General features: G+C 41.4%; 12 protein-coding genes across 44 annotated transcripts in view; 7 read left to right on the forward strand and 5 right to left on the reverse strand.

Moving 5' to 3' along the window:
- Window positions 1-5,737: 5,737 nt before the first annotated feature.
- Window positions 5,738-16,411, forward strand: anapc4 (anaphase promoting complex subunit 4). Of its 3 annotated transcripts, none has more exons than XM_036006918.1 (28): window positions 5,738-5,881; window positions 6,925-7,055; window positions 7,144-7,249; window positions 7,346-7,478; window positions 7,568-7,642; window positions 7,734-7,760; window positions 7,865-7,909; window positions 8,033-8,117; window positions 9,750-9,857; window positions 9,965-10,135; window positions 10,994-11,058; window positions 11,480-11,522; window positions 12,196-12,272; window positions 12,373-12,473; window positions 12,562-12,613; window positions 12,851-12,906; window positions 13,050-13,096; window positions 13,177-13,233; window positions 13,471-13,527; window positions 13,621-13,714; window positions 13,900-13,997; window positions 14,308-14,369; window positions 14,473-14,511; window positions 14,593-14,694; window positions 14,775-14,852; window positions 14,966-15,133; window positions 15,693-15,816; window positions 16,036-16,411. In XM_036006918.1, exons 2-28 carry the CDS (start codon window positions 6,948-6,950, stop codon window positions 16,276-16,278), a joined length of 2,421 nt encoding a protein of 806 aa, XP_035862811.1. In that variant the 5' UTR covers window positions 5,738-5,881; window positions 6,925-6,947; the 3' UTR covers window positions 16,279-16,411. The 3 variants fall into 3 exon arrangements, with proteins under 3 accessions (XP_035862811.1, XP_031167805.1, XP_031167806.1); XM_031311945.2 differs by having other exon boundaries at window positions 5,739-6,017; window positions 6,940-7,055; XM_031311946.2 differs by having other exon boundaries at window positions 5,739-5,881; window positions 6,940-7,055.
- A 405-nt stretch (window positions 16,412-16,816) lies between these two features.
- On the forward strand, window positions 16,817-37,809 carry slain2 (SLAIN motif family, member 2). 6 transcript variants are annotated; one of them, XM_031311948.2, is made up of 10 exons: window positions 16,817-17,536; window positions 20,767-20,909; window positions 28,423-28,590; window positions 28,677-28,850; window positions 29,146-29,499; window positions 29,613-29,759; window positions 32,053-32,139; window positions 34,262-34,300; window positions 35,758-35,965; window positions 36,204-37,809. In XM_031311948.2, the coding sequence occupies exons 1-10, from the start codon at window positions 17,052-17,054 to the stop codon at window positions 36,265-36,267; spliced, it is 1,869 nt and encodes a 622-aa protein (XP_031167808.1). In that variant the 5' UTR covers window positions 16,817-17,051; the 3' UTR covers window positions 36,268-37,809. The 6 variants fall into 6 exon arrangements, with proteins under 6 accessions (XP_031167808.1, XP_031167809.1, XP_031167810.1 ...); XM_031311949.2 differs by having other exon boundaries at window positions 32,056-32,139; XM_031311950.2 differs by lacking the exon at window positions 34,262-34,300 and having other exon boundaries at window positions 16,818-17,536.
- Window positions 37,810-40,542: 2,733 nt separating this feature from the next.
- Window positions 40,543-43,096, forward strand: slc10a4 (solute carrier family 10 member 4). The gene is made up of 3 exons (XM_031311956.2): window positions 40,543-41,313; window positions 41,588-41,798; window positions 42,380-43,096. The coding sequence occupies exons 1-3, from the start codon at window positions 40,784-40,786 to the stop codon at window positions 42,905-42,907; spliced, it is 1,269 nt and encodes a 422-aa protein (XP_031167816.1). The 5' UTR covers window positions 40,543-40,783; the 3' UTR covers window positions 42,908-43,096.
- A 298-nt stretch (window positions 43,097-43,394) lies between these two features.
- Window positions 43,395-46,479, forward strand: zar1 (zygote arrest 1). The gene is made up of 4 exons (XM_031311958.2): window positions 43,395-44,116; window positions 45,625-45,717; window positions 45,962-46,036; window positions 46,125-46,479. Exons 1-4 carry the CDS (start codon window positions 43,430-43,432, stop codon window positions 46,266-46,268), a joined length of 999 nt encoding a protein of 332 aa, XP_031167818.1. The 5' UTR covers window positions 43,395-43,429; the 3' UTR covers window positions 46,269-46,479.
- A 5,508-nt stretch (window positions 46,480-51,987) lies between these two features.
- fryl (furry homolog, like) lies at window positions 51,988-124,820 on the reverse strand. Of its 19 annotated transcripts, XM_036006902.1 has the most exons (65): window positions 110,466-111,043; window positions 108,060-108,125; window positions 95,079-95,287; window positions 94,634-94,687; window positions 93,312-93,451; window positions 93,085-93,181; window positions 92,267-92,346; window positions 91,762-91,842; window positions 91,464-91,632; window positions 90,546-90,638; window positions 90,345-90,443; window positions 89,762-89,863; window positions 87,583-87,627; window positions 84,923-85,026; window positions 84,630-84,738; window positions 84,432-84,518; window positions 84,160-84,331; window positions 83,894-84,026; window positions 83,699-83,806; window positions 83,352-83,589; window positions 83,024-83,200; window positions 82,828-82,914; window positions 82,475-82,743; window positions 81,919-82,126; window positions 81,510-81,634; window positions 81,338-81,395; window positions 81,140-81,231; window positions 80,855-81,027; window positions 80,562-80,722; window positions 80,350-80,460; window positions 79,226-79,380; window positions 79,015-79,114; window positions 78,719-78,887; window positions 76,476-76,744; window positions 76,218-76,358; window positions 75,941-76,109; window positions 75,750-75,834; window positions 75,373-75,485; window positions 75,138-75,288; window positions 74,953-75,056; window positions 74,547-74,729; window positions 74,040-74,241; window positions 73,563-73,684; window positions 73,266-73,453; window positions 72,759-72,853; window positions 72,043-72,638; window positions 71,224-71,492; window positions 70,997-71,137; window positions 69,961-70,161; window positions 69,688-69,849; window positions 68,578-68,688; window positions 68,260-68,436; window positions 67,773-67,781; window positions 67,245-67,406; window positions 66,609-66,614; window positions 65,672-65,863; window positions 62,936-63,354; window positions 60,895-61,102; window positions 60,606-60,755; window positions 60,271-60,369; window positions 59,404-59,472; window positions 56,682-56,699; window positions 55,543-55,653; window positions 54,803-54,996; window positions 51,988-53,941 (listed from the first exon to the last, which is right to left on the reverse strand). In XM_036006902.1, exons 1-65 carry the CDS (start codon window positions 110,692-110,694, stop codon window positions 53,701-53,703), a joined length of 9,657 nt encoding a protein of 3,218 aa, XP_035862795.1. In that variant the 5' UTR covers window positions 110,695-111,043; the 3' UTR covers window positions 51,988-53,700. The 19 variants fall into 19 exon arrangements, with proteins under 19 accessions (XP_035862795.1, XP_035862806.1, XP_035862792.1 ...); XM_036006913.1 differs by lacking the exons at window positions 66,609-66,614; window positions 108,060-108,125; window positions 110,466-111,043 and adding exons at window positions 118,839-118,908; window positions 124,630-124,820 and having other exon boundaries at window positions 67,206-67,406; XM_036006899.1 differs by lacking the exon at window positions 66,609-66,614 and having other exon boundaries at window positions 67,206-67,406; window positions 81,919-82,123.
- A 9,110-nt stretch (window positions 124,821-133,930) lies between these two features.
- On the forward strand, window positions 133,931-140,327 carry dcun1d4 (DCN1, defective in cullin neddylation 1, domain containing 4 (S. cerevisiae)). Of its 5 annotated transcripts, none has more exons than XM_031311960.2 (11): window positions 133,931-134,036; window positions 135,368-135,438; window positions 135,552-135,591; window positions 135,798-135,885; window positions 136,124-136,212; window positions 136,376-136,446; window positions 136,846-136,937; window positions 137,091-137,199; window positions 137,687-137,791; window positions 137,950-138,052; window positions 138,177-140,327. In XM_031311960.2, exons 1-11 carry the CDS (start codon window positions 134,018-134,020, stop codon window positions 138,230-138,232), a joined length of 843 nt encoding a protein of 280 aa, XP_031167820.1. In that variant the 5' UTR covers window positions 133,931-134,017; the 3' UTR covers window positions 138,233-140,327. The 5 variants fall into 5 exon arrangements, with proteins under 5 accessions (XP_031167820.1, XP_031167822.1, XP_031167821.1 ...); XM_031311965.2 differs by having other exon boundaries at window positions 134,036-134,162; XM_031311963.2 differs by lacking the exon at window positions 133,931-134,036 and adding an exon at window positions 134,172-135,175.
- Window positions 140,328-140,776: 449 nt separating this feature from the next.
- LOC116058730 lies at window positions 140,777-153,461 on the reverse strand. 3 transcript variants are annotated; one of them, XM_036006917.1, is made up of 8 exons: window positions 153,363-153,461; window positions 152,180-152,626; window positions 149,679-149,848; window positions 149,095-149,428; window positions 147,052-148,302; window positions 145,836-146,490; window positions 142,811-145,229; window positions 140,777-142,447 (listed from the first exon to the last, which is right to left on the reverse strand). In XM_036006917.1, the coding sequence occupies exons 2-8, from the start codon at window positions 152,613-152,615 to the stop codon at window positions 140,945-140,947; spliced, it is 6,768 nt and encodes a 2,255-aa protein (XP_035862810.1). In that variant the 5' UTR covers window positions 152,616-152,626; window positions 153,363-153,461; the 3' UTR covers window positions 140,777-140,944. The 3 variants fall into 3 exon arrangements, with proteins under 3 accessions (XP_035862810.1, XP_035862809.1, XP_035862808.1); XM_036006916.1 differs by having other exon boundaries at window positions 142,811-143,709; window positions 144,115-146,490; XM_036006915.1 differs by having other exon boundaries at window positions 142,811-146,490.
- A 287-nt stretch (window positions 153,462-153,748) lies between these two features.
- sgcb (sarcoglycan, beta (dystrophin-associated glycoprotein)) lies at window positions 153,749-159,011 on the reverse strand. Its single transcript, XM_031311959.2, has 6 exons — window positions 158,941-159,011; window positions 157,993-158,202; window positions 157,452-157,637; window positions 157,166-157,357; window positions 155,663-155,794; window positions 153,749-154,989 (listed from the first exon to the last, which is right to left on the reverse strand). Exons 1-6 carry the CDS (start codon window positions 158,953-158,955, stop codon window positions 154,789-154,791), a joined length of 936 nt encoding a protein of 311 aa, XP_031167819.1. The 5' UTR covers window positions 158,956-159,011; the 3' UTR covers window positions 153,749-154,788.
- A 776-nt stretch (window positions 159,012-159,787) lies between these two features.
- spata18 (spermatogenesis associated 18) lies at window positions 159,788-167,546 on the forward strand. Of its 2 annotated transcripts, XM_031311955.2 has the most exons (13): window positions 159,788-160,230; window positions 162,789-162,894; window positions 162,996-163,111; window positions 163,985-164,103; window positions 164,771-164,866; window positions 164,965-165,099; window positions 165,192-165,423; window positions 165,610-165,768; window positions 165,886-166,061; window positions 166,878-167,001; window positions 167,123-167,185; window positions 167,369-167,391; window positions 167,484-167,546. In XM_031311955.2, exons 1-12 carry the CDS (start codon window positions 160,144-160,146, stop codon window positions 167,387-167,389), a joined length of 1,434 nt encoding a protein of 477 aa, XP_031167815.1. In that variant the 5' UTR covers window positions 159,788-160,143; the 3' UTR covers window positions 167,390-167,391; window positions 167,484-167,546. The 2 variants fall into 2 exon arrangements, with proteins under 2 accessions (XP_031167815.1, XP_031167814.1); XM_031311954.2 differs by lacking the exon at window positions 167,369-167,391.
- An 18,558-nt stretch (window positions 167,547-186,104) lies between these two features.
- On the reverse strand, window positions 186,105-198,901 carry usp46 (ubiquitin specific peptidase 46). Its single transcript, XM_031311957.2, has 9 exons — window positions 198,529-198,901; window positions 194,779-194,859; window positions 193,655-193,868; window positions 189,520-189,758; window positions 188,904-188,980; window positions 188,706-188,789; window positions 188,432-188,629; window positions 186,964-187,042; window positions 186,105-186,872 (listed from the first exon to the last, which is right to left on the reverse strand). Exons 1-9 carry the CDS (start codon window positions 198,562-198,564, stop codon window positions 186,771-186,773), a joined length of 1,110 nt encoding a protein of 369 aa, XP_031167817.1. The 5' UTR covers window positions 198,565-198,901; the 3' UTR covers window positions 186,105-186,770.
- Window positions 198,902-210,755: 11,854 nt separating this feature from the next.
- Window positions 210,756-219,446, forward strand: rasl11b (RAS-like, family 11, member B). Its single transcript, XM_031311967.2, has 5 exons — window positions 210,756-210,766; window positions 217,137-217,434; window positions 217,556-217,612; window positions 217,729-217,805; window positions 218,313-219,446. The coding sequence occupies exons 2-5, from the start codon at window positions 217,320-217,322 to the stop codon at window positions 218,808-218,810; spliced, it is 747 nt and encodes a 248-aa protein (XP_031167827.1). The 5' UTR covers window positions 210,756-210,766; window positions 217,137-217,319; the 3' UTR covers window positions 218,811-219,446.
- A 1,236-nt stretch (window positions 219,447-220,682) lies between these two features.
- scfd2 (sec1 family domain containing 2) overlaps window positions 220,683-288,358 on the reverse strand; it is a 114,992-nt gene continuing 47,316 nt past the window's right edge. Inside the window, exons 5-9 of the mRNA XM_031311947.2 lie at window positions 283,848-284,136; window positions 239,818-239,963; window positions 232,425-232,559; window positions 225,700-225,819; window positions 220,683-220,986 (exon numbers count right to left, since the gene is read on the reverse strand). Coding sequence (XP_031167807.1) covers window positions 220,894-220,986; window positions 225,700-225,819; window positions 232,425-232,559; window positions 239,818-239,963; window positions 283,848-284,136 — 783 coding nt within the window. The 3' untranslated portion in view covers window positions 220,683-220,893. The remainder of the gene's footprint in view (window positions 220,987-225,699; window positions 225,820-232,424; window positions 232,560-239,817; window positions 239,964-283,847; window positions 284,137-288,358) is intronic.

The following is a 288,358-nucleotide window of genomic DNA, read 5'->3' on the forward strand; positions in this document are numbered from 1 at the left end:
CTTTCTTTCTTGGGCCCCCTCTTCTTCTACTGCTATCTTCACACAACACCCGCCAGGGTGGGGGCCCCTGTATTATGCATAGACTGTATATAAGAATGGACCAACAGATCCCGTGTCTCTGGACGGAGACCAGTGAAGGCCGTTAGAAGCACTTTTCCGGTGATGGCTGAGCGTTACTGAGCAGCCTCCAACTGAGCTTGAAGACGTAGATGTGACGTGAGCAACCTGTCTGAAAGTTGGAAGTCTTCTGGTAGCTGTGCCAAGAGAAATCTCAATCATTCCCAATCTAGCAGAGACGGAGAGCGTAGGTATATGTAAGGAGATAACATAGACACAGGCTAATTATTGATCACTAAAATGCTAGTTAACATTAGTAATTACACTTAAACAGCTAATGTGAGACGAAACTGCCTGCACGCTTCTTCTGTACTATACGGTAATTCCTCTGCTATGCGACAGTAAGTCGCGTGGTTATGACACAATCGTTAGCCTATTTTTACAAAAACGTCTGCTACGGAGCCATAACGTGAGGTACAAGGTAATGGAGCCTTTTATACATTGTCGTGTTTCTTTAGAAATAAACAATGGACAAATAGAGTCTTTAAACGTTTCAGATGTAAAGTTATTCGTTGTCAAAGTGGCGCCAAAATGAATGGCAGTCAATGGAATGCTAACGGGGGGTGATCGCTTTGTAGCATTAAAATGGCGCCATAGGAGGTTCGCGGTCCGAGGAGAAGCTTACCCCCTTGGTATTATGTCTCGTCTTCATTTGCTGTCACGCCAAGCGGTACATTCTGCTCCTGTTTCATTTGTTATTATTACTCAATGTACTTTGCTCGAGGCCACTGTGACCAGTGGTGTAGTCCAGGGTATACGCTGGTATACGGCGTATACCTACTTATTTTTCAGTCAACATTGCGTATACCCACTTCTAAATCCCCCCTGATGCGCACCATTCAGTAATATCTGTGAGCCAGATTGCCCATTTTTTCCTCAAGGATAGTGAAGCCATGACCCACCCTCCTCTGCCTCTAATTGGCTGGTACTCGCTGCTTTCACTGATTAGATTGGTTAACTTTAGGCATGAGGACTGATGAGCCAATCAGAGGCAGAGTAGGGCGGGTCATGCCGAGGAAAATATCGCTAATACCTCAGGTGCCAGTGAAAAAGAACAAAAAAAAACCTCAGGTGCCGGTGCCACTTGACTACGATAACGGCAGCAGACCAAACAACAGATGAAGAAATAACACAAGCGGCGGTGTGCCACCCCAGTTGATGGAAGACATAATTCTGAGGTAAGTTTTAAGGTGGTTTCCAAATCAATCATTATTTTAAACTACTGGCAAATTGCCAGTGGCAATATGACTGCACATTTAGAGGAGAAGAGATAACACCATGTTTGCCTCATGATAAATACATTTTACATTCATCCAGGCTGCTTGTGTGACCAGTAGTAACTACAAACTGCTCCTAATCAAGTCATGATCATTTTATAATAGTGAGCAAGTAGAAATGACAGATTTTTGGGTAAACTAAATCATAGTCTTACATGTCACTGTTTCTAAAACAGGGCTTTTTTCTGGACTACTTTAGAAAAAAAAAAAAAAAAAAAAGGTGAAAACTGAGAGTATACCCACTTCTCCAGGGACCACTACACCACTGACTGTGACCCTAACTATCTTATAGTTATGGCTTAAGCTAAATAAGCATACAACAAAACACACTCGGTCTCTTATGGAAACCTTTTCCATTCTTATTATATTTATCTGCTATTAGTAAGAACATTATTCTACAAGCATTTTGTAAATTATAGTCCCATTTATTTTTTTTAAAAGACGATAAAGCAGGTCTTGTGTAGGGTGTGGCTAAACGCCACCTGTCAATCATAATAAAGGCTTAGCAAGGCGTATCCATGGCACTTTGTACATTAAAAAAGCCAAACTTGTTTTTGGGTGCTGTTTTCTCTCTGTGTGTTTTTACTTCTTGGAACATTTTGGTGGCCTAAAAATGTCTTGTTCAGTGTTCGGTAGCACCTTGCCAACTGAGCCTAACTAGCTAACGCTAGCATTAGCTTCTAACTTAAGGGAACGTTTGCCAATTTGTTGTTTAACTAGCTATACATGCAGATGAATGGCGCCAGTACCTGGAGGTCCGTATTTACCTGCCTGTAAAACTCCACCGAAACGCTTCAGAATTTTCCCTCTTCAGTGTGTTATTGCAGCAACATTGCAACCATAGGCGACACTGGCTTATAGTGCGTTCCATGTGTACTCGGATTTTTAAAGTCGGAAACACTCCCCCTGACCTCGGATTTCCGAGCTCGGAACTCGGACAACCTTGCAGTAGCCCGAGTTCAAAATCCAACATGGCTGCCCCCTGTATTAACAGTTGTAAAAGTTGTAGTAACAAAACATTATACGCACTTCTGTCGTTCACACAGACATATTCAACTTCTATCTGTGGACATGTTACGCTGTTTGTATGCACAAAAAACGGCGTAATACGTTATTAACTGGTATTGCTATCAATGGCTAACCAAGCTAGAGCGAATGAAAACAATGAAAATCCGACTCGTAAATGGAACGCATTCAACTCGGGTGTGACGTCATTCCCAGCTCCGGCTTCAGAGTTCCAAGGTAAATGGAACGCACTATTAACCGTGTCAAGCTCCACCCTCTTATCCAACAATTGTCAAGTCCAGTTTCGAAAAGACAAGATGGCCATGGCCAAATTGCCAAACATCACTGCTGCTACATCCATTATTTTTATGGTCTACTACTGTAACAGATGCTTTAGGAGAGAAAGCTGTAATTATTTTTCATTAACCTTTCACTGTTGTTTGTCTCATGTAGGCCTACAGTTTATTCTCTCTGCCAGTAATAGAATTTTGTGTAATAAAAGTTTTTTAGTCGGTTTGAGTATGAAGTGTGTGAACATTTGTTTGTACTGTGTTTGTAGTGTGAAGGTGCGCAGATGCAGTGAGGCTCGTCTGAATATCTCTTATAGTAAATGATTCTAGACCAGTACGCGTCTTTGTCTATGGGTGTTATGGGTGTATATTGTTTGTTTCATGGTATTGGTTATATCCTTAAATGTGTTATTCTTTTGTTGTATTAAGGGGGAGTTGGAGCCGAGTGTTAAGACCTATGCCACTGTTTTGAGGTAGTTAACGTTGTTAACCTATATCGCCATCAAAGACAAACTAAAGTTGTGAATTGAATAAAACTCTTGCCTGCTGATAAAACAGTTTTGGGCATTATTCTTTAATTAACCTGCACACGCATCTTGTAATAATGACACTGTTTGTAAGTTCATAAACCACCTTTCTTTAAAATTACAAACAAGCTGTGTTTGTTAAGAGTCCTCTATACTGTAATCATGATCAGTTGTAACGTATAAGACATTAGTTAATAATGAACTGAAATCATTAATAAAACTTGAATACATTGTTTGTATTGTTGATACAATACAAACACGTTGATGACTATTAAATGATTGTTTAAGTGATGGTTTAAGTCTTTGGTCAAAACACAACAAAAAATATACCCATTGCTGGTGACTTATTTACAAAAGATTGTAAGTGACTAACAAATCATTTTCAAATTATTAATATTTCATTTGTTGGACTGATCCACATTTGCAATCAGATACATGGCCCAGGGCTTAGAATTAATAATCCCCTCCACTTCTATGAGGACTGTAAGAAGAACTTCCTCTGACACAACCTGACCTCGTAGGACCACCTGGAGAGCAGCTTTTACGGATCAAATCTCCCGTCCCGCTCCCAGGCACCGCCTAAGTGTGGAGCATGCAGAGGATTGAAATGGAAAGGGCTGCTCTGTTCAGCTTCTTCTTGCTGAGATGGTCCCATTTAGTACATTTAGTTCTATATGAAGATGTTATTTTCCATACAATTATTCTTGTTTTTCATAAATTTTTTTCATTTCTTCATGTGGCTCAGGACCATGATCACATGTTATGGCCAGTCATGTGGCACATAAGACATTTCCCTTTATCCTCGTAGTTACTAATTTCATAAAACACGTTCCTTCAAATTAAATTCAAGCTGTATTGGTTACGTTTTTTATGTATAAGCCATTCATTAATAATACACTGAAATCATTGATTATTAAACGATTTGAATTAATTGGTCACAAGCCCAGTTTACTTCATTAGTAAAAACACAACATAACATGCATTCATAGCTGGTGAGGTATTTGCATGCCACTGGAAATGTAAGTGGTGAGAGAAAAGATGATTAGGACGGAAGTCCCTCCTAGCAGGAAACACACACATTTTTTTTAAAGGGGGTAAATATATACCAATCTCTTATGAATCATTTCTCAACTTTGTTAGCACTCATAATAAAATGACCCAGAGATGGTCTTTTTTTTTTTTAACTTTTCTTACACAGCCTTCTTCTTTGTCAAAAACTGACACCTAATCCTAACCCTAACCCTAACCCATTACACCACAGCATAGGCGCGGGAAGTGGGTGTGCTGCAGCCTGTGGCGAAGCAGCACCCCCTGTGGCGAAGCTTTAAAACTGTGATGACAATAAAATGATAGTTTATAAATATCTCTGCAGCACGCACACTCACAGCCCCACACAACTACGAATGACTTTCTACTATCTATCTGCGCTACTTAGCAATGTCTCAAAAGAGAATTTGGGTGACTCCTCATCCAGCATACCAGAAAAAGGTACAACCCCGACGATAGAGCTCGAGCAGGACAAGCTAGCTTCTGTCGTTCCCGGTGCTAGCCAACACGACCAGGCTGCTGGTGACACAGACGTATTCAACTTTGTACAGAGCGCCTCCAACTTCATCCGAGAGTCAGCAAAACGCAAGAGTTTGTATCAGTCTTTTCCCCGACGGAGAACCCACGTCCAATGTCGCAGCTCTGTGTCCGACAAGATGGTGCGTAAGGACGAGGGCGATATCCAGGGTTAGCTTGATTAATTTAACATACTGCAGTTTCTCACTTTGGCCACTGGAGGGCAGTAAACACCCATGTTCACTCTCAGAACTTTCATCTCCCCCAAAGATTTCTGCTTAGCATTGTTCTGGATATCGCCCTGGTCCTTTTATACATCCATGCTAGCATCAAATCAGACGGGATACTGAACCCTCTTACGCTAAAGTAATGTTTAGCCTATAAGATAACTTAACTAGTATCAAGGAATAGGCATACTACTGCAACAATAAAAAACAATAAAACATTTACAATAGACAAAAGTGTAGTTAGACATTACAGACGCAACCATTCACACTTATAAAATAAAACTTTCCAAACAGACAGAGTTGTAGTTACACACTACTATCACTAGAGGGCAACGAACACTGATAGATAATATACTTTATTTTATTTATTTTTTATACATTTTATTCATCAAAAATTACAATAAAAGCCATATAGGTTACATGCAATACGCAATACAAAGTCTGAGAGCAAAAACAAACAAAAAACACATCAAATTAAAAAAAACATACATATAAAGAACCTATATAAACAAAAATACACAAAAAAGCTTCTGATTCCTAATCAGATAGTAAATAAATAATAAGCAAATGTAGAAAAGTAAGTAAATGAGGGATGAAAACAAAATCATATTGTAAAAATATACAATTACAACAGGATGTATATTTGACCATGTATTCAACCATTTACGAATTGCGTTTTCCCTTCTTATATACAGTCTATGCGTTTTCCCCTCTGAGCAATTTTGACTTCTCACGCCTCCTGTAGCTCCTCAATGATTGGTCACAGGAAAAATATGGCGCTGTCCGCGTAATTGTGAAAACACCATGAAGAAAACGTAAATGTCTGTTTCGCAAGGCTAAGCAGAGTGTGTTTGACGCTTTTATATTTCACCACGGTATGTTGCAGTTATTATTTCGCCGTCTGTGATGGTCAGTGCGGTGAACTTAGCCACGGGAGTTTCTCTACGTTAGCTTTGTCGGCTTGCTAACAAACCTGCTAGCATAATATCGTCCATCTGTCAACTGTTAACGGTGAGGGATCAGATCATTACTGTTAGCAGACCAGATAATGAATGTTAGTTAGTTAACGTTAGGGGGTTAAGCTGCTTAACCCTCCTGTTGTCTTCGGGTCAAATTTGACCCATATTCAAAACGTTTCTATATCAGAAATTTGGGTTTCTTTCAACCAAATTGTCAAAAAATAACGTGGATGGTTCCATCCATTACTCTTCACAAGAAAAATAAAAGATCAGCTCAGTACTTTCATTGAATTTGGGTGTTGTATTCAATTTTATAACATATGGAGAGACAAAAATGATAAAAGAACGTTGAAAAGAGTGACCAAAATATCGGAAATAGCTTCAAAAACGTGGGGAGAAAAACAAAAAAACGTCCAAACAGAGCAGGAAAAATGTGACAAAAAATCGGTAAGAATGACAAAAAAAACTTTGGTGAAAAGCGACAGAAGTGTCGAAAAAGACGACCACAACGTTGAAAAAAAAAGAAGTACATTTTGACCCAGAAAAATAAAAAGTTGCACGCTCGACGGGAAGACAACACAAGGGTTAGGGTTATGTCGCTAACGTTGCCCACCTGCTGCACTCTTTGTTAACGTTACATTTAAACTAACGTTACATGCCAATTGCATTTCGCAGATTTTGTTCGACACGGTACAAAATAGTAAATTTACAATCTTACAAGATTAAGGAAACCAGCACGTGTGTTTATGTTTGCTTGAAAAATTGCTCAAACGATTAATAAATGTAAAACAGAATGTTACACATGTAAACTTAACGTGACACTTAACGACACATGCTCAGCTGTGTTGTTTTTTTCTCGAGCCCCAAAAAACAGGATTTCATTATCACATGAGAGCATTTCTTACATTTTTTTGTTAACTGTCCAAATTAAGGACTGTTATTTATGTATTTATTGACACCTTCACATTTTCCAGCCCACAACATGCCTGCCTTTCGGCAAGTGGGAGAGAAGCAGCTTCCTAACCCTGTACTGTGCATGGCATGGTCTCCCAAAAGGGATCTTATTGCTCTGGCCAACACAACAGGAGAGGTAGGCTGAAACATTTTTTTATTTGTTAACCCTGAAACATGCCTTCTTGGTATCTCTTGTGGTTTGTAATTTCATGGTTTGTCCATAGTTGCTGCTCCATCGCTTGGCTAGTTTCCAGCGTGTTTGGAGTTTACCACCCAGTGAGTATACTGGGAAGGACATCACTGCACTTGCCTGGCGACCTGATGGCAAAAGTAAGGAATGACTGTGTACCTCTTTGTGTTTATAGTCACCTGCTTGTTGATAGTAACATGAAGGTATTTAACTTTTATTCTCTCTTTAATCCCCAGTTTTGGCCTTCAGCCTTAGAGACACAAAGCAGGTGGTCCTGTGTGGGGTTGAGAAAGCAGAGATCCTCCACGTGTTTCCAATGCAGAGCCCTGTGACCTGCATGCACTGGATGGAGGTGACGGAGGAGAGCAGGTATGCATGAGGCTCAGGGTTCGATCCAGTGGCACAAAGGACGTCTGATTTTCTAGATTAATGTTCATGTCTTTTTTTATGTGTTTCAGTGCCCTCAGCTCCTTCTACAACTCGGAGGATGAATCCAAACTTTTTCTTCCCAAATTGCCAACACTTCCCAAGAGGTAACGCTAGCATTGACTGCACATCAGATTATAAGAAAGCAACACCTGGATTGATTGACTAACATTTGTCCAAACTTTTGTTTCCCCCCAGCTATAGCACAACTTCAAAGATCTTCAGGTAGGGCAGTATTTCAATTCATAACTCTTTAGTCCGATATCAGCTGTCTACTGTATGTTTTGCTTGTGATAGCAGTCATATGTGTTTATCGATCTGTGTTACAGTGAGGAAAAGTCTGATGAGATAATGAATCTCATGGGAGAAGTCAGGTAAATTAAGCCTCACGTTTAAGCAACACACCGAAAAAACAACGTCTGAGTCGTTTTAATGCAGTGTTCTTTTTTTCGGTTGGACTGGAAAATATTTTATTACCCCATTTTGTTTCCATGCAGGCTGAATATACTGGTTCTTGGAGGAGACTCTGGCTTTGTGGAGCTTTATGCCTATGGGATGTACAAGATTGCCACTCTAACAGGGGTAAGGCCCTTTGGTTCATTCTTAAGAGCTGTCTGTTGTACCTCCAAAAGAATTCATTCATGAAGTTTAGACTGATAAAATATTAGCCAGCAGAAATTTGACCGGAAGTGCAGCATTGTGTGATTAAACAGCAAAAACCAGAAGTCTTAAAGTTAAATTTGATTGCACTGTAGAAACATCTTACAATAAAATGCCAACGTTGGCCTCAACAATTGTGTAGAACTGTAGAGTTGAATAATCACTTCTCTGACTTTTTTTACCCACTAACAGAGTGGAATAAAGACAACTTCTTTACATCACAGAACCATCACTTTGATTGATTTCCTTTTATATGGTAGGGAAATTATTTAGTTAATTATTTACACCCTAAAAAGATTATAAAACAAAATAGCCAGGTTCTATGTAGGGCCGGGCGATGTGGAGAAAATCGGATATCACTTTATTCTTGACCAAAAACATCGATATCGATATTGCCACAATATTGTATGGTTGACAGTGGGTGCTTTCACAAGATTTTTTTTACAATGAGATTTTAGATAAATAATTCTCAACAATGTGGTACAGTTTCAAGTAAATTTATAGAGAAAAAATAAATAATTTTATGTTTACATGCATGCACAAAAATATGATGTTAAAATAAATCTGCAATTCTTCAAATGATATTCCCTCACAATGTTTCACAACAGATTCTCTGAGAAAATTGAGTTAGTATGTGCTTGTTATTATCAATTTAGACAACGTAATTGTACAGTATATCTCGATATATAATTTCATCACGATCTAGTCTCTCTTTGCCAGACCTTCCTCCACAGTGCTGCGGAGGAGGGTCTGGCTAGTCCACACAGCATTCCGGGATGTGAGAAAAACCTGCTCTGGTTTATTGGCATTTCTTTAAACCAATCACAATCGTCTTGGGCAGCGCTAAGCTCCGGGAAAAGCCACAGTGCCTCTGCAAAATAGCCTCGGGAAGGAACTTGTTTTGGTGGAACACGTGTACGTTCAAAAGTAGTTTTAGTCGTGCAACAGAAAACTCAGATTGGACAGATAGTCTAGCTAGCTGTCTGGATTTACCCTGCAGAGATCTGAGGAGCAGTTAACCATAGTCCTCACAAATCAGCCTGAGTTTAAAATGCCGACACAAAGGAAGCCCAAGGCAACGGATATCTGGCCTAAATGAGGGCAGCATCAAATGTCGGCAACAGAGCAATCCCAGACATCGCGGATATAGACTGATCACGATATGATTCCATTGAAAGATGATAAATTATCATATTGAATTATTGCCCAACCGTAGTTCAATGGCACAAAAGTATTGTATTAACCCAGTTTGACTGAAATCTGCTTACCTGCAGCTTTAAAGGAAATGTAAATTTCTCCCATTACATAGATATCCTTCATAATTTAGATAAAGATGTAATATAGGCAGTTCAGGCTGTAACTACTTTCCACATTGTAATCTTCCCAAAAATGTCATTAATCACAACATAATCATAATGGATTTAATTGTAACTGTGGCACAAAAAAGGAGAAAATTAGAAAAATCGTAAATATTAAACCTCTAAAACTCATATCTTTAGGCTGCAACGATACATTTAGTTTGATTCAACTCTTTAATGTAATGACATTTTCCAGGTATCAGGAACCTGTCGCAGCCTGAGTCTGTCCAGTGATCTCAAGTCTTTGTCTGTCATCACAGAAGTCCGGTCTGCCGAAAGCAACCCACAGATCTGCTACATTCAGGTGACGATCTGGCTTCCTCCATTTCTTGTAAACTTGCTTTGTCTTCTTGTCCTCATCTCTGCTCTAACATGTAATTTATATTTGCTTCTTTTTTCTTTGTCTTCCAGCTAGACACAGGGTTGTTGTCAGACTGTCTGCCTGAGGTGACCAGGATGGCACGCAAGTTCACCCACATCTCTACCCTGCTGCAGTACCTGCACCTCTCACTCACATGCATGTGTGAAGCCTGGGAGGACATCCTCATGCAGATGGATCTTCGACTTACTAAGTTTGTTCAGGTAAGAAGTTGTGGTTTGTAGTCTAAGGGGGCTTTCACACCTATCTCGTTTGGTCCTGACTTTCAGACTTTTTCAGTTTGATCCAAACCCAAATTACAGGTTTGAAACCTCCACCGGACCACGGTCTGGACCAAACAGCCGAAATTTGGTCCGACCAAAAGAGGTAGAGGTCTGGATCAAGCTGAACCATGGTCCGGTTTGTTTCTAGTGTGAAAGCATTTTCTGGATGGTTCGGACTTCCGGACCAAATACAGGAAGCTCTGGCAGGCTATATTTGTGTTATAGGACCGGGGAAGCTCCTTTAAGGACCAGCTCGGTGCTTAGTGTGTACATGAGAGAAAGTAGCGTTGTTGGCGCTCAGAGCAGACAGCTGTTGGCTACCTGAGCAGAGAATACATCAGCAGTTTACTTGTTAAGTGGTAGTAAATGTTCAGTGTAGGTTTTAGTTTGTCTCTGAATAAATGCTACAGCTCCTCAAACCCAAAGTAAAGTTCCCGTGTCTTGCTTCTCAACAACAAAACAAAAAGGCGCAGTAGCACGGGGAGAGCAGCAGTCGGCTGGACAAACTCAGACTCAGAGAGAGGAGACGAGAGAACGGGGAAGCCCGTCTACAGACCAATCAATTACAACTGTCGGGAGACGCGGCTCACGTATGTGATGACGACAGGATGTAGTTTTGTCACGTATAGATCTTTAGTGCGCTTGCATAACAGCAGTATGAAACCAAAACTTACCAGATCAAATGCAAAAACACGAACCTTGGTCCAGACCTTGGTTCGGACTTTTAGGTGAGAAAGCCCCCCTAAGTTGGCTAAAATAAGAGAGTACAACAAATGTCTGATTCCTCTTTGTTTGTAGGAAAAGAACACAAGCACTCAGGTCCAGGATGAGTTTCTGGAGCTTTTGCTGTGGGGACAGTCAAGGTGAGAAAAGACAATTTCTTTTTCTTTTCTTTTTTAATTTTTAGAACATACCACAAAAAAGAAAAAAACACACATGACAGCAATCACAGATACTGGAAGAAATAATTATGCATAAAAAAGAAAAATACTACACAGGACCTTACGTGGACATTTCTTTTACAAGTGCTCACAGCTTAGATAGTTCACAAGTAACAGGGAAACAACAGTTAAGATAATGAAACCTAATCCCTGGATATCCAGGAGAGAGTATTAAGGATTGAAAAGAGAATTTCTGTTGTTATAAGTATTTGCTCTTTGTCATGTTGTAATGTTTTGAGTGTCCTGTAGATGGTAGCAAATGCGTTGGGCTAGTTAAATCTGCTTTAGTGATTGTAGGGATGATTCTAATGTTTCTTACGGTTGGCTCTCTGCTTTCACGTAGCCCTGAACTACAGGCTCTTCTCATGAACCAGCTGACCGTCAAGGTGAGAGTAAGATGTGTAAATGCTGCCTTTTTGAGTGTTCAAACTTGAGAGTTTATAGGCAGCCAGATAAGATTTTAAAGGGGAGCTATGCAGTGTTTTTTAGCTTAATTTACCTTAACTGAACAACTTTGGAGTCATTGGAATGGTTATATGACTTTCTTCGGGTTGAATGGTGGTCGTCTCGCTCCCCCCTAGCGCCTGTGAGTGGAAAAACCACCCTTGCAACTTTTGGCCACCTCAGTGTCAGGAAGTACCTCGTGATATCAGGTCTCGCGATGTAACGAATTGCTTTAGGCCATAGACCGTTCTCTTAATACATCCATGCCATAGCACTGCACACATACACGCCCACATCCAGGAACCGGCTAGCTATAAGAACAAGGTAGCAATGGATTTTTTTCACACTATCGTCATGGCTGAGCCGGCAAAAAAGAAGCAGAAAGCTAGGAAAGCATTGTTGGAGAAAGAGAGAAAGTGGAAACGGCAGACTGACCGAGTTTTTAGACAGTGTTGCCAAATATCAATTCCGAAGCTGTAGGGGGAGCTCTATAGAGAAACCTGCGAGTAAAAAGCGAGAAAACAGCGAAGAAATGGCCAAAACTGCATAGCGCCTCTTTAACTGAAAAACGCATCTTGTTTTAGTTTTTTTTGTTTTATTCTATTTTCACCATAGGGCCTAAAGAAGCTTGGCCAGTCCATTGAGTCCTCTTACTCCAGCATCCAGAAGCTAGTGATTAGCCACCTGCAAAGGTAATTTCAGCCTTTCACTTTTCCTCAGTGCTGCCTGCTATTATATGAGATTTCTCCATTAAACTGCCCCCACCCCACCCCCCTATTTGGCTCGCTGCAGTGGCTCTGAGGCTCTGTTGTATCACCTCAGCGAGGTGAAAGGCATGTCCCTCTGGAAGCAAAAGTTTGAGTCCCTCGGTCTGGATTCAGCAGCTATAGAAGGTACCGTATCCCCAACCTGCACCATTAGTAAAAAACATTACGCTTTTTAATCATCATCAACAGCCACATGTGTGTTTTATGTTCTCAGGTGCCATCACAGCTGTGGGCTCATTTTCTCTGAAAGCCAATGAGCTTCTGCAGTGAGTTCAATTTTTTTTTTTTTTTTTTTTTTAATGAACTAGCTTCTTGTGCTGTTAGCATGTTATATTTTGTGTAGTCTCGCTTTGCCAGACCTTCCTCCTCAGCGCTGCGGAGGAGTCCCGGAAGTTGAACGTCATGGATATAGACTACGTTTTGTGTAAATTGTGTACCTGCTGCTGTTTTTGACTTTTTCTCACTGCTCTGCAGAGAATCACTGCTTTTATTTTGTCCTTTAGGGTGATTGACAAGAGTATGAAAAACTTTAAAGCCTTTTTTCGGTGGTTGTATGTAGGTAAGGGTAAAATACACTTTGTCAAATACATGTGCAGTAGTTTGACTTGTTGATCCTGATATAACATTTATATTTGTGTGCATTCATGCATTTTGACATGCAGTAGTTTGTAAAAAATAAAAGAACTTTTTGTTTCTCCGCAGCCATGCTAAGAATGTGTGAGGAGCACGTTCCACCAGAACTCAACAAGGTGAGTTAGAGAGAGAGATTTGAGATTCCTAAATAATTAATAAAAAATAACACATTTTAACATGTCGGTTGATCCCTTAGATGACTCAGAAGGACATTGCCTTTGTTGCTGACTTCCTGTCTGAGCATTTCAGTGAGGTGAGGTCAGCGTAATGGCACTGTGATGACAATTTAATACATATGTTCAATATACAGTGGTGTTCATAAGTGTATGAACCCATGCTAAAGTTGACTAAAAAGATTCAGATCAATTTCCGAAAGATGATTTTTGTATTCCTCTTTTTAGTCAACTTTAGCATGGCTTCATAAACTTATGAGCACCAATATATTTATAGTTTTTTACAAACTGAGTTTAACTGTCCTCTGGTTTAACAGAATGAAGAGCTCTTTGATCGTAAAGGGAAGTACTTCAACGTAGAACGAGTTGGTCAGGTAAGTGGTTTTGCGTTCCATAGCTCCAAGTGTTTTTGAATGGAGCTGCTGTCTCTCAACACGCTGGTTTCTCTTTGATGTGGACTTCTACAGTACCTGAAGGATGAGGACGAGGACCTCGTGTCTCCGCCCAACACAAAGGGAAACCAGTGGCTGAAGTTCTTACAGGAGAGCACTCACCTCAAGGGTGAACTACAAGCTTGACTTTGTTATTATTTACTAGTGTTATAACTAATTTGTGTGTGTTGGAATGAGGTTAAATGATTTGATTGGTGATAAACTACTGGGTCTCTCAATAAGTTTGAGTGGTGGTTTTAGTTCAGATACCGCTGCTGTAACTAACAGAGAAAATGTGTTGGCTGGTTTATCTAGAGAGCCCTTTGCTGTTCCCTTCATTTCCCCAAAAGTCTTTGCACTTTGTCAAGAGGATGATGGAGAATGTGATCGTGCAGTGTCTCCAGGAACCTGCAGTGAGTTTTGTCCATCTTTCTCTTGTCCACCAGTACAATGAAGCATGTAGTTCCAAATGTCAGGGACCCTTACTGACAAAGTCTGGAATTTAACACTCTGAAAATGTTGCTTCAAGATACAGTAGGCTTCAGGAGTAGGGCCATTTTTGTGTGCAGATTGAAGGCCTTCCTGTAGCATTTCAACACATACTGTTACAATGCTACAATACAGCTTTTGGCAAATCAAAATTGACATATGTTTGATATTATTCTTTTGACTTATTCTTTCATTTTACATGTTGCTTATTTATCGTTTGTAATCTGTACGCAGGAAGTAATTGGGAGGTCTGTAAAACAGGCCATCTTTTTGCCCCTGTACACCGTGCCAGAGAGGTAGGATCTTATGTCTCTCTTAATAATCCGTGTTATTTGAAATATGACTAAATTAATGTGACTTAAAGTTGTATTTATTTGTTTATTTCCATTTTCTTTCCAGCTCTGAAAACACTCCACGACTTTTTGAACTCCCGTGTTTGTACGTAAAACACAAACATTTCCTAATGGTCTATGTAGTGAGAGGGGTTTGTATTAATATTTCTTGGTTGCATTTCTTCAGGTGGAATGACAAGAAAGCCAAAATGCACAATGTTGTGTTCTGCATGCCGGAGATTTCACCCTACAAGCTCTACCTGTTACGGAAAGCAACAGACCCAAACAGGTACATGTGTGTGATTGATTGTGGGTGAGTTTCTTTGTGCATTTAATCTGTTTTGAACCCTATTTGTTTTCCCCGCACAGACATATCCCCAACAGTGTCATGTCCATTGACCTCAGCCACCATCTTGACAATGCAGACGATGATAATGCTGCAGCCCAGTCAGTGCCTCTGTTTCCTGCCAATTGATTTGTTAAACAGACATACATGCAAAGTCATTCCTCAGCTACGGATTGTGTTGCTACCATGACTTGCCATTATTCTTATTTTGCAGGACTAATTACGTATACAGCTGCCTGGATGCTCGTTTCTATGACGATGAAATGCTAACTGTGGTCTTGCAAGGATCCGAAGAAGAGAACAAAAGGCGCGTGCTGGCTCAGCTTCCTCTTGCTTCAGCCCTGAGCTGTGAGACTGAATTCAGCTGGGAGCCTAACCTGAGGTACCTTTGGATTAAAAGTATTTAAAAAATGTCGTACTATAATTTAGTTTGATTCATCCTCTAAAGACAGCAGAGAAGAGGCATAAGATGCTGCATATGGAAGATAAGATCAACTTTATTGTCCCGTGGGAAATTTGTCTTGGCAAGAAGCGCTGACAACAGCTGCATACAAACGCATGCATTAATTATCAATCATACGGTTTGTCACAGACAGTACAGTACATGACAATACATAACAAGACAACAATGTACTTTAGGACAAGAAAATAGATTAATAGAGATCAACTAGTTGAGAGGATATTGCACAGGCTCTGAAATAGAGTATTGCACGTGCCCCATTATAAAATAAACTACGCATAGAAAGAATGAAAAAGAATGCAAATTGCAGATATAAGAAATACCACATGGAGAGTAAAATTACACAGGTTAAAGAACAGTCTTATAGTGATGAGGACTGGACTGGTTGTTTGTTCAGTAGTACTATAGATGTGGGGACAAATGAAAGCTTAAGGCGGTTGCTTTTGCACCTACTGGCTCAACATGTCACCCGTGTGGTCAGGTTGGACCAGCAGAGCAGTGCCATCCCGTGCCAAGGCCTGGTGTTGGGGAATCAGTGGCGTGAACTGGAAAATATGAAGGCTCAGTTTGTAGCTGTCAATGGAATCCGCAAAGTGGCCTGTGTGGTAAGTTAAATGACATATCTAGCACTAACCATTATATTTAGTGTGTACTGGATTTTAGTTTGGGATGTTATTTTCTGAATGAACTGTACTGCAATATTCCAATATTTGTTCCAGGGATCAATAAGGTCAGATGATCTATTTTCATGTGTTCTCACATTTCTCGGCCAGTGAACGAATGTAGTGGACTGTCTCCTAACTTATTTGTTTCTTTCCTGGCAGCTAAGTGCCAATCTCAGGCACATTCGTGTTTTGGAGATGGATGTAGAAGATGAAGATGATGAAGGAGCCGAGTCGCAGAACGCCAGTGCTGACCAGGACGGGCTGGACACTACTATGACCAGCGAGGGGCAGGGAGAGGAGAGTGTGGAGGATAAAGATGAGGCTGGAAAGCAAGGAGGGGGAGATGTGTTTAAAAAAACTGAGGAGCATCTGGAGTCAGAGGAGGCCCTGGAACTCTCTTAAGACTGAGACACAGAAACAAGCTACATAAATAAATAATAATAAGTAGTAGTTTTTGTTTGTTGCAAAAGATCTTTTTACAACATCCCGAAATATGTATAATGTTTGTATATGGAAATAAACAGGTTTGTGTTTATATTTGTTAGTTGACTATTTTTTCTCAGAATTTAAAAAAAACTTTTTTAGAGTACTGTACATTTTGAGTTATTGATAATTTGTGTCACCAAGCTGTTCACTTTCTATCTTCCTGTAGGTATGAATTGGATCAGCATTGTATTCCTATAGGCAAAGGTTAATTAATAAATTGATAATTTTAAAATAAATAGTCGAGTAGATTAATAATTATTTGGTTACCAAATGATGAGTTTATTAATCAGATTCCACATTAATGCATATGTAAAGTAAATACGACTTTTCTGTAGCAAAATAATGATACACGCGTATGGTTTTTAAGTAGTCATCCGTACATGTTCAAATAGGTGTTGGTTACGTGCTCGCTCCCGATACTGAACGTGGTGACGTGTTAGCCGCCGCCTGTTGGTCTTTCACACAGTTGGTGGTGACGAGTATTATGAAAATGGCCTCGACCCTGCGCGGAACCACGATTAACCGGAGAAGATGACGTTGTTGATCTTTTTAAGTCAGTTAAACATCAAAGTGTCTTCTTTGAACACGTAGACAATAGTGAAGTAAACAAAAACAAAGAGTCAGTCGGCAGAGAAACGACTAAAAATACTACCGACCACCACATATTTTCGTAGGGCTGAGGAGCCGCTATGGAGGATATCAACTCCAACATCAACGCGGACTTGGAGGTGCGTAAGCTCCAGGACTTGGTGAAGAAACTCGAACAGCAAAATGAACAGCTTCGGAGTCGGTCTACGATGTTGTCCTCGTCTGGAGCGATGTCAGGGAACCACAGACCCCTCAGCGAGGGATACGACCCGTCGTCTCTTACATCGGGGATGTCAGCCGGTCTGGCCGGCTTCACTGGGGTGGGGTTCGTCGGAACGGGCGGCTACGGTGGGCTGTTGGAGAATACCCGTGGTTTGAGCCCCAGACTGTCTTACGACGGTATCAGTTTCAGGAGGCCGTATGAATATGAGGGGGCATCAGCTGCCGCCTCTGTGTCGACTAGGAACTCACTTTATTCAGACAGCATCGGTGGTTTTACAGACGAAGGGGAAACATCAATCCTAGATGAAGTGGAAATCTTAGATCTCGAAGACATGGATTGTCTAAACGAAGACGAGGACAGCTGGTGAGTGACAGGCTTGTCTTTGGGATGCATCTTGCCTCTACAGCCGTGTCTGTGTCTCCAGTGCTGGGTGACAGCCTGGGCACAGCTGCTCTACACGTTAGCTACTATACAACAAACGTCTGACATAAACATTTGAAGTCATCTGTGCTGAAGGAGTCTCATTGTGGATCACTGACTGAAGGGTGTTGTTTGGCAAGTCATGTGGGTGATGCCAAGCCCATTCTCGCACTGTATGATCATAATAGACATGCATTGTCATACAATGAATGCCAAATCTCTATCCATGACTTCATACCTTGCTTACAGTTTGTGCATTTGTTTCTGAGACTGATCAGTCGGCCTCTGAGGCCCAGGCTCTCAGCTGTCAGACTCGGGACCCTGAAGTCCCAGATCATCTATTTAAACCGTTTTGTTGTTGGGATGTGGCAGATTGGCCTGGCTTGTCGTGGCAGTGTTGGCAGGAAATCAGTGTGTACAGTGAAACTGAAAGTTGTTTTCCTGCCAGGCAGCAGCCATGTGGGAGAGGTAGCCATGGTTATATTCCTCCTCTGAATTCCCTTTACCACACAGCCACAAGTGCTCTGCAGTACCCAGTGAGGAAGGCAGGAGATGAGAAATAGGACTGTCATGTAATCCTGTAGGAATAAATGCTGTGTCAGTGTCGAAACGCTGATCGTGAGCATAATGTTTACAGAGATTACAAACAATGCCTACTGATAACCTAACAGGGTCGTGTGCTGCGTCTTGTGGACAAAGGTGACATCATGTTGGTCTGCTGTTATCAGTCCACATGTTCATCCATACTCCTGTTCTTAATCCTCTCCCAATACATTGTGTTTCCTCCAGCGCTTAGCATTTATGGTACTTAGGTTTAGATGGCTTTGCCTAAATACACATTCAAAGTTTAATCTTTAAAACTCCAGAGTATGATTGGATTTGTGCTGCTGTTTAAATCGTGCCTCTCATTCCAACTCAAGGAAATCCCTTGAAGAGGCAGTTATACAGCTGATGTCAGGCATGCAGACTTGGTAGACGTGTGTTTACAGAAGGACTGTTGAGATAGACATGAAGTAGTTATATGTAATGCATCAGCTACTGACTAGACATCAATGTAATGATGGGCCATCCTCAGAAGATAGTCCTTGTTATCCATCTTGTTAGGAGTTTGTTTGATTGGCGTCTTCTATGATAAGACACTATAATAAGCTGAGGGCTTTGCTCCTGATGCAGCTACAAGACAGTTACTAAGGCTATTACAAAGGTAGATCATATTTGGTTGAAAGCCAGCTCACAGCAGCTGACAGCAGTGAAACAGCTCTGGCAGTCAGCACTTAGTGATATATCATCTGTGTCCAAGTTGGTGTGCTGGTAAAAAAAAACAAAAAGGTTTGCAGGGTTTTCATTGGGTTTGTGGAAGACTTAGGTGGATGTATTTGGCAGGGGGTTTAGAAAATGTTACGTATTTCAAATCACATAATTTTGGACCATTATGATTACCATATCTGTGTCTAACACGTTGGAAAAACTAGGGCAGATAATAAATAAATAACACTCAAAAAGCTTAAAGACACAAATTTCTAAAGGAGCCCACCGGAACAACTACAATCATTAGGCCTTGATCTGAAAAAAGTCGGTAGTTATAGTTTTGATGCTCACATTGATTTTACATTCATTCGGCTTGGGTGCTGCACCTTCGCCTAGTATTGGAAACCCTGGTTTCTAAAAGCATATCCCTAACAGGCAGATGGTATCGACAAATGGGAACAGGGGTCTAACACTGATACTGACCCACTGGAATATGACATGTAGGGGGATGCTGCTAATCAGTATGCATGTTTCCTTAAAGTAAAAAGTGTTTACATTGTTTGCTCCATTGTGTGCTGTGCCTGTACCAGCAGCTACTGAGCCTTTTGACATCAGACTACTTTCAGTGCTGCCTGCTCCTGCAGTGCTCTGCCTATCAATAGGTGCTTCTTACACTCCTGCATGTGGACATGACACATGTCATTGTTTCAGAGCGGGGAGTTCATGTATGAAGCAAGAAGTGTTAGGTCTGTTAGCGGTAGATTTTCTACACGCTGTGCCAAATGTGAATGATAAACATTGAAAAGGTGCTGACCCAGATTCCAGGCTTGTATTTCTCTGCACTAGCCCCTCCCCTTTCATTAAAGGCTTCCTCTATGTCTGCAAGAGAGCAGATAAGTGCTGACTCAGATTTCTCTTCTGAGTGGAAACTCTTCTCTCCTTTTATCTTTTCTATTGTTAATGATAAACACACATTTGTATTTTTTGTATAAGCGACAAACAGGAAGTAGTGGACAATTCAGTTAGTTTGTAGCCGTATTTTAATACCTTTTATGTGTTCCCATCAGTATCAAGAGGGTTTGACAGTTTCAATCCATACTGATATACTGAATAGCTGACTATGCACTGAACCCAATGACTTTTTCCAAATAATTTCGGCTAGTAACGGTGGTTCACGAGTTACGGTCTGCAGCAGCAGGGGCTGATTGTCCTCATTGCTAAGATATCGTAGATACCGCTGGTTTGTGCTAAGTTAGCGCATGCAACGTGTGGACTCCCTCTAAGAGTCCACACACCCGTCCCGTCGCGGCAGATGGCCGCCCACCAAGAGCCAGCTTCTGTCCGAGGTTTCTGCCTGTCAAAAGGAAGTTTTTCCTCGGCGCTGTGGCACCAAATGCATGCTCTTGGGGGGAATTGTTGGGTTTTCTGTAAATTATAGAGTGTGGTCTAGACCTATTCTATCTGTAAAGTGTCCTGAGATAACTTTTGTTGTGATTTTGACTCTACAGATACAATTTAATTGAATTATATTGACAAGTCATCTGCAAGTAACAGATATCTGTAAGTCACCTCTATGTACGTTTTTAACTGGTCATAGTTTTAGCAGCATTTTAAATAATTAATGGACCCCAAGATTTCAAATATGTATGTATGAAATAGATCTGAATTAAAACAAATAGTAATTTTCAGTGTCAGAAAGCATGTCACATAAATACCTTTCTGCCGATACACCTTATTGCCATTGCAGAATTCAAACACTTATCCCCTCAATCTCATTTCCTCTGAGAGCTGCTGAGTCACATCACACATGAGATGAGATAGGTGTGTCGCTCACCGTTAGTGTTTATGTTTGTGTAACAGTTGCTTATATTGCTTTTATGAACACGTGTGTCAATTGTGTATGCTGTTCATGTTTTTTGTTCCAGGCTATATGAGGCGAAGCTGAACAGTCCCCTGCAGAAAGCCTTGAGTCCTATTGTGTGGTGCCGTCAAGCTCTTGACAACCCAAGTCCTGAGATGGAATCAGCCAAGCGCTCCCTCATCCACAGACTGGACCTCACCATGTCAGGTAAACAGCGCCAGTGAACATAAACATGTAGTGTCAGTTTAGCAGCAGTAGTTGAAACAGTAGCAACATGACACTGAATTAATCCCTCTTTTTGAGACATGAGCAGGAGAGGATGTTCACTGAGACTTGTTTTGGTTGCTTTGCTGAAAGTCTCCCTGCATTTGTCTGTCTCTGTGTTGTTGGTCAGTCGGGCTCTTGCTGTCAGTTTCTATGTCTATCCATTTTTCTAATTGCATAGCATTACTTATTTGACCACTTTGTCTGTACCATAAAAGCAATTCTAGTTCAATGTGATTACAATAATACAATGTAGTTCCTTAATCCTGATTAGGACAAAGTGTAGGGAAGTGAAGCCCAGTGTGCATGTCAGTGCACAGAAATACAGTGGTTTTACACAGCTGTGCCACGCTGTTTGTTAGTCAATGCTCTGTCAGAATTTTAACTCAAATCGTAGCATTATATGAATGGATACTTTTAAATGATTGTTGTAAATAAGACAAATGCAGAATTATTGATCCAACAAGGTAGAGCTTGTACATAAATGCAGACGTAGCCCGCCTTGCCGGCTAGGTTGGAGTGTGGTCGGTTCTTCTTCTTATTACTAAGAGCTCTGCAGTGATCTTACTGTTTCCTTGTATTGATTTTTGAAGCACAAGAAACACAAAATAAATGACTCCATGTTGTACCCATTTATTTCTTTACCTGTTACAACTACTGCACACAATTACAAACAAAGCACAGACGGCTGATTATTCGTCATACACGTTATCTTGTGTAGATAAGCTTCCCTTATTCTAAAGGGAAGATGGAACCAAATGGATGCACCTGTATGGTCAATCATTGGATGGCGGAGGCTGTAGTTTTACGACCTGGCAGATGCAGATAAGGTGACGTCATTTGAGAATCGACTCAATGGCACATTGACTTGGGGATAAATTTGCCCGTTGAGGTTACAAGTTACTGAAAGCTTAGAGGGTTAATGATTGTGTGTGTGTGTGTGTGTGTGTGTGTGTGTGTGTGTGTGTGTGTGTGTGTGTGTGTGTGTGTGTGTGATAAACGGTGTGTGTTTTGGGATTCTTCTTGGGATATGGGAATGAATGTGTGTGTTTGTGTTTTAGGAGTATTTTCTTCTTGGGATATAGGATTGAATATGCGGCAAATGATTGTCAGACGCTCAAAGCTATCCACATAATCAGGCTCTTGGAGTGCAGATAGCATAATGCGGATTTAGTTTCCCCCTTTTGTTACTTCTTCGCAGCAATGCATGTTAAAAAAAAGTTTAATTTATACTTCACCATGGGGTAGGTAGTCTCGCTTTGCCAGACCCTCCTCCAACGCGCGCTGGAGGAGAGTCTGGCTACTCCACATAGCATTTCTTTAAACCAATCACAGAGCAATCCCGGAAGTGGATATAGACGATCGGGTAGGCAAAACATTTCTCGTTTTCTCCCATATTATCGCACCTAGGTGCTTAGGGCATGTAGGCTATTTATATATTATTCATATTTACATCTGTCAAAATCTTTCCTCTTTCAAGTGAGTGATTCACTTGGAGGAGAGTCTGGCAAAGCGAGACGACCTACCCCATGGTGAAGTATAAATTAAGAAAATGTTTAACATGCATTGCTGGGAAGAAGTAACATAAGGGGAAAACTAAATCCGCTTTATGCTATCTGCACTCCAAGAGCCTGATTATGTGGATAGCTTTGAGTGTCTTACAATCATTTGCCGCATATTCAATCCTATATCCCAAGAAGAAAATACTCCTAAAACATCCTCCTCAAAATTTCAGTGTACATAGAAATGGGGTACCAGCAATCTTAAATTGGTCCATGTTGAAGGATCATATAAGGCACCAGAATGGATGTAAACGAGTGGTATACTGGAAGGCCTCAACTCACTGACAGTCCCATCATTGTCTAAATGGCATCAGGAGTGAAACAGGCAAACTCACAGACAGACTGGAAACCTTGATCAATCAATGCAGAGACGGTTCATACGTTCAAAGCACATATACAGTGGGATATTTGTGTGATTTTAAACAGCTGTCTATGCAGATTTAGCTTCACTAAACGGGACAGAAATAGACTTGAAGCGTTAAAAAAAGTGGGGGATCTCTGTGAGATGCACCAGTGTAAATTGATACTGTATTAAAATGGAAGTTTGTAGTGTATCTGTTCATCAAAAACACTTCTACAAACGCTTCCAGTGGAGATTGGTAGTGTTACTGGGTTTTTAATTCATTTTCCTTGTCCTTCACACTCTACACTGAGAATTCAAAATTGTTTGTATACTATATTGTATACAGTATAAATCACACATAAACAAAACATTATTATAGTGATTTCATCTACAGTACATCACCCAGGTGTACCTTATGTTAAGTCCTGTCTGCTAGGTCTGTTTCTGTTTTCTGAGTTTTCAACTGCCACTAATTATAGTTGGTCCTTCAGTGAGAAAGACAGGCTTCAAATCCTCGCAGCTAAACTGAGAGGGGTCATTTCCATTTTGATAGTGGTATGCCCATGTGACAGTTAGATCATGTTGAGCAATAGGCCACTGACGGTTGTTCACTGGGGGAGATGTTCTCAGCTCTGTTGTGCAAGAGTCTGGACAGCACCTGGGCACACAACCACCTCCTCATACAAGGAGATTTGTTTACAGCAGCTGCTAAATGAAATGACTGGGCCTTTTGTGGATCCAAATTGCACAGGTTTTTGTAGCTCATGTGTTTCACAGATCAGATATGCTTATGAACATGTAAACAGGGAAAGGGCACATGGAGTCTGGTATGAGAGTTGTTTTGGGCTACCTTCTTAATTGATGATAAAGGAATCTGCAATGTAACTTCAATCAAAATGCTCAAAGAATTAGGGCTCGAGGCGCGAAAGGCACTCAGAGATGTTTTGTGTTAGTTTAAAGAAAATATCAGTAGAAAATAGGGCTGGGCGATATGGCCCAACTCTTCTGTCCCCATATAGGTCATTTCATATCTCGATAACGATATATAACATGATATAGAATGTTTTCTCGTAATTTAAAGCTATAGTGCGTAGTTTCTGTCTCCCCCATGAGGAATTCTAAGTATTGGCAACAAAATTGTCGGCGCGTCCACATGACACAAGCCTTCCGTGATCACGCATCACCCCCCACCCCACACGGAGGATTAAAAAAACATGATGAATTTCTGAACTGAAATCTGAACTATTTCTGAGCTATATGCACAGTTGGAGCTGAAAGGTTGGAGAAGCTTGTGACTGGAGTTTGCCATTCGCAGTCCAGTATGTTATTCACATTTAACTGAGTGGTGATGATGTAAAAACAAAACCATAATCTTCCCTTAAAATATTTCACATAAGATTAGGATTCCATTTAAAGATGATAATTTATCATAATGAATGATGGCACAGCCCTAGTAGAAAACTTCACTCACACTACATTCACAAATGTAACTATCTTTTTTTTAATATTAAATTCAATGTTCAACAAAATAATGTCGGAAATGATTTCCTTCATGTTTTTTAAATTCAACAAGCAATTTGTTGTATTTTAGCAGAATACTGAATGCAGCAGAACTGAGTACACTTTAATATCTGTTCATTAATCGCAAACTATATCGTTATCCCGATATTCAACAACATTAAGCACATTTTCCTCATATCGTGCAGCCTTACAAAGAATAATTTCTTTCTCTTTTCCCTTTATTATGACCACTATGAGCTGTTTCTGTGATTATAGATTAGGATTATTTCTAATGCAAACCATAAGGCAAAACCTCAAAATTAGGCTACAGAACTTGTGTGTGAATTTAGTCTGAGAGGACCCTTAATGAACAAAGCACGATATCTGTCTCGCAGCTGACTAACACTACAGATAACTAGCCACTTGAGTGGGGTTTAGGCAAGGGTTATTTATGATGTCATCACTGTAGGTGTGGTAGAAGGATAACGTCAGCCTCCTTGGTCCTGAAAATATTCCTCCTGATACCAACCCCCCCGCTCGCTTCACGTCTATCCTCAGTTGGCACTGTTGTTGTCACCACTTCTACAAAGGCTTGCAAAAAGATACAACAACAAATGTTTTCTGTGGAGTCTTGTGATTCACTGGACAAAACATTTGAATCAAATAAATGAACAACAATGGCTCAATAGGCTGTTTGTGAGAGGGTGACATACTGTCTATTGAACAAGCTTGATCAATATATGTTTACATGGGGCTCTTTTACCGCTTGGCTATCTGTAACTGTAACTTAGAGGTCGATTTAGTAGTAACTAATGGACGGCTATGCCTAACCCTGGAGAAGATGCCAGTGTGGTTTTGTGTGTGTGTTTTGTTTTATTTATCATTTTTCCTCTTATTTTGTATATTGTGTACATTTGTGTACATGGGAGTTTATTTCTGATAGAAATAAGTGATCCTTTTTTATCAATTAAACATTAAGCATTAGTAAAGATTTTTCTGAAAAATGTAGACCCTTTTTTTCCCACACAAAAAGACTTCAGTAAATCTCAGCTCTGCATACTGGGATAATTGTGTGTCTGTGAGCGAAAGAGAGACTCACCACAGACACACCCTCATGGCTCCCGGCTACTCTCCTTCACACCCCGTCTCTAACCGGAGAATGGAAACGCTGTTGCCATGGTGTTGGTTGAGTTTGTGTCAAAGGAATTGCAAAGAAAAAAAAAAACTTCACTTGTGGCAGATTGGAGTCGAAGTGACGACATCCTTATCAATCTAATCAACTTATACAGCAAGTACACACTCATACAAGGCATTCCCATATTTTTAAACACATTTTAGTTTTATTGTGTCAATAGTCCAAGCCTTGTCTGTGCACACCCTGTTTAAATCATATCCCCAGATGACGTGCCTCAGTTATATAACTCAACAGGGAGGAGATGGCTGAGTTGACTGCACTAGTCAGACAGCACTACTTTCATTTTAGACAATCCTGATAAGAAGTCAAAACACGTGTTGCTGCCCTAAGCTGAACAATTAAACAGTTTTTCCACACTGCTGCTTTGACAGCTGTCCTGCACTGCTGATCCAGTACACATACAAGAGCCAGGAGGGCCCAGCCACAGTAACATAGCTGACCTATCCTTCTCCTGCTCATAAAAGCTTTGACTTTCCTTCAACCTCGTGCTGTACAGTTGGTTCATCTCCTTCTTCATGTCTCTGCCAGTTCTATCCCTTTTGTGGTATTTATCTCTCCTATTTACAAAAGCTTTTCTGTTTGCTCCTTTCTTGTGATACCCTTGAAGCTCTCAGCAGCTGCTTTAAGCCACTTTTTTTTTTATTTCAAGTGGACCTTAATGCCAAGAGTTGTCTTCCATTTCGTTCTCATCATTTAAGCCCTCCAGAACTTTTTTTCTTTTCTTTCCACAGTTGAAAAGCCAAGACGGAAAGTGCTCTAATACAATTACATATAACAGCAAATGGAAACGGCATCAGTCACATTGGTTAGAAACAGCACTTCTTCTCTCTTCTTCTGACTTTTCGTTTAAGGACATGAGGATTTGAGGACAGTCTATTTTGGTTGGTCCCTGTGCTGCAGATCCCTTTAGATTGGTCTTTGTCTCTTTCTAGTGACAATGTGCTGCTAGAGTTGTGATAGGGCACGTTGTCAACTCATAACCTCCAAGTTGTTTAACACAGAATCCCTAGCTGGGTTCATATGGACTGCAGCCCCCCTTTACGGTTTTGTAGCTTAGAGACCCAGCCCGTATAGTCGGTGTTATGTCAAGGGGAGAATTTTCCTAATCATAGCAAGTTTGACTTTTCTATGGCAGAGTGCACAGACACAAGAGATGTTCACATTCTCACAGAAATGTCATAGCATATTCTTTGGTCACAAAAGCACACAGTGGAGCTTGACAGACACATTTTAATCTTGACTCTTGACATTGGGGGTTAGTTTCACCAGGTGAACCGTTTTTAATCAGTGCACAGTGTCACAGACCTACATGTTGCAGTGTTGTTGACATTCCTCAGTCCATGATCCGTGAATGGCAGCGGAGTGGACATGATGGTATTTCCTAAATAATGCAGGAGGACAGAGTGCAGAGCGCGGGGAGAGGGAGAAAGTGGAAGGAGTGATTGGAAAAGAGGAGGCAGCTGATTTTAAAAGGCTCCCTTCCCGTCACCACCCAGCTGTGTAAACACATCCAGTCAGAGAGAGAGAGAGAGAGAGAGAGAGATAACCAAACTATCCCAGTGAGCAGCAGCCTGTCCAGAGTCTGATGACTGAGACCATGGACTCTGGAGCCTTTGACTGCTGCTCTGCTGCATTTCACAGAGAATTGCATTGTGCTCTGTGTTTATTGAATGCCATGTATTGTTACGTTTCTCCCGGCTGATGATGCAGAAACTCTATCAGGCCCACACTCAGAACTCTGTTTAAGAGACTCGACCAGACTGCCAGCACACTGTAGAGCTTTCATAAAAGTGCCGGCTATGAGCAGACACTGCTGGCGTTGTCGTCAAACACTGGGATAGGCAATAGGCTTTGTCAGGGTCTTTTATGGGTTACACTGTATAGATGTAGTATGTTAACATACTGGCCATGCCAAACAATGAATGTTAAGTTTTAAGTAGTTGGTTTCCTTCCCACAAGTGCAGCATCTTGACCTCCATAATTCGCCAATCTGCTACCACTGACATCTTTCAGGCTGCATACTCTTTAGTTGTTTATTCTGCTAATCAGTCATTGCTATTATTATTCTTGGTTGAGTAAGAAATGCAAAGATGATAAGTTGTGGTTATTTTTAAGGGTATAGCCTAACTGATGGTTACTATAGTTATGGACAAGAAAATAAAAAATCTCTGGCGTCACATCGATCTTCACAAACAAGCACTACATTTTCAGAGATCCTTCTGCATGACTGAATCCATCTGTGGAAGGAACATAATACTGGATTGTGTTTCGACTGACATTTTAATAACTGATCTGTTGGTCAAATAATCCCATTAAAGGAACATTGTTTTTACATTTTTAGGTGTTGCTGATAGTTTTAACTCGCCAGGACAATTACACTGATCTGTGATAAATTAGAGGCATAAATAAAGAAATGATGTGACATTTCAGACTAATATGCAATGACTCAATAGTGGTGCAACAGAATAAATAGACAACCACTGATTATATTAAGAGTTTGCAATGTAATACAGAATTTTCACATGATCACTGCTCACATTTCTTTGTCATATTTTATGTTCAAACAAAACAAATGCCTGGCTTATATTAATCATCTTCTAACTCTCTTTGTACAAAGTTGTGGATCTTCAGACTATAATGTTCTTTTGTTTGTTCTAATGCAGAGTAATGTCAAAGAGTGATTGAGTATTTGCAGTGCAGGCCCCAAAACTGTAGAATAAGCTGCCTGGAAACTTTTTTGAAGGCATAAAAAAACCTTGATTTTATTACCAAATCTGTAATGTGTATTGATTTTTCCCGAGTGTCTCATGTTATGTGGACTGGCTGATATCTTGGTTCTGTTCTGTGACTCTGCAGCCAACAAGCGCAGGAGCCTGTATGGAAGCCCCTACAACCAGCAGGGTTATGGAAGCCCGTATAGCACAAACGCAGCCAACAGCCCTTACAGCAGTGGCTTCAACTCCCCTTCCTCAACCCCCAGCAAAATGCCTACTGTCAGACAGCAACTAATGCTTGGGAATGCAGGTATAGTTCTCTCTATAGTTCACTAACAATTCCAGAATATCAGTTGTTGTTGTCACATAAGTGTTCACAAATGATTTCCTTAGCAGCACACCAGCGAAACGCAGCGGCAGAGAGGAATCCTCCGCCGGTGAGCCCGCAGTCATCAGTGGACAGTGAGCTGAGCACCTCAGAAATGGACGAGGACTCGGTGGGCTCCTCAAATACCTACAAACTCAATGATGTCACTGATGTCCAGATACTGGCACGCATGCAGGAAGAGAGTATGTAACTTTGCCATCTCCAGTAGTATTGTTCAGTTTTCTGTGACCACACAGCTTTTTTCTGACTTTACATCTGCCCATACTATATATTCTTTGCAAATGTTGCACTCAATCCATTCAGCCTTTCTTATGCAACAGTTATTTTGTATGTATACATTTGTTTTTCTGTATTTGTTCATTTTATATTAATGTTTAATATATCTGTTTGTTCAATTATTATATTGTGGCAATACAACCTTTTCTAATTCTGATTTCTAAAGTGTGTTGTAACTGTGAGTGTATCCCCGTTTGTCAGGTTTGAGACAAGATTACGCCGCAACAGCATCCAGGCGGAGCTCAGGTTCGTCCTGCCACTCGCTGCGGCGCAGCACCTTCAGCGACCAGGAGTTAGATGCACACAGTCTGGAGGACGACGAGGAGGCGGTGCACCCGGCCTTCCACCTGCCCTCCAGCCGCTTCAGCCCCTCCCCTCGACACTCTCCCCGCGCCTCCCCCAGGAATTCTCCCCGCTCCCGCTCCCCTGCCCGCTCGATTGACTACAGCCACAGCCGCGGCTCGCCTCAGCCCATCATCAGCCGCCTGCAGCAGCCTCGCCACTCGCTGCAGGGCCACGGGCACGACCTGCAGACCAATGTGGTGAAGAACGAAGGTAAGCAGAGATAGCAGAGACGGACGCTGTGTTGGACATCAGTGATTCATCGTTTGATTCTGGACGCCGTCATTCTGCCTGAGCTAACTCTCTACTGTTTGTTGCTGTTATAGAAAAGCTGCGTCGTAGTCTTCCCAACCTCACGCGCTCCTCAGCGGCGACGGCCCAGGGTCCAGAGCCCGTCAAGAACAGCCGCAGCTGCGAGTCCAACCTGCAAGTGCAGAACGGAGGCTCTCCTCGACACCAGAGCCAGTCTGCCAGTGAGTATTGTGACAGACGCATACTTAAACGTAAATGTATTACTTGTATTTGAATCCATTTTACCGAAAAAAAAAAAAATGTCAATGAATCATTAGGCTCGTTCGAGATAAACTGCGCTTCGCACGTAAATAGGGTTGAGTACCAAAACCCGGTTCCACTATGGGACCGGTTCCTACGCAACCGGTAGGAATCGGACCGGATTAGAACGCAAATTCCGGTTCCTCATTTCGGTTCCACTTAATGCGTCGACTGAAATATTTTCCCTCTGTTGCTCCGAAACGGACGTAAAAATATCACACTTTCTCTGTAGTCTACCGTTAGCTAGCTACCGTAAATGTAGGCTACTTTTAAAATGCCATATTTGCCCTCTGGGCTCACCAAAACGAACGTAAAAAACATTCTTTGATGTCTTTTTTTCAGTTTTTCAAGAATCGGTTTAGGAATCGGAATAGTTTTAAAAGTACCGGTTCGGCATCGGAATCGTAAAAATCAAAACGATACCCAACCCTACACGTAAAGTGGATGAGAGCAGGCGGCAGCAGCCGGGGGCGGTGACAAAAATCCGCTGTCAAGTTGGACAGTTTCCAGCCATTTCCAGCAGCCTTCAGGCTGAACAGGAAGTCACAGAAACACTCACATCCTGTTAGGTCCGATTCCAATTTAATAAAATGTTATCAGTACACAAGTCTCCCGTTTTTATTATGACAGAGTAGCTGTTAAAATGCTCTACATGCGATCTGTTGCTGATTTTAATAAACAGACTGTAGATGATCTGTAATCTGAACAGATTTAGTCTCTCTGACTTCTAAACGTCACTATCAGCAACACAACATGTGTTCTGTACAGAATAAGCCTTTAAATCAGACAAATAGTTAAAATCCCTCCAATTCAAAATCAATAAAAACTTTATATAAAATGTCATCATGTTGAGTCGATTCTGAACCGATCAGCTGAGAAGCAGGCGTTTCCCAGCATTTCGCAGTCTTGCAGTCAGGGAAAAGCAACTACGCCGCCTGCGTCTCTAATCTGCGGCTGCCTTGATCTCGTGAGGTTATCGTTGCCCACGTGTGCAAGACGTCAGAGCAAGTCGGGATCAAGTCGGACACAAATCTAACCAGCATGCATTGGGCGGCGATCGCCGGTGATCGATTCTGCGCAGACCTGGCTCACCTTGAACAAGCCTAATCTTCTTTACATTACAGTAGCTACCAGACTCAGATTGTCATTGTTGATATCACTGTGTTGTCAGCTGACATTTTAATATTTGTTTTGTTCTCCAAGTATACTGAACATCCGGAAACCCGTCAGGCTGTGTTATGTCTTGTTAGTCATTGTGCGAGTGGGAATTCTCTAAATCTCTCTGGCTGCCCCTACAGTATACACGGACTGTGCTGCTTTGTAGTGACATGGCTTTGGTGTTTAGGGATCCTCTTTGTTATTGATCATTTTCAGTCATATCTTTTATTCACACGCATCCTTCCTCTTATCGCCTTGGCATAACTTTCATTTCAAAGAAACAACCCATCATCCTGCAGAATTGGAGCATGGCGCCAGCAACACTGAGAATCCAGAGCGTCTCCTGGTATCAGTGACACTAACATAGTTTTACATTTCGTGTTCAAGGGTATTATGCTCTTTAAGAGCTTAGAATCCCACCTCTTTGGGTTAGCAATATCCATTTGATGTAATCCTGTAATGGGAATTGTCCTTAATCCAGAAACAGTAATCTCTCTCTTTTACAAGAGACAGAGAGGACAGGGGTCAAAGGGCAGGTGTCAGCTTGTTAAACGTGTCGTGACTGCCTTTATCCTGTCTTAGCAGCCCTCTGAGGGCCAGGGTGTTCATGTGGCCTGAGCCTTTGGACCTTTTATACATTACAGCAGATATATTTTCTGCTGAATTCTTATACACTTTAATTGTATACTTCAGCCTAAAAATATTTAATCTACAGTTGAAAGGTTTACTGTCCTGATGTGTTTTTGAGTTTTCTGAGCTTTGGGTGTACTGGGCATATGAGACATCTACATATCTGCCTTCTTCACTGACTTCTCTTCACTGTAAAGCATGTGTAACCAAAACCAGCCTCCATTTCTCTGTCTGTGGCACTTTGCTCTGACAGCCTGCTGCTCCTCCACCTGAAAGAATCTGCCTATGGTGTTTGGCTGTAGAGCCCCCTAGTGGCCTCAAACTGTAACTCAGGCTTCTATGGCCACCACTGCCTCAATGCCCCTTTTTCCAGTCACGCTCTGAATCTCAGGCAGAATGAAGTCTGAAATGTCCCTGTTTTTCCAGCAGCAGATCAACTCCCGAGATACTCGGCCCCTTCTCGCTCCTCCCCGAAACCCAAACAGCACCTCCAAAGTCCAACTGCCCTGCGAGGTAACAGCCTGCTCCTAATCCAGCTGGAGGCTGTGAGATTGCACAATTTATTATAACTACAGTTGTCTGTGTACTGAAGTATACCTTCTGACTACTGGTGCACATGGAGTGTTAGTGATGAACTAGCTGTACTGTATGGAGCTTAAAGGGATTTGAGGAAGGTGCATTAATGTACTAGGTGCCAGCTTGACATTTCAAACTCTGAGACTGTGAGGTAACGCTGAATGCAGGTTTAGCCTCCGTTTTTGTTGCTTTCTTTGTGAGAAAAAAGGAAGGAGAGAGGTTGAGCAGGGTGGTTATTGGCAGAGACGAGCTTGAGTTTATAACCCCCCCCAGGTACGCCGCCATACTGAAAGGATTAACCGTTTGCAATTTAAAAGGGGGAGCTAATTCACGAGGATTGTACTGACATGTCTCTTTAAATATAAAATTGATCATAAATGTCAAAACAGTGATTCTGTGCTGTTGCTGGTCCATGGTTGGCAATTAGAATCACATTACTGTGACTCAGATCAAAAGTAAAAGTGTCCTTCATGTGTTCATCCTTGATGGCCTTGATCGTAACATGGATTCAATTACACCAAGTTTTTTGTCCTTCCTGTTTTCCTTGCATCATAAGCAAATAGCACACCCTTATACATTCATGTTGAAAAAAGAAAAAATACAGAGCCACCAGGGGGAGGTGGGTAATATTCAGAGAAAGAAGTCAGAATTTCTGAGATCAAAGTTTTAAATTTGCAAGAAAAAATTCAGAGATAAAAAAAATGTTTTTTTGTCAAGGAACCATATTGCTTCACTTTGCAAGGTTGGATCAACCTCATCACACCTGCTGCGTATTATGACTGTAGTGGATGGCCTAATGGAATTATACTTTGCAAGAAGGAAACACTTGTGATTTTAGCCCAGAATCACTATTAAACTATATTTTATTCTATATTATCACAAGCATTCAGGCTTTGACGAGACATAACCGCGAATCGGGCTTATTCAGAACAAAACGACAGTGATTTGGATGAGGTGATAGCTTTTGTGCATCAGGAACTACAACGCAATGGACAGATGCAAGGATATCAGTGGTTACATCATTCCCTGTTTACCGGTGGTATCTGTGGTGTGATGGGGTTGATCCAACATGCAAAGTAAAGCGATGTGGTTCCTTGATTAGAAAAAATAGTTGAACTACACTATTTTCCAAGTTTTTTCCTCATAAATTTGTGACTTTAATCTCACAATTTCGCTGAGATTTTCTTGCAAATGTATGACTTTATTCTCTCAGAGAATATTCAAGTTTTTTCTCTCATAAATGTACGACTTTAATCTGATTGAGGAGCTTTTTCTCTGAATAAACCCCCTCCGTAAAATTCGTACTTATGTCTTACAAATTTAGCTCTATTGACTCCCTTGTCTTTGTATAAGTTATTTCTAATATATTAAAATTATTCCCATTTTTGTCTACAATGTAAACTGTCCATATTATATACCCTCATTTGCCAGCTAATTAGGTACAGGTGTTTCTATTATTTTGCCCATCCCATTTATTTCAATGAGGGTAGGCTAAATAAAATAACTGTGTATAACACAATAACTATATCCTCCAAAATGACCAGATAGTTGAATCAACGCCTCTTTAAAACTGCCTCAGCAGAAACTGAACATAACCTTCATGTGTTGTTACTGCATTGGTTTTAGCTAGGTGTACCTAATAAACTGGCAACTGAGCTTACATTTATATACAGTATATGGGTTTTGAAATGGTGCCTGATGAATTCCAGGTTGCAGCAAAAAAGATGGTTGCAATGATGTCCTTTATATATTATGTGATGTATCATTACCTCTACTCCAGTAGACTCATCCAAGTGTTACCGAATCACCAAAGGCAACATTTCACATGTAACTGCAGAATGTCCTCCAACAGCACACCTGCAGGGCTCTACACATAACATTAAAAGGTTACTTGTCACATGGCAAGTAGGATTGTTGCTCATATTGTGCACGGGCCATGTAATGTCACAGTTTGTTAAGAAATCAAACAGGCAGTAAGAGACGCCTCATTAAAGCCCATCCTCAGCACCTTCCTCCCAGCTCTGAATTAAGGCCTGTCTCTGTCTTCGTCTTTGTCTAGTCCCACTCTCCTGTTGCTTTGGAGAAGAAGGTGATTTCAGTGAGTATTCACTGAGGGTTTCCACATTTTTAAATATTGTGATTGTGGTTCCACGCCGTGGTTGTATTGATGTCGTGCTATATTATGTGCTTCTGGTTTTCACTAGTATGTATGTGCGTACCACCTCATTCCGTCAACACATTATCAATAAGATGAGTTAAGTAGCTTTTCTGTTCATTTTTTATCTGTTTATTTAATAGTTTCTAAATTATCATAACAGGTTTGAATTCATTTGTAATGGCTGTGGTTAAAAAAGAGATGCTTTTTGTTGCATGGAACATTGAACCGTCAAACAGAGAACATTTATCGGTAACACTTTACTTGAAGGTATCTACATAACAGTGACATGATACTGTCATGAACACATGAACTCTAACTCTAACCTGTCATGACAAAAACCAAATGACACTGACAGAAGTGTTATGTCATAAACGTTTATGACTTGTTTATGTTTATGACACGTTCATGACAGTGTCATGTCACTCTTATGTAGATACCTTCAAGTAAAGTGTTACCCATTTATCACAAAAGCTAAAGTTATAATAAAAAAAACAAAACAATTCCAATAAAAAATATCAGTACTTTCCTGTAAACTGAAATGTCTGATAGCCTCACTTAAACAGCAGCAGCTACATATTACTGCTTCTACCATCATGTTAAATAAAGTAACATCCACTGATAATAGGACATTTCTGTAAACAATCTGTGATATGTAACATTATTCCAGCATGTATCTTATAAAAAAAAACAGTAAATATAATAATAAAAAGAGGAATGGAAAATGTTAAACCAAATGTTACACCAAACATTCAACTAAACATTGCACAGTCGATTAATCGCGGTCTTCACCATTAGCTAATCACATTCTTTCTCGATTTCGATTTGAAAGCAATTAGTCATTCAGCCCTAGTTTTTTGTTATACCATATGTTAATTGATATCATATTGTATCTCATTACTTCATCATTAAACTACGGACAGACTGAAACCTATGAAAGCATATTATCTATAACAGGGTACCCGCAGGCTCTTAAAAGTCTTAAAAATTACTTAAATATAATATTGGAAAAATAAGGCCTTAAGTCTTAAATTTCTTTAGAAAGTCTTACATTTTGTTCACAATGGTCTAACATTTGTATTGTATTTTCATAAGATTAAATAACTCCATTGTTTCGTCACAAAGCATGTATGTATTTAGTACTACTAATAAAATGTATTAAGTTCAAGTACTTGGTAAACTATTTTTATAGCCCAAAATCCTTTCTGATATTCAGTTATATGCTACATACTTTTGCCAGTATGTTCATGAAGTTGCCATTAAATTTCATTCTAAAATGGTATTAAAGGTCTTAAAAAGTCTTACATTTAACTTGTGGAAACCTGGGGGTACCTTGTATAAACACTGTCTAACTCGATCCAGGTTAAACCTGACTGTATTCCTGCTCTGCCTGTCTTCAGTCCCCTCTCCCAGTAAGTTGAGAACTCCAGTCACCCCTTCCCCACTGGCCTTGAGGCAACCAGTAAAGGCCACATCCAACCCCGGCTCTGCCACCTCCACCCCCACCCGCTCCCTGGCTTCTCCCCGCAGCGGCCTGCCCCGACCCAGTGCTTCTGCAGGAGGGGGGATCCCTCTGCCTCGCAGCAAATTGGCCCAACCTGTGCGCAGGTATGTACACCACAGACACAACGACATCACAACAGCTTGCACTTCCGTTAATGGATAGCTAGTGGATATTGCTGTATACTTAATTTAACTGACACTTACCCCTGTGTGTGTGTGTGTGTGTGTGTGTGTGTGTGTGTGTGTGTGTGTGTGTGTGTGTGTGTGTGTGTGTGTGTGTGTGTGTGTGTGTGTGTGTGTGTGTGTGTGTGTGTGTGTGTGTGTGTGTTCCTCACCTTCTCAGATCTCTTCCCGCTCCTCGGACATACAGTGGCGCAGGGGACAACTGGAGAGAAGGTTGTTACTGAAATGGGCCAGCAGGGGGCTCTCCAATCAAACTATCAACACAAGGAGGCAGACATTACAACATGGCACTTTATCTACCTAGATACATTTTAGAGAGTCCCTGTGTCCCAAAAATATATAGGAGTCAGAATTTAAAATAAGGAGAGGACAGTGTCCACATTGCGTCATGTTCCTCTGTGGGGTCTGGCTCTGGAGGGGTCAGGCATGTAGTGCAGACAGCCCAGAAAATGCCAAAGAAACCAGGCCGACTCCAGCTCTGCCAGCAGAGGACACATCACCTGCCTTGGTTTGACTGCAGTCATTTGTCAGACAGTCCATATCACTTCATTGGCCAGCTTCCCCCCCACACTCCTCTTCCCTGTTCTTCTTTCCCTTCCCTCAGGTTGAAATGTTTCCATGCATTTCTCTCTTTATGCTCTGTGTTTAACAGATGTTTGAGCGATCTCTATGATGATGCCGTGCAGGTGAAGTGTCCCATAATGTTAGAGAATTGTTGATTGTCTTGCAACAGTGAAAGCACCTCTGTGTGGGTATGACATTTAATCTTTCCTCTTGTGAAATCAGCCAGAATGTATGCACAAGTTTGTTTTGGAAAATATTTATTCAAATTATTTAAGAAATGTATGTCCAAACATCCATATCAGTATTTTTGTTTTAAGATTTTAATTAGTTAAAAATGTACATTTTGAACCTCAACTGCAAGCTACGTCTCCAAAGCCTTTTATTGTTTAAGTGTCAAATCAGGACTTAAGGTGTTTAAAGACACATCGGCTAAAGCCTCAGTTCTGACTTGTACCACAGTTTGCCAAGATTATACGTTTCCATTACAGTGCTGCGCTTGTTCAGTTTAAGGACAGCTTGATATAAGGTCGGAGTTATATCTGAAACAAAGAAACCTGAGCTCAAAAACAAATGTTGTTCCCGTTCACCCATTCAGCCATTTAAACCAAGAAAACTTTGATGTGGTCCATTAAATTCCCATAACAGATTTCTGTCAGTGTAAATCATTCATGCAATGAAAAACATTCAAATAAGATGACAAATACGTTTTGCTGGCTTTTACCTCTTGTGCTAGAAATGAATGGAAAGGTGTGCCAGTGTTTGGTCATTGGTGTGGTGGGTGTTATGAAACTAGTGCCTATAATTTAAACTTTCACTTGAGTTTTAACATCATGTTTTGTTTGTTTATCATTTTGTGCCAATTTCTGGGTTTCCCAATATTTGCATTTCTGCTTGATTGATTTGCTTGCCTGTTTGTATTATTTTTGTAATTTAATGAATACATTTATAATTGCTTTAAAAAAAAAATGCGCCTTCATATTTATAACTAATTACTCATTCTGTAAATGAAACTATTTATTAAAGAGAGGTGCCTATGTTAAAGCTCAGATTACGTGAGAAGCTCAAACAAATGTTCAAGAAGACATACCACACCTTTTGTGTGAAGGTTTTTGTTATTGAACTTTTTTTTTATATATCCACAAACATGACATTCAGTTTCCCTGTGTAAAGTCACATTTCAAATTAAAGCTGAAAAGTTGTTCTCTCTTTTTGCTCTTTTTGGACCCTCTGCATATTTAAGAACAAAACAAGGTTTGGATTACTTTGGGACAACCGCAGCCATCAGTACATACTATACTTCGAAACAACAAATACAATTTAGGGACTACAAATCTAATTCAAGCTGTAATGGTTTAGCAGGTCAAGATTTGTGTACAAATTGTGTGTGTAGAACATTTAAGTGCAGGATCCTGCACTGGGCACACCCAAATTAGTTGGGGTCAAATAGTTTACAGTTATGTCTAAATAAATATCAACTCTAGGAAATAACCTGCTGTTACTTTAAAGGCAAAGGCCTGCAGGTATGACACTTCACTTCTAGGTCAGGTCAAAGTATTTTACTCTTTCAGTTGGAGTTTGCATGCAAATGTTAAATGAAAACACAATTATAACTACATTTTTTCTTGCACTCTGTTGCTCTGTTCCGTCACTGGCAGGTGTGTGTGTGTGTGTGTGTAATGATTGGGTCGTGTAAATATGTGGATGTTACGGGAGAGAGAGAGAAGCTTCTCTATACAGGGGGATGTGTGACTGCTGCAGTACTATTTATTTATTGTCTATTGTATGTTTATTTTTTAATTTATTATCTTATAACATTACATTATATAGATTGCGTGCTAATGCACTTTTTAACGCACTTTTTAAGTTAGTTTAACCCTTAATGGATGGGTTGGCTGTAAAACTGAATTGCCCCTTTGGGGATTAATAAAGTTATCTGAATCTGAATCTGAAATGATACAAACTGCCAAAATTAAGAGTGCACAACATTGAAGACCGCAAGCAAAAGATCTCTCATATGAGACATAATTTGTGTTGTGAACATCAAATACGCTCAGGATTCCACCCTTCCATTTAGGGCTGGGAAATATATCAATATCGTGATAGACTAGATATCGTCTTAGATTTTGGATATCGTAAAATGACGTGTTGTCTTTCCTGGATTTAAAGGCTGCATTACAGTAAAGCGATGTGATTTTGAACTTTCCAGACTGTTCTAGCTGTTCTATTATTTGCCTTTACCCACTTAGTCATTATATCCACATTAGTGATGATTATCTAAAATCTCAATGTGTAAATATTTTTGTGAAAGCACCAATAGTCAAGCCTACAATATCGTCGCAATATCGACATTGAGGTATTTGGTCAAGAATATTGTGATACTTGATTTTCTCCATTTCGCCCAGCCCTAGTTAGATTACTGTTTAAACTACTCTAGAAGTCTTGACAGCCTTCACTTAGTGTAAAAAGCAGTCAGAGTCAGAGTCATATGTGGGAAGAATGAACTGTAGCAGATACTTTTTACACATTAAAATGACAATTTTATATCTTTTCTGTGCTGGGACCTTGGAGCTATTTTTTTTTTTTTTTTTTTTTTTTTAGAATTTAGCAATGAAAAGCATGTTGAACAGAAATACTAACTTCAGTTGATTTATAGTGCAGCTGCAGCATTACCCCAAAGTCCGTACACTTTACAGATTAAAATAAAACATCAGACACACCTGATTAAAGGGATGTCTGTTTCAGTGTCTTATAGTGAAGCTTTAAGGGGAGGATGACACATTATGTATTCTGTACACATAGTTGTTGCATTACGTACCAGGAGTCACCCATTGGTTAATGGGGGACATGATGTGTCTCCGTGAAGGGGAGGGGGCCGATGAAGGCCTGAGTCACTGATGGGTGCTGTCCTGTCCCACTCCCTGTGACGTCAGTGCATTTATTTTCTCCGGACACTCGGCTTCCTCCACGGCTTGATATGCAGGAATTTCACTCAGAGGATCAGATTCTGTGGGCTGCAGACCCCAAACAGCGAGGCTCCTTAACACAGGCGAGGTGATGCTGTACTGAGTCCGATGCATTATTGTGGGCAGCCAACTGTCACAGCAGCAGACCACAATATGTTACAAATACCGCTTAAGTTGTCTGACCTACACAAGATAGAATCAGAAGATACAATAATATTGGGATGTTTTCAGAAACTGATGGACTATCAAAAAGAGGCTGTGGGATATGTTCTGCATATAAGGGTTAACTGAAGGGGTGTAAAATAACTAAACTTACTGTATGTAAGTCACTGACTTTAGCTGTATTTCTTTTTGGTAAGACTTGTTATATTTATTCCATAACATTTGAGGGATATACTGTACTGTTTATCATGTCAACTGTCATTACTTTGCAGATTTTAATTTGACATAAAATATTACAATAATTTAAACGACCCACCAATTAATATGGTGGATATACTCAACAGGACCAGCTTCAGCAACAATGTACTTGGAGTGTGTGATTCAGTTGATCTCTCGCTGACAACTTAAAAATATTTAACAGACTCGAACATTGGTCAAACTGTTGAGCTGTAATAACTTACGTGGTTAAACCATTTATTAAACCAAACATACCATAAAGTTTGAGATGAGGGCTTGTGCGTAATGCGCACAAGCGTCAACAAAAGATACGGGCCGGGCAGATGTTCACAGTTTGCTGCACTAGTATAAAGATCAGCACACTTTTCATTCATGTAGGCTGTGCTTACTCAACCTCGACAAACAGCTGTATTCATTTTTTTTCTACAGAAAATATGAAAGACAGAACAGACTCTGTTTTTCCAAATGGAAAAACGTAAATATGTAAGAACTGGATTGGTATTTTGGGGACCTTTCTCCTTATACGGAGTATGAAAGGGCAGCCTGGGCGTTATTGATTGGCCCACGACTCTCGCTGAAGCTTAAGACCGTGTGCACACTCCCCTCCGGCTGTGTGCGTCTATCGGGGGAGCCAATCCGTGGCAGCATTCTGACTAAGTGAGTCGCTTTAAGACTATCAGTGCCATGGCACCGTCACATCCTCTGACCACTGGATCCTCCACTGTTTCTTATTAGTGACCGTGCGCCACTAGGGGAATAATTTTACGCGCGAGCACTTACAGGCAAAAACCGACCTCTGTCCTCCTGTTGCGCCATGGAGAACTCCAGCCTGTTGGGTGGCGACGCACAGAATGCTGGCTTGATAGACTTTCTTATGTCGGACACTTTGGATCAAGTTGTGGATTTTCCACAGGACACTGCCATGGCTGGATTAGTGGCCGGTAGTGCCATCTTCCTTGAAGGCAGCACCTTCAGGACTGCCGCTGGAGCGGAGTTTATGGCCGCTCCGCCGACGGAATCCCCTCACCTGATGCCTGCCTTTTGGGATTCCCCGCTCAGTCACGGAATCAATGTGTTTGTGGGACTTGTTCTTTGCTTCACTATGCTGGGGCTGGGCTGCACGGTGGAGATCAGCCAGCTTGGGCAGCACATCCGCCGACCCATTGGGGTGCTGCTGGCACTGGTGTGTCAGTTTGTTATCATGCCCTTGGTGGCCTTTCTTTTGGCTTTAGCCTTCTCTCTGGATGATGTGGCGGCGATGGCTGTTCTACTCTGTGGCTGCTGCCCCGGAGGAAACTTATCAAATATCATGTGTCTGCTGGTGCACGGAGAGATGAATCTAAGGTAGATAAACTGTACTCATCTAAAAAAAATGTAGTGAGTTATCAAGTAAGCATGTACAATTAAACTTTACAAAGTTGAACTACGTTTTGCGCGTATTATTTTGCAAATTACGCACCGAAATAACGGGGACTCAAAGTTTGCGCATGACTCTAAAGTGCTACATGCTTCCCTAAAGTCAATAAGCTGTTTGTCAAACTCAACTAAAATGATTCAACACCGTGACCAAAGACCACATTCATGCTATAACGCTGCGTCTTCGCTATTCTCTCCCCAGCATCATCATGACCATATCTTCCACTCTGCTGGCGCTCGTGCTGATGCCACTGTGTCTGTGGATCTACAGCCGGGCCTGGATCAACACACCTGTGGTCAACCTCATGCCCTTCGGGGCCATCATCCTGACCCTGTGCAGCACTCTCATCCCCATTGGTTTGGGAGTTATGCTGAGGTACCGATACACGCGTGTGGCCGACATTGTTTTAAAGGTAATGCATGAGTGATTTCTCAAAGTTACCCTTCCACCTAAATAATAAGCTGAATCAGTTAAATAATTCTAATTTTGTGCCATTTAGAACCTGAGTACTTTCGGTTAAGGAGCACCTTTGCGCGAAAGCGCAGTGCGTAATTTCCCTTGCCTGTCATAAGTAAAGGGGGATGCTAAGAGCAGGGACAGTGACATCAGAGACAGAGCTCCTCCCTCCCATTTCTTATTAAATCCACATATGAGGGAGGGTCACATCAGTTACAACATACAGTAACGTTAGGTGAATTATACTGGCCGTTCGCAGCAGAGATGCCTTGATTCGGACTCCACCCCTGTGTTTAAAAAGTAAATTTTAATTATATAACTCACAATCCCTAGAAGGTGCAATGTTGAACATTTTGACACCCTTTATCCCTCAACACTCTCAGCTCACATTAGGGAAAACTAAAAAAAAACCTTTAACAGGAAAAAAGTAAGAGGAACCTCAAGCTAGAAAGCTAGAAAGGACTTCCTCCTCTGGGATGCAAAAGGTAGCTGTCATGCAGAAAATCCCCCTCATTCTGAAACATTGTGTCTTTCCAGGTATCCCTGTGGTCTCTGCTAGTCACCCTTGTGATGCTGTTCATCCTGACTGGAGCGATGCTGGGGCCGGAGCTCCTGTCCACCATCCCGCCCTCGGTCTACGTGGTGGCCGTCCTGATGCCTCTGTGTGGCTACGCTGCAGGCTACGGCCTGGCCATGCTCTTTGAACTGCCACCCAACAGCTGCAGGTCAGTCTCTCTGGAAACGGGATGCCAGAACGTGCAGCTGTGCACTGCCATCCTGAAGCTGGCCTTCCCCCCTCAGCTGATGGGAGGGATGTATATGTTCCCTCTGCTGTACGCCCTGTTCCAAGCAGCCGAGGCTGGCATTTTCATCCTGGCCTACAGGATGTACAGGAAGAAGGTCTTGCACAAACCAGACCCCACTGGGGACAGCGAGGACACGGATATAACTTATCAAAGGTTTCAGGATGAAGAATACATTGACTCTTCTTATGGTGCCGTAACAGTGAGTGACCCAAACACCATCATGTTGGACCCCTGTCCTCCTGATCCAACTCCTGTTTAATGTGCAAATTTTAAATATTACTTCCCTACAAGTGGATTCCTCATTTTGATTGCTATCATTCATAAAGAAAAACTTGGAAAACAGGATGACTATGCAGGAAAATCCAGAATGTTTATCACTGACCTGATAAAAAGGTGCTTTGTGACATAAGCTTCATTCATTGTTTGACATCCATGTCTAATATGGGATGAAAAACATGACATTTTAAAACATTGCTGCGTTACCTATAAAGCGTTTAATAGGTAACTGCCATTCATCAGCTATGCTTAACTTCAATCTGTGAAAGTGACAATAATCAGTAAACCACATATGTGTATATTATAAACAAATGATGTATCAACAAAATAAAATGTGTATAGAAACAACAAGTAAAACGTGTATACCTTCGTCACGTGTCTGCTGTTTTTGGGGAGAGGAAATGCCTCCAGGCTCACACCTGACCCTAATTAGGCCTAATGGAGAGCTCATGTTGCCCAATCTACTTAAATAGCTACACCTACCAACCTTGGTTGGTTGAACAAAATGGCAACGTATGGTGACGAGCCAGTCGACAGCTATTATTATTCATCTTACAACCCTTACACGGGCAGATACCCCCGGCCTAAAGACGCGGGGTGGAAATATAAAAGTTACCTGGCCCACTATGGGGACACTTCGGATGCATTCAACAACCACCAGCGCGCCCAGCTGAAGTCTATCTTATCTCAAATCAATCCCAAACTCACCCCGAGGCTCAGGAAGGCAAACACTAAAGATGTGGCGGTACAGGTCAACCCGAAGAAGGACGCCTCGGTGCAGTGCTCCATCGGCCCGCGGACCCTCCTGGCCATGAAGCGGGACTCCCGGCGCAAAGGAAAGCAGGAGCCCGCATCGCCCAACATCAGTGGCAGCCCTAAGGTCGCTGTACATTACCCCCGCACCCTCGCCCTGTATTCACCGATTGCCTACAGAAGCATTACCTCCTTCCTGGTCAATGACGACGACGACGACAACAATAACAGTAAGGAAGCCTCCTGTGGTGAGTCGCAGAACGGAGAGCCGCCCGACTTCGACGGGAAGAAGAGCGAAGATAACCAGGCTGGTGAGAACGGAAAGACCGCAAAGCTCCCAGACCAGCGCAAAATGCCCAAGTCCAAGAAACAGGTGAAGCGTGACGATGTGCCGCTAACTACAGAGGGGTCAAAGGACAAGGCGCGCGTGCGGTTCCAGGTGAGTTGCATCACGTGCTCAGGTCCCTTACTTCAAGCTGGAGGAAAGTCATTGACTGAGCCCTCTATGCTGCTTCACACACTCTGTCGCTTCTCTGCGTTAGCTCGCTTAGTTATAGTACAGGGGTGGCCAACCAGTTAGGTATAAAGAGCCACAAAAAGAAACGCACCATAGCAAAAAGCCACACAACACATGCACGTCCACACTACAACAGCAACAGTGTCTTCCAGATCTGATGACAGTCATAATATATAGCAGTTTTCATAGTTTTTTTTCTCACTTAGACTGACTCAGTGGGAAACCTGACAGTCTTTGTTATCCACAATCCTTTTCAGGTCTTGCTTGAACTCGGTTGTGGCCACTCAAAGCAACTCTCTCACTCATTTGTCACTAGAGGGGCTTTCAAACACTCAGATTCAGCAGTGAAAGGGTTAACGAGGAAGGTGATCTGTGGCCGCTGTTTTTCCTCAGGTTGCAGAATCTGTCCTCAGAACTCTGCTGCATTATTTTCCATTTTAAAATAATTGGCAAATGTATTGGCAGATGCATTCAAATGTTGTTGTTTTTTTACTTATCTGAAATACTGTGTTTCAGAAAAGTTAAAAACAACAATCAACCAATGACACAGCCCCCAGCCACACAGTAAGAGCCTCACAGGAGCAGGCAAAGAGCCGCATACGGCTCAAGAGCCACAGGTTCGCCACCCCTGTTATAGTACATTAACATTTCTTTTAACCAACATTACTGCTCATGCACCGCCCATAGTAAAAGTTGCCAGTTAGCCTTTTGTCATTCTAACTGCCATCACTTCCTCACTTATGCATGGCTTCTCCTTTCTGCATGTTTACTTGCTGAAATATTGTGAAAAAATAAAATTGCGTTTTCAAAATAACAAAATGCATATGAATTTTAGTCCCCCAGAAAGTAAGTTGACCAGATTTGGGGTTATTTTCAACCGTCAAAATGTTAAGGAAATTTCATCCTAAAATGGGAGTTAATGCGATATTATATGGTTATATGGTTAAATTCAATTTGAACTCACTCCTCAGATGTTGTTCAGGGCCCCTGAAGCTGCCACACAGTGAATAATGAACCATCCTAAGAGTTAAGGATTGGGATACAGACGGTCTTCTGATTCAGATATAGAATCCTTGCCTTCAAATAAAATTCAGTTTGCAATGTATTTTAATGTAATTAGGATAATGTCCTAAACTTGGTCACCAATTAACTGCCAACTCCAGAAGACTGACCAGAATCCCATAAATTCCAGTCTTGATGTTTTGGATAATATCTGCCTTTTTGTAGGTACTGTGTTTACTGTGCAAAATCAGAATTTAGAATAAACAAGACTACATTTATTTAGGATCATGTTGATGATCAGTCAAATGGTAAACATCTGGCTGAATTGTCTGCAAGCTGGGGGGTGAGATAAGCCAAACTGAAATGAGACTTTAAAGATGAACTGAGTTTAAATTGTTTTTACAAGATGTTATCCTTTTATCCATCAGTTTCTGGAACAGAAGTATGGATATTATCACTGCAGAGAATGCAATCTGCGATGGGAAAGTGCCTATGTTTGGTGCGTTCAGGGCACCAACAAGGTGAGTACTGTATTTTTCTATGTGTAAAGCAACCCAAATTCAGTCAAGTAATTTGCCAATAATTGCACCAAATCAGGGGTCAGCACTGTAAAGAGCTAACTATTTTATCTGAATCCTGGACAGATACAATAGGGACATTTTCATCTTGAGGAGAAACTAATGTCCACTTGATTGTATCATATATGTGGCCAGTATTTAAAAATTGACTAGGCCATAGCATGTAACATTTCATGTCGTGTTCCAGGTTTACTTCAAACAGTTCTGTAGGAAATGCCAAAAGGACTTCAACCCATACCGTGTTGAAGACATCACATGTCACGTAAGCCCTTCTCTAACTTGCTCTGTAAATTAAAATGGCCCATGAGCCATGACTTAACCAAAGCCCTCCTTTTCATTTACCCCCCCAGACTTGCAACAAAGCACGCTGTTCCTGTGCAATTACACAACGCCACGTTGACCCCAAGCGGCCCCACAGACAGGACTTGTGCGGCAGGTGCAAAGGCAAGCGGCTGTCCTGCGAAAGCACTTTCAGCTTCAAATACATCATCTAGGAAGCATCTCAGCTGAACTTTGCCCTGTAACAAGAGTACATGTCCTGTGGGGTGCACCTTCAACCCAGTGCCACAATATTTGCAGATGCAAGAGTGGCATTTTGGATGTATATTTGATTCAAAACTTTATTTCATGCCTGTTTTGTGTTGATGAAATTAATGGTAAGCGCCACACAATTTACAATGTAATAAATGGCTACCTTGCACTCTGTACTGTCGCATTCATTTCACTCAAACCACTGTCTACTGAGGTCTTGTCAGTAGTAAATGGTAAAAGTAGTAGTAAATTGAGGCAATTCAACTAAAATACAATATCAATGCTTCAAGTGACCTCAACCTCAGCAACTGTCTGCTGCTGTAGTTGAGGATTAATAGCAGAGGAAAAGGGTTGAGATTTAGGACCGCTCGGCCAGAGTTTGAAGTTCCTTTAGCTGAAGGACTGACACCTGTACACTGACCTGCCCGTGGTAAGGGCCAAGTGAATCCTAAGAATACTAGATTAATTTGTTTCTCAGCTTTTTGCTTACTCATTTGTACCATAATTCTAAGTTCTTCATCTGCGTTCCAGTTCAGATGCTATGTGCCTACATAAGCTAGCTTTGTTTGTGCATAAGGACGGTGTCTTACAATACTGCTAGTTGTGTGAATGCTGACGCATTATCTGATTCTTCCGAATAAGTTTCGGTCACCTACTACGTCTGCATACTTTCAGATACAAAAGCGACTCAAATAATGTTCCGCTCTTGAAGGACATTTGTACTTGTATTCAACTTTTGGTTACACTTTACTTGAAGGTCACTACATAAGAGTGACATGACACTGTCATGAACGTGTCAAACATTTGACATAACACTTCTTTTAGTAAGTGTCATGACAAGTTAGTTAGGGTTCATGTGTCATGACAGTGTCATGACTGTCATGTCACTCTTATGTAGATACCTTCAAGTAAAGTGTTACCCAACTTTTTTCTACCATTTATACTTTTAAAAATATTAAGCTTTTTACATAGACATCAATGGAGCAATCTTCAAATCCTCTTCTTCACTTCGAAATGCTACTCCTCCTCATCCCACATCCTTTCAGCTTTTTGGTATCTTTTACAGTTTTTGTGTTATCACTGTTAAGTTTAGTACTTCTTTCAGGATTTTTATGTGTGACTTAAACTTTTTGTGTGGAGTTTGCATGTTCTTCCAGACTTTCTTTGACATACTATGACTTCTTTATCACTTTTATTTGACATACTATACTATGACTTTTTAATCAGTTTTATTCAACATACTATACTATGACCTTTTTTTAAATAGTATACTGACCTTTTTATTACTTTTTCAACATACTACACTGACTCTTTTCTTTAACATGCTATACTAATATTTCGACATAATGTACTATGACGAAGATTTCTTTTTGGTATTTTAGGCCTTTATTTGATAGGATGCTATACTGACTTATATACTATACTATGAGTTTTTTATGACTTTTCGACATACTATACTATGACTTTTATGACTTTTCGACATACTATACTATGACTTTTTTAATGACTTTTTTGGGCATTTTAGGCCTTATTTGATAGGATGCTATACTGACTTTTTTCGACATACCATTATAACATTTTTTAATTTCTTCGACATACTATACTATGACTTTTTTGTAAATAATCTACTGACTTTTTTATGGCTTTTTCAACCTACTACACTGACTTTTTATGACTTTTTTCGACATACTATACCAGGGGTGGCGAACCTGTGGCTCTTGAGCCGTATGCGGCTCTTTGCCTGCTCCTGTGAGGCTCTTACTGTGTGGCTGGGGGCTGTGTCATTGGTTGATTGTTGTTTTTAACTTTTATGAAACACAGTATTTCAGATAAGTAAAAAAAAAAACAACATTTGAATGCATCTGCCAATACATTTGCCAATTATTTTAAAATGGAAAATAATGCAGCAGAGTTCTGAGGACAGATTCTACAACCTGAGGAAAAACAGCGGCCACAGATCACCTTCCTCGTTAACCCTTTCACTGCTGAATCTGAGTGTTTGAAAGCCCCTCTAGTGACAAATGAGTGAGAGAGTTGCTTTGAGTGGCCACAACCGAGTTCAAGCAAGACCTGAAAAGGATTGTGGATAACAAAGACTGTCAGGTTTCCCACTGAGTCAGTCTAAGTGAGAAAAAAAACTATGAAAACTGCTATATATTATGACTGTCATCAGATCTGGAAGACACTGTTGCTGTTGTAGTGTGGACGTGCATGTGTTGTGTGGCTTTTTGCTATGGTGCGTTTCTTTTTGTGGCTCTTTATACCTAACTGGTTGGCCACCCCTGTACTATACTATGACTTTTTTCGACATACTATACTATGACTTTTTTATGACTTTTTTCAACATACTATACTATGAGTTTTTTTTTAACTTTTTTCGACATACTATACTATGACTTTTTTTCGACATGCTATACTATGACTTTTATGACTTTTCGACATACTATACTATGACTTTTATGACTTTTCGACATACTATACTATGACTTTTATGACTTTTCAACATACTATACTATGACTTTTTTAATGACTTTTTTGGGCATTTTAGGCCTTATTTGATAGGATGCTATACTGACTTTTTTCGACTTACCATAATAAAACTTTTTTTTTAATTTTGTCAACATACTATACTATGACTTTTTTTCTAAATAATCTACTGACTTTTTTATGGCTTTTTCAACCTACTACACTGACTTTTTATCACGTTTTTCAACATACTATACTATGATTAATTTATTAATTTTTCCGACATACTATACTATGACTTTTTTAATGACTTTTTTTGACATACTTTACTATGACTTTTTTATTAGTTTTTTCGACATACTAAATAAACTATGACTTTTTTAATGACTTTTTTCGACATACTATACTATGACGTTTTTCTAAATAATCTACTGACTTTTGTATGGCTTTTTCAACCTACTACACTGACTTTTTTCCACTGTTTTTGACATACTATACTATGACTTTTTTAATAACTTTTTTTCAACATACTATACTATGACTTTTTTCGACGTACTATACTATGACTTTTTTAATAACTTTTTTTCAACATACTATACTATGACTTTTTTCAACATACTATACTATGACTTTTTTTCGACATACTATACTATGACTTTTTATGACCTTTTCAACATACTATACTATGACTTTTTTAATGACTTTTTTGGGGCATTTTAGGCCTTTATTTGATAGGATATTATACTGACTTTTTTCGACATACCGGAATAAACCTTTTTTAAATTTTTTCGACATACTATACTATGACTTTTTTCGAAGTAATCTACTGACTTTTTTATGGCTTTTTCAACCTACTACACTGCCTTTTTATCACTTTTTTCGACATAATATACTATGACTTTTTTATGACTTTTCAACATACTATACTATGACTTTTTTATGACATACTATACTATGACTTTTTATGACCTTTTTGACATGCTATACTATGACTTTTTTAATGACTTTTTTCAACATAATATACTATGACTATTTAGATTTGTTTTGGTATTTTAGGCCTTTCTTTTATAGGATGCTATACTGACCTTTTTCAACATACAATTAATATATATTTAATATACTATACTATGACTTTTTGATGACAATTTTCAACATACTTTACTATTACTTTATCACTTTTTTCAACATACTGTACTATGACTTTTTAAGATTTTTTTTGGCATTTTAGGCCATTATTGCTACATTTAATGCTACACCAGCTTTTTTAGGACTTTTTTTCCGACATACTATGCTATGACTATTTCATCCCTTTTTTTTTATCCAATATACTATGACAACTTTCGACATACTCTACTATCACTATTTTTCTATATCTTTATCACTTTTTTTCAACATCCTATACTATGACATTTTAAGATTTGTTTTGGCATTTTAGGCTTTTATTTGATAGGATGCTATACTGACTTTATTCTAACTTTTTTCGACATACTATACTATGACTTTTTATCCCTTTTTGTCAACATACTTTACTATGACTTTTTAAATTTTTTTTTGGCATTTTAGGCCTTTATTTGATATAATGCTACACCGGCTTTTTTAGGACCTTTTTCCGACATGCTATGACCTTATTCTGTACACTATACTATCACTTTTTTCGACATCAGAATCAGAATATATTTATTGCCAGGTAAGTAGCACTTTGATTGATGATGCATACATAAAAACAATAATATAAGATAAACAAACAATGAAATACAGAAACAAATAAGACATACATACATATGTATAGCTATTTAACATTAAGAAGGAAAAAAGAGGCTGTATGGTTAGTGCAGGATGTACAAAATGTAGAGGGATGTGCAAAAAGATCAAAAATGATATATAGAATGTGCAGAGGACAGGATGTAGGATTAAGGTTCAATGTCAGTGGGGGTCTGGGGCCTTGTTGGTGAGGCTTACGGAAGACACCGTTTTTGTGGCGTGAGGTTTTGGTCCTGATGGGCTGCAGCCTCCTGCCAGAGGGGAGGGGTTCAGACAGTTTGTGTCTGGGGTGAGAGGTATCGGCTACAATCTTTCCTGCCCGCCTCAGCGTCCTGGAGGCGTATAGGTCCTGGAGAGACGGCAGATTGCTGCCAATCACCTTCTCAGCAGAGCGGATGATATGCTGCAGTCTGCCCTTGTCCTTGGCAGTGGCAGCAGCGTACCAGATGGTGATGGAGCAGGTGAGGATGGACTCGATGATGGCTGTATAGAAGTGCACCATTACTATCTTTGACAGGTTGAACTTCTTCAGCTGACGCAGGAAGTACATCCTCTGCTGGGCTTTTTTGATGAGGGAGCAGGTCCTGGTAGATGATGGAGCCCAGGAAGCAGAAGGATGATGGGGGCGGGTGGGGCTGCATCCTTCCTAATGTTCACAACCATCTCCACTGTCTTCAGAACGTTTAGCTCCAAGCTGGAGCTAAATACTATACTATCCTATCATTTCTTACTCTTTATTTTGCATCATTCATCCCTTTCCCACTTTATTTTTTAATATATTTATACTGCTTCAGCTGCTTTCCATGCTTAATCAAGTCTCATTTACAGATCTATACTTAATTCAAACCTTAAAATGTTCCACATCTTTCATTCATTAGGAGTTTTATACATCTTGTAAATTTTCTTTTTTTGAAAATATTGAACACAGCTGATTGAGATGTCCTAATTTGACCCACCTATTTCCCATTTTACCAACTCTTTCACTTACTTTTTCATCCAAATTTAAGCCGTCAATTCAGTTTAGCATCAGCTTTTACAAAAACTTTCATACCATATTAGTATTTTTCGGCTTTTTTAAGACATTCTTATTAATTAGAACCATTTCGATTTATCCCTACAACTTTACCTTCTTACACATTTTAACAAGCAATTCAGTGTAGCAACAAATTAAAATATTCCACTTTTGTTTGATACATTACTGGTTTTATTCAACACTTCGATGACATTCATACTTCTTAAAACCATTCCCACTTTTCCAACTATTCTCACTACTTCACCTTCTTCTTACGCAATTATGCCAGCAATCCAGTTTATCTTTAGAAATGTAGCTTTTCAGCATTCACAAGCATTTTCTGCAGGAAATGCTTTTTCTAGTTGTACTCTAATACTTCCAAACTTTCATAAAACACTTTTTATTCAGGTTTCCACAATGCAATAACTTTAAGACAAAGCTTGTACTGTATGATTAGGCTTTTATTTATCCAGAGAGAAGGCTGGTATGTGAGTGAACAAGAAAAATGTATAATGCACCTCTACATTAAAACATCTTCCAGGTAAATAATATTCATTAAATAATTAAGAACAGCATTCAAATGTACCAGACAAGCAGGAAAAAAAAAGCTCTCTGAGGAATGAGTACAGTGACTGTTACACAATGTGCCATGACAAGATTTTCAGAAAGCATTCAGATAATGGTTAATGTCCTGCAGTCACAGCAGCAAGTAGGGCCATTCTGAAAGCACAGCGCAGCTTCAGTGACGCCCATTTCCCATCTGAAAACGGGGTTGAAATGTATCAGAGGATGAGCGCTGCTTTACAACGTGATCAACCCACATGGACAAAAAAAACAACCTTATCTCCCCTTGATGAGGCTTTAAGCAGAGCCTGTGCTGCTGGGGTGCTATGCTAACAAAAAGATCACAGTGGAGAGAAGGAATGCATATGCCTTGGCTGGATTGGCGTGGTCCAACAGGAGATGGAAGCTACGTTAGATCTCCCATGCCATCACAAAGGCAAGCAGGTGGCTAGTCCCAAACACGTCCTGACACGTCCTGACCCACTTAGCAAGAGCACAACCAACAACCAAGGCAGCCTTTGGGAAATTTTGGAGTTTGTGTGATTGGATGACGAAGGCGAAGCGGATCATTAATGACTCAAATCTGGTCTTGGCTTTCTCTCATCACATTAGCTTTATACATACATCCTATTCGGATGAACAGTGCATTACACAAAAGTACAAGGGAAAAATACTGGTTTTACACTATACATTTTCTAAAATATATACAGAGTAAAATAAGTTATGTTTCCATAATGAGTTGTAGCCAGTCTGCACTTATGTGTGCAATTATATGCATTTGTGTGTGAGTGTATACCAGAATATCCAATATATATCACACAGTCAAGAGTCTCTAAAGGCAGCTACTTATTTGGTTAAAGAGTGAGTTTTGCGTGAAGACCTGTTGAAGGGGACTCTCCTCTCAAAGCAGATCAATAAACAGATATATATTTCTCTTTTTACACTCCCTGAAGGCAAACGTCTCCCACAAGGTTACAATTACGTGTTAAATATCCTAAAATTTACAACCTAGGATGTTAGCTCTAATAAAAAATACATTTCTCAAAAAAATATTCTTGCAGTGCTTTTCTCTTTCAAGCATGCTTTTGAAAACTTTTTAAACAAGATTTTTCTGTGTTTGCTTATGAATCGTAACGGTGTGTCCTCACACATACGACACCTCCTCTGGACTGTCTTACATGCTTCAATACCCTCTTCCGGCTCGGGCCACCCGAGGAGGCCACCGGTCAGTATGATCCAGCAAAAACAAAAACAAAAAAAAAGAAAGAAAAAAAGTAATCATCCCACTCCGTCCTCTTATTCTTTCCCAGACACACCATCAAACGACTTATTGCAACTGAATTTTGCAAGTTGGCTTAGTCTGGGAAAAGAAAACAATTTAAGCATTCATACATGTAATAATATATATTAAGAGTCACAGTTATTCCCACACATCCTTTAGCCCTTTATAGGTGGAGTCTCTCGTCCTCCTCTAAAGCCCCTCACTGTCTACCCTCTCTCTACAGCTGAGGTGAGGTCTGTGTAGAGCAAGGGGGGGGGGGGGGTATATTTGTCCAGTCTAGTCCAGGCTTGCAGCCTGCAGTACCACAGGTTCACAATCCAGTGCTAACCATGGTGGTGAGGGGATGGCAGGCCTGCGCCTGACTCAGAGCCTCGTGGATCTGCAGGTTGAGCTCCATGAGGCGGGTGCTAGCCTGAGACAGGTCCCTGCTGGGGCCCACCACCGCCAGGCAGCCCGTCTGGCCCAGCGTCTGGTGACGGAAGTAGATGTGCAGAAGGGTCTGGACTGCATTGTCTGTCTCGTTGCCAAAGATGTCATTGGGCCACAAAGACCTGTAGATAAGGAGGGGGAGTGTGTGAGAGCACATGCAGAGAAAACTTTGAACAAAAGACATTTCTAGCAGTGGGATGAACACAATTGGTTTTATTGCATTTGAAGCATTCTTGTTCTGTTTGTGCACACCATGTGCCTCGTTTTAGATCAGCCCAGCATCCATTGCAGTTTTTGGTAAAACCAGGTCAGAGCAGAAATACACCTACTTCATTGCGAATTTTGGATCTCAAGGAAAACAGTCAAACTCACTGGAAAAGGTGCAACTGCTACCAACATTTCCTAACAGTATATCAATAAAGTGCATCTGACTTGGGAGCATTGCGACTGCAATGACAGTAGGTTTTTGTCTTGAGTTGGCCAATGACAGTCATGCTGGCTATTTGGCTGATTGACAGCAGCTGATGATGGAGTTGCCTCATGACATTTTAATTCATTTAATTGAAAAAATGTAAATGTAACGAAGCACCTCTGTGACATCTAAAGGATGCTGCTAGCACTTCTGCTTGTCAAGACTTCAAAAGCAGTGCAGTGTTTTCAACTCTACAAGGCAGTGTGAACCTAACACGATTATTTTCATTATCAACTAGTCTAACATTTAATTGTTTAAGCAATTAAAGCTATACAAACTCAAATGCATTCAAACTGCAATGATATGCATTAGATTCTAATGAAGGAGAGTGAGCACATTTCAAACGTTATGGCACCATGACTTGATTCCTTGACATGATTAGTCCTTACCTAATAATTGTCTTTGATTAGGGTTTTTTTGGGTTGGTTGGCTTAATCAATTTATCGACTTTTCGTATTAGCACAACAAGTCTGTTTGTGTCTGTGTTGTGGAATTATATTGCTCATCTTACCTAAAGATTTTGACCTGTGTGAGGGCTGAGCTGAAGTCTCTTGCTCTCAGAGTTTCAACCAGTGATTGGATGGCCGTCTCTGTGTTGGTCTGGGAAGTGTCTGACATACACACATCCTCCTGAGCATCATTTCCTGTTTCTGCCTCCTTCAAACAGCTCTCAAGGATAGTGAGTTCTTCAGACATGTTGGTCACCTTAGAAACAGAGACATAAACACATTCATTTCATTGTACTGCATATTACAGCACGCATTTGCAAAATCTTCGCAAGGTCAGCAAAATAAACCTATTGAATAAATATTAACTGGAAATGCTGACTCTATCACTCCATATTATAAATAATCTAGTTGCATTAAGTACTAATCAAATTAAAGCTCCAGCAAGATGCAGGGATGGACTGCAGTACACATCCAACAACGAATGCTTTAACGTTAAAAGAAGAACCTGCCCTGCCTGTATTTTACAATACAACTATGGAAAAGGAGACAATGTTCTTACAGCACGACGTAATATAATGCAATTTGTCTGTTCTTAATTCTCTGGGAAAGATGCAAGCTGCCACAGCGCCACAGTCACTTTCTAAGGCAAACATTGAACTCCAACTACATGCAAAGTGCATTTCAGACATCTTTTATGATTTAAATGTGTCAGAAACATAAACAACAAACATATTCATACACATCAGTCATATTTTGAAGCAGTCAGCAGTCAACAACCAATTCAATATAGGTTCCATCTCACCTCTGCCTCTCTCTTGATGACGTCCACCCTGCTGATGAGCTTACAGTAGGCCTGGAAGAGCAGCAGCAGCTGGAAGTGCAACTTATAGAGCCTGCGACATAACTCCAGCTCCTACAGAGACAGAAACATAAAAGAGTCACATGCTGCCATAATGGTCTAGCTTGCACTTAAAGTACTCTGATGATCATATGATTAGACGGATGGGTATCCTGGGTTAGAAACGTGGGAGTAGATGAAAGGGTTAACATGGCCTAGAGCAAAGTGCCATCCGGTTTGGGCCAGGGAGCAAGAGGTGAGTCTACCACTAGTAGAATTAGTCATGAGATCTCAATTAGAAAACTATCCATCACCACCTCCTGTGACACTCCCTACGGACCACTGTCACAAGTATGGCTGACTAGATGAATGACCTGAAGGAGCGGGTTAATTACTGAAAGTTCAGACCCTAATTCAGGAAAACATGGAGGGAGGAAAAAAAGGTAATTTGAACAGATATGGGAATGGAACAATACACATGCAAAATGAAAGTTATCTAATCCTGACAACAATATGATCTCTCCACCCATCCTCTACCACTGACAATGCAGGCATCCCCTCTGAAATCATCAGTAACTCTACACTGTTGAGACATCTTCACGTATCTATAGACAGAGTGTGCAGTGTGCAGTACGAAGCGGTTTGATTATTGATTATCCAGGCTGGATGTAGCAACAGAAAAAAACATATGTTGCCATACAGGATAACAGTAAATTATGATTGGGTGGATGGGAGAGTTGAGCTGGGTTACATGACTGATCAAGACAGAGACAGAGATACAGAGGTGGGTGGGGGTGGTGACAGAGCAGTGTGTGGTTGCCAACAGCGCAGGTATGGAGGGAGAGAGGGAGAGAGAGACAGAGAGAGAGAGAGAGAGAGACAGAGAGAGAGAGAGAGAGAGAGAGAGAGAGAGAGAGAGAGAGAGAGAGAGACAGAGAGAGAGAGAGAGAGACAGAGAGAGACAGAGAGACAGAGAGAGAGAGAGAGAGAGAGAGAGAGAGAGAGAGAGAGAGAGAGAGAGAGAGAGAGATAGGAGTGATGAGAGTCAGTGTTTTGTCTGGATGTCATGATTATTAAGAGTCTATAATATGAGAACCACTTACTGCTAGATTTTCCATTTGCTAAGCAAGAAGGTGAGCAGGTCACACAAAAAACAACAAACAAAACAGAAGGAGAGAAAGACCAAGAATTAGTGAGCTTTAACATGGCAGCTGAGACACAGTGACCTGACAGGCAAGGAGCGTTGGTTTATCATCTTCCCTTCATACAGGTCAGTGATAGCTCAGTGCCGAAACAGCTATAAGCTCACTTCAGCAGTAACAGAAACCTTTATTCTGAAGGGCTGAATAACAGCATGTATGCTGAGAAAAGATATGATAGAAGCTACAGAAGGAGAGTGGTGTAAAATACAAAACAGAGCCAGCTCTCAACCTTACAGTGGTACAACTACACCACATCAGTTTTAACCTAAGACAGCATTTGTGTGGTGCCAGGCTAAGAGGGAAGTTGTGAGCATCAAGTCGGCAGATCTGTGTAAGACGCTCAAGCTACAAGTCAAAATGTCAACAACTGTAGGATGTGAGGTGAGACCATGCACAATCTCCATGAAACTGAGGACAATCAAGCTAAAAGTGGAAAAACCTGTATGTCTGTCATGAAATCCTCATCTCTCAAATTCTATTTGAGATATATATGTTTGTATATACACTCACCTAAAGGATTATTAGGAACACCATACTAATACCGTGTTTGACCCCCTTTCGCTTTCAGAACTGCCTTAATTCTTTGTAGCACTGATTCAACAAGGTGCTGGAAGCATTCTTTAGAAATGTTGGTCCAAATTGATAGGATAGCATCCCCCACACCATTACACCACGACGGATCCATGTTCTCATTCTGTTTACGCCAAATTCTAACTCTACCATCTGAATGTCTCACCAGAAATCGAGACTCATCAGACCAGGCAACATTTTTCCAGTCTTCAACTGTCCAATTTTTGTGAGCTCGTGCAAATTGTAGCCTCATTTTCCTATTTTTAGTGGAGATGAGTGGTACCTGGTGGGGTCTTCTGCTGGTGTATCCCATCCGCCTCAAGGTTGTTCATGTTGTGACTTCACAAATGCTTTGCTGCATACCTCGGTTGTAACGAGTGGTTATTTGAGTCAAAGTTGATCTTCTATCAGCTTGAATCACTCGGCCCATTCTCCTCTGACCTCTAGCATCAACAAGGCATTTTCACCCACAGGACTGCAGCATACTGGATGTTTTTCCTTTTTCAGACCATTCTTTGTAAACCCTAGAAATGGTTGTGCGTGTAAATCCCAGTAACTGAGCAGATTGTGAAATACTCAGACCAGCCCGTCTGGCACCAACAACCATGCCACACTCAAAGTTGCTTTAGATCACCTTTCTTTCCCATTCTGACATTCAGTTTGGAGTTCAGGAGATTGTCTTGACTAGGACCACACCCTAAATGCATTGAAGCAGCTGCCACGTGATTGGTTGATTAGATAATTGCATTAGCAAGAAATTTAACAGGTATTCCTAATAATCCTTTAGGTGAGTGTATATGACTGCCAAGTGAATATTTGTCACAAAATTGTATCACAAATCTTAAGTACAAGAATTGTACAATATTTGCTGTATATGAAAGACAAAAAGATCCCACATTATCCTTTAAAGTCTAACTGAAATCACGTTCAGTCATTGCTTTTTGTAGTCAAAACTAATGTCATGTTTTTTTTTTATTAATTGTCAATTTTTTTTATTATCAAAAAGAGTGCCTCAGGTGCTTTTTAAGTCTGCCAACCAATACCATGGACTTCCATTAAAAGTAAGATGGACAGTCCTTGTTTTTATTTTTACTCGACTACTTGGATCGATCCTTTAAGAGCACCTGACTTTTTATTTAATCACCAAAACCAAGTTTCTTGACCCAGGGTAGCACTCCCTATTTGTCGAGGTCTTTGGGAAAAGATTAGAAAAGCTCCTTTTCCTCTCAGTGGATGGAGGGGCATGTTGGCGTTTGTATTTGATTGACAGCAGCTGAGCCCCGACAGGGGAATGAGAGTCTAAGTACACAACATTCCCTGTCATTGGCAGACAGTGTGTTGTTAGTGGTATTGAAGAGTAAGGACTATACCAGCATCTAAATGGACGGAAGTGACATGCAGGTACATTTACATGCTGTTTAATGTGCTGCTGAGCAGCTTTTAGCCATCTAGCCAGCAAACTGATGTTAGCAGTGCAGGACAGGACACATGTTCATGTTTGTGAGTCAGATAAGGAGATTTAAGCAGGAAAGCTAATGTGGTTGTTGTTCAGACAGTGGCTCTCGTGTTGTGTAGCAGGCTGCTGTCTGGCTCATTGTGAACGTCTGCTCTGCCGATGATGAAACCTGAAGTTACTGCTTTATGCAAATATATATAAAATGAAGCCATTTGATTTTCTGTATAAAAATCCATCTACCTAGACGAAGAACTAATGGTATTCCGAAAAATAAATACAAAAATAGGGGACGTCATCACGAAACCAAAAAATAATTAAAATACATTTCTCCCTTTTGGTTTGTGTTTTTTTTCTTAAAAGGAGAACACAGGACAGGTGATTGACACAGCAGATAGCCTATCTACGCTTTAGCAGACAAAAAATGTTCTTAAGTCTTAATGCAGATACCTCACTGGTTACAAAATCCATCCATTCATCATAAAGTTGCAGTCTTTAACGATTTACTGGATTCCTATTGATCGACACAAATTACAAGTAACATTCCCAGCCATCAAAACAATCAAACCATCAAACAAGTATGTAAGTGTTCATTCCTACCTGTGCATGAGTATTGGGACGTTGGCTGCTGTCTTTGTCCCCAAATGTTTTCCTGCAGTTCTCCAGCCACTACCGGGTTGGGAGGACAGGAATTGGTGAGAGACATAAAATACATAAGGATTAGGGAAGGGAAAGGAATATTGTAAGAGGCAAAATAAGAGCTTTTTTTCTCCCTTGGATGGCTGCATCTACATTTGTGTACGTATATAATAAAGGTTGGTCAGGGAGGAGATCTAATAAGAGTGTTGTACTTAACCAATTAAAGGAGGCCTGTTCCAGAGCACGGGATAGTATCTTGCCCTCCAGGGACCATTGCCGTCTCATTCAATTAGCGCCCCTGCATCCCAGAACCCTCTGCAATCTCATCTCTTCTCTTCATTCCCCTCCCCCTTCATTCCTCCTCCCACCCCTCACAGCTTCTTCGACATGGCCTTCTATAACTGATTTAGGAGCGCTGAGAGTTATTTTTATCCCTTCAGCAGGGGATGTCACTAGTGATGCAGACACTAACGGCAGCTAAATCTACTCATACCCAACACTGATTCAATGTCTGTCCTGCTGATGAGACAAACTGGGGCTTATCTTGTACAGTATCAGCTATTTGTCTCAATGTCCTCTTGGCATTTCCATGGTGAGATGGCATAGGGATAAAGGGCAATTCACACACACTTCCTAACCCATCTCTCTTATGAGAGGCAATTGTGAGATAGTTCCTTAAGAGTCACACACACACACACACACACACACACAGCGACTTAAACTGCAGCTGTGGCAGTCTTAAGAATCACGGAGGCCACGTGTCCTGAGGGAAAAAGGTTCAAAGACAATGGGAAATTAGATGAGTGTGGAAGATATGTGGTGACTTACAAGCTCTGCTGCCTCTCTCTTGGCGTTGTAGGTGTCCAGGTGTTCCTGCAACTCCAGCACACTAAACTTCAGAGTCTCCAACAGTCCACAAGAGACCAGCTACAACAGCAAGACATGACACCACATACATTAACCCACAACACCACCCAATACATAAACAGTACATGACAGGAAACTATCTACAGCAGGACACACATACACATTAAGGAGTAGGCATAACATGCAGCACTATTTTTTTCTTCAAAATAATAGGTACATTACTGCAACCACATTGTTTTTTAGCTCTTATTAGTTTTGTCAAAATGAGTTCAGACAACCATGCAGAACAGCCTCACCGTCTCTGCATCCAGCAGCACAGTGGGGCATTGGGAGTGAGACGTCATGACTTCCAGGGAGCTGAGGAACTGATTACCCATTCTTTGGAGCCTTTCCCCGAGAAAGCGTACAGATCCATGCGTAATGGAGCCAAATTTCCTCTGAATGCTCTGTATTAAACAAGGGTGTGGAATAAAAAAAAAAAGGAAATAAAAAATCTTGCTAAGAATGCTCACAAGTAAACAACTGATCGTAGATGCCACAGATAAAGTGCAGCCCTGCTAACTATCCAAGAAAAAAGGCATTTACCTGAAAGAGTCTGGAGAACACGTGGAACGTGTAAACAGCAGAGGAACCATCTGTATCTGACAACATCTGGTTGACATGGCAACGCCAAGCATCTTCCTCATTGTCATAGGCAACAGGCTGGAATGCTGCCAGGATAGCAGAGAGGAAGGGTGAAGGGGGCGGAGAGGCCTGAATCTCTGGGAAGCAGTCTGCGTCACCTTCATCTTGACTGAAACACACACGAGGGCCAATAAGCAACAATCCGACATGTTCTACACTCCCCTCAGTCTTTACTGAAGGACAAATGTAAACACACACACACACACACACACTCATCCTCACTCGCTGCAAGTAAACAACCTCACATAGCTGCATCTCTGCCTCCCTCACTGCAGATTTTGCTGCAGTATATTGAGAGCTCTGAACTACTGCAGTGCACTAGCACAATAACATATGCTATTAGCGTTTTAGCATGATCCAATCATCCTTCTCACACACACACACACACACACACACACACACACACACACACACACACACACACACACACACACACACACACACACACAGAGATACTCACAGGCCTGTAGGACCAAACAGCCTGAAGAAGCAGACAGAATATAAGTATCTAAAGCCTGCGCTGCCAAGCGCTGTAGCGGACACAGTCTCTGTCCTCATCCTCACCCCAACTATTGCTTCTATTTTCTCTTTCCCTTACTCTCTCCCCTTGTCTGCAGCTCGACTGTGCTGCAACTGCTAACAGCACTAGCGCACTGCACTCCCATCCCACACAGGACTGCAGAGCGCTCTATACGAGCTAGGCTTCTACACAAACCGACACATACACACACTTCTGCAAAACAGAGCCAGCTCTCAACCTTACAGTGGTACAACGTTGCTGAGTTGTTTTTGTCTTGCTCTCTCCCACATACATAAATCCTCATACATAGAAAAACACTCAGCTGGTTAGTGTCCCGCTGTTTTCAGACAATCACTCAGAGTGCACCCCACTGACACGCTTGCCAATCAATCATGCGTGGCTAAGCTAAGCGAAAGACCTTCAATATAGTGATGTATGCTAGTAAGAGGCTAAGTGACTGTGTGTGTGTGTGTGTGTGTGTGTGTGTGTGAGTGTTAGCGTGTCTGCGTATTTGTTCAGTGTAGTTTAAACGCTGAATTTACAGCTGTCCTCCAGCCAGAATTGGCCCACCTTGAAAAGGGAATGTTTAAATGTGGATTGGAGCCAGCAGCCTACCCTGGCCCACCTTCATAGTTCCAGCTCACATGGTAGCCATGCCAGGAAGAAATTACCCGTCAATTATACATCTCAAAAGTATTCATCTTACAGAGGCTAGTCTAGCCACATACAGTAATGCATATGCCTTCATAAGCAGCCATACCCAAACTATTGTTTTACCAACTGATAGGACTTTTTATCACAATAAAAACATAAAAAAATGAGAATTCAAAAGCTTGCCACTATAATTAAAAATTAAGAAATGAAAGCTGTACTGCATCGTAATAGTGTTGACATTGCTTTCTTACAAACCCTAATTCCAATGAAGTTGGGACATTGTGTAAAACGTAAATAAAAACAGAATACAATGATTTGCAAATCCTTTTCAACCTATATTCAATTGAATACACTACAAAGACAAGATATGTAATGTTCAAACTGATAAACTTTATCGTTTCTTTTTGCAAATATTCACTCATTTTGAATATGATGCCTGCAACACGTTCCAAAAAAGCTGGGACTATTCAGCATTCTCTTTTACATCACTGTACATGGTTTTTTAGTACCTCTAGTATGTAACGACATCTTTCCCATTTGTCCCCGCATCTAAATTGTTTTACAAAGTAAATCTTTGAAGATATATATGTATGCCCAAAGCATATGCATTTAAAACTGTTCCATTTATGATTGGCAGTACATAACTGTTTTTGGTGGGTCTCAGCAGTCCAAAAGTGTGATCAAAAACCCATAGACCAGTATTTATTTGTCAATTAGGTTACAGATATGATAATGTTTGATGGTCTTGATCCAAAACAATCCACCTACCTGGACATGCCAGAGAAATCCGCCTCCTCCTCCTCACAGCGCTCATCCAGCTCCTTCAGGGCCTGTGTCACATCGTCCTCCCAGCCAGAGCCACAGGTGCTGTCTGGGTCTGGGTCTGGATCTGGCTTTGTCTCTGGTGGCATGGGCAGGGGCAGAGATATAGGCAGGACTGTTGGGGATTCTTCCTCACAGAGAGACCCCGGTGGAGTGTCTATGGCCGGCGGGGGAGGGGGGGCTGGGTCCAGGTCTTCCTGAGGGTCCTGGGTCTCCTGGGGTTCCTGAGCATCCTGAGGGTCCTGCGAGTCTGGGAGGTCACACAGCTCTGATGGGTCAGAGGGCAAAGGGGGAACGCTGCAAAACCCCGTGTCCTCACTCACACTGCTGCTCATCTCGTCCGCTGCAGTCATGCTTACAGCATCCTGTAACACAAACCAGAAGGGGGGGGGGGCTCAGGTGCAGTTTGGCAGATGATACCACATAAAAAACACATTGTACATTAAATTCCCCCCCCCCGACCCAAAACCATTGATTGAGGATTGCCAGGTTATTAAGACAACGGCAGCTCTTCATATAATTTCGAGAACATAGATTCACTGCTGAGCCTCTATTATAGGTTGGATTAAGACTGCTATAGCCTATACTTAAGAACACACATTAGTTTCCATTATACAAGAGGGACTTAAAGTCAGCACTTTTTACGAGGTTCACTTCCTTGGAGATTGCTCTTTATGTCACTCTATAAGCTAAACGTGTCTCATTAGAAATAAAAGAAAAAGAAAAGAATCAATAAACAGAAGCCAATATCAATCTATCACAGGAATACCATTAAAAACTTGACCTCAATGCTAATAAAACAGTAGCATCCCGGTGAAACGCCAGACAGCGGATAAATGAGATGTACTGTATACGCTCCGACGCGTTACATTTGTATAGACAGATTTATGACCTGCACTCTATAACTACACATTAATGATGAACTGTATTAGTGACATAAATTCCCTAAACAACACTAATCAACAGTGGGCACACACTAAGTGAGAGAACAGTTTCAAAATCCACAACTTAATATATGTATAGTTGATTACATTAGCACAAAAAACAGTTACAGTGTCTGACTCTGACACTGGAAACTCCAAATAAATTCCATATGCAAAGTAACCATATTGATGTACCGTAAAGCACGTACATGGAGGAGGGATATCTTGGCAGATGGTTCAGAGAAAGGTTTCTAATTAAGAGCATTTGTTTTTCTTCCCTTGTTTTTTTGTTCTATTTAAAAGTCTAATGCATTAAGAAAACTGTGTGTGGCAGACAGCCAGTATATCACAGAGGCAGCAGCTATATTACAGAAAGCTTTTAGAAGTGGTCGTAACCATCCTGGAGGGAATGAGTAAGAGTATTGATGGTTTTATCTAGGACTCATTACACTAAGAGCTGGGGCTGTGATGGGGGAGATGTCCTTGGCATGATATTGAGACCATTGGCTGGATCGAGATCCTAGAAACTTGCATTCAGTTCTGTGTATAAAGCATCGTCACTTAGTTGTAGGAACACCTAATTAACATAAATATGTATGAGCTAAGACTATGAGCTAAGAAAAAATATTGGGCCATTTGACTTAAACTTCTGCAATACCCACACTGTGTGCAAATGCAAATAAGGACAACATAATATACTCACCATTGTTAGTATAAGTGATAAACGTCAGTAGCAGTAAACAGCAAAGCTGCTCATCACAAGACAGGCTATGGCATGTTAATATGGTAGCAAATTGAAGGGGTTTAATTGACTAGAGCCCCACTGGTTATCAGTTAAAGGTGCTGTAGGTAGGATTGTGAAGATCCAGCACTTAGCCAAAAAATTTTTAACATCAACAACTTCTCAGTCCCTCCCCCCTTTCCGCTAAAGCCCAAAACTGTCTCCTATACTCCTCCCCCCACAAGGGAGAATGAATGCGTGTGCATGAGCAGTGATTGACACGCAGTTAGACACCCCCCCCTGGCCTTGATTGGTGCATCTGAACAGGGAGCTGTGGATTTTTGCAAATCTCACTACAGGCTGTAGGTGGTGCCAGAGGAGCCAGATTTTCTCTTTTAAATGACCTGCTTCATGTAGTTCTACTGGAACATACGGTCAGTGGTCAGTTTCAGCAAATATGACAGAAAGTTAGTTTTATAAGTCTTACCTACTGCACCGTTAACTCTATTTTTAAAGTGAACACACCACTTGTAATGGACTTATACTCACACATGCTTCTGCCGTAGATAAAGGAGCTGGTGTCCATTTCACAAGTTTTTAATGGAGAATTTAGTTGGAATGGTCAGTTGCTGTGTTATTGGAGGTGAGCAGTGACAGCCAGCCTGAGGTGAGCTTTTGTTTTTATCTCCCGCCAAATCACACAAGCCCCGCCACTTACATATTGACCACATATAAAAAGGAGCAAGAGCTAGCCTTCAGCACCTATACCCAGAGCAAAGCAACAAAGCAAGCGACGGTAGAAGGAGTCAGAAGCAGCAAAAGCAGCACACAATGTCTTCACCCGACAGCAGGCAGACGCGGTTAAAGAACCAGCACTTTCACACCCATCCAAACCTCCATGAAGGTAGCTGATCCACTGTCTCAATGACAGACAAGCCAGAAGTACAGCTAAAGCAAATTAAGGTTGAACAGAAAGAAAAAGGGAAGCTAGAAAGCACCCGAGCACCACAGTTTATTGCTGCCCCTGATAGATCGCACCTCAGGCAGCTGGCTGCTGTTGCTGTCTGAGTGGGCCATCTCCAGAATGGGGCTATCCAGTCGAGGAAGGGAAGGTAGAGAGGGCAGGACAGTTGCCTCCTCTGTCAGGGCACTGCTGGATGATTCTTGAGACTGCTGCAAGGAGTCCACATGGTTGGATGCGGTGTCGTCTGTAGCAGAGTCACTGTTAAGCTGGAGAAGAATAACATCAGGACAGGTTAGGTCCTTCTGTTAAGAAACAGTATAAACACAATACAGACTTATTATATTTCATCTGGTTTGATGCAAACCTTTTCAAAAAGTACACTAAGTGCTAAAATCGTCAATATGTCAACACAGTCTAAATTTCTAAAGATTGTTAATTGAGTATAATCTAAGTAAGCATTCTGCTGCCATGCCAAATAGATCCTTCACTAAACCTTAAAGCACTTTTACTTATTGTTAACACTCTACATGACCTTACTGTGGGGTGCAACATACTTGGATAATGTGCTGGGTTTCATATGTTAATATTAATATATAAGAAGCTTTTATTATTTACCAGAGCTTGTGATCAGTTTAGAATGAATTAGTCACTTTGTTCATTATGTTTAACTTGTAGAGTTACTTCAATACCGTATTCGTTTTAACATTTAAATGGTTTGTGTTGCTTATTTTTTTTGCAGTTGAACAAAAAAATGACAGTACCCATGTTTCTGTATCAAGCAGAGCATGACATTTAGTCATTTTAGTCTTCCATTTAATTGATCCAGCACAAAAGGTAAGTTCATGCCAACATCAATAACAGTTATATATTACCCTGAACTATTTCAACATTCTGTTTAAACGCACACATAAATGTTGCATGCTCATTCTTCTAGTGGTAAGGAGTAATACTGGATGACTACAAACATTTTTGGGGCAAATATCCACTAGAGGCAAAAGCTCATTCTCTCACCGTGCACTACGAAGATCAAGAAGAGCAGAAGAAGAGAGAAAGAAGCCCAATTAGACTGAGGTAAAGCATTTCTAATAATAGCATTATTATTGGCAGCTTTGGATAAGACCTTGCTTGCGAAGCAAAACAAAGCAAAGGAGAGTTAGAGACAAGAGGCCAAAAAAATGCAAAGAAACATGCTGTTATTTTAAATTCTAAAACTTGTCATATTTTATACTTGAATTACATTAAAGGAATTTTATTCAATTCTAATATTGTAAATCTTCTCTTCTCCTCATGTTAATAAAACTGTCAATGGTCAGTGATTTACCTTGAGTCAATGCAAACTGAACCAATTTATCTGAGTTTTCCTTAAGTATACTTACCTATCAGGAAAAATAAGACTATGAGAAAGCATAATAGCATTAATCTAGCAGTCAGAGGAAGAGGGGGGGGGGGCATCTACCACCAGCGAAGAAGCAAGCATCTAGCCCCTGTCCACATTGGCAGCAGGTCCAGCTCAGTACGCACACACACACACGCACACCATGCCAGCGGGCTGTGTGAGGAGCATGGTGGGTTGGAGGGGGGGGGGACCCTAACTAGAGTGAGACTTACAAGGCCAGAGCGGATGAGAATCTGGCTAGCGCTCAGTACCTCCTCCTCTGACGATTCATCCGTGTCCTCATGGTTGGTGAGGTTGAGGCTTGGCGTGCTGCCTGCGTACTGGCACTCCTGCAAAGACGGTGTGTCCCCTTTGTCCATGCTCTCCAGGGAGCGACGGCGCACCCCCCAGTTGAAGTTGTCCATGCTCTCCCCCTGCAGGACAACCAAGACAACAGCAGTGAGACACAGTGCACACAATAGGAGGCACTGGGGAAGATTTTACAACACAAGGAAAAAAAGCACAAGACAAACACATCAAGAACATTAACATTCCACAACTTATTAAAAAAAACTAAACAAATACATAAATGCATGATTGAGTGAGATGATTTTCCTCTACATTTTTGGATGGTAAATGATTCAATGTTCTAAAACTTTATAAAAAAGGGTTCACAACGACAGTAGCCACAATTTCAAATCAAGAGCACTACAGCACTTTGTTTGGTGACAACTTGGAGAGACACCAGGGGCCCTGCAGAGAATGCCATCTCTAAAAAGCTTTCTGTCCCAAAGACTTACCTGCAACTCCTTGTGGCAAGAGAAGAGAAGGAATAAGTGTGTTAGTAGACTTAAGACAGTTACAAAGCACAGAAAGGTTTCTACTACAACAGTCAAGACAAATAAGACGCAAGATGGACAAACATTAATTAATCATTAATGTTGTTAATCAGAAATAACACAACTAAATACAGTATGGTCAAAAGCAGTGATGAAAAGTAACTGAACTGAATATGCAAGTACTTGAGTGAAAGTGAAGATTTTGTGAAGGGTCCCTGCACTCTATTTAAGTGGATTTAAAAAAAAAAATTGCCTCCTCCTTAAAGTTTATTAATGCAAATAGTTATACTGTCCACACACTATTAGCTCCTCCATGTTTCCTTCAATTTCTTGTCTTTTCATAATCCGAAAATTACCACATTTTACATTCAGATGTATATATTCTACTTCACCGTGACACACACAAACAAGCCTTGTTGTGTGTGTCAAATCTACGGTAATTTCTCACCTCAGCATCCTCCAACTCCACATCTAAGAAGTCAAAGTCCTTGAAGACACCAAACTGCTGCTCACTGCCCGTGTCTTCCCCCCCGACCTCCTCTTCTCTGACCACCTCCTCCACTGTGGGTATGAGACTGGTCTGCTGGTCTGCAGAGTCCAGATCCTCATTGGATGAGAACACCACCTGCATAGAAAGTAAGGAAAGAGACTCTTTGTTGTCAAAATAGTAAAAAGCAATTGTTGTATGTCCATAAAAAAAATAAAAAAAAAAAAATCAACAAAAAGACAACAGCAGCAGTATCTTTAACAGTGATTTTACAGAGACCTTGTCAGAGGCTTTAGAGTAGGAGAGGAGTCTTACAGATGGATTTTTGGGAATGCCAGACTCCGGACCACATAAAGACAGGACGTTCATCAGCCTCTCTCTGGTTCTTCTCTGTAACAAAAACACAATCATGATGAGGAAACTTGTCAAACAACTGCCAATTACCAAGTAATGTGTGTGCTCCATGATATTCTAGATAGAAGTAACAAACATTTTAATTTATATTCCTGTTACTAATGTGATGTTGTATTTTGACAAAGGCATTTATTAAAATCAATGTGTTATATGCTTGGGCTGCTTCAAAACATAAACTACAGTATGTGTATTTGGTTCCGACTCTGTTTGAGACCTGATAACTTGCTGTACGTCACCAGTTTAGCTGGCTGTATTGGGCAGATATCAGATCCAAACAACTGACATAAAGAAGGATTAGAGCTGGAACTGGTAAAGCTTCACCTTCAATCAGTAGGTGCCTTTAAATCCACCTGTTTTTAAGCACATTTTCAATTTGTGCATAAAAAAATCCTGAGTGGAAACGCTCCAAAGTTCTTTTAAAAAAAAAAAAAAAAACTCTGAATATCGCAATAAAGATTTACGTTTGGCTGAGGTGGAAAAGTACATGAAGCATGTTACTTAAATGTCCACTGAAGCTTCCGCTACACTAGAGAGACAAAAATGCCGGCAGGCGAAAACCTCTGATCTGTGTGAAGCAATGAGACTGTAACCTTCCTTAAAATTTATACATGAAACAAATAGAAATGATACATTTCCATCATGTTCTGTACGTCTTTTCAACATCTGAGGTTTGACGGGTGCTCTTTTAGTTACATCATCTCGTTGAGCCCTTTTCTTCTGCACTGGTATTATGGAATCTAAATGGAGAATTAGCGCCACTTACTGCTTATCGATGAACTCGATGAACCAAGTCCTAATATTCGCATAACAGCAATCGATATGGAAACACACATACATTTGGATTCTCTTTTGCGGATGTTCTAAAAATTCTGTAAAATTTTCGCTAGTTTTTGGTGGAAACCTGGCTACTGCTACGTGGTGTAAATTATTAGGCCTTCATGATGTCGGATGTCGTGTGTCTGTTTGAGTAGATACCTGAGAGAGTTGAGGCCTCTTCCAGCTTACTGGCACCAGACCATTGGAGTTTGAGCCGGATGATGTGGAGGAGGTACTCCTAGTTACAGCAATCACCTGCGGCTTTCCATTCCGGCCTGCTGCAGTACGTTGGTCACCATATTTATGCCCTATGATTGGCGTCTATAGAGTCAAATAATGCCAGTTAGCAATAAAATACTACAGAACATATCTTCAAAGTGAAAACACTGAAATATGTGCACTGAGGAAAAACTGGAGTGTGAGGACATGGACCTCTGAGATGTCAAAGTGGAAGTCCAGAGTTTTGCCAGGCAGCTCCTTTGAAGAGTTGTTGAATATGCGTGTAAAGGCAATTTCTGGAGAGCCACATGATTCGGTGCTATAAGAGCGCTGCACATCGTCTGGAACAACAAGGCTGGCTGAGCGAGACACCACCAACTTCAGAATGTTTTGAGCCTCCTTCCAATGTGGGCTCTGTAATAAAAACAGGGAACTATAATGATTCCATTGTGAGATATCAGGCTGTGTAGGCGTTTCAGGAGAATTAATGAATGTGAATGGACATAGTTTCCAAACCATACCCCTACCTACAGCAGCTATCAGCCACTCAATCTCTGAGGCCATTTGTATTGTGTACCCCTTTCTACAATGTATAGCCTATGTTAATGCCAGGGGACGTTAAAAGGATGCCTAACAAATACAAGTCACAGTGCACACCAATGCACATGCAGGGATATACTGTATACGCACAAACACAATGGCTTCTACAAAAGGCAGCACTGGTAGTAAGCCAGTACAGAATCGGCCCCAGGCAATAATGAATAACAGCTGTCAGATGCAGTTGTGAGTGAAAAGCATAGAGTGCCCTGGGTCAGGGCTGGTAAAAGGTTTCCATAAAGAGCTGGATCAAAGAGGCCTCTAAACAATAACCTTGAAAGATATGTTTTTCTTCTTCTCAATTGTGCTACTATTAAAAGACCAGATCATCCCAGTATATACAGGCTGTATGTAAAAATACAACTATTATTGAACATATGGAAAACTGCCAAGTGGTGCATAGGTGAAGTTCTCATCCACCACTGCAGAGAGCCAGGGTTCAATTCCTGGTGCTGCTACTTGCAGAAAATAATGTAATAAGTAATTTAACCAAACAATAATAAATAAAAAAATACATATCTACTTCACTTTACCTATTAAGTCATTGAGTAAATACGTAATAAGGATAACTGATAACATGCAACGAGTAGCTTGCACAGCACTGATTGCAATATTTGATCAAAACTAAACAAGAAGTGCGGTGAAGGCTCACCTGAACATATTTGCCAATGATCTTCATGATCTCCAGGTTGAACTGTTTGACGGGGGCTGCCGATAGGTCGATATGACTCAGCAGGCTGTAGATGATCTGCAACAAGGACTGCTGCATGCTGGGAAGGCCCTTCTCCAGCAACTGAGAGAGACAGAGATGGAAACATCACTGGTTTGATCCTACCATATGTTACTAACCGCAACAAGTTTGATCGTCATCTTGCGTACCTCGGCCAAGTAAGTGACCAGGTTCAGGGTTATCTCTGCAAAGGCATCGTGGAGATAGCGACAGACCACGTTGATCCAGTTGGTGCAGTCGCGAGAATAGCTGTGTGTGCTGTACAGGCTCATCATGTGGGCCAGGTTGGAGAGTGTGGCTGACTTCTCCTCTGTGCACACCTTGGCTATCTTATCAGCTGTCTCCTTACAGAAAGGAGAGGGGCTGTCAAAGTGCTGGATGAGATGTGGTAGGAGGCACAGGATATTCAAAGGAAAACCTGCAGACATGTCAAAGGAAGACAGGGAGCACAGAGTGTCACATAATTAGTATAGAAGTCTAAAGCAATTACGGATATCAATACGACTGATGACACAAATGTTAGCATTGAACTGAGCACTAAAAGCAATGAAGAGAACATGACAAGCTTTTTTGCAACTGCACTGGTGTTGGGGTTATTGTATAAAATTTTCGATTAGGTCTGCACGATAAGAGGTAAATATGCGATAATGTTGAACCGATATTACTTGCGATAAATAAACAGATATTAAACAACTTGCTTGTAGCATTTAAAACAAATGAAAGGAAATCATTTCCAATGTGTTTATTGCGGCAGTTGATATCACGATGATGATAAAAAACAATATATTGTGCAGCCCTAATTTCAATTCAGATTTCCTCCTTTTTCTAACCAAGAAATTACAATAAATGAACTAACGATCAGCGCTTGAAAGCATGTTTCAAGCAAATTTGTATAAAAAAAACGACCCAAAAAAATATAATCCATGATCAAGTCAGCAGTAGGGATATTCTCAGTTCTACACACGTACCTGCCACTTGGGAAGGGTCCACCAGTGTATGTCTGGAGACACTGATGAGCTTGCTCAGCAGGTGGATGGTGAGCTCCTGAGTAGAAGCAGAGGTGAAGCCCTTCAGGAAGAGCTGCAGCAGGCCAGGAAAGCTGTACCACTTCAGCTTGGCCTGGACCTTCTCCAGACGTTCCCTGCTGTCTACCCGGTCCAGAGGCAGCTGGCCCAGCAGCTTGTTAAGGAGCCGCAGAGCCAGCAGATACTCAAACTCGTAGTCCGACTCCAGCAGAGAGGCGGCGATCCAGAATACAGTGGCCATCAGATTCGAAGGGTCCACGGGGGGGATGGCTTCCCCTCCTGGACCCCCTCCCCCACCTAGCGATGATAAGCTCCGTGTGCGGGCCAGGTTTCCGTGGCTACCACCAAGTCTGTCAGCAATGTCTAAGGTGTTGCTCCTACGTCTGTCGGCTTTTCCCTCACCCATCAGGCTGGCACGAAGAGAGTTGCTGCGAGTATGAGCATTATGGAACAGACCACCACTGTTCAGGTTCAGCTGGCCTGTGCTTTTCCTGTTGGCAGCAAACTTAGGCCCCAACAAGGGATCGCGGGCAGAGGTCCTGTAAATAAAATGACAAAATAATTTTGTAAATGATTTAATTATGTCAGGTAGTATGTGATTGAAGGTAAGGATGAGTCAAACATTGGGAAATAAAGAGGTTATCATTGGGTGGACTTACTGTGCCAAGGCAGTGAGGAGGTCATAGTTTTTGACTGTGTCTGCTAACGTGTCAATGCCCGACTCCAGTGTTAAGAGTAGTTCAATGACAAAGCCCTAAGGAGAAAAAAACACCAGAGGTCAGCCAGCCAGAAAGAAACTGATGACTCTGGATACCAGTGAGTCAAAACGTCTTACTTATAACATGTTGTTGTTACATGTACTGATTCTTTAATCTACATAACAATTGTATTTCCTGTAAAATCTGTGTGGAGTGTGGGTTATTTTCAATCTGATACAGTAGGCTTTTCTCCAGGACCCATTCCACCTTTACAATGGTTTTGCAGTTTTGGAATGCAGCAACCACCAACACGTATCTATTTATATCGGAACAACTGTGCTCTAAATGCAATTGTGAGTAATTAACAGATTGAGCAATACTATAGAGATTAAAAGTAGAAGGTGACCAATAGTGTTGTGTGATTAGACCAATGCAGAGCAGGACCATGTAACTGTTTTATGTTCTAACCTGAGCCTCCTCTCCTGGGTCCCCTATAGTCTCTACCAGCCGAGACAGAATGTCAGACAGTGTGGCAAGAGTCAGAGGTTGTTTGAGTGCCCTGAAAATCTGGAATGAGCGACCAGCGTAGTGGCGAGAAGAGCAAGACAGAGCTGTTTGTAGGGCTACTTCACTCAGCAACGACTCGAGCTGGAAACCTGAAGGGATGCACATACAGGTAAATGTGATAAAGCTGTCTAAATCATACCTGTATTCCATGCCGAAAACTGTAAAATGAGGCAACAAGCAGTTATGAAACACGCAGACCTGACTGGGAATGTTTGAAGACGGTCACTACATGTCTGACAAAAACACTCAGCTGGTCAGCGCTCTTAATGTTGGGGTTCTTGGGTGACACATCCTCGTGGTTCCAGAGCGGGCCCCGCTTTCTACAAGGCAAGAGCAAACACACATCAGGCAATGGGACTTGTTAACGCGACAAAATTACACCACACCTCAAAACATTGGTTGATGTTATCACACCAGGCTAAAGGAGCCAATATGACACCAACCCAAAAACCAAAACCATGCAATGTGAAAATACCAGATCCTTTCAGACCCCGCTGGAGGCATGAAAGCAAATTATTGAACAGAATGAGTAATGATGCAAGTGCGTTGAGTCAACATCTGTACGATTCAAACTGATACATACTAAGCATGTGAGATTTTACATTAGGCCAGTTAGTTAGTCACAAGTATTGGCTAAGGTAGATGTATTATTTTAATAAAACAGGGTCTTCTTACCTTGATGTAATGAACTCAATGAGAGCTTTGACTTTCTCGTCCTGTTCAACAGTGGCATCTACCTCACTGAGGAGTGTGGGGGAGAGGTGGGACAGAGCAGCTCCCCCTGCCCCAAGACTTATACTGGATGAAGTGGAGCTCGAGCTGAGGCCAGAGTCTTTCATGGGTGATGGCTGACAATCTGGCAAAAACTCCTGCACACCTATGGGAACAATTGGCATACACATTGTACACGTTGAGCTGCGTGATGTGCTTTGAAGGCATCTTAAGAAATAGTAGTAGTAGAAAAAGTAATATTTTAAAACCAAAATATAAAAGCAGTGATATGCTTTGGTAATACAACAAATGAGTATGCCCAATATTTCTCTACTACTTTCCCTCCATTTACCACAAAAAAGGATTTCTACAGGTGGTAGGGAATCAGTTTGCAGTCCTTCAGTTAAACGATAGTTCTCCTACTTTAATGACCTTTTCTTTTCGGATTCTGAGCTCCACAGCAGAACTGACCTGTGAGGTTGATCTCTGGAGCTACTGGCTTCACAGTCAGGACCCTCGGCTCATTATAGTCTCTGTTGCGTAACAGCACCATAGCCACGGATTGAACGCTGCTATTTCCTCCCTGGACAATGAGCAGGTGAAGCAGAAGACGTTTGCAGTGCTCGTACACTTCTGGGTGCTGGTGATCAAACCCTGGAAGAAGACACAGAAGAGGGAGAGGGATACAATTTACCTTTAGCAAGTAGAGGTGTAATGAAGTATGAGGTCAGTTAAACTCACTCCTCTACTAGGTACTTTTTAAATAATGTACTTTTGAATTAGTTGTTTTGGTAAAAATATCTGGTTATTCAGGCACAGGACCCTGTTCTTGGAAGATCCAGGCATCCAAAATATTATTAATTAGGAAGCAAGTTACCTATAAAAATTGCATGTAGCAAGAGGTGCAGGTAGGCACTCCACTCCACTTTGACCGCATGGTCCACAATTAGGTCTGTTAGTAGGATGACTGCAATGTTACATCTGAAAAACAGACAAGGTTGATTTAGGCAAAGAACACAATAGAATAATGTAGAGGCAGAGTAAAGGTGATGTATAGTGTACCTGTGGAGCGGTACACCAGGGGCATTTGTCTCTGGCAGGTAGTCCACAAGAGGAGACCAACAGCCTCCTGTAGGTGGGAAGGGGAGGGGCTCTGGCCGGTTGTGATCCATCACTTTCAAACGCCAGTTAGCATAAAGTGGCATGGAGTCACCTTGGAGAAGGTAAAACAGAAAATGTTTGTGGGAAAGAATTCTGAGCAGTGTTTAGTTTAGTGGTGCAAAGAGTTTGCTCTTACTCTTCTCTTCTTCATAGGAGCCTCCGGAGCTGCTGCTGTAACGAGATTCCAGACGGTGGTGCTGACGGTTCAGGTTACTGTTCAGCCCACTGTAGATGTCCAGGTGGGTGTAACTGCAGAACAGGCACGCTTGATTTAAAAAGGATAGTGCAAGCTTTTTTTTGTTTCTGCCTATGGCCAAAAACGTCAAATCTAAAACCATTTCATCAGCAAACTCTTTCAATTAAAAGTACCTAACCTCATAGCTGTGTCTCTGAATTGTTTCTAAAATAGACTTGAGTGTTTCATCTGAATTCGTTCATATAGTATAAGTATTACTCTTCCCATTACATTTTCTGTTTAACACAAATAGAATAGTGCTGTATTTCAGCTTGTACCTGTCCTCCATGTTAGAGTCTTTGATCTTGCTGTCATGATGACCATCGTTTCCTGGCACCATGGTATTGCTGCTGGAGGTTGTTCCTGAGAGAGCAGACACGAAACATTGACCATCAGGCATTGAACAGGTGATTTAGTATTGGAGACATGGCCTAAGCTGTGAACTAGTGCATGCGGACTGCTCGTTAACCTGAGGTGACCGAGGGGATCTTGAAACTTGAGGTGATGCGGTAATAGGGGGGGTTGTCCATGTGAGTGACAGCTGAGCTAACAGGATCAGTCAACTCAAGTTCACACATCAACTCCTCCAGCAGCTGCATAGTTTTATCTCTGCCCAAGTAAACCACGACCCGTTTCACCTGAGGACACACATGTAGACACAGTCAAAAACATGAGGAGTAAGTAGAGGACACAGCACATGGGGATAGGACAGACATGGTGCATGATGGAAATATTCTGTGACTTACATAAGGCAAGAGGCTGGGATCACTGTTGACTCCTGACATACTGATGAGGAAGTGCAGAATGATTTTGAGGTTCTTTGGCCAGCTGTCTGCTAATGTGGTCCATACATTCTCTATCTCGGACCAAGCAAACTCATCCCCATACTGTAAAAAATAAAATAATTTCATGATCAACGAATTATCTCAAAGAACATTTTGAACCCATCCTGTTCGCGTCAATCTTAATATGATGGCATGCAGTTGGTCCATTAGCTGTCTCACCTTAGCGGTCATGAACATGAGATTGTTGAGCACCATGGTTGTTGCACGAGGGGAGCCCCAGCCCTCTCCACGGAGCCAGCGGCGGCTGTTGACCATCATGACCTCCCGTTCGTGTACATCCTCGTCATCCTCACCGCTGCCGCAATCTTCGGGGCGCCGTACAGTTGGTTTGAAATCAACCAGCTCCACATTGTTCATCCAAGGCAGGAGGTAGTGCAACATGACCTGACGACCACCGGGATGCGCTGTCTGGATACGCTGGCTCACCTCTGGAGTGGGGGCAGAAACAGGGTTGGTTGTTAGTTCGAGCAGATTGTCATCCATTACACAATGAAGGAATGCTCAGCCGATTTCTCTTTAACCTTACTTCCATCTTCTAGTCAAAAGAGTATCATAACATCCACAAATTGCCATGTTCTTTGTATTGTTTAGTTAGGTAAAATGACCTAGTTCACTTGGGTCATCCACTGATTAATTCTATCATCAATGTTAAGAGTCAAGAGTTAAGGTGTATGTTCTTCTCTTAGCCTCGACATGTCATTATATCAGAGCGGAAAGGTAAAAGTTTGGAACGGATGTGACACATAAGGTAATGTGTATGATTTTTAGACATTACAAATGGTTGTTTATGAAAGTGATGATTTCATGGACTACCAGCACAATTCGAACATCCACATAATTAAGTGAAGCAGTTTTTGAAAAGTGCACAGATATAAATTATTTATATTGAGACTGCTAGTCACCTAAAAAAAACAAAAATGAAATTAATTCCTACACCTTGCATCTGCAATATTAGGCAAGTATATGGTATGTAGTAAAAAGGCTGCTGTGAGGCTTAGGAAATTAATGTCATCATGACACACACAGACCAAGGTTATTATAGTTTTGCATTTTTCATTAGTTTTTATTTTTATTTCGTTTTGACTTTTTGTTTTCAAATTCAGTTTCGTTTTTAAAGCGGGTTTGTTAGTTTAGTTTTTATTTTTTGAAAATGCTTAGTTTTAGTTTAGTTTTTATTAGTTTTAGTCTATTTTTGTAATATGGGTTATTTGTCGGGGGATTCAAAAAAGTCAGAAAAAGTATTGTGTAATAATAACTCAACAAAAACATACATACAATTTACAATTTTAGAAATATGTATTCACAATGTATTCAACAATAACACCAGTACATAAAATGTAGCCTACATATGGTCATAAATATGTAAACAGTCTACACAAGACACCGCAGTAAGTGCAAAATGTGTAAGTGAGGTGTTCCAGGAAAAAACCTAAATAGCCAACAGACTAAAGAAGACATACATGAACAGGTGCTTTGAACTTTGGTTCGAGTAAAGTGGTGAACTTTTTGAAGTCAATCAACTCACACAGTTGTGTAGACATCCCGGTATCAACACATATATTAACCCACGCTTCCTCCTGCTTATGGTGTTGCTGTGTATTTACTAACCAGCAGCTATCGGGTCACCGGTGAAAGCCCTCCTGTAGTGTTCTCTGTCCTGCCGTTGTCTCTGTCATGCTGCCTGGCCCTGTACCCATACATCCATACCCTGTACCGGGGTTAGCTTCTGTTTCAGGGAAAGGGGGCTTCGCTTTCTCCTTTACCTTGTTAAGCTATGTTAGCCTCCTAGCTTGTGTGCACTTCTCAAATGTACTTTCAAATTCGTGGGATTTTTCCCTGTAATAAATTGTCCACATATTTTACCACATTCCACTGAAAGGAAATTGCTTTTATCTGACACAGTCATAATCAAATAGGTGCCGCTTTCATCCGACTTTCGGTACCGCTATGATGCCAGGCGACGAGGCGAGGGGCATGGACTATGTTGTGTTCAATTTGACGTGGAATGTCGGGATTTCTGGGTTCCCAGTCGGACACTATACATGTCTACGGGAAATGTCATGGTCGGAAAGATATAACGTTATTTGCTCTATGAAAGACATCGACAAAGACGAAAACTAAGGACATTTACTCGATAATTTTATTTTATTTTAGTTTTGCAAACAGACATTACAGTTTTAGTTTAGTTATCAATTTTTTGTAATGCCTCGTTTTTATTTTTATTTCAGTTAACGACAATGTTTTTTCCCACCTAGTTTTCGTTATTTTGTTCGTTTTCGTTAACGATTATAACCTTGACATAGACAAAGGGCAGATCCCTGCTGTCACAGGGAAATAAAACTTAGACCTTCAAGCACCCTGCTATCCCAGCAGCAGCTGTACCAAATTGTAATGTAGCAAACCTGAGAAGATGGGCAGAGTGAGCTCTGGGTAAGTCCTTGCAAGCTCCTCAGACAGCTGGTAGTAAGACACAGAGTAGAGGTGTGGCAGCGGTGAGGGAGGGGTCAAGATACCATCCGTTCGCTGGATCTCCAATTTGTGGGCGTAACGGAAGAGCTTGGGTTCCAGGATCTATTAGTTTCACAAAGACAAACAGTCACAACATAGTGAATTTAATTAAAGATAAGTCGAAATAGCAGTGTTATGTGTAGATGTGTAAAAGTGAACTTTTTGAACAATAGAAAACAGAAATTCTGACCTGTAAGAGCTGCATGGCCACCTCATAGATGTCCCTGGAAGAATCAGCCGCCTTGAACAGAATCAGGTTCAGCAGCACCACAGTGTCAAATTGGTAATCCCTAAGAGAAAATGTAAAACACAAGCTGTATTTGAGTCACAATTCACTGGCTCCAAAGAGACAAACAAGCCCACAAAAATGAGTTCAAGTTGAAGCTGGTAATGTGTAGTACCTGTTGTGAAAGACATTGGCGATGGCCCTGAAGCAACCGGCAGCCACGCGACGAGAGCCGGTGTAACAGCGGTCCACAGCCCAAAACATGAGGTTGCTCTGGTCTGGATTCAGCTCCAGGAGCAGCATCACGGCCTCACAACCCAGCTGGTGAACCTAGGGCCGACCACACAGCAACTGTTAGAACTGTGAGTTCACTTCTTCCAACAGTCACTACAAAACCCTGCTAATTTTAACCCATGGATTTCTCAGTAGCTAATATTAGTATTAACATCAGCATAGGCACAAAAATATGCTGTAAAGTGGTGTATTTTAAAACACAAGCCTGTCATAAGGACTACTAATATGAACTATGCATTGAAAAAAACATTTTGCAGGCGCTAAATATAGATCAACACATGAAGTAGCCTACGTTATATCGGCAGAACCACTCAAAACAACAAAGTAATCTCTTGAAAAAAAAAAGGGATACAAAAGGAAAAAAAAATGTGATTTTGACTCTAAATAGTATGTCTTTAACTGGAATAAAAGGTGATTTAAATCCTTAGTGCTTTCTGTAAATAATCAATTTTATGGTGTATCTGAATGAAACGCTTGATTAAACACGCTGACCTCTTGCAGTACTTCTGAACACCACTGTGTGGTGCTAGTGTCATGGTATGTGAACCTGTGCTGCATAACCTCAGAAAGTCTTTACAGTACAGTACAGCCAGACTGAACCAATCGCTCCTCATAATTATTTTATATGATGCTTAGTTTAGCTGTATCGCTAAAGACATCACAATTATATACTTGTCTTGTGTTGATTGCCACCATTACATTCATGGCCTTGTTAGGAGGTTTTATATACTTTAATGAGGGATGGCAGGTCGAAACAGGGAAGAGTTGCCTTTGTGTGCAAGCCAATATAGCCCAGTGAAAGGTGAGTACTTTGCCATTTCTGTTTTAACTTTGGACATGCTACATTTCTGTTCTACGCTGAATACGTGGTTGTGCGTTTATGACATTTCTTTGGTGATGCACACTCCTACCTCAACCTAATTTTCAGTACTCATCCACGTGCTTCGGCCAAACTATCAATTTTAGTGATAATCAAGCAGGCTAAAACTGTAACATTTCTCTAACCTTCTTGTCCTGAGAATCCAGGATGTTGTCCAGCCACTTGTAGAGGTAGCCATCAGAGGAGAGGCCAACATTGTCAGCTACAGGTCCACAACACAACACTGCAGACATGGCCTGGAACATTAAAGAAGCTGTTAGTAATCACTAAGTATGGATTGTATTGTATCCACAAAACAGATTTCAACATTTATATCTTTATTTACGTTTGTGTGTACCTTTAGCGCACAGTACTGATGCCGGTTGATCTGCATATTTCTGTCACTGTAGCGGTCCAGGGGAGTGAACATAATACTGAACGGCCCGGCCCAGTGACTGAACAGCATGAACAGACTGTGTCTCAGCGACTGCTGGGGGAAGATGGTCCTCCTCTGGTGTACTGAACACAACAAGTAACAAAATTAATATCCAAGACACTTTAATTTGTATTACTCTAACTTTAGACAGATATTCTGTGCAAATTCATTTTTGACTGACTGATATAAGCGAGCAAGTGAGTTAAAATACATACCTGGGACATTCTGAATGATATTGGCCACAAGTGCACTAAAGTGACAGCGAATGTCCTTCAGTGTGTCAGAGTCCTTGTCATTTTCAGCCTCAAGCAACTGCCTGGTCAGATCAACATACTCAAGCAGCGTACTGTTCAGAGAGTGGCTCTCTCCATCTAACCCTCCACTCGCTCTGTAAAAAGTCAAGTAACAAAGAAAACGTTTATTATGTTTATAAAACAGTTATATTAAAGTGCAAATTTATTCCTAATCACATTGTCACAAGATCATTGTGGATTACATACATCTGACTAATGACACCAGCATCAGCCAGCAGCTCAAATATCCGGACCAGCTGGACCCTGAGGATGTCACGACGCCTGCGCCGCTTCATGTTCTGCAGAGTAAAGAGAGTAGCATTGTAACTTAGTAAAATTGTCTTTAAAAAAAAAAAAAAAGAACTGTGGCAGAAATAATTCCTAGTATCAATGAACTGCACTTACTTCAGGTCTTCTTTCTAGAGCTTCTTTTATGATGGGATTTAGCTCCTCTATCAACTCTCTAAAAGGAGAGGAAAGTTAGATGTAAATACATAAGTAAAAGATTTTGATATAGTATATCAAAGTGTAGCAGGGTATGTTAAGTATACCACAAACCATGTCAAGTGTTGTTTACCTGAAGGCCACAGGGTTGGTCCTGCCAAGCCCTAACACAAGAGACTCTGTGATGTCCATGCTCTCAGAGCGCATCATTGGAACAATGTGTTTGAACAGAGAGGAGGGGGACGGAGTACCAACAATCTATTAACACACAGAAAGAGCAATGTCATGGCTGAAATGCAAAAATGGGAATAAGTTAGTATCTGTTCACTGTTAATTGCTGTTATGTTACATGGGTCCTATGTTTTTACGATTTTAAAATTCAGAGTTACACATAGTATAAAGTCATACTTATATTGACACTGGATTGCATTTTTCCATACTTACTACACTTTTAAGACTTGAAAATTAGCAAGACATTTTTGTATATTCAAGACTTTTTAAATGTGTGTTAATGGACTGTTTTCTGCAGAGGTGCTCCTGACCTTTGAATCATAACTGTAGCCGCTGTCCGGCGTGGACGCCAGCGTCTCAGGCGGGGAGCAGCGGACGGAGCCAGAGGTGGAGGATGAGGAACACATGGAGGGGGAGGAGGAGGCCGAGCTGCAGCACAGAATCAGGTAGTTCCTCCAAAGGCCGATGTAGGAGTCACTGCTGTTTAGACTGTTCAATTTCTTGGCATTGATGGGGCTGCTGATAATGGACATACGTAACAGGAGATGTCAGAGATTATAACACTAAGCCCAGAGAATGAAGGCCTTTTGCCTGCCTATGTTGGAGCCCTCACACAGACGTGGCATGCTACATCAAGGTTTACCATTTACAGTTTTTATCTTGTGTCAAGCCCATTAAGATTGAAGTATTATTTGGTACAAAGTCTTCAGTCCCCAATCCTAGCACATAATGTCATCACAAAGACATCATCACCTGGCCCTTTTAAAGCTGGTCTATAATAAAAACACCCACAATGACAAAAACACACTCAATTACAATGATGCACAAACAGACAGAAAACAAAGAGGCTTGATTGAAACAACATACTTGATGTCAACTTGTGGAGACAGTAGTTGCAGGCGGGTGTAGGCAAACATCCAGGCATAGTTGAGGGCAGTGGGGCAATGTTTGGGCAGGTGCTCCTGCCGCAGGTAGCTGGAGAAGCTGATGACCCAGGGGTCCTGGCCCTGAGTAACATGGGCAAACACCCAGATGTGCGAGGGGCTCACCACATCAAACTGGTGGCTGATGGGAGATGAGCTCCACTCTGCTAGCGTCTGAAGATCAATCCCACTGGGACAGTACAGCAGGTTGCTCTACAGAGAAAAACAGAGACAAATTGAGTCTCGGAGTATTTGTACAAGCTTTCTGATTCTGTAAATAAGAAAAGGCATTTAAACCTGGTCAGCTCCTGTGAGATGAATGAAGCTCTCCAACACGGATGCACTTAATCTGTCCATTACATCAATGGCCAATTCCTCATCGCCCTGAAAGATTGAGATAGACAGAAGTAATGTCAGGAAACAAAAAAAACTCATACACATGTGACTTCTATTTGTCAGTTGCAATAAAATGCACTGTGGTTTGAGTTATTACCTTGCCAATGCCCAGTGCAGTGTGCAGCGCCCGGACCTCCTTGAGGACGTTAACAGCCAGTCTGCGTGTGGCAGGGCGGCAGCTACAAAGCACAACCAGTGCTAAACCCTCTACCACATGCAGCACCCCTAACAGAGGAGTACGTTCCAGGGACAGAGAACGACCGCTGCTTGAGCCCTGTAGAAGAGAATTATAATTAAAACCTCTCTAAACGTTGGGACATTTAAGTCACTAAACACAAAAACATGAACACAAAGTACACCAATGCATATAAAGACACAAAAATCACTCATAATGAGGTTAATACAGCTGGGGCTTTCAGACCAACCTGTGCATCGTGGCTCTTATTGCTACTCTGCACTGCCTGCCTCCATTGGCTGATGAGCTGCAGTAGCATCTTGACAGCGTTGTCCAACAAAGTGGGGTGGACATCAGTCACCTCTCGGACAATGAAGTAGGCAAAGCCCGAGAGAACATCCTCACGCCACTCTGGGAAATCCACCATCAGGGCCTGGAGAGTAGTAAAGGCAAGGCCACGTAGCTCCTCATCCATGTGGATGGTCAGTCTAGAGAAGGAGAGGGAGCAAGACATTGGAAGACGTGTGGAAGACCACCTAAGCTACAGTAGATTGTGTACTGATGTGTCTGCAGTAAATTTAGAGGAAGGTGAATTACTTGGCTAGAAGCTCTATTAGGTCTTGTCTGCTCATGCCATCTGGTATCAGTCTTGGGATGGCGGCCACACACGTACGGAAAAGATCGATCTTTGGCTTCCTTTCTCCCCTGCGGTACAAACAGCTCATGAGAACCTGCTACAGTTCAGAAGTAACACGAACAGTACTTGTATGAATCCAGGTTGTGGTTACATACGTAATCATGTCCTCAGGCTCCTTGTTGGACATCTGTACATTGGTCATGCTCATGGAGCGCCCCACTTCCTTGTCCAGGTGTCGCAGGATGTTGTCTAAGGCCTTTCTTACTTGTGGATAGTACAGTGACATGCCTGGAAATACCCAGCAGAGTCATTTTACTCAAGGAAAAAACAACAACACAGATATTATTTAAAAAAAACAAAAAAAAACTAAAATGCCTCATTGTTTTTTTTCCTAAAGTCAAGTTTCAAAAATCCAACCCACCTATGACTTTGGCTTCTTCATCCGTGAGAGTGGTGTTGAGGAAGATCTTTTTGACACGCAGGGTGTTGCCAGAGGGCATGATGATCCCAGTCGTAGGCATAGGAGGCTCCCCATCTTTCTGCTGTAGGCTGTCGGCAATCACCAAGAAGGCTCGCAAACCGATATTCATCCTCTGTTAGAGTGGATAGAGGGAGAGGATAAAAGGTATGACAGAGAGAGAATCCACCAACACTCCAACGACATCACAACTTGAAGTCTTGTCTCTAATTTACCTCTGGATTGATGGCAAAGGTTTTGTGAGACTTGCCCACACACAGGAGGTCATAGATTATCTCCTTCATAGCAAAGTCCAGTCTTTCCTGTAACAACCAACAGACCAGCAATCACTTACACACAGCTACTACACAGCTTATCCTTAGGTTTAGCTCAGCTGTGAGATCCAGGTATGTCACTTCATGCTCCAAGCTTACCTGAGCTATGAACTGGATGATCTTGACAAAGATGTTGAGGGGCGTGTCCCTGGGAACCACACTCCGGGAGCCTTTGGGGAAAAGTGCTGAAACGATGCTGAGCAGTCGACTAGTGGGAAAAGGGGGGATATTATAAGCTTATTTAGTGTTGAACAACAAAGCCCAATATTTAAACGACTTCTACTGGATAGCAATCAATTGCAAAGGGGTTGATTGTGTGTGTGTGTGTGTGTGTGTGTGTGTGTGTGTGTGTGTGTGTGTGTGTGTACTCGCAAGTGGTCTTGAAAACTGACCTCTGTGTGACGGTATTACTCTCACACTTGATCCTGATGATGTAGACCCATAGCAATCTGTAGAGCGACTCTAGCGCCACACGGGACATTTTGGGGTCTTTGTTCTGTGGATGTAAAAAAATAAAAATATGTAAGCAACTCAATTTAATCAGGGCAATTTAACTACCCACCTGTGAGACTTGTGAGATCAGGTTGTTGTTTTCTTGAGAAACTTGACAAAACTGGGAAACTGTATGATCATTTTTAAGTCTCTGTGCATACAGTAACTTCTAATGACCAATGAGTGATCAATCAAAGCTAAAGTCCACATGGTTTGATGATCGCTAATCTTTAGTCTTAGAGATTTTTTAAAGATGTAGCCATCAGTAAAATTAATTCTCAACCCACAGAAAACATCTTAAGAAAATAACCAAGTCCTTGCAACCAATTTAATTAATAATCCAAAACTGTGTCCTGAAAAAGAAGAACAGTTGATATTTCCGGATTTTTTTTGGACTAACCAACCAAGTTTCCACCTATGATAAATATCCATAGTGATGAGATACGCGCACAGGGCCATTCTGTGAGCGACCATGCTCAGAGCGTGTAATGTGGACATGGTGCAAGGAGTTCCATACTTTATGACAGCTTTACCTTATTGGCTTGATGGAGGTTAGCCGTTTTCACAAATGACATGAGGCACCTATACCCTTAACCTCTCCGCCTTTCTATCCAACCACGTCACTGCCTCTCCTTTTCCTCTATCTTAATATTTAAAGTGCTCATATTATGCTTTTTGGCTTTTTCCCTTTCCTTTATTGTGTTATATATCTTTTTTGTGCACGTTATAGGTTTACAAAGTTAAAAAGCCCAAAGTCCACCCCAAAGGCACTTACCATCTCCAACAGAAAACACTGTTCACAAACTGCTCCAAACAGCTCTATTGTAGTCCAGCCTTTACTTCAGAGACAAACGTGGTCACTTTGTAACACATGTTAATGCTCGCCTACCTGCTAGCATGGCACGCCCTCATACTCTGCTTCTGACTGGCTAGTAGTCCTTATCTAGATACTGTCAGGGCACGCCCTCATACTCTGCTTCTGACTGGCTAGTAGTCCTTACCTAGCTACTGAGCATGTGCGACTCCCAACAAAGATGGAACAGAAGGCTGACTTAGGCTTGACTTAATCACTTTAAACCATAACAACAGCCATGTCAAAGGCAGATGTCTCAAAACTAAGGGGTTACAGTAAGTGAGAAAATGTCTTTTGTGTTTTGGGAGAATTGACATTTTAAGATAAAGTGCCATGCTGGATGCAAACCAGCAGTCCCTTTTTGTACTGCAACAATTTGTCAAATCTTTCCGGCTGCAACTCAACAAATCACAGTCAGACAGAACAGTAGATCACTGAGCACAAACAAATGTGCTCTCCAATGTCAACCAGGGCTTCCGCCTGAGGCCAGCACTTTTACATCATCTTTCTTTCTTTTTTTTTCTTTTTTTTTAAATCACAATGGAATAATTGAGTTCCTTTTTTAAATAGGACGTAAATGTACTTGTAGGTTCACTTATTTGACTTGACACTTAATAAAATTATAGGCTTGTTTTTTTCTTTTCTTACATCCGGTATTATACACCGAACCATGAGGACACATGATGACTCATGCATTTATTTAACCTTGTTAGTTTGGTGTGCGGTAATTTAACATCTTTAATGTCGTGTAATTGGGTTAATTGTAGTAGGGGATTGAGAGAATCCACTGCATAACAGAGCTTGATATATGTTGGAAATCCTGAAAAAGAAAATAAAACAGTGCTGTGCACATTAAGGATGCCGATTAACAATTTAATAAAAACAATCCTCAGCCCTTAATGTCAACAACCAAAGTGTAAAGCACAGTGGCGCTGCTACCAGCCAGCCTTTTACCAACTCCAACAGAAAAACTGAATGGAGCACTGCCAGCACACCAAATTCCACAAAAGTCAAATTTATTTTCTTTGTCATGCTTCAAAGACGTTCTCTGACCCTCTGGTAATAAATACAATGAATGCACAATATTTAAATTTGAAATCAATAATTAATTGATAGTTACTATTTTTTATTGAAATCCATTTTCCATCCGTGATTTGCATGCCATTACAAAAGAACCAGCATGTGCAGTTTTCCTAGCTAACTGTTAGGTGACTCTTTTAAATATTGAATCAATAACAGTGTGGGGTTATTGTAGTAATACACTTCTAATTACAGCTGAATCATCCACATATCAAATAAGCCTTATATCCTGAAGAGAATTTAGCAGTCTTCATACAAATAGACAAAATATTTGAAAGCAATTATTGACCAATACCAGTAAGGGGACTTATATGTTCTGCATCCCTATTGAACTAAAACATGTATCTACAGTAAAAATCTAAATATGTGACTAGATAGACAAAAGTCAACACCACTGCCCAAAAACACAAATCAGCTCAACAACAAAGCCTAAGGCAACATCACAAGTTGCAAGTAGTTCACATGATCCTCTTCACACTGCAATGTCACAGTCACTACAGAGAATGACTAACTACCCAATTAGCCGAGCAGGCAGAACTGTACTACCCCAGAGTATGTCCTGGTCAGGACCTGGACCATTAAAAGGAATGGGAGCACCAGGCAGGTCACTGACAGCAGATAACTCACCTGCAGCGTCTCAATCTGCTTTCGGATGCTGTTGTTAGACGGCATCTGGAGCGAGTCAACGTGAGAAAAAGATCAAATGACAGGAGACAAAGAATGTAGGGTTTGGGGAGGGACACATGCAAGTTATAGGCAAAAACAAAGACTTAACCTAAACAAATATGACAAGAGCAGTTCAAAGTATCTTTGTTCTTGTCAATGTGGCTAAAATGAGACACAATGAACTGTTTAACATACCACTTGTGGATTTATTAGTGGCATGGTAGTAATAAAAACAGTTCATTTGTATTTGATATGGTATAACATATTTCAACATAGAGTGAGCCAAATCAGAATGTAAAAGTGAAAAAGCAAGTAAAGTAAGGTGTGCTGTGGTCTGGAAATCACACAGTGGGACAGAGAAAAAACACAGAAATAGAGGAGTGGATATAAGGGGAACACAGAAGGATGAGGAAAGGACATTTAAAGATGTGAATGGGAAATGGAGTATAAAAAACAAAATTGCTCTTTTCACCTACAAAGCCAACAAGCAGCGACACCCAAATCAGCAGTCCATTCAAATCCATGTCAAGCACACTCAAAATACTAACTGCTGTATTTTAACCCTGTGGGGATCATACTTCAAAGTAGGGCAGCCAAAATATGACATACATTATAATCTACATTAGTTTGTAAAATCCTTTTTTTCAGGATCATTTGTATATTATACATATTGCATGCAAATGCATTAAGAAAAGTTAACTGTACTATCTCAATGTTTCTGTTGTAATTTGGTTTAAATCACATTATAATGACATGACACATCATGCCTTTGATCAACATGAGTTCTTGACTATGTTTTTTTGCCTTTTCACCCCAAAGGGGGTCTGAGGGTCTATATACCGTTGTCTCCCAGGAGGATAACTACCTCTCCATCCTTACTAATTTGTTTTACATGTGTACACACTGGGTATTTTAAAGTTGTTTATAGTATTATGTATTTATATAGTGTAGGGGCGCTGATATATCACAGCAATGCCTTCTGGGAAATAGAAAACCTAACACTTGAATGACACATTTATTAACTGCTATGAGCAGCCACAGGGTTAAAATCACTGGTTGGACAAGAAGCCCTAAATCACTAAAATCATCACTACACTCGAGCCATCACACAAACCCGTAAAGATGATCTCAATCAAAGAATCAGCATCACCACAGAAGACTGACTGATTATGATTTTCAAATTAAGGAAAGCTAAAACAATTACAATAGTGAAAGAGAATGCTAGAATGAGATCACTGAGGAGACAGACGGCCATTTCAAACCATTGGTAATCATCATCACAAGGAAGCAATACAGAAATCTATCCACCACAAGATCATACAATCTCCACAAAGGGCAATCAATGTAGAATGGAAAAAGGCAGTCGTTGAGCCAGTCAGTGAGCCAGTAATTTGGTCAATGAGCTCCTGGGTTGAATTGGCTCAATGATAGTCGGGGACCGGAGGAAAGTAGGTTTGATCGGTTCGTAATTGGTTTACAAGGAGTCATTAACAGACCTGAGTTAAAACAGCACTTGAGATAATCTATAATATGCAAGGGGCATCAGCTAAGAAGTGGGATATTTTGCAGGTTGAGTTTAAAGATACACATAGGTGTATTTTATTCTCTGTGAAATAAGTTGTGGTCACACTGGTGATTATTAGTGATACCTAATAATATTTTATTTCATGCATGTATGTTGTCCACTTTGACAGCTTTTTTTTAGCTTTTTTTTTTTTTTTTAAACAAAGACTCTATTACATTATCAAATCAAGTGCTATTTCTGTCCAGATCTAGTTGTTGATGATGGAGGGGAAGGTACATTATGATCTTTAGACAGAACCACAGAGCACACCCTTCACAACCAAGACAACTTCTTCGATCAGTGGTATTACAGCATGTACTAACAATAGAATATCATAATACCAATAATTCATTTCCTTTTAACATTAGTACATGTTGATGCTTTCACATTGTAATCAAGAACTTCCATTTTAGATTTGATAACACAAGTCATAAGACCTCTGAGCTTTACACTAAAATTAGGCGTGTCCTAAAAATACTTTATTCTGAAGAATACAGTCATTGTGCTACTCTTCAGAGCACAAAAGTACACACTTTGTGAAAAAGGAGTGTGTGTAAAGGCTCAGGCTGGCAGTACCTTTAGGTGCGAGAGGCAGTTCTGGAGGAAGATGTGCCAGTTGTTGAGGAAGAACTGCTTCTGACTAACACACAGCAAGCATGTCACCAGGGGATACAGAGCCTGGGGAGATAAACAGTGTCAGCATCAAAAAAGGGATAAGTAGTTTTGTATGCACACTTTGTAATTTAGCATCTGAAAAAAAGAAAAGGTGAGCACAAAATCATTGCGCACTACAGACAGGCCAACAGCAACAACACAAGCTGAGACTGGAGATCTCTGTCATGACACCAGGATCACAGATATATTACTAAAAAGTCTGGAAGCATTCATTAAAAACACTCACTATATTAAATACAAATTTGTTAAAAAAAAAACTGTTCTGGAGAGAATTTTGGAGTTGGTTAGTAAATATAATAGAATAACAGTGAGGTTGTATTTATTTTTGAAATATTTTTGGATGAGGATGACGGACTGGCTGGGCTGGGGTCAATGGAAACGTTGACAAAATACAGGAAGAGTGAAACACATGAGAAGGAAGTAGTAAATGGAGATAGGGGTGGGGAGGAAGACATAAAAAAAAATAGGATGCTCTAATTATTACCAAAGAGTGCTTCTTTCTGGAACTAAGGTCAAATGTTGTCTGGTACAGCATCTCCACAAAGTTCTTCAGGCATGGCACATTGACTTCATTTTTCACCGCCTGAGGATAAACGAGTCATTACCATGGACTTTTACGTGAAAAAAATAAATAAAGAGACTTGTGTACAAACAAACAGTGGAAATAGTTTGAAAGGTTACTCACAGCTGCGACAGGGATGAGGATCTCAACAAAAAGGCCGGCTAGAGCATGCTTTATGTCCTTATCCTTGACTTCCAGGAAATACTGGGCACACTCCTAAAAAGGGGCACCAAAGGCACACATGTATGAAGAATATACATGATACATACACAGAGACAAACTGCCAGTTTGACATAAACATACAGTATTAAGACAATAATAAGTCAGTGCTCCAGAAAAGGAAACTGTGCCTTCGCATAACTCCAAATTAAATGCACATAATGAATATTGACTTATCTGTGATGGAAAGGGTTATAAAACTAACTGATGCAGAACCAAAGAATGCAGCTCACATGACAAGAAAAGAACCATACGGCATCCTGTTATTGTCATTTTTCCTTTGTATGCTGAGTCACTGAGGGGAGGAAATCTTGTTTTTATCGTATTATTGACTTTAAAAGAAGGCAAACTTAATCGTAATGAATTTTGTTTCTTACATATCAGTACAAAATATAAATGTCCTATATTGGTCAGGCTATAAAAGATCATCATATGGGTTGAAACCATGATAAGTACTGAAATGAAGTGGTGGACATAAACTACAGTATGTTCCATTAACACAATAGGAAATCACGGTAGTGTTAAGAACAGCGAGTGTGTGTGCTTTTTTTAGCACTGTATAGAGATTAATGAAAAGGCTATAGCTCCGTTCACAGCTCTTAGCAGAGCCGGAAACACACATACACTTGCTTCTTGGCAAACCTCACCTTTGATCGTTACTCATCTAACTTTATGAGCCTTTGTTACGGACAGCTGCTGAGTTCGAACAAGGAGCAGCAGTAGAAAAAAAAATGTCTGGTGCCATTTAGCAAACACACATCAGCCCCACTTACTGCAGTAACTCTCTGGCAAATATGCATGAATAAATGACTTTTAATTTACCTGCATGAACTGAAAAGAAGCCTCAAAATCCTCCACAGGATACATTTTCACCCGGAAGAACTTCATGCCCATGATGAGACTGATGATGCTCTGGACTACATAGGGACTCTGCTCTTTTTGCCTGAGCTCCTTCAGTTCTGTGATGAACTTCTTCCTCACTGCCTGAAACCTGAGCACACACACAAAAACATATATACATCTACACTTACAAAAAAAACCCTCCCTAAACTAATGAGAGGGGTTAGGGGTGACTGAGAATGTGACTATTCAGCTAACAGGCAGAAATAAGCTGGCTTACTTTGACTGTGTAAGGACTCCAATGACCTCAGCATACAGGTCTGCGATGATGTGTACATTGCCAGTGTTGGGGCCACAATACCTGTCGATTGAAGTATATTTCATCAAGTCTTAAACAAATACATATCTTTTTTTTATGCGGAAGACATTGTGCTATATGACACATACCACACAACAAAACAACAATGCACAAAACTGAATAAGTGTTTTTACTTAAGGCTGACTCAAGCAAAGCCAAATATGCTATAAAGCCAAGTGTGTGTGTGCGTATGTGTGTGTATATATATATATATATATATATATATATATATATATATATATATATATATATATATATATATATATATATATATATATATATATAGTGACACAATGACCATAGAGCTAGAGTCTACTCAAAGAGCCATAAAGAAATAAATGACTGCAAAGCCAAACCCACAAGTGAGAGCGCCACAGTAGAGCGTATATTGTAACACTGGTTTATCTGTGTGCTGATGCTTACTTACCCCTCTTTGTGTTTAAAGTGCTTGAATGCCAGGTTTAGAACTTCGTGTACTAGAACATCTGGCACTGGATGAAGAGGAATCTGTGACGTAAACATTGAATCATTGGTCTTATTAGAAGCATTGATAGTGTTCATTCTTTCTCTTTGCTACCATTCATTACCCTCCCTACAGGAGCCAAGCCAAGGACAACTTAGCTCTGGTCTCCAGGGATTGGCTTTTAGTTCAGAATGTTGCATAGACTTGGATAGTCCACTTTAGAAAACACACTCAGTTGGGAGTTGGTCTGTTGCCATGTGTTTATTTACTGTGTTCCCCTGCTGGAAAGGCCTCACTAACAACACTGCAGTTCATTTGTGTACCACGGATAATAAGTAAATAAAGTACATTCCTATAAAACAACACTTTTATTAGTCAGCAGTTTGCAAGAGAGACAATATCGGATATCTAAACATTTGAATGATTGGTAGCAATAAAAGGTGAAAAAAAAGATTTCAACAAATGCATAAACTATTCTATTTGAAATTAAATCAGAAATAAAAACAAAAATAAAAACCGTTAATCACAAAAATGAAGAAATCAAATGTAGTGAAAAACATGCACCTGTTTAGCAAGTAGGAAGGTAAACTGTGCCAATAGTGTTTGACTGAGTAGCCTACTCTTTATGACTTTATTGATAAGATAATGTCAATATTAAGTCAAACAGTGCACTGCATTTCAACTCGTGTATGTAGTCAACTGACCCCAGCAACCCAACTGGCAATAACTTTTTATATGCAGTTTAAATCAGTATACAAAAGCAGTAGTGTCGGGTAGCTCACCTGTTTTAGAACTTCCACTGAAACTAAACAAAAAATGAAATCTATGGCTAAGTCCCTCCGTTCCAGAAGGTAATCTTTATCCCGGTGCTGTTCATCTCTAAAAAGCAGGACACAAGGGGGTTTTGAGCAAAGTACATCTTAAACCTGACACAAAAAAAGACAATCAATTATAAATGGAGGAAGAAGAAGACAGGCAAGTACGCAGGAAACGAAGATGAGCAGCTCACCCTTTGGACTTAGTACTAGAGCGAGGCCTGTACTCATAAGACTCGTCTTCAGTGCCACTCTGCCGCCGGTACCAGTCAAACAGTGTGCGCAGTAGGGAGGGCAAACAGTGTTCTGCTATTGAGCTCATAGAGCTTATTAACTGGAAAACAATAACATACAAACGTTAGATTTGACTCAATATTACTAATAAACCTGGTATCCACCACATTTTGGCCATTTTTAATGCGCAAATTAAATACTTAGGTCTGTGAAATATGCTAATAAAAGATTAAATCACATGCAGAATTGTCCCACAATGGTTAAAAGTGGATATTCAATAACCGAGTAGGGCTAGTATAGACCAGAAGCTTTCTCAACTAGTGGGTGACATACAGCATGTAGCTATTGATTCCAATTGTTATGTGATGTTCAACTTTATTTGGCCCCGAAGGGCAATTGGTTTTGCAGCATAGAGTGCAACATAAAGCAAGCGTGAATTAACACAGACTCAACTGTTGGGATGACATGTTGAACACATCAAAGTGCTGCTACTGAGCAGCTCCACAATATATTGCATCAACGACGATGCAAGATTGTGCCTTTTAAACCTAGCACTGCATTTACAGGCTTGACAAATCCAATGTTAGAGATTATCTCTAATGATCTGTTTGTTGCTGTATAGTAATAGCTGTATTCTTGTGAGAAAGCAATAAATCCTATTACTGACGAGTAAATACAGAAAACACAAAAACAGCACTTTAGACACTCAATTTCAAAATTCAGATTACAGTGAATAGTTCAGACAATAAATAAAACATGAGATGGGGTGGTCAGTTTGCATAAACTACTTTAGTGTACGTGTGTGTATGTGTGTACTTAAGTGCTGCATGATGAGGGAGGTGGATGATGGATGCTAGGCAGGAGAGTTATGCAACGGCTCCCTCTGCCCTTATGGTGCTGGGCAGATACACTCCAGCACCCAATGCTGATTTACTGCTGAGGATGACACAGCGATTCTACACTCTCACTTTTGCACTATCTATACCTATTTTCTCTCCCTCACTCACAATGGGGACCGCTGGATCTATAGCACCATATCCTCGTTGGCTTTGTGTTGTGCTGAACAAAGCATTCTGCAGCAGGCAGGCCTATTGTATAGAGTTCTGCACCAGCTACAGATGAGGGACAGACGAGCCACTCAGTGGGTGGAGCTGGGGATTCAAATATTGCACACACATACAGAAGGTAGGAGAGGTCTGTTGTTGGTCCTGGGGAATGAGAATGTCACATTCACACACCCACATGTTTTTTACCCTCAGGTCATTACTATGGCTATACTGACCTGGTCAAATTGTGCATCTTCCCCTCTCTGGAGGGATCGGGACAGAGGTTTCTCCTGTTAGAGGGGTGAGAGAAAGAGATTAAAAATAAGTGTGTTACTAACCCAGCAGAGTTGATACCGGTTGCTGTCAATCAAGCAGCCAGCCTGGTGATGAGTAAGCAAGTGAGAGAAAACTGAGCTGAATTAAAGGAATGAATGGAGGAACAGGCCAGTTAATCCAGTCTGTTAATCATAAACTATTTTATCATTAATGTAGTTCATAAAGAGTATGTGCTTCTTCTGCCAGTTCACTCACACATCGTTCAGTCTTTCCTGAAGTGGCTAAAGGTATGGCAGTTAGTTGCAAAAGAAAGGAGGACACCTCAGCAGTGCGTTTCACATCACATGTCATGTATTGAATTTAATTTCCTGGGTTGCTTGTCACGGTTTCACCCCGTGGACTCACCAGTGGCTCAGCCATCACCATCTCGATCTTCTTCTCAGCCAGCACAGCAAACTCAGCAAATAGACTCTTGATGACAAACTCCCCGGGCTTGAGCTCGGGGTCAATGGTGATGCTCGACATGTCGGCAACGTTGTGTTTCTCCCAAGAGAGGGGAGTCACCGAGGAGGGGGCACGGCGTCTACTCACGCTGCTGCTGACAGGTGCAGAAGCTGCAGAGAGGGCAGAGGCTAAAGGTTAGGAAATCATACAGTGGGAGTCAAGTCAGCAGGGTCAAACTAAGAACAACACTCTTGTAAAGTATGCAATGTCATCAGAGGTGTCAAAAGTATTCACATTCATTACTCAGGTAGAAGTATAGATGCTAGGGTTTAAAAAGACTTCTGTAGAAGTTGAAGTATCAACTCGAGCTTTTTACTCAAGTCAAAGTATAAAAGTACTGGTTTCAAAACTACTTAAAGTATAAAAGTAAAAGTAATGTAAGGGGGGAAAAAAAATATCAATATGCTTTCTCAAATTAGATGGCGAGTTTTGGAAACAATTAGCTTGTGGTACTTGGGTGGTCAGAGCTTGCAGCCCATTCGAAAGGAGTTGTTTTTGCATCCAACCATTTCTAAAAATTCTTCCAGGTAGGCTACGGCCAGGGATGTAGAAGGGTTGGCTGGTCTTCCTGGCTACCAACCTCCTCGCTGGTGCTCGGTCGGGACATTTCGATCAAGTTCTCTTGAGTCTCTGCCACGGACATCTTGGTACTAGGCTACATACGTCTGCTATTTCCTTGCTGGAGTGTGACGTGATTTGTGTCAGGTGCAGATGCGATGGATCGCGTACAAACCAATAGGGTGTCGGAATGGTATATGTTTATACTTCTCTTCCAACCACAATCAAATTCACTCTATCTGGATGGCGCGATTTATCTCGATAGGTTTTTATTATTTTGTTGGTGTTTTTTTTGAACGATGACAAGCCGGAATGAAAACAAGCCGAACTGAAATAGGAGTAACAAGGCTATTTTATATCTATCTAAAATTTCTACTTAAGTAAGGTAACAAAGTATTTGTACTTTGTTACTTGACACCTCTGAATGTCATGCGCTAGTTCTAATCCAAACAGGAGCACAGACATTTCCTAAAGAGGCAAATTGACTGAATTGATATATATATGAGAGAGAGAGAGAGAGAGAGAGAGAGAGAGAGAGAGAGAGAGAGAGAGAGAGAGAGAGAGAGAGAGAGAGAGAGAGAGAGAGAGAGAGAGAGAAATATTCCAGTGCTGACTAGAGTAAACATACAACTTCCATTTCATTCCAAGCCTCTAATTATAAACTAATCTTCTAAATTCATATAGCCCATAATAGGCTTAAATGACCTTAAAAAACAAACATAAGGATAATCATAACTCCTACTAGAGTTATGTCATTAATTATCTAAATCAATTATAAAGACCTTAATATTTGTGTTACATATTCGTGCAAAAGGAGAAGTTTGACATTTTGAGAAATACTTTTTTTCACTTATTGCCAAGAGTTAGATTAGAAGATTTATACCATTCTCATGTCTGTACGTTAAAAGAAAATGTAGCTAGCAGCCAGTTAGCTTAGTTCAGCATAAAGACTGGGAACAGCAAGCTTTACATATAATGAATGACTAAAGGCTAATAATAAGAGGCCGTTTCTTATTCTTGATCAGCAAACATCTATATAGCTAAGATACTTCAATATAAATAAACTTATAATGTGCATGATGGTGCTGAAGATGGCCAGTTTAGCTGTGACTTCAAAAAGAATATCCTGAAAGGCCTTTCTGGTTTGAACTGTCGGCTTCGGTCCACAAACTTCTGATGAACCCAGCTGCCGTTACTGAGAATGTAGAAACGGACTAAATGGACAGTGTGTTGTGACTTGTTCATTTTGCACTACTTCTGCATCGACAGATCAAACCTGTTGTCGTAGATGTGCAGTGTTTTTCAGGCGCATCTTCTAATTTTTCCTTTAATTTATTTTATCTGGTATTAAAGAAATTATGCAAGTAGAAAAAATACTTTGTTTGAAGCTTTGTTATTGTTTATACCTTTGTTTTTATCCGTCAGAAAATTTCGAAAAGCCCAAAAGTACTGTGTCAAATTGTCATACATTGAACTGTGAGCAAAGTAACAAATAAAACCCTGTGCTAAATGGATGTTACTGATTGTGATATTCCTATTACATTTATATTTCATATTAGTGCAGACACACACACAAGATGAAGTACCAAGCAGAACATTATCAGATCAGTGGATTTGGGTGCCTGCAATCTTAACATGATGTCCTTCGTTCAGCTCTTGCCCACAAAAAGTCAACCAATGTTTAATATGGCCAACCTAGTCAGGATTTTTCATGTTTTTGTTCCTTTTACCACAGAAAATGCTTGATGCAAATGGAAATGAATCACATGAAATCATATGATGTACAATTCCAGTTAAATGTAATCCCATCAGCACCTTCAACTTGTGCATGATTCATCATAAAGCAGAATGAGGGGTGGGTGCAGTCTAAGGCAGTGTCCTCAATTATGATCCTAGTGGCCTGAGCCTCTCAGTGCTGGCCTGGTGTATCCGCTACCTTATACCTGACCTCAACAGGGGGAGAAAAGGCTTTTACCCGGGTGGTTTGGATCTTACATGATTTCCCTAGCCTTTATCTTGCAACACCTGGTGTTTAAGGCAGCGTAAGGCACCGCCTATTGTATTTTTTTTTTTTTTTTTTAAACACTTTATTCGTACTTTTCCAATTATCACATAAAACAATCATTCTCTATTTTACAAATAACCATAGAAAAACAATCCCAACAAGAGAAAGACAAAGACAGACCAAACCCCAAATCAACCTGACAGACTTGTCACAGACAACAGACGGACAAAAAAAAACGTGCACCTAACATTCCTTATTACAGGACTGACCAAGGGCAGGTGTAAACATTTATAGTTCTAGTTCCAGACCAGGTAAATTGTTCACATAAGTTATCAGAGGGTCCCAGGTTTTGTAGAATCTGTTAATGGAATCGTTGATGGTACATCCGATTTTTTCCAGCTTAACATTCTGCATAATGTCCCTAATCCAGTGGTGGTGTGATGGAGGAGTAGCAGCCTTCCATTTAAATAAAATCAAGCGTCTAGCTAATAAGGAGGAAAAGGCAACGACCCTCTGTAGATGAACAGGTGGAACAGATCCCGTTGTATCAGAAAACCAACCAAAAACAGCAACCAAGGGAGAAGGTGAGATGTTATAAGCATTAGAGATGACTTCAAAAAAGGATGACCAGAAAGGAACAAGCTTCGGACAAGACCAGAACATATGATAGGAAGTAGCTGGCGTCTGTTTACATCTATCACATAATGGGTCTACATTCGGAAATATTCTTGCTAATTTGGCTTTTGAGAAGTGCAGCCTGTGTAACACTTTAAATTGTATTAAAGAATGTCTGGAGCATATGGAAGAGGAGTGGACTCTAGTAAGAGCCATATCTCATTCTTCATCAGACAGCTGCGCCCCCAAGTCATTTTCCCACTGTTCTCGAATATGTGAAATAGAGAGGTTGAGCCTATTGTATTTTTGAGCTTAACGAATCACTCTTTGCAGGGTCTTACGGTCCTCTTCGGTGCGGTTTCCGTACCAGGCAGGGGTGTTCCCCGTCAGGATGCTCTCAATGATGCAGGAGTAGAAATTCCTCAGTATTTGAGGGGATACCCTGAATTTTCTTCATGCGTTCGAGGTGAAACAGTCTCTGCCTTGCCTTTCTCACCAATGACAGCTCCGCTGTTAAGGATGAAGGTGGAAGAGGTGTGTCCGCTCACCCTCACCACCTGGGGTCTGACTATTAGGAAGTCAAGGATCCACATGCACAGTGAGGTGTTTAATCCCAGGTCCTTGAGCTTTGTGACGAGCCTGGTGGGAACTATGGTGTTCAACGTTGAACTGTGGTTAGAGAGGATTACATGAATCCTAGGTAAAATGTCAACTGTGGCCAGTGTTAACAAATTGCGTTGTTAATACAGCATAGTAGTAGCAGGCATTTCTGGGATTTATCACACTACCATCAGATAGAGCCAATTGGATCACATCCTGTACTGCCGTATATTAGAGGGGAAAAAGTGCAGGAATGGTTGGTAAACATTTTTACAGCACCTTTAAAAATGTATATTAAAAAAGTCGATGAATTATACAGTTAAGCAAGAAAGAAGGCTAAGTGTTTAGCGGTGAGGAAAGTAAAAAAACTGTAAAAGTGAATGTCCACAGAGCTCCTTCAGCAGTATTTTGACTGGCTTCCTGAAAAACATTCATCTAGGGTCACGAAGAGAACCCAGAGCTCTGGACATTTGCATGTGGCACAGATCATTTGGTCATCCTATTCAAATAGTATAAGCAAATCTGAAGGATGTTGGAGTTCAGGGAGATGGCAGAGAAGTAGAGCCCACAGTCCCACATGGATGTAATGTTCAGGTGTCTACGTACAGTATACGTTTGGGCGGTTTGGCCAAGTAGGGTGAATACTAAATCCAGTCCTTATGTACATCATCATACAGACAGAAATAATAACAACTTTAAATGCAATGAAGTTCATTACACTTAATTCACTCACAAGTGTTAAATCATTTGGGGTTTTTAATAGAAAAAGAGTAAGGTAAGTGCACATGCACAAACAATTACCTTAAAAAGGCACTAAAGTACCAGCTCCATATTAGTTGCTATTTACCAATAAAATGAAATGCATGAAAATTGCATTATCACCATGAAATGCTTGTCTAAGTACATGCTTAGACAGCCAAGTGGTAATCTCTTCAAATGAACAAGGCTTCATAACCTTTAATAGTGCTTTTGAGATTTATGCTACAGCTGGGACACAACTTCCAGTCCAGTCCACAATGGTTCCAGTCCAGCCAAGTTGACTGCCAATAGTAAACTGACCCTTTACCTCGTTCCCTCCCAGGAAAAGCCTTGTTCTGTTTCTTCCTGGTTGTCACAGAAACACTCATCATGCCTTCCTAATAGTCTGAATACCACTGAGGAGCAAACGTGCAGGGAAATGAATATGTTTATCAGCTAAGGAAGCTTTTCTGTAAGACAAATTTATGCAAATTATGCTCAAAATGGGACATACTAGTACTGTATGTACACTGATCAAAAAGCTAAGTCTCTAAAGACTCACTCACTAGAAAAGATACCGTCTTATTTTCAGACTACTCCGATTCTCCATACTCTGGTACACAAACTGTCAGAGATAAGGTTTCAGTTTTAGGTGTCAATATTATATTAGAGCAAGATAAATAACAGGGTCATTCAAAAATGTATTTGTTATTATAAATGACTATTTGCACAAACCTACCTGGGCTGCAACAAGCAATTCTTCTAATTCATAATCAAGCATTACTGCTGTTAAATTGCTAATGCAAATGGGGAAAAACAAACTTACCACCACTTTTATTACTTTTAATTAATAAAATAGGTAGAATTAGTTATTAAAATAGAATCTAAAGCAATTTAAATACTACAATATTCCCCATCAAAAACCTAAGACCATGACCAAAGTATGCCTTAGGGTAGACCACCATTTGTTCCAACATTTAAACAAAAATGACCCTTCCTCCCCCACCCCAAGACCTCCCTAAAGACAAATAATTAAAATAACATGGAAAAATTCTAAAGTTGTAAAACTGTTATGATTAAATCAATCAGAAATGAATAGTCATGCTGTTATGTATGGAGAAAATGAAAGTGTGTGTGTGTGTGTGTGTGTGTGTGTGTGTGTGTGTGTGTGTGTGTAGGTGGGGGGGGGGGGCAGGGTCAGCGTGGTAGCAAGTGTTAGCTGTGTTGTGGTTGTGTTGTCCAGCAGCACAGAGAGCCTTTCAAGCATTTCCCTCTTTGTTTACTGTGCTGCACCAACACCCCCAATGATGTCACATAGCCAGCTCCTAATATCCAATCAGTACAGGGTGCTCTACCCCCTCCATCCTTCTTTTCTCTCCAACCCTGGGCCAGCTAGATTGTTGACTGGTTCACACAAATGAATACCCCAACACTGTACTTCCAGTTAACAAAACAAGAAAAATAACAAGGCATCGTTTTCTGGCCCAAGTCTCTGCATTAGCCCTCCCTCGCTTTCTCTTTCTCCCAAAGACATGCCAGTCATTTGTGGCATGCCAAACTATGAATCTCTTTCAAAACTGACCCAAGTTAACTTCTCACTGTTTTAAGCCAGGAAATGTACTGGCTGATACTCTAGTGACTCACTTACAAACCTATGGACATGTTCCTTTTCCTATTCAAATCTTAATGCAAAAACTTGGTTCTAGAGGTTCTCAAGGCTGTGCCCTAAACTGAGAATCAAATGAGCTTTTACTGGTTTTGATTAAGCAATTGTTCAGAGTTGTTCTTCCTCATTATATATATTCATCAAGTCCTCTGCCAAAATACAGTTTATCTGTGTTCTTAGCCTGAAACTTTTGAGATCTGCTGCCCTAAAGAACAATGGTATCTAAGAGATTCAGAACAACCTAAAAGATGGACAGTACTGAAAAACAGTTCTTATAGAAAGAACTGACAAGCTGCTACTGTGGTATAAGAAAATGCTTATGTTTTGTTATGAGAGGCATATAAGCCCCACTGTGCCACAGTTGCATGGCTGTGCTTAAGAAATGGAGCACCCCGCAGGATTACACAACTATTTGAACAGTGACTCCACCTTGTCAGTTAAAATAAAACCCTCCCAAACGCCTGCTCACTTCCCCTGTCAGGACAACCAGAAACAACAGCACAAGACACACATATTGTTGGAATGCAGGGAAGTGAGTGTGTCTATTTTTTTTTTTAAAGAGAAAGACAAAGGAGGCACTGCCAATGTTTACATGGTGTGGCAGTGCCAATTCTGCTAATGTGTCTCAACCTGCTCAGTCTCGACGAGTTACTACTATTTTACTCTTCTCCAATATGACTTTCAAATAAGAAAGAATCCAAAAACTACAGGGCAAAACTGTACAGTGTATCAGTACAACACAGGGATAGATGAAGAAACCAATATGCATGCTCCATAATGAATAAAAAAAAATATTTAACAAAGGTTCAAACTATGACCTCACCACATGTATTATTGCTGAAAATTTAAATAACGTGAAACATTCAACAACATTTTCTGTATTCATCACATAGGGGTGCAAGCATCACAAAGAGAGACAAGATGGATGGAAGTTAAAGCAGGACAGCTTAGAGAGGGTTTTCTGAAATTAGGCCCTCTTTGTTTGAGAGACCCAATGAAAAACTGGCAACAGCACAGTATAGGGGAGATATGGGTGAGGGAGGCCAGTAATCAGAAAAAGGGACAAATGGAAGAAAGCTGTTTACTCAACAGGTGGATGTTTTAATGCTTTCTTTTGAGCTGCTGTAACACAGGAATTTCCTTTTTCAATGGCAGGGATCAGATGCTTTACAGTGCAAACATTTTTAAAACTTACATTCACACCTATGGGCAATTAAGAGGTTCTAACTTGCATGACCTGCATATATTTGGACTGTGTGAGGAAACCAGAGTGCCTGGAGCAAACTGATGCAGAGACAGGGAGAACATGCAAACTCTTAACAGAAAAGCTCCAGACCAGAGACCTGATAACTGGTTGGATTAAAATCTGTATGCCATAACAAATCTGTCATTTTATAATATGTGCCATTGTATTGCCATACATGAAATTGGAGCAGGGACCTATTCATTTGGCTTTATTAATAGTAAAAATGACAGATTTTGTTGCGTATGAAAAACAACATTGAAGCTAAGCACATTGCACCTGTTCTCTAAGAACTGATTACCTGATATTAATCTATATATTATGTATATAAATGAATAAATGGCTTAGGAACAAACTAAATCTCTGATAACTGTTCCCAGATTAAAATCCACTTATCATTCTTAGTGGTTATCATGCTGCACATATCTAGAACAAACTTGTATGGCACGTTCCCAACCGCTATCAGAATGTGTGTGTTGTGTGTGTGATTGTATGTGAAAGCTGATGTGAAGCTCTAATATATATATATATATATATATATATATATATATATATATATATATATATATATAGCAACATAAAATGATATACACTGTGATAGAGGATTCCATTCCCATTGGCCATGTCATGACAATGAAAGGAACCAATCCCCAATTTGACTATATCGGAAATATGTCAGGGAAAAGTGTGGAATTTTGATCTGCACAAGCAACAGGGTTATGTCTATGTGTGAGTAATAATGCAAATAAAACTGGAGTTGTCAGCAGCTGGGCAATTCAAACTGCTGTTTGCCATCCACCGTTGTCCATCACTACATTTCAATGAGAATGAGGAGGCAGCGCCTTTTTGATTTCTGATGTAATATGGGCTGTATGGGAAGCTAATAATAGGAGGGAACCAGAAGACGGATCAATAGTAGGGAAACATTAGCTGCCCCAGAGGGAAGGGAGAAAAGGGTTATAAAAGTAGGAGGAGGAGAAAAAGAGGGATGAAGATTGTGTGGAGAGCTACTAAGGGAGACTACAGGGAGATTTGGATGTTAAAAAAAAGTTGACAAAGATGGAAAGAGTAAGGGAAATTTGGGAGAGAGTAACAGAGAGAGTACTTCAAGTCTACCTATGTTCTGTATCAGCAGATGCCCATCAATAGAAACATTATCTATGAAACAACCAGGAGCCAGTAGAACGATGATGAGCAGGGGGAGGAGGGTAGCCTTCTGAAGGTGGAGGTTAATTTCTGCCACCTGCATACACATCAAATAAGCCTGGCTAAACACAATCAGTCATCCTGACAACTCCATAAATAACTGTGTTTCTTCTACAGGAAAGAGATAAAAAGGAAATCTCAAAGCATAGATTGGATTGCAAGCAAGCATGTACAATGCTGCACAGGTCTGCTGGCTGTGTGGTATGTAAACATGTGTGCAAGCTTGGCAAGGTACTCACAGCTGCTACTCCAAGACTTGAGCAGAGATTTGATGCTGATCTCAAAGAAGACCGAATCCTGCAGGCTCAGCATGGCGGCTCTCAAAAGTTAGGCTTCACCAGAAGGCACGAACTCTACACGACTCCTGTCACTTTCATTTCACAAAACCCAAACATTCCACTCATCCTGAAAGAGGGGGCTGAGGGAAGAGACCCAAAAAGTGCTACCAGTTTGTTTCCTCTGCCACCTACTTCACTGAAGAGTGAAACTGCGCTGGGATAGCAGGAGAGAGAGCTTAGCCTGGCTGGTTACAAAAGTATTCCACCCCAGTGCATGCTGCCCATTTGCCAATCCACAGAGTCCCTCATCCCCATTTCAGCACAGAAAAATCCAGAGAGGCGAAGGACAAAACTGCGTGAGAACTTTTGCTCCAGATAAGGCAGAAACAGCAGCAGAACAGTACGCAACAGAAGTCTTAACAATGCACGGCAATATTTCCTCTCTTCTGTTCCTGTGTGTGTGCCAGTCCTAGCCCACTAGAACTGTCAGCCACCCTCTGCCTCCCCCAAAAAGCTCTCTCTCTCTCCATTCGCTCATGAGCAGCCCCTCCTCTTCCCAGGCTAGCTCTTGTTCTATTACTGATGCCTGCTCTTTTCTCTCTGAGTGAGAGCGAGCTTGTTTCAACAGCAAACAGAGGGAGGCGGGAGCAGAGTGTGGGGGTGGGTGATGTCATCAAAATGCTGCGAGTGTTCCCTGGCTGTGGCTCAGTAATGCATACGCATTTCAGAGCTGCTACTGTGCTGCCTCTCCACTGGCCTATCAAAACGACACTTCCTGTAAGCTCCACAGCAATACTGATGCGTCATCCCTGACTGCAGTAGGAGGCAAAGGAAAGAATGGGAGGATGGAAGAGAGAAAGAAAAAAGGGAGGATGAATTGAACATGAGAGGTGCATACACGACAACTAGTAGTCATACTTCTATTCAGATCTCTGCCCTAACATAATGTAAATATTATGTGCCTCAATTGTGTGGCATATCATCATACCATCTTCAAAACAAAGTAAACTGTGCTCTAGCTGCAAAGAATACTGTATGAGGTATGTTGAGATACTTGACCAGACCAAACCATGAGACATGGGTAGCTGACATTGTGTTACTGGTACTATGAGGCGGTTTTGAATCTCAGATCATAGCATGATAGTGATCACAGCTGATCTATTTGTTAAAGTAGCCGTTCACACCCAGTGGAGTCATAGGCATTACATCATTGCTCTGTCCAAAAGTAACACACACACACACACACACACACACACACACACACACACACACCTTTAAAAACAGATCCACAAGACATCAATCAATTGGTAGTCAGGCGCTGGTTTAAGATTAAGTTTGTTAACAAAATATTCTGAGGGGAACAGCACTGGGAAGGCTGCAAAAAACAAATGCTCTTTGTCTTCTCTTAGTTTAGTCTTCATTTCTCTCTCGCCCTCTGTCACATGTCCTCCACTACACAAGTTATGCAAAATGAGGCAGAGCTCATTGCAAACAAATAACACAAGCAGATGCTTTGTCAAGCCGTTGCTGATGCTACCCTGATGCAGGCTTCCACTGTGAAACGTAGAATAAACAAGCACAGATTCCCACTGCACATTTGAAACAATTACATATCGCTTTATTTCACTTGATGACATCTTGGAAGTTTTGTTACATGTAGTCTGTAAATCATGAAGAGATCTTTTAATGTTACAGTTTCTTGGTGCTCAACAAAAGTCTAGTTTTTTTTAAGTTTAACAGATTTTATTTCAAATTTGGCCTATATCAAAGGACAAGTTTGTAATTTTGGGAAATATGCCTATTATTTTGTATGAGTTCAATTTGAAGGTCAATATCACCTTTATGTCAGTCCAAAAGTGAGTGAGTAAGTATTCCTTTGCTAAACCACATGGTTGACACCAGAACCAAATGTTTGGAACTCCTTTGCTCATTTTTATTTCATCGCCATTTTCTAATTTTTTTCTTTTTTATCAAACAGTATTTTGGAATCACCCTACTAGTACTCATACACTGTTTTCCTCCATGATTCAGCAGATAATTTCATTTTATTGTTGGTTACCCAACAAGAGTGCTGCAGTTCATGACAAAGCAGCTGGATAGTTAAATACAGCTTTAAGTGTGGGTCAGGTTTAGTTATTTTCAATGTAATTTACGGAGGTATCCCCTATTCCAGGTCTTGAGTCTCACGGAGTACCCTGCAACTGGCGCAGCCTAAAGGCTGAAGACTGAAGACCTTTAGCTCAAGCTCCGGGGCAGTAGGAGGAAGGCAGAAGTATTTGGCAGAAGCCTAATGTGTACACAGTGTTCAAAAACAGAATTTGAGCTCATATTGTCACCCTTATCAGCAAACCAGTTCACATATAAACATACAGAGACCTCTGCAGGCACTGTTTTCTGTAAACCAGCTTTATTGTTTAAGGAATGCAGAAGAATAACTGACAACATCATCTCTCTTGGAACATTACGGCTTAGAGCTACTGTCTTACAGAGCTGACGTAAGTTGAGGACTTCAAATAAACAACATTATAACTGACTTCCTGGAAAGAAGAGCTCACTGATTGAATAATCTTAACCAAATGCACCACCAAGGCATGTTATAGTAGCTCCATTCACAAAGTGGGAGTAGTGGTTGACAGCTAGCCATCTTGACTGCAGACAGTATAGGGGAGCTGTTCCTCCCAGGAGCCCACAGGGTGGAGGATGCATTTCCTGTCCTGGCCTCTCTGAAGGGCAGTGGTGGGAAAAATAATCGATAGGAGCTGTAATTCAATCCCTGACCTCCCCATTGGTGCCTGGGCTGCAGAGGACACGCCATAAGGATCCATCGCAGCAGTCTGGGTATGCAGCACAACTCTGCAACGTGCACAGCTCCTCACTTCCTTAAGAACCAGCTATTTCATACTCCCTCGTAATAATTATCAAGACACAAACTGCACAACCTCTTTACACACTTCCACAGTATAATGCTCTGTAATCGTATGAATTTGAATAATCCAAAACATCTTTATAAATAACTCCTTGCACAGACAGACACATTCACACCCAATGACACAACCTTTCTCCTCTGCTCAAGCTGAGAATGAACACACTCATTTCTCTTCTCTTTTTCTATTTATTTGCCTAGCAAGTCAAGAGAGGCAACTAATTTCAACTTATCTTAATACAGGTACAAACAGGTCAGTTAGTTAATCATAGCACTGCTTTAAATTAGCTGTCTTCAAGTTGTTCACTATGGAGGAGCATTTATTGGGAAGCTGGATGGAGAAAGAAAACAATGATTCACGGCATTTGTCTTCCCAGCTATGACACCATATTCCCACTAAGTGCCGAGTCTGCACTGAGCTGCACCATTATGGGGATTGTTTCACTACAGTTGGCTAATAACTATTTAAGAAACCCGATGAATATCTGGATTATGAATCTGGATACACACCCTATGGACTGTTCAGACTTTCAATTAGGGCTGGGCGATAGGGAGAAAATCAGATATCACAATATTCTTGACTCATATCACAATATCGATATAATATCGATATATTGCCCAGCCCTACTTTCAATACAGAAGTACAACCCATCAGTGCACACTCATGTTCAGTCACATAAAGCTCCTAACACTCCCAAATCACAATCAGGAAACCTGCTGCACCCATTAACTAAATACTGTCCCAATCAAGCTCTTTCTCAAAAATTCAGCTGTATGTCGGGCCACTGGGTGATGTCACTGTGTGCGAAGAAAGACAAATGACAAAATGAAAAGAGCACCACCTTAAAAGCCAACTCACGCTATGCCAGTTCTGCAACAAGGGAGTGGCACTTAGCTCTGATTTAGACACAGGGAAAATGATCCTGCCTCGGATTTAAACACAGGGCAAATGATCCCGAGGTATGAATACACCAGAATACCATCTCTTTAGATCTCTCCTTACCTCAACTACTGTAGTAATCACATCACTTCATTTATTACATAACTCACCATCGTGACCCCTGCCACCACGAGCATGATGAAAAAAGGAGAATTGTCTAATATGACGGATGTTTCCTAGTTGGAAGAAAGAAAAGAAAGGAAAGATTTGAAAACAAATTGCCCAATCCAGTCTGTAGAAATGACATCTCACGGTCTTTTAACATGAATATCAACATTTCACAAGCATCCTGAGCTGAACACAAACGCATTTACAACAGTTACCGGAGTTAATATAACTATTTTCACAGCTCACCAAACCAAAGTGTGGACAAAAACTTAACCATCTTTGTTACTGTGGGTTAGTTTAGCTAGTCTGTTATTAGAGGATAGGTGATTAGAGCAGAAGGGAGATTTCAGTTATGCTTTAGCCATGAGCAAACAGGGAGCAAGCGTGCTCTGACAGGTAGCCCTGCAAAAAAGCTATACTGAGGAACTGACGACAATTCATCACCCCAGTGCTGAGGCAAACTGCACGCGCACATAATTTGTATGTGTACACACGTCTTCTAAACCTTTAACTACTGTATCCATAGACACAATAGTAGACTTACTTCAGAGGATTAACATTGTCAGCACAACTCATACCCAAGAAAATTACACCGGCTTCACACTGGCTGCGTGGCGTGAGCGTGGCATGTCAGTTGCGTGTCAGTTGTGTGGCGGCTGCGTGGATTTTTCTATGTCTTTACACACCAGAAACGTGTCTGACGCGGTGCTGCTGCTGCTAGCCTTGTCTGTACACATGTATGTTTCCCATTGATTTACTGCACTCAAGCAGTAGTATACTTCATGTTAAATATAAATATATACTGATTTGATTACAGCAAAGACAACGTCGGCAGTATTGACAGCAAAATAGGCTACAGAATATTTCGTTCTGTATTGACAAGTGAAATATTTGAAAATCGATAATTATTTATAATACTTTTTTTAAATTACATTTATATCTGCATTTATGTCAAAACCTAGAGACTTTCAAACATCAAAATGTCATTTATTAATATGTATTTGTGTCAAAATGACATATACACATCTTTTTGTATGCTATTTTGCCTGGAAACGCTTCCAACACGCTTGCGTGTCGCATGAAAAATAGTCGGTTCTATTTCTAGCATGTTTTCGCCGCTGCTCAAGCCGCACCTGAGACGTGCGTATCACGCAGGCAGTGTGCAAGCTCTAACCTGTTACCATGGGAGCCGAAATAAAAAACAGACACGCCACGCAGCTGACACGCTCACGCCACGCAGGCAGTGTGAAGCCGGCCTTAACTCTCAAACCTTTGCTACAAACTCCATACTGTAGTAGGCAGGTGCCAATACTTCAGATGATCTGAAGATACTGAGATCTTAATTATATTTCATAGGGCTGGGACAATTCGTCGACGTAATTGATTACGTAAATGCGTCGACACAAATAATTTGCGTTGCCGCGTCACGCGTAGAAATCTAAAATAACCGCCTGCCTCCAGCAACAGCGCAAGTATGGATTCCTCACAAGTTCAACAACACGTTGAGAAAAACACGGTCTCTTAAAGTGTGGGAGTATTTTACTCTTAATGCCAACAACAACGTGGTAGTCTGTAGACTTTGTAAAATGATCCCTGAGTCAGGATAACAGCAGCAAAACATATTAAGTTCTGCTCACCTTTCCCTCCCAAGTAGAGTTTAGATTCTCTGCCCGAGCCCGAGCTTGACCCACGGGCCGGGCCCTTCATCAAGTATTTGTGTTTTTTTAATTATTACTTTATTAGCCTAATTGGGTGGGGAGAAAGTTAAAAAAGTTTTTAAAAAAAAATAATCGTTTGGGACAGCCCTAATATTTTGTTTATTTTTTCCTTTTTAATACAGCGGTACAGGGCATACTTAGCCAGCAGAATAGCCAAGCATAAAAAAATAAAATAAAAAAAGTTTTATAACACAACATCACTAAACAATAGCCACATCCGCCAGCATGGCGTTAGACCGCATCAATTAAACTTCTAGTACTTCTATGTTAAAGGTCATGTATGTCATGCATAGATAAATGTACAAAAACAACCCAGCAAAATAACACTGGCTATACTGCAACACTCTTCTTTAATAATCTGACATATTAACAGAGCTTTGGTAATGCACTGAAACCACAGGTTAGCCCCACTAACATCCAATGAAAGAAATACAGGCGACTGCCCAGCCCTAGCATGTATACAGTATATTGTATCTATACAGTGTATGCATGTGCATGTTAGCAAATGTGCATAAAGGTGATGGGAGTAAAGCCAAACTTTGGTTACATGTTAACAAAGCTTAACAAACACTGAACTAAAAATGTAAAATTATAAAAAGCTAGAATGAAGTGGCCTAATTAATTAGCAGAGATGAACACAAAATCAATGCGGATAACTGCTGCATCAGTATGCAGCTGAGTCAGGTGTACCTTTGAGGCGGGTTTGGTTCCTGCTGGCAGGCTTGGAGGAGCTGATCCCCGGGACTACCTGTATCATCGGATTTACCGGAACTTCCTCAATGGTCTGTCCCATGGCTAGCAGGCCCAGTCTTTTCATACGAAGGAGCCGTGGACCTGTCTCCCTGGGCAAGACTCCCCCATGTTCAATGGGCCCCTCCCCTGAGATGACAGATGGAACCAGGCTCTTCAGAAACTCCATGTCCGACAAGACTTTTTCTGTCTTTTACTCTGGTGGGTAGTCCGACGCGCAGCGCCATGCCATTCACCCCATTTACAAACAAACAAGGAGACAGTACACTCCCGGTCTCCTGCTGCTACCTACATGCAGCAGCCACACATTCATTCACTCACAGCCAAAGCCTGTACAGTATAGGTGTGCCCTCAGATCTGCTGTTACAGACCAGAAGAGACACTACCTGTCAGGCTCTCTAAAGTTGTTTGTCACGTTGGCTAGCTACAGTTAACCGCTTCTCCTCTACTAGTAAGTTCCGACAGAGTGAGACTTCTTACGCTGCAACATTACCTGTCTGCTCACAGTGAACGGAGAAAGCAAACAGACCTAGCACTTTTCATGGATCGTGATGTAATTGTCAGTGGGCAGGGCTATGTTTAAGTGCCAAGCACTATCTGGGGTGTGGAGTAGAACATGTTCCACAGGAGATAACATAAGCCTGGGCCACCAGCCAATCACAACAGAGACGACATAAGCCACACCCTGCTGGCCTGTGTTGCTCACCAGTGAAAGAGACCAAGAGAAGAGGAAGAAGATTGACAGACACTATAAGAAGTAAGAAAACTCCATGGAGCTGGTTACACTGGCCCGCCTGCATTTACTGATAGCCCTTATCACCGCTGAAATGGTGTTACTTGTTAGCATTCATACACAAACAAAAATGCTTGTGTGCTTTCTGGCTAACTTACACAAATAAGAGCATACATCCTCTTGCTTTCACTTCTGCTTGACTGTGCTGAACTATTATAAAGAGAAGCAGAATGAGCAAAGTGATGGGGTCAGTGAAACAGGGTGATGACAGACTGCTGTGCTCTGCTTGGCTGCATAGCGTGTACCTGCAGCAAACCCAAGCCTTTCCAAATATCCCTAGCTGAGGAGTGAGAAGGACTACACTGCGCTGACTCTCATAAAAACTCACTACCTAAAGAAATCATTCTTTTTTCTGTTCTCTGCGACTGAGTGCAATAATTAATAGGCCATCCAAGCATCAACATAGCCAGTACTCAATAGCAATGTAACACTAATATAAAATATAAATAATAAAGATGACTGTAGCACAAGTGTGCAGCAAACTAAAACACCTTTAAGATGACTGCTGAGTCATCATTGACTATGCACCACAATAATGCAATTGGGTAACACAAAACAGCACAACGCTCATTTTATCTTGCTCCAATTAAGACTCCATTAAGCATTTTTATATAAATAATGAATTAAGTGACTCAGTGTAATGTAAAAGGGCTGGTAGAGCTAAAAGACACAATGGGAATTAAAACTCAGCTTTGCAGCTTTTAAGGCTCTGTCATCTCAATATGTTTGGTTCTGTGGCCACACACAGACACTATGGTTGAGTCTCGAGGGGTGACACCGACCCCGTCACATACAACACTAGCCATTCGTTTCCTGAAGGACAAGGTGGGTGTATGCTACATGTCTAGCACAAAACAGCAGAGCACAAGTAAACAAGAGGCTGGTCAAGAAAGTTGAGCCTGTAGCAAGTTTAAAAGTGATACTTTTCCACAAGAAGTGGTGGACTAAATCAGAAGTGAATGCAAAATTAATAGACTTACATTTGAGAGGTGGCAAAAGGTGGATGCCGGTGCTGCTGTGTCTGGGTGTCCAAGTAGGCCATTGTTTTTGTTTACCCATTAGAATATATGAAGCCAATAATTTCATGGCGGTAATTCTACTGGATATCTGGAGTCTTTTTTATAATGCACGTTTACATTTTGTATAGTACAAAAAGACAGACGCCCAATCCCAAAGTGAGCCCTGAGGACTAAGGACTAAAGACTCACAGACTGAATTGATCTCAGGTGCTGAGTGAGTGAGTGTGTGAGGCCACATGGGCTCAGATAGGTAGAAATGGGATTGGACAGCACTTCACGAGATCACATGTTACCTTGGCGACGTTTACGTTTACAAAGATGTTGCTGACACTTGCTGGTTTGGGAATTTTCATTTTAAATCTGTTGCTTTCCACACGGCCAAGGCACAGAAGACGGCTGCCTGATTCCAAATTTTTTCAAACTCTTATTTTACAAGCTGGACAACAGGCTGGTCTGTGTTCCGTGGTCGTGTGCCGTGCTCTTGTTTACCTTTGTAATTTCCAGATTTCCCTATGGTCTCCGCAGTAAACGTCACAACGCTTTGAACTGTGGGTAATTCCCTTTGGTGAAGTCTGCATCGATGCAGACTCACGGAAAGGGCTCGGTAAGTGTGTACTCAAACCCTCACGCCTTTTGAAATTCGACATTGGGACAACCCTAAGCCCTTACGAATTTCGAGAGAACGCGCACCAAAGTCTATGAGTCCGGACTTTGGGATTGGGATATAAATTATGACACATGAACGAAAACTTAATTTAAAGATGCAGTTAACACATTGTCTAGAAGTATTCCGGAGCCCAACCTTTTAATGTGATGTGTTTTCCCAAACAGATATTTAAAGCCACTCCAGTTTGTGCTATGACAGCTGTGGTAAGCCCTGTGAAGTGAATTAACTTAATTTGTTTCTATTGCATGTCCTCATGCCCAAGCAACCATCTACTTGATAGAAAATGATTACTTAGGGTAAAGATCCTAAGGCAAAAATGCATTGTGTGTAAGACCAGTTACCAAGTATGGACAGAAACGTATTAAGGAAGTGCTTACACACTCTACTGCAGCGTGTGAAAATTTCAGTGAGATGATGTAACGGTTTCAGTATACAAGAGCCGGGGGGGGGGGGATCAAATCACCATTCTCTTTTTGCCTGTGTGATTTCTCAAAATACTATACAAAAAAAACTGTACAGCTGTTTATCCATTTCAACTGTGTTTTTTTTAATTACTTTTATCGAACACCAAACCTTGCCTGCAGAGTAAGCACAAAGTGGAAGAATGCAATGATAAATGCGGTGCAGCAGTTTTGTGAAAACTCTGCCCTCTAGAGGCCAGCTGGCAGAAATCACACCAAGCTGCACTAATTGTTGAAATCTACTGACATGCCCCAAAATCGGTGAAAAAAGAAAAGAAAATGCTCAGCAATATTCGATGGCAGACCACCAGAAAGCTTGTTATAGCTAGACTTTGGCTCACAAACACTTTTGCAAAAAGTTGGACTCTGAAAAACTCTCCAGTTGTCCAAAGCTGTTAAATCTTAGTTGAATAGGAAGCACTTATTTTTCACCTCATAAAATCACATTCATTTATTGTTTAATCCATTCTAAACCTTCACAATACACAGAGATAATAGCTTATAAACACGAAACATTTACGGCCAATCTATGAAAGCACAACCTCAAAGGATGGTAGTCTTAGTTTAATGGTTCAACCTGTTTTGTGTCATTGCATATAGAGAGCCGGGGGACTCTTCAGTCGCTGCTGGAGACCATAGACCCGCCACACAAAAGGAATTGATTTGTAGTTTAGCATTGAACTTAGCCTTTTGAATATCCAAGCATCTCTACAACACTACTGCAAATGGATGTGTCGTCCATCATCAATATGTACACCAAATCACACTGAGAACTTGTGTGATTGTCTGACCCCTAACTACTAAGGTGAGTGAAAACTGAAAATATGCTTCAAATTGCAAGAAGGGACATTTGTTGGCATAGTACAAGACCGAGGATGATGCAAAGATGCAGAGAGGCTGAGGCAGCAGATCCTGCTGGAATTGCTAAATGAGTCAGAGAGAGAGAGAGAGAAAGCGAGAGAGCGAGAGAGAGAAAGCGAGAGAGCGAGAGAGAGAAAGCGAGAGAGCGAGAGAGAGAGAGCGCGAGAGAGAGAGAGCGAGAGAGAGAGAGAGAGAGAGAGAGAGAGAGAGAGAGAGAGAGAGCGAGAGAGAGAAAAGATAGCCATCACCCGGCCTGAGCACTACAATGGTCAGTGGAGGCAGCTGTGGTTTGTTGGGGCCAGGTCTGTGGTGCTGTTGAGTTAGAACAATACTCCTGCACAGGAGGCCCAGATCCCAATCAGCCCAGGAATGTGGAAGAGGAAGCTCTGGGAACAATGTGCAGCGTTCCTATGCCATTCTGGGTCCCACCCGCCCCTGCCTTGTTCTGCTTTCAAGCAGGAGAAAACAGGAAAACTAGTGGGCTGGGACCCAGAAGTCAGAGTCCGCACAACCCTGCTACAGCCATGTTGATCACTCTGGGTATGCATACATCTGAACTGCTACTCCACCACTTGACGTCAGTAAACAGTTTGAGGTCTGTGTCAGGTACGGTGAATATCAAAACAATGTTGCACTGCCCTCTAATGGTGCAAACAGCCACTACACTCTCAAGGCTGCAATCCTGCCTTCCTGTGTAGGGCTCCCAAGTGTAACCTAAAATTATGAAGTCATAAAATTACATTTTTGCTTGTGTGTTTGTGACTGTATTGGGTTAACTTTTAATGAATAATATCTTTAGAATAAACATTGTAATACCAACGTTATTGCCTACTTCAAACAATTTAAAGATTCCATTCCCTTATTAAGGCTAGCTTAATAAGCCGAATAAAATTGTTTATACATTCGAAACTGATGAATGTGTATATACCACAACAAAAGCACCACTTGTAAGACATGCATATATCTGTCCAGTATTCAACAATTTGCACTATGCTACTAACAGCTCTCTACAGTTAGAGTAATGTATCCTGTCCTGTCACTTCCCGAGATATTGTGTTTGCCTCCACGCTTAAATATCATTTTCTATATAGTCCTGCTACATAGTCCGATCCAAAGGGCTGTCGAGAACAGAATCTCACGCTGTATAAATTACAGTCACTGTTCAATTAAGGTTCATTCAGAGCCCTGCTGTGCGAGGACACATTTTCCCCCCCTTTCTGTTCTTGCTTAAAATATACCTTCTGCTTCTTACAGCCTCAGTTTGAATACTGCTACTTTACCAATCTACTTGTTAATAACCTATATGTTAGTAGTAAGTCTTTTGTCTACAAACAGGAACAAGAAATGCAAAGTGCAACATTCAGACACTCAGAAAAAAAGTTATCAACCAGGTTTTGGCCAGTCAAGACTGACAGTTGTGAGGCAACCCACAGAAAACGTGGTTGTTGTCAGTGCTGAAGAATGTGACCTGACTAGACCCTGCATCAAAATGATCCTCTTTTCTGACCAATTACCATTCTGAGATGACGTTCATCTCCCAGAGGATGCAATAACATGTAAAAACAGTATTTAGAGCAGCACACCAGTGCAATTCAACTTCACAACCTTTACAGTTCCTTGCCTTAAGCAACATGACCTTACCACAGACCACATTTTCTAGCATTATTTTTTTTAGGGTGTTGGCCAGAACAAGAGCTGCAACAGAGGTTTTACACGTAACACACTATTGTTTATTTCTGATTAACGTCTACAAATGATACTGCCCAAAATTGAAACATATAAACAAGTTAACAGTGTAATTAGCACAATGCTAGATGGTACAACATAATCTACTTGTTAGCTGCTTCTTTATTTGAGGATATGCCTCGCACACCCAAAACCAGTGTATGACACAAGACACTGAACATGGGCTCACCATGTGTTGGACCACCAACCAGACTGTTGTTGTGCTATCATGTTCTGACTGCTGTGGTAATCCACTAATCATTTTCTAAATATTGTATTTGACATGTAGAACTAAAATATGATCTAAAATAGCCTAAACTCCACTCCTTTGACAGAGGGTTACCCAACGCCAGTTGCTATTTTTACATAGCACACATGCCATTTGATTTGATATAAACACACTTAATTTCTTCCTTCTGACAAAAGCTTCGCTTTGTGTACTGTAAGGGAAGCCGACTACAGAATGTTGGTGTATCGGATGTTAATCTGATCATCTGACTTTCACACTATTTTATTATTACTGTTTTTTTATAATAAAATCTACCTATACGAACACTCTCAGATAAAGTCTTACTGTGCTGTAACAAGGGCATGAGCCAAACCAGCAGCCTCTGCCTCACCATGTTATAATCTATGCCACATTGTAGGTCTGATAACCACCGCCAGGGCTCCAGACTAACTTTTTACATTGGTTGCACTGCCTTTTGGTCCCGCAATAACAGATTTTAAGTGTAACCTTTTTTGTAAGTTCAAACACAGGTCATTTCTTAACAGCCTAAAAACAAATCGCAATAACTTCAATATATATATAATAAACTTAAAATGTGCTGATGATCTGAGACTAAAATTTTGTTGAAAGGTAGCTCTTCTTTGGCTTTATTATAAGCAGTGTTATATTTTCTCCTCACTGCTTTGGTTTTCAGCTGCCTTGCTCCGAAATGCTGTGCGTTTGGGATTTTTTAACATTTAAATTCGGAACACCGAAAAAGCACTGTTCTCTGCCATGCTTTGGCCACTCTTATGCTGCGTTCATGCCACCTGGGAATATCAGGGACCGCCCCCGTGATTACGTTGTTTTTCCGACTGCCAGCGTTCACATGGTCGGAATGCGTGTTCTTCTTCTTCTGTTATATTGACATAACTTGTTGCATGACTACCACCAACTGTTGGCCGTAGCCTAGAGCATCAGGTGGGTGAAAACATGGAGGCCACAATAACAAAAGATTTGCTGCTGTTTTCTTATGAGAGCATACAAACAGCACATGGACAGGTGTTTGTGTTATCTGCAGGACAACGAACGGGAAAGGGCACAGATAAGGTGTTGTTTTTTATACATGGGCATATTTATGAATAATTTGAAACGTGTTATGTCTGTGTATGTTTCTCAGCAGAGTCGTTTGTCCACAAGTTCAGTGAACCAAAGTCGCCTCCATCAAATGTCAGTTGTCAACCACGCGTCACCAACTGGGAAACTCTGTTAGCAAAATCTGGCCCTAGTTTCCCACCTCGGATTCCCACAGGAAGTGGGATGACGAGTGAATGATGACGTTTTCACTGGGAAATTTTTTTTTCTAATGCCCGTGAACGCACGGGAAAATGCGATGCATAATGCTGACCGTTTTATCATATCTGAGCCATGGAAATTGGAAAAGCCATTCTTTGCGAAAGGCATACAGATATTTTGGCATTTTGTATGTGATAGGCTCTGGCTCAGGTTCAGAATCAGATGAGGCCATCGCTGCCGAAGATGGACAGGATTTGGCATGTTACCGGGGCCAGGGGAGACAGGTCGCTGAGCAGTTACCTCCGACGATGATGTCGGGTCTGGGTCTTTCGGGACCAGGGACAGGTTTAACGGGCACCGCTGCATTTTTCTTGACGAAAAAAAAAAAATAAATCACTAGAACTTTTCATTTTGAGATACCGGTATGTTTTAAGGTTGTGATGTGGCTCGAGGAGGAGTACAGGGCGCAATTTCACACATGCGAGGGGGGGGTGGGGAAAAAATAATGCTATACACATACACAGACAGAGACAGACCTGCTAAATGTCAGGCACACCGGTGCGACCAATGAAAATGTTTAGTTTACCCAAGTTTTGGTCACAAGTGTGGGGAGCCCTGATTCTCACAAGTAGTACCTTTAAATGGAGATTAGAGCTACAAAGATTAACCAATAAATGAATTAGTTGTCAACTATTAAATTGATCGCCAACTATTTTGATAATTGATAAATCGGTTTGAGTAATTTTTAGGAAAAAAGCAAATATTGTGATTCTAGCTTCTTGAGTGTTCATAGTTCTTAAATGTGAACATTTTCTAGTTTCTTCACTGTTCTATGACGGTCAACTGAATATCTTTGATTAGTGGACAAAACAAGACATTTGAGGTTGTCATCTTAGGCTTTGGAAAACACTCACTGACATTTTATAGACCAAACAACTAATCGATTAATCAAGAAATTAACCAACAGATTGACAATGAAAATAATTGTTAGTAGCAGCCTTAATGGAGATACTGTATAACTGCAATAAGAGTAGAATGAGGCATTCCTAGTCTTATGACTGCAGCATGGATAACATTTATTGACAGAACAAATGGGAAGTTGTCCAAGCAGCGGGAGAAACTAATGTCAGCATGAAAAGACTGAAAGTTCTCTTTCAACATTCAGCATAAGAAAAACAAGGAGATTAATCCAACACCCTGTTCATTCCCACGGTACTTAGCTTGCAGTAAAACCTAAACCCACCACGCAGTGGAACACTACCTACTTGACCAGTGTGACGTACCTTAAGGCCATAGAGTAGGGGCTGGAACTGGAAAGAGAAAGAAGGGTCCACAAGTTCACTGTGCAAGAATCTGAAACAGAGAGCACAGAAATCACTCTTTAACAACAAAGCAGCACACTGACAAGAAAACAGACACAAACCATCTTGGTCATTTACAAAGTACTACTTTTACTACTACTACCACCAAGTACAAAAAGTGTGACATGACACGCCACATGGTTTGTTACACAGAACCATCTCAGAAGCCGTTATTGGAAACTGTTTTCGAAAAGGGAAGGCACTTTAAAAAAACTACTTTGTCTATCACGTCCGCCATTGTGGTTTTGAACGAACAGTCGCAGTCGTCGCACACACCTAAACCACGCCTGTAGCTGCCAGTAGCTTCTTACTTGAAACCTTGGAAGATGGATTTGGATGGATGTGTGATCTTGTGATACTGTGATATCGCGAGAATCCAGCTGCCATGCAAGGTAACAAAATATGCTCTTTTAAGTAGAAACTTACGATGGATCCAAATTACCTTTGACTGGTCACAAAACATTAACACGTTAGCCGTTATATAATCAGCAGCTGTGAGAATATATCTTTCAATACTTCTGTGTCAGAACTTTCTTGTTGACACAGGAAATAAAGTCTTTGAATAGCAGTCTGTGTGCCTTATTTCAGTCACCCCAACATTCAAGAGATTTAATTCTACGTTTCTTCAGTAATGACACAGAACAGCATCCCGTATAAGGATAGGGCTGTAAAGGCGGAGTGTTGTTGGACAGTCCAGACTCTTGGTCATAGCAAAGTGATAGGTAGACCGTTGGCTTCAGCCGGGTTTGCTCTGTACTGGGACAGGATTAAAACCACCTCCTGAGCAGAGTAATAATCTGAAGATTACCCACTACACCCAAGAGGTAGTTACATAAGCGATCAGCGCCTCCAAAACTGTACTTTCCCTTCAGTTTATCATAGTGGCGGAAAAGGACTCCATTTATAAGCTCATATCCAGCCATACAATCATTGTTACACTGTATGACTCAGAGCAGAACGCAACATATACATTACTTTCTTTTAAAGGTAAAAAATGAAGGGTATAGTACATAAATATAATCCAGTGACATTAGACTGACATGAAAAAGACACTTTGAACCGTTATCCAACTGTAATCAAAACAAAGGAAGGAAGAACAAGCCACTGAGTCATACAGCTGCCAGACAGAGAAGCTGAGGTGTGAGAACTTCCACTCAAGCACCGAGGACAGATGGTGAGAACAGGTCATTGTAGATATCAAGTGAAAAAGCCCAAAAGTCACGTAACAGCGACATAGCATCACACATACCTTATCCCACCCACCACAAATACGGCAAAAAACCTTCTCAGACGCAATCACTCACTTCTCACGCTAACAGACCTGTGAATAATACATCTGGCTTCCTGTTCCAACTCAGCGAGTCCAAAAAACAAAAAAGTGTGACCACAAGAAAAAGGGTAAGCCAAACCCTGTGCACGTCTTGAATGCTGTAGCAAATAGAGCCACAGACTCAGCTCCTGCTCTATATTTAGGCTCTCAAACGCATTTCTCTGGTAGTGCTAAAACATATTTCACATATCAACATAGCTCACTAATACTAATACAAATCAATGCATTTACAGATCTGCGTATGGTTAAGGAGTTTGAACATTGTACATTTTGGTTTGCCTGCATCAAGCAACAAGGGTTAAAGGTCAGCGGAGCAGAACTGATCTGATCAATGGTTAACTTGGCTTCATCTAATATATCACCCTGCAATTTTCTGAGTCCAGCACACAGCAAGGATGCTGCAAATAGGAGACTGATAGTCCATCCAGGAAATACGAGTCCTGACAAAGGCAAGATCGCCCTGTCTCAATTTGCTGTGTGTTCCCTTCAGCTTTCTGCCACATATCAATTTCCAGTAGCTGTTCCGTACAGTTTTCTTGTACAGTTCACCTTATAAAGGAATCACAGTCAAACTTGAATTAGCTTCAGCTATATACACACAGACAGACACACACACGTTTACAGTACATGGGACACTGCTTCTGCAACTGTCAATGTTTTTCTGTAGGCTACTTGTCCCTGCTACAAATAAACTAAACCACAAAAACAACCACACTCAAAATTTAGAAAACAAACTCAAGAATGTCTAATGTGATGTAGTATTTGCTGAACTTGTCTTGGAGAACTTGGAATAGTTCAGTCAGAAACAGACAGTGTGCACAGTAAATTGGACAAAGAGGGAATAGACTATATCTGGCTCCCTCCAACACTAAATGACAGGCCTGGTCCTGTTGTAATCACTACTTCTTGAGCGGAAACATTACTGGCTTCTTCCGACTAGGAAGGAAAGTGCATGAACAAACATTTTTGCATGTTACGACAGATAGCCTATTCCTCTTATCTTTATCTTGCTCTGGATGACATGTATAGCCAGAAATTATGAAGCGTTATTGTACCGTCAATGGATCTAAACATGGCACAAACATTGGAACCTCAGCTGAGGGCAAAGACAGGGTGGTTTCTCTGGCAAAGGCAGACCCAAACATCAATTATGCTCCAAAACCTCTCTCCCAAAGCCAAGGATAATCTTCCTCAGAAGGGCTCAATTATAGGTTATTTCTAGCTAGACTTAGTCCTTATTGTGTGCTACATCACGCCAAGTCTTTCGATTGAATCAATGAAAAAAGAAGGCATAACCCATGTAAATCAGAGTAAGACAGTTGTGCTTTAATTTACATTGCACTTGGAAGAGGAGAAGACTTTAAGTTAGTTTTATGAAAGTCAGAGAGATGGTGACCGACTGCTGAATTCCAAAACACTACACGACCATCATAATTCATTTAAATATTTGGAGCCATTTTGGAACATCACAAATCATTTACCAACTCGTGGATATTCTTATCTTCACTGTTTTACAGTGAATACCCCACAGACAGAATGAAAGGGCACAGCAATGTCTGTCAATCTTAAGTGCTATGGAGATACAATTTGTGTTGAGTTCAATGCTCAGAGCAGGACAATGTGACCACAGAGAAGGGTACAGCATACAGGGGAATTGGTTGGGGACAATATTTAATTTATACATTTTTATAGTTTTAAGCCAAATATTTATTTTTTTTAAGATTATTTGGGGGCATTTTTAGGCCTTTATTCGACAGGACAGCTGAAGACATGAAAGGGGAGAGAGAGGGGGAATGACATGCAGCAAAGGGCCGCAGGTCGGAGTCGAACCCTGGCTCAATGGGTCGAGGAGTAAACCTCTATACATATGGGCGCCCGCTCTACCAACTGAGCTATCCAGGCGCCCGTTTTAAGCCAAATATACATGCTGAGTATTACTTGTTCAGCTGTCCAGTTAATAATTTAGCCAGTGTGCAAATGCAAACACACACACCTGGATCCAACTGGTCAGTCTAGGTTTGATAAGAGCTCATCTACTGTAACCTGGCCAAATAAGTGAAAGCTCATACCATATGACACAGAGACCTCCGATAGTTGATAGTTTTAGAGAAGACCAACCAGGATTTCCTAGCTTCCTATATGGAACCAGTTTAACCGCTGCAAGGTCAAGGGGCATAAAAGCAGGTGCTGAGACAGCCAAGATATTTGTGCATTCGCAGGTTTTACGCCCATTTGAAGAAGGACACGTTATGCTTACTTTCTCAAGATGACAAGTTAGCAGCAGGGCTGTGCAATTAATCGAAACTTTAATCGCGATTACGATTTTGGCTCCTAATGATCACAAAACCGAATAATGGAGAAAAACGATTATTTGGCACATTACGTTTTGCAAGTAAACTCTTATTTTGTCTTGTGTTCAATTGGGAGGGGTCTTAAGGGTGTTTTCAGTGTTGATTTGTTTAACTTGTTCCCTGTTATTTAAGTTCAATAATTGCAACATCTTTCCAAAACTCAATGAGTAATGGTGTTAAATAATCATGATTTCAATACTGACCAAAATAATCGTGATTATGATTTTTTTCCATAATCGAGCAGCCCTAGTTAGCAGTCAGTAGAACATATGTATAGGTTAGGAACAGGAAAGAAAATTCAAATAACAAAATAAGGTAAAAAAAAGGCAAACAGCTGGTAATTTGGATATATTGATCACTGCTACATAATTCAAACATGACACAAGACCACAAGTCAAATCTAACTAAGTGATATGTTAGATGAAAAACACAAACTAAGAAATTACATAATTTTTTTGTTGTCACCACTAAAAATGATGAGTTAACAGTCAATCCTTGCAGGAGGCAGCTTAGTCAGGGGCCACTGTGGGGGCATTTTACCATCCCCATGCTTTTCAATGTCATTAATACCAGATTAAACCAAACATACCAATTAACTGGAATTATGCCCCAGATAATCACAAATAGATAGCTATTTGCAGTCTAGGGGGATTCCCTCTAGTTGTGCTTGCCCAAGAGAATACACTACACAGCTGTAGTGCCATGCCATCAGAAGCTTATCCTAGTAGGGACCAACGGGGATCAGCCAGCTGTAATGACTGATGATCTAGTAGGCCTAGGCTAGCACAACATTACAGGTCTTGTGTATATAATGCTCAAACTATGTGTGCTACTTCATAGCAGCGCCACTGCAGTGGACATCTGACATGGTACACGGCAGCAGAACCAAACAATGTTAGATGAGCAATACAAACAATTTAGTTTCCCGTTCTACACTAACTTCAATTTTTCATGCAAATATGCGCAATAAAGTTATTACTATTACTGAGAGCATAGTCCACGCTCATGTGGGCCCATGAGTGCATACAAAATGACTTTTCTTCTGTCACTGTACCTTCGTCTGAAATAGCTTGGCCATCTCCACCTCCAGCCACACAGCATACTGACCAGATTCCTATCTGACTGTATCCAAGTGCCACTGCTTGGTTCTCTACAGAAAACGAACAAATGCTTCATTGTGTGTGATGCACTCGGAACAAGGAGAATGAAGTCCTCAGATGAATGTTAGATGCAAAGCTGACAGTTATCTCACTGTTGTGCGAATGCATAAGAACCACCATGCTTAGGCATGTTATGTGCCTTTAAACACACAATATTTCAAAGTGTGACCTCACACAAACAACAGGGTTCTCTTAGACCTTCCAGTGCATTAAAACACTAGCTGGATTCACTGAGTTAACAGTGTGTGAGAGGTCATGTTGATACTGCGGGTAACGGTAAACATATTTTGTTGATGGTTTTGTTGTCTGACATGAATAGTTTATACTACCAAGACAAAATTATGACAAAAAGGGAACTAGCCACGTTAAAATTAACTAACGTTTACCGTTAGTAAGGTAACGTCCATGGTAGCTTTTAGTTAGCAACTAGCATTGTGTTAATACTGTATTGAGAAAACTCCTAATGTTGAGCAGAAGGCTGGCTAGCAGCAGCAACTTGATATAACGTTAGCTGACCAGCCAGTTGTCAACTAACGTTATAATTTAACGTTCAACATGCTAGGATGATAGCAATGTTAATAGCCCAGTTAGCTATTTGGCAGCGTCACAATTATTGACAACAGGAATCTGAACGATGCCTAAGGTTTAACTTGCAAGGTAGCTAGGCGATTACTCACACTAGCAGAGGAGCCAAACTGCTTCTTTAGCATGCTAGGGCAGGCAATTTTGGTACCACAGTTGGAAAGCTAACGTTAACCTCAACGGCAAAGTTAATCACGGAACTTGACGTAAGCCAACGTTAACTACATTAGCTAGATAGCAACCGCCGTGTCCTCAATTACTTCAATGTTCGTAAAGCTGACGATACTCACAACTTTTGTTTCCTCTCCCTTTAGTTGAGCTAGGTTGCTAGCTTGCAGACGTTCTTTTCATTTGCCGAAAAAGCTTCGACGTCCTGGCCCTCCTCCATTGGAAGGATTTGCGTAGTGGTATGATTTTTTTCTCAGTCTGTTTCGGTGTTGGGAGAGCTCCACTGTCAGAACAGACGGTAGCCTGTTTGTCCCGCCTCCTAGATCATGATTGGCTGTGATGGTGTACGCCTACATAAAATAAAGCTTTCTATTTCACCAAATACGTGGCAATCCGGAGAAAACGACCTGTTGATTGGATGACGTCTGGGGGATGACGTTCACATGGGTCCACTTTTTATCTTAACCGGCGTACACCGAAACTTGCACTAGATAGGCGGGTACTCGGAAGAGTTAAGCTGCAGTGGGCCAAAGCAGACGGTTTAGAACCAATACACCTTTGGAGCATTTATGTAAATAAGTAAAACAAAAAATACACGTTTATAGCACACTATAATGTCATTTCTTTAGGTTTATTTATGTATTTGTTAACGCCTATAACACCACCTATGAAGAATATGTGTCCTATAATTAAATATGACGATAGCCATGTAACTCTGTCCATCAATCATTCATTATTTGTTTAAGTTACGGATGCTTCTTGGAAATCATTATAATTAAAATGATAGTTAAATGCATTGATAAACACTCAGAAATTACCTTATATCGGCATAAAACAATGTTCTAAAGACTGCAAGACCTTGCCTTTATAGGTGTGTGTGTGTCCAAAAAAGTGTATGCTAGCCTATGGCCCTATTATCACCAACACATTGATCAACTTTAAACAGGTCGAGGAGCAACTACGCTACACCAATAAGTGGCAGTTGAACACCCCAATTTGGCACAACATACACTTAATGTCTGGTAACCAACCTTTTGTTTATAACCAGTGGAGTGACAGAGGTATTATACTTTAGACCAGCTATTCAATGATGAAGGTATGCTAAGTTTTGAAAACCTGAGAGCTAGCTTTGAGGTCCCTAGGACATCCTTCTTCCTTCATCTTCTTAATCTTAAGATCAGCCCTAAAATGTTATGGAGTACCATGGGGGAACAGTCTTGAGATGCACCCAATCATTAAATGGCTTGTTGATTCTCCAGTGAGAGGATTAGTGTCCAGGATTTATGCTAAACTGATGCAAGTATCTGTAGGAGAACTCCCAATAACAAAGAAATGGGAGCGAGAGCTGAGCCCGGAGGGGAACGTAATTAATTGGGAGACAGTTTGGAACAACATTTCCCATTGTTCCAAGAACCCAAATCACCAGCAGATCCACTTCAACATATGCCATAGGACATATTGGACTCCTCAGAAGAGATACGTCTCTAAAGTCATTCCCACTCCCTATTGCAAGTTCTGCCAATCTGAACAAACTGGAACTTTCCTGCACATGGTCTGGGAGTGTGAACAGGTGCATGAGTTCTGGAATAAAACAACATCAATAACATCTGCTGTGGTAGGATGTTGAATTCCTACTGACCCGGTTGTTTTGTTACTTCATGATGACTCTAAATTACACCTGCTTGGGAGACAGAGGACAATTTGGCTAGCCGGCTCAACTGCAACCAAGAAAATGATAGCTCAACGCTGGCTCCACCCCCCCCCCACTTTGTTTGTTGGTGTATTTTCTAGACATAGTTATGCTTGAGCTCTCTACAGCAAAGATTAACAAAGCCAAATCATCAACTATAGAACTATGGAAACGTGCAGCAGCACAGGTATCAGTCCTAATGACCTCAGCATCACAAGAAGTAGAGGAGAGTGACTAGGCAAGGTGGGGTTTCTGTTTTGTCTTTTATTTCTTTGTTTTCTTTCTTCGAGCCACAAAGGGTGGGGAGTGGGAGAAGGTTGTTGTTCTTGTTCAATTGTGTTTGTCTGTTCTGTATGTTTAAAAATATAAAAAAGTAATAAAAAATTGATCTTAAAAAAAATGCGCTAAGTGCTTTTGATACTGCTTATAGATGCTACAAATTGGAAGTTGAAGGGCAGTGTTATCAAACTCAAGACAGTTATGTTTGTCTGTCACAATACAAGTGAGTGTCTTATTCACCACTCTGGGCAAGCTGATAAACTCTCCTACACTCTCTCTTGCTTCATTAATTATTTCAACAGCCTGTCAATATTCAGTCAATATTTGTAAATTACAATGATTTAAATATAGACTGTGACAAAATCTCAGTTGCAGTGTTAATGGTTGTTTTTGCTGCATTCAACACAGTCACCCACATTATACTAGACAGGCTGGTAAACATGGGTTGGGTTTTCCATAGTTTTCTAGCACAGCCCTATTTGCAAGATATTGGTAATAACATATCAGAGAACAAAAATATGTGGATTTCCCCAAGGGTCAATTCACTGACTTCTCAATAATTGGACAGTAGCTGAAATTATGCAAAGCATCTCTTACTATAGTTATGTGGATGACACTCAAGATAGCTTATGGAAGAACTATGGTCCCATGGAACTACCTAGAGCAAATGACCATTGAGCTGTAATATAATTTAGCTAAACAAGGGTAAAATGCTTTTGCCAAACATGCAGGATTAAAAGTCAGTAGTTACTGTGAGTCCTGAACGACTAAGTACGAAACTAAGTTCTTCGAGTAGACATGCATTAAACAGTCATATTAAGATAATATGGGGGTGGCAGTAGCTCAGTCAGTAGGGAGTTGGGTTGGGAACTGGAGGGTTGCTGGTTCAAGTCCCCATACGGACCAAAGTATGGTGGTGGACTGGTAGCTGGAGAGGTGCCAGTTCACCTCCTGGGCACCTTGAACCCCCAACTGCTCAGGGCGCCTTTCCATGGGCAGCTCCCTCACTCTGACACTCTCTCCATTAGTGCACGTATAGGTACTGAGCATGTTTGTGTAATTCAGGCATGTGTGTAATAACAACAGACATTGTAATTTCCCCTTGTGGGATTAATAAAGTATACATTATTATTATTATTATTATTATTATATAAAACCAACCAATCTTATTATAATTACATTATTAGCACCTTTAAATAGTTGACATGAAGGGATTTATGCCTGAATAAGGCCTATAAAACCGTGTCAATGCAAATATTTATATTTAGGCTGGGCTACTGTAATCGTGTCCCAACAGGACTCTCCAAAAGGTCAGTCAGACAGCTACAGCCCATTCAGCGCTGCTGCTTGAGTTCTTACTCTGACAAAAAAGCTCAGCACATAACTCCAGTTCTCAAATCACAGATTTGCTTCTGTGCTCTGAACTCTCCAAACGGGCAGTAGTTTGCTTACTGTTCAAAAAGTGAAAACAAAATGTGGTGATGATGCAGCTTTTAATCTCTCTATATTTATTAAGGTTTGTCCTAGATATGTTGTACATAAAGTACCAGAAGTAACTCATGGAGCTGTAAACAGTTATGCAACATAGACTCAATGTTTTCTGTCCCACATTAAAATATAGAAGAAAATCACCAGAACCAAGTAGTATTAAAAGAAATAGCTCCGTTGTGTTTTAGGCTTAGGGCTAATATACAGCTACTTAACTTTTGTTAGTTGGATTATTAGACACCTTAAAAGAAACGTGTCCTCTTAGAGGAAATTAAACATAAAAATAGAATGATCGTTGAAGTTTTCACTCAAACAGTTTAAACATTACTTGTCCCCAAACAGATGATCTTAGTTAAACACAGCAAACACTATAGTCACTTTATGTATGTCCTGTGTGTATTTGCACATAAAAAAATGAGATTAGTGACAAATATGCCATTGATTTTTTTTCTTAAATCAAGATAAGCAAATATGAGAGTGGAATTATTGTAACTATTAAAAAAGAAATGTAGTGGCAGTAATATTTACTTTTTTATGTTGGTATGGCCTGAATTGCTCATTGGTAAACAAACTACTTGTTTCATATTTTAGGCAATATTTATTTAGTTTGGTTGTTTTTGCAAAAGTATATTGCAGCTGATAATGAGACCAAATGACTTGTGCTTAATCCCTTTGTTGCGCTCCCTATAAGATACTTTGTTCTCCTGCAAATAAGGTGCTACTTGGTCAGATGAAACTGGAAATACGTAAGGATAACTGAAAGAATTGGGAATCATTGTTAGGGACCAATGATTGCTGAGGGATTGTTAAAAGCATTGCTAAGAAAGTCAAAATACTGTATGGTATACACCAGCTAGTTTTGAAAAGGGACCAAATCGCTTTGGTGATTTCCAAATTTCTGCATGGAAATAAACTTGAACTTAAACCAAATGGGATACTTACAAAAATTATTTATTTACAAGTTTACATGTGTCATTATGATATAATGGAAGAACAAGGTTTGAATGTCAGTGCTTTCCCGTTGTAGATGAGCCATGCTACCCAGGGAGAAGGGAAGAGCTATAGAAAGAAAAGCCGTTTTCCGACCAAGTAGTTACAGGAACGTAGTTATAGGAATAGTCCACTTCTAAACAGATCTACTAACTACTCTCCCCCAAAACTGGTTTTTCCAATTGCATTCGCACTGGCCAAGTGGCCATAGGGACTATAGGAGGGTTAAGGGAGTGATGTAAGCACAGCAACGGTCTTTATAGCGTTAAAATCAGAAAACAAATACACCAAAAAAAGTACTAACTAAATACTAAATCTAATGTATATAGCATATTTGTCATAATTTAAACAAGTCTCCCGAAGAGAAACGGGTATCTCTCTCTCCCCCGCCTCTGCCTGCTGCGCTGTGGACGTGTGTGTGTGTGTGTGTGTGTGTGTGTGTGTGTGAGGGCCGGCCAGCCGCAGGACATGCTTGTGGAGTTTAACTCTGAAAAGACAGTTAACCACAGGTTCCCGTTAATTTTATGATGGACATGTGTTGTGATATTTAAACAAACGAACCGTCAACGGCGAAATAAAAGCCTCTTATTTACGAGAGCGGTCTGAGAGACCTCCAGCTCACAGCGAGGTCTCTGAGCATGACTGGCCGAGCGACGAGCTAGAGGCCGGGGCAGGCGCCTGCTGGCTGGCCCCTGCTGGCTGTCGCCTTACTTCATGGAGGTTATCAACTCCGAAAACTTTGAAGCAAATTGTCAATTCGGCATCAATTTTCGCAAGACTGCCTATATTCAAAATCTAAACAGTTAATTTCTCGCCTAAAACGTTGTCAGAAGTGAAATTATTGATGAATAAGATGGTGAAAATTGTTAAAATTGTCCCGTTGTTTGTCTGTCTGTACCGGAAACCCGACCCTCGTTCACCTAGGGTCATATGCTGAAAAGGGAAAAGAGAAAAGACCCTGCCCTGAAGTAGGAGCTGAAAGAGTTACAGGAACTGCGGCCAGAGGGACTTAAAAATCCCCAAATTGGTCCAGTCGGAACACAAGAAAAAAAGGGTTCTAGGAATTTTATGTTCTAGGAACTGCAAAAATCCGTCTGGGTTTGATTCCCACTGCGATACATCAACCAACGTGTCCCTGAACAAGACACTTAACCCCTAGTTGATCCAGAGGCGTGCGACCTCTGACATATATAGCAATTGTAAGTCGCTTTGGATAAAAAGCGTCAGCTAAATGACATGTAATGTAAGAAAGAACGAGAACAAAGTCAAATGATACAATGGTCAGTTGTGTGTGTGTGTTGGATGTCTAGAAGACAATACCTCTGTACCAGAAGCTTTCCTTGTGGCACTCTTTCCAAACCTTTCTCACATCATCTCTATGGACACGACCGTCACCCATGGGACACTGTAAGATGCACATGACAGGTTAGGTATCATATCGCATGGCCCACATCGTCCAGGACAAATCTTTGTTGCCTCTCACCTTCCACTCCCCTTTCACTGCAGCTGGACCAGTAGCAGCTACTGCTTCCCCCGTCTTCACTGTCACAGTTTGTCCAGTTGTTTCAGAACTCATGATGCAATTCTCTGGCTCGTATACTGTATTTCCTCTCCCTCAGTGCCTCTAATCTAACTGCTCCTCCCTATGTTTTGAACACCACCCCACTTGAAAAAACCTACTAGAAGCCCTGTCCATAAAAGAAGCAAATACTGCTTTGGGTAAAAAAACAACTTTTAAGATATAAAATTCAATATAAATTGAATGTACTTATATTTTAAAAGAATAGTCAAAAGATGTTTTCCCATTTGTCACACATGAGATTAAAAACACATTAGGGTCTGCAACGTTCCAGTTTAGGCTCACCTCTGTACACCTATACCCACCTCCAAGTAAGACACACCTTATTTAAAATGTGGCCATTGTTTCTGCTTGTTTATCAAGTATGGGTAGTGGTAAAATATTAGAATCCATTTACGTGTGCAAGTAAGCATGTTGGTCATGAAAACCATTAGACTGAAATTAAATGAAAGCAATCAGTCTTTCTAGTTTTCACAATGTGGGCAGGTCTTGTGAAACTCATAATCCTTACAAATAATCCTTACAATGTATGACACAGCCTTAAAATCCACTCCAACATACAGTTCATCAAATCTGCCTCAAACCCGAGACATACATAAATACATACATATTTCCTTACTTTAACATTGATCTAATTTTACTGAATAACATTCAAACTAAATATCAAAGTATGTTATATACATGTAATCTTTATAGCCTATGTTGTTGAGCAGAGGTGAAAGGAGTACTGAAATATATTAGAAGCATAATACATACTACTACTAGCCAAAGGTCAGGAACTGGTTTATCGTTCCCAGCAACATAGTTATGAGGAGATAAATCAAAGAATGGTTTATTACCACTGATAAAAACTACAATGATGTCAGATTCTGTAATACCGGCCCAGATTCACTGTCTTGCTCAAAGACATTTCCACAGGATTACCTTTACTCTTGTTTAATATGCAGAAATCCCACTATTCATTTTAACCATTGACTAAACTGAATCTTTATATGTCCAAACTATTCTTATTTTCTTGTATACCAAAGCACAAATTCACAAAGCACAAAGAAGTGCCCAGCACAGTATGCCCAGTAAAAACATTGCCCTGTACAGTAAACGTTAAGTCAAAGGTAGGCTATATATAGCCTAATGGATTATGCAAATGTATAAGCAGCAAAAATGCATAAAATGTAATATTATAATGTTTTGTATGTAAACTGTTAACTAGAAACTATAACTGTCAGATAAATTTAGTACAGTAAAATGTACAATATTTCTCTAAGACATTGCAGCGGTCTACTCAGCACGCAGTTCCACTTTGAAGGTAATATGAATTTACTGAAAATGGTGGCATTCAGAGGGCTGGTCTTTTTCATAGACTTGGTCAACTTGTGTTACAAACTCTCAGTCAATGATTCAGTACAGTTTACTGGCCAACTAGTGGACCAGTTAAACAGAATCATATAGGCTAATTCATCTCATGTGTATACCGACACAGGGAGGAGGCCTCGGGGAAGACCCAGGACTAGGTGGAGGGATTATATCTCCAACCTGACCTGGGAACACCTCGGGATCCCCCAGTCGGAGCTGGTTAATGTGGCTCGGGAAAGGGAAGATTGGGGTCCCCTGCTGGAGCTGCTGCCCCCGCGACCCGACCCCGGATAAGCGGACGAAGATGGATGGATGGTGTATACCGACATTAAAACAAAACAAATTGGGGACCAACAACAACAACAGGGTCAGCCCTATGTTTCCACAGTCCAATGGTCCCACAGCCCTATGTTCCCACATTTCTAAGAATTTCTTTTTCACTGAAAATTAGGCCCTATGTTAGGGTTAGGGTTACATTCCATCTGTAGTCCATTGCTACTGGATAATAGGTTGGGTGTAATTGGCTACCAAATTGGGAGAAAGGGGGATAAAATCTGATACAAATTTATGAAAAAGGAAATGTGGGAACATAAGGCCTAATTTTCAGTGAAAAAAAAATTCTTAGAAATGTAGGAACACAGGCACTCTCCCACAACAACAACGTAGCTGGATGTTGAATGTATCCGTTCGTTTTGTCTAATAGTATTAGAATACCAAGGATTTCAAGTCACCTGACAAGTAACGTTAGTGCTTACGGTTGCTAAACTTTATACGGTAACGTTAACTGAAGCATTGGGACAGGATATGCGCACATAATCGACGTCTAATGACCGGTGACAACACGAGAACAGAGAAGGTATGCGCTGCCGTCATTGGGCGTTTTCACACATACCTCATTTGGTCCGGACTTTCGGACTTTTCAGTTTGATCCGAACCAAAATTAGAGGTGTGAAACCTCCCCCGGACCACGGTCCGGATCAAAAGACCAAATTTTGGTCCGACCAAAAGAGGTGGTCTCGGTCCGGACCAAACTGAACCATGGTCCGGTTCGTTCGTTTACAGTGTGAAAGCATTTTTTGGATGGTTCGGACTTTCGGACCAAATAGAAGAAGCTCTGGCAGGCTCTCCTTGTGTTACAAGACCGGGGAATAGCTCCTTTAAGGAATAGCTTGGTGCTTAATGTGTAGGCTACATGAGAGAGTAAGAGTGACGGTGAATGCGCTCAGAGCAGACAGCTGTCGGCTATCAGAGCTGAGAATACATCAGCAGTTTATTTGTTAAGTGGTAGTAAATGTACAGTGTAGGTTTCCGTTTGTCTCTGAATAAATTCTCCAGAAAGTTCCAGCGTCTTGCTTCTCAACATCACAACAAAACAAAAAGAGCCGCGGCAGTCCTCCGACACAGAGAGAGGAGATGAGAGGACGGGGAAGCCCGTCTACAAACCAATCAATTATAAGTATCTGGAGACGCAGCTCACGTATGTGATGACGGCAGGACGTAGTTTTCTCACGTATAGATCTTTAGTGCGCTTGCATAACTGCAGTGTGCAACCAAAACTTACCGGATCAAATGTATACAATGTAACAAAAACATGAACCTTGGTTCGGACTTTCATGTGTGAAAACGCCCGTTGATAGGGTACGGCTTTGATACTACCATCATGGAATGAGACATTTCACCATTCACATTGCCAAACGCACCGCCACTAACCTCCGCCAGGCTGACTTGACATTAACATTAAACGAACCCATTCAACCCAAACAGCAGCGGCTTCTGGGAGGTCTACTTATGACTAAATTGACCAATCAGATTCCATCGTGGGCTGGTTTCAGGCTTGCACGAGGAAATTCTGGTGATTGACGCGCTCATCAAAACGTCTAGACCAATGAATCACAGAGGAAGCGCAGCCTGTTTGGGAACTCGGCCCAATCACATTTCTGTATGGGAGGGGTCTATTTATTTTTCCTCCTTCTTGTGACATGACACCTTTAACAGCCAATCGCCATTGAGCAAAGGCGGAGACCGAACAGCCTCTGTTTCAATCATCGTCCGAGGGCGTGGTTTACGTTGACAAGGCCCGCCTATTGGCCGGTCTCCGGACTTCCCACAGACAGTTGTATGTTTCATAAAAATGCACTCTGATGCGGCAAGTAAGTAGAAACGTTATAGAGGCTTTTCTGCATTCAATTACGAACCTTCACAGGTGCTGCAGAGTTTATCGGAGAGAAGCAAGCAGACGTGTTGTGTTTCCACATCTACTTTTAGCCCGTGTTTCTGTAAGATTAGATGAGAACGTATGAATTCCGTGCCATTCGGGGCTCCCTTTGTATCTGCCAGTGTTGTCTTGGGCGACAACAAAGGATGGATAGCTAGTGTAATTTCAGTTGTTTTGGACATGCAGGGGGTTTAATTTGACAAACCAGTCTTGCTGGAGTTATTTGTGTGTGTGTAGCGTTAGCAGTGCTCAGTCTAAAGCAGCCGACGTTAGTCAAATCCAGAAGGTTTTCGATGGTAATCGCTGCGTTGTGATGTTTATATTCATCATTACTGAGGATGCACTATGCGTTTCAACTCAAACTTAGGATCAACGCAATGCCATTGTAAATAGGTCAATTTTCTGGTCAACTGCGGACTATCACTATCACAGAGAATGAAAATTGTGACGCAGTTGTGTAAAACATCTTTCATTGCCTGCTGCAGCAGTGCTGTCGGGCTTTGCGGCACCTACATCTGCTGCTGCAAAACGTCTGCGCAATGGTTATGTGCCAGTAGGTATATGATGTTAGATTTTTTTAAGACAATATAAATGCATTCTATCAGTTCGGGTAAATGTTAAGGGGGTAGAGGGGGTCTGAAAGAAATAGTTGTTTTGTTAAGGCTTGGGAATTGTAGTTTAGTTTCCCAACTACAGCAGAGGTTTCTACGGCCTCTTTGAAGGAAATGGACTACAACACCCATACGCTCAACTCTCTTGATACTTTGTAAACTCTGTGCAAGTTGCGCGTCTGCACACAATTTTAGGTATGCAGCTAGTGCTATCTGTTCGGCAGTGTGGTTTTTTGTCTGGTTTTTGGCCTCTAGAAATACATTTACAAGCATCGGGATTTGATGACAGCTTTTGAACGGGAATCCATAGATAACATTTGGCGAGAAGGTAGCATGCATGATCAAATATGATCGAGTTTGCAATGCCTTTCGAGGAATGCAGAGAGTCACTCCCCTCAGTCGCGTGAGATGTTTTTCTGTCGTTTCCTGAAATGTAAAACCTTAAAGTAGAAATCTCACGAAAGTAAGTTGAGCATTGTAGAGTCTGTCTTTGGTTACTGGCAAAAAATGAAAACCATAGCTTTTTGTTGATGCTACGATGATGTCACCTTGTTTTCCCCTTGTACTAAGCTTATTAGTTTAATTAGGAGCACAAGGTTGTGTGTTATGCTTTAGTTGAATTTTTGACGTTATCTTTATTTTTTTGTGGAAATAGATTTTCAGCTGAATTCCCACTTGACTACACTGGCGAGCATCCATAAGATCCACCACACCTTGCACAGGCTGGTAAATACATATTGGTAGCTTGTGTACTATATATTATTTTAGGTTTGTGTTAGTGAGTGTGCACTGTGTACACGCGTGTCCAACTCACTAGCATGTGGTATCTGTTTTGATAGAACCTGACAGAAGACGTTGGACAGGATAGCCACCCCTCAGGTAATAACTCGGCTGGTCCCTGTGTGTTTTGTAGTCAATGTACAACACTGTCACCGCTGTCATCACTAGGACAGTCCTGCATGAAGCTACTACCAAAACAATGTCTTTCCTTGAGAGTAGCATGTTTAGCAAGAGAAAATAAGCAGTATCTATGTATTGCTTATAAGTAAGCGCTCCTTCATTCTGTCTTCCACTTCCTTCCCTAGCTTGTTGCTCTAGAGCCATGCCTCCTAGGAAAAAGAGGAGACCCTCTGCTGGAGATGACATGTCAGCCAAGAAAAGTCGCCAGGACAGGTGTGACATCCCTCTGTTAAAGATAAAAAAGGCCACTTCAGTCTGTGTCAGTTAGCGCTTGATTATTGTGGCTTATTAAAGAGGAATGTGTCTGAAAAGTCTTTATTTTTGCAGGTAGGAAAGCCATAATAGAAACAAGCTTTTTTTTTTCAAATCACATTGACTACTTTTGAAATTCTGAACCATGCTTGCAGTGATGCTGCTGAGCTCGTGACTAAAACTTTCTTTTCATCTGCAGCGTTTTCAGAAAACATGAAACGCCACAAATCCGAGAGGAGGAGACATTTTCCAGTAAAAGATGCTTGGAGTGGTTCTATGAATATGCAGGTGAAGTTTTAGATTGTAAAGTATTGTGGCAGCCATCGCTCCACTCGCATCATCATACATTCTTGGTTTATTAGCATTTGACCACTGATCAGTGACGCAGGTTTTTAGCTCCACATGTGAAATGAATGCTCCATGTGGCTTCACATTTGTCTGTCTAAAATAGGCTGTGATGACGTGGTGGGTCCAGAGGGCATGGAGAAGTTCTGCGAGGACATTGGAGTGGAGCCAGAGAATGTAAGCAGATTTCTTGCATTTTGGTTACATCTGTCTTGTCGCAGTTTGGTCGCTTTTCTATTTCTGGTCGCCAGTCAAACAAAGCAAGTAATTTGGACACCCTTTTGCTGTGTTATGTGATGGGCATTTCTCATGATTTGATGTTTAATAAAAATGAAAAGTTAGCATCATAATAATAATAATAATAAATTAATAATTATTTATTCACAAAAATGCACAAGCCCAATTTCAATTTTGAGTCACTACTTATTCATGCCCATTCTTTATTTCAAGGGTTATTAGAGTAAGTTGTTGTCTGATTTTTGACATGTAATAGACTTGTCATTTCAGTTGATAGATTGACTCGTCTTCTATTTAAGGATGTCTGTAGCTATAAAGGGTGTTTGTGTCCGTGCCCAGGTCGTGATGCTGGTTCTTGCTTGGAAGCTGGATGCCCAGAGTATGGGATATTTCACTCTCCAGGAGTGGCTTAGAGGCATGGGCCTACTACAGTATGTCATCTCCCTATTTATTTATTTATTTTTTTGTATTTTTGCATGCTGTTTTCAAGATTGTAGATTGTTTGTATTTGCTCTGTCTCTAGTCATGTCTTTATAGAGTGCCCTTGGTATTCAGTAGGTCTAACACTTGTCTGTTGTTGTCAGGTGCGACTCCACAGAGAGGCTGAGGAACTCGCTCGACTACCTGAGATCTGTCCTAAACGACAGCACCAGTTTTAAGCTCATTTATAGATATGCCTTTGATTTTGCTCGGGTGAGTCAAGCCAAGTCTTTTCTGCAAACATGCTCCCATACACAGCGCTTAAAACAATTCAGTTCATGTGAATAGTGATGTTCCTGTAGGAAACAGTTGTTTGCTAAGTGTGCCTGAGTGACATTCTTACAATGTCCTATTCAAGCCAATGTTCACAACAATCTTGATGTTTTGAGGTCAAGATCATTTTCCAGTTTGACTTGGATTGGGAAACCACTTTATACACAGTGTGTAGCCTATTTACATAGCCTGTCTTGATTGAAGGAAAGCAACTCGCTCTGTTGTAGTGAATGAATACATGTTGCAGTGACTGTGATAACAGTGTTATATTTTATTCTCAGTAACAGCAGTGAGTTAAGGAATTCAGCTCAGTTTGTGTATTGGGCTAATGTTGCTGGTAATGATATTGCTAGACTGCTCCTCTGTTTAAAGTGTGGTTGACATTTTGCATTGATTTCATGAAGCTGTGGGTGTTTTGATTGGACAGGAAAAGGATCAGAGGAGTTTGGACTTGAACACAGCCAAGTGCATGCTGGGACTTCTTCTGGGAAAGACGTGGCCTCTGTTCCCTGTGTTTAATCAGTTTCTAGAAGTAAGCGTCACAAATGCCCTCTACAACATTTGACCAAATCAAAGATGTCCCATACAGTAGTTGTATATAAGGTTGTTTCAATTCCCGTTTGGCCTTAAATGGGGTTGTTGAAACTAAAAAGTTGTTGTACTGTAAACTGTCTGTTTACTATTCCTCAGCAATCCAAGTACAAAGTCATCAACAAAGACCAATGGTGCAATGTTTTAGAGTTCAGCAGGACAATCAACCTGGACCTCAGTAACTACGATGAGGACGGTGCCTGTAAGTGAACACATATCTACACATAAACATGACAACAGTGCTTCATGTGAATGTTAATGTTGAGTCTTAACACAAATAAGTGTTTGTTTTTTTTAATCTTCTGCTCTCTTATTTTTTTTATCAGGGCCTGTTTTGTTGGACGAGTTTGTGGAATGGTACAAGGAAAGACAAATGTCATAGGTGCAGAGCGAAATGGAAGGAAAAAAAAAAGAATACAACTGTGACAATGACGACTATGAGAATCAACAACCAATATGTACAACAATACAAATATGGTAAAGCAGTGACTGTGGGTGCTTCCTGGTAGAGGAGGGGTTCTGTGGGTGGGCTAGGGTGGGGCCACTGGGTTTGCAGCCTGGGCGCATGCTGCCCAGAGCGCGGAGGCGGAGGGCTGCCATTGTGGAGTTGTGTTCCCTACCGAAGTTGCATAGTGGGCAAGCTTGCAGCAATCCCCAGTGGCATTGCTCTCTCTCACTGTGACATGTCATATTGCTGTCTGTGTTAGGATAGCATGGTATCATACGTGGATGATGGAAGCAAAATGGTATTGGTAGGAGAACCACTCCTCACCCTTGTCTTCAGCACAGAGAACCCAACAGTGACCATTCATGCATTGTGTCTGAGTCTTAACAGGGTCACTTTGAACCTGGGCACCTTCAATATTGTATGTCTGTGCAATGAACTTGACTTGAGCTTTTCTGGACATATGGCACTAACTATCGTTTTTCATATTTTGAGTTGGATAGGAGTTCTTCAAGAAGCACACTGTGTCAAAATGGTTTATCGCAGGTCTCTGGTGCCTGTGCAGTTTACTGTTGATTTGTGCCAGTGATTCCTCTTCAGTTTTTGTTCCTTCCTGCTGTTTTGCTCAAGCTAATGCTAACAGTTTGCTAACCCCCCTGCAAAGGCTTTAGACCTCATAACACCAAACAAATCAGCATTGCTGCTTACTAACTCTTATTACAGTACAGCGGTGAGCCACTAGTGCTCTGATCAGCATTTATTGGTCCGATAACCGATTTATGTATCTACGTTGTGTAGGTAAGAGTATTATTGTGCCTCAAAACATGGAAGTCACTTTGTGTGTCCCACACACAAACATACCAACAAACCCAAATGTATATACACACACACACACACACACACACACACACACACACACACACATATGCTCATGCACACACAGACACACTGAGTGATCAGGGATTACTTCAGGATGAATTCAGACTGTTTGGGCTGTGTTATAAGTTGACATAGAGCTTGTTGGTGTCCATTTTGTCTTGATATGTGGCATCTGTTTTGTCCTCCTTAGTCCCAGGAAAGTTTCAAGTCTCCACTTACTAGTAGCATCTCTCCCAACACTGACAGTGTTAATATAAGTACAGTGGAAGACCAGTGACCCTCTCAGGACGAGGTCCTTAAGGCTTGAGTAGAAAGGTAGGTTTGCTGAAAGCGTTGCTTTGTACCACCCGTAGGATCTAATCAAAACAATGGACACTGACGGTTTGGAACTGTGATGATGCTATGCTGTTCTTTTTTGCCTAGTATAATGTTCTTGTAACACATGTATACATTTTTGTCTTTGGCTGTGGTGTAATGCTGAATCGTCAGATTTAATATTTGCATGCATGCTCCAACAGAGCCTTTTGTGAATGGATGAGATTTTTTGAAAACATTTTTCAAAAGCGTTTTTATTTTGCACAAGAATTTGTGCAAGTGTTTTGTGCTTAATTTGATATTCACGATCATGTTATGTTAATTTTGATGAAACATGATTGTGTCTATAGAAGACCTGGAACACACCTGTAACCTCACGGTGGAGCAGGAGTTCCCTCCTGCATTTACCCCATCTCACACATGCTAAAAAGTTTTAGGTAGCTGCAGCCAGTATACAGGATCTAATTTAATTTATTTACTCAGTCATGACACATAAAACACACATTGAAATTTGTTGTAAAGATAAAATATTGATCGTGTCATTGAAATCCCCTGCAGCATTGAAATCCCCTGCAGCTAAAATTCTATGAAAGCCTGGACATCATTGTCATTCCAATGTATCGACCATCGGCATCACATCTATGATTGAGGTAGTTGTTGGATTGCTTACCAAATACTGTGTAGAGATCAATGTTTTAGTGTTCTCCCATGACAATGCAGGAGGATGAACAGCCTTGTCCCGACTGTATATATGTATGTAAACTATGTAAGTGTCTTTATGTCTGTTTTCACTATAACCTATGTCTATATACATAAATAAAAAAGGTTTATTAACTTACTGGCTTATATTTGGGCTCTCAAATTAATAGTTTATCCATTACAAAAAGTACTGTCATTATTACTTATTTCTACAAATGAGGGCTCTGCATTATATTGTTCAACGATGGTTTTATTAAGGTCTCTTAAAAAGTACTAATAATACATGACCATTAGGATGATATGGATTCTCATTGCAAAATTGATTACAGGGAGACCTCTTTGTGATGATTTTTTAAAAGCGATTTACAGAAATAAGGCAAATTTGAAAAATACTTTATGATGCCTTCTACTACTGCACTCTACAACAGTTCTACACAAACTCATATTTACATTTCATTTCAAGCCTAATACTTGTAAAATTCAATATACTTCACAATATTTGCGTCAAACGCTGGCCAATTTAAGATCAGACAATGCCAATCATGCTTGTTTTCATCAGTGTTAAGGGCGCAGTGACTTTTTTTAAACTCAAACTTCACTAATGTTCACGTTTGAGGAGTCAAAATAAACTTCCGGGTTTTGTTGCACAAGTGAAGAAGGGTCATATTCCTCTGTTTTTGCTCTGTTGCAGATAGGATCTGGTGCCTTCCAACACTTGTGTCCTACTGCTCTGTGGAGACCTCCATGTAAGCCCTGCTACTCATATGGTGGTGGTGTTGCTGGAATAGGAGGTGGAGCCCCCTGCGGTGGTTCAATACCTCCAATGTCATGCCTCCTGTAGCGGGGAATATCATACAAATCTGTAGCTCTTCTCTCATCTACTGAAGTAGAGGAAAGATGTAATTGTGTTAATGGCTGTTTGGCCAGGGGCTTGATGTCCTTCTCAGACCTGCGATAGTTAAAACTTGTGACACTTTGTGGATCTTGATAATCCAAAACAGGAGATGCACCCTTATCTAAATTTTCATCCAATGGTTCCCACTTTCGTCTCAACGATGACATGGCTTTTAGGGCACTGAGGCCTTTTCTTTCAATCCTTTCCTCAGGTCTGCTGGATGCAAGAGAAACACTGTTGGAACTAAGAGACGAGTGTTTGTGCATCAGTGTCACATCTGCTCTTCCTCTGTCTTGTTTTGTGTGATCACTTTCAATATTGGAGGAGACAGGTTGGGAAAGTTCTGGCTCTGCAGATGAAGCATGCTGTGGAGACGATAAGCCCACGTCCAGATGTCTCCTAGAACTGGGGATGGAAAGGTCAGACAGCTGACGACCGACGCCAATCCACCTTATCTCGGGTGGCAGGTCCACACCCGTGGTGTGTCTGGACTGCTCAGTCCTTTTCTTTACTACATCATCAAAGTTAATACTGGGAACTCTCTTTGGGGCAAGAGATGCATTTCTGTCTCCCACACTATGGAATGGACCTTCTTGCGCAACAGTTAGCATTTCAGCACCCATATGTCTTTGTTTTGTCTGGTCAATAGTTTGACCCTTGCCACTGGGGTAGATAGAATTATTTGGTGGCGATGAAGCTTTCATAATTATACGCTTATATGTGATTAGAGAGTCGTCATCTGTCATTCCTGACATGTTTGATGCATGTCTGCTTTCGCTCTCGCTGCAGGAAGATGGGGAATCACTTTGCTCTGGTAATGGTGCCTTGACATCCAGACGCCTCTTAACACGTGGGACACCAAGACTCAGGTCAGGACCACTGTGGTCTATTGTCTCATCCTCACTGTTGCTGCTGGATGATTCCTTTTGTAACGGTGCTCTGATATCCAAAGCCCTCCTGATATGTGGGATATTGGTGAGACTCTGAGATGATTCTGTGTGTATGATTCCTTGCATTCCAACTCCCCTTCTCTTTCGCCTTATCCTGCTGCTTTTACTCCTAGTTCCACTTTCACTGCTGGAAGAGGAGGGGGAGTCAGGTGGAGGTGATGAGGGCAGATGTGGTGGTTTATGTGTATGCGATGTGATTTCAAGACGCTTTCTGAAGCGGGAGACACCCAAATTCATCGTGGCCCACCGTGACTGAAGTTCTGGGTTTATCTCTGGTGTGTCACTTCTTGTTTCCCCTCCCACTTCTTCTTTAATAACTGTATACTTTTCTAATTTGATATTGTGGTCTGTCTTTGGACTGCGAGAAATGTGGGTCTTCGGCAAGCTAATAAACTCCTTTTCAGTAGCCTTTGATATGGCGGAGACTCCCAATCCTAGTTTAGGGTGGTCCCTGGACTCATCCTCACTGTTACTTCTGGAAGAGTTTGATTCAGATTTTCGAAAGCCAGGAGACACGCTACTAAGAATCGTATCGGATTGTGGTGATGGCGCTTTGATTTCCAGACGTCTGTTGATGTAGGGGACACCCAGACTCAACTTATGCAACTTTGCCTGTTGCTCATGATTTGTGATCCCTACATATCTTTTGTCTCTCTCATGTTTCACTGTGTGGCTTGAAAGACTGCTTTCAGTGTCACTGCTGGAGGAGCAGGAGTCCATTGGTTGAGATGATCCTTTGATATTTAAACGCCTCTTGACATGGGGGACAGTCACGTTCATGTCAGGCAATTTTCTCCCTGGTTGATAACTTGTAATCCCCACATCAGTTCTGTCCTTCTCAACTTTCACAGGTAGGTTTGTTGTCCCACCTTCACTCTCATTACTGCTGGAAGATGACTCAGGTGGGGGTGAACATATCTTGATATTCAGGCGTCTTTTGACATAGAGGGCACTGCTGAGATCCAGTCTAGGCCATCTTGAATCTGGTTCGACTGTTGTTGGGGGGTATCTTACATTTTCCATACCCTCCTCTTGCTCAATTGAGCTGTTTGATAACTGACCATGACTAATTTTGATAGCTTCATCTGTCGTTCCTTCCACTGTATGGTTCATGCTGCCACCAATTATTATTGAATCGGGAGGTGGTGATGGGGCTTTGATGTCTAAACGCCTCTTGATGCGAGTTATATTACCAAGATCTAGGGCAGGCCACTGTGTTTCTGGATCATGACTTACTATTTGGGATTCTTGAAACAAATGCCCTGCACTCCCTACTACCCCAGGCCTCTCTTTCTTTGTGTGGTGTGTTGTTTCATCATCACTGCCACGACTAGAAGATAAATCAGAAGCTGGTGATGGTGCTTTAATATCTAGACGCCTCTTGATGTGCGTGGTATGCTCAAGATCTAGGGCAGGCCAGTGTGTTTGTGGGTCATAACTTACAGTTTGAGATACTTTACTTGGAAGCCTTGCCATGTTCATCTGTCCTTGCTCCTGTTTCTTAATGTGGATTGTTGTTTCGTCATCACTGTCACTACTAGAAGATAAATCAGGAGGTGGTGATGGTGCTTTGATATCAAGACGCCTCTTGATTTGAGGAATATGCTTAAGATCAAGGGCAGGCCACCTTGTGTCTGGATCATGACTTCCTGTTTGAGATTCTTGAAATACAAGTCCTGCAATGTCCACCTTCCCAGGCGTCTCTGTGTGGTGTGTTGTTTCATCATCACTGTCACTACTAGATGATAAATCAGAAGCTGGTGATGGTGCTTTGATATCAAGACGCCTCTTGATGTGCGTGGTATGCTCAAGATCAAGGAGAGGCCAGTGTGTTTGTGGGTTATTATACGTTACAGATTGAGATACTTTACTTGGAAGCCTTGCCATGTTCATCTGTCCTTGCTCCTGTTTCTTAATGTGGATTGTTGTTTCGTCATCACTGTCACTACTAGAAGATAAATCAGGTGATGGTGCTTTGATATCTAGACGCCTCTTGATGTGCGTGGTGTGCTCAAGATCAAGGACAGGCCAGTGTGTTTGTGGGTCATAACTTACAGATTGAGATTCTTGAAATACAAGTCCTGCAATGTCCACCTTCCCAGGCCTCTCTGTGTGGTGTGTTGTTTCATCATCACTGTCACTACTAGATGATAAATCAGGTGATGGTGCTTTGATATCTAGACGCCTCTTGATTTGAGGAATATGCTTAAGATCAAGGGCAGGCCACCTTGTGTCTGGATCATGACTTCCTGTTTGAGATTCTTGAAATACAAGTCCTGCAATGTCCACCTTCCCAGGCGTCTCTGTGTGATGTGTTGTTTCATCATCACTGTCACTACTAGAAGATAAATCAGAAGCTGGTGATGGTGCTTTGATATCAAGACGCCTCTTGATGTGCGTGGTATGCTCAAGATCAAGGACAGGCCAGTGTGTTTGTGGGTCATAACTTACAGATTGAGATACTTTACTTGGAAGCCTTGCCATGTTCATCTGTCCTTGCTCCTGTTTCTTAATGTGGATTGTTGTTTCGTCATCACTGTCACTACTAGAAGATAAATCAGGTGATGGTGCTTTGATATCAAGACGCCTCTTGATTTGAGGAATATGCTTAAGATCAAGGGCAGGCCACCTTGTGTCTGGATCATGACTTCCTGTTTGAGATTCTTGAAATACAAGTCCTGCAATGTCCACCTTCCCAGGCGTCTCTGTGTGGTGTGTTGTTTCATCATCACTGTCACTACTAGATGATAAATCAGAAGCTGGTGATGGTGCTTTGATATCTAGACGCCTCTTGACGCGTGTAGTATGCTCAGGATTAATGACAGGCCAGTGTGTTTGTGGGTCATAACTTACAGATTGAGATACTTTACTTGGAAGCCTTGCCATGTTCATCTGTCCTTGCTCCTGTTTCTTAATGTGGATTGTTGTTTCGTCATCACTGTCACTACTAGAAGATAAATCAGGAGGTGGTGATGGTGCTTTGATATCAAGACGCCTCTTGATTTGAGGAATATGCTTAAGATCAAGGGCAGGCCACCTTGTGTCTGGATCATGACTTCCTGTTTGAGATTCTTGAAATACAAGTCCTGCAATGTCCACCTTCCCAGGCGTCTCTGTGTGGTGTGTTGTTTCATCATCACTGTCACTACTAGATGATAAATCAGAAGCTGGTGATGGTGCTTTGATATCAAGACGCCTCTTGATTTGAGGAATATGCTTAAGATCAAGGGCAGGCCACCTTGTGTCTGGATCATGACTTCCTGTTTGAGATTCTTGAAATACAAGTCCTGCAATGTCCACCTTCCCAGGCGTCTCTGTGTGGTGTGTTGTTTCATCATCACTGTCACTACTAGATGATAAATCAGAAGCTGGTGATGGTGCTTTGATATCAAGACGCCTCTTGATGTGCGTGGTATGCTCAAGATCAAGGAGAGGCCAGTGTGTTTGTGGGTTATTATATGTTACAGATTGAGATACTTTACTTGGAAGCCTTGCCATGTTCATCTGTCCTTGCTCCTGTTTCTTAATGTGGATTGTTGTTTCGTCATCACTGTCACTACTAGAAGATAAATCAGGTGATGGTGCTTTGATATCAAGACGCCTCTTGATTTGAGGAATTTGCTTAAGATCAAGGGCAGGCCACCTTGTGTCTGGATCATGACTTCCTGTTTGAGATTCTTGAAATACAAGTCCTGCAATGTCCACCTTCCCAGGCCTCTCTGTGTGGTGTGTTGTTTCACCCTCACTGTCACTACTAGATGATAAATCAGAAGCTGGTGATGGTGCTTTGATATCTAGACGCCTCTTGACGCGTGTAGTATGCTCAGGATTAATGACAGGCCAGTGTGTTTGTGGGTCATAACTTACAGATTGAGATACTTTACTTGGAAGCCTTGCCATGTTCATCTGTCCTTGCTCCTGTTTCTTAATGTGGATTGTTGTTTCATCCTCACTGTCACTACTAGAAGATAAATCAGGTGATGGTGCTTTGATATCTAGACGCCTCTTGATTTGAGGAATATGCTTAAGATCAAGGGCAGGCCACCTTGTGTCTGGATCATGACTTCCTGTTTGAGATTCTTGAAATGGAAGTCCTGCAATGTCCACCTTCCCAGGCGTCTTTGTGTGGTGTGTTGTTTCACCCTCACTGTCACTACTAGATGATGAGTCAGAGTCAGTTGATTGTGCTTTGATATCTAGATGCCTCTTAATGCGTATAGTACGCTCAAGATCTAGGGCAGGCCATTGCGGTTGTGGATGATCCAAACGTACGTTTTGAGATACTCCAAGTGGAAGCATTGTCATGTGCATCTCACCTTGCTTTTGCATGTGGTCCATTGTTTCCTTTGCACTCTCACCACTAGAAGAAGAATTAGTAGGTGGCAATGGGGCACGCCTCTTGATGGGAGTAGCATGGCCAAGATCTTGAGCAGGCCATTGTGGCTTTATGGCATCATGGCTTACAGATTGATACTCTTTAACTGGAAGTCCTGCCATGTCCACCTCTCTTTGTTCTTGCTTATTTGAACGTTTTGTTGTTACATCCATATTCTCATCATTAGAAGATGAATCAGAAACTGGTAATGGGGCGTTGATATCCACACGCCTATTAATTTGGGAGATACATTGGCGATCCAGGTCAGTTGACAGAGTATCTGGCTCATCGATCACTCCGCTTTTATTGTGTTTCACTTTTAGGTCTGTGATGTCTGCTTCACTCTCACTGCTTGAAGAGGATGAATATCCTGCAGGTAGTGAAGGTGCTCGGGTATCAAGACTCTTACCATGACTGGTAACAGCCAAACCGGGTACACGCACTTTTTTGACTGTGTAGTTCTCCCCATCACTGTCACTGGAATGAGAGGAAAAGGAGTCCTCAGGTCTCACTGTAGGCTTTTCTGTGTCATATCTGTAATCACCCTGGTTATATTGGACTGAAGGCCTGATAGGGTCAATCTGCTGTTCAAAACTAGCATCCTGTTTAAGGCAAGTCTTTGTGACCTCAGGTTTATTGTGGTTCCTTTCTATATCCTCCTCCTCTTGGTCTGAGTTCACAATGTATTGTGTAACCTCATCCTCACTGACAAATGAGATAGAGCTGGATGTATCATCAGTCTTCTGCTTATCAGTAGTGGGTGCCACAATGAATTTTGAATCATTAAAAGAACCACACACACTGCTGGACCGTGAGGATGTGCTTCGAACAGAATCGCTAAATTCAAACTGTTCTTCATTCTCCTGCCCCACATCACAGTATGTTAGGTTGGTGTTATTTACATGTGGTGACCAATCTGTAAAGGGCTCTGAAGAAAATCCAGGAAGTTCTCTTGTGCCCTCTACTTTTTTAGCTGTCGAGGCATCAGCTCTCTGCTGAACAGAGTCCTCTGCCAGCTGACGAGACTTGGATGATAAGTGGTCTCCTCGGGTCATTTTGTCTTCATTAAATATTTTATCAGATACTGAAGAATCTGAGCATGAAGACAATCTTCTCCTATCCAGCTCAACAGGGTCTGGGATGTGTTCAAACTCTATTTTGTGTGTGCGGCCTGCTTCAATGCCACCTGACAGGTCCCTGTCATCTCTCTGGTTCCTCTCTAGACTACCACGTCGTGAACTGTTTTCACTTCCTGAATATCCAGCTGTATTTGTATCCTTCTCAGCCTCAGATGCTTCACATTCAATCACTGCATCATTATTGTTGCTTTCCAGATTGGGTATGGTATCATAATATTGTACATTGCAGTCTTCTACAGTGCTAAATGTGACTCTCCTTTCCCTGTGAGTTCCCACATGTTCTGGTTCTGGTTCCTCGTCATTGTAGTAGGCCCCATTCTCATAATGTCTTTGTTCTACAGATGAGACAGAGTTGGTTGCAGAAGATCTTTTCTTCTTGGTGACCCTTCTCCAAAGTACATCAATACAAGGTCTTGCTAGGACTCCTAGGATAAAGGCTACCAGAAACGTGATGAAAACAGACAAACACACAGCCAGAGGCAAGTTAGGCTGCGTAGCTCTCTGATTCCTTTCTTGACCTATCCTATTTGGGGTGTCTTGTGGGATTATTTGTCGGCTGGTTCTGGGTAAACTTCTAGTTTTTCTTCTTGCACCTCCTATTTTACTGATTTGAAGGCTGAAAACAGACAAAACGTTGTGTTCTTTTGACACACACACATAAAGTCCTGTGTCTCTCTCTGTGATGTCACTGATGAGCAGACCAGCCTGAGGTTGGCTCACAGATGCTTGACCACTGGGCATCCACCACACTGAATCTACAACAAAGACATTAACATGCAGTTAGACTGACTTGCATTGTTATATATGTAAGTTATATATGTAAGTTACATATATATATATATATATATATATATATATAGGGCTGTCAATCGATTAAAATATTTAATCGCAATTAATTGCACGATTGTCCATAGTTGACTCACAATAGATCGCAAATTAATCGCACCTTTTTATCTATTGTAAATGTACTTTTTCAAGTTTTCAATGCACTTTTCAACATGGAAGTGGACAAATATGCTTGCTTTATGCAAATGTTTATTATTACTGCAACAATCCATAACAATGACAAATACTGTATAGAATATTCTCCAGAATAACCCAAAGGTACTGTATGCTCAAAAAACTACCCAATGGCGAGGGGGAGGAGGGTTCTCTGCGTCAGCCGTATGCATGGCCAGCAAGTGGTATTTGAGACTTGACGTACTTCGGTGGTAACTCAGTTCACATCAACAGTACATGCAAATAACTTTAGTCTTGTCGAGAGAACCATCTGGAAGGGCTTTGAAAATGAACTTGCCATTCAAAAGACTATTTATCCATTTCTGCTCACGGAGGTTTGTTTCTGTTAGCCATCCACATTGTTACTGCTGCATCGTTTCCTGATTTCCCAAACTACAAAGAGGACCGAGGCCCAAATCACAGAACGTGTGTGTGTGTTAATCGTGCGTCAAAAAATTATTGGCATTAAAAGGAATTTGTCAACTCGTTATTATCGCGTTCATTTTGACAGCCCTAATCTCTGTAATTGACCCCTTTTTGGCTGTTACCTTGTGTAGAGCAAGACAGCAGTATCTCAGAGCCACTGTAGACGGTCACATCTTGGTGAAGCTCTGGCCCTTTTTCAGTACCAAAACAGTTCAGGTCATCCTCCTCCAACTGTAGCAGGTCTCTGCCTGAGAGGATGGAGGGGGAAGCACACACCATGCTCCAGGACTGCAGGCCTCTGCTGCTGTCATAGGCCAGCCACCTTCTTAGACTGCGCATACTGCAATCACACTGCCACCTGTTTCCGCCCAGCCTAACATCCGCCCCAATGTTACGCAGAGAAAGGTAAATCAGAGGATGGAGGCTGGTCAACATGTTGAAGCTCAGATCAAGGACCTGTGAAGGGGGCACAATTTGGACATACAGTATAATTTGACACATTTAATGTGATTGCTAAAATAATTAAATGAAAAGTTTTCTAATTAAAAGCTATATTATATTTGAATAGGAAAATACTTTTCTGAAAATTACCCATGAACAAAAAAAATTGTGGGATCACCGAGTTTAATGTTGGAATATTTTGTGAATACTTTGTGCATGTTTTCAATAAATTAGATTTTTTTTTTTTTTTTTAAATCTGTGTTACCCGGAGCTGGGCTAAATCCTGGAACATCTGTGGATGGAGACTTGTGATGAGGTTATGTCGTAGGTGTAGCTCTTTTAGCTGTCGAAGGCGGCTAAGCTCCCCTGGTCGTAGAGTTGAGATCCTGTTGAAGGAGAGCTGCAGAACCTGTATGGACTCGCTACCTTCCAGCCCTGGATGACAGAAAACAAGATAACAATAACGATGATGGGGTGGCTTCTGAAGGGAGCATAGAGGTTTTCTATGATACCAACAGTTGGTCTGTTATTTGTTTTCTCAGTCCTGTACTGCTTTACATGCTTCACTGTGATTTGCACGGTCACATTATTTTAACTATGAAGGTGATTTGTTTGCAGTACTGCAGTAATGCTGAAATCAAATAAGATCAACTACAGACTTCTCTCTCTCTCTCTTTCTGGACTTCTAGATAGTGAATAGTGTAAAATGTCTGAATCAATGAACACCCCTTCCCTAGAACATGAACCCAAATTCTTCTGGCTTATTTTCACTGTGAACCCACTTAACAATATGACTAACTAAGGGCTATGGATCTTTCTGTGGTGCTCATTCCTTGCTTTCTCCTCTTTTTCACTAGCCTGAGACAATCTCCCTGAGACTGGGCTGGGCTGAAGTAAGGCACTGTGGGTATGTGCTTCATTAGAGAGGCACTGAGGGTGCTGTGAGCTGAATACCAAACAGGAAAGAAGTGTATGACTGTCAACACAGCTCTTGCTAAGTAAATGGGCTGTCCACACATGCCGTTAAAAGGAACCAGAGTGAATGCATTTCTTTGAAACACATATATGTTCAATCGAGCAGCAGCAATTCCATGAAATAACAAGATTCAGGGGGGGAACTTAAAATAATAATAATAATTTATACTTTATTAAGCCCGCAAGGGGAAATTACAATGTTTTCACTCTGTTGTTATTACACACATTACAAACAGGCCTGAATTACGCACACATGCTCAGTACCTATACATGCACTAATGGAGAGATGTCAGAGTGGGGGGGCTGCCCATGGAAAGGCGCCCTGAGCAGTTGGGGGTTTGGTGCCTTGCTCAAGAACACCTTGGCAGTGCCCAGGAGGTGAACTGGCACCTCTCCAGCTACCAGTCCACCACCATACTTTGGTCCGTATGGGGACTTGAACCAACAACACTCCAGTTCCCAACTCAACTCCCTACTGACTGAACTACTGCCACCCCAAAAAACGTTGTACTGCATGTTTACACCTTTCTTTAAAGCCACTAGAATGTCAATAAAAACTGACTGGCTGAAGGGTGTAGTGTCATTATCTTGGGGGGTTTAATCATTTCTAAATGGAGCAAAGTACTAAAGATAAAGGATGTCAATGACGGGGTTTGTTTATATGCGAGAATCAAATGAATATACACTGTATGACAATAACAGCAACGCACACAGCACACACTTATTTTACCATACGGACAAATTAGTAGACCCTAAACCCCCTTTTTAGGCGGAATTTGGTAAACAATATGCCTACGAGGTGGCCTACCTTTCAGGTCTGACTCATGGACATTTCTCAACGACACTCCAGAGGGCAATTAAAGGTGTGGATAGTGTTGACTGTAGAACTTATCATCTATCAACTATCAGATGCATAATCTTTAATCACCCACACCTTTTAAAAAAAAAAAAATTCATGTGTAATTTATGTGATTAAATTTATCAGTTTTACTTTTAAGGCCTAGGACATTTATTCAGATGACACAATCTGTCATACAGTATCCACAGAAGATTGCCACTCACATTGCACTTCTGTTCTTTACAAACACACAGACATGTTCCCAGCATTTAATAGTGATGGTTCAAGTGTGTGTTTATATCTTGTGCATACACCTAAGACATACGACGGTACACACCCAGACAATAGAAATTTAATGTAACTATTTAGACTTTGTACTTGTTGGGTGTGTTGGGTCTATAAGTCATTAGAAGATACTACGCACTATTGTGAACACTGTACTGTACACAATTAAAGTCTGTAGTGTAACTCCTATCAGTTGGCATTTCCATTAATGTTAGTGGCTAATGGTTTAAGATTGTGTGAGTTTTGTGTGTTATGTGTAGGATTATTCAATTCTACAGTTTTTCATACAGTACATCTGTTGGTAAGTAACTTAAGTACTTGAGTATTTCCATTACTGTGTTACTTTATAATCACATTCCCTTCTATCTGAGGGAAATTTCTATTTTTATTTCACTATATCTGTTGAACAGCGATTTCAGACAAAGATTTTGCATACAAAACATATGATATATATGTAAAATATGACGCTGTTATAGATTAAACTACGCAGCCATTCATAAAGCAATTAAATTAGCTCCACCTTGACCAACTACAGCATGCAAGTGCAAATAATGATCCAATCTTACAATTAAACTTTAACAGTGGAAATTCAGCCTAATGAGTACTGCTGTTCATGTGCTGTGACAGTGTTTTATATATGGGTGTATTACCATATTACACTGACTCACCCTGTGGGAGTTGCTCTAGCTGATTCCTCTCAACAGATAGCAGCTGCAGGGTGGGAGCCCAAGACACACATCCCTGTCTTCTCGAAAGTCTGAAACGATGCGGAGGTCTACCTCTGACATAACGGCTTCCAAGGTTTCTCTCAATGCAGAGGGACAAGTGTGTGATACTGTTGTTTCCCAGCAATACACTCCTGAGGTTATGATGTGGCCGGTTGAGCTTTACAGTGTCAAGGAGGTTATGGGACAAGTCTAGCTCAGTGACGGAGTCTTGGATGTGTTGCGGCACCAAGGAAAGGCCAGAGGAGGAACAGTTCAACAGGGGAGCTTTCTGACAGCTGCAGGACTCTGGACAGGGAGGACGGAGAGAGGAGCAATGGAGGCCAGAGGAAACGAGGAGCAGCACAGCAGCCAGGGACGGCCCCTGTGCCACTGCCATCACAACCTGTCCTGACAGAACAGATAGCTCGTGAATGACAGTTCAGAGATTCACTCAAATAATAAAAATCAATAAATCCAATGCTATAAGACCAAATGCAAAACGTATATATCACTCATCACAGTAACACATTAACTTCAATTAAAAGATGTCACCTCAGCACCTCTGTTGGGCCACTCAGGGACATCCAGATACTTATTCTGAATATACTCGAGAATTTCTGTGTACGTTCAGTCATTGCCATGTTAAAAAACTATATTTCTACCTGAGTCTAAACTTCCTCCATTTTACACTGATGAAGTTCTGGGTGTTCCTTTGGACTTTTTTTATGCTTTATTTATTCATTTGCAAAATGCCACTTCACCATTATGGGTTATACTATTTATGGGTTGTACTTTGTGCACAGGTTGTGAAACACTAACATAACTTCTTATGATTACATTTTTGTTCTATCAGACATTATTAGCATTATACACACCTGTCCTGAGAGTACAGATAGATCATAATGGATGACAGTTCAGAAATTCACTCAGAGTAAAAATAAGATATTTTTACTAATAGGATATGTTGTATGAAAGACAGACAGTTGTTGTATAATCATATACTAAAAATCACTAAATCCAATGCTCTAAGACCAAACGCAAAACTTACATTACTCATCACAGTAACATATTAACTTAAAATTAAAAGAGGTCCATGATGTACAATAATACAAACAGCAAATTAAGTAAAAAATATCAAACTCACCTTTGCGTCCACTCTTTGCCAAGCTGACAGGAAAACTGGTGACTGTCTTTTCACACCCAGTGTATTAACTTTGACAGTCTCCGGCAGTTCTGATCAAAGTCTGAAGAGTATTTTGCTGCGTTAAGCTTAACATGCACCCACCCTAAAGATGCCATTCTGTGATTCATTCAATCATTTACGTGTCTGGTTAATGTCTTACTGTGATTGTTTTCCTCTTTATGTATGACCGATTACTATGAGTATGATCCTGAAGATTTATGGCAAGGAGAACCATGCCACGGCTGCACATTCCATTAGATAATAAAACAGTATGATCTTTTATGGTTTTAAATGACCATGTAAAGACTTGAGACGTTTCCTGAAAACAAATGATAAGAGGTTTCACATAGCAACATGTTTCTTTATTAAAACAAACATAGCATTGAAATTCTGGAAACAAAAATTAATTTAGTAGATCAAAAACACTTCAACATCAGGCCTGTAATGCTCTGAGAAACAAATACTCTGACATTTCAACATCAGCCAGTTATAAAACAGACAAAACAACCCAAAGCAAAATGAAAGTCAAATATTTTATACTACATTGCACAAAATTCAGAACACTTAATATAGGCTTCAAACTTTCCTGACATTCATCAACATTTAAACAGCTTTGCATTTATCTGAGGCATAACTTCTCCTTCTGATTTTCAATATTGTATTATTTTTGCTGTAAAAAAGGATTTGCAACAAAATTAGAGTATTACATATGTATTATATTCTATATCATCCCTTGTAAATCCATTGGCACGTGCATATAGACAATCCAAAAAAAGAGACCTACTCTACTTAAGCATTACTTGATGGCTTAAAACTTATCTTATGCTTTTCAGTTCATCCCAAATGTAATATTAAGTAAATCATTATAATCATGTAGTGTCTGAACTTGTCAGAGGTGAATATAATAAAGAAAGTATCAAACAAAGCTGCCAGAAACAAACACATGAGCAAATAAAATCTTATGCAACCCGTCTACAAGGGTTGTATATTAGTTACACTGGACGGTAAGGCAAAAAGTAAATACTGTAGCTTCTAATTCCTATTGATGGGCAGTGTAAACCACACTATGATGTTAAATCTGGGAGTGTTATGTACTGAAATGACATTACACATTTACAGATAAAGTTGGCACACCTGCAGAACAATAAAATAATTCAGAACTTACAAGTATGTTCGTATCTTTGGCCAAGTGGCAATGATCTGTAACACAATTCCTGTTTGGCAAACAAAATGAGGAATACAGAATTTGTTGGGTGTACGGCAGAGGTATCATTATGTGCAAGTCATGATGAATTTCTTATAGAAGTTTCTATATATGCAAATTTGTAATCTGACAGTGCCGACAGACTGTAGTGAGATGTAAAAGCAGACTTTGTGGAAAAGTCTCCTAGTGAGCTTTTCCACATGGGTTGTCTGAAGTCTGGCAGCCCATGTTGGGATATTTCACCTGCACACGGAACAGAGTCCCATCTGCACACATGCAGAGCTTGTACCTCTCCATGCCTTCATCAAAATACACATCACCTGCAGAATTAGGGATGCGTGTAGCATTGAACATGACTGATCCGTTAAGGACAATGCTGTTCTCCTGCAAAGAAAAAATCCCAAAATAACCCGTACATCCTCACATATCTACATCAGTGGTTCCCAACCTGGGGTCCGGGGACCCCTAAGGGGGGCGGCAAAGATCACAGGGGGCGCAAGTCTTTATCTGGTTTGAGGTTGAAGTAAAAAAAAAAAATATTTGCACATGTTAAACAAATTATGATAATACACTAGAATATATAATGTATACAAAAGTCTGTATAAAAACTATATATTTTTGTTCTCGCTTAGAATTGTAGTCAGGCTACTTAGTAAGCCAAACCTCCGGGACCTCTTAACCTGGGACCCTGCTGTCATCAGGTCAGCTGCTAGCTGCTATCATCCCGCCACAGCATCACTATTTTATGAAGGAAACATGGCGGAGAAACGTAAAAGTGCTGATAACTCCTCTGTATCAAAAAAGAAAGTAAGGGAAAGTTACCTCAACTTCGGTTTCGGAGGGGGGGCTCAGCTTTTCTTAGACATAAGTAGGGGGGGGCGCCAAGGAAAAAAGGTTGGGAACCACTGATCTACATCAGCTATAAACTGTATTCATGCAAGAGTTTAGAACAACCTTTATTTTAAAGGACACTTTATGGGGAAAACATGCACTCCTCAACCCCAGTGTCATACATCAAGTCATGTTAACAGGACATGTTGCTACACTCCATACTTACAGCCCTGAGTTCGATGCCTCCACCCATTTTGAACTCTACAGTCCGGCCCATGATGTTGACGCCCTCGTTTCCACGAATGATGGCCTTGCTGTCCCCTTTAATGTTCAGGTCAGATGATGCACTACTGGTGATCTAAAATCAAGAGACATGCGATTTGTAAACGCTTACAAATGAAACGTGAATGCAACAATACAACAAGCTTACAAATGAGAAATGATGAGGGGAAAAAGGCCCATTACATGTTGTAACATTAAACACAGGCTCTGCCCAGGTGGAAGCTAACACCGTAGGCCTAATTAGCATGACTAGCAGTAGCCAACATGAAACAAGAATTATCTTGAACAGGGATGCATATACATGAAACTGTATTAATATAAAGTGTAACGCCCGTTTCAGAACTTAATTAGCTTTACTACTGAAACTCCGGAAAAAAACCTCTCCTGAACAGCATCAACAGTGGGAAAACATCACACAGAATATGCCAAAATTACAATGTGAAAGCAAGTTTTGAGAAATTATTTTTCCACACTTATTAAAGATGCAGAGCTAAAACAGTTTCTCTATATTCATATTCAGGCCTTTATTTCATAGCACCTTTGTTAGGGAATACAGCTTTGAGTCTTCTTGGATATGTAGGCAGTTTATCAGCTTTGCACACCTGCTTGTCATTCAGATTCTCTCAGACTCTGTCAGCAACGGTGAACTGCACACTTCACAGCTCTCTGGATATTCACATTTGCAATCTGGTCTTTGGTTGGGCCACTTAGGGACATGCAGATACTTATTCTGAATATACTCCAGCATTTCTGTGTACGTTCAGTCATCGCCATGTTAAAAAACTAAATTCTACCCAAGTCTAAACTTCCACCATTCTACACTGATGAAGTTCAGTGTGTTCCTTTGGACTTTTTTTTAATGCTTTATTTATTCATTTGCAAAATTCCACTTAACCATTATGGGTTATTGTGTGCTGATACTACTTTGTGTACAGGTTGTGAAACACTAACACATTAACTTGTGTTATTTTCACTTGTTTGTTATTTAGCTATCAGCCGTTATTAGCATTCCACTTCTGGGATTGCTCCAGTGCTGCTGGAAATTCCACCGGATCACACTCTTTTCGGTCGGATGTCCGTTACCTTCCTCTTTCTTTGTGTCGGCATTTTAAACTACGGAGGATTCATGAGGACTGTGGTTAACTGCTCCTCAGATCTCTGCAGGGTAAATCCAGACAGCTAGCTAGACTATCTGTCCAATCTGAGCTTTCTGTTGTACGACTAAAACTACTTTTGAACGTACACGTTCCACCAAAACAAGTTCCTTCCGGAGGCTATTTTGCAGCGGCACCGTGACTCTGTCCGGCACTTAGCACCGCCCAAGACGATTGCGATTGGTTTAAAGAAATGCCAATAAACCAGAGCACGTTTTTTTTCCCATCCCAGAATGCTGTGTGGACTAGCCAGACCATCTGGTCTGGCAAAGCGAGACTAGCATTATACACACCCTTTCTGTGGAAGCCTTTTTAACACTGAGAACTTTGACTCCTTTGGGCAAATGGAACTCATGGTTTTCAAAGTCTGTGCTGAAGAATGTGGTCTGTGTGCGAGGGTCTGTGAAGGATATGCCAACATCACTGACGACTGAGGTCTTGTCCTTCTCGACACTCAGCTTAGTGGTGCCTTGCTGGAACACAACCTGGAACAACATACATCAAAATAGAAGAAGAGTTCTAAAAGTGGGCACACATTGTGTCATTTTCTATGTTTTCAAAATGCTCTGTGTTTCTCACCGGATTATTGTTGCCGACAAGGACTAGGTCCTGGTCCTTGCGGCCTCCTACTGTGCTCTTGTGCAGTGGGTGAACGATGCCCATATCCGCCTTCTGTTTGAAACGCAGTAGGCCAGTCTCATGGAACTCCATGCTGTCGCACCCATTCGGACCGATTCTAATCACTGTCCATATTACCAGAGTGATCTGAGGGACAGTGGAGATGTGGAGAGGGTGTTTATTGTGTAAATATGTCTGTTTCATTATTATAACTAATCATATTTTTTCTATTTCTTATACTTTATGTATATTTTTTCTCCTGTGTCTACTTAATGTGTTTTTGTGTTATTCTGATAGGTGTACATTTTCTTCTTTTGAGCTGCTGTAGCACAGGAATTTCCCCTGTGTGGGATTAATAAAGTCTATCTTATCTTACAGATTTTAAAAGACCATGATTCATGCAACAACACATAATGATCAATGACTCTGTGTCAACTCTTTACCATCCTTTATCAAGTGTTATCAAGAGAATCCATTGGACAAGTACATTTGTAGTACTCACAATAAGGTTAATTAAGGCGAGGAGGAAGAGGAGGATAACGATGCAAACAGCCATGTTTCCCTTGCGTCCTCTCAGCCCTGTCTTATGAAGACGTTCTTCTTCTATGGGTACATAGCCTGCTTTGAAGTTACTGTTGTGTTCCTTGTTGATACAACGTCTTTCTATAGCTTTTTCTCGCATGGACTTCTTCACGGGCCCATTGGAACTCTCCTGGAAGACAAAACAATCTCTGAGGCATGCCACTAAAATCTATATATTTTTTGCAGTAAGGAGGTCCATGAAATCCCACGCCAAAAATAACAATTTCCGTACATACTTAGTTTTACGCTAAGACTGGAATTTAAAATAAAATTCCAACCCTTACTTTCATACCTCAAAATCACAGTGTGATATGCTGTTTTCATGCTTTTCTAACTCAGAGTTGTAAAACATGGATGTCTCTGTGTATGAAATAGTCTCATTTCTCTACAAATGTATATTTACTGTTCATAGCTATATTTAGGTTTAGGTTTTAGCTCCTACTACTTATTTTCAATGTATCATGTGCTCTGCGATGGAATGCATCTCAGTTAAATGCCCCGCGACTGCCTGTCTGTGGCCACAACTAAAAATAAACTGCACTCAATTTAGCAGCAAAATAGAAACACACTCGACTGTCTCATCATGCAGCTTCTACGCCATTTATATTAGCAAAATTACGTTGCTGTTTAACAGCAGATACGCTAACGTTACAATAATAGCATTTTATTTCCATTTAACGCTAGCTAGCTATAATAACGAAGCGGAGGCTGGTATTTATTACACGTAGAGCCGGCAACAAAACCCAGTACTACTATTTATTACTTCAGGTTACTCGGGAACATAGATAATTGCGTTCTTAGCAAACACCTGAGCACAAAAAAACAGAGTAAAATGCAAGAAAGGCAACAAATATTGAAAATAACGGACCTGTTCAGACGCCATGTTGACCCTCCCTCTCCTGGTTCCAGAGTGACAGGGGGTATACCACTTTTCATCGACGAAGGCGAAAATATGGTTATGTTGTGAGTTATTGAAAGGACGATATTTACATATGAAGCAAAATTTTATGTTAATACGAACGAGAACAAACCTAGGGCATTTTTATTTGCACTGAACGCGTTAGAAAAAAGGGACGTTTCTGTGACGATAAAAGATGGTCCATTCCAAGTTTAACCAGCCAATGACAGAAGGATCTTAAAATAGAAAAACATGTCCATTCATATTTTCCATAGGTAAACTGCCAAGCGGGTCAACCATGGATGTATCATAAGAGAAGACTTATTCTCATCCTCAAGCTCTCTTTATCAATTTAAAATAAATTCTAAGCAGTATTTGGTAAAAAAAAAAAATAAAATAAAGTATCACAATTATTAAACAGGAACGGTTTCAGAATTAGTGCATAGTATTACGTGCATGGTTTAATGTTATAATTTGCCTAATCCTTTTTATAATTTCGCTGTTAGATCTAACCATTGAGTAATTTTGTTGAAATTGTATCATTATTGTAATAGTAATACAATAATAATAATAATAATAATAATAATAATAATACTCATCCATTTATTTTATATAGCACTTTAGAAGGTATTCAAAGGCACTTTACAAGGTCAACGAAAGAAAAAAACACAATAACTGATCGATCAATCAGGATCAGTTTATTAACAACAATAACAACTAGAGTAGCTAGGTCAACCTATGCTGCTAATAATCTGACAATACTCTCTGTACGTGTAATTCAATTTAGTATGGCTATTGTATTATAATCGGATTTTATCCAACACAGCCACTCATCTGCGGTACTGTGCCACGTGGTTTACTCTGCGGGCCTTTGGTGTCGTTTGACAGTATGACATTACAATGGTGTTTACTTCACGGGACAGAAGGACATAACCCTGCAGGGGATTGACAGCCACCGCCAGTTATTTTTCAAAACACTAGCTAACTGTGGTTAGGTTGTAGGCTCGGCTCCTCACTTGGTTACCACAACTGAGGCGGTGCTTGGCAGCTGTGTCGTAGGTGGAGAAAGCAGGATTTTTTACTGCACAGAGATTAGCCTAACGTTACACCCCCGGCGACTGTTGTCCTCCTCCTGGGGCATTTTAAACCTCCGAGTAGTTATTGTGGGCGGACATGGCCGACACGTTAAGGAGACTGACCAATACATCTTCCTTCAGCGTCTTACAGGACAAGCTTGAGAGCTGGCAAAAAGACTACCATGTAAGTTCATCAATAACTAATGACAGACCTAAATCTGACCCAAGCACTTCATCAGTGCCCTCGGCCAGCCTCGCTATCTGTTCCACGGTGGTTAGTTCAAGAATTAGTGAGTCACGGTTACATTTGTGTACCCTTGAAAAAGTTTGAGTCAAAGCGTTGTAACGTTACATATATTACGTTACCCTTCTCCTCTAGACATTATTAATGGCTTTGTTTACTGTCAACTGCTGATTTTTTCCCCCCACTATGTAAAATGAAGAATTTTTTTTTTTTCCCATTATTTTAATTATGGATAACACAGTTGAAGCACAGTGGTTTGGATGATGCATGAAATCATTTCAAACAATACAGCAAAGGAATGCATTTGTTTTAGAAGACATTGATTTCCCGGTTGAGTTTGGTTGCTATGGACGCCAGTCGCCATGGCTACAGTTGGACTATACCAAAGATCTTTTACTTACTTTTAAGATGGTTCATGTCCTGTTACTTCCGGTGCAGCTTAAACTGCAACAGCGCGTTGCAGAGCGACCGGAAGTGATATGTCTCAACTTCAAAGGTTATATACTATCTATAAATGCAAAAAAAGTTGCAAATGAACGGAGCTAGCAACATGGATACCTGCTTTTCTACCGTTACTGTAAGCTACCGAGGCGCTGCTCTGATGTTACCTCGCTGTGTGTAACGTTCAAGAACCTGCAGGCTGTTCCTTCTTTTGCAGAATAACGATACGAGGATTTGCTTTCACCGTGCAGCATGAAAATGTTGATTTTTCTCAGTTTTCAGCGGTAAAACCATACACTGTAAAACAGCACGTCAATTAAACGGTTTAGCGGTATACTGCAGTTTAGTGTCCCAATTTTTTTTTGACACTTTTGACATTTTCTTTTTAAACATTTTAAATTTTTACATTGTTTAACGTCAATTTTTTCAACTTTTCCTTTTTTATTCATGGTTAATAAACCTAACTTATGACATTATACCTATTTTTTGTTAAAAAAAAAAAAAAAAAAAAGAAGCAGAAATTATGAATTATTTTTGACTAATAGTTAAGATCAGAGGATGTTGAGTGGATCACAGACTGTTTAGTTTAGTTTAGTCAGGAAACCATTTAAAACATTTTCAAATGCTATAAAATTGAATAAAACACCCAAAATTCAATGAAAGTAATCATTCATTTTACCTGCTAAGACACCCATGCATTCATGTTATTTTTGGGCAATTTGGTTGAAAGAAACCCTTATTTCTGATAGGAAAAACTTTGAAAATGGATCAAATTTGACCCGAGGACAACACAAGGGTTAATTAATTATGAACCTGCTAAACCACCTGTGCTACCCTACTCCTACCCCTAACCCTAACCCTAACCCTAACCTTAACCTGTCTCAAATAAGACCCTCATCATTTGGGACACTCAATTTTTGAAAAATTATTTGGGACACTAAACTGCACGTAAGCCCGGTTTAGCACCACAGCGCTCAAGTCTAAAACCCCTTTGGGCTCCCCAAACACCTGCCGAAAACAGTCCTACCAAAGAGGTGGGCCTACCTTTATAACTTTGCCCTAGGTAGCAGCACAGCGACACCCAATGTACACACAAGAAACAACACCCAATGTCTGATGACTCTAAACCAGGGGTCTTCAAGGATTTTAAGCCAAACACCCTTTAACTGACAGAGAGACGGAGCAGGGACCCCCTACTACATATATTATATAAAATTAAGTTGCATATTAAACAATAACATATTAAACAATAACGTGTAGGGCGGCCTAAAGCCTTTAGACATACCCTTTTAGTGCATGGAATACTAAGCTATTAAAATATGAGTTGTTGGTATCATTTTATAAATCATGTTTTAATGTAATAGGCTGCTTTATATTTGCTAATAATATGTTGGATTTAAGGTAATGGATTTTGAATTGCCCCTCCAGCACAAATAAAGTTATTTGAATTGAATTGAATGTTGATACATTTTATTTTTGGAAAGTCTTTCAAAACATTAACAATCAACAATAATTTGGAGGCCCCCCTGCAGTAACTCTGAGGACCCCCTAGGGTTGAAGATCTCTGCTCTAGACAACATATTTGGCTCCTACAGATATTAAAATATTTTAATAATAAACAATTCCACTATGCATTATATATTGGTATACGTGCAGTTTAGTGTCCCAAATTCCCTATACAATGTCCTTAATTAATTATGAACCTACTAAACCACCTGTGCTACCCTAACCCTAACCTGTCTCAAATAAGACCCTCATCATTTGGGACACTCATCTTTTGGAAAATAATTTGGGACACTAAACACGTAAGCCTTATATATTTATCTATAACATAAAATATATAGAGAGTAAATCAGAAAAGAGCAAGCCTATATAATACAGCATGTAACATTTTACGATTTCAAATGCCCTATGGTTTTTAATATACAAATTTGACTGACTGAATGGTCACAGTCATGTCCCTGTCACTTTATGTCTGGAATGAATTTGTCTTTGGCTGTACATTGCAAAGGGTTGTCTTGTTAATAGCCTATTGTTTGTCATATTTACCCTCCCAGGTTATATCCTGTGACCAGAACCTAAATAAATGTTGTGAGCTGATTGAACTAACTGCCAAGATCCAGGGACAACTGTTCGCCATCCTCAACCACACAGCTGCTGAAGGTAAGCTTTGCATTTGCAGTATAGGATTTTGTTTTCATTTACAAAAGTGTTAACCAGGTTATAATCACTCATGAGCTATTCCACATACACTCACAACTCAGGTGGTCACTATGCTGGAGTGGACACACTCAAAACGCGCCTGCTGCCGTGGCTTGGAACCTGTTTCTCAATGGCGAGGTCCTCGGTCACTGATGACACCAGTCTGCAGCTCATCCAGGTGACATCAATTGTTACTTGGCTTAATAGCACAGTATATATCATTATTAAATCCATCAAAGGCTATGTTCAGAATGCAGGCAAAAGTGGCCCAAATTTTTTTGGGGTCAAGTGACCAGGTCAGACTTCTTCAGAAGTAGTGTGAACATTCAAATCTTGCCCAGATCAGATTTTTTCAAATCAGATTGAGACCACTTCCATATGTGGTCCTGAATCAGACCCAGGTCTGATTTCTTTCAATGAGGCCGCAGTGAACAACCAAGGCGGATTTGATGCGACTTTTACGTCAATCTACATCGACATTTGTCACAATTATGCGCCGGTGGGAGTTAGACACAGACACAAACATTAAAAACTAGACTAGGCCTACAACATGGAGAACAGTGATGGAGCAAGTCAATGGAGGGAGAAGGAGGTGTTAGACCTCATTAGTGTATGCTCATTAATGTTCCGGCTGCCATTACTCAAACATTTTTGAAATAAAAGCGAAAATGCTTACTTCCTCCATAACCTTCCTAACTTTAGAGCAACAGCGTGCTGCGTCTGATGTCATTGTTATTGTTCTTTTGTGCATGCGGGTCAGTTCGAAACCGCAAACAGTTCACACTGGAATCTGATATAGGACACATTTTAAAAGGTAATGTGAACAGCCAAACAAAAAAATCAGATCTGAGCAAAAAAATCTGAATTAAGCATTAAGACTTGCTGTGTGAACGCAGCCAAAATGAATTTCATCCAGTGTAACACTACGACATAAACAGAAAACACATCAAAAATGTTTTTAACCAATTCAAATCATTTCCCTCTATTTTGGCCATCTGGTGATGTGGTCACTGTATATGATTTGTACTGTATCATCATTTGTTATTATCAGGATTCAGCGGAAAAGGACAGAAAGATCAGGGAGCTCTCTGCCTCCCATGACAGTGAGCTGCAGATGAAGGACACTCAGCTGTGCTCCACTCTCCGGCAGTTGGACTCTATCAGAGCAGAGTGAGTCTGAGAGATATGACACAATTTGCATGGCCCATGTTTAGCTGTATTTGGAAGTCCATGGACAAGGGGATGTATATAATTTAATTACATGTACTGAAATGAACCATACTATTACATTTTCAGATTTTTTATTTAGCAAAAAAACTCCCGCACAACGCTCCTTTGCGTCGAAAGGAGCCAGTTGAGGTGGTTCGGGCATCTGGTAAGGATGCCCCCTGGGCACCTCCCTAGGGAGGTGTTCCAGGCACGTCCAGCTGGGAGGAGGCCTCGGGGAAGACCCAGGACTAGGTGGAGGGATTATATCTCCAACCTGGCCTGGGAACGCCTCGGGATCCCCCAGTCGGAGCTGGTTAATGTGGCTCGGGAAAGGGAAGTTTGGGGTCCCCTGCTGGAGCTGCTGCCCCCGCGACCCGACCCCGGATGGATGGATGGATGGGACTCCCGCACACTGTCTAACTTGCAAAAATAAATGTAATAGTTGGCAACATTTCGGTACAAGATCATCCTCAGGCAATTTTGCCTGCGGATGGTCTTCCAAGTTAGACAGCGACAGTGTGCAGGAGTTTCTTTGCACCTTTTGACCTACTCGCCCCCCTCCCAACGCACGTGTCTCACGTTATAGATGTGCGACATATTTTTCTTTTCTGATTTTTTATTTTATCAGATTGGTCGATACTCAGAATGAACTGGATGAGACGAAGAGCAAATCAGCAACCACTCTGCTGGCCACTGAAGATGAAATACTGCAACTGAAAGCAGAGTAGGTGATACACTAAAATACTGCCGTAATATATTAGTTTTCAAATGCAACACACAGTGTGTGCTCCTCTGTTGATGTGAAGCGTGTCTGTGTTTCAGTTTGCGATCCGCACATGAGCAGGTGGAGATTTATAAGAGAAAGCTGGAGGCTCTTGACGATAATGAGCGGCAGATTCGCCTGCTGAGAGATGAAGTGTCCTACCTGAGCACAGAGAAGGTCATGCTGCAGGAAAGGTATACCCACATGTAAATACTGTATGCACACACAGACACCACTACATAGAACTAGTCTCAAGTGATGCCGTTTCTCTCACCGTCTCTCTCAGGTTGGTGAAAAGTCGTTCTCCGAGCCCCTCGCTGAGGCACAGTCGCTCTTCCAGCCCCATGAGGAGTGAGTCGCCCACCAGAGCTCAGCTCACCAACACTTCCCGCTACGCACGCCTCGTATCGCACTTCAGCGACCTGTATGCTGTGGAGCGGCTTGAGGCCCAGACCTTGCTTCGACGCCACATTGCTGACTTAGAGATGGTCCAGAAAATCATCTTCATTGCTATCGTGGTATGACTAATTATTCTAGAGCCGCCTGTAGAGACAAGCAGAGCATAAGTGCATGCAGGGAAAATGAGTCATATCTGTTTATTTGGACCGCCTATAGTTGCTTGATTTATTCCGGGATGTATAGGGATTGGCTGGTACATGGAGCAATTGACTGTAAAATGTTTTTGTCATGTTGTCACGTCTCAGGAATCCTTTAAGACAGCAAAACTGGCTTACCGTCAGTTCAAGCTGCGTGTGAGAAAGACGTTGTCCCCTTCCCACTTTGGGATAGAATGTCTGGAGGATGCAGCTGTGGACTACATCGTCAGAAACCTGGACCTTTATGACATTCAGGCCAGCGTCAATGTAGGACTAAACACTCCTCTCATGTGTCCTCTGAAGCATTAATGAACAAGTTATTGTAGTTTGATGCTGAAAAGGGCAGGGCATCCGTCTGTGTGTTTTTTTTCTTCATCTCCCCAGGATGTGATCAATGCCATGAACGTGAACCCTCGGATCTCTTTCCCGCCGGAAGTGGACTTTGTCCTCATCAGTGCCTTGATCAGGGAGACATGCAGGGTGGCGTTTGCCATGCAGACATTGGACCCCCCGCTTGACTTGGCCTTTGCCAGCGATGGAGAACTTTACAACGACAGCAGGTCGGTCCTTTGTACAGCTTGCTTTGCTGCCCAAAGTTTGTTCTTTAACAGAAATGTTGCTCTCAACTTCATCTTTAACTTTGTTATCCCCAAGGAAATTTGATCTTCATCAGACATCAAATCACATTAAGGTCCATGACAAACATAAAATATTGACAACAGCAACAAATACAGAAAAATTCCACACCACAATTGAAAACAAGGTACACCTTCCACACTGAACCAGAAGCTATAAACATTAAAAACAGCACAGCAAATAAATACATGTTTAGTGTTGTACAGAGACAAAATAAATAATAAATCCAAGCTTATCCATACTAACACGGATACACATAAAAGCAAGCAAGTTAATGAAGTAAATTAAGCTTCACAATCAAAAGAAGTCACAGGAGGTTTCAGAGAGTAAAGCTGTAGTGCTCAAGTTGTCATATCATGCCACATTTCCAAACACTGGGCCTCATTCACCCAACGTTCTTAAGAACAAATGTGTTCTTAAAACCCACTTACGCAGTTTTTAGATTCTGGCATTCACCAATGTTTTCTTATTTGGGATTTGTTCTTAGGTAACAATCCTGCTGTTTAAGAACATGTCATGAATCAGACGTAGACTTTTCTTAGAGACTTTCTTAAGAACATATTTAAGAGAAAACTTAGGAAGATATTGGTTACTGAGGCCCAATCATTGTAAGCCATGAGCCTATGAACGGCAGTCTTTCACTAAGGTTATTTGCTGTCTCTACCAATAGATGTCACCCTTACACACATACATACTCACAGCTCTCCCTCACTCTGTTCCCCTGCGTCTCTCTCCGACAGGTATCGTCGCAGCTATGACTCGGAGTTCACTGCTCCTCTGGTGATGTACCACGTGTGGCCGGCCTTGATGGAGGGAGATGTTGTGGTAGTAAAGGGCGAGGCTGTGACTCGAAGGGGTGCTACGGTACTGACTGTATAATACTCCAAACATATCATTAATTTAGTTGTGCTCCAGAGAATAATGTAAGAGCATGAAAGTACATGGATAGGCTCACGTGTTTGCCGGGCTTTTGTCTGTTTTTCAGTGGAGTCGAAGCAGGAGTACCAGCCCTGTGCGCTCTCGCTCTCTCAGCCCAACTCGCAATCTTGTAAGTCTCTATAACATTTGACAGTGCAATCAAACACAGAAAGATATGCATAATTTGGGGTTTTGTTCAGGTGGATTGCATCCTTTTGTTGGCTTCAACATTGCTCAGTTACTCATACAATTTTACAAGAATACAAGATTCATTTTAAATTCAGATGTATAACTCTTTCCACTAAACAACAAGCATGCACACCCATGGCCTTAAGGGTATGTATATCAAAATCTAAGCTTTGGATTTGTTTTCTTTTCATTTGACTCAATAGTTGTAAATATAATCAGCATTATTATCTTTTTTTTAGGCATTTATCAGCAAAAGAAGCCTGTCTCCTCAACGTCTCAGAGCTAGCCACCTGTGAACTCTGGCCTCTCTGTCAACGGAAAAATAATTTACACCTGTACTTCATTTGTACCAAGTCAGTGAAATAAAGTTTGATGGATTTGTATCTGTATGCTTCCACCAAATAAAGCAAAGTGATCCTTAGATACTGTACCAGCCAAAGGCTGCTCTGAGTTTACATGGTTGGAGGGCAGATTAATGGGACGTTTACAGTAACTAGCTGTCAGTACATTATAGAAAAAACAAAAATAGTCTGGCAGCTAACTTAACAGTTGTCTTAGTTTACTACATTTACTCTTAAATACATAATACTAACTGTATTTTAGTGATCACCAGAAACTTAAGTGCATTTTTCAGGGGAAATCAAGGCCTGCACAGTCCACTTTAGGATACATATTCAACCTATACTCCTCTCTTTACTTTTAACCAAAGGTGTATGTAGCAGTAGTCTTTAGGACATTATTGTAGGACATACAATATGGTGCTAATGATCAGTACTAACTTCAACTCCTCCAGTACTTGAGTGACTTGTATTGGTCATTGTGATTTTTAGTGTCAGTGGTTGCTGTGTTTTTTGGTATTTCTTAATTTTATTTTGTGTTGCAGGTGTTTTATATTATGGACATTTAAGATAAAGTAAGACATGTTTAAAAACATTTAACATAAGATGTTTATGACATGAATAACTGGAAATGGTTTTGCTTTTTAAGTTTAAAACATAGATTTTTAATCAGGTTTTTTTGTTAGTTATTGTGAAGATTAGGACCAGTAGCTTTCATTATAGTAGCTAGTTCATTTTGCAGAAATGTCTGTATGCATTCCATATGACACTTCTATTTATTTACAACTTACTGTATATCACCACTTATATAATCATATGCAATAGTACTGTACTTTCATTTGCTCTTTAATGGCTTGAATTTACTGAGATGATTTGTGTTGTGTGATGAATATATTTGTGGACTGTGCCTTTTAGGATTCCTTTTTAAAGAATAAACAGCAAACCTTTTGAAGGAACTGTAGGGTGATGTGAAATGGTTCGGGTGGATTGAGGGTTTGGTGAGCAAACCGAGTCTCAGTCAGAAGACGTCAAGTGATATGGAGTGATGAATAAGAGCAGGGAGAAGGCAGGGTTTGATGCAACACCAGTGGTATTTTATTTTCTTATCCTTCAAGGTGATTTTCATTCATTGCATTCATGTTTGTGTGCTGCATAAAGGGATAAAGAAAATACGATTAGACAGTGGTCAATCAACACATAAATTAAACAAATTATACAAATGAACAAAGGAGATGTGAGTTTACTACTCACAACTGTACAGGCTTTAAAAGATCATTCGAACGAACAATCTTTCCACATGGCTCATGGCACATGTCTGGCAAACAAAGGAATCCAGTCAGCAGTGCACAGGTTAGCAGTAAATCATGACAATGCATAAAAACACAAAACACAGTAGAAATGATAGAGTGACTCGCGTTAACTTATGAAGACGCACACAGGGTGCATGGGAGTGCCAGCAGAGAGTGCAAAGGATGAGCCAAAGGGTTCACAAACAATTTATAGTCAACAGGTGAGGTGGGCGTGGTCAGGTGGCAGGTGGTAAAAGTATCCTCCTGTTTCCGACTGGCAGATTCAACACATTCATTCCCGAAGTGAATTGAAAGAGCGAAAATGGAATGGAATGGAAGGAGTCTTTTCACCTTTACTGCAACTCCAAGTTGTTTTCTGTTAATTGAGACTTTTTTATTGACTATGGACTATGATTTTCTTTTTTTTGAATTATGAATTCTTCTTTGAAACACTGTTTAGAATGGCTGCTTCACTTACCAAAAAAATTAAACCATAACAATCTATCTGCCAAATTATAGTGTAAAGACATGTACTGTATCCGATGTTGGATTGGCATGGCAATGCAATTAGACCAATTAGAATTGAACGCATGCAGGGACACATTTATAACTCTTGTATTTTGGGCTCTCAAAGGATTCCACTGTTGTTGTTTTTCCACAGTAGGCTCAATAATTCCCCTAATTTAAATGTTCTGACATCAGAGTATTACTACTACCCTGTTTTAACAATAGATGGTGCTACTACTCTATCATGAAAGTGAGCACAAGAGTTAAAAACACTCCAGTGGTTGGACAGCCAGCAACTTAACTTTTTGAAGCGTTAGTTTGTTTTTGAAACATTTGGCCTATCCCACATGGTATTACACGACGCCGCTATATATGAAACATCAAAAATATAAGAAGACCTCGTCTGGTAGCACATACGCAAAACCAAAAAGAAAAACATCTGATTCATTTGAGCTATTTCTTTACACTTTCAAATAACATATATGTATGTGCAAAAAGTTAATTGATTCTACACCAAAAAGAAATGCTACAAGCCTAAAGCAGGGGTCTTCAACATTTTTTAAGCCAAGACCCCTTAACTGAAAGAGAGATGGAGCAGGGACTCCCTACTACATATTTGTATAAAATCAAGTTGCATAATAAACTGTGTCTACAATAACGTGTAGGGCAGCCTACCTTTTTAGTGCATATAAGCTATTAAAATAATATTTGTTGGCTACATTACCTATGGGCCAGTAAGCCTATTGTCTATAAAAAAAAAAATCACAAATAGGCAGATTTACATTTGCTAATAATATGTTGGATTGCAGAATGGATTCATTCTGCAGTAACTCTGAGGACCCCCTAGGGGCCCCAGACCCCCTGTTAAAGATCTCTGGCCTAAAGTTTATCTTGATAGAGGACTTTTTAATTTTTTTATATGTGAATAGCAAACTCATTCAGACATTGTGCATCAACCACGTGTGTGACTGCACCAGTATGTGTACATTTGAATGACTCCTTAAGGGAATCCCAGCAGCAACATCACAGTCGTGATGCCTTCATAGATAGTTTTAGTATTCTCAGCCATCTAATGAGGTCTCCAGGCTTTGCCCAGTGCTGCACCCGCCTGCCTCACCAGGCAAGCCAATTATACTGCCGCCTCTTCAAACCATCTAAAATATAAAATCAGGCATTTGCTCCGCAGAGCAGAAACTGAGCTCTAGCAGCGGGTCTCCGTGACCTCGGAGTCCTTCAGAACAGTCTTTTAACGAGTTCACTCACTTACCACTTCTGGAGTCTGTAAATTGTGGTTTAATTATTTTACTGCTATAAAGAACTTTTGAGTAGAAAATAAGTGAATTTGTTTCATGGATTAGATGGAAACTATACTCATTTACTTATGAAAAAGCTCAGCTGAACACTATTTGTCTATGCTGCGGTGATTACCATCCCACATCAGAGGATGCAGCATGGACTGTGATTGTATCAAGAACAAAGTATCCTCAATGCTAAGACTTGCGTTGGTTATCATATTATGCATTTACCCATAGGGAGGGCAAAACTGTTATTGTTACAGTTATTAAACTGTCATTATTTCAATGCCATGTTTTCCAGAGGCAGACATCCAAAATTAAAGTATATCCTCACAAAAATTAGCATTACAGAGAGACTTGGAGAATCTATTCGGAAAAGAAATGTGTGGAATATGCAGAAAACCATGTCATGGAAACTTCCACCATGCCTCCTCATCACATACCCACACAATGAGCTTCTTGTAATCTTGTCTGACGGTTCAGAGGTCCTGGCTCCTGGGACACAGGCCAGGTCCTGCTGCTACCACGATAGAACCGGCTCAGCTCAGTTGCCCTTCTGTGAGCCATGGTGTGTGTGTGTGTGTGTGTGTGTGTGTGTGTGTGTGTGTGTGGGGGAGGGGTTATTTACTCAGGTGTGTTGTGGTCAGACTCTGGATGGATAGAGATGAGAGAGAAGATTGAAAATGGTTGTACTCTGTCTCACTTCTATGGGCAGCACTGCAATAAAGCATCATTCCTGCAGTCATGGCACTCACACTCACTGACAGAGAGAGAGCGTTAAGATTTTTTCAAGATTTTTATTTATTTATGAGGACAATGCACAATAATCATTTTCAATTGTAGTCTACCTAGCATGCATGTCTTTATGGTGGGAGGAAACTGGAGCAACCGGAGGAAACCCACACAACCCACTTCTAAATCCAGATTTTCTTTTGGTAGCCAAATGATGAAACCACCAGTTTCTCTGTGACCGGAGGGACCAGGTTTCAGCAGGTGCTCGAAGTGAAATCTTAATCCACGGCCCAAACTGGAGAGACAGCAGTAGCTGGAGCTCACCCTAAACAGACTCAAGAGCTGTAAATGCACCCAAAGTTTCCAGTTGGATGGCAGTGGCCTGACTCACAGCGCTGCTGGAGCGTGTGATGTTTCCTCTGGACGTTCTTAATGTGCTCAATGCTGGCAAGAGTTGAGTTTCTGGAGCTTAAGCATGATGAGTACCAGCCCTGATCCCACAACCAAGACCAGAGGGGGAATATTAATGGGGCTGTATATCACAGCACATGATGACATCGTAATGGGTGACAGAGCTGCAGTGCATAAATCAAAGGCAATGTTAAAATAGAGAGGAGTGTGAATGAAGCAAATCAAAGCAGAGGACACAAAAAAAAAACAGATGATGCAGGTGAGAATGAACTCGGTGACAAAGGAGCTCATCCTTCTCAAACAACTACTAAACATGAACAGTCACCCTAGGCTGCGATTGTGGATCTTTCCTCTGATGGAGTCACATTTCAACAGAGGAGTCAGTGAGCCACACTGCAGGTCGACAAGGCCTCTGTATCTCCAAGAGAGGCAATGCTGTCTGTGGCCCAGAGAGGCCGTTAAACACATCTGGAACAGAGCAGCAGGATGCAGCCTCTGGACAGGAGGACCTCACAATTTATGACAGCACACTCATGACTGTGGCTTCATACATCAGTGCAATGTTGTGTGTGACTGATTGTAAGTACACCACACGGACAAGCCGACCCCACCCTCTTTACTCCCATTCTCAGTGCTTGAACACCCAATGGCAATTTCCCTGGCATTAACGAGTATATGAGGTCATATCGAGGGCTGGCTGCAGGCGTCGGCCCAGTGGGTGCTGAGGAGCAAACAGGCGTGACCGCCGATCTTCTCAGTTCCAGTGGGATCAGACATCAATTGACCAAAATCCTCTGCCAGAGATATCACGGATTAATACTTCCTTCCCTTCTCTATGACGACTATCATATCAAATAAAGAAAAACGACTGAGAATTTGGACTCTCTTTTTCCCAATGCAGACATTTGTCCAAACCGTTTCCTCTTCCTGCTCTGTCATCCGTTGCACATCTGGGCTATCACAAGCAACGGTCCATTAAGAATATTTGTAAGCCAAATGATTTGATGTGCTCTCCTTAGAATAAGAGTGTTTCCTACAAAGCTTGACACATGTGTTAATGAACCTGTGACATCAGCAGACATTGTGGGAAGATTTAATGTCTCAATGATCAGTTGGGATGCAGAAAACATCAAGCTCTGCTCACACAGTAATATTCATCTAATGTGCAGTTCAGACCTGGCATGGTAATCATGCTCCCTGTCTTTCATGATCTTTCAAGAGCTGCGACACAAAAGCAGACCCCAGAGAATGGGGATTTGGTTCATGATTTTCCACAGAATTGTTTTTAACAGGTCATTAAAGCCTCAGAGGCTGTCATGACCTTTTCTCTTTTTTGCAGAGGTGGGGGGGGGGATCAACTAGATGTCAATGGGATTTGAAGTCTCTGCTTGGCAAAGAGACATCTATTTACATTTCAGATGGAAAGATCTTCCCGCTGCTAAGTGGAGATGTCAATCTGTGCTTTAATTACATGGTTTGCTTTGTCAGGAGGTGCATTGTGGGGAACCGAACCTGCTGGTCCTCAAAAGGGAGCCCCGCCTGCATGGATGCTGGAATGCTCCATGTAAAAACACATCTGGATGATTTGATTAATGTGAATAACAGCCACCCGTTTACATTACAGAGCAGCACTGGCAGGGCAGAGTGCCGTGGATGCAGGTGTGAGTTTCGAGGGTTACTGCTCCACTGGGGCTTGTTACACTTAGCTCAGATTTGATACTCTCACGGAAACAGGCGATCAAACCTGGCGCCAATCTCGTGTGCGACTGGCCTCGGCACTGAACACCCCCCACTCTGAACAGGGATGGAGGAAAGGAACATTAGGGGGAGAGAGAAAGAAAAACAAAAGAAAGATTTGAGAGCTGGAATAACGGCCTCACAGAGAACATGTACAACTATTAAAAATATGGAAACTTTCTTGTGGCTGTGGTTTGACCTCCGGGGCGCTGAGTCTTTGCAGCTTCTAACACTGAATGGACATACCACCATGTCTTTTGTCTATTTAATAACACATGTCTAGACATGGAACTGTCATTGGGGAAAAGCAGACAGACATGAAAACGTTTTTTTGCTAACAGATTGCCAAAGAATAGAAACATTAAAGAGGCAGCAAAAAATGGAACAGAACAATTTAAACTACAATAAGACATTTTGATTGATGGATCATTTTATTTGTTTGTGTTTAATCATGGATGCTGACATGTAAGGAGGGTTTACATCTGACTTTTCAACCTCAGGATGGTCAGAAATGTGTCTCGTAATACATTTCCTATCAACAGTATAATGACATGTCACCACTAGATGGCAGTTCAACACTGTACTTTACTTCAATGTAAAAACAGTTTCTTACACAGTGAAATGTACAGCTGTGGAAGAAGTACTCTGATCCTTCGCTCAAGTATTAGAAGTAGTCTATTACGAGTGAAAGTATTGCATTCAAAGTTTTACTTAAGTAAAAGCACACACGTATTATCAGCAACATGTACTTAAAGTATAAAAAATAAAAGTACTCACAGAATGACCCCCTTCAGAGTGTAATACATTTTAATGTTGTAGTTGGCTGAAATGGAGCTCATTTTAAATACTGTATGTACTGTTTGGCATCTGTTATTATCCGTAAGGTAACCCATAACTACAGCTGTCAGCTACATGAAGTGCAGTAAGAAATGTAATGGAGTAGAACTAGAGTCAAATTGAAATATTCAAGCCATGAAAGTGTACTTAAGTGCAGTACTTGGGTAAATGGACTTTCCACCACTGGTAATGCAATGCTTACAGTAAGCACCACTCGATGGTGAATCTCTAAATTAACATGAAGTTGCTAATTGTACTAGTGGGACAAACATTTTCCAGTTGATCTCCAATGATATCTGCATGCCTGTCTGCCTGTCTGCCTGCCTGGGGCCCCTGAACCAACACAGGACTGTGTGGGGACGCTCAGTGTTTCTTTTCCTTCTATATGCCTCTCCGTGTTGCGCAACAGTCGAACCCCAAGAGGGGGAAGATAGAGAAATATTTGTTTTCTAGGACAGAGTTGTAAAAAAAAAAGTAGAGGAATCAGAGTATGACTTGTAGGCGGTCTGACCAAAACAAAGGTCACGCTCGCTGGTCATCAGCAGTCTCTGACTAAGAGCCAAAGCTGATTGGGTGGTGTAGGAAAAGTAATGTTCTAAGGCAGATAATGTGGTTTGAAAAGCTTGAGGGAAATCCACTCTCCCTGTGTGCAATGAAGAAAGTAGATGTAGTAAAAAGTATTAGTCGATTAAAGGTCAGTTCATTCCCATGTATTGCATTTGTGTCTCTGACTCTAAAAGGCAAGAGCTTGAGAAGAAAGAGAATATCTCAGGATCTGGAAAAACACAACATTCACTATGCCAATATGTAGCAAACATTTGCTTTGCGTCTTAGTTTTCAGCTGTAAAACACGTTTTCAGACATGTGACAACACAAACTACTATTTATGTCCTCATGTGTACATGTTGTCCATATATATGTTTAAGTATTATCATAATGGGAGGGATGAATGAAAAGAATTCAAAATATGGTCTCATTGCCACTCTGAGCATCATAACCTTTTCTCTTTTATTGCTAACAAGCACTCAATCATTCGCAGTGGGGAGGTCAACACATGACACATCTCTATTTCTTTACTTGTCATTTTGATGAGCAGTAACCTTTCCTGTCTAAGATATAACTCTTTCAATGTCTCAGCTTGTCAGTAGTTGCTCTCATAGATGTAAGGCTCAGACCATTCAATAGCTTCAATATGACTACAGCTTATATGATATGAATAAATCTGTAAAACCTTAGCATAAAATAAGATTTTCTTTTGAATACGAAGGACAGGACACTGCTGTAAAACAGAAAACACACACACACATATATATATATATATATATATATATATATATATATATATATATATATATATGTGTGTGTGTACTGCAGTACACATAGAACAGCAGCAGCAGCCGCAGCAGCAGCACATAGAACATAAAACAGAACATAAAACATAGAAGTTACAAAAACATAGCATTTAGGACCAGTTTCAAATCAATTAATTCAGTCTGTGTTGTATAACGTTAAAAGCAGACTGTAAATGTCGCAAGGCTTCTTCCTGAGATGGTGGGGTGCACAGTAAATAGCAGTGTCTGCACAAAAGTTACAATTTGCACAAATAACATCTAAAAAATAAGACTGTTAAAAAGAAAAACGTAAAAAGAAGTGATCCGAGAACTGAACCCAGGGGGACACCCTTGTTAGAATTTATGAGTTCACTCACAATAGGGACACATAAGGAAACAGAAGCTCACGTGCAGAACAGTTAGGTCCCAGAATAATATAGTGACCACTCATTCATTCCCTCATTCATTCATTGTACTTAAAGTATAGTGGAATTATTGTTGCTATTCTAAGAATCAACATATACAGTATTTGGTGAAATACTTGAGATACTTTGGTTACAATTATATAAATAAAGTTTAGAGAGAGTTTCTCTCTTTTCAACTTTTCTCAAAGTTGCTGTAAAGCCATTTCCCATGTTACTTTTTTGGTCTGCTGCTATTTGTGCCATACAGTGTCCCCTTCTTGGTTTCTCCTGCAAAGCCATCCATCACATTCCTGCCAAGTCTGACTCATTGACATAACATTCTGTAAAACTAAAGAGAGTTGAAGTTCTCAGGAAGGCCTTGTATGTTTACAGTAACTCTGTGGATTCTTTTGGATGGAAACTAAGACTTCACTAGTATAAGACAAGGGATGCCAGAAGAACAAGGCTGTTTGACACTCCACCCAGCTGTTTTGAGACTAATTAAACAATAAGAAAATAAGCATGAATGATCTCACATATTGCACATTTTGAATTCAAACAATTAAGTTCCCAAATATCCCACATTACTATCATAAAGATGACCAAAAACACCTGACTCTTCCAATCCTAACCAAACCTTGTGCATGGCTTTAAGTGAGTTTAGTGGGGTATATGTTGAGGCAGAGTTGCTTGTGTAAAAAGAGAACATTTGTCCCTGCCATTTTCTTCTTATCCAACACAGTCCACACTCAGAGCATCGCTACCACATTCTTGGGGTCAGAGAGAAAAGCAGACAGGTCAGATCTCTGTCTGCTGCTGACCAACTTACATTAACACTCAGTCAGTCGAAAACTAGATCAAGGACAACAGAGACGAGTGTTTAGTGGTGTGTGTGTGTGTGTGTGTGTGTGTGTGTGTGTGTGTGTGTGTGTGTGTGTGTGTGTGCACTCGTGTTGTGTGTGTGTGTGTGTGTGTGTGTGTGTGTGTGTCGGTAAGGTGGGAATCTCATTGCAGGCTATTGCACAGTAAATGTCTCAGTTAGGACTGCATCAAGTCAGATATTAGTTATAATATTAAACATTTGCTACAACAAAAGTTTCGTGGTGATTTTAGTCTGAAACTAAAGATTATGTCTGGTATTGCTAATCACTCTGCTTGGCACTGGCTTGTTGGTGTGTTTAACATGATTACTAATGTCATGGAATGTCTTTTGTGAAGTTTCTAAGGGATTGTGGCCAGAAAAAGGGCTCATAGTGACAAGCTGGGTGTTTATACTTGGCAGTTGGAAGTCCAGATGGACTAACTGGAAGTTACTGAGCCCACCTCTCTCTTTGCAAAGGAATTTATATCAAAAATCTATTTTTAGAGCCAATAATTAATGAAAAACAGACGGTTTATTTTAGTCTTTTCCGATACAGTTGTCACCAAAATAGCCATGACTCAAGGACTTAGATATTGTTGCATGGTTTTATTTGGTATAACATGATAACTGTGGAGTCTTTTGTATACACTCTTTAATTCTTTGGAACTGAGGTGCAAACAAGGGTGGATACTGTAATCTCTGCCCGAACCTGATCTAAAAAAAACTGCTTCTTGTTTATTTACTATAACTGGACTGTTTTAATTTTAGAGCTAGCTATGACATTCATCAGTATGGTCCGGTTACAGTCTATCTGCACAGCCTCAAGACCATTTACAATGAGACAGACAACGAGACAAAGAATTAGGATGATTGGACAAAAACCTAATACAAACAATAAAAGACAACTGGAATAGAGATTGCATAAATCAAACTATAATATTATAATAACTAATAATTATTATAAAACTATGAATTTGTAAAAGCGAGCCTACTGTATAAAAGAGGTTTCCATCTAGCCGGCTCAACCGCAACCAAGAAAATTATAGCTCAACACTGCCCCCCCACACTGTGTGTGTGTGTGTGTGTGTGTGTGTGTGTGTGTGTGTGTGTGTGTGTGTGTGTGTGTGTGTGTGTGCGTGCATTAATCCTTCTGAACAGCTCTCTGTGGGAGATAAAGTGTTTCGGAGAAGTGGCTGGGATCTTTCCAGAGAGTCAGAATGAGAGGTAAGTATGATGTCTGCAACCACCTGTGGGTTTTCCCTGTGACTTCATTTCTAAGTCTTACAAACAAATTACTGGGAAAGACAAACACCCGCAGTCACCCTTTGCCTTGTTGTGCCTCAAATCGTACTAAACAATGTTTTGACCACCGGAAATTCACACTGGGAAATCCTTTGATCAACACAGTCCAGTTCCAAATATGATTTTAAGGGCATATGGTGTTGCATTTATATTTCAGGAAGGACTCAAACTCATGTGATTGTAGGAAACAATTTGGGCTACATCTAAAAATGTTAATATTTCCATTAAAAAGGTTGCAAGAGTCATATGATGTTATACGCATGTGCACAACAATAGCGCTACTGTAAATAAATACCATGAGAAAAGCAACCATGGACTGAGAACTCCCAGCAATGATCCTGCTGACATTACAGATTTTGATAATCCATAAAAAACAGGGTTTGGAGATTTGCTTAAAATAAAAATGTTGCTGCTTTACTGTACATATAATGTCACCGTATAGACTTGAAATATGTGTAAAACTTACTGTGTAGACAAAGCACAGAAGGTCATTTGTTAGATCCCCATGAATTTCATGTATGCTGATGATCTGGCCATTTTCTCTCCCAGCAGTGCTGGTTTTCAGCAGCTACTGAATATCTTCTCTGAATATGGGGTGAAATATGATGTGTTGTATAATGCCAAAAAGAGTGCTGTCTTGATATGTAGGACAAAAGTGGACAGGAAGATTTTTGTTTTCCAGACTTTTATCTGTCAGGACAAGTGATGAGTGTCTGTAATAGAATTAAATATCTGGGTCACTATATTACAGATCAGTTATCTGATGATGAGGATATATACAGGCAGCATCCCATATTATATGCCCAAGCTAACATGTTTGTAAGAAAATTCCACATGAGCACGGATGACGTCAAAATTAGTCTGTTTAAAGCATATTGCACTCCTTTGTATACTGCTCCCTTATGGACTAAGTTTAAAAAAATAAGTGTCTTTTATAGAAATGCAGTATTGTTGTTTCTTTTGTTTTTATTTCTCTGTTTATCTTTCTCTTTTTAATGTATGTTGTATGTCATGTCTGTGTCTTCTGAATGGACCTTGAGTCTGGAAATAAAGTTGATGATGATGATGACACCCACAAACAACTGGAGTCTACGCATGTATTCCTGCTGCTGACAGGTGTTTAACTAAAAAATAACTTTTAACTTTCCAAAAATTACCTGGATGATCAACACTATTTTCTGCACTGTGAGCCCACGCAGTAAAGCATGCGCACAAAAGACCTCCGCCGGCCCAGCTGTCTACTTCCAGTTTAGCGTTCCACTAACTTCAATGGGGATTAAATGATTTAGTCATGAAGCTCTTCTAGACTTTGCAAATGTTATCGGACCGAATGGATCAAATTCTGATAGTGAAACTGATCATTTGGGGGGGGTTGTGATGCTCAAAAAAATGTATCCACTGATTAACAGATGTGTCTTTTGCCATGTACGTCTATGGGAAAAAGTCTTTTTGGGCCAGAGGGCATCACCTGACGTTGCAATTCCACCATTTGGCCGCCACGTTCAATTTGCTTCAAAGCCCGGCGCACTTCCTGGGGGCTTGATGAGGACGTAAATCACTCCTGTGGGTCATATTTCCTGCCACCGCTAGGGGGGGCACTCATTTATAAAACGCTCGTATGGGCCCCCCTAAAATATGATTGCCCCCCCCTGGTGCCCACCCAATCCATTGGGCTAGAACGTGTCAATCTAACAAATTTGATTTCCATTGGATCAGAGTACTGTCACTTTGCTGCCTGTTCTGCAGAAGCAGAGGCAGCCAAAACTGTCCTTTCCTGTTAGTAGTGTCCTGAGGAGTGTCTGTCCCGGGACAGTCAGACACTGTCGTCTGACTGTCCCGGGACAGTCATGGGAGTCACAGGACAGTGTCTGACTGTCCCTGTCCCGGGACACTCCTCAGGACACTACTAACAGGACAAGACAGTTTTTGCTGCCACTGCTGCTGCTGTTCTGCCAAATGCTGCCTTTCCATTTGGTAAATGGATTCATAATTTAAACACACATTGTATGGCAACTGTGTACTTTGTTGAAATTTTGAGGCCAGTTTAGAAGTAGAAACACATTGAACTCACTGTAGGGCACTTGATGCTGTAAGAAATAAATTGTGTATTGCACTTTGATAACTGTGTACAGAGAGGTTTTCTTTATTGTAAGTGTATTGCACTTCATTTTTATACGGTTCTGTGAAAAAAAAATCTTCCCGGCCCTTGTCACATGACCAATTATGTTTCCATGATGACTAACCACAATTAGTTAGTTAATTAGAAAATAAAAACAACTGAAAGTAATAACGAATGTGATGTGTTTTATTTTGCAAAATTACATTGTGTTGTTTAATCCTATCCAATATTTCCAAGCAGTTTTTTTATATGCTGTATTCTGATAAAATCCCCTGCTGATTCAGGATATATACTGTTCATTCATTGTTTTCATTAAGACACACTGAAATATATCATGTTTGTCAGTTACAAATTGCATCAGCTGGGTGGTTTACACGTTTCCTCGGTGTACGCAGCCTGAGCGAGAGCAGGCAGAGAGCTGGAGTAGAAAACAAGGGAGAAGAGGAGGGGAAAGGTGGAAGTATCAACACATGAACTGTGCCAGACTCTCCTGGCAGCTGCCGTATTTTCTCTCCTGGGGGATTAGCTGAGGTTTCAGGGTGACTGAGAGGACAGAAAGCTGATAGCTGTAAAGATGGACATGTCGTCTAATATTCAGTGAAAACCAAAATCAAACAGGAGGTTTCTGTTAGATTTAGATATGTTCTGGAGAGACTTAGACGCTGTGGAGGTGACAAGTAGTCTTGATAATGTTTCTTTCTTTTCTTTATTTGAGAAAACTGTGATATTATATTAATGTTCTCCAGGGAACATCCTCACTTTTCTAAGAAATTGGTATTAGGATGCTCTCATACAGGATTAACATGTAGTGAGATGACAAAAGCAATGTCCCAACATACAAAACATACATTTGTAGCAGGTTTTCAGTATAGTGAGTTCACACTGGTATCCACAGAATAAAATATACTTTACAAAAGTCAGTATGCATTCTAACATATGCTTTAATTTGAATCCATTTTTTATTGAGAAAGGCACATTACACATCACAGATTTAGCCATTTTTTTTCTTTTTTTCAGCCCCCCTATCCCTTAACACACATACAAAACTAAAACCAAACAGTGTATACCCCCCCCACCCCGGCGACCGACCCCCCCTCACCCCGGATCTCTCCCCCAAAAAACAAAAGATTAAATACGATAACGCTACACCCTTTTATTTAAAGTGTACAGTACCAGTCAAAAGTTTGGACATGTATGTCTCATGTATGTATGTTTCATCCCATGCCCCGGATAGTTTTAATGCTGGCGCCATGTATTCAAGCCACGGACCACTCCATATAAACAATTTCAAGAAGTGAGTTGAACCATTGCTGCCAGGTTAAGGTATGTTGCGGCTGCCATCTCAAGGCCAACATCTTCTAAGCTATCGTTAGACCGGCCCATAAGATGAGATCAAACAATTGGAGTCTAGGCACGTATTCCTGCTGCTAACAGGTGTTTAACTAAAAATAACCTTTAACTTTACAAAAAATTACCTGGATGATCAGAACTACTTCCGCACTGTGAGGCCCATAAAGCAGGCACACTAGAGACCTAGAAAATACAAACACTCCAGCAATAGTTGAAAGTCATTTTATTGAACAGAAGAAATAACTCAAAATGAGTGCATTAAACTGTGGTTCTTCATGTTAAAGCATTGAAGCTCATCATTAATAAAGTGCACTTTCAGTTTACAACTAGATGGAGACTCTGGATTCCTCTCCTCCTTCCGTCACACAGACCCCAGCTCTCCTAGGTAGAACACGATCACAGTAAGGTATATCAGACCAAGTGCAACGACTGAGCGTTTCAGTGAGGGCAAGTGCATAAGTGTTGATGGAAGATCAGCGCGTTAAGAGTCTCTTTTCTCTCACGCAGGTCTAAAATGTGTCAGACCATTCCTGCTACTGTTTTCTATCCTGGCTCAGTTTAACTCAGAAAAAAAACAATAATATGACAGACGGTGACAAATCTGATTGAATATGTAATTGAGTGATTGTAAAATAGCACAGTATTTCCTTAACAGGGTTTCATTTTATGGTCAGCGTTGAGCTGAAATCTTTGCCATGAGTGTCTTTAAATTTTAAAGATCTTCACTTTAAAAAAATATTTTCCTATTTCCAGAAGTGTTTCTCTACATAATATGTACAGCTGTATCTTTACAAAGAAAATAATGCTCTGTTAAAGACTGTTGCATGGTCGGTATTGACTCCAGTTTGGCACGTATTCCTTGTGACTTCACCCAGTAACAGACTAAATGGAAGAGACGGCAGAAACAAGTGCATTCAAAACCCAGAGTTTCACTATTTTCACTTTAAATTCTGCCTTTCCTGAATAGACACAGACACAAAGCTAGCAAATGAATCCTATTCCTACCTCTTATTTATAATGAGATGCATTTGAAATGGTAATTCTGCTGATGTGCAGCAAATAGGAATGGCATTCACATGAAAACAAGTAGTTTGATGTCACACTATTCCACAGGGCATGGCCACAGACCCTGGGGAATGAGCCAAAGAGAAAACATCTACAGTACAAGGGATATCGTATGAATCAACATCGAGGCTTAAATGGGACTCCTATGGGATTTCGGATTCCAATGTGCTACATATGACACACACAATTTACAGCATCAAAGTCAGAGACAAACCAAGAGAAAACTACTAAGCTGTAGTTCAGCATGGGAATGAAAAGAGAAAGAAAAGACAATGCTGGGTAAGGTTATTTAAAAAAAAAAAAAAAAAAAAAAAATGGAGGAAAGAACGCTGTAGCTAAGCTAACATCCTAGCATATATTACAACCACACAAACACACAGCACTGGGAAAGAAATCAGTCACTAAGAAACATATCTACTACTAACATTTAAATGTACTTTATATTAGTGTCACTGGGAACTCCCACACTGGATACCTTCACCTCTTATTGCACTATTTTCACTTTTTAATGTCAATCGAATGATTGGGCAGTTCAGGGTTGGGTCTCACTTGCATCACGTTAACATGTCTTATCTTATGATTTAACATGCTTTTAACAATTAAAAATATAACTGATACAATTATTTTCAGCCGTCCTATTAAAGCTGGTGTAGGCAGTTTTCTGGAAATGAAAAAAAAGAAAAGAAAAAAAAAATTTAAAAGTGCAGCCCTCCTCCTTCAGCCTGGCTGTCCTAAGTCCCTCCCACCACATGAGCACAGGCATATGCACATTCATACAGTAACCTGCGCCAGTCAAGGGGGTAAGCGAGCGTCCACAAGCGTAGCTCCTATGGAGCCATTTTGTTGCTATCAAGCCATCACCCTGTTAGCATTCCATTGACTGCCATTCATTTTGACGTCACTTTGACAGAGAATAACTTTACATCTGAAGCGTTTAAAGACTTTGTCCGTTGTTTATTTCTAAAGAAACACGACAATGTATAAAAGGCTCCATTACCTTGTACCTCACGTTATGGCTCCGTGAAAGACGTTTTTATAAAAACAGGCTAACGATTGTGTCATAACCACGCGACTTACTGTCTCATAGTAGAGAAATTACCATATAGTACAGGAGAAGCTCTCAGGCAGTTTGGACTTCCACTAGCTGTTTAAGTTTAATTACTAATGTTAACTATCATTTTAGTGATCAATAATTAGCCTGTGTCTATGTTATCTCCTTACATATACCTACGCTCTCCGTCTCTGCTAGATTGGGATGAGATTTCTCTTGGCACAGCTACCAGAAGACTTCCAACTTTCAAACAGGTTGCTCACGTCACATCTACGTCTTCAAGCTCAGTTGGAGGCTGCTCAGTAACGCTCAGCCATCACCGGGAAAGATCTTCTAATATCCTTCACTGGTCTCTGTAGGAAACAACGGCGTCACTTTGTCCACTTATTTAACTGTCTATGGTGCCAGTACTAGTCATTCATTTCAATCATCCCCATGGTGATTGTGATCCCGATGTTGTTATCAGTGTTGGTCATCTTACTTTAAAAAAGTAATTAGTTACAGTTACAAATTACTTCTCCCAAAAAGTAATTGAGTTAGTAACTCAGTTACCACATTGTAAAAGTAATTAGTTACTCAGCAAAGTAACTGACATTATTTTTTATGTTCTATAACGCTATTACGTTCTATAACATCTTTAACGTCAAAGATGTTTATATTAACTGATTGAAGAATAAAAACACTATATACAGAAAAATTGAGCGTTGCTTGTTTTAACAGAGTGGCTCCGTCTCCTTCGCTGGAGCTAGCTGCATTTGGGCTTGGGGTTGGGTTAGCAGCAGCAACAAGTCTCGTGTTAGCATGTGTTGATGTGAGGTGCTTCATAAGATTGGAGTTGCTTGAGGCAGACGTGGATAAAGTATTTTTTCCTCGGCATAGCGTGCATGTTACATAAACATTCTTGCCTTTAATTTCAATGAGCGAGAAGTAGTGCCGGTACTTCCAATTCGAGAACGCTACCTTTGAATTTCCCTGGCTCGTCGCCATTGTCGCTGTCTTGCGTTTAGTGGTAGTCAGAGCGTGCAGTGAGACAGCGTGAGCAGGGCATCCGCCCACCCAGCCAATCATCATCGCATTTGCAACGGTGTCATCATCCCCACCCCTGCTCTCTCCAGGCAGCTGATGTGTAGCCAAAGCCTGACACCTCGCACTTCATTCAACCAAATTGTAGTAACGCGCCACTTTACATTCTCAGTAACGATAACGGCATTGCAACGATGGGAAAAGTAATTAGATTACTCCGTTACCGAAAAAATAACGCCGTTAGTAACGTCGTTACTCCCAACACTGGTTGTTATACAGCGGCAATCCTATGAGAATAACTGCCCTGTTTAAACTTGTGGGCCTGTAAAGCCCTTTGAGATGACACACTGAGATTCGAGGCTCTAGCTAACTACATGAATATGAACTTCAGTTAGCCACAGCCTTGAGCTTTTATAGTAAGCAGAAGGCTAAACTATTAGCAACATTTTCTCACCATCTCCGAAATGCTTTGACAATATTTACGTGCGTTTTATTGTGTTTGCCGTAATTTTTTTTGGGTTGCTTTGCAGTGAAGGCAGTTGTTGCCAATGCTGGAATAGCAACGTTTTCTGCAGGATCTTCCGCTATCGATTCAGCTTTTCACCATCTGAAGAGACTCTCTCAACTCTCTCTAAAATGACCTGTGATCGGCCAAAGTCTTTCGTCACAGGCTAGGCTTTTCTATAGCCTGAAAACAAAGCCAATAGTAGGTGCATCAGACCACTTTTGCAATATGTTAAAAGACCATTATAGAATTTTTGCCGAATGACGTAAAACTAAACTGCCTACCCCAGCTTTAAGTTGTGTATTACATACACAGTGTCCTTCACACAGAGCTTAGACAAGAGTCTTAACATACAAAGCTCTCAAAAGAGCCATATTACACATTAACCTTCATTATCTACCAGGCTGCACTCCAAATAACAGAAATAAATATGTTAAGTACAATAAATATGGGTTTTCTATCTGAATGAAAACTTATAAAGATTCAGCTGATTTGAATGGAGATCCATCTGACAGAGAAAACAGGATTTCCTTTCGTGTGTAGTGTTGGAGCATGTGGCTCAGTTGGATTAAGTGTTGATCATATCCGATTGTCTGACATGAGTTAAAGCACACACACAGCGGCTCACAGAGTGGTTCTCTATGGGACAAAACAACCTTGGTACTGTCAACAGTTTCAGCTGAAGTTTAGGTCGTTTTTTTTAGCTTGTGAGTGCTCTCTAAATAGTGTTCAGATATTGCTTCTAAACCATTGAAAATGCATGAAATCTATCTATTATACAGTGTTTGTCTCCAACTTGATTCACTTCTCATGCATCTGCCAGGGACAGGAACATATCAAAGGACTAAACAGTGATGGGGAAAATAGCCCTAATGAAAGGAACTAAGCAGGGGTGACGCATCATGGAAGAAGACCTTATATACATATAAATGATTTGAACAATTTCTGACAACAGTCTGGGTTGCACCAGACCCTTCAACCCAACCTTGTATCTGGTAGAGAATCACCTCTGCAGGCTCCTCCCACCAGTGTACACCTAAGCGTGTGGGACTCCATGTGAACATAGACTCCTTTTTGTTTTTGTCATGCCGTTGAGCATTTTTTTGCTTTCGTTTTTTAAAGTGCAGTCCAGATGCAGGTGACTAAAAGGCAAGAAGCAAGTTACACAGAGAGAGAGATGAAGCACAGGTAAAGCAAGAGGTTGGGGATGGGACAGAGGATTGGCACGAGGTCGGACTTGGAGGATGGGAACAGGATGGGATGGAGATGGTAGGAGTCTGGGTCTGCTGAAAGTAAAAAAAGAAAAAAGAAGAAAAGAAAGGTCTCATCCTATTTTAGTCTTCTCCTGTGTCCCTGATCCAGCTCCAGTCACTCCCTGGACTGGTAGAAGAGGATGTATCCTGACTCAGAGTTCTTGGAGATGTCTGAGGTAAGCCCGTAAAACTCCTCGATGGCCTGGGCGTCAATTTTCTGCACAACACAATCAAGATGCTGCTTACTGATGGTCAAGAACAACAGCGAATGTAAATGTACAGCAAAACAGATGAGTCAAGTGACGCACCTCCACAATGTCATCATCAAACAGCAGCCAGAAGCCGTGACTCTTCACGATGGTGATGTAATGGCCTCTGTTTGGGCCGCTGATGAAACAGAGGCAAATAGTGAGTCTCTGATGTAAATATGCTGCATTCCAAAAACTCCCACACTGTACTACATCTGTCTCAGCTTCCTGCAGGAGCTGCTGAAGTCATGTGTGCAACAGAAATGCAGAATACACAAACACACACAAATATTCGTCGTCATTATATTAGGATTTCAAAAAGGCGTCAATGTTAAAGATTCACAACATTTGCATTTTTTAAATATTTATCATTATTTTGTAATACATAATGGAGCACCTAATCATCTTTAGGTCTAAAGATGAAATTCTCGTGATGTCACATTTATGTTAAAGGTATTCAGGTAATTCTGAGTAGTAATGCAGCAACTCTGTCTTTGAAGAAAAGAAGAGAACTATGCCGCTCATACTCATAATTGAGTATGAGCCAAGGTCCTCAACACTCACATTTTGGGAGACATGCTTACTCGCTTTCTTGCCTAAAGTCTTGTCCTCACAGTGAGAATATTTCAAATGAACATGCTCATATTTTTCATTGCCATGTGTCTCGTATTTCATGGAAAAGTCCTCACACTTGGAGGACACTGGCTTCCAAACTAGTTGTGATTCCCCACAATCATCTCGTTCGTACACATCTTTAACTCATATTTATGGTAAGCACAAAGAGACTTCCACCCTTCAGCAGATGAATGTGAAAACAGTTTGTTAGTGTCAAACTCTATACATCATCATTCTGCACAGTGAAGCTCAAACATCAACAATGACTGAAACATGAGGACATAGCTGTTGAACTTTTGAACTCCAGCCGGCCACTCTGCAGGCTGAGCTGTGGTGTGGTGTCAGGTTACAGCTTGCTGCTACAGTCATTACTATGGAAATAACCACGGCAAATCGTTTTTTTGGGGGAAAAATACGTTTTGGAATATTGGATTGTATGAGTTCGGCGATCGACTAGTGTGGACTTCACCAGAAACCAGGAAATAAAGAGGTATGGATTAACACAACATTTATGCATTTCTGTCACAGCTACTGAAGTCAGATTCGCTGTATTCCCTCGGTAGGAATAACTGCACATGGGTAGGCACTTGTAATGACATTTCAAACATATTTAGAGGCTAAAAACAAGTTTAAAATGTGCCCTGTTTAAGCCTGTTGGCTGCAAAATCTAGCAGGAGGATAACACGGTGTAGGCAGCACCGATTGTTTTCGTTTTTCTCGCTAGTGACAGCACTCAAAATTTCCAAACAACGGGTACGGGTTGAAATCGACCGGAATTCTCCTTTAAGGGGATTAAAAGTCTTGAAACCTGACACTACGGTACATCTTTACATACCTAGTTGGTATCAAGTGCGAGTGCACTATGACTCATTTTAAGGTCTTTTATTTTGGACTGGTATTTGGCATACCGTACCTGCCACAGTGAACCACCACCGCTACTAGATCGTACATGCGATCCAGGTTGACTGCATCCCCGGACGTGTTGAACAGACGGAGTTCTAGGGGGAACACCACTCGATAGGACAGCTTGGTGTAGCGGTGCAGCTGCTCCATGTACTTAAACCTCTTCAGGTGTAGTGCCAGGATCATAGGAAGCTTCTTGACGCGCATCCTGCAGAGAAGCATACGTGCTCAGAAACGTGTGCGGTGACACATGACAGTGGTGTTGAGCTCAGTGCTTTACTGACCGTTTCTGTGCTTCCTGCTTGCTGCAGCATGCCTCACAGTAGTATTTGTATTCACTGCACAACGTCTCTGTGTTACTGAAGTCCCTGGAGGGGAGAGCACGCCACAGGAGGGCTTGGTTATTCAATCTCATTCAGACCAAAGGGAATAGGACTGTCGGCCTTTTAACTGTGACTGAACGTGTAATAAATCAAGTCTACCTGAGGCAGTGTGTTATTGACGTGTTCTGCTCCACATCCACAGAAAGATCCAGAAAATCTTCATCTTTGCTGCTTACCTGTCAAGGAGAGAGAGAGAGAGAGAGAGAGAGAGAGAGAGAGAGAGAGAGAGAGAGAGAGAGAGAGAGAATAACGTAACTAAACTGGGGTTTTTCTTTGACTGAGCGAGTGAGGATAGGCCTGCTGTGCTGTGACATAACGCCCTGCCTGCCCACACCTATACACACACAGACGGTCTTTGAAATGCTGATTGTACTGAGTAGCTTTTGTCTCTGTGCACTGCAGCGGCGTGGTGTCGGCAGGGGTTGTTCAGGGCAACCCCTCCCACTCCTCGCCCTCGAAATTGCGAGGACAAAAGCCTCCGCCAGCCTTGACGTACAGTGGGTGGCCGGAAGCCCACCGGGTGCGTTCAGCGCATATTTTTTGTTGTCTTGTTGCATCTCTCAGCATCTCTGCAAAAGGCTAATCCCTTTTCCAGACTTATTCAGGACAGATCTGTTTTTCAGGGTGACAGCGAGCCGGGGACAGATAACAACATTAAATATACTACTCTCTAAGAAACACTCAATAGGCGAATAAAGCAGAGCCACACACACACCGTTTCACAGTTGAGGCAGCGTGTCTCATTGGTCAGTGTGCCTTGGAAGATATCGTGAACCCACGTGGGCTCTGTCTTGTTCTCCATCTCGGTCTCCGTGGTGATGGCGGTGCCGTTGTTCTTGAGGCGCCCGTTCTGCTTTTCCTGCTTCTTCTCCTCTTGCAGGATGTCGGCCACCGTGTTCAGCAGGTAGTTGAGGAATTCGTGGGCATCCTGTTGCATGTAGTTGTCGAACAGATCTGGAGTAAGAGGCAGAGATAAAGTAAGGGGAGATAATTCATAGAGGGGAAATTATATGGATGTCCCAGGCAAGTATTTTGGCCACTGATCTTGATTCCAGCCATTTCATAATGATTAACTGAGTCAAATATTAGTAATTTTGTACATAGTAATTCTGCACACTTAGCCTAAGGCAGGCCTATATTAAAATCACTCAAAGCTATTTTTTTTGTTAGACAGCTGAATGGCTTTGTGTCGAGTAATATATGGCCTGAATCACAGCTTCCCTTTAAAGAGACAGTTTGGCATTATGGGAAATACGCTTATTCGCTTAATTCTGACGGAGAGTTAGATGAAAAGATCGATACTACTCTCATGTCTGTCTGTTTAATATAAGGCTACAGCCAGCAGCCTGTCAGCTTAGCTTAGCAAAAAGCTAAGCATATTATGCTTTTTGGTTTTTTCCCTTTCCTTTATTGTGTTATATATTTTTTTTGTGCACGTTATAGATTTACAAAGTGAAAAAGCCCAAAGTCCACCCCAAAGGGACTTACCATCTCCAACAGAAAACACTGTTCACAAACTGCTCCAAACAGCTCTGTTGTAGTCCAGCCTTTACTTCAGAGACAAACGTGGTCACTTTGTAACACGTTATAATGCTCACCTAGCTGCTAGCATGGCACGCCCTCATACTCTGCTTCTGACTGGCTAGTAGTCCTTACCTAGCTACTGAGCATGTGCGACTCCCAACAAAGATGGAACAGAAGTGAGAGGTCTCACTCTGTAGCTAAAACAGAGAGCTCAACACACAGGGTGAAAAGAGGAGCTGCAGCAATGTGCAGTACAACAAATATATGGTGTTTTTGAAAATTAAACCATGTAAACCTATTCGGGTACAACCTCTAAATACAATTATGAATCTGAAAATGAGCATAATATAAGCACTTTAAGACATATTTTGCTGAATTAAAACCTCCAGCGCTGTGTCATGGCAATGTGGGCAGTGTGTTTAGATGAATGGTGTTGGCTTCCCCTTCGTGACACCAGCGTACAAAGCTCCGGGCAGCGGAGGTCTGTTGAAATCCACCGGATGATGCGAAAACACGTCCGAGATCCAGCGGATGACGGCAGACCTCCGCTGCCCGGCGCGCCAAGCAGGGAACACTGCCCACACAAAGATGACTCAGAGCTGGTTAAAAATCAGCAAAGTATTGCTTTAACCCACCGTACAATGCCCAATTGTCATCCTTTGTATCCTTGATTTTACATGTTGGTTTTGTACGCAGTACATAAGCCAGATACAAGGTGTTATTTACTTGGCAGATTTTGTTACCTTCCGACAGAGCTAGGCTAGCTCTTGGCCTAGTTTCTAGTATTTGGCCTAAGCTAAGCTAACTGGCTGCTTTAATGATTTGCTAATTTGCTAAGTCTTGAGAGACGTCTACAGTACTACAGATCATGTAAATAAAATCAGAAGGCTACACCGATTATGCCAACATCCATACACACGTGTATGTGAAAGTTAAAAAATCTGAAAAGTGAGGATGGGGGGTGGGGGGAAAGAGAGCAGAAAAAAGACAAAAATGTCCAGAGAGGAGGCAGCTGACCAAAGCTGAATCCCAACAGAGATTGCATTGTTCATTCACATAAAGAGCTTCGTCAATATGGACAGCAGAGAACAGTCTGTCTCTGTCAGTTCCACTCTCTGAATGACCTTAGCTCCAACATGCACCTGCCCTTCACCTCCAACATTCAGACTACATTAAAGCCAGCACTGCTACTCACACGCAATACAAAACCACAAATCTCCACTCTGCGATTGTTTAGGAACTAATGTCTGTGGAGAAAACAAGAATACCAAATAGAAAAGGCTACTTTGGAAGGCATGTAAAGTTCACGGAGACTAGGGCTGCAACTAACGAATAATCGTTTTACCAAACAGGTCTATAAAATGTCAGAAAATGGTGAAAAATGTCGATCAGTATTTTCCAAAGCCCAAGATGACGTCCTCAAATGTCTTGTTTGTCAAGATATCCAGTTTACTGTCATAAAAGGAGTGGAAATAACGGAACTAAAAACAAATAATATTGACATTTTAGAAGATGGAATTAGAGCATTTTTTACTTCTTTTTTTATATAAAAAATGACTTAAGGCGCTGACACACCAAGCCAATAATTGGCCGTTGGACAGTCTGGCGAGGTCAGTCACTCGAGTCTGTTCGATGTGTTCCGTGCCGTCGTCAGTCGGAGGTGCCGTCGTCCTTCATTTTGGCCGATATGACATGTATAATCGGCCGGGCGGCCACTGCCGGCAGTCGGACTCAAATGACCCATCTGATTGAGTGCTAACCCAGAAACGGGGAGTGGAATGAGGAAAATCTTGACGAAAATCTTTTAAACTGACCTTCGTCGATCTGAAATGAAGACTGATGAAGACTCAAATGAAGATTCAGCAACTGCACGGCCTGTTTCTCTCTTAAAATGTTTTCAGAAACACGTTTCGGCGAACTATTTAGTACAATATGAGATCCTATTCTGAACAAGCCGCCATGATGATGATTTGAATTTCCAGAGAAACCAGACCCACGTGACGCGTTCGTCCAATCAGCTGCCGGTTTTCATTTTTGGGCGACAATACAGATTAGCGCCGCCTGCTGTTATGGAGACATATTACGTCTCGTCGCTTTGGTGTGTTCTGAGGCACTATTTTGACCAATTTGAGGAGACTGATCAGTCCAAATGCCTTTTCTGCCGAGGGTCGGCCGTCTGGTCTGTGTGTCTGCAGCTTTAGACCGATTAATTGATTATCAAAATAGTTGATTCATTAATTGACAGTTGACAACTAATTAGTTATATATGATTTATCTTCACAGCTCTAGCGAGGACATTTGAATTTGAGCTCCCTTTAGCATGCTCACTGTCAGACACCAAACCAACCAAAAGACCTAGTTCATGGGACACAATTTGAGTTGTAATACCAACAAAAGCACAGGTGTAACTAATAAGTAATTAGTCACATGCAGACATCATCAGTGGCATTATTTATACCTGTGCTTTACCTGCTGTGAAAACTGTCCATTGTAGTGATTTCCTAGGTGTTATATCAAGTATCCTCTTTTAAAACCCAACTTAAAGCAAACTTTTATCTTAACTGATAATGTCGGGAATGCTTTAATGATCATATTATCTTTGACATATTGGATTTGTTTTATCTTGTTTTATTCCTTGTTTAACTGAAAAGCACTGGAACTCATGTTAGTTTTTTTTCCTGATAGCTAACAAGCATCGGGCAACACTAAAAACAAAACTTTTCAAAACTCTTCGTACAGTCTGCATCACCAACATGCATCCCATTATATTCGTTCATGGATTTTGGTGAATGTGGTCACTGAATGCATTTTGTGTGAAAGCAATGACAAATGATTCAGTTTGTTCCAGATTAATCTATATCCACGACGTTCCACTTCTAGGATTGCTCTGTTGCCGCCGGAAATCCCGCCGGATCTCACTTTTTCCGGCCAGATATCCGTCACCTTCCTCTGTCTTTGTGTTGCCGTTCTAACCTCTGGTGGATTTCTGAGGACTATGGTTAACTGCTCCTCAGATCTCTGCAGGGTAAATCCAGACAGCTAGCTAGACTATCTGTCCAATCTGAATTTTCTGTTGCACGACTAAAACAACCTTTGAACGTACACATGTTCCACCAAAACAAGTTCCTTCCCGAGGCTATTTTGCAGAGGCACTGTGGATTGGTCTGGCAATGCGAGACTAGGTCCACATAGACTTCTGTTTTGCTGACTGTGTGAAGAGTTTTGATAATGTGACTTCAGTTTGGACCAATGCATGTTAGCAATTGAAGAAAAAAAAAAAACTGTAATCATACATGTCTTTTACTGAACCAGGATTGGGCTCTCACCGTTCTCTTTCCGTAGGCGGGAGATGAACTTCTTGGGCGGGATGACGCCCACTTTCTTCTTCTGTGTGGCAATGGAGTGGAAGAGGTCAGCCAGGCATGTGAGCAGGTTCTCCTTCTTCTTCTGCTGGGCTTTGTAAGCCAGCACATTCTCCCGGAAAGGCCGGCAGAAGTAGAGAGCCTGGAGCACCGAGTTACAGTAGCATGTGTTTCCAAACTGAGGAAGGGAGGGGCAGGGGCAAAGATGAGAACAGAAAAGGGGGGTTTCAGTCCATTTATTAAAGAGATTATTTGTGAAATGAGCTGGTGGGAAAATACAGTTGTGATCAATTGTTTTTATCCATCTGGCAGAGACAGCATCTGGGGTGTTGAGAAACGTGGGTGTTTATGTGAATGCCATATTAAGGAAACAAAACATCCCTATATTGGCCAACAGGCTCACAAACACTCTCACCTTCAGTGCTAACTATCCAGAGGACATGACTCACCTGAGGCCCATGGCAGTTTGTTTTGAAAAATGACACCAGTGTTTTTTTGGCGGTGTTCTTTGTTAACCCTTGTGTTGTCCTCGGGTCAAATTTGACCTGTTTTCAAAGTTTTTTTTATATCAGAAATATGTCTTTCTTACAAACAAATTGCCCCAAAATAACTTGGATACACCATGCTTCGCAGGTAAAATGAATGATTACTCTCATTGAATTTTTGTTGTTTTATTTAATTTCATAGCATTTGAAAAAAAATAAAAATAAATGTTTAAATGGTTTTAAAACAGTATTTTGACTAAACTTTGACATAAACCAGTCTGTGATTCACTCAGCATCCTCTGATCTTAACTATTAGTCGAAATAATTCATAATTTCAGCTTTTTTATAAACTCATAAAAAATAGGTATAATGTAATTTAAATGAGGTTTAATGACCATGAATAAACATTTAAAAAAAAACGTTGAAAAGAGGGACAAAAATGTTTTAAAAAGCGCCAAAATCATCAAATAAAAGCGACAAAAACGACAGAAAAGGCACCAAAAAAAGTTCATTTTCAATTTTTTCCCCAGAAGGACGACAAGGTAATGGTCGACGGGAAGACAACACAAGGGTTGATGTATGAAAGGATTTAGTGATACTCACATTGACCAATCCAAAGTAGTGTTCATTGATTGGAAATTGCTCCGGGCCGATGTCTTTCTCCAGAGCAGAGGCATTAGTGCCCTAAAAAAACCAGAGACAAAATATGAGACATGAAGGATGTTGTTTTTTTGTCATCATTAACATCATCTTATACAACACAGTTCACTCAGTTATTATGGAGAGTTACAAGGCTAAAATGAAAGCCTCATTTGCTTAGTCTAGTCTGTAGCCAAATGAATATGGAAATGTTGTGTAGAAAAGGACTACTGAGAGTTTAAAGCTGTACATAAGAGATAAAGCAAAATTAGAGGCCTCTCTTTCATGCAGTATAATTGATAAAATGATCCTTTCCGCCAAATGTCAATGCATCAATTTCCATTAGAATGTCGTAGCTCGTCTTGAAGTCTTTTCTTGCTAGCAAAAACCCTAAAAACCATCCTATCAAAGTTGAAAAAGGATACGGTCTAAATAGACTGTCTAAAGTCCGGAGTATTTTGTACCTGATTGCAGAGACGGACCACTTATCTCTTGTCAGAGCTCAAAGCTTTTCCAAATGAACCACAGCTTTGTTGAGCGAACACAGAAGACAATTTAGTTCGGGGAAGGCTTTGACTTTCAATGACTGTCATTTCTCTCCTGTCAAAGACAGTGAATACCTCTTTGTCCAATTTACAGCTTCAGTCTGAGCACAAGTCCAAGTACAGCACTGTACACTACACACAAACTGATTCTTTCCTTGTGGGAAGTCGTAGAATGCAAACAGTGACCTTTATTATACAGACCTTTATTATACACAACTTGAGAGAAAATAGTGGGCAAATTCCTGAAAGTCCATAAATGTTGACACAAAACACTGAGTGTGAGAAAAACGAAATATCCATGCAACTGCTACTGACACCTGATGCCACATTTTAGTTCGGAGCTCCTCATTATAAAAAGCAGGCAGCGGCATCATTTATTTAAAAGAAAAAAAGACTTATCCTTGATTGTCTCAAAGAAAACAATGCAGGCTTTGAGAACAGAACTGTGATGGGTACACTGGCAGAGCAGAAGAATCCCAACACCCACAGTCTTTGCTCACTTGCTTTGTATTATAAACATGTACTGTTGGAAATCTTTTCTGCCTCACCTTTAGTATAAAGTTTTTCATTATGTGCTTTTAAATGTCTGAAAGTCCTTACCAACATATTGCCAGTAATACATGTAATGTATGAGTGTACTGTTGCCCTAAATATACCAAAAGAAGAATGAGAGAAAATCAATGTAACACTGTGACAAACTTTCCTCAGTCAAAACACCATCTGTCTGCAAGCACAAACTTAGTGCTATTGCTAAAGTCCATCATGGCCACGCCACGTATTAAAGCATTTATCTCTTTACTTTGCTCCTGACAACAGACATATAGCAGTTTTGGAGCCTGCAGGCACATTTCAATCGAAAACTAACTAAATGAGTTACTGATGGTTTTGTTTTACACATTCGGAAGACTTTTGTCTGATGCAATGCAAAACAGTTTATTGCATTAAACGTCAGTTTGATTATGTGTCTAATGTCATTTTGTATACATTTGCCACATTGTCATATATCAACATTGATAGCAAAGCTAGAGTTGAAACGATCAATTCATATGTTGATCTTAAAGGAACACGCCGACTTATTAGGACTTTAGCTTATTCCCCGTATCCCCCAGAGTTAGATAAGTCCATACATACCCTTCTCATCCCCGTGCGTGTTGTAACTCTGACTGACACCCCCACCGCTAGCCGAGTTAGCACATTCTGCTACTTGGGCGGAGTGATATGCTTGCAGCACCTGAGAAGCCCATGGTGAGGAGCAGAGAGTAGCAGTGCTTCACCTTTCTGAGAATATAGTTCCCAGTATGTATACAGTTAGAAGATGGCTGTGTCTCATGTGACCTTGTTATTTGTACACGCTGTGACGATACAAATCACAACATGTAAATAAGAACATGTTGGCGTTATTTTGTTACTTATTGGGAGCAGTAGGCTAGATGGAGCCAGTTACCTCCAGGATCTGTGCTAAGCGAGGCTAGCGGTGGGTGTGTCAAACAGAGTTACAACACGCACGGAGATGAGAAGGTTATGTATGGACTTATCATAGACAATGGACCAACAGATCCCGTTGCTCTGGACGGAGACCAGTGAAGTATATTAGAAGATCTTTCCCGGTGATGGCTGAGCGTTACTGAGCAGCCTCCAACTGAGCTTGAAGACGTAGATGTGACGTGAGCAACCTGTCTGAAAGTTGGAAGTCTTCTGGTAGCTGTGCCAAGAGAAATCTCAATCATTCCCAATCTAGCAGAGACGGAGAGCGTAGGTATATGTAAGGAGATAACATAGGCACAGACTAATTATTGATCACTAAAATGATAGTTAACATTAGTAATTAAACTTAAACAGCTAATGGAAGTCCAAACTGCCTGCGAGCTTCTCCTGTACTATACGCTAATTCCTCTACTATGAGACAGAAAGTCACGTGGTTATGACACAATCGTTAGCCTATTTTTACAAAAACGTCTTCTACGGAGCCATAACGTGAGGTACAAGGTAATGGAGCCTTTTATACATTGTCGTGTTTCTTTAGAAATAAACAATGGACAAATAGAGTCTTTAAACGCTTCAGATGTAAAGTTATTCTCTGTCAAAGTGGCGCCAAAATGAATGGCAGTCAATGGAATGCTAACGGCAGGTGAGTGCTTGTTAGCATCAAAATGGGGCCATAGGAGGTACGCTTTGTGGAGATCAGCTTACCCCCTTGGGACTTATCTAACTCTGGGGGATACGGTAAATAAGCTAAAGTCCCAATAAGTTGGCGTGTTCCTTCAAAGGAGAATATTTGGTGTCGTTTATGATCGTCTCTCTGGGTTGGTTGGGTAAAACAATCAATTTGAAGATGCCATCTTAGGCTGTGGGAAACTAATGAGCATTTTCTAAGACAAAAACATGTCCTTGTTTCAGCTTCTCAAATCTCAAGATTTTATGCTTTTCTTTGTCATTCATGATAGCAAAGTGAATTTTACATAACCTTGGGCTGTGGTAAATTATAATGGGCATTGTTCACTATTTCCTGACATTTTATAAACAATACAATGAATCAAGACATAATGAAATAATGGAGAAATATCCAAATTGATGTTGTGATTTCAACCATAATCACTCAGCCCCACTGCAAACCGAAGAAGCTGTTAGTACACCCAACCACCTAATGTCTACCCAATCTGAGTCCATTCAAACTTGACTCGTCTTTAGCAGTGCTGTCTATCTTCACCAATGTGTCTGTAAAACTCATACAAATACATTCAACTTGTTCTGCATGGGATGCAGTGTAATAACTCAGTGTATTGCAGACCAGCACTGCAGGCTTTTGACACATTAGTATCCAGTCTCAATAAAAGGGAAGGCTCCCAGCATTAGCACCACCTCATGCAAACACAACAAGCTGCCAAAGGCAGCGCGCTGCTTCATCCACCTGCCAATCATCGGTGACAGCCATACTAATTGTACATTGTGTTGTATCGCCGCAACGCACAATGTCACGCGATAAGGAGGAAGGGGCAGTGTGTAAAGGTCTACTAGGTTTAGGATGCAGCAGGTTTAGCCTGTCTGACCACCGACATCTGATAAAGTGGATAAGTAGTGACCACACACACACACACACACACACACACACACACACACACACACACACACACACACACACACACACACACACACACAGCAAGATACTCACCATATTACAAATGGAGGCGATGTTTCTGACAGTCATTTAGTTCACAATGTCCTCCTCGCCGCCATCTTTATAAAAAAATTATTTCAGAGCAAGGCGACGCTGAGAAATTAAGTTAATTCGCAGCCGCGGCTGGAGGCCAGACTGCAAACCTCAAGCGTCAGAAAGCAGGCAGAGAGACACGGAGCACCATGCAGCCAGCACGGAGCTGAGAGTCCCGCTGCACTCAGCGTCGACACGGCTTCATTCTTACACACATCTCAAAACCACTAAAGCGGGGAACCGTCAACGCATGAGGGGATATTGGACAGACCAATTTGCAGGCAGCAGGTTGTTAGCAACGACCAGGAAACAAGCATGCTGTGTGAGGAAGCAAAGTAGCCCCGCCCACATGAGACAATCTCGAGAGCTGATTGGTTTAGATTTAATGACTTGATTGACAGGATTATGGAGCCATATAGAGACATGGATGATCAAATTTAGGTGAACTGCAACCAATCAACAGCAAGTATTTGACGCAATGCTGTGAGGAAGTTGTAGTTCATATTTGGGATGAGTTTAAAGAGATTTTGTGGGCTATTTACAGTCTATGTGTAAAACAATGTTGTAATGAAAGAATCCCTAACGATGCGCTGTAAAGCTATAAAGTAATCCTTTTACATTTATTGATTCATTTATTCTATACAATTGATTATTTTAAAGATAAACAGATTCATTTAGTACAGGAAATTTCCACAGTGTGGGATCAATAAAGTCTATCTTATCTTATCTATAAAATGTCAGAAAATACGTAAAAATACTGCTCACCTGGGTTTAGTGTGGTCTACAAATTGGCTGTTTTTGATTTGAGAATTTTGAATCAGCTGTATTTTGCTTTATAAAGCTTAAATAATGAATCGGCTATTAAAGTTGTCCACAGTTATTTTTCTAAAAATTGTCGGCAGTATTGCACTGCCAAAACAACTATTAGTCAATTCAATGATTTGTCCATAAGAAAACAATTAGTTAATTCAATTAAAGAGCACTTGCATAAAGATACACTGAAAAAAAAAAAAAACTTGGATCAACTTAAAAAAATTGAAGTAATCAATCACACGAAATAGCTGACATTGACTCAAAGTAAATAATTTAATTTAGTTTAACCTGAAAAGTTTAACTCCAAGCAATCACTTTTTAAAGGTTGGGTCAAACTAATTATTTATACATCAGAGTAAATTAATTATTTTAGGTTGTCTCAAATAAAAAACTAACAGTTGTCATTATTTCAAACGTATAGTAACTCAAATTTGAAAAAACTGATTTTAATACATTTTGATCAATGACTACTCAGAACACTTTCCTTTAGAACACATTTATATTTATTGTTTAATAAATTGATAACATTGAACATCTGTTTCAAATGTATGAAGAGAAACAGTCTGCTTCAGCTGAACACCCGAAATGAGACTATTGATGTCATCAGAAGACAAATCATGGAGCTGTGAATAGTAGCACAACTCCTAAGACATCATGCAGTACCCATGGTGAATTTACCGGGACATACATTTTATAATTCAGGCGTGAGCCTTATAACGGTGCAGATCCACCTGGCCGTGCGACGCTTCTGTCGTGCCGCGCTCCACTCTATTCCTATGGGTGACGTCAAGCGACTTCAACGTGCACGCAAAGCATTCTGGGAAGGCGGCGCTGCATTTGAAAAAATGCTGCGCGTCCAAAAGCTGGCCGATGCCCATCTTTATGCAAATGAATCCGTTGAACGCGATGCGACTATCCAGTAGAAGTAGACGAAAATCTTTTAAACTGACCTTTGTTGATCTGAAATGAAGACAGATTCAGTAACTGTATGGCCTATTTCTAACTTAAAATGTTTTCAGAAACACGTTTCAGTGAACTATTTTCGTAAAATACTAGATCGTATTCTCAACACGCTTCAACACGCTTCAGTCGTGTCGGACATATGGATCTGATCCATATGTCCGACACGACTGAAGCGTGGTGTCGCGACGTCATACATCCATGGTTGATGCTCCACGCCCTTGACCGGCAGCTGATTGGACGAACGCCTGACGTGGGTTTGGCTTCTCGAGAATTTCAACAGATCTAATAAAAATGCTCCGATCAAATGAATAAATTCAGTTTAATGTCCCGCTGCCAATTTATATTGTATCCATATAAAGAAAATGGATTCAACCATAAACATAAACTAGAACGTTTACTTTAAATGAAAAAACTAATAATTTTCAGCTATTTCAACGAGAAAATACACATTAAACGAACAACAGCAATGTTAGACTTTTTTCAGTGGGATTCAAAGGACAGATTGATTAAAATGAATACAGCAGAGGCAGAGATATTTCGACTTTTAGTCCCTATAGCTTTAAAACCCCTGGATCTTACACTTCCCATAATGCAACTCAGACCCTCCCTGCCTGATGATAAACACTCACTTTTAAACTCTTTGTTGCCAGTTTGTAATTCGGTTTGTAGTCTCTAAACCCAAATTGACATAATATAACAATATAATATAACCCTAATGACATCATCAGGGTGACATCATCAGAAAGCTCCCTCCAAAGCTGATTACTTATTTTTTACTTACTCTAAAAAAAAAAAATCTGTGGAGTGGCCCTTTAATCATGAGAGACAAACCTTCAACACACTCAAAATAACGTTGGACACTTATAGTCATTCTTGACATGTCGTAGACTAAAGAACTAATCATTTGATTTGCAGGTATTCTGCACTCCACCAATTAGCTGGCCATAAGGAAAAGGTAAGTGTCCCCTCCGTAGAGCTCTGCAGGGGTCCCGGGGCCCTCGGGACTCTCTCATTCATCACCCGCTTTGTTCGTGCTTTCACAACAATCTCTTGGCAATTATCTACTTAGCATTTGCATGTGAACAATAAGAAAGGAAAACAACAAATCATTATGATTAACTTCAAAAGGAATGGGAAAGGAGAGGGGAATAAAAGTAGTCACAGAAAAACAAGTAACAGAATAACAGGGCTGCCAGTTTGAGCCGTGGAGGATGGGAGAGTTTCATTGTTGATCAGACGTTTGATATGCGCGACAGGTTTATTGAGAACAACTGACATGCTTGTGATTGGCAGGGAAACAATTACATGTGGTGGTAGCTTGTTGGCTCCTAATACAACAGTTTCAGACTTACTTTCTATTTCATTCCAGTCTGTATTAAAGGGATTTTGGGGCACTGTGGATACAGCCTTTTCCTGACTCATACTGCTTTTATTGTCATTACGTGCTTACTGATGGAAATGTGGATACGGATAATGTGCTTACTATAAAAACTAACATTTCATACACATTAATTCTCATCCAGCAACCAAAATAGGCATGAAAACAACTCCAGCTCTGGACATCTGTTGATCTAGTCCCAGCCTTGTTGATGAGATAAAATCTGTTTTACCTTTATTTCAGGCTGTGCAGGTCAGCCTGTGTGTTGACATGGGGCTTCAGATGAAAAGAGAAGGTGGTTTATTTTGAGATATAATCTCTGTCATCCAGTATGTGGTTGCCTCTTCATGTTTGGATGGAGCTGACAGGACTTTTGTATCCACAGCATGTTTTTTGTCAGCCAGCAGGTGAACCTCAGAGGACCTTCTCTGCCTGCTGGTGGAGATCAGAAGTGAGGGGGAATGTGTGGATTTACACACACACACGCACACACACACACACACACACACACACACACATAGTGCGTCTCACTATCTTTGTGGGGACCCGTCATTGACATAATGCATTCCCTAGCCCCTTACCCTAACCTTAACCATTACAACTAAATGCCTAACCTTAACCCTTACCCTCACACTAACCATAACCTAATTCTAACCCTAATCCTAAAACCAAGTCTTAACCCTCAAACAGCTCTTTAAAGTTGTGGGGTCCAGCATTTTAGCCCCACAAAGCTGTCCGGACCCCACAAGTATACTGGACTCCCGGTTTTTGGAGCCCACAAATGTAGTTAAACAAGAACACACACACACACACACACACACACACACATAAATACTACTGAGTTCAGAAAATGTGGCTGGCTGCACTAATGGTCGTTCAGCTGCTACAAAGAGAGGCGAATGAATTATGCATCATTCCCGTTCCTCCAGTTTAGAATGGGATTCACTGCAACCTGGTGACATTTGCAATGGGCTTCTGAAACATCAAGGTTAGGAACTACTTGTTCACTGTGTGTGGGGTTGTGTTGTCAGGCTGTATTACATTATTTGAAGTGAAAAATGAATGCACAATTTAAACTTTTTACTTACTTTTTGTATTCACTTTAAACGTAAAGATGCTGACAGTTATACTGGTGATCTGACACGTTTGCCAGAAGTTCAGTTCATGTGAGTGTGACACCACATTATCATTTCATCTGCAGGTTGCGACTGTCTGTGAAGTTACTGGTTGCTTTTATAAAAAATAAGCAAGTCCGTGTCTGTTTTCTGCAGGGCAATTCAAAGGGAGGGGCAGGTTCTGGAGTGTGTGTGTGCCTGACTTTTGAATTATATGTCTTTTGTGAATAGCAGGAAGAAGCCTTTGTCTAATTTATTATATAGTGAGGTTTCTTGGCACAAAAGTGTCATAGTTGGGCTGTGAGCTGAAAATATATGCAACGTCTTATGATAGAATTATAATAGCACTGTGGGGAAAATGTATTGGATTAAAAACCGTCCAATCAGACGAGGGCCTCGTGTTAGAGTTACTATTCTGGTTAAGCAATATTCCTCACCCTGCACTCATGGGGCTCCCCGAACACTTAAACCTTATAAAATAAACATAGCCTGTGTTATATCAGAGGAGAGAAGAAACAATAAAAACTTGGCCAGAACAGAGAGAACAGGAAAGCGAAGAGGGGGGAGTGAATGATTAGTTGCACACACAAGCTTTGGCACGCTTATTGGCTTTTGATACACACTGTTCCAAACAGATCTAGTTTACATATACCGTACCTCTGCTTCTGTAAACAGAGGAACAAGGCATGTTGGGTACTGGCACTCGGTGCTCTGTTGATGCGTAACAGGCTCACCACTATATTGACATATTGGCATGCTGGGCAACTGGTCTCTGTGTCATTAGTGGCTGCAGGGAACACCAAATTAATATGCGGAAAGGTACATTACGTTTTGGATGCACTCAAATGTTCTAAATGACACAAGTAAACGCACTAACACGCATGTTCGTGATTGATTATTTTATTTTTTGTTTTTTTACAGATAAGTCGGTTAATTGCTTAATGTGTAAAAAGGTCATAAGATACAAAGCCTATCAAAAATATTCAAGCCCCTTGGAAGTTTTCATCTTTCATTGTCTTACAACATACAACATGATTCATTTAATGTGGTGTTTTTGACACTGATCAACAGAAACTTATTCTCAAAAGTAAAAACAGATCCCTACAAATGATATTCATTTTGTAATTGGGGCGACCTCTAGCTCACCCAGTAAGGGCGTGTACCCCATGTAGGCTGAGTCCTCTGCAGCGGCCTGGGTTGGAATCCGACCTGCGGCCCTTTGCTGCGTGTCGTCCCCCATCTCTCTCCCACCTTTCCTGTCTAATAATTTAATAATAATTTATACTCTTTATTGATCCCCAATGGGGAAATTACAATTTACACTCTGTTATTACACACTACACGCAGTCCTGAAATACACACACACACACACACACACACACACACACACACACACACACACACACGCTCACGTCCTTTTACATGCACTAATGGAGAGATGTCAGAGTGAGTTGGGCTGCGACTGCTGAACAGGCGCCCTGAGCAGTTGGGGGTTCGGTGCCTTGCTCAAGAGCACCTTGGCAGTGCCCAGGAGGTGAACTGGCACCTCTCCAGCTACCAGTCCACCTCCATATTTCAGTCCGTACGGGGACTTAAACCAGCGACCCAGCGGTTCCCATTCCCGATTCAATGTTGTATGACAATAAAACATGGAAACTTCCAAAAATGAATATTTTCATATGCACTGTAGTAAAATAATGCAAAATGCTATTTACCAGAGCCAAGAGGGATGTTTTTAAAGTTCTTGTTTGTCCAACCAACAGTCAAAATCAGTTTACAATGATATAAAATAGAGAAACACAGAAAATCCTCACATTTGAGAAAGTGGAACCAGTTCATGTTTGACTTTTTTGCTCAATAAATTACTTAATCGATTATCAGAATTGTTAATGAATTCACATACTCTACTCAAGATGGGGCAGCGGATGGCTGCTTTGCTCTTTAGTGCTGTATGTAGGCTAAAGCATAATGTATATATACTATTTTTTCACATACCGTCCATACTAGCTATATGTTTATGTCTGCTTATCTCTGTTAGCTTGCTGTCCTTGTTTTAGCTGTATGTCTTCTGTATGTGCCCAGTCTAATTCCTTGTGTCCAAATATACTTGGCAAGTAAAACTGATTGTGATTCTAAAAAGTTCAAGTTTGTGTCAGAACTAAAAAAAAATCTAATATCACATTTCACAATTACAAAATCCTTAAAATACATACACATCCAGAAATGTTCATTCAGGGGACGATCCTACGTAGTCCGCCCCAAGTATCCCAAAAATACACCTGTTCTGCTCCACAACCACTTTCAGTCAGAGAGACAGCGACAAGGGCACAATGACTAACATTGTTCTCATTACACAAAGCCGGGAGCAGAAGAGTTCACTGTGACCACCTAATACAGGCAGCCCTGTATCTGTATAAGTGCTTGTATAAATGTGTGCAATTCAGTGAGTGTACGGCACGCAGTCATGTGTGTTATAAAACTGCTGGTCACATATGATGTTTATGCAACGTTCACTGAACAATTTATCAAAACAGTCAGGTTTATGAGGAGGTCAGTGTCAGTGGATAATAGTGTCAGTCAGGCTATATAAAAGACCGGCCTAGTTTTAATGATCATACTTAATTCACTCAAGGACAGTGACATTGTCACTTTGCTTTCAGGCCATATGTGATTCTGGGTGCCCAAAGAGTATCTATAACAGGTTTTTTTATGTGGATAGTAAAAGGCAAATGAACAGTGGCTCTTAATTTAGAACTGAGAGAATCTAATAAAACATGAGAGTACCAGATCTTGTGCTACAGACCTATTAGCACAGGCCTAAAATGTGTAGTATATCAAACATCTGCACATGCACACATGCTCATATACCATATCCACTGCATATTTTCCTCATCCCTATAGCAGCTCCAGATTCCTGGGCTGCCCTTCTCCTTCTCTGGCGGCTCACTAGCATCTTGTCCTAATCACGGTTAATAACAATAGATCTCTTTGTATAACTGGATGTCTACAGTGAGCTGGGATGGCTGCAGAAAGCACTGGAGCTTGACCCACTTCCCAGTCCTGTGAACCACACTAATTCACTCTGCCAGGTGCTTGGGAGACAGAAGGTAGCTGCTGAGTGAACGCACAGAAGCCCTTATCTGCCTTTACACAGCACAAGCTAAACCTAAACAGGGTATAGTCATACTCATTACTCATTGAAACTCAACAGCAAAGGTAATCAGAAATCGAAAATGAGGCATTTCCATACAATTGTTTTTATGCACATCTTCAATTTGCGCATTAAAAAAACCTTGGTGGAAAAGCCACAGAGTTGAAATATCAAAAAAACATTTTACCCTTGGCTGAGGGGGAAAACTTCTTGTATCAATAAAAGCAAAATGTGACAAAGTGTAATGGAAATAGACTTAGTGAATAAATCATGATGTAGCCAGCGTGAAGCATGTGACTTATTCGTCCACTGAAGCTTCTGATTCAGTGAAGAGATGTAAAGTAGGCCTATGGCAGAAAACAACATCGGACGAGGAGACTGTTACGTTGCTCAAATTAATACATGAAACATATTTCCATCATGTTTTCCACATTGTTGTCGGTCATTTGAGGTTTGACTGACGCTCTTTTAATTAGATCATCTGGTTGCACCCTCTTCTTGTGCAATAATTGAATGGCACCCGACTGGAGAATTAGTGCCACCAACTGTTTATCTTAATGGAGCCAACTCCTAATATTTGCACAACAGTAGTTAATTTATGGACACCAGACTGAGCTAGCATATTCAAGATTGGATCTTACCTTATCTTTAAGGAAGGTGTTTGAATGGGGTCCAACTCGTGTCATTTATTCACTGTATAATAACACAATGCCATACACAGTCCTATATATTTATCTTTATTTATCTGTAGTTTATTGTTTTTTTAACTGTTTATTTACTTTTTGTTTACTTCCTATATTTAGCTAAACGTTTATTGTTATTGTTATTCTTATACTGTATTTTCTATACTGTATTTTTATACCTCTTTATTTTCTATACAAGTGTTTTGTAAGCTGCTGAAATCTGCTGCTGGAAATCTAATTTTCTTGCGGGAGTCATCCCAAAAGAATCAATAAAGAGAAGTCTAAGTCTAAGTCTAACTATAAACAAAGCTTGTTGAGTTCTGAATGATGTTAGCAAACCGGCTAAGAAGACACAACATGTAAATACGACAACTTTGGAGTTTATGGGAGTTTCACACATCCAGCCCAGAGTCTGTCAATTAAATGCAGAAAGACCAAACTGATATCAACCCTCTCACTTCCGGTACGACAACAAACAATCCAACCCCCAAATTGTCAAAGTAAAGGAGTGTTACAAAGTGTAACAAAGGACAGATGCTGTAGAGAGAGGAGGGAGGTTCATCGCAGTCATCAATTCAATATATTTTTAATGCAATATTAGTGCACAGAGATCTTCTTTTCTACCAGGTGTTGAGCTCCACTCTGACGCAGCTGCATTTTTTCTAGTCTGCTAAGTGAAAATATTCCTTTGAAAAGAATCACCACGCTCACCTTGAATTTATTTTGTGAGTCAAACCAGTGGAATCTGCCACAGAAGAGGGGACTAGCTGCACTAAAAATATGCATGCAGGCCCTATCTTTTAATGCATATAAAGTGCCTGTTCACCTTGAATTGAAGTTTATCAGTTTTTTTTTTTTAGTCAGTGTGCAGCTATACTGACATTTCCCAGGTCCCCAAAAGTATAGCTGCAGAGTGAGCTCTCCTCATGTTGCTCTCCAGAGTAAAATCATTCTGTGGAGATGTCAGAGACACGTTATTGTGGATCCAACTGCAGTTCTGTGGTTGAGGTTAGGCATTGACCTCGAGCAGTTGAGGTTAGGAGTCTATCTCGACGACGGTTCATTTAAGGGATTGCTCCGGTGCCGCCGGAAGATCCGCCGGATGTCCCTCATTTTCGGTTGGATGTCCCTCACCTTCCACTTTGTTGGCATTCTAAACTCCTTCCCGAGGCTATTTTGCAGAGGCACCGTTATTGCACCGGCACTTAGCACCACCCAAGACGATTATGATTGGTTTAAAGAAATACCAATAAACCAGAGCACATTTTTCTCCTATCCTGGAATGCTGTGTGGACTAGCCAGACCTTTCTCTGCAGCGCTGTGGAGGAAGGTCTGGCAATGTGTTAGGTTAGGAAAGCCAATTGGTCAGGGGATAGGATCTGAACAAATCGGGTTCCGTTACCTCCCGCGAGCATGGACGCCTGGCCAATCGTAGTGCGCAAATGCTATTGAAGGTGCAGTTCTTGCCTTGAACTGCCATAATAACGCGTCAGCAACGGGAACTGGCAGCTGTAAAACCAGACGGTGAATCTGACGGAGGCAGCTGCCCAGAGGTAGAAAGGCCTCACCCAGTCATGCTCCAACGTTAGGCTATCTTCTGCCTTCTGCTTAGACTGGTACATTTATAACTTATAGCACCTTAATACAAAATAGTCTCTAACTTTTGTTTTAAATCTGGTGTGGGCAAAAATATTGTTAGCGTAGTGTGAGCTATTTCATTGTGTAGCCTCTTAGCGAAATGCTCTGAGTAAATTTAAATCGAGTGGCACATCATGCTGTGGTACTTTTTTTGTCTGACGCACATCTTTTTCTTTTTTAATTGTACAATTTTCATGTCCAGTACAGACTGTACCCTTCAGGGACATTGACACGTCTTTCATTATTGTCTGCAGCAGCTTGCCCCATCTGCGTTTTCTTCTTCTCACTCTGTGGTAAGCTAATGGCCCAGCGACACCACAACTCCTCCCTGCAGCAGACATAATGTGCTTCTGAAAGACAGGATGGGGGTGGCAGAGTGTGTACTTAACCAGCATCCAAGTATCGCCTGGGGTCAGGCTGGAGAGAAGCAGCAGAGAACAGCATGAACCATCAGGGTCACCTGCAGTCAACTCCAGCAAAGAGGAAATGGGATGATCACATCGAGGAGAACAGCATGCAACAACACACTTAACCAATGATGCTTAAACACACCACATAAATGTGTAGGACTTTACCAATGTCCACAAAATCACGTCTTCAGTTACGTCTTTCAACTTAGCAATATGCTGTATATGAGTTGACAAAACATTTCACTGCCATCACACTTTGCACTTCCGCTAACGCACAACACCCAGCATCTGTTTTCTCACAAGCTCTCTGCCTTTTAAGCGCCCTCCCAAAGGAAAGACGCTGTAGAGGAAGTGGCCTTGAGAGTCTAGGAGATTCGCCTCAGTCTGCCTCTGAATCAGGCATACACATATTCTTGTGGAAATGTCTGAATTATTTGTGCAATGTCTGTGAGGGTGCTGCATAAGTCGCCAAAGCATGAGTGTCTTTGTGGGTGTGTATCTGCATACGAATATAAATGTGTGGGTCATTCAGTCATGATTGAATCATATTCTCACAATGAACGTGTTTCCTGAGTCTGTCTGCATGTGACAGTTGTAGTAGTGTAAATGGGAAGGAAAGTAGAACAACACATGAACAAACACTATAACGTGAGCACAGAAATAAAACAAACATGAAAAAGTACAGGTCAATTCCGGGTTAATAACTGGCAGACTTGGCAGAATAGCATCAGTGATTGAGTGTGAATCTCAGGAACAAGGTGAAGTGAGTGCACATGTGCAATTACCATTCTGCTTCTCCAAAGCGACGGCTTTAAGGCTCCCTTTGAGTCAGGGCGCTCACCTGATAAAAAGGAATCAAGAAGTAATGCATCAGAAGGATCACCGCAGGCTTTATCTCATTTATTACCCTTTCTAACCGGGACAAATACTAGAAAGAGCAAGCAGATATTAACATTTCACAGCAGGGCTGGTCACTGGTGAAAAGGTTCTTTTGTTGGTTTTCTCAGCTACCTTCCTGATGTGCCATGTTTCACCTTATTTAACCTAACTCAAAGGTCCCATATTGTAAAAAGTGAGATTTCCATGTCTTTTTTTTATTATAAAGCAGGTCGAAGCTGGTATATAAATACTGTAAATGTTAAGGGTGGTGGAAAAGGCTGAACCCAATTGCAGAGATGACAGGTGAAGTACTGAGCTTGAGTCTTTATTTTAACAAAAATCCATGAAAAAACAGAAGGTGTCCACAAAAACGGCAGGTCAAAAACACAAGGAAACAAGATGAACAAGAAACGAGAAAATACACAGAGAACAGGCAGGGAAACACACAGCACACTGACGCAGGGACATGCTACAAACAATGATCTGACAAAGGACAAGGGAAAACACAAAGACTAAATACACAGGGTAACGAGGTAACACAAGACAGGCGACACAAGGTGAAACACATTAGGGCTGGGCAGAACAATCAAAAAAGGCGGGAAAACACAAGACATAAAGTAAAACCAGACAAGACAAGACAGAAAACCAGACTATCAAAATAAAACAGGAAACTAAGCAAAATACAGAACAGAAACAGACTACCAAAATAAGATAAAACACACCAAACCCATAACAGTAAAAGTATCAAAACGCTCAATCCGTTGTCGGTTAGCTTAGAACCGAGACGCCCCAACTCGGAGTAGTTTCCTGTATCTGTGTCACGTGGGCTCCACCACGGCCACGCCTCTTTAGGAGACTAGCGGCAGGTCCTGAGTGTATTCATTCCAGCGGGAGAAGTGAACACAGATTATGAGCGATTCTTTCGCCCCATAGTCACCAAATATATATTGGACCCATTCTTCACAAGCCACATATCTCCAGAACATTCTGACACTCAAATAAAAATTATCAGACGGACACATAAGAAGTGTTTGTTGTTTGAGACGTGTTTCTGTCTCAGGACCAAACTCTCGCGAGATCTGGCAACACAGAGAAGCTAACGTCAGCTAATGTTCGTGAACGCCCTGACGAAACTAATCTCTGCGATGCTAAATATGACTTCTAGCTGTGTAAATATCTAACGTTAACAAAAGAACATATTAATAAATTATTTTAATATAACTTTTCATCCATCCACTCTATGTTCACTACACGTTCAAACGAGGCCACGCCCCTTTAGGAGACGGCAAGTGTGTACCGTTTCATACCATTGGCGCTGCTTGAAATGCGCTATCTTTAGTATAGAGGTTCTTTGCTTAAATCACCTCTGTGTGGTTGTATTTAAATATACGTCTCTCATCTGTCTGTCGACAGTATGTTGAGGGAAAGTCCTTTAGGTCACAGACTAAAACACACCGTTAACATCCTATTGTTTACTATTGGTTTAGGTGTGACTATATCCCATCAGATTTGTGTTCACAGGTGCCTAATCCATCTGCATTCAGGTTCACTCGTCCCATGAGAGGTAGTGACAGGACTGAGCCCGTCTGTCAGTTTGCACACAAAACTTTATTCAGTCTTCAAAACATTGGACTGACAGGAAAGCTCCCTTGGGTATGACAAAAGATGACAGCTACATGGGTAAACCATTGGCGGTTTTAGACCCTTTTTAGACCCCTAAAAATGATAAGAATAAAAAAAAAGTTTGCGAACATGTCTGTTAGTGACAGAGGACAAACAATTACAGGTTTGAAGAGCTTGGAACAGGTTTAATATCCTGTGTGTCTGTAGCCGATGCTACGCACCTGTAACCCCGTCAAGGAAAGGGTTAACAGAAACTAGAGATGGCCCGATACCATTTTTTGCTTCCCGATACCGATTCCGATACCTGAACTTGCGTATCGGCCGATACCGAGTACCGATCTGATACCAGTGTGTCATATATTTTATTATGTTATTATTTAACAGCTGTATACTACTATCCCTGTATGGATGTGATATTATTTCTATCTTTGTTGTCAGTCTGGCTCAGGTTAAACTCTTTGTGAAACATGAACAAACACAAACAATGAACGCCACAGAACTTTCTTTTTTTATCCAGTTTGACAATCCGTAAAAACGGAAAAAGAACATAAATAAACTACTTTAACGTAGATTTTCTTTAGGGCTTTATTACGTGGTATCGGATCGGTGCATAAACTCCAGTACTTCCCGATACCGATACCAGCATTTTAGGCAGTATCGGAGGTACTGATACTGGTATCGGTATCGGAACATCTCTAACAGAAACATAGTGTTGGCCAATCAGAGGTGGCTATGCCAGACACCCGCCTTTAGCTGAGTCTCTATCTGATCTGTCAGAGGGAGAGCAGGAGACGGTTGTAAAGTTTAACGTTGGTAGTCCCCAGAGAAGAAGTTGGTCATTTCATGGCACAGATTAGAACCCAAATTGAAACGTAAGCAACTAAAATTGCTGATAGTTAGAACATTGTGTCAAATTGGCCGTTATTACTGTGCTTTATAAAGTGTCAGGTTTAGTTCCATCATAGTGTTAATAGTGTCAAAAAACATTAGCTGATGTTGTTGTTCAGTAGCTAGCTCAGAGATTATCAACTAATGAAATTACTGATTTAGCGGGGGGGAGGGGGTTCACACTTTTGCAAAGCACTGTATGCGTGTCACATTCTCATTAGACGCTGAGCCCCTCTAAAGGGCTGATCCTAGAATCGCCCCTGGGTTTAACTGTGAAAAACCAAGGCAATTAAGGTTATCAATACAAGATACTGATGATGATGATAGCTGTCTGACAAAGATCTGACTGAAAAAAGATCAAAACAAGGATTTGCGAGCTTATTTTCCATGTGCTCATACTGTTCCTGTCTTTTCTTTGTTTGCTTTCACATATTCTACACCTGAATTGGACTGCACGTGCACAGCTCCATCTATATCCCTATTCATTACTGGGCTATTGTAACAAGCTGAATGAGTCACTGTGCCACGCTGAGGACCATGAAGACACCTCAGAGCCGGCATCATATCTGAATCACACATTTTATTTCCACCTTTGGTGAACACAAAGACCTGACACATTTTTACACAGTACACACAGTACTACTATGCATAAGCTTTCTCATACTCTTGATATTATTGCAAGTATGTGAAGCAGTGGTTCATTTTGACCACTCAGTAATCACATCCACAGATCAGAGCTCCAGCCCTGACCCAGAATCAGCCCCCAAGGAAGCTGTCTGTCTAAACCACCACAGAGGCCCTACTCTGAACCTTGCTCTGCCTCCAGCATGAGATCCTGGTCCGTTCAGTCTGGGCAGTAAAGCAGGCTAGACGGACAAACAGGGCCCGGGGGGACAGTCTAAATTACCGACAGAGGGCCAGAACCATAAATCCTAACCACTGAACCCTGAGCCCCAACATGATGTGTCCAGAGCAGAGATCCCCCGTCTGTATGCCTCTGTGATACTTAATGATTTCATTTCATCAACCAGGCTCCCAAGGTTTGATTTACCTAGAAATTACATGAGAAATAAATGTGTGTGTATTCGTTGCCATAGGTGCCTGAACAATAATGATTTGTAAAAAATGAGGCGGAAGCTGAAAATGGTAGAGCTGGAGATCCATAAATCCACATCTTCTTTAAAAATTAAACAATTATTTCAACTTGATGTTTTAATACGAATTGATAACGTTCTGTTCTCTGGCTCAAAACTGTGTTCCCTGCACTCCTTATTTTGGTGTCTAATGGGTGTACCGCAGGGGTAAACCTTGGGCTCATTACTGTTTCACCTACAAATGTGTTCTAATGACACCATTATTTACTGTATACACATGGAAGAGGTGCAGGGGATGTAACAAAATGAATACTACGTTATCGAGAAGGCAGCTGTCTGGGTTAATTACTTCTGCATTTCCTTAACCTGTTGCCATGTTTTTTCTCCATCAGACTGAAAAAAATTCCTTTGGCAGATGTTTTTTTTTTAATGTTTAATGATGTTTTTAAGTAAAACAGAAGAAAACTATCTCTCTTTACCAAAATACCTTGACATTTTTGGACAAAAAAACATTACCATCTCATTGTAGAAACAGCAAAATACCATTGATATTTAAGATTCCTTTCCCTTCAAATTACTTTATTAAGATGCACACATGCAACTCTTCTGGGGAAAAAAAACTGTTATTCCCCAGAGTTCTGAAAAATATAGTTTTTTTTCCATCAAAACAATAACAAAATGACCTCCCTCTTCTCACAGCTAAACTTCCACTTAATCTTCCAATTAACATGGTTAAATACAAACCACATATGCACAGGTTAAGTGCAAACTTAATTTTTCGCTCACAGGTTTAACACGTGAGAAGGAAAAAAAAAACCCTTCTCAATCTTTGTAAACAGGATAATCCTGGAGTTTAAAGTCTTACCTATAATACATATCTATGGTCACATGTCACGCCAGACGAAAACACCCCTATCCTCTGTTATTACTGCAACACCTAGTCCTGTTTGTCTGTCTGTCGATCCTCAGACATGTGAGGGGAAACCAATTATCCAATGTTACGCCAGAGATCAGAAGTGGAATGTAAACAGGAGAAGAATGAGGGAATCAAGATTTAAACATTTCCATCGTGTTTCTTAAGAAGTCGGCGATGACTTCAATGTAACTTCAGTGTGAAAACTTTAGGCTGGCATTCCCTGAGTGGGAGGAGGAGGTAGTGTCAGGGGACTATTGTCATTCAGAGCCAGTGCCATAGCACACACAACCCCCTAAAACCACCATTGCCATCCCCCCACTGCTGTTGACATTCAGAGATATGCAAATGGTCAAACATTTCACATTTCAATAAGAAAAAACAACCTCTCTTCCTTTGTGGGGCTCAGGAGCTGCTTGTGCCAGCAGGCCAATACAATTTCCATTGGTCATTGGAAATGCAAATGCACTTGTAGATATAAACAAATAAGTGAAGAGATCCATGAAAAGATGTGTGAATAGATATGAGTTAGCGTTGTTGTCGTGCATCTGCAGTCAAGTCCTAACAAGTAAACAACAACTGGCCATTGCATTCGAATATGAATAAATTATGCATGAAAATATTTAACTTTGATGGAACATTTTAAAATCCTGCCTGCCTGTCAGCATAGTTCAAATTTGGAGAATTACGTACATTTTTTTTAAGCATTCACACACTTTTGAACTACAAGATAACTAAATCTAAGACCAGGACTTAGTGAATAATTGGCTCTTAATAATCACATTTGTTGACAATGATTAAAGGCAATGAGAATGATAAGCATCTATCATGGTACTGATAAACATATGACCGTAGTTTGCCCCAAGGGCTGCTCCAAACTGCCCCAGTTTCTCTGATATCCTAAATGAGCCTCCCTTTGTGGAATCAGGCCCAGGGGCAAGTAATCAAAGTCAAATGCCTCTTCTCAGCTCCACTGTAAAAAGGTGAGGCCACCTCAGGAAATCAGTCCTCACTTCTGTGTCAACAAGGACATCCTTCTGAGAACACCTCCTCCTGATTTCACCTGCCCCTCGTCCCCTCTGCCAACCCCCAATTAACTCAACATTCCTCTGTTTGCAGTGAATACCCTGAATTCTCCCTGACAATTGACCACACCCCAGCTAAAGGATTACCCCAATTTTGCCCTCCCTAACCATCTATTGTCACCTCTGTGTGAGTGACACTCTGATCCCCGAGTCAGGCCTTGTTCTGATCTGTTGTGGCTATAATTGTCCGCCTTGGCTCAAAGGTATTTTAATTAACCTCCAGCCCTCCCTCAGGAAAAGTGAAGGAAACACTGGCCCAAAGGCACAACCAGACAGACAGTGGAGAGGAGTAACTGCACTGCAATGTGAAATATATTATTGCCACATAAACATATTTTTTTAGATATAGAACCAGTGATGCTGCATTCCGTCATAATCAGTTTAAAGACACTGCTGCTTTGACTTCTAGTATGTGTCACTCACTATTTCTGAGTGAATCCTGGCCCGTCACTAGGATAACAGGCTAAAAAACACCTCCATGTAGCACAGCATCCTCCCATCATTATCTGTCGCAATTAGCCTTCTCACCTTGTTGCTAGAGGAGGGAACATCCGTGATGCCTTTTATCTTTCTGTATTACAAATATGCTGCAGCGTGGGCTTAGATTACATAATGGTAAAACCACTCACTTGATTAATTTAAAAAGGCAGGAGCTTGAGCTTGTCCTTCCCATAATGCTGCTGGGGTGTAGTTCACTGTGATGTGGTTAGAGGCATAGTTCTGTGTGTGTGCATGTGTACACACCTAGTAACCATGTCTGATCACGAAACATGGGCACTAATTTCATATTTCAGCGGGGATGTCTGTCATCAGCACTCTTATCAAAAATACATTCCAGACCATAATCACAGAAGGATTGGATGCCAAAATACCTCAGAGCACAAATGAAAGATGGGAGAGGGAGAGATTGAGGCCTGTGGGGGGGATGAGACCGAGAAGACAGAAAAAAGGGATGGGGGATGGCACACAAAAGGGATGCTGCACTGCTTTGTCATGTGAAATATCAACAAATGTTTTATTATGTAGCAGTACTCCTCTAAAAATAGATAGCCTGCCTATTTTACTATTTTTGCCTTTAATAGATAACTGGCTGAAATGTTGGGTCATTTCTGCATGTGGAGGGCTGTTGGCTTTTACATCCACGGCATGAATGCTTGCATGAGTTCTTGTAAGGTATGTGTGAATGTGTGTTTGTGTGTGTGTGTCTGTGGAGGGGGGGTATATTTGTACAACATTAGGTGCCTTAACCCCCTGTGTGGAGGATTCACAAGTGAAGGGGCATGTCTGAACAGGTTCCCGGGTGCAACACAGCACTGGGAGATTGAACTGGATCCATCCGCGTACTGTACTCCCACACAGAACTGTGGTGTTCTAGCTGAGACTCAGAAAACATGCATGAGAAAAAAAGCAGCTGGTTGTATTTTGAAGATGTGACTAATGCTCAAATAATGTATAAATAAATATTGTAGGCAACCTATTTGTAGATACTAACGGGGAACGGTCACTTTTATGTTTCACTAGAAAATAAGATGAATTGTTGTGACATTCAAGTTTTGTTTGTGATTAACATTTATTTTAATTGTTTAACATTCAAAACATACAACTGGCAACATGAACACCCACCTCCCCTTCGTCATGGACTTTTAAGTTTTTTAATATTTATTTCTACCTATTACAATAACATTCTAACAGCCAAAAACAAAAATGTTTTACCTTTTCCACCTCCATAAGAGAGGGTGTTTTGTCATGACACCCAGCTAGAGGTCCCACCTGTTGCAGAGCATTTCTCCCCAGTGTGTATAGCTTGCATATACACGTGTAGGAGGAGGCGCACGAGGGAGGGGGGGGGGGGAACCAGCGGCCAATCAGATGCGACCGCCGCTCAAGCGCTATAAAAGCCGCGAGCGCGTCTCTACAGCAGCATTCAGTCAGTGAGCTCCAACATCAAACTAGTGCTGCTTTACTTCACTTCTAACGAAGCACCTCCTCCGGGATTGATACAGGATTAACTTCACCCGTCTTACCTGGAGTCTTGGTCCGCGACCGTTGAAAGAGTTTGGACAAGAAACTAGTTTTGTCTCCATTCCATTGTTTGAACAGAATTGACAAACTGAAAAAAATGCGTCTCATCCAGAACATGACGACCATTGCGGAGTACCCAGCACCCGAATGCTCGGTCCCAAACCGGGTCATTAAAATGGCTGTGATAGGAGGCGGCGGAGTTGGAAAAACAGGTAAGAAAATGAATAAAATCGCTGCGGTGTAGAGTTTACTCGCAGCGTGATTAATGTTGGCTTGTATCTCTGTCATATAGCTAATTGTCTAATATTGTATTTTCGCTTTTCTCTATTTCAGCGCTCGTGGTGAGATTCCTGACGAGGCGCTTCATCGGAGACTACGAAAGAAATGCTGGTGAGTAACTGCGCATTATACTTTGTGACGATGAAACGGGCTAAATTGGCTGGTTTTTTTTTAAGATGGTGTTCAACTATTGGTGCTAAAGTTCGTTTTGTTTCCTCTGTGTGCAGGTAATCTCTATTCCAGAGAAGTGCAGGTGGATGGAGAGCAAGTGACCATCCAGGTTCAAGACACTCCTGGTGTGGAGGTAAGACCCTGTTCTTTATTTTTTTAGCTTTCCTCTTCTCACACAGATTAGTTTATTTTCCCAGGGCTGACTGTAGGTAACTGAGCCGACAGGGTTCAACATATGAAAATCTGAGGATAATCCAATACAAAAAGAATATAATCCAATTCACTGTCTGGCTGTTAAAATCATCTAATCCTCTCTTGACTGGGCACCAGTCCAAATCCAAAGACGTGTATGTACATTTTCTCCTGAAGTAGAGCCAGTCTGGCTGTCTAATCTCCTATTTAGGCTAATGGATGTCTGAGGCCAGGGTAAATGATACCCTGATCCAGACTCCTCAGTCAGCCACACCTCTGTTCTGGAGGAGTAACTCTATAGCTCTTGTCTGCCTCAGTCAGCATTCCAGTCATTACTAAAGATCAGTTGCATAAAGTCAGGGAAGGTTTAACGAAAATGCTTAAAATGTTTCTCTAAGAATTCGGAGTTGTGTTTTAATCAGTCTACCCTTTTTTCTTCCTTTCCCAGATGACTGATAATGGCATCAATTTACCAGATCATGTGACCTGCTCCATCCAGTGGGCTGATGCAGTGGTGCTGGTGTACTCTGTGACCGACCGCCGCAGCTTCGATTTGATCAATCAGTTGCATCAGCTGGTTGTTCGTACCGGAGGCGCCAACATGCCTCCAGTAATCCTACTGGCCAACAAGGCGGACCTGCTGCACCTGAGGCGGGTGGACTCCCAGCAGGGCCCTTTGCTGGCGGGCACCCTGGGCTGTTCTTTCTACGAAGTATCTGCCAGCGAGGACTACAGCGAGGTGCACAAGGCTTTCCACAGGCTGTGCTGCCAGCTAGCCAAGCAGCCGCCTCCTGCCTCCAACTCGTCCAACAACTCTGCCGGCGCTACCACAGAAAAGAGGCGCTCGCCCCTCATCCCCAGGCCAAAATCTCCCAATATGCAAGACCTGAAGAGGCGCTTCAAGCAAGCACTGTCAGCCAAAGTCAGGACTGTCACCTCTGTGTGAAGAGAACTATAAGTTGAAAGTGGTCCAGAGTGGCTACAGTAAGAAAGCTTTTAAAGATGGAAGAGGACAGAAGATGTATGCTTCTCCACTGAAGTCCTGTATCAGCCTGGCTGAAAGAGGCAGATGTGACATGAACAGTGGTCGGCTCTAAGTAGCGAGAGGCAGACGAGTCTTTACAGAGGTAATGACCTCTGATTGGCAAGTATCTGTCCTGTCAGGTGCCATGTGTGAGGCGGGGCAGTGATGAGGTTCATCATCCGTTCAGGACTAGAGACGCCTGAGGAGACACAGAAGCAGCTGTGTGAGGCTGACAAACTCCACACACTGCTCTCCTGGCAACAACCGTGCTGAAGGACTGCTTATTTTTAGCTGTTCTTTATTCAGACTGCCACTACATGGCACCACTAAATGCTAGTGTTAGTATACCAGCCACTTGAGCCAGGGCTCTGTGCAGCTGTGTGTGTGTACTCAGTCTCTTGTATGTCACTAACTGCAGTATATTTTTGCAGCATCAAAACCATCATTGTGCAAGACATAATGATGAAACGGTGGTGGGAGGGGGTTGTAGCGGGGCAGCAGACACAGTATGTAGCGTGTGACAGTTATCACTGATGCACTTTATAAAAAGGTATGATCCAAAGGGCTTATTGTTTTATTTGTTCCAATTTCACATTTTGTTCACAATAAAAATGATGAATTTGAATATTTCTCTGGTTTTTCATTTATTAGTTTGCATATGTGTATTTGACAGCAGGGCTCATATTGTATGCAGACAGTAGGCTACATTTCAAAACTTTAACTTCTTGAGCCTGTGTGATATCCTTGGTCCCATAACACAATGAGAAACAGTACTTCTGCTATGAGAGGGATGACTCGCACAGAAAAGTCTGAGCAATGAATAAACCCATTCATAAAAGTGCTCTGATATCAGCATTTATGAAGACAATAGAAGCCTGACTGTGTGGTTGCTTCTTTGGCCTTGATCTCTCTACAGCTAAACTCTTCAGTCCCTGACCCCCTGACAAAATCTGAACTAGCCTGAGCTGACACTGGAAGAGTTCATGTTTTTATTAGGGACTCTTCTGAGAATTGCATGCTCCCAAAAGACGAATATATTAAGCACTTTTCCAATAAAGCTGTGTGTTATGTTAGCGATCTGTTTATTTACAATCCAGAACCTAATTAGTGTATCCTCAATATCCTGTTCCAATCTGTCAGAAGTCTCAAAACACAGGATTTATTGGTCTCTCTGCTTGACAAAATGTGGGAGACACTTGTTCACTATCGATTCAGGTGTGTGGGTGGCTGAAATGAATGCGCTCCAGCCGAGGTGATTCATGTTGGAGAGAATAACGAGAATGAGGAGTGTAGGTGGGAGCAAGCTCTACTGTAGGTATGAGCAAATTATGGGCCTTAGCAGACAGCGTGAAACGACTTAATTATTCTGCTCTTATTTGTCACCATATGATGTGGCGAGGTGTGAATGGATGATAACAGAGAGTGGGTATTCTCTCTCTACCACAACAGCAAGGCTTCCTTGAGTTCACACATTACAGCCTGCTTTTAACACAGCCTGCCCAAAACAGAGCTTGCGCTTGCTGAGTCCGATGTATGCAAATCAAAGGGAAGCATCAGATGACCGTGTTTGAAAAGTTACTGGTTTAATTCTTTCATATTAACATTTGATGTAATTTTACAACTCTTGCTCAGAAAACTTTGGACAGATTTCTGTTTGGCAGCAGAAGGGGACACACACACACACACACACACACACACACACACAGAAAAACACACACACACACACACGCACACACAAAAACACACAAATGTATTTTTTTTCTATTCCGTCAACAACCCCAAAAAGCGAATAGCTACTTTCATATAATTAATTTACAGTTTACTTTATAATTAATTCTGACAAAACAAAGACAAACAGGGGAGGAATGTTGCTTGATTTGGTTTCCTTGACTTCCGCTCGCAGCTTTTGACAGTCATTCTCATTAACTGAAGCTTCCTCACACCTGACGAGGTGTCGAGGCGTTTGTGTGTCGTGTGCATGCGTGCGTTTCCACGCGGCGGCCCTTCAGATACCGATATCAGGCAACAGTCTTTGGGTGGTGAAGAGCAGCTGGGGAATATCCGTGGGCCTCAGTAATCTGGTGGACAAAACCAGCACCTAGAGCAGAGCACAACACACTCATTAATTAGCGTTAAAACAGGTCACTGTGACTTCCTCGACACTTATAAATGAAGCAGACATGAATGTCAGGGTGACGTGCAAATTTGCATTTAACAAGGTGCATAAATCAGGTGCCTGGCAACCGGTTCATTTTCTTAATTTGATTTAATTACTTCCAGCAAGGATGGTATGCAGTGCTTTCGTTGTTTTGACTGGTTTTTAGGTGGCGTGCTATCTCAGAAATGTCATTTTGGAGGTAGGTAATACTCCAACCTAAATCTATCTTATCAACTTTACTTTTTTTCACCAGGATAATCCAGTCAGTATCAATACAGCTTTCCCCTGGGTCCTGGGGCAAGGTAAAAGTGACTTGGATGCTTATTCAGACATGGAATCAACATGTAGCGTTGTCATCACACTTCCGTATTAAGGTGCATGTCTGAAAAGGGCTTTAGAATACATTTTATAACCACTGAGAATTCAAGCTGTGCAGTCTTTTTTCTATGTAAAGAAGCAAACTACAGTTACAGACTTTTTACAATCACCTGTCAGGTCTACAGGGGGTGAGGGTTTGACACTGAAAAAGCCAAATATTAAGTGGAGTATCACTTTTCACTCTATTTTGAATGGAAATAGGTGAAAAGTCCTGCAGTGGTCTGAGAAATGAGTGATTGATTTTGGTGTAGATCCAGGAATACATTTATTTACATTTAACATTTTTGCGATCTTCTCAGACACATCTATCGTTATGTATATTTTGATGCAGAAAACTTAAAGGGATACTTTGCTGATTTTACACCAGCTCTGTGTCATCTTTGTGTTTGGATGAGCGGCGTTCGGCTTCCCGAGCCCGGGAGGTCTGCTGAGATCTCGGCGGAACTCGCGTTATGCGTCATCCGGCGGATCTCCACTGCTCTGCTCAGCTGGAAGCTCCATGCGCTGTTGATCATCGAAACCCACTGCCCAAAGTGCCATGACACAGAGCTGGATTTAAATCAGCAAAATGTCTCTTTTAATCTCTTTACTAGGACTGGGACCATATGCTTTTGTCCCGATTAGAATCTTTCACGATACATGGGTGCCAATTCGATTTGTATTGCCATTTTCATTTATTGCGATTCTCAAAGTATTGCGATTCAATAGTATTGAAATTTACTTTTCCTTCTTTAACAAAAACAAAAGTTGAATAATAGAGACAATATATCATGAGACATTCCTAAAAACTAATTGTTTTCTAAGAAGAATGCACATCACATGTCAGTCAGTCTGACATTTATTTCATTTGTAAAGAAGTACATGTATTTTCTGCTTCCGCTCTGTTTTGCTGGAAATGGATATGATATTATATGATATATTCTGTATAAACAGAAAATATTTAGGTGCAAAAAAAAATACACGATACGTACGATTTTCGATTTTTCCCCCACCCCTACTCTTTATTTTAGCTGATGTTTGCCCTATTTGAGTGCTTTCTAGTTAGAATAAGAAGCCCAGTCCTCTTACAGGATGTTGTATAACAGAGATGCTTTGTTTGTCTTGCAGCAGTGTTGCTTTAACTCTGGGTCAGCACCTAAAATTGGCAACGGGCCTGTTTGTAGTGGCAGAGTCAGCATGCTTCAGAGGAATTTAGTCCAAGTGCAAGAGCGAAACTCTGCGGTTTGTTTTCAGTGTAACTGTTCATCAACGTCTGGTCCGCAGACATCCGCCATCAGTGTACACACATTGACTTGCAAACAGTATGTTGTGCATGTATGTGCTCAGGTTATAGTGTGTGTGCTGAGGTCAGAATGTGTGTGGGCCAGACCAGCCAGTTATTGTATAAGCTCGTCTTTATTCAGTTTTCCTGATTACAGATGGAAGGCTTTGATCCCCGCCAGGCCTTTCATTACCTCTGACCTCCTTCTCAAAGCCTTTTATTAAGACAAACCCACATCACCCAGCCTGATCTCCCTCTTCTCCTTTCTCACACTCCTCTCGCATAAAGGAAACGCATACATCTGCATGTTTTACATTCAGTGTGGACTGCATACGCAGTTGGCACTTAAACTACCCAAACACGCAACACGTCAAACACGCCCCAACATCTCATGGACGCAAATACAGTGTTAATACGTGCACAGATCAGAGGACACTCAAACCTTCTACACCTGATGTGAGCCTCCTGCGTATGTAGGTCAGTGTTACCGTTGGTTCACTCGGTCAGGCATTCTTTGCCAGGGCGGGGTCTGAAACCTGCCCTTCGAGGATCACAGCAACACAGAGTCTCTACACATCTTTATCTCAAATCATTTAAATAAATTCAGTAGATTCCTTTTTTATTTCTTTTATTGTATTTCACAGTTTTGTATTTTTTAAAGGAACGTGAATGCCTTTAAACAATATTTGAATGAGTCACGAGCAGCCACATGTACCATCCTACAGACTGCTTGTGATAGATTAGAACAATACAATCACATCATCGGCATCTGCGATGTTTTGGATTGATACATCAATACGACATCCATCTTCAAGATAGGGGATCATGGGACATGGGTTAGAGATGCTCAACCTACTTTGCTATCGAGAAACTGGCCTGTTTGGGTTTCACCTCTACTTTTTTTAAAAACTGGAATCAAAGCCAAGGCCCAGTTATAAAGTTTGCCAATGGAGGTTCTAATAAATGGCACAACCTTCTTCAAAAGCTTCATCATCTCTATCCATCTATTGTTTCAGTTACCTCTTGCCTGTGGTAGAAACAATATTCAGATCTTTAACTTAGAGTAGATGCTCGCGCTTTATGTATGACAGCCAATGACCTTTCTAAAAGAGCAATGTCTCTAAAATGATTTAGCCATTCTTTTGCCGACGGGAAAACCATGAGCGTATTATGGTCTCCATGGTTTCCTCCTCAGTTAGCCTTGTATGGTGTCAGATTAGTAAACAGAATGTGCCTTTGGAACATTGGATGAATTGTTGCTGATAATGGGCAATGTAGACATTGCATTAAAGATCAGCCACTTCTTTCTACAACAGTCGAGAACCCTTTTGCCATTATGTAAGCACATAATGTCATCTGAAAACTGCTGCCCTGGTTAAAAACACAATGCAACTGATCTCAGCTGGTATTCTGTCTGTAATGGAGTGGAGTGGAGTGGAAATTTCTAAGTGACCCCAAACTTTTGACCGGTAGTGTAAATCAAATCTGAATCTATAAAATGAACTTATTACTATAGTTGTGGAGTGACATTTTTTTCCATCTTAAAGGTAGAGGAGTAGAAGTAGCAAGCTGCTTTCAAACTGAAGGTAAAAGTAAGCAAAATTCCAATTGTAAATTGTATTAAGATTACCTCATATTCATATATTTTTAGCATTATTTTAATATAATATAATTCTGTTAAAAAGACAACACCTCCGAGCTGAGTACACCCTGATGTCTTGTTCAGTTTAAGCCTAAATGATCCATTAACTGCTTTCAGGAGGACGTAAAACATGAAGGGCTCTATTTTAACGATCTAAGTGCACGGCGTGAAGCGCCCGGTGCAGGTGCGTTTAGGGCGTATCCAAATCCACTTTTGCTACGGCGGTGGAAAAAAAGGGTCTGTGCGCTGGACGCATGGTTCAAAAGGGTTGTACCATGTCTTAATTACTCATAGGTGTGTTTTGGGCGTAACATGCAATAAACCAATCAGAGATCATCTCCCATTCCCTTTAAAAGCCAGGCGCGTTTGGACCTTGGAGCATTGCTATTATGATGGAGGATTTGCTAAGTAGGAAGAAGAGATGTTCAGGAGAAGAAACTGATCTGCTCGTGAAGTGAAAGCGTGTGAGCAGATCATAGCATAATACTATTTCACACTGTAATATACTGTATATATTTTTATTTTATATTTTTTTTAAAGATCTTTATTTGTGACAGGACAGCTTAGACATGAAAGGGGAGAAAGAAGTGGAATGACATGCAGCATAGGGCCGCAGGCCGAAATTGAACCGGCGGCCGCTGCGTCGAGGACTGAGCCTCTGTATATGGCCGCGCGCTCTACCAGGTGAGCTACCCAGGAGCCCAATATTTTTATTTTTTATCTTTTGCATGTTTAAGTGCTGCTGCGCGTCCCTGTGTGTGTAACAAGCATAGTGTGTGTGCTGTGCACGAGCCTAGGAGCATTTTACTAATGCTCTGTTAAAATAACAATGAAATGCTGCGTTATTGACTTTAGACTAGGTTTTTGTTGGTCAGTGTTCTTTCCGCTGCCTCAAGATAGCAATAGGCCCAGAATGCACCTGAACACACCTCCCTGTAAGACCAGCACGCCCATGGGCGCACAGATGGGCGCAGGTGCATTTGCTATTTAAACGATGCAGGCACTGGACGGGAAACTGACAACTGCGTCGGTCTTAAACTAGCAAAGACACTTGCGACGAGCTTTGGGCTGCGCCGGGTGCAAGATAGGGCCCCAAAAGTACAACTAAGTCGTCCACAGATTCAGTAAAAGTGTTATTAGTTTCTTTCTCTTACAGAGATTTGAAAGACTTCACCAGCCCTGCTTAAGTTACACTTTGAGAGATAAAACGTTGTGTTCAATATTTGCAGGGTTTTTGTTCTATACCACAGGAAACAGAGCTAAACATCCCAGAAAAAAATAGTAAAGTAACTGGCAAGTAGAAAACACAGCCATGATTATGCAGAGAGCTACATGTTATATGTTATATGTCATCTGGCAGTTGCCTACTCACCTGAGTCCCGGGTTTGTGCGTGGTAACGATCTCTTTGATGAGCCGAAGCTCAGAGGGCGTGACTCCACCAACCAGGAAGAGGAAGAGCAGAGGGTTGTCGCTGGGATGTGGACGACTCACCTGGAGTTAAGAGACAGGACATTGCAATTGGTTCGTGTTTTTTTTTTTAAGCCACCAGAGGTGTTGATTCCGTTTCCTACTGTAGAACAGTCAGTGATGCAGCACAACACTTCTATCATTTCCTCTCTCAGTGTCTCGATGCTGAGTCACTGTTCAGCTGGACACGTGTGATATTGTGGTGATACTGATGAGAGTGAACTCTACAAAACAAAGCTCGATGGATTAATGTCTTCTCACCCTAGTGTTATGATGGCTGACACGTGTACACACACACTCTCACTCAACATATGCAGCCACAAACAAATGTCCCACATCATCATGTGTCAGGAGACTTTCACAGACTTAAATATTTGCTCGTACATCACAAAACAGTATGAACAGTGACTTAAAGATGAATTTTAACAGCAGAGTGAAGTCTGGTGATTCTGCTGACCGTGATTGGCCGTCGGGGGAGAATAATGGCTTTGTGTTATTGGTTGCCGAGTGGCAGCTAGGACACATCTTCAGCCTGTGAATGCTAACTGAGCAATCAGAGCTGCAGGGGGGCGGACCTGAGGAGAGAGTGGCTGTACACGTGAAGCATCAGCAGGCTGGGCTGAAGCATGTCAAGGATGAGTCAACATGTGTTAAGTGAAAAAAAATGTGAGAATAAATGTTTTAGTATTCTGACAGAGTTTCGGTGGCACGTGAAGACATACCTGACACACTAACTCCATGGGACAGACACACACACACACACACACACACACACACACACACACACACACACACACACACCATCACTGGCTGCATGTTTGTTTGATCCACATACGCACTGCAGCTAAGTATCTGAACCATGTGTACTGCCATGCGACACACAGAGAGGGAGGGACTTATGGAAGTGTGAAAAGATGAGATGTGAAATGTTTAAGCGAGGAGAAGAAATCTTTATTCTACTGTTTGTCCTGATTAGGTGCGCAGCTAACGATTATTTTCATATTCAATTGATCTGTTGATTATTATAATTCTTGATAAATTGATTAGTTGTTTGGTCTATAAAATGCTGATGATAAAATACATCCACAGGCTTTCCTAGAGACACAGCTTTGAATGTAAATTCTTTAAAAAAAAAAATCAAGCTGCTGGCTATGAGCTGCTTTTTGTCTTCAGTAAGACGACATCCACTGTAGCAGCGGTTCCTGACTGGTCCAGCCTCAGGGTCCAGATCTGATCTCAGGTCATGCTAATAGATCATCTTAAAACACAGTCAGATGATTTCATCCATTTTGCCTGCCAGTGGATTCAAACCCAGGATTTTTTTTGTGATTAACAATTATTTTTTTTGAAACAACATACAATTCGCAACATGAACATATCCCCCCCGCCCCCAGACAAAAATCAAGAAAAGAAGACACAGTAACTATAATATTCAAGACCATTCAACAAAAATAATAACAAAATAGACAATAAACCATAAACCAAATAAACCTATGTATAAATGATAACACCATAAGCCCATCCTACACGACTCTCCCCAGCACAAAGCTTCTTAGGAGCCCTCCAGAAAGCTCAGCTACTTTCCCCATTTTCTAGTGTAGACATCCAATCAGGCAAACCGCCACCCTGGCCATCTCTCTCATCTCACAAGCCCACTCCTAGGCTTGGTTATAATATTCCTACAAATTCTGTCCCACTCCTCATTATCCAGTGTAATACTCAGATTCCTTTCCCATGTCTTTTTTAGGGCTGTCCAGGCTCCATCCCCCAGGTTCTGCATAAGCATAGAATAATACCCAGAAGCCTCATGAACTTTTCCATATTTCAACAACACCTTATCTACACATTCTGGTGCCTGGGCTGAAGAACTGGATCCAAAAACCCCCAACAACAGATGGTGAAGTTGCAAATTTCTAAACAAAATTGAGACCTAGGGATTCCAAATTACTGTACCACTTCCTCAAAGAATTTCAATATGCCACCAAGATACATCCAGTGTGACAATTCCCTTTTCCAACCAATCCCTCCAAAAAAGGGGAGATCTACGCATACAAAACTTGGGATTTCGCCAAAGACTTGATAAAGTATTTAGATATGGATCCAGATCAAACCGCCGAGCCACTTTGGTCCAAACAACATTTAAGTGAGTTATCGGATGTGTTTTTGCATCACCATACAGTTTAACAGACGGTGTTAATGGGGGCAAGAACAGATTGCTCAATACAATACCAGGGTGGGGCTCTCTCAGGAGGAAGTGACCAGTGGGCCAGATGCCTTAAGTGAAAAGCATAGTAATAATACAACATATTTGGTAGACCCAAACCTCCTCTATCAATTGGTCTTTGTAATTCATTAAAATGTATAAAGGGGTTTTTACCATTCCATATAAATGTCTTTGTTATCCTGTCAAACTATTTAAAAATGATGAATGGGAAATCTCCAGAGGAAGAGATGGGATAAGGTAATTCAGCTTAGGAACACAAACCATTTTCATTGACCTTTCCTGCTATTGAGCGATTGAGAGACGCACATCTATTAGTCTCGCATTGCCAGACCTTCCTCAACAGCGCTGTGGAGGAGGGTCTGGCTAGTCCACACAGCATTCCGGGATGGGAGAAAAACCTGCTCTGGTTTATTGGCATTTCTTTAAACCAATCACAATCGTCTTGGGCGGTGCTAAGCGCCAGACGGAGCCACGGTGCCGTTGCAAAACTGCCTCAGGACGGAACTTGTTTTGGTGGAACGTGTACGTTCAAAAGTAGTTTTAGTCGTGCGAGAGAAAACTCAGATTGGACAGATAGTCTAGCTAACTGTCTGGATTTACCCTGCAGAGATCTGAGGAGCAGTTAACCATAGTCCTCACAAATCCACCGGAGTTTAGAATTACAACACAAAGAAAGAGGACGGTAAAGGACATCTGGCCAAAAAGTTTTTTCCGGCGGCGACGGAGCAATCCCGGAAGTGGAACGTCGTGGATAGAGACTACCCATCTATTAACATCACAAGAGATTTTAGTAAATAATGGATCCAAATTAACTTTAAGTAGGTCTTGATGTAACACCTCTCAACTGGCTACTCACTAGAAGGTGGAAAACAGTACTTCAAAATAAAAGTGCTGCTCCACAAATTCACAACATTTCAAACATGCATCCTCTTTTAGATCGGGACCCACCCATTGCAATATCACAGCTGATTTCATTTTCATGTCTGGAAGCATATTGCCAGTGTTGATCACATTCTGTAGTGAGAGAAAGTCAGCTTCCTGAAGTCAAACATCCCAATCCTTTTCAAGTATTTCATCATTGCTGTTAAAGTATGGGATTACTAAACAATGTCCCACACTGTGAGTTCTTGTTGCTAACATGCCTTCGTACTGGAGAGAAAGTGCTGCCGGCCTCGTGGAACAACAGCCATTGTAAGCAAATAGTGCTCCATAAATAATAAATAAATGGGAGATATCCAGTGACTTTAGGGCTTGAAAACTTATATTTGGTTGCTGCTGTTGTTGGTCAGATGTAGGAACTGCAGCAGAATTAAGCAGGAGACAGATCTCCTGTACAACTGGGACCCCAGACACAAACACACACACACACACACACACACACACACACACACACACACACACACACACACACACACACACAATTTGGATATAGAGAATTTAAGATGACAGTTTAATCAACAGTGCACAAGCTCTCACTCGGTCATAATCCAGACTGCAGGGTCCAGTGTGTTTAATGATACAAACTGTGGAGTACACAGAAGGCTCTGTGGTTAAAAATAGAAGTTTTATTTGGTTGTTTTATAGCATAAAGGGTGTGCTCCTATAGAGTGCTCCAAGTTCAGGTTTATAGGTTTAGTCTGTCTGAGTTGGTGGTTCGGGGGCCAACTTTCTTAATGTGTGTAAAACATAGACTGTATGGTGTAAAACCAGGCCACGGTTACACAACCAGTCTAAGTCCTCCCCCATGGGTAATCATCAGTTTAAGCAGGCCCACATGTGGGATAATCAGACCGTGGATACTGATCCGCTCTGCGGTGGAGATACATTACTCACAAGCCAAAAACTAAATAAAACTGCCTGTTGGAAAAAAAACATTTGGTCACAATATTATTAAACCCAGACATTCAGGTATTTGTGTCTTCCTCTGATGCTTTCAAAACTTGGAGAAACAAAACTGTAAAAGAATGAATAACTCCATGAATGGTTGAAATTGTATAATCCCTGCTAATCCAACTGCTTTTTTTTTTTTTTTAAAAGGTGAAATTGGGGTTAAACTGGACGACTAAGAAATGATTATTGTGATCTTGTTATTGCAACACTGTTACAGACGGCTGTCTGGCCACTGACACCAGTGGTTTCTCGTGCAGTGAAGCTTGTGCTCCTCTCTGGACCTCTCTGAGCCGGTGGCATCTCAGGATTACATCGGGCCTTCAAAACTAGTGTGACTCTTTGAAGCAGTGACCTGGTGTAATGTTTAGATACATTAAATCTGTTTAATAATAAATAATAATGTATACTTTATTAATCCCACAAGGGAAATTACAATGTTTTCACTCTGTTGTTATTACACACATTACACACAGGCCTGAATTACACACACATGCTCAGTACCTATACATGCACTAATGGAGAGATGTCAGAGTGGGGGGGCTGTAGCTGTCAATGGACAGGCTGCCCGAGCAGTTGGGGGTTCGATGCCTTGCTCAAGAGCACCTTGGCAGTGCCCAGGAGGTGAACTGGCACCTCTCCAGCTACCAGTCCACCACCATACTTTGGTCCGTATGGGGACTTGAACCAGCAACCCTCTGGTTCCCAACCCAACTCCCTACTGACTGAGCTACAAAATGTATATTTGTACAGTGGTTATACTTTTGGAAATATCTAAATTAATAATTACAATTAAAATAATACTGTATGTAAAACAAAACAAATGAATGAATGAATCAGAAAATCAAACTGAATTGACTCGTGTGCCGAATGTGTGATTGTATGATAAACTGAATCTAAATCAATTAGCAAGTGTTAGCATGCTTTAGATGCTAGCAAGTGAGATTGTGAACATGGTAAATATTATACCTGCATTTGTTTTTACCGATATAACTGGCTATTGATAAACACCGCCTTGTCCCTGCAATGCAACATAAAATTGCAACCAAATTTGGGGAAACGTCAGATATGGACCCTGAACATGTGTGTAAAATGTCATGCCATTTTACCCATAGGTGGCGCTAGACAAACACTGGAATTCTATGGACAGCGCCACCATACAGCCATTTGTAAAGCACTGTACATTTAAACTGGTAACTCATAAACCATGAGGGCACAGAAAGGCAAATGATTTTTTCTCTGGATTCTTCGGGTCAAAAAAAGCCTCTTTAAACACGTTACCAACAGAGGCACCACTCGGCATGTTATAAAGAACATTCATGGTGGGGGTGTTAAGCCCTTGCAGTGAAGCAAACTGCTTTCTAAATGTGAAATGAAAAGAAGCAGCCGGTGACTCCATGTGGAGACACGTGGCTGTTTGCCCTATAAAGTGTGATCCTTGTGCGAAAGGTCCCTATGTTGTGCTTTTCTTTTAGCTCCTGACTGCAGTAACTGTAAGGCCGGCTTCACACTGGCTGCGTGGCGTGAGCGTGGCGTGTCAGTTGGGTGGCGGCTGCGTGGATTTTTCTATGTCTTTACACATCAGAAACGTGTCTGACGCGGTGCTGCTGCTGCTAGCCTTGTCTGTACACATGTATGTTTCCCATTGATAAAATGCACTCCAGCAGTAGTATACTTCATGTTAAATATAAATATATACTGATTTGATTACAGCAAAGACAACGTCGGCAGTATTGACAGCAAAATAGGCTACAGAATATTTTGTTCTGTATTGACAGGTGCAAAATTTGAAAATCACAACTATTTATTATTATTTTTTTTAAATTACATTTATATCTGCATTTAAAAAAAAGGCTGGAAACGCTTCCAACATGCTTGCGTGTCGCGTGAAAAATAGGCACTGGTGGCTCAAGTCGCGCCTGAGACGTGTGTGTCACGCAGGCAGTGTGCAAGCTCTAACCTGTTACCATGGGAGCCGAAATAAAAAACAGACACGCCACGCAGCTGACACTCTCACGCCACGAAGCCAGTGTGAAGCCGGCCTAATACATGAAAAGTTCTGCAAATGTGTGTGCAGTGATGATTATAAAACAGACTGACTGGTTGATCTGTTGGCCATGTCAAACATCTCTGTGTCTAAGAAGAATTAAAAGCGGTGGGTAAATACACGTCACATAGTGCTGCTTTTGATGGTTTAATTGGACTACGAGGGTAAACGCTGTATATGTGCAGACCAATAAACGTGTTGTTGTACACAAATCAATAGATTAAAAATAACGTGACAATTACACGAACTCCCGTGAGACCGTGTTGGTGCAGACATGAGAGAAGCTTACTCAGCAAATTGTCAAATCAGGTCAAGTTCAACCAATGGAAGAAGGAACTTTGTTGTCAACAGCGGGTTGGCAAAAGAACGATGAAGAGGATGTGAAAGAGCTGACCCCATTACATACAAATGTGTGTGTGTGTGTGTGTGTGTGTGTGTGTGTGTGTGAGAGAGTTATGAGCAAGGTCTGACCTTCATGAACATGCTGAAGCCGGTCTTGAGCAGGTCCGTGAGGCCTCCAGACATGTGCTCGATGTCGGGACATTCAAGTCTTTCAGGGTGGAAGACTTCCTCCAGGATCTGCCGCAGGAAAGGACGATAGGTCGCCTGCAAAACACCAAACAACACATTTAAACATGGCAGTTAGATAACACCCCAAAAACACTGCGAATGATGACAATGTTTCATTTTTTTTAAACATAGATGTGTCAAGTGTGATATTCTACAGTAAACAATCTGTGTATGATATAATGTGATTGAAGAGCAGTTGGCCCTTCCATTAGCCTCTGAGTGTTTGTGTGGCTGGCCGTGGGTGTGAGCGACAGAGGAGTTATAAACAGCTGTGGTTGACCAAACAGGCGGCAAACTTATGAGTCACTTCCAAAAGAGGAGCTTAAACACTGCTGCAATAAGGGGGAAAATCCTGCACTGTCAGATGTGGCTTTAAAGAGCACTTTGGTCTGCAAGTTTTAAAAAGTCTTTTCAGAAAACACCTTTTTCTCAATGGTACCAACAAAACTATCCAAAACCACCATTATGTTATAATCATGATAGTACATGATACCCAAATAGAAATCTAGATAATTTCCATTAAAGTGCTCATATTATGCTTTTTGGCTTGGTTATATATCTTTTTTGTGTATGTTATAGGTTTACAAAGTGAAAAAGCCCAAAGTCCACCCCAAAGGGACTTACCATCTCCAACAGAAAACACTGTTCACAAACTGCTCCAAACAGCTCTATTGTAGTCCAGCCTTTACTTCAGAGACAAACGTGGTCACTTTGGAACACACGTTATAATGCTACTGCGCATGTGAGACTCCTAACAAAGATGGAACAGAAGCCAGATGCCTTACTCTGTGTTCCCACATTTCTAAGATTTCTTTTTCAAAATTAGGCCCTATGTTCCCACAGCCCTATGTTCCCACATTTCTAAGATTATTTTCAAAATTAGGCCCTATGTTCCACAGTTCCACATTTCTAAGATGTTTTTTCAAAATTAGGCCCTATGTTCGCCTAACCCCTAACCCACCCTAACCCTACCCCTAACCCTTGAAGGGAAATGTAGGAACACAAGACCTAATTTTGAAAATGTCCTAGAAATGTGGGAACATAGGGCTGTGGGACAATTGGGCTGTGGGAACATAGGGCTGACCCCAGTAGGACATGCTAGCATGCTAACATGCTAAACTGAGATGGTGATCATGGTAAACATTATACCTGCCAGACATGTCAGCATAGTCATTGTGAGCATGTTAGCATGTAGTACACCCTCACAGAGCTGCTAACATGGCTGTAGTCTTGTTTTCCTAGTAATAGAAGAGGGTTAAGCCGTTTGAGAAAAACACATCTGAATGCTAAAGGTCAGCCATACTTTAGCTTACTTTGGATTAAGCTGAGAGTGTACGAGCTGATGAAAAACAGTCAGTTTCCTATGAACATAAACATATTGACACCATCATATGACATAACCTGCCTCTCCAAAAACAGTCAACAGCACCTGGCTCACCTTTCCATAGTTATGAGCTGCCTAGCTTTCAGTGCAACACTTCATTACTTTTCCCAGTCGTTTTGACAGTGAAAAGCAAGCAGAGCTTTCAATAAAATCTTAATGTCCTTGAAGGAGCTGAACTGCAGAACCTCAACTAAAGCCTCACAAATAGCTTTTGCTATTCTTACAAGGTGAAAAAAGTGACAATGACTCAGCTTTTTCTGCCCAGCTACCCAGGACAGAAGTACCATTTATAGGCCTCAAAGGTAGCAGATTTATTTTTTTCATGGAAGAGAAGTTTGCTGTATCAGAGAACAATAAAGACTCAGATAAGCTTTGGCAGAGCTTTATTTGAGTACTCTGGATAGCAGAAGTCTTAAAGTCTTAAAATAGAGCGTCTGAATACAGTATTTTCCAGTCCTGGAACACTGGATTACATTCCTTATTTTACATGAGGCCAGAGTTAGTGACACATCAAGGCTATATGCCGAAAGGTGAGCGAGGTATGGAACACAACTTTTCCTCTGGATGTTGTTGGAACATCTTGACACTCGGCAAAGACTCCATCGACCAAACTGTTGATTTAAGCATTACACACACACACACACACACACACACACACACACACACACACACACACACACTGTTGTCCAAATGCTAATGCATCCAGGTGTTTCTGCCCACGGGCATCCTCTCACCTCAATATAGAGTATCAGTATGCATCATTCTCAACTCCCACTCATCCAGTCCCTGAGGAGCAGCCAAATTAGGCCTGGGGAAAATCCTGCTGTCCAACGTTTACTTCTACCAGCATGACTTTAATGCATGGGTCAGCCTGCACAAATAAAGCTGGGAATAAACACATTAATGATTCACCTCCGATTAAATAACAGGCTCATGCACGCATATACACAACCAACAGCATCGCAGCCATAAACAACCAATCCAGTCCACAGTCACGCACACCACACACTCCATTTTCATCCGCTATCCTAAAAAGCTAAAAGCAATCCCATTTCACCACCACAGGCACCCACACGATGAAAAAAATATTATAATTAGTCATATGATAGTGCCAGTGCTTAAACATTCATCTAAACACAAAGACAAACATGCACACACACACACGCACACACACACGCACACACACACACACACACACACACACACACACACACACACACACACACACACACACACACACACACGTGCACACATGCGTGAGTATCAGTTTTCCCACAAATATTTTTTTGCAAAGAGGAGGATGAACAAATTAATGTTCCAAAACAACACAGTGACAACATCATAAACACTCAGAGCAAAGAACAGAAGGGACTGGAATGTGTTTGTTGTCAAAATCATAATACAAAGTTGTACTACGCATCTCATTTAAGAAAGAGTACAGCATGTGCCCTCCGAAAGCTCAGTAATTAAAATATCCCATCTCGCTTGTTTATTCCATACAAAGACCAAGGCCGATACAAAGGATGTACAATTTGTGGTTTCACAGGAGGTTATGGGCTGGACTATTTCTTATCGGTGCCCAATGACTTCCTGGAGTCTCCGCTGGTTGTCTGGCAACCTCACAGTGACGACAAGGCTCCAGGGAAGTCACTGGCCCGGGAAAAAAAAAGTTGAATTATTCCTTTAAAGGATTGAAAAGAAACTGTTAAATGTTTTTTGGTTCATCAGTTCAGATCATTACGTTCTTGATTTGTTTAAGCCGACCAAGTTGAACATGGACGCTGATGGATGCAAATTGAATTTTTTGAAATCTATAAATACTGTATAAAAATGAAGAGGGGCTAGGACCAGAAAAGTTCTTAACTTCTTCCTACCCATTTGAAACGTAAACAATATAATTTGACTTGTTTATTTGTTGCTTATATGTTGCTGAGGACTCCGTTTAGTTTTTCTTTTTTATATTGCTTATGAGTTTTACTTTGTGTTTGTATTTTTTTAACATGTTCAATAACTTGACTAAAAAAAAAAGAGCCGCACTGGAGAACTTCATTATAAATTTGACTAGATTACAGCGTTAATTGAAAATTGTTTTTTTTTTTCAATTTGGGTGAACTGACCCTAAGTTTTGCTTCACACAGCACTCACGTGCAACTGAGTCGGTAATGGCTGAAAGGTTGAAGCCATAAGAGAGAATGTTTATTATACATATAACCAATTTTACACAGTCAATAGCTCACAGCTTCCTCTAACGTGCCTATGCACTTTCCCTTTGGTAGGTAGTCATAAGTGTGTATGCCTGCCCATGTACCACACTTTCTCATTGTAGACCAGGATGAATTGTTTTCTTGTTACTACGGCTTATGATTGGTTATGGAACTCTCCCCTTGTCTCATTCCTGATCTTTCTACTCAAATGATTTTGAGTTGAAAGATCAGGAATTAGCAGGCAAGCAATCAAGCCCCTCCCCTCTCCGCCTAGGTCAATAGATAATAGATAATAGATTCCAGCTGTTACAGGCTCCGTCACACAGCCTTCATTGATGTATTTTTCCAGGAAATTCTACAGTGTTCATTTACTCCCAGCATGACATGTAATCAGGAAATGTGCGATATTTATGCAGCTCCACAACGGGTTTACACGTGACGGTAAAGGCATACGAGTGCTGCTGTCTGCTGGTCTGATGAATTATGACTGGGATAAACAAAAAGTGATTGGAGCCATCGGAGAAGCTGTGATGTTTTCATCAATTTCACTGAATCCATTTGCTCTAGTAAATGTAATGCTGCATTCAAATAAACAGCTGGGAATGTAAAATAATCGACCCCACCGCTGATATGTCATTTTCAGGCTTTGTGAAAAACAAAATCAGCATACAGTAAAGACTGTAAAAAGCTCTCACCTATGTACTGAGTACTGTACTCTGGGGGAAATCTTTAATGAGAGGAAGACATCTTGACCAACAGGTATTGGCTTTATTGGTGGAGAGGATGAGTGCTGATGGATTTCTGATGTTTCTGAGTAGCTGGCAGATATCACGCTGCTCTCCTTTTATATGAAATCCAGCAGGAACAGGGACAGACAGTTCTGTCCCAACAGAAACACAATGCTACACGCACGCACGCATGCACGCATGCACGCACGCACGCACGCATGCACTCACACACGCACAGTCACAGACAATCAGTTTGACAAAGATGACATGATGCTTGGTCATTAAGCTCCACTGAGATGGAGTAATGAGAGAGAAATACCACTCAGATTTGGCTCTTTCTTCTGAGGCTGAACAGGAAAAGTAATTTCAATGTACATAGACTGCATTTAGTGTGTTCTCATAACTGCATGGGAATACCTTCAGCCCCTAATGAGAATGTGACACGGATACAGTGCTTTGCAAACCCCCCCCACCCCCCACCCCCGCTAAATCAGTAATTTAATTAGCCGATAATCTCTGAGCTAGCTACTGAACAACATCAGCTAACGTTTTTTAAAGGTGCTCTAAGCGATGTTGGGTGACGTTACTTCGTGTTGACATTCAAAGTATTTACAAACAAAACGAAGACTAGCTCGCTCCTCCCTCCTCCTCATCCCATCCCCTCCCTTCTGTGCTTCAGCGCACTAACACCCCCCCCAAGTAATAGTAATAATGTAATAATGAGTAATAATGTCAGTAATAATAGTAATAATGACTAATTTGACACAATGTTCTAACTATCAGCAAACTAGGTGCTTGAGCCCCCCTAAAAAGGTCTAAAATTGCCCATGCTACTGTCAGCAGCCAATTAGTTTTGCACAAAAAACATTTTTCAGTTGGTTATGTGCCGGGCTATTTCTTGGTTGGGATCAGTTGCCTGGCAACCAGCAGAGACTCTAGTAAGTTACTGCTCCCAATCTTTGAGCTAAGCTAGGTTAGCCAGCTGCTAGCTAGCTGTATAGATGTTGTCCAAAGATGTTGTACTTTTCCTTTAAGCATGGTTTGTATATTGCTGAAAACAAAATGTAACACGTGGCTAAAACTTTAGTATTTAGTAAATAGCATGAAAATGGATGAAATTGTTTTACAGCTTAAAACATTTCAAACATTGTATGTCACAATCCTGCTGAACACTAGACCTTCAGCTCCTCCAATGAGAACAAGGCTTTGTACCTCATGGCGTTATGATTGGATAAATGGCTTATGTAAGAATTGGGACAATAAAAGCCTCCACCCAGATCATTTAAAGGAGGTTCCAGAGACAATAAAAGACAAAAAGAGGACATAGAAGTCCTTGCTGTTGTAAAGCTTTTGTTCAAGCTCATCTCTAGTTTGTTTATGTGCATGTGTTTTGCGAATATTTAAGACCTCTAAAGAAAGAAAGTGTCAAGTGTCTTGAACTTTCATCGACTAACCTTTATGCTCCTGACATACAGCATTATTCTTTTAAAAAGCTACCCAATCAGAGTGAAGGACAGCGTGGTGAAGCTGAACTGTTGACTGTCCTGAAGAAAAGGTAGGAGCATTGAATGTGGACATAGATTCCAGATGCACACAGATGCCCTTCTTAGTTACATAAGCTCCAAGAAAAGAGTGGGTTTATGAAGAGGCTCTCAGTGAACTCCCTCTCTGTGCTGTGTGGCCCTGTGACGCAAGCTGGAGGCAGACAAAAGCGATACAGGTCAGGGATGCTCTGCTAAGTCTGTGCCTGTGCTACTGCCACAGCAAGAGTGCAAAAAAGGTAAATAAAACACAAGGGAAACCAAATACCTAATTACTCTGCCTTTCTTAGGAGTGCTGGGGAATATAATTTAGATATGTTGTTGGAGCTGCGATGGTGGATTGCAGTTGATGTGCGTGTGACTGCCTTGACTGAAAAGATCACAGAACAGACGTGTTGGATTTGGCCACCTAAAGGGAACCACCCTGCAACACAAAGTGTGTGGTGTGTAGGGGTGGGGGGGAAAAAAAATCTGAAATCGTATGTATTGTGATTTATTGTGACAATTTTTAAAATCAATTCTTTTCCCTAGAATCAATGTTTTTTATTTATTTTTTTAATGATTTTTTTTTCTTTTCTTTTTGTTTCGCATTTATTTATTTAAAACAGGGACAATGTACAATATACATTAACCTTAGACAGGAGAGATGCATTTTACCAGGTTGTAGCACTTGTGCTAATTTCCACCTGTAGTCCCTGTTCACCTAAATATTTTCTGTTTATACGGAACCACCAACGGCGACTACATCAAATCATATCAACAAAACAGAGCGGAAGCTGAAAATGCAGAAAATCCATGTTATGTACTTCTTAGTCTATATCCAGGACCTTCCACTTCCGAGACTGCTCCGTTGCCGAATTTTAAACTCCAGTGGATTTCTGAGGACTATGGTTAACTGCTCCTCAGATCTCTGCAGGGTAAATCCAGACAGCTAGCTAGACTATCTGTCCAATCTGAGTTTTCTGTTGCACGACTACACATTTTCCACCAAAACAAGTTCTTTCCCGAGGCTATTTTGCAGAGGCACCGTGGCTCCGTGCGGTGCTTAGCACCACCCATGACGATGGTGATTGGTTTAAAGAAAGGGCAATAAACCAGAGCATGTTTTTCTCCCATCCCAGAATGCTGGGTGGACTAGCTAGGCCCTGCAGCGTTATGGAGGAAAACAATTAGTTTTTACAAATGTCTCATGATATATTGTCTCTAGAAGTGTATTATTCAACTTTTGATTTTGTTAAAGAAAAGAAAATCACAATACTCAATACTATCGAATCGCAATGCTTCTAGAATCGCAATGAATCAAAATTGCAATACAAATCAAATCTGCACCCATGTATGGTGAAAGAATCGAATCGGGACCAAAGCATATGGTCCCAGCCCTAGTGGTTTTTGTGTGTGTGTTCTGATGTTGACAGTCTGTGTTTGTGTGTCTAAGACCTGGTGAACTCCATCGCTGGGGGTGTAGACCGAGCGCAGCTGCTTGAGGTGGTCTCTGGTGTGGCTCAAACCTCGGAGGGTCTTGAACATCTCCTCCACCGTGGAATGGACTCGCTCTGTGGTCAGCTCCTCTGGGTTCGCACAACCTGACAACACAAACACACTTACTTACTAAATGAAGAAGAATAAAAAAACGGAATCATATAATGTCGAGAGTGTGACAACAGAGGAAAATTGTTTGCATGTAAGAATGCTCACTGCAGTGTGACAGATTGTACACCAGATTCACATAAAATCAGAAGAAAGCTAAACATGCAGAAAAACAATTGCATCTGCAGAAAAAAAGCCTTCAAGATGTAACATCTTGTTTTTTGTGGGTAATTTTCTCAGCTGGGTGTGCGCTGGAACCAATTATCAAAGTAAACGCATGGCAGCGAGAGGACAAGAGCTCCTTTATTCCAGCAGAAAACACTGCCGTCTAATCAAAAGCTAATGTTCCCTCCTTTCTAAAGAAGTGTGTAGGGAAGCAAGGGCCTGCTGCGAAATAAACCCAACTTACCCAAGCTAACCCTAACCCTCATAGCATGAGATAAAAGGAGAAAACAGAGAGTGAAGTGAACAGAGGACAGAGTGAGAGAGGACAGAGCGACTGTGAAAGAAGATAGAAGGATAGTAGCCAAGCAGGCTGTTTACAGCGCTGTTGGCAAAGTAGGTCTGCAGACTGGCACCTGCGCTTCCCTCTGGCGCTGCTCAGGAATGTAGCTGCCTTCTGTTAACAGGAAGGTCAGCTGTGTTATAGAACAAATAGAAACCAGAATAAACCCAAACAGCATAGCTAACTCTGAAAGGCTCAAAACAAAGGACAAGGATGATGACTCACTCCACCATCAGTGCTGCAAATCAGCATATTTACGTCAGATGGTGGTTTTTACAAAGCAATGTAGCATATATGGATTTTAAAAGAATAATTCTCAGCCTATGACAGACTGTTCACTGACTGGAACTTTAAGCTCCCACTTCCTCCCAGTCAGATGCTTTGAACTTGGTGCTGGGATAAGAAGATTAAAACTATAGAAGCAACTTAATGTGTCCTCCTCTCAGTCTCTGTTGGTCCACTGTGTGATATAAAAATGCTTCTATACACTGGCCTATATGCTGATTCATTTGTAAGGGACCATGCACCATAGTAAACACAATTGGTACATTTTGATGACCTGCAACAAAATTAGCTGAGAGGAAGACATAAAACAATAAAACATGATATAGGTCAAGCACAACATCACACAACTTAGAGTTTACCGTGTTAACATGAAATGATGCAACAAGACTACGAGTCTACAGCCATGCTAGCAGCTCATTGACGCTAAGTTTAGGCACAGTTATGCTTTGAGCTAAATGCTACTGTCATTATGCTAACATGCTCACAATGACAAGGCTAACAGGCTAATGTTTGTCAGGTATACTTTTAACCATGTTGACCATCCTAGTTTAGCATGTTGGCATGCTAACATTGAGTTAATTTGCATTAAACACAAGTACAGCCAAGGGTGAAATGTTATTAGTTTTGCAGGTACCTGGTCATAAACAATTGTATTGGACAAAATCTCAACCTCAGGGTGGCGCTACAGGAAAAGCCAGTGGATCATGAAAGTCAGTAGGATTCATCCTCTGGGAATCATGAATAGCTGTACCAAATGTCAGGGCAATCCATCCAATAGTTGTTGAGATATTTCAGTCTGAACCAAAGTAGTGGACCAAGCAACAGACAGACACCATCCCTAGAGCCACGTTGCTAGCACGGCTAAAAACAGCAATAGTGCAAAGATGTAATGATACAAATAGTTTATATCCTTGAGGTTCCACTTCCGGGATTGCTCCGTTGCCGCCGGAAAATCCGCTGGATTTCACACTCATTTAGGCCGGATATCCGTTGCCTTGGGCTTCCTTTGTGTTGGCATTTTAGGGCGTTTTCACACATACCTCATTTGGTCTGGACTTTCGGACTTTTTTGTTTGATCCGAGCCAAAATTAGAGGTGTGAAACCTCCCCCGGACCACGGTCCGGATCAAAAGACCAAATTTGGTCCGATAAAAAGAGGTGGTCTCGGTCCGGACCAAACTGAATCATGGTCCGGTTCGTTTATAGTGTGAAAGCATTTTTTGGATGGTTCGGACTTTCGGACCAAATAGAAGAAGCTCTGGCAGGCTCTCCTTGTGTTACAAGACCGGGGAATAGCTCCTTTAAGGAATAGCTTGGTGCTTAGTGTGTAGGCTACATGAGAGAGTGATGGTGAATGCGCTCAGAGCAGACAGCTGTCGGCTATCAGAGCTGAGAATACATCAGCAGTTTATTTGTTAAGTGGTAGTAAATGTACAGTGTAGGTTTCCGTTTGTCTCTGAATAAATTCTCCAGAAAGAAAGTTTCCGTGTCTCGCTTCTCAACATCACAACAAAACAAAAAGAGCCGCGGCAGTCCTCCGACACAGAGAGAGGAGATGAGAGGACGGGGAAGCCCGTCTACAAACCAATCAATTATAAGTATCTGGAGACGCAACTCACGTATGTGATGACGGCAGGACGTAGTTTTCTCACGTATAGATCTTTAGTGCGCTTGCATAACTGCAGTGTGAAACCAAAACTTACCGGATCAAATGTATACAATGTAACAAAAACATGAACCTTGGTTCGGACCTTGGTTCGGACTTTCATGTGTGAAAACATCCTTAAACTCTGGTGGATTTCTGAGGACTATGGTGCATGTGGAACACATGTTCCACCAAAACAAGTTCCTTCCGAGCCTATTTTGCAGCGGCACAGCGGCTTTTCTCCGGTGCATAGCACCGCCCAAGACAATTGTGATTGGTTTGAAGGAATACCAATAAACCAGAGCATGTTTTCCTCCCATCCCAGAATGCTGTGGAGTAGCCAGACCCTCCTCCGGCGCGCTGTGGAGGAGGGTCTGGCAAAGCGAGACTATGATACAAATGACAAAAAAAACTAAATGCAGGAAGAAAATGGAATATACTTTAGAACATAGAACATACTAACAAACTGGGACATTTCCATTGCTCAGTAAAACTGCCTTGCTCTAAGTAAAAAGGTAGCTAGAACTGCCAGGTGCTGCAACTTTGATTGGACTAATCAGGCTCGACACCAAAAGCCTATGCTTGACTTCTGTCACCACAGGGTTAGAATCAAACCCCGGAAACTCATTTAAAGCTCTTACGTCAAGATGATATAACGTATGAGCTCGCATATCACACAGCCCTACTTTGAAATTAAAGCACAGACAATTAAAGATCTAACCAGAACATGACATGTGGTAAAACTCTCACTTAATTCACTGACTGTTACTGCCTGTAACAAACTGTACATCGATTAAGTTATAACTCTTACAAGGCTGAAATCTGACCTGCATGAATACTTTGCTTCATTTTATTAGGCACATTGTATATGTTGAATATATCAATGTCGGCACATTTAGATAACGTCGACTGAACAGCTTGACTTTGTCAGGCTTTAATCTCCTTGGATTTGTTCTCTGTTAGTTCCTTTTCCTTCCCATGTAGACTATATCAAATTTAGCACGGTGAATCTTTGTTTTTGAGTTTCTGTCTTGGGGAATGTAAAGCGTCTGGCCCGGCGGTTGGCTCTGCTGCGCTGCCCTGGCTGTGAGGTAAACTCTTAGGAATAACAGCAGGGCTATTTGACGGAGCAGAGCGTGAAGACTCAGTCAGATGTGGGTCTTATCTTTTCAGACACCCGCAGAGGAGAAAGGCATCCTACAAAACAAACTACAACCGATGTTTGTCTCTGAGCATTTATACTGCTTAAGAACCCTACGATACAAGAAAATGGGAAAATACAACATGCAAATATGATGTAAATTTAGTGACATGATCTGGCAGTAACCACGTGTTGACACCTACTGCTTAGGTTGGGTGTATATTCTATGTGTTTGTGGCAGGAGTGCACTGGCTAGATACATTATAAGGGTTAGCTAGGAGGAGGTGTGTAAATCTGTGCTTACGTGTCTGCTGTTTTGGAGCTGGTTGACTTGTTGCCAAAGCATACAGTGCAGGCCCAGGACCAGTTCTGGGGCTGTGGCAGGCTGAGGCAATCTGTGGTTTAGATGTTGATCGTAGCACAGCAGATCCTGTTCAAGAGCAGCACCAGGTGCTGGGGAACATCCAGCTTGGCTGTGAGGCTGAACACCTGTGGCTGAATTAATCTCACGCGACACCACCACTCACACCACCCACCATAACGGCACCACACCACATTTACAACACCACACACACTCTCTGATGGCTCTCATGCAGACATGCGTGCTTGATTCCGGTTTGTTTAAATCCAGTAAGCATAATAAATGCTTATTTAACAACCACCTGACTGTCGACCTATATGATTACACCTTTTGTGAAAGTGATGGGAAATGGTAAGTACATGTCATTCCAACAGCTTAAATGCCACCTACGTCTATGCACATCTACTTCCCGAAAACAACTCACTTTAATAGTCAACAACTTGTTTACAAAATGACAATGTAATATCCAAGACTGACTCAGCACTGCGCGGCTAAGAGCGAGAGAGATTAGGGAGAGAGAATGTAGTTTGCTCTTGATACGAGACCAAATAAAAGCCAAGGCAGGAAATGGGTTGATTGAGGGGTTTCCTAATTAGATCTAACAGAGCCGGAGGTGAGCAATAGTTACTAAGAGGGCTGTGAGTGTAACCTGTGACGCTCAAACAGTGGAAGCTACCAACCAGAGGCAGCACAGAGGAATGTGTCACTAATGAAAGGAGCTGGATGGGGATTCATCCAAATCAACAAACAGCAAAACAACGTGCTGCAGAGAGAAGTGATGCATTCAAAGACGAGGCCTACATGTTCACTGTTGAAGTAATGTTACAGTCAGGTTGATATATGGTGTAGCTAATTTGCCCTCAAACAAGGTTCAGTCTGTTTCTGCCATCACTTTTGAGAATGCATAGTGTGAAGATTATGACCCGTGAAACAAGCCCTCAAACAAAGTACAGCAAAGTGTTGAAATGGAGCAGCAGAATTGCACAAAGTTGACTTATTATAAAATCTTGCCTGATCTACGGATACCTTTGTTCACTTGAGAAAAATGCTAATCTTATAAGGTAAAAGAAACAGGAAAAATAACTTGTAATAAGTCTTTCTGCCTTTGAAGAATAAGGCTGGTGTCATACTATAGTTTGTTATTGTTAACAAACTCCATTAGAAACATAAAAACCAATGTATGTAAGTCATTAAAAAAAGATATATAAAAAGGATTAATACACATTTGGTAGATACTGGAGGGCGAATCACAAAAATTCCCAAAAAGATTGCATGGTTTTTGCTGCCGCTAAGCTGCACAGATAAGACAAAAAGAAACAGTGTAATTCTCAAAGCACCAGCAAAGGTTGAAATGCACCCCTTACTGCACTGCCAAGCAAATAGCTTCTCTGTGCTATTTGCATGTATTTAAACTAGGTAATATGCTAACAGTAGGTGTAAAATTGGTACCTTTCTATAACCTGGAAATCCAGAGTTCTCGCGAGAGCACAATTTGAATTTGCTCAGCGAGTCACTCTGGCATTGAGTAATGATGCTTATTAACTATGCCCTTGTAGCCGAGCTGCACCAATCACATCGCTGTATCTGATATAGGCGGGCCAGAGGCCAGCTAAACAGATGACGACAGTTTAATCTACCAGTTAGCTCCGCTGGTAGCTAAGCGTATGGGGCTCTGGATACGTCACCCCGTGTATTGTTGTGATTGGTCGTAGTGTTATCCAATTGCGTGCAGTGAGATTTTCAAATGCATGCTTGGTGCCGCCCCTCGAGTTGGGCCATTTTCATTACTCAATGACAGACCCTTAATCTTTTGGATTTGGGTCTGGATTTCCAGGCTAACCTTTCTATGCAAATGAGCCTCACTGCAAAAACAGTCTTCATAAGTGCTAACAGCCATATGCCATTACAGTGAATGTGTACAGCCTGGTGTACACGTTTTATTCGGCTGTAAAGTTGGGCATTTTAACATGGGGGTCTATGGGGACTGACTCCCTTTTGGAGCCAGCCACACGTGGCCACTAGGCATTAGCCGGTTACTGGTTTCAAAGTATACCGCAGTGACGGTTTCAAAACCACTAAAATTTTCAGAAAGTGCAGTTTAGAAATCCCTCTCCCTGCCAGTGTGCAGTGCGTTTAAAAATAAAATACATTGTGTTCAATAGAAAAAAGTTGTATTTTACCCAGACATCTCGAAAATAATACATTTATAGCTGTAATTGCAATACCGTAATACCGTAAAACTGTGATATTTTTGCTGAAGGTTATCATACTGTCAGAATCTCATACCGGCCCATGCCTAGTGGCCACTCAATGAACTGCAGTTATTGGCACTTTGGCTTCATTTTTTAGAACCGGAGGTTGCCGTTTGGTTTGAAAACACCAACAGCACTGACAGACTGGGAAAATAAATCCCTTGTCTGGAGTTTTGAGCAATGCCTCTGCACTTCGTCGTGAGTCAGGACCTGTAGCTCGCGGTTTGCAAATCTCTGGCATTGTTCTGCACACTGTGTTCTTGGCACAGAGGCAACATTTATACTTTGCCACATGGATAATTGCAATCAAATGCAAAAAAAGGCAAATTGCACTCCGCTGCAAATGTTTATGGGCGTGTTGGCTCTGCAATATCTTTTGTGAATCAGACCTTGAGACGAGGCAGATAGCGGTTGCAAGTGATGCACAATTCATGCTGCTATCAGCGTCTGTAATCTATTCTTGTGAATTTGCCTGTGAGTATTTAGAGCAGCGGGACGTGACTCAAAATACACTACAGTGCTAATGCTCATGGTAATGAAGGAACATTACCAGTGCAATATTGAAGTAACTTTAATAGTTTGAAGCTCTATATTAAAAATGTCATGTGTAACTTTGGCTAAATTCATTAATTATTTTCGTCTTTTTGTGAGATTTGTCTATATTAAGAAAAAAAGAGACAATGCTGCTACTCTTATCTTTTAATGCCAAAACTAAATCTGAGCTCAAATAAAAAAAAGAAAATCACTCCACCAGCATATAATATTACACAACAATTGAGCAAACAGAAGCTGGATACACAATGTGTGTAAATAATCAAGCGGCAAGAAAGAATGAAATGTGGAAGTAGGAAGGCATTTGAGTCCATTACCTCCGCCACACAGTTTACAGGAAATATGGCTTCTGCTAAAGAACACAGGGAACATTAAATTAGAAAGTCTGTTTCCTCAACAACCCTCAAAACACTGAAACAACTCACCATCTAAGCCTAAGACACCACAATCAAAACTAATCGCTCTGTACTTATCAGTGGAATGTAGACAACGAGTCTACTTATAAATATCCCCGCTTATTTTGAAACATGATCAAAAATTCTATTCTGGTCGGAGAGTACGTGATTTTTAGTGAGAGAGAGCGAGAAAGAGAGAGAGAGATAGAGAGAACATATTTTTACAAAGAGTTTGTAGAAGAATGTGGAATGCTGGGAAGGAAAATATATTTGCTACTGTATGTCAGGATGAAAGAGGAGAGCCAGAAGTGGTGGGTTTTCAGAGCTATGTGCTCGTCATGTCCTTTTTCTCTTACATGATGCTAGCTGTCGCCATGGCAACTATGTCACCTCTAGGTCAGTAGGAAGTCACGTCCCCGTGGTGCTATCATGAGACTGGCATACATTTGTACTGAGGAAACATGTGCATATAAGGTTACAAGACGTGACGATGCATCATCATTTACGTCTGATTTTAACTACAGCAGGATGACAAACGCCTTACATTTATGCACCCATTTCAATACGTCCCTAACAAGCATCTGTAGCTCATCAGCCAAATCATTTATGAAAAAATATTTAATTTAGAAGTCACATCACAATCTACACACTTAAACACTGTATACTGTATTTGTTTGCACTTCTCATAGCTGATGTGAGATGAGTTGGAATAAAGAATTGTCCCATTAGATCATTTACCTAATGCCATAAGGGACCTGGAACCATGACAACCTTATGCAACTAGCAATGTCAAAGTCTGACTGATCAAGTAAGGTCCACAGTCGTCTGAATTCCGGTGTTAAGCCTTAATCCTTTCCTGAGTGGCCTGCTTGAGAGAAAACACAAGACCTGTTAATCTGGGCTGCTTTATAGACTCTTTAGGAAGTGCAGAACAATGCTCATCATGCTGATTTACACACACACATACACGCACGCACACACGCACGCACGCACGCACGCACGCACGCACGCACGCACGCACGCACGCACGCACACACACACACACACACACACACACACACACACACACACACACACACACACACACACACACACACACACACACACACACACACACACACACACACACACACACACACACACACCTGCTACAGGGGCCTGGGTGTTCACAGTGGATGTGATTAATCACACGCTGAGGAGGGTGTCGTCTCTTGGCCACGCCACTTATGAAGAAAACTTTTCATGGTTGGAGCAAACCACAGGCAGCATAACCGTGGAGAACAGAGGGATCTGCATGTAAAACACTGTCTCCGTGGTGCTTTCATGTCAGCTGGGTGGTTGTGTTAATGGACGGGCATGTGGGCTGCACAGTAGCTTGGCAACACGGCCCTCAGATATTGGGCTGTCTGCTAAGAGGAGTGAGCAGATCAAACAACAGGCGTGTAGGACTCACCCACCAAGGGGGAAAAACCTTGTCGCTGCTTAAGGGAGTGCCTGCCTGTGTGCGGGGGTATGATCAATGACAAAGAAGAATGAGAGTACATGTGTGTATTGCTATACGTGGATCAGAGAGCTCTTTATTTGTATTTGAGCGCGTGTGTTAAAAAGAGATGAAGGTATGAAAGAGCGGCTTAAATCACAGGGCAATGATCTGCTCAATTAGGGAGTGGCAGCTGCTAATTTCCCATCTGGCTTAAGGTCTTCTAAAGCAGATGGTTGACACACACACACACACACACACACACACACACACACACACACACACACACACACCATCAAAAAGATGTTGGACATTGCCACTGAGACAAATTTCCTTAATTATCTTTACCTTGGCAACAATGCTTTTACATACTTTCTAAAAGTTACAATACAGCATTTCATAATAAAGTGATCACACGCTAAGGAGTCACATCTTTCTCTTTTTCATTTCAAATACCTAGATTCTCCCAGACCACGTCTGATTCATGAGTGCAGTATTAGCAGTAGCAATGAAAATGTTCACGTTTGATGCTATCCCAGGGCTCACTCTTTGATATTGTTCCTCGTGATTTATGTTTCACCTCGCTGTCGTCTACTATTAGCTGGACTATCAGACTCTCTGAATTTCACTTTGATCCTATGTAATTACAGTGCTGTATGTTTGCGAGCGTGTGTTAGTGTGTGTGTATGTGTGTGTGTGTGTGTGTGTGTAACAAAGGTGGTGTGTATCATAATTCCGGTGGGTGTTTCAAGCATGGTTTTGAGGTAAATCAGTGAAATCTGGCAAGGCGCAAAGAATGCCACCGACTCCAGACAAAGACAAAATTACAACTCTGCACGCAATGCAACATGAGTCCCCTCCTTCACATGGGATGGCGAGGGGGAACAGGAAGGGAGAAGAGTGTGAGTGTGTGTGTGTGTGTGTGTGTGTGTGTGTGTGTGTGTGTGTGTGTGTTATAGTGGGATGTTAAACAAACCCTATTCCACATCAGTTCAGTACTGTGGCTGTCTGGCTGACTGGATATACAGTGTTTGCTCTTGTGTCTCATAAATTTCCTCCTGGTTACATAACTGCATCCCAGAGGAACACCAGGTGCTCATTCACACGTCTCCTGCAGCTGATTGACTGCATACACAAAGTTATGCATACAAATGTTGCACTCACACTATGCGTGTGTGCATATTAAAAAATGTCGTGGTCTGAATGCTGTCACCGTGGAGATGCTTTGGGTAGTTATAAGAGGAAAAGCGTGTCTCTTCCCAGAATCCCTCTGTGTGTGATGGTGCTATTAATGAAAAACAAGGCTACAGACATGCTAGCGGCTCTGTGAGGCTCTACTTGAGCTAAATGCTAACGTCAACACGCTAACCACATCCATCATGCTACAGTAACACACTCACAATGACAATGCTAACATGCTGATGCTATGCAGGTGTAATCTGTACCATTATCACCATCTTACTTTAGTGTGTTAGCATGCTAACACTAGCTAATTAGTACTAAACACAATGTACAGCTGAGGCTGATGGGAATGTCAATAGTTTTGCAGGTATTTAGCCATAATAATGTTTGACCTGATGATGCATATTTTGTACATATGTAGGCCTATGATATGTACGGTGTATACTATTAAAATGACATTAAATCCTCCATTCAGCACAGTATTTTAGAAGCAGAATGATGGTGCTAAAGGATTATGATGGTGGAGCTTCATTCTTCAAACCTGCATTCGACACTATTGACCATACCATCCTCTTACAGAGACTGGAACATTTAGTTGGCATTAAAGGAATCGCACTAAGCTGGTTTAAGTCCTATTTTTCTGAGCGATCCCAATTTGTTAATATTAACGATAAACCATCCAAATACGCTAAAGTTAGCCATGGCGTTCCTCAAGGCTCAGTGCTTGGACCAATTCTATTCTCTTTATATATGCTTCCTCTAGGCAATATTATTAGGAAACACTCAATTAACTTTCACTGTTACGCAGACGACACCCAATTATATCTGTCAATCAAGCCAGACGAAAGCGGTCAGTTAGCTAAACTTCAAGCGTGCATTAAAGATATAAAATCCTGGATGACCCACAATTTTCTGATGTTGAACTCAAACAAAACGGAAGTTATTGTGCTGGGACCCAAGCACCACCGAACTTCATTATCTAAATATATAGCTACCCTAGATGGTATTGCCCTGGCCTCCAGCACTACTGTCAGAAATCTAGGAGTCATTTTTGACCAGGATCTATCCTTTAACGCCCACTTAAAACAAACCTCAAGAACAGCCTTTTTCCATCTTCGTAACATTGCCAAAATCAGGAACATCCTGTCTCAAAACGATGCTGAAAAACTAGTCCATGCATTCGTAACTTCCCGGCTGGACTACTGTAATTCTTTACTATCAGGCTGCTCAAATAAGTCCCTCAAGACCCTCCAGCTGATCCAGAATGCTGCAGCACGTGTTCTGACAAGAACTAACAAAAGAGATCACATTTCTCCTGTATTAGCTTCTCTGCATTGGCTTCCTGTAAAATCCAGGATTGAATTTAAAATCCTTCTCCTGACCTACAAAGCACTAAATGGTCAAGCACCATCATACATAGAAGAGCTTTTAGTACCTTATTGTCCCACTAGAGCACTACGCTCCCAGAACTCAGAGCTACTTGTGGTTCCTAGAGTCTCTAAAAGTAGAATCGGAGCCAGAGCCTTCAGCTACCAGGCTCCTCTCCTGTGGAACCAGCTCCCAACTTGGGTTCGGGGGGCTGACACCGTCGCCACATTTAAGAATAAACTGAAAACCATCATCTTTGATAAAGCTTATAGTTAGGGAGTGAGGAGTTGCAGCATAGTAGAGTAGAGGGAGGCAGGAAGTACAAGCCCGTTCCGGCAGGGGAGAGTACGAGCCCGGTCCAGGGCCCCTCTCTTTAGCCTGCCTCTCTTAGTTATGCTATTATAACTCTAGACTGCTGTGGGAAGCTCCTTCCAAGGACACAATGAGCCGCTCCCTCTTCTCTCTTTTCACTTGTCTCCTTTTGTGTGCATCTTAGTCCCAGAAATGCCTGTTACTAACCTAGCTCTGGGGAGTTTTCTCCCCGGAGTCCCTTTGCTTCTTCTTCACCCAGAACATCGCCTTGGAATTGGGTGGCACCTACACCGGGGTCCTGGGTGCAGCTGACGCTATGGACTTACTACACCCTGCTACGCTCTGCGTTTCCCCGCAGTGTCCGACTGCGTCCTGCCGCGTCCAACCGCGTCCACCCAGGCTGCTGTGCCACACTACACCCCGTAACGCCCTGCTGTGCCCTACTATGACATGAACTACTATGACTACCATTGTGATCACTGCTTCACTATCTTTATTATGACTATTATTGCCACCATTCACCACTCCCCCAACTGGTGCCGTCAGACACCGCCTACCAAGAGTCTGGGTCTGTCCGAGGTTTCTTCCTAACAAAAAAAAGGGAGTTTTTCCTTGCCACTGTCGCAATAGCTACTGCTAATGCTTGCTCTTGAGGCAACCACTGTAATAGTTGGGGCTTCGTAAAGTACAGAGTTTGGTCTAGACCTACTCTATCTGTAAAGTGTCTCGAGATAACTCTTGTTATGATTTGATACTATAAATAAAATTGAATTGAATTGAATTGAATTGGCTTTTGGCCATTTGGGGGCAGTGGAAAAGAGCTGTAGAACACAACACTGACATATTACAATTAAAAGTTGTAATGCTCAAAAGGTTAAGCTTAAAGGTGCTGTAGGTAGGATTGTGAAGATCCAGGACTTAGCCAAAAAAATTGAACATCGACAACTTCTCAGTCCCTCCCCCCTTTCTGCTAAAGCCCAAAACGGTCTCCTAAGCCCCTCCCCCCACAAGGGAGAATGAATGCGTGTGCATGAGCAGTGATTGACACGCAGTTAGACACCCCCCCCCTGCCCCTGATTGGTGCATCTGAACAGGGAGCTGTGGATTTTTGCAAATCACACTACAGGCTGTAGGTGGTGCCAGAGGAGCCAGATTTATTTTAAATGACCTGCTTCATGTAGTTCTACTGGAACATAGGGTCAGTTTCAGCAGATATGACAGAAAGTTAGTTTTATAAGGCTTACCTACTGCACCTTTAACACATGCACTTGCCTATATACCATAAAACAGGTATGGAGCAATATTAGCATTCTTTTGAAGTCGTGTTTCTGTCCACCTGCCATATGCAAGTCCAATCTTCACTGTCCTTTTAGCTCTGTTTTTGGTCTACACTGACGGTTAAGAGAAATATCTGGCTCACTAGCTGATAAAAGCGGTCTACTGAGGCCAAAAATGATGCTATGAGAGCGGCGAAACTGAACCAAAACAGTAAAAGGGCCGTAGAGCTGAGGAAAACTGCAATGTTTGGTAATAGGTTTCACAGGATTCTTGACCACGAGCGACAATTTTCACATTATACATAGACATTTCATCCATACATTATTGGCTATAAATTACATTATTTTTTATGTTTCAGCCCATTTACTACAAATTGCATATACTTAATAAACATCACAGGTGACTTTCTTTCTCCCATTCTAGACACCCACTGTTTTGTTATTAATATCTGCAATGTAAAAATCTGATAGCAGACTCTGGAAACCTCCTTGAGTTGTGTAATTATCCCAGCTCAAACTAATTCAATTTGACATTATTTTTGTTAAAGCCACATCATCATTAAGATGTAATGCAGTACTTTAAATACCATTACCTTGTATTGGTTTCAATGCAATTAAAATGTAGTGTAAGTAATCTACTGGTAAGAATAAAAAGCTGACACTGTAGAGCAGTGCTTTCCACTCGCTAATGCTCATCAAAGTGTGTAGAACACACGTTTTGTAATGAAGGAGCTAAAACACACTGGGGATGTCCTTTAAGCAAAGCTCTGAAAAGTATATGTGCTCTTGTGTACTTAGGGGGTCTGAGTTCATATAGTGTCACGAGGTGCTTATCGGGCCAGTCTGCAGGATTTAAGTTTCTGTTGGTTGACATGGCAACCCAATACTTTCACATAGTCGGAAAAGACTGTGTGCACAGAATACACACAGCATGGCACATACAATGTGTGTGTGTGTGTGTGTGTGTGTGTGTGTGTGTGTGCGTCTTGCATTTTTTCCATTGGCTTTTCCTGCTATGTGAAATAGGAGAGCTTTAATTAACAGTGAGCGTTCAGGGAGATTTGCTGACATTGTAGGAGCAAAAGGTATTTTATTATGCGATTGTCTGGCCATGAAAATGTTATGCAATGAAGAAGGAAAAAAAAAACTAGCACCTCTTTACACAATAACTCTTACATACATATTACAAAAATATAAATGTGACCTTGTCTGCAAAAAGTAATTCACATTCAAGAGTATTTTTTATGAATCCCACACCTCCATCTCCTTTTAAAACTTTATTGTATAATAACTATAAAAGCAACAGTTCCTTGACCCATAACATTACAGCAACAAAGCCACAGTGCTGTAAGCATGGCATGGGAAACTGCTACAAAAAAAACAAACTTTCTTCAGTATAGAACTTTAAAGTACTGAAAACTTTATCAAACACTAAAGCTCATTCTTTTATTCATACATGTCGTCAATCCAAAAACCATTCAAAAACACCTCTCTCCAGTCGGACAGGCACTGAACCCAGCTGAACCTGCAGTGTTGTTACCCAATCGTACCTGCATGCGTGTGGAAGAATGTCATTAGCACTGTGATGACTGAGTGTGTGTATCTGCCAAGCCAGGACAGAGAGAGTGCTTTTTTAATTTGGTAAAATATGCGGTGGTGGGTGCACACTCATTTTTTTGGCGGTGTGCACACACTCCGACACAAACATTGAATGTGTGTGTCTGTGTCGGACAGACACAGTAAAGGGACACTTTTCATCACTCCTCAATTCGAGATCATTCCTGAGGCGGGGCGTCAGCGGCTGCAGACATCAGGCCATTCCACACAGAAAGTGCTCACAGTGAGATAATCATGCTGAGCAGACCAGCTCCCTCTGTACCTCAAAGAAAGGTGGTGGGCCCTTCAGTGCTTCTGGCAAAACTGGAAGTAGAGACGCACTATGAGCCAAAGTAGGGTTATTCTGCCCCCTACAGGACAAGAGGGACAGTGCAGACAGTGAACTGTCTGCAGCATACTTAGCATGTACTAAGGCTATGTTTAGACGGAAACGATCTGAAGAGAAAACGCAAAAGTGGTGTTGTGTTCTCACTTTTTATTCCGTGTTTAGACGAGCGTTGTGGGGGGGAAATCTGCGTGCATATGGTGATGCAAAAGTGTGTGAAATTCGACGTAGTATGCACAACAAAAGCTGACAATTTTGTCTGGACAGACGAGGAGGTGGAGTTATTGCTCCCAACAATGCGCACACACACGGCACACACACACATGCGGTGCACGCGCACACACACACACACACACACACACACACACGCGGCGCACACACTTGGCTCTCTCTCTCTCTCTCTCTCTCTCACACACACACACTCACACACACACACACACATGCGGCGCACACACATACACAAACACACTCTCGCACAGTGCGTTTTTACGGGAACGCGACGGTGGAGCGTTTTGAAGATTTCCACTCTGGAGGGTGGTTTCACTTTTTTGCGTTTTTTAAGCCCCAAAAACGTCGCCGCCATCTAAACGAAAGGCACATCTGATCAAATATTTTGTCGTTTTCACCCGCGAGTGTATATTCGTGTAAACAGGGCCTGAATGGCAGCTTGTGTGAATAGTGTGTAGTATAGCTGCAGGACTGCATTTACTTTAAACAGTATACAACTTTACACAGTCTGTTATAGTGGTGGAATATAACTAAGTACATTTACTCAAGTTCTGTACTTTAGTACAAATTTGAACTACTTGTACTGTACTTGAGTCTTTTCTTCTCATGCCACTTTCTACTTCTACTCCGCTACATTTCAGAGAGAAATATTGTACTTTTTACTCCAATACATTCATCTGACAGCTTTAGTTACTAGTTACTGTACATATTAAGATGTTTGCCCACAAAACAAATGTGGTTTATAAAATACGTTTTATCATACATTAAACTGCCCAACAATATATAGACCTACAAAACCAGCTGAAATGATGAGACCATTAAACACTTAGTTGATTGACAGAACTGTGAGGATGTTTCTGCATCACTTTTAAAACTTTAAGTACATTTTCCTGATGATACTTTTTTACTAAAGAAACATTTTCAATGCAGGACTTGTACTTGTAACAGAGTATTGTTTACAGTGTGTGGTAGGCTATTAGTACTTTTAGTTAAGTAAAGGATCTGAAAACACCCTTCCACCATTATTAAGGTACAGGGAGACTAGTAAATGTTTTTCTATTGGCAGAGAGCCCTCTGCTGGTCAAAAGCAACCAGCACATAGCAAAGGCTCTGTCTTATCTGCCACTGTATATGGTCACACAGTGAGAGTGTGTGTGTGTGTGTGTGTGTGTGTGTGTGTGTGAGAGAGAGAGAGACAGACACAGAAAAGTGTGTCAGATGTTTGTTGGGTGACCATACAGATGTTTTTTTTATGTTTGTGTTTTTTAATGTTATCTGCTGAAGTGTGAACAGACAATAAAGTTTTATCTTTTCGTATCTTCACTTAATGGACTATTTAACACGTGTATTGGGCAACTGCAGCTCAGGTTGTACAGCTATTAGTCCTAATGTTAGTGGTTTGCTCCACAGCTCAACATGTCGCTCTGGCCTTGACCAAGAACACAATTTTCAAGTGTGGAATTACATAACTATTATCTGTAATGTGTATATGTCATTAATACGTCCACATACGGACACTATAATGCAAAAACTGGAAGAACAAAAACAACTGTCACAGGTCAGAGATGCTCTGTTAATCTGCTACTGAAAGATGTCAGGTTGTACCTGGTTGACAAAGCCAATAAAGTCACATTTTACACATAAAGTCAACTTTTACAACCAATAACATTTGAATATTGCCATTGCACGATGGGACCAAATACTAGTTTGAGAGAAAATGAGCAGAACTTATTTGTGTGATTGATATAAATCAGGGCTTCTCAGAGCCCGGACCAAACGGCAAGTCAATCCAGACCCAGCACTCATGTTATGAGTACAATACATTACGAAGGGTAACATTTTCTATTTTAAAATACATTTTCTATTGATCAATAAATTATTAGGGACATTGAATATACACGAAAAAAATCAATGTCAAATAATTCCAAAAAACTTTGAAAAAAGGTGAAACAAATCAACAAAAATGTAAAAAAAAAAAAAAGGCACAAAAAATGCAGAAAAATTCAATTAAAATTGGATGAGGACCTTTGAGAGATACGTTTGAGAACTGCTGATATAAATCATTTCACTGCACATTTATGAAAATAGTAGAAAAAAGTTTTTTATGACTCCGAATGCACAACTGTTTTCTTTTTTAAAGATTATATTTTGGGCATTTCTGCCTTTAATCGACAGGACAGCTGAGATATGAAAGGGGAGAGAGAGGGGGAAGACATGCAGGAAACCGTCACAGGTCAGACTCGAACGTTGGACCTTCTGCATCGAGGAATAACCCTTCACATATGTGCGCCCGCTCTACCAACTGAGCTAACCCGGCCACACTAAACAGGTTTTTCATGTGAATATACATCTATTCTTTATCCTAGGGAACACACACATTATGTAATCATTAAAAAACACCTGTGTTTCTGTACTAGCCTGTGAATAATGTGAATGAGGGATTTTCTTTCTGACGTCACCTTGAGGTCGGAATATGTAGTCATCTATTACAAACAATCTGTATCAGCGTGTATATAATATTAAATCAACATGATGGTAACTGGTTTAATGTCTCAACAGTTTCTGAACCAATGCGACTTCAATGGCCCAAATGTCTCGGAGGGTCAAAAAGCCCAAAGAAAAAGAAGGGAGGTCAAAAACAAGGTTTAAAATGAGTAAACAAGGACTTCCTCCCTGAGGGTAAAATGTGCACCTGGACTTCTCGTTACTGCTGCGCTCTGAGGACGGCTCAGCACCAAAGAACACATGTGGCCCAGAGGAAACAAGCTCATAGCACAAACACACACACACACACACACACACACACACACACACAGAGTTCTGGGGAAATGTATTGGCCAATAGGGGTTCAATAAACCACCTCCCAAGTTTTCATGAGTAACCATTGTGGCATTGCCTTCAGTTGAAGTATCGAGAGTGTTGAAAAATCCATACACTGCTGCACGCACGCACGCAGATCCTCTTCAATTTCACAGCTCTAACAGCCTGTTTGCTTCCCCTCTGCTCCGACTCTGTCACATTCATCTCCCACTATCAGCGGCGATACAAACAACTTGCCTTTTTTTTCCGTGCCAGTATGCGCTTTCGTTTCATGTCTTATATTGCGCTTTTATGTGCAAGACAGATGCGTGTGTCAGGTTCAAATAACCCGTGTTATCATCATTTTAAAGACAAATGTTTGGCCTATAACATGCGAAAAGAAGCAAATGGGATAACACTCTTTCTTTATGCGTTTCTCTTATGTTTCTCCATTCCCGTCTCCCTGAGGTCTTCACCTGGGGGCCCTTCAAGGCTCTGCCAAACACCGTGGGGAGCAAGACATTAATCAAAGGAGGAGAGGGTGGCAGGGGTGTCCTGCTCTCCCACCATGTTTTCTCCAATCCCCTCCCTCCCTTTTCAGCATTTTAAATCTCTCACAGTCTGAGGAATCATCACCCTCAAAGCCCCTCCCCCTGTGCTCCACAAGAGTAATGGATGGCTGAGACACACATACAAATAGGGCTGCACAATTCATCGCAATTTTATCGAACTCGCAACATGGACTAGTGCAATATCCAAATCACAGGGGGGCGCGACATTTGTTAAAGGCAAAATATGTGTGAAGTATTGTGGTGCTGCAGAGACGTCCCAGCCCCACAGACTAAAGTAAAAACTATTTTTCAATGAAAATGAGAATAATGATAACACAAATGATCATTCCCTACAATATCGTGAATCATATTGCAATTGTAATATCAGTCAAAAATAATCGCAATCACATATTTTCCTCCTATCGTGTAGCCCTTCATACAAACACACATAAAAACAGACTGCGGAGCTAACTCACACGTAAACTTCATATAAATGCTTAAGTTAAAGTAAGAAAAAAGAGCAGTTTAAATAGTGATCACCTGCTTATGAAGAAAGAGAGTCACTGTTGGAGGAGAGGTCCAAAAGGGGGCCAGCTCTTATTTTGACAGCCCCCCCGTCCTATAGAAAATGGCCTCTGTTCTGTTTGTTTTCCCGAGGAGAAACATCTGAACATCTGTGGTGTTCCTCGGAGCAACATGCTGGGCTAGAGTTACAAGCTGCACCGGTGCACAAGAATGCATTAAACACATGTGCACAGTCAGACACATAAACATGCACACACACACACACACACACACATCAGGAGGGAGACAAACACACAAATGTAGGGATGTTAAACTGAGAATGATGTACTCTATCGCTGCTGTAGCATATTATTTATTTTATTCTTAATAAGTAATGTAAAATCCACACGTTTTATTACCAGACAAACACTTCAAAGGCAGCCTGAGGAATGTTACCTAATGCCAGGACTGTTGGGGTACAGCACTGGGAATGTGTATGGAAGTGTGTGTGTGTGGCAGATATAAGCTTGTTCTCAAGTGTATAGCAATAGCTGGATGGATAACTTCGTTGTTTTCTGGCTGTATCTGGAGTTTGTGTTGTCTTACTATCTATTGAACCAAGAAATCCAAGGCTCAAAAACAACTCTAAAGCAAATATTGTGTAAGCGCTAACATATTTTACTTGGCAAAGAACATCTGGCCTTTGTCATAGGCCTCCTTTTTTCAATAAAAAAAGAAGGCGTCATGCCCTTTTTTTGCTATGAGAAGTGATAAGAGGATGGGGAACAGCGATGGCTGCGTTTTAAGAACTTCACCGCGGCCGTGGAGGTAAATGTTTTCTCCGAGAGATACAGGACAGAGGACACTTTGATTGCAGAGAGGAGATCTGAGCTCATCTGAGCTCGATTCAGTTTCACACAATCTCGGCTGATGCAGATCTGGACACGGTCACTAGGGGGCACTGTTACACTGCTCACTGAACCCTAACAAAAACACACACACACACACACACACACACACCAGCCCCCGCTCTTAAACACACTGCTGCCACGACTGAGCTGTTTTCTCTTGTTCTCCTGAGACAGATCAACCCATTTTTTTGGTGTGTTTTTGACTTTGTCCAACCTCTCCATCTCAGATAATACTGCGGGGTTGTGGCCCAGATGTGAGGCACCAACTCGAAACCTGCTAAAAAAAACACAGTCACTTTCCCTTCTCCTCTGATCCACATGTGTTTTTCAAAGAACCACAAAAAGACAGAAGTTAAACATTGTGTGGAGCTAAGTACTAATATATTTCAGGTTTTGCAGTTTAAAGAAGAAACACAGCCCACATACACATGTGCATGTATGTATAAGTAACTGCAATCTAAGTTGGAATAGAGAAAAACAACACTAAAGCTGAGGCAACCCATCGACAACAAACATATCATTTCAGTGTTTCCCTGAAATGAAAACATTTCAATTTAAGTGTGCAGTGCAGTGACACTGCCCCAAAACGTGTCCAATGATGCCTTTAACTTCCTGATGCTCCTCTTTTATGATACCAGACTTGTGCATGTTCACTTTCAATCCCACTACTCAGGGGGACCATTTACAGCAGCCCAATACTTAGGTGTGTGTGACTTGTAGAATTGTCAAAGTACAGCATTCTTCAAACCACATCTGGGAGGGGCTGTGTCTTACATAGAAATTGCGACCTGTAAACTGGCAATGATGGTTGAAAAATAAGAGGCCTGAGCTGCCTTGCAATAGCATATGCAGCACTAATAGACTATCATACTGGACACAGGTTGACATTTGAGGGAGACACTGAGGCATAACCGCTGGACCCAATCCTGTGACATAAAGACAAGGTAAAGGAATTCTTAGACAGCATAATATGTAGGATCAAACCAAATGCCACGCTGTTATACCCTGGAAATCCAGAGTTCTCACAAGAGCACAATTTGAATTTGCTCAGCGAGTCACTCTGGCATTCAGTAATGATGCTCATTAACTATGCCCTTGTAGCCGAGCTGCACCAATCACATCGGTGTATCTGATATAGGCGGGCCAGAGGCCAGCTAAACAGATGATGACAGCGCTGCGACGTCCAAGTCATTAGTAAACATTGCAAGATGGCTACGGATGAACGCCAGTGGACATTTTTTAAGAAGCGACAAAAAACATTGGAGAAAGCCACACAAAAAAACGGGAAAAAAAAATATTTAGAAAAAAAAACTACAAAAATGCAACAAATGCAACATGTGGTAAGACATTTTACTTTTCAATGAAATAAACCGTACATGTCTGGCCCTGGATGTGATTCTTATTTTCCAGTGTGGCCCTTAGTGAAAGTGAGTTTGATACCCCTGACTTAGAGGATCAGTATCCTATACTAATTGACCCATTGTGGCCAATTGACAAGCTATGACCCAAATATTTTATTCCACAACATACTGTTATGCTGTTCTTTGCTGCACAATAGATCTGACATTTTAAACACAAAATGCAAACATTCCACACTACACTACAGCTATGTAGGCTCCAAAGTCATCCAAAGCCCTCCAAAGCCCTACAAGTGTGCGTCAGATCAGTGGGGTTGAAAGTGCTTAAAAGCCTGATGGCAAATGCTCAATCCCACACGCTAGGAAGCATGATGATGTGATAATGTGCATGGCAGCCCTGAGTGTAGCCTGGCTGCTCCAAGCCTACACCACCATGCTAACTGAGAGCTGGAGGAGAGGCACGGCTCCGGGTCAACCACACTGCTGGGGTTAGCACTAATGAACTATGGAGCATGGGTGCTGTAATTCATCTCCTCTGCCAAGGCTGCTTGATTTTCCGATGAAAATTAACCAGACGCAACTGAGAAACATCCATACAACAAACGATCTTGGATGTAACTCCTTGTGGTTTGTGGTTATACACATAACATATGACATTGACAATCAGTCAATTATAATATTTTAGCACAAAGATGTTAAATGATATGATATGCAGACAAAAATTAGACAAATCGTGGATAAAATGCGACTCTCTTCCCCCAAAAAAACGCTCCCATATGTTGTTTGTTCAAGCAGCAATTATAACCTCTAGTTGCCGTAGGAATTATGACAGGAGCAAAGCAGAAAGTGGTGTGACAAAGTATAAGAGCGCCAAGTTCTGCGCAAGAAACTAGGTTGGGGGTGTTGGATGTGTCAAACAAACGCAGGACTTTCACCCAGGAGACCGCGGTTCCTTTCCCGTTTGAAAATAAAAGTAATTGGCAAGTTATGTCACTAGCTACGTGAGCTACTTCACGTTCACGTGCGTAACCAGAAGTGAAGTAACGGTCGATCAGTCACTGTGTTCAGTATATGTTGAGCCGTTGCGGGTGCCGTACTAGTAGGAAGTTATCCTGCGCATGCGTGTTACTCTGTAGGCTGACTGGACGTGTAGCTCCAGTTGTGTGTGACTGCGGTTCTGTTATGTTGCATCCTCGATGGTCATTAAACCAAGTTTGAAGTAAGGCAACTTGTTTCCATTCGTGCAAACTTCCGACAGTAACGTCTGATACCCAAACAACGTTGTTTTTTATAAACTTAAGTAGTTTTTGAGCCTAAACATAACCAAACTGCAACCTTCTCACAATGTTAAAGGTGCAGTAGGTAAGACTTATAAAACTAATTTTCTGTCATATTTGCTGAAACTGACCCTATGTTCCAGTAGAACTATATGAAGCAGGTAACCTGGCTCCACCTACAGCTTGTAGTGGGATTTGCAAAAATCCACCGCTCCCTGTTCAGATGCACCAATCAGGGCCGGGGGGGGGTGTCTAACTGCGTGTCAATCACTGCTCATGCACACTCATTCATTCTCCCTTGTGGGGGGAGGGGCTTAGGAGACCGTTTTGGGCTTTAGCAGAAAGGGGGGAGGGACTGAGAAGTTGTTGATGTTCAAATTTTTTGGCTAGGTCCTGGATCTTCACAATCCTACCTACAGCACCTTCAACGACATGTTTAAACCACGACTGTTAGGTTCAAAACTGCAACTGTTAGGTTCTCTGGTTTAGATATGAGGATGGAAAGCGCTCCTGTGGTTCGTATTAGAGGGTAGGACCTACATCGTCGTATGGTTTGTGGGGACTTGTTGTAAAATGCAGTTAATTGTCAAAGTAAATGTTTAAGACATTAATGTTAAACACTTCATAAATGAATACATTGCTAGAATTAAATCGTTGATATACTTGCCTCATATTCTCAACTCCTTATGCATCATTTATTTTCTATTTGTTTTTACAAGCGCACTGCCTGAAGTGCTAATCTGGAAACTCACTTGCAGAGCAATAGTTATAAATATCCAAATATCCACCCATGAATTGAGGTAATTATGTTGAAAAATGAACATCATGAGAGGAGGGCAGAAAGACAACGCACAAGCAAAAATCAAGAAAGCCAGAAGCCAATTCATATTCACAGCATTATTTCAGAACAGGAGGACTCTTCAAGGGTCACTAGTCAGGTTGCAGGATCACATCATTTCCAACTAAAAAAAACCATGTCTTTTAACTATCAGATACCTAAAGCATATGGGCCTTTAAAAATTTGTTTTTGAACGCTGCAGTTCTTCCCAGCCATTTTGTGCCTCTGTCCTAGTTCAAAAATCTCCATTTGAGGGTGCAGGAGAGGGTTTTCTGTAAATGTACACCTCCTGAATGAATAAGCACTTCCTGTTTCAGTCAGGATTGGGGTTCACACAGGGGGGTTAGACTCTGACTGTCTCGTTCTCTCCCTTGCGCTTTCTTTCCCAACACTAGGAAAAGAAAAAACAACGACTCAAACAGCCAAGAGCAGGATTTTCAGTTCACTTGCAGACTCTTAAACATGAAGCTAAAATCTCACATACTTATCAAATTATAGTAAGGCTCTATTACACAGACTTTATTGGAGTGTACATCAAATTAATAGCCAATTTTACAACTACAACAGAAACACTTGGTTCCCATTAAATCACCCAATGTAAACAGAGAAATTTTGTTTCATAAGTAAAGAGGAGATGGAGAGATAGAAGAAAACAATGGGAGAGGAGGACTGGACTGTTTATTTACCGAGTGCAAAGCAAAAAAAAAAAGAAAAAAAGTTGCTTCCAATAGTGAGGACAGAAATGCTCCCACAAGACAAATGTCTGCTCGTACACACACACACACACACACACACACACACACACACACACACACACACACACACACACACACACACACACACACACACACACACACACACACACACACACACACACACACACACACACAACCGTTAGACAGGAGGAGGACAGATGAGATTATGAGAGGGTGGTGTAGCTGATGAAAAGACATGATTAACCTTTGATCTCCTATGTATCGTGTGTGTGTGTGTGTGTGTGTGTGTGTGTGTGTGTGTGTGTGTGTGTGTTTTGGAAAGTATGAGTGAGAATGTGTTACGAGAGAAGAGAGAGTGTGTGTGTGTGTGTGTGTGTGTGTGTGTGTGTGTGTGTCTGTCGAATGATAACCATGCTCGGCCGCTCCCATGGGAGACATGTTCAGATCCTTTGATAGTGGCTGCAGGGATGGAGCAGAGAGGAGGCGGTCGGTGGTGGTGGCTGTGGCTGTGTGTGTGTGTGACTGACATGCTGGTGGGGGTGGTTGTGTAGCCTCTACCCTCTGGTGGTCCCTGGGTGCTGTTGGTCTGAATTACGCGCTGACGGGGACAGAGGGGTGGACAGGAGAATTTGTATCTGACCTCCGAAACCAAACTGACCTGGGACCAGGGCTAGGTATCGTCCAAAAGGTTCGATACCTTGGGGCGCCCTGGTAGCTCATCTGGTTGAGCGGGCGCCCCATGTACCAAGGCTGATTCCTTACCGCAGGGGCCCAGGTTCAAGTCTGACCCCCCTGGCCCTTTGCTGCATGTCATCCCCCCTCTCTCTCTCCCCCCTTTCTTATCTTCAGCTGTCCTATCAAATAAAGGTAAAAAAAAAAAAATATATATATATATTTCAGCTCCTTTACACCTATGTGACGCTTACTGTAGTCAACCCTCTCAAAAAACAGCAACACACACACACATGAGCCCCGTCTCTGTGGGTAAGGTAGAGATTTCCCTGCATGTCTGTACAATGTGTAAACAGCCAATCACAAACATCATTAGATCTTGGTACAGTAGAAGCATGCTGCATGCTTATTGGCTCACTGACACTGATGACTCCGTAGGTATGGAAATTTGCTATTGAATGACAAGGCATTTTTTGATACTCGATAATATGGAGGAAATTCGGTCGGTGCTTAATAGTATCAAAGTTCGGTACCCAGCCCTACCTGGGACAAAGCATGGGAATGCAGTAGCCGTGTGTGTTATGTACGTATGTAGTGTGTACGTCAAAGTGAGAGTGAGAGAAAAAGTGAGCAATGATGCGTGTGGGAAAAGAAGAGAGAAAATGAGTGTGTGTCTGTGGGAAAGCAGAAAAGAGAGATTAGTTTCTATACGCGCTGGACAATGCCTTGTGTATTTGTGCGAACAAGTTCATGCATGACAGTTTGTTGACTCTACAAAGCCATTACTGCACGGTCACACCGAGGAAATACACATTTGATTGAGAGAGAGAGAGAGTTGCGGATTTCATTTGATACCTGAAAGCCAAATAAACAACTGGGGGGCCTGCCAGATCTGCACCCAGAGCAATAAACTCCACTGATATCTGAGCCGCTGGGTCTGTTTACTGGCTCATCAGTCAACACACAGAAAGGGCATGTACACACGGACACATCCAAACCTGGACGCTTTTTACACTAATCTTTCCTGTAGAACACTGCTGCATCAGATCTAAATCTTTAGATATATATTATCTGTGGAGATATTTAGAGCTACTATTGCATGAAAGAACAGAGGACGTATATTCTGTGTGAAATCCAGATTGAAATGACTTGTTTTCAACCACGAAGACGTCTTCAACGGTCGCGAGTCTCTGTGAAGGCTAAAAGAGGGGCGGGATGCAACAGAAAACAGAGATTGAAGCCACATGTTGAGGCACAGCTCAGATTGATTGATTAACCTGGAATGGTTTTTTCTTTTCTCTCTAAAAGTTCCACAGCAAAACCAGAGCAGATGACAATGGACAATTGAGCTGATTTACGGGATTCATTCTTTCTTTCCCCCCCATGTATCTCTTTCATTCTCTTACACTCATATGGCTCTTACCCACTGCTAGTACCAGCTCTACTCGGCTCGGCTCCACCGCAGTGCCCCGTCCCCACCGCAGTGCCCCGTCCCCCCTTTTTTCCATTGCAGATTTAGTACCGCCTCATGCGTGAGGCGAGCGTGGCTGGTCGTCATAGCAACAACGCAGGAAACAGCCGTGACCTAACGCGACACACACACACACACACACACACACACACACACACACACACACACACACACACACACACACACACACACACACACACACACACACACACACACACACACACACACAGAACGTCGAAGGTGTGTTGTTTTTGATTCTTGGCATGTGGCTGTTTGCCAGAAGACACATTTTGTTTCAAAAGAAGCTGGAGGCAGCAAAAAAACCACCGCTGGCTAAACTATTTAAAAATGGCGGGTTTGGGGGTGACCTCTAGCTCACCCAGTAAGAACGTGCACCCCATGTAGGCTGAGGCCTTTGCAGCGGCCCGGGTTTGAGTCCGACCTGCTGCCCTTTGCTGCGTGTCATCCCCCATCTCTCTCCCACCTTTCCTGTCTATCCACTGTCACTCTGAAATAAAGAGAAAAAAGGGTTTGTTCAGGACACCCCCGTCTATCGCTAGCAATGATGACGCAGTGATTAGTGACGATTCTCTCCGACCAATCAGTAGTCTGCAGGTTTTCACATCACCTTTTGGTATCGGCTCAGCTCACTTGGAACATCGACGGAGGTGATACTTAAAAAAAGGACCTGTTAGCAGGTACCAGGGACTTATTTTTCATAATGGAAACCCAAAAAAGGCGAGTAGAGTCGAGGCAAGTCGAGCAAGTACCACGTGATGGAAAAACGGCAATACACTTTAACTGTGGCTCAGACACACACTGTTGTGCTTGCGGGATGACTCACATGCTCTCTCCGCAGGAGAGGGATGATGTGTTGCCTTCATCTCCGAGTCCCAGTTCTACAAGAGCACAGGAAATCGTATGATCTCAGACTTAAAACTGCTTTTTGAGAGTGGGATGACGTTCTGATGTCGCTCTAAAGGGACAGTAGCATACAGCAGGGGGGGACGGGCTGCATCAGTGTGTAATCCCACGGTGAGGAGGAGGCTGCAAAGGGATGAGACAAGTCTTACTCAGAAGTAAAGGGGAAAAGTGAAAAATCTTACAGGTTGGGAGAGCATCATGGGAACTAAAAACACAGTGGCATATACTAAGTCACACTCACATAAAACTTAAAATACTGCTACAGCAGACACTGGGAACACTTCCTATAGTTACTATTGCATAGGTAGAGAGTTCCAATCGAAACTGTTCACAGAATGACATTCTGCAGAGAGAGGGCTTTCACTTCCTATTTCTCTTCACCTTTTCAAAGATATCACTAAGTTATAAGGGGCATCATGTTATACACTAAAAACAGCAAATGTAAAACACTGCAAACTGATTTCTTAAACATTATGGAGACTAAAAGCCAGTTTCTGGGGGAGGGGTAAGAGGAATCTGACTGACGCAACACAATTTCTCCTGGAGAAAGCGGATTTCTTGGCCATTCATACCTGTAAGCAGGTTTCTAATAGGCTTTTTACATGTATTCATGTCAAGACTTTAGAAAAAGAAAGTTTTGCTGTGACAGCAGAGCGGCAGCATGAAATTAGAGATTATGCCCTAAAACCAAAGTATTTTCAATTTGGAAGCCTAATAAAGTTGCTACAGCTAAATATTTGAGTATTAGTAAAACTCAGACATATTCCTAGTCTGATATACTGCAGCAGCAGCACCATTCATTTCTTTCCTGTTTGTAGTGTGCTTTTCTATTCCTGCCAATTTCCTATCATTCTATCTCGTTATATATAATGTTGTTGATATCACAACAAGAATAACATATCATAAAATGTAATCTAATGTAATATGGCAGAGCTAGGGTTAATCCGTGTCTTTGACTGATCGTGTGATCACTGTACTCTTCATTTTAGGAGAAACTGCTTTATAAATGTCTTCTTCACAGTGAGGAGCTGGGAGACCAGCCCTATAAACTCAAAAGTCTGTTGCTGAGTCTGTTGCTAAGTGAGTGTGTGTGTGTGTGTGTGTGTGTGTGTGTGTGTGGGGGGGGGGGGGTATCTTAAAGATATCTTTAAGTTTTGACGAGTACAATCAAAGTAGTAGATATCGTGAAATACAATTTCTACTAGCAAAAACATTATTGTGGACATCTTTTCTTGCCATTCGGACTCGTGAGAATTTAATGTTGACTAGGAGGAATGCTATTTTGGATATCCAAAATGTAATTACAGATAGTAGTGTGGTCCGACTAAATGTTAAACAGCTTGCCCCGGGGCACGAAGACGTGAAAGGGCCCACGAGGCTCGAAAAAGACATTTTAAATAAAATTGACCAAAAAAAAACATGCTCGACTTAACTCCCGACTGACGTGTGTGTGTGTGAGTTAAAACTTAAATAAGATAAACTCAAAAAATCTGAAAGTTCATATTATGAAGAAAGGAGAAATCATCTTTACAATAGAAACATCTGAAAGTGGCACAAGGAAATGATGCCAGTGCATCGGTGCACCGCTGAACACAGAGGCTGGTTTATAGCAGACAGCTGTTGGCCATCCAACAGAGAAGAAATGAACAGTAAAGTTGTCAGGTGGTAGTAAATGTTTAGTGTAGGATGTCCATTAATAAATGCTGCTGCTCCTCAATACCAATATTTTATATTATATATTATGTGAGATATATATATATATATATATATATATATATATATATATATATATATATATATATATATATATATATATATATATATATTATATTTTAAGGCTGTAATACATAATTGTCATAGGCTGCAACCTAGGTCTGGTCTGTTTAACAAAGAAACAGAGACAATTTATTAGTCAATAACACTTTAGATGAGGAACATTTTTTAAATAGCATGATTATATTGTTGACTACATTAAATTAAGTTAAAATTAAGTTATCTGTCTAAAAATCTCAACCATGTCATGTGACATACTACTTCAGTAACCTTTAAGAATCTCATTTAATGTCCAAGAATACATGGTACAGACACCAACGCTGAGCATCCCTGTAAAGATTTGGCCACAATTAGACAGTTAAGATAAATATAGGTACAGGTTATTACAGTGCATGTAGTCTCGCATTGACTGACCTTCACACACCACAGCATTCCGAGATGGGAGAAAAACGTGCTCTGGTTTATTGGCATTTCTTTAAACCAATCACAATTGTCTTGGGCGTTGCTTAGCGCCGGACGGAGCCACAGTGCTGCTGCAAAATAGCCTCAGGAAGGAACTTGTTTTGGTGGAACATGTGTACGTTCAAAGGTTGTTTTAGTCGTGCAACAGAAAACTCAGATTGGACAGATAGTCTAGCTAGCTGTCTGGATTTACCCTGCAGAGATCTGAGGAGCAGTTAACCATAGTCCTCAGAAATCCACCGGAGTTTAGAACGGCAACACAAAGGAAGAGGAAGGTAACGGCCATACGGCAGAATTTCCGGCGGCACCTGAACTATCCCGGAAAAACAACGTCGTCGATATAGACTACGTGTAAATGCGTTATTGTGTTATTATATTTAATTTCCTGCGCAACCTAAATTCTCTGAGTAACCCGGTTTGTTGTGTGCATGTAAACGTATGATACCTTGATTCTAGAAAAATATATATGTTGCCGTTTTCCTTTTGAAATGTCAATGTTCAATGTCATTGTGAGCCCCACAAACTAAATTTCAATCCATCTCCATTGTAGGTGGAGGCAGATGCATAACTAAATACCACTAGTGGGTTAATGAGAACATATGTTTTTTTGTAATTCATGTGCACTGACCCTTTAACGTGGAAGTAAATATGTGTGACATAAACAGCTGGTATGTCCGGGCAACAGTGAGTGAGTGAAAGAGAGAGGAGTGGAATGTAAGAGAAGGCAGTCATTGCCAGATAGTGGGGGGGGGGGGAGGATAAGGTGGGGGAGTCCCACAGACACAGAGGAAGCCTCCTATCACAGGAAGCTCATCTTTGCAAATGTCAGATCCTCCTAATCGCAGCTCTATACTTCCTGTTTCAGTCCCCCGAGCTGGACAACATCACACGAGCACACACAACGATACCCGTGACCAAAAGAGATCATACATATACTTACCCATCCAGGCAGGCATTCTACACAAACATCACATCCTGGTGGGGTTAAGGTCCACATCAAAGTGGATTATAGGGTGGATGGAGCCGGCGCTACAGTGACCGCTAGCAGTCGTACCACCTTATTATTTCTGACCTTGATATGTCGACGCCGCCCATGGGGTTTTGAGAACGTCTCAAAAACTGTCCGCTTCTTTCCCCCCCCAAACATCATAGTAACCAACGATAATCTCTGCCGAAGAGATGCATTGCTTACAAAAAAATGGGTTAGCATAACACAAATAACACACAGCAGTCCTCATAACACACAGCAGCCCTACAGAAAAACACAAACTTCATAATCCTGTCATTCAAAAAGACATAATAAACGGGCTAATCCGCTCCCACACATCGCAACAGAGGGGGCTGTCACGGATGGGTCAGGAACCCCGCAGCACAGTGCTATCACAACTGAAAACATTTGGACTACAAAAACATTTGGACTACAAAAGCTTGCTAGTTTTAGAATTATTTAAGATCAAGTTCAAGTGAAAGCGTGAGCCAGCTGCCCATGTATGTGTGCTCAGCCTCTTGACTGGCGCAGTGATGCGAGGAGGCCTATCAGAGGGCGGCTGCTCCCACCTGAGAGACAGATGTTAGTGTCATGTGTGTGAGTCCATGAGTCTACACAGGCGGACGGGAGAGGGCTAGACCTGCCACAGTCATGCTATAAAATGCACATTAGTGTGTCTAATAGCACTTCGGAAAGAAATAACACTCCACGAGCACTTAGATATTCTGATGATATGATTATTTACACTCTGTTCATAACTCAACAGGTTGTGCTCCAATCTTAAGTCGCAGTGTGTTTAACACTCTGTGTATGATCCATTTCCAACATTGGAATCAGACATCACAGCACTAATGTCACTGTGTTTCATTAAAATAGAGAGGTTGTGTACAACTGTGAAACTCTGGAGTGATGTTGCTGAGGAATTGTGAACACACACACACACACACACACACACACACACACACACAGCAGCAATGTGTGAGGGAGGGAGGCGTGGAGAAGGAAAAGGAGTAAATTAAAACCACACATCCCATCCTGGAAATAACACATTCTCTGCAGCGGATTTTCTTAGGATCTGCGATCGCTACAGTACGGAAGAGGGAAATTAAAGCATGGCCAAAAATAGTTAGTGTTTTCAATACTCAATGGGGAGTATCAATATGGGCGCTCTGGCCTTAGGGTGAGAGGCGACAGTTATAAGGGAGGTGTGTGTGTATATGTGTTCTAATGTGTTAATTTTCTGGGGGAGGGGGGGCTGGGTTTACACTGGCCTCACTGTAGCAATCCTTGCTGCAGACAGTCATTATCGCCGTTTATACACCCACGCTGTGTTGGATGGCGGTGATAACGGCAGCTTAACAGCCCTCTCCGCCGAAATGTTTCTCACCATCTGCGAGACTGCAGTGGAAACATTATACACACACACACACACACACACACACACAGTGCGTCTCACTATCTTTGTGGGGACCCGTCATTGACATAATGCATTCCCTAGCCCCTTACCCTAACCATAACCATCACAACTAAATGCCTAACCTTAACCTTTACCCTCACCCTAACCATAACCTAATTCTAACCCTAATCCTAAAACCAAGTCTTAACCCTCAAACAGACCTTTAAAGTTGTGGGGTCCAGCATTTTGGCCCCACAAAGCTGTCTGGACCCCACACGTATACTGTATTCCCGATTTTTGGACCCCACGAATATAGTTAAACAAGAACACACACACACACACACACACACACACACACACACACACACACACACACACACACACACACACACACACACACACACACACACAGTCAGTTCATCCATCCATCCATCCATCCATCTCTGGCCATAAGAGAGAGACGTTTACCTGGCTGGACAGAGAGTGGGCTGAGTTGGATGTGATAGTGCTGAGCTCGCAGACACAGTGCAGACGTCAAGCAGCTGTCGGCATCAAAGACCAGTCGAGAGTGTGTGTGTGTGTGTGTGTGTGTGTGTGTGTGTGTGTGTGTGTGTGTGTGTGTGAATGAGAGAGTGTGAGTGGCAGAAGCAGACAGAAGATAAGATGGTATGATGGAGAGGCAGACAGAAAGTGTGATGGAGAAATAGGTTCTATTGATAGTAGGATTTAAGTGATATCTCCCGCAACAGCCTGTGCTTTATCAGACTAAATCAACTCAGCACAGACTAACAGCGACACCTTACATTTAGGGCTGGGTGTCGAACCTCAGCACCCTCCGATATTAGCCTGTAGCACTTGTGTATTGCTACACAAAAATTTATTAAAAAGTGTTGGAAGAAAGAAGAGATTAAACAAATATTAAGAATATGCTTACCTTTGAAACCAAATGATTTCATACTGGGTATTTTGGTGACGATTTGACAGACAAGAATACAATGTATTTATTAGAGATTCTACTCCTAACAGCCAAGAAGATGATCACAGTTGCCTTGCTGAGGCCCCAACCTCCAACAGTAGCACAATGGAAAGAAAGGGTGAAAAATGTCTATCTAATGGAGACACTCACAGCAAGACTCCCGTTAAAAATGGACTATTTTCTAGTCAAAGGGTCTCCAATCACACAGAGTTTATCAAGACTGTGCCAAAAATGAGCTGTGTACCTGCCTCTTAAAAACCACTTGACTGTTCCTACGTTTTATGTACTAGGTAATTTAGTATTCTAGTATATCTGCATGGATAAATATTATGGATCTGTATACGCACTGTACACTGTTTGACATGTCACTGATATGAAATTGAAGTATATGTGCGTGTATTAGTAGGTGTATACAGTAGATGTGTGTGTATATATATATACATATATAATTGGGGCTGAGAAGTGAAAACAACTTTGTCATAGTTCTGAGAAAACTATTTCATTTGTCATAATCTGTATGTGCTTTCTTTCATTTGTCATCAGCTATTTCCAGATTTCAATAACTTGTTTCGTATGTTGTAAATGTTAGAGCTGCATCCTGTGTAGGAAAAGTCTTGTACGGCTGTTTAGTGTCAAGAGAAAAATATAACACAGAGGCATTCAGGATGTTCAGCTTATTTGTTAAACAGAAGAAAACGGCAATAGTTTGAACTGCTTGCTCTCATCAAAATGAAATCACAAATCTGATAGCACAGCAACAGCGAAAACCCAAAACCAATGGAATATTATGTTTTCATGCCAAAGTAATCCCAAGTATGGAGATCTAAGTGTCATACATGCGAGTGTTTTTCACTCTTAGCTTAACTGAATTTTCTCTAACCAAATTATGCTTTCAAGCATCAAAACTAGGATACATGAGCTACATATGCATGAGTCCAGAACCTTCCAGCATGTAAATGACCCAACAGAAAAACCACAACGTTTCACCATTGAACACTGGAGATGAAGCACGTAGACCATTAAGTGATTAAGAATATCACATAGCAGAAGAACTCAGCCCAAACATTCCCTCTGACACCCCACCCCCTCGTGTCTGGCCAGTTTGGGGGTCAGCTGAGAGGGAGGAGCTAGGAGATAAGCCTATCTCCCACTGTGTCCATCACACTACAGCAGATACCAACAGACGCAACAGAAAGTGACCAGACACGCCAGACCGCAAAGCAAAGAAAGACTCTTTTTCTCCTCATTCCTTGCTATCTCCTTCTATCTATTGGCTAGACCTGCATTCCTCCGCAGGGACACTTTGATAGCACAGACCATTACCTCTTCATGATTTACGATTGCCTAAAGACACTCAGAGAGGAGTATGACATGTACTAAACAAAGCAGGGAGTATGGTATGGAAAACAAAAGAACAAAAACTAAAGGGGGGAAAATGGGGGAGGAGAGAAAAATGTGTATTTCTTTGCCTCTCTGCTAGATGAGGGGGTGTAAGAGGAGAGGGGTTGTTAAAAATAAAAAAAATAAAAAAAAAAGAGGGAGAAAGAGGTAGGGGAGTAAGGGGCGTTCCCGCTGGCTCAGGCCTTGATTAACACCAGGCCTCCTGACAGGAAATGACCCGGCCAGCTCATAGCGCCAGGAGAGCTTCCATCTGGTGTCGAGGCCGTGGAGGAATTCTCCACCCAGGAGAACGGGGCCAAAGAACCTCGAAACGGAATGAATACGTTTCAATTTCAGGAGCGCTAGATTGGTCCCACTGCTCGTACAGGATGCTAACACAGAAAAGCATCATTCTGTTCCTGTTGTTTAAGGGATGTAGTCAAAAGCCAAAAGCAGTGCTGAGCTGCAGCCTTTTTTTTTTTAACTCTAGGCCTCAAAAATCATGAACACGTCACATGATATGTAAAAGAATAAAAAGTGGCAGAACTGCTTCTGGTATCCTTTTAACCACTGGCGCACATGGAAGGGAATAAAGTACACAGAGGAAGGAAGGAAGAATTATGACTAAGAAAGTCATAAAAAAACAAACATGTCCAGGCACTCAAGGTTGGTTAAAAGAAGTGATCGGCTTGAGCCTTCCTCTGGGTTTTTACTCTAGGCCTCAAAAATCATGAACACGTCACAAGATTTTATTGACAGCCGATGAAGACACGTTTACAGCTAGATGTCCATCGAGGAGCGTTAGATGAAAGTAGGTTAGGGAGTTCCTCAGATTTAAAAAAAAAAAGAAAGAAGGAGGAAGTCGAACTGGCTGGGGGGAGAGAGGGGGTGGAGAGCGAGAGAGAGAGAGAGTGGGAGAGGGGACAGTTTGGGGAGGAAAGCGGGTACATTAGGACAGGTCATCTTTCACTGCTGACTGGAATCCCAAACGTAAACAAGTTCTTCCGCACCAACAGATGAAATGCAGATATACTGTAAAAAACAGACTCTCACAGGCGCACACACAGTCAACCAGAGTCATACACTTATTTATGAATGTTGTTTTTGAGCCAAGACAGTTGTTTCTATTTGGCCATTTGACTAAAGATAAGGCACAAACAGAGACCCATATACATCCACAAACACACTTCGCTCGATGGTGTTTTAAGCCCCCACCGTCGACTTCAAGGCAGCGCTGCGACCGTCGACTTCAAGGCACCTAACCCTAACCTTAACGCTAACCCTTGCCTAACCCTGGTGCCTTCCATGCAGCGCTGTCTGGAAGACGACATTGGGGGCTTAAAACACCAAACACTTCTTTAAATTCTTTCTCTCAGTCTAAGTGCTGCACAGACTGCAAAGCAGAAACGTATGTATGTTGATCAAGAGCGATGTCTTCCAAGAGGAGCCAAGGAGTCCGTGCAGAAGACGAGAGAGGCAAGCGGGTAGAGCGTGTTGGCTGGACTCCTCCGCTGACCCTCCGTCTGACCCGCGCCTGCCCTGACGCGTGTGCAGGGGCCAAGGGCCGTTGTCTCGGTTAGAGTCCCTCTGGAGCCGGCGTGTATCTGTGTTTGGTGTGCATTTCTGCCATGGCTTTGTTGAACGAGTGAGTGTGTGTCTATTCGCAAGTCTGTGTGGGATCGGGATAGTGTCCTCTTTTTCATACTACAAGCCCGATTCCCAGCGGAGATCTAAGTGCTTATGAGCCTTTTATGATGTGCATTTCCTGTCATAAATAACAAGCAGAGGAATTCTCCGCTGAGCGCTAACACACTCCATAAAACAAACAGAGGTGTAAACTACACTCTGGGCCAGCTCTGTGAAATGTAGCCGACAAACTGGGGATACTACTGACTGCAATGGTTTGACAGATGATGGTTTGCTTCTGAGTGATAATACTACAGATTCCTGTGTTTGTTACTGCATATGGTACAGTACTACAGTATTTACTGTAATACATATGCAAATAGATCTCTTTCCCTTCCCGGTTGTTTCATACTATTTCATTGCAAAGTCAAAATGAATCCTGGAACGATGCAGTAGGGTTGAAGTTTTACCACTAACCAAGCGGCGTCGTCACTTCTGTTTCTGGTGTGTTTCAGTTCTTCAGTTTCGTTTTGACTTGACATTGTACTCTGGAGGAATGGGATAAACTTACACAAGCTTTTATTGAGTTCTAAAATGTAATGTGTTTTGATCAGGTACTTACCAAGCATCTAGCATAGAGCAATAGAAGAAGTGTATGATTGTTGCTTTGTGCAACTATCCATTCATGTATCCAGTGGTGGAATGTAACTAAGTACATTTACTTTCTACTTCTACTCCGCTACATTTCAGAGAGAAATATTGTACTTTTTACTCCACTACATTCAACTGTTGCACACAAAACACACGTAGTTTATAAAATCTGATGTTTTATTATAAACTACCCAACAGTATATGGGCCTACAAGTACAGCTGAAATGATTAGCCCATTAAACACTTAGTACTTTTACAGTGTGGTATTAGTACCTTTACTTTTTTTAAGTAAAGGATGTGAATACTTCTTCCACCACTGCATGTATCCATCCATCCATTTAAAACCTTACGGGTCAGTATCCTTGTTGTGAACAGCAAGTGGAGCAGAAAACACATCTTTTGGTGTATGTGTATTTTTTTTAACTAATAAACAAACAAAGTGTGAAAAGTGTTTGTCAAAGCTCAATGAATGCAAAAAGAGAAGAATTGTTTGCATTGTCCTGCGTTTTTATTAAAGCTAATTTGAAAAAGTACATAGATGTGGGATACCCATCAGAAAAAACTAGACTCCAAAAAGTTACTAAAATGTCTATTTTCAAGCTTTCATTTTGACCTGCTAAATAGACCAACGGTCTGCTCAAAAAAGAAAGCAAAACGAATTTTAGAAGCAGTGCGATTGCATTCAAAGTCATACGTATGGAAAGACGCAATTAGACAAACATTTGCCTAGGGAATCACAAATTGATACAGAGGTGCGTCCACGCAAGTTGAAAATGTTTCTACTTGAGCTAAAAGTTTGTGCTTACCCCGGGGCATTATGAATCTGCTTCATGAACATACAGAGATGAGAGGAACAAGGAGAGACTGGAGGGAAATAAGAGAAAGACCCAGACACACTCCCACAGACACGTTCGGTGCAAACATTGCCAGCTAAATAACAGTTAACATACAGATGGTAACTAATTAACTGTTTAGGATGAAAAAACACAAATGGTTCAGCGGTCAAATTTGTGCAAATGAAGCAAGGTTAACACCTTAAAGTGTTCATATTATGCTCCTTTTCAGGTTCATTATTGTATTTAGAGGTTTTATAAGAATAGGTTTACATGGTTTAATTTTCAAAAAACACCATATTTTTGTTGTACTGCACATTGCTGCAGCTCCTCTTTTCACCCTGTGTGTTGAGCTCTCTGTTTTAGCTACAGAGTGAGACATCTCACTGCTGTTCCATCTTTGTTGGGAGTCGCACATGCTCAGTAGCTAGGTAAGGACTACTAGCCAGTCAGAAGCAGAGTATGAGGGCGTGCCCTGACAGTACCTAGGTAAGGACTACTAGCCAGTCAGAAGCAGAGTATGAGGGCGTGCCCTGACAGTACCTAGGTAAGGACTACTAGCCAGTCAGAAGCAGAGTAAGAGGGTGTGCCCTGACAGTAGCTAGGTAAGGACTACTAGCCAGTCAGAAGCAGAGTATGAGGGCGTGCCCTGACAGTACCTAGGTAAGGACCACTAGCCAGTCAGAAGCAGAGTATGAGGGCGTGCCCTGACAGTAGCTAGGTAAGGACTACTAGCCAGTCAGAAGCAGAGTATGAGGGCGTGCCATGCTAGCAGCTAGGCGAGCATTATAACGTGTGTTCCAAAGTGACCACGTTTGTCTCTGAAGTAAAGGCTGGACTACAATAGAGCTGTTTGGAGCAGTTTGTGAACAGTGTTTTCTGTTGGAGATGGTAAGTCCCTTTGGGGTGGACTTTGGGCTTTTTCACTTTGTAAACCTATAATGTGCACAAAAAAGATATACAACACAATAAAGGAAAGGGAAAAAGTCAAAAAGCATAATGAGCACTTTAATAGACGGCATATTCCAAGCCTTATCTTGCATCTAAACTATAACTACACACGCTTTAGTTACAGTATACATCACTCTAAGAGCGTCAGTGATGGGACCGTCAACATTAAAAGAGTGACAAGGCAAAACTGTCGTAGTGACACTTGCACAATCTCCCTTGTTCCCTGTCGGAGACAGTTTTCCCACATGTGGAAAACATGTTTGAAAGTTTATCTACAGTATATTGCCATGTTGCTAAACTGCCTCAGAGTTGTAGCCATTTGTTACCCTGAATGGCTGTTACCTTCTGTCTAGTCTCTATCCACGACGTTCCACTGCCGGGATTGCTCCGGTACCACGGAAATTCCGCCAGATTTCACTCTCTTGTCACTCCGTTACCTTCCGCTTTCTTTGTGTTGTACTTTTAAACTCCGGCTGATTTGTGAGGACTATGGTTAACTGCTCCTCAGATCTCAGAGTTTTCTGTTGCACGACTAAAACTACTTTTGAACATACACATGTTCCACCAAAACAAGTTCCTTCCTGAGACTATTTAGCAGCGGCACCGCGGCTCCATCCGGCGCTTAACGCCGCCCATGACGATTGTGATTGGTTTAAAGAAAGGCCAATAAACCAGAACATGTTTTTCTCCCATTCCAGAATGCTGTGTGGACTAGCCAGACCCTCCTTTGCAGCGCTGTGGAGGAAGGTCTGGCAAAGCGAGACTACCTTCTATCACACTGTCCTTTGGGTCCAAATTAGCCCAACCCTGAGGAGAGGAAATTAGTAACTGGGATAGATACAAGGAAACAAGGGTACAGTATTGAGACCCGACCACCGTGTTTAAGTGCTGACTGGGGAGCAGACTTGGTGGGGTGCGACTGTGTGTGTGGCCCTGCCTGTTCACCAGGCCTGTCTGGCCCGCCAGTGAGGAGCTGATGAGCCTGTGTTAATTAAAGCCTGAGCTCCATGTCATCAGCTTATCTGATGAAGTGAGCTAGAGATAACAATGCCACCGGCTGCTTTGTTCACCCCGGGGTTGTACGGTTTTCACCTCATACATCTATGTGTGGTATTTGTGTGTTTGTGTAACAGAGGAGGAAGTAAAGAAAGACCACCAATTAAAAATAATTGGGACTAATTTCATAAACACAGTGCAACAGGGGAAATATATTTAATCAGCCGCGATCATTAGACCAACTTATGCTCCACTTCCCCCTGCAAACCAGCCTGGTGCTGCAGGGCCTCAGGGAGAGGGAAGAAGAATGAAACAGAGGGTTGTAAAAAGAGAGAAAGAGGGAAAAAAAATGGAAAAGGAAATAAAAAAATAAAAAAAACAAAACAAAGAAAAGAAAAGTTTGAGGAGTAGGCAGATGGAGAGTTGGTGGCCAGAGTTATGTATGATCCCTTTCATGTCCCTTGACTGGCCCGTGTTGCCGTGCCAACCCAAACAGCGGTGTTGGGGAGGTCCGACTCTCCTACTGCTCCCCCTCTTCCTTGCCCCGCGCACACCCCTCTGACAGGATGAATAACAAACCCAATGTGTTTCTGAGGCTGCTGCAACTTCCAGTTACAATCCACGTCTTGCTCTAAAAAACATTATTTTGTGACCTTCTTCCCTTCTTCTGTCACTGCTGCCAGTAAATCACTATCATCGCCATCTGGGGACTGGGATTTCACATTCTCACTACTGGAGCTGCACACCCACACACGGACATAAGTACAGACAAACTATGATCCATCATTCTGAGCTAGAATGATGTCCTACGGTGAAGAATTAGGAACATTTGGGTTGGCCTGCTCTCTTTCTCAGCCCACTGCGCCACAATGCTGAGAGAAGGAAAGAAGAAATTTGAAAGGAGAAGAGGGAGGGGGGGGGGGGTTTGATTCTGCACCAAAGGCTGACAGGAAACAAATCCATGAAGAAGTCAGAGGAACACTCATTTGCGCTCTGTTACCAGCATCAGTGTCGTTTCTTTGCCACAACTGAACAAGAGATTAACAGTAACAGCTTGGAGCTGTTTACAACCTGCACACATCACACACACCACCCATGCACACCACAGACTGTCTGGCAACACCCAATCAGACTCCAGGTTTTGGGAGAGCAGTGGGTTCCTTATCCAATCACACAGTTTTTTTTCTCTAATCGCCGCGTTTGCCTATGACCACGGCTCTTTCCACATGCGGTGTTGGCTGTAGAGCGTTTGGTTTAAGAGCTCATTTCCCAGGCTGCAATGAGCACAATCATCTTCTTGGATAAATACTGTTCAACCCTTTAATCAACGCCATACCCTAAGACAACAATGCAGACTATCAATATACTGTTCAGTCCTGTAGAATATGAATGTTCATTTCACATGCACAGACACATGCAGTGATGAAAACGTTGCATTACGTACACAAATGCACATAGAGGCACAAGTAAACTTGAAAAACCAAAACTCTTTATAAAACACTTTGAAGGGGTCTGTTTAGGCTGCTCTACTGTCCTTCCTCTGGTGTGAAGCTGCAAGACCAAGCACTGTGGTGAGAAACTTTTTTGAAAGGGTAAGTCTGTGATATTTCTTCTTTTGTCAACATATTCCATGAAAAGACCAAACCAAACAACGAATTGATCCTACTAACTTGCCTGTGTAGCTAAAGCCTGATATAGCTATTCTATATAGCTCCATTGTTGTTCAAAAACTACACATTAAACACTTTAATGAGCCACAGTGTTGTTCCTTTATTACCACGAACATAGGCACAGTAGTTTTTTTATTTTGAGTCAATGTCATATCCACTGTCCTGTTGCCGTAAATACTCATTTGCACACCAACTCTGTCGCTGAAAATAGTCCCCAACAAAAAGACTATTTACTGGTAGTTATTCAATTTTGCTAAAAACTACAGTGCCCAGCAGTTTCAGGAACGTATTTAGCCTTTAAAAAAAGTATACATTTGTGACCCAAAAGTATACATTTGTGACCCAAGAGTTAGTTAGTTAGTTCTTAAAGGAACACGCCGACTTATTGTACTATTGTACTATATACTTTGTCTTATTCCCCGTATACCCCAGAGATAGATAAGTCCATACATACCCTTCTCATCTCCGTGAGTGTCGTAACTCTGTCCGACGGCTCCACCGGTAGCTTAGCCTAGCACGAATCCTGAAGGTAATCGGTTCCATCTAGCCTACTGCTCCCAATAAGTGACAAAAAAATTTGTATACGCTGTGACTATACAAATCACAACATGTAAATAGGAACATGTTGCCGTTATTTTGTCACTTATTGGGAGCAGTAGGCTAGTTGGAACCGATTACCTCCACAACACGCACAGAGATGAGAAGGGTATGTATGGACTTATCTAACTCTGGGGGATACGGTGAGTAAGCTAAAGTCCCAATAAGTCAGTGTGTTCCTTTAAGAGTAGTTTAGTGGGACAATTAGAAGAGTCAGAATGCAGTAAGCATTTATCCTATAATATATCCCTATAAATAAAGGTGCATATGCTCCTCACAGCTTTTGTAACAAACAGTTGCTTTCTGCTCACAAATGCAAACTGGGAAAACAACTTTTTTAACCCTCTCACCGGCCTTACTGTAAAAAACTACGAGTTCATGGATGTTTGATGCTGCACCGCAGAAGGTCTACCAGGACTGACAGGAAACATGGAATAGAACAACAATCTCCAGTGTGAAGTAGTCTAAGGAACACTATTTCCTGAAGATGCTCTTTAATTAAGTTCCCAGAAGGAGGTAGTTAGCCGGGTCGGGGTGTGTTGCATTAGCCTGTCCTCTGTAGAGTCCTAAACTTACTTGTCCTTATTTCTTCTCTTTGTTTCTGCCATTCTTGTGTGTGTGTGTGTGTGTGTGTGTGTGTGTGTGTATTATTCTTGTGTTTCTGCATGCGCTGTAGCCAAGGGGAGCAAAATAGAAGAATTTGTAAAAACATTGTTCTCATGGCGACCAGGTTTCATTCAACGTCTGGTTTCAATTTGAGTCTTTTAATTGGAGGAGAATGTCACAATCAGTGTTTTGCTCTGGATGCGGAGAGAGACGACCTCCCGCCTCACGTTACCCCAGCCAAGCACTTCATCGCCTGCCATAAAAACTCTCCCAGACGCTCGTGCGTGCGCATACACGCGTTCACATTTAAAAGCAGGGTGCACACACTGCTGAATTCCTCTGGACGGGCAAGACATGCGCACGCACGCACGCACAAACGCACACACACACACACACACACACACACACACACACACACACACACACACACACACACACACCTTTTTCTGTCTAAAACGCACCTGGCACACTATGACAGGGTAATTTCCAATGAAGTGTTTATAACAGAGAGTCAGGTTTTTTAACATGAGCCACATCTCTCAGCCTTTGCCTGCCAAGAGGCCCCACAATTCCAAGCTGCACTTAGCCAAGTAGAACAGGAAGAGAGAAAGACAGAGTATGAGAAGGTAAAGAGTGAAAAAGAGCAAGAGGGATCAACAACCTTTATTAGTGCTTTACATAGATTTACCAACCCTATATATACTATATGAGCCTATGTGCGATATGAGCTGAAAAACAGCCCAAACAGCAGCATATTATTTCAGGGTGTGTGCTAAGGTACGGAGCGGGCCAAAACTAAAAGTAGCTCTAATTATGAACTGTGTGGCAGGGGAGGAGACCATGTATGTGTGTGTGTGTGTGTGTGTGTGTGTGTGTGTGTGTGTGTGTGTGTGTGTGTGAGTGTGTGTGTGTGTCTGTGTGCACAGGCCCAAGGTTAAAGACGCCATTACTCTGGGAGGTACAGCTGGCTGTGGTGTGGAGGTAGACGCTTAATTCATCTTAAGGCCTTGATCTGCTCTACCACACAGTTACCAGCTCAGCTTAACCAGCAATGACTCTGGCGGTGCACAAAGGAACCAAAGGCTACATCTATATTACTACGTTTTGGTTAAAAAACATGAATATCTTTTACTACGTTTACGGCTGCCCCTGTTTTGGTTTGAAAACTCTGTTGTTTGTAGTCTAGACGGGGCAGAAACTGAGACCTTTAAAAATGATGATGCATGTCAGTCAGTGGTATCGGTTAGGTAGGATTACAAACCTTTCAGTAACTGTACCACCTCATCGATGGTCCAAGCAAATAAATCCTTACTTTTCGCCATTGTTGTTCTCTCAAAGTATTTTCTGTATTTTAAACTAATACAGCCAAGATTTTCAACTGCAGAGTAACATCAGACAATCTGTTTACACTGGTACACGCATGCCCAGTGGATGTGAATGGTCACGTGATATGTGTTGTCAGATGTTTTAATATAGACGGAGATTAGTTCCGCAATGGAGCTTAAAACTGTGTGATTGTTTTTGTGTGAAAACACCGCTTAAAAATGAAAAAGTACTAGTGTAGATGTAACCAAAGAAACCAGTAGACATACACTGGTGCCTATGAACCACACAAACAACGTTTTCATATATCTGTCAGCTGTACAGGTAGTCTTATTGTCGTGCCAGAAGGGCTGTAGATGTCAAAGAGAAGGGTAATTTCTCCCTCACACTTATCCACATGCACAAAGTTCAGACATTCCTACACCCGACTATTTGTGTAACTGCTTGCCAAACTGACCAGAAAGCGTGTGTACTGTAGGTGTATGCGTGAAAGAGTGTGATGCAGGATTAGAGAGAAGGATGGGGTGTGAAGACTTTGATACAAATCCTCCCATTAACAGCACTGGAGGCAGGAAATAAACAAACAATCAGCTGTTCCCACTCTCCTACTGCAAGTTCTCTCCTTTTCGACCATCAGCAAATTTGGCAACCTGAGCATGCTCCTGGAAGCAATCAGGAAAATTGTGATCGCATTAACTCTCTCTCACCGGTGAGTTTCTGGAGCAAGGGGCTGAGTTCAGTCTCTCGGGTGATGACCAGGGTGAGCGCTCCTATCAGCTCCCTCTCCAGCTTCTCCAGCGTGCCCTGGGTATCCTGGTCTGCGGGCTGCGCCTCGTCAGCCAGGGAGTATAGGTAAACCAGCAGGAGGATCAGCTCATCAGGCCCGCATTCATCCTCCCTGGACCTCCACCCCAGGGTGCTGTCCTCACCTCCGCGGGGCTTCATCAAGGGCAGCAGCTGCCTCAGCACAACGGGGAAATCGGAGTCTCCAAGAGCCTGTCACACGCACGCACGCACACACATGCACGCGCGCGCACGCACCCACACACACCCACACACACACACACACAGAGAAAATGGATGGTTAGTCAGAAGACAGCAATTTTTTCAACTTTCAACTTTTTTTCTCAGAATTCTGACTTTAAAACTCAGATTCTTTCATGTGGCCCTAATCCTCTTCCGTAGGCTCCAGAGGGAGCTGTGCAAAGTCTTATAAATGACCTCAAGTGATGTCACTTGAGTCAGCATCAGTTGGGTCTGAAGACTACAGGTTTAAAAATGAAAAAAATATGGAGGTGGGGAGTTAGAAAGAAGTGAGATTACCAGACCTCTGTAGTCCGCTCCTCATGTCTATTTGAGGATAGCGGCTCGAGGCTACATTAGCCGCTACTAGCAGCCGAACAGTCGTTGGTCAAAAACTATCCATTGTGAGTCTGACAACTTCGAAATCAGTGGAGTACTCTTTTAAAGGAATAGTTCGACATTTTGGGAAATCTTTTCAGCTTTCTTGCCGAGGGTTAGACGAGAAGATTGATGCCACTCTCATGTCTGTACGGTAAATATGAAGGTATCAGCCGGTCAGCTTAGCATAAAGACTGGAAACAGCTAATAAACACATTTGATCTTGTTTGTTTAGTTAAGTGTAAAAATATGGTTGATTAATTGATTAATCAGCTGAGTCCCCCTGTTGACTTGCATTATGATTCAAAGATTATTTACATAATTTGATAATACCTATTTATTAGTCTGCAGTCCTATTAGCTGGCGTCCTAGAGCGCACAGTGTGAGTGAGCTCATCGTTCCATTCGCTAATTTTACAGCTTTGTGAGTGGCTGAGGTAATGCTTAATTTGGTTTCTTTCTTTTGTTGGATTTGCATGGGCACTGAACTGTTTTCTCTTTCTTTCTATCACACACACACACACACACACACACACACACACACACACACACACACACACACACACACACACACACACACACACACGGGGCAATGTTTAGGTGCAGTGACCTGTTTTCGTGAGCCTGTCAGAGCGTCAGTCCCTAACGATGGTTGCGCTCTAACATGCTGTAACTCACCGGACCATTTTTAGAACACTGGCCACTCACAACAAGAGTAAGCTCATAGACATATAAAACAAGGGTGTGGAGCTAATCTGTCCAAAAATGTAATGAAAATAAGCCTAAAAAAAGGGGCATAACGGAGGCAACGGGGGTCACAGAGTGGAGGGAGACAGTGGAAAACAAAGATATTGAGATATTACAAGAGGAATTAAGTTTCACATGGTAGTATAAAGTAATGGATTGTTGACAGTGGACAGAATGTTTGTGTCAGATAGAGCTACATATGCCCCCCGTGGATATATTTCATTTTAATGAGGGATTCCTCTGTGAAAAGCTTTGTGTTCCTCTCACTAAGACAAACAGGCTCTGAGAACGAGGGGCTTTGGGCCTTGTGGTGGGCCCACTGCGGGGATCCTGTGTCTGACCCAGAAGAACTCTTCACTGAGCCAAAGACGCAATACAATAAGACCCAAAGACGGGGAGCCAAAGCCAGGGAACTGACTGACTGTCCCTCATGAAGTAGTGGCTGAGGAGAATACTTTTTGGGGGGAAATTACTGTCCCTGTTTGAGTGTTCACAATACAAGGTCTACATCAGTGACTCTGTTGATGTTAATGATTTACTTGATCATAAATATAAAGTTATACATTGCTGCATGAACAGACACTGCTGATATTTGCATCGGTCACATCCTCCCAGCATTCCCAGGTATCAAGAGAACACAGCTCTCCGGCTTGTCTGTTCCTCCTCCTCTGCCTCAGACCCCGGCCAACCACTTGCCCTTCGGGACCGTTCAAACATAATCTCACCACACATTTTTCTACTGAAACATTGTGAAATCAAATACCTCTCCAAGTTGCACTCATTGGAACTGCCAAACAATATTTGGGATCTTTCCCCCTGGCTCGTTTTGCTGGTGGACGGCAGCGAGGAGAGAAAGACAAATAATATTAAGGATTTCTTTTTGAAATGTAAATGGCTAAACACTTTCTCTTTCACCTCTCACATTACAATTATCGATCGCCTACACTTCATTGGATCCTCAAAGCTGGCCTGAGAAGTACCTTCAGAAGCTCTCAGTATGGGTCAGTGTGGAAAGGAGGAGCTCTGGAGGGCCTGTGGGCCCCCACATCATTTGTCAAGAAGTACGTCCATTATTCCTGAACTAGTGTTACCTCCTGGGCCTCTGAGCACACCAACAGAATATGTTCTCAGTTGTAGGCATCCGGTTTTAGTTTGTATTGTTCTTCAACATGTGGTCCTAACTACTGTTTGACAGAGTGCAGGTTGGTCAGCGTAGCTGGCAGATTGCTGTTGATTCGATCAAAGTTACCATTATGCAGTTTTATCTTGCTGCTACCATGCATGCAACAAGTACTGATTAGAAGCAGCACCGTTGGTGGACAGTTGTGGACTTGTAGCGATCGCAAGGATGTCCTTGCGGTTCCATTCGTGCTACAATTAAGGGTCCGCGTGGGTCTGGTGTTTCACGCATGCGCATTTCCTGATCCACAGGCACTTTCTCGCCAGGAGTGCAACGCCATTTGGCTGTCTTTGTATAGCCTGGCTCCGCCCTCCTACATACTTCCGCTCAATTTTCATTTTCCTTCAGTACATCGTCTGGGATTGCGTTATATTTGCGCGTTTTCTCCGGCCAATCTTTACTGGTCCAATCAGCGAACAGAGGGAGTGGCTGAGAACGATGACGTTGAGGTCGTGCGCTAGTCTGAGTTGTAGTTCCGTAATGGCGGCGGAGAAAGATGCGAGTGAAGCCATTCAGTCCGTTGTGGCAACGCTGCCGAATATCCAGAAGTTAAAGCCCGAGCAAGAACAATCTTTGTTGAGTTTTGTTGGTGGCCATGATGTTGTGGCCCTCCTCCCCACGGGGTTCAGGACAAGTTTGATTTTCCAGCTCGCTCCGTTAGCGGTGAAGGAGTTTGCTAAGGCTAACGCTAGCGATGCTAAGCCGACGTCACGAGCAAACGTTAGCGATTGGTTATGGCAGATCCAGAGTGGCTCTGGGCAGATCCAATAGTTTCAAACTTCAACAGAGTACCCGCCTTCAAGGAAGTTAACACTTTTCAATGGAGAGTGGCCAGACTCCAAGGGGGTTAGGGTCTCTCAACAACCCATAGCTCCTATGGCGCCATTTTGATGCTAACAAGCCATCACCCCCTGTTAGCATTCCATTGACTGCCATTCATTTTGACGTCACTTTGACAGAGAATAACTTTACATCTGAAACGTTTAAAGACTCTCTTTGTCCATTGTTTATTTCTAAAGAAACACGACAATGTATAAAAGGCTCCATTACCTTGTATCTCGACGTTTTTTTAAAAATAGGCTAACGATTGTGTCATAACCACGCGACTTTCTGTCTCATAGTAGAGGAATTACCGTATAGTACAGGAGAAGCTCGCAGGCAGTTTCGACTCACATTAGCTGTTTAAGTGTAATTACTAATGTTAACTAGCATTTTAGTGATCAATAATTAGCCTGTGTCCATGTTAACTCCTTACATATACCTACGCTCTCCGTCTCTGCTAGATTGGGAATGATTGAGATTTCTCTTGGCACAGCTACCAGAAGACTTCCAACTTTCAGACAGGTTGCTCACGTCACATCTACGTCTTCAAGCTCAGTTGGAGGCTGCTCAGTAACGCTCAGCCATCACCGGGAAAGTGCTTCTAATAAACTTCACTGGTCTCCGTCCAGAGACACGGGATCTGTTGGTCCATTTTATATACTTTCTATGCCAGACTCTCTGTACAAATGAAATGTACGAGAGTCTGGTAGGACCAGGCTAGTCTTTGTATTCCTAGATGAATTATAAATGTGGGTGGATCTACTGCACAACTTCTCTCCAAAACAAGCATCCATTTTGTTATTGTCTTCTCTTCTTCTTAGCAAACCAGCTAACGCCACCAACAGGACAGGAGTGTGGAACAAGTGTTGGAGCATGCATAGTCGGCGCGCTTGCTATGCGTACAGTTCGTCCGGTCACACATTTTGGGGTGCACATAGGGGCAAAAAAAAGGGGAAAAAGTCAGAAAAAATAGACAAAATTTTGTAGCAAAATCATGTCTTTTCCTTTTGATCATCTCATGACCCCTTTCGATTGATCTAGGGACCCCAGGTCGGAAACCAGTGGCCTA

The sequence above is a fragment of the Sander lucioperca genome, chromosome 11 (genome assembly GCF_008315115.2).
Source record: "Sander lucioperca isolate FBNREF2018 chromosome 11, SLUC_FBN_1.2, whole genome shotgun sequence".
Taxonomy (NCBI): Eukaryota; Metazoa; Chordata; class Actinopteri; order Perciformes; family Percidae; genus Sander; species Sander lucioperca.

Excerpts from the sequence above, each read along its gene's own strand:
- anapc4 (XM_036006918.1), top strand. The coding sequence starts at position 6,948 with ATGCCTGCCTTTCGGCAAGTGGGAGAGAAGCAGCTTCCTAACCCTGTA. Across the intron at positions 12,907-13,049 it reads TTTTCGGTGGTTGTATGTAG|CCATGCTAAGAATGTGTGAG; the intron begins GTAAGGGTAAAA and ends GTTTCTCCGCAG. Across the intron at positions 14,512-14,592 it reads CTTTTTGAACTCCCGTGTTT|GTGGAATGACAAGAAAGCCA; the intron begins GTACGTAAAACA and ends GCATTTCTTCAG.
- slain2 (XM_031311948.2), top strand. The coding sequence starts at position 17,052 with ATGGAGGATATCAACTCCAACATCAACGCGGACTTGGAGGTGCGTAAG. Across the intron at positions 34,301-35,757 it reads TGGAGAAGAAGGTGATTTCA|TCCCCTCTCCCAGTAAGTTG; the intron begins GTGAGTATTCAC and ends GCCTGTCTTCAG. Across the intron at positions 35,966-36,203 it reads TTGGCCCAACCTGTGCGCAG|ATCTCTTCCCGCTCCTCGGA; the intron begins GTATGTACACCA and ends TCACCTTCTCAG.
- slc10a4 (XM_031311956.2), top strand. The coding sequence starts at position 40,784 with ATGGAGAACTCCAGCCTGTTGGGTGGCGACGCACAGAATGCTGGCTTG. Across the intron at positions 41,314-41,587 it reads CACGGAGAGATGAATCTAAG|CATCATCATGACCATATCTT; the intron begins GTAGATAAACTG and ends TTCTCTCCCCAG. Across the intron at positions 41,799-42,379 it reads TGGCCGACATTGTTTTAAAG|GTATCCCTGTGGTCTCTGCT; the intron begins GTAATGCATGAG and ends GTGTCTTTCCAG.
- zar1 (XM_031311958.2), top strand. The coding sequence starts at position 43,430 with ATGGCAACGTATGGTGACGAGCCAGTCGACAGCTATTATTATTCATCT. Across the intron at positions 44,117-45,624 it reads AGGCGCGCGTGCGGTTCCAG|TTTCTGGAACAGAAGTATGG; the intron begins GTGAGTTGCATC and ends TTTATCCATCAG. Across the intron at positions 46,037-46,124 it reads TTGAAGACATCACATGTCAC|ACTTGCAACAAAGCACGCTG; the intron begins GTAAGCCCTTCT and ends TTACCCCCCCAG.
- fryl (XM_036006897.1), bottom strand. The coding sequence starts at position 110,694 with ATGGAGTTTCTGAAGAGCCTGGTTCCATCTGTCATCTCAGGGGAGGGG. Across the intron at positions 95,288-108,059 it reads TGGTGGCAGGGGTCACGATG|CTTCTGCACCTGTCAGCAGC; the intron begins GTGAGTTATGTA and ends CCCTCTCTGCAG. Across the intron at positions 82,744-82,827 it reads ATCTCACAGGAGCTGACCAG|AGCAACCTGCTGTACTGTCC; the intron begins GTTTAAATGCCT and ends TTTTCTCTGTAG.
- dcun1d4 (XM_031311960.2), top strand. Across the intron at positions 136,447-136,845 it reads TTGGAGTGGAGCCAGAGAAT|GTCGTGATGCTGGTTCTTGC; the intron begins GTAAGCAGATTT and ends GTCCGTGCCCAG. Across the intron at positions 138,053-138,176 it reads CTACGATGAGGACGGTGCCT|GGCCTGTTTTGTTGGACGAG; the intron begins GTAAGTGAACAC and ends TTTTTTTATCAG.
- LOC116058730 (XM_036006915.1), bottom strand. The coding sequence starts at position 152,615 with ATGGCAGTGGCACAGGGGCCGTCCCTGGCTGCTGTGCTGCTCCTCGTT. Across the intron at positions 149,429-149,678 it reads AGGATTTAGCCCAGCTCCGG|GTCCTTGATCTGAGCTTCAA; the intron begins GTAACACAGATT and ends CCCCCTTCACAG. Across the intron at positions 148,303-149,094 it reads GCTGTCTTGCTCTACACAAG|ATTCAGTGTGGTGGATGCCC; the intron begins GTAACAGCCAAA and ends TCTTTGTTGTAG.
- sgcb (XM_031311959.2), bottom strand. Across the intron at positions 157,638-157,992 it reads TCGCCTTAATTAACCTTATT|ATCACTCTGGTAATATGGAC; the intron begins GTGAGTACTACA and ends ACTGTCCCTCAG. Across the intron at positions 154,990-155,662 it reads GAGGCATCGAACTCAGGGCT|GAGAACAGCATTGTCCTTAA; the intron begins GTAAGTATGGAG and ends TTTTCTTTGCAG.
- spata18 (XM_031311954.2), top strand. The coding sequence starts at position 160,144 with ATGGCCGACACGTTAAGGAGACTGACCAATACATCTTCCTTCAGCGTC. Across the intron at positions 164,104-164,770 it reads TTGGACTCTATCAGAGCAGA|ATTGGTCGATACTCAGAATG; the intron begins GTGAGTCTGAGA and ends TTATTTTATCAG. Across the intron at positions 165,424-165,609 it reads TCATCTTCATTGCTATCGTG|GAATCCTTTAAGACAGCAAA; the intron begins GTATGACTAATT and ends GTCACGTCTCAG.
- usp46 (XM_031311957.2), bottom strand. The coding sequence starts at position 198,564 with ATGACTGTCAGAAACATCGCCTCCATTTGTAATATG. Across the intron at positions 189,759-193,654 it reads CCGCCTACGGAAAGAGAACG|ATCTGTTCGACAACTACATG; the intron begins GTGAGAGCCCAA and ends CTCTTACTCCAG. Across the intron at positions 186,873-186,963 it reads TTGATGATGACATTGTGGAG|AAAATTGACGCCCAGGCCAT; the intron begins GTGCGTCACTTG and ends TGTGTTGTGCAG.
- rasl11b (XM_031311967.2), top strand. The coding sequence starts at position 217,320 with ATGCGTCTCATCCAGAACATGACGACCATTGCGGAGTACCCAGCACCC. Across the intron at positions 217,435-217,555 it reads CGGCGGAGTTGGAAAAACAG|CGCTCGTGGTGAGATTCCTG; the intron begins GTAAGAAAATGA and ends TCTCTATTTCAG. Across the intron at positions 217,806-218,312 it reads AAGACACTCCTGGTGTGGAG|ATGACTGATAATGGCATCAA; the intron begins GTAAGACCCTGT and ends TTCCTTTCCCAG.